The following is a 288,358-nucleotide window of genomic DNA, read 5'->3' on the forward strand; positions in this document are numbered from 1 at the left end:
CTGATCCTGACAGCCTCTCTGTGGTCTGAAACCACACTGGTTTTCATCTAACTTTCTCTCAACGACTGATCGCACCCTCCCTTCCAAGATGCCAGTGAATACTTTGCCTGGTATACTAATCATTGAGATACCTCGATAGTTGTTGCAATCCTTCCTGTTCCCTTGCTTATAGATAGGTGCAATTACTGCTTTTGTCCAATCTGAAGGTACATTACCAACACTCCACGCTAATTTTACTACTCTATGAAGCCATTTCATCCCTGCCTTCCAACTATACTTCACCATTTCAGGTCTAATTTCATCTATTCCTGCTGCCTTATGACAACGGAGTTTCTTTTCCCATCCTTTCCACTTCCTCAAGCATAATTTCACTAACATCATTTTCCTCCTCCCCATGAGCTTGGCTGTTTGCAACGCCACCAGGATTATTTCCTTTTACATTAAGAAGATGTTCAAAATATTCCCCCCACCTCTCCAATGATTCCCTGGGATCTATTACGAGTTCACCTGAATTACTCAAAACACTGTTCATTTCCTTTTTCCCTCCCTTCCTAAGATTCTTTATTACTGTCCAGAAAGGTTTCCCTGCTGCTTGACCTAGCCTTTCCAGGTTATTACCAAAATCTTCCCATGACTTCTTTTTGGATTCAACAACTATTTGTTTCGCTCTGTTTCTTTCATCTACATACAAATCCCTATCTGCCTCGGCCCTTGTTTGGAGCCATTTCTGATAAGCCTCCTTTTTACGTTTACAGGCTGCTCTCACTTCATCATTCCACTAAGATGTTCGCCCTTTCCCATCTTTACACACAGTTGTTCCTAGGCATTCCCTTGCTGTTTCTACTACAGCATCCCTGTATGCCACCCATTCACTTTCTATATCCTGTACCTGCTTACTGTCTACTGTTCGAAACTTCTCACTAATCATATCCATGTACCTCTGTCTAATTTCCTTGTCCTGGAGATTTTCTACCCTTATTCGTTTGCAGACAGATTTCACTTTCTCTACCCTAGGCCTTGAGATACTTAGTTCACTACAGATCAGATGGTGGTCTGTATCATCGAAAAATCCGCGTAAAACTCGTACATTCCCAACAGATTTCCTGAATTCAAAGTCTGTTAACATATAGACTATTAAGGATCTGGTACCCCTAGCCTCCCATGTGTAGCGGTGATAGCCTTATGCTTGAAGAATGTATTCGTAACAGCTAAACCCATACTAGCACAGAAGTCCAGCAAACGCTTCCCATTCCCATTAGCTTCCATATCTTCCCCACATTTACCAATCACCCTTTCGTATCCTTCAGTTCTATTCCCAACTCTCGCATTGAAATCGCCAATTAGCACTATTCTATCCTTGCTGTTGACCCTGACCACGATGCCACTCAATGCTTCATAAAACTTGTCAACTTCATCCTCATTTGCACCCTCACATGGTGAATACACGGACACAATTCTTGTCCTAATTCGTCCAACTGACAAATCTACCCACATCATTCGCTCATTTACGTACCTAACAGAAACTATGTTGCGTGCAATGGGATTCCTGATAAAGAGCCCTACCCCAGACTCTGCCCTTCCCTTTCTAACACCCGTCAAGTACACTTTATAATCTCCTATCTCTTCCTCATTATCTCCCCTTACCCGAATATCACTTACTCCTAGCACATCCAGATGCATCCTCTTTGCTGACTCAGCCAGTTCTACCTTCTTTTTTCCATAAGCCCCATTAATATTGATAGCTCCCCATCGAATTCCATTTCGTTCGCCAAGTTGTTTCTAAGGAGTCCCTCGCCTGTCAAATGGGAGAGGGACTCCATTACTCCCATAGGTGCGAGGCTTGCTTAAAATGTTCTGAGCTCGGTAAATTCATGAAGCAGGATGCTACCCTACTTGCACATAGTCCAAGTGAGGATCTCTCCTCTAACGGGTTATGGACCACCGGTGATTTGTATAGTCCTAGCCGTCTGAGCACAAGGAGGGCCATGACTCAGAACATCTCCGAGATGCCCACTCCCATTCCATAGCAACTGGTATCCCGACTCTCAGGACCACTTACTAGGCCACTCAGCCGTTGCCCATGGTTCACGAACTAGGACGTGACTACAGTAACCTACAAACATGAACCATAATAATAATAATAATAATAATAATAATAATAATAATAATAATAATAATAATAATAATAATAATAATAATAATAATAGTAATAATAATAATAATAATAATAATAATAATAATAATAATAGCAGTATATGTACATATTTAGCTATTTTAATTATATGTAAATCCTACCCTGATAATCACTGTCGTCTGGAGACAGACCTGCCAGGTCCATTCCATAGCAACTGGTATCCCGACTCTCAGGACCACTTACTAGGCCACTCAGCCGTTGCCCATGGTTCACGAACTAGGACTTACTACAGTAACCCACAAACATGAACCATAATAATAATAATAATAATAATAATAATAATAATAATAATAATAATAATAATAATAATAATAATAATAATAATAATAATAATAATAATAATAATAACAGTATATGTACATATTTAGCTATTTTAATTATATGTAAATCCTACCCTGATGATCACTGTGGTTTGGAGACAGACCTGCCAGGTCGTTACGATTTGCCTTCTACATCACGTATGACTGCAATTGTTCACAAGCTACTTCATTCTATAGCAATGTCTCACTGCAGACAGTCGATTCGGGGGAGAGTTATAGCACTTGTTGATGTAGCAGACCTCTCTGCCTCAGAAACAGGTCGGCAGCACGGTATTCCAGAGACCATTAGGAGAGGATGGTTGCAGTAATACGGGAAAATGTAGATGTAACTCGCTCAGAAAGGTGTCGACTCGAGTCGAGAGTCTTCCCTCCTTGTTTCTGGAATATTTATTTTCTCATGACATCTCCTTTTTTTTTCTTTCCACAATTTGCTATATGTCGCACCGACACAAATAGGTCTTATGGTGTTGCTGGGATAGGAAAGTGCTAGAAGTCGGAATGAAGCGACCGTGGCCTTACCTGGTACGAAAGTGGGAAATCATGGAAAGCCATCTTCAGTGCTGCTGACAATGGGGTTCGAATCCCGCTGTCTCCCGAATGCAAGCTGATAGCTGCGTGACCCAAACCACGCGGTCACTTGTTCGGTCCATGACATCCTCTCAAGTACTAGTTGTTTCATCCGTAAGCTAGCAAAAACCTTCATATACTGGCCCCGTTTACAGTACTTTCATATAAAATGCATTTGTAACTGATTATTTAACAAATAATTTTTAACTCTGTGGGAAGTATCGCTCGCTTGCATGTGTGCTCTCCGAACATAAATCTGTAGATGATCATTAAACTTTTTCTCCGTAAGAATGCCTACCCAGAAGTGGAATTTCTTGAGTATAGTAACGACACGGTATTTCAAAACACATCGTACATGCGTCTTGAATCTACTTAGGTGTATGTTGTAATTTACTTCATTTAATGATTATATTCAAGCGTCTGATACGTCACACAAAAGAATAAGAAAAAGGCTTATCCAATGTGCTTAGCGTTTCTTCGATCACTATTGGTTTCAAGAAACACCGGAATTCCGCTCTGATATGGGACTTTTTTTATCGTCACAATAAATTGGTCTTAATTTCAGTTTTTGCAGTCATGCTGCTTCAGTTTCATTCGGTTGTGAGGCGTGTCATCGGGTAGGTTTATTCTGTTCACGCCGATGTGTAGACAGTATAAAAGTCTATTGTTTTCATCAGTCTCTTTCCGATTGCATCCAAAGTGTATCCCATTTTTTGTAAATGTACCAGCTTCTGCTCGTAGCACATATCAATGTGCCACTGAATCGGCACAACTACAAGTAGTTTTTTTATGTCTGCGTTGGAAACATGAACCAGTCTAATGGCGCTGGCTGACCATTTCATAATTTTTGTCTCCATAATACTTATCCGACATTCTGCGTGTTTTGTAGTTGGCCAACATGCATTACCATAGCGTGCTACAGGACGGATAATGGTGTGATAGATCTTCGATGATTTCCGGTGTTTGCTGATGGCACCTGTAGTCGTTCATCACTGCACCCAAGCTGCATTAATCTTCACGTTCACCTCCTGGAAAAGTTGACCATTGTCAGCAATCATAGGCCCAAGATACAGTGAGTCAAAATGAAGCTCATACACTAGGGTAAAGCTTGCTTATTTGAATTCAACAGAACATTTAATTGTTACTTTATTTTAGTCTTGTTTCCGGTTTAGCAAATACACATTTCTCTACTAAGGTACAAAATAAATCAACTCCTATTTCCTATACTTAAGTAGAAAAGAAATTAATACGTTATACTTAAACACGCATGATACAGGTAAAAGTCAAACTCATACACATCCAGTAGTTCCTTATCGATCTCTAATAACACAATTTTTTAACAAACAGTACATTATAGGATACCCTTCAGCACGTATTACTCCTTCTAAACGGTTGAGTATAGATTGTACAAACATTTCGCAGTAAGATGGATCTATTTTCTCCCCTTCCTCACATAAAGTTATTTTCAGATCACCTTTGCTAGAAATATTGTATTTTCTTATCGCTACCTACATTTATTAATGTCATATATTTTCTATCACATGTCTGGTAACCATGTGACCTTGCCGCGGTGGGGAGGCTTGCGTGTCCCAATGATGCAGATAGCCGAGCCGCAGGTGCAACCATATCGGATGGGTATCTGTTGAGAGACCAGACTAACGAATGGTTCATCGAAAGGGCGGTAGCAGCCTTTCGGTAGTTGCAAGGGCGGCAGTCTGGATGATTGACTGATACGGCCTTGTAATAATACTTAACATGGCTTAGCTGTGTTGATACTGCTACACGGCTGAAAGCAACGGGAAACTACAGCCGTAACTAACTCCCGAGGACATGCAGCTCTCTCTGTATGAATGATGTACTGATGATGGCTTCCTCCCGGGTAAAATATTCCGGAGGTAAACTAGTCCCCCATTCGGATCTCCGGGTGGGGACTACACGAGAGGGGGCGATCATCAGAAAGATGGATACTGACATTCTGCGAGTCGGAGCGTGGAATGTTAGAAGTTTGAATCGTTGTGGTAGGTTAGAGAATCTGAAAAGGGAGATGGATAGGCTAAAGTTAGATGTAGTTGGCATAAGTGAAGTACGTTGGCAGGAAGAACAAGATTTTTGGTCAGGCGACTACCGAATTATCAACACAAAATCAAACAGAGGAAATGCAGGAGTTGGTTTAATAATGAATAAGAAAATAGGGCAGCGCGTAAGCTACTACGACCAGCATAGTGAAAGAATTATTGTCGTCAAGATAGACACCAAACCAATGCCCACCACAATAGTGCAGGTCTATATTGCACCCGTCCACCTCCCGAGTCCCAGACTAGCATTTATCTCAGGGGTGTCGGTTCATTATTTAAATCATCAAATATGAATATAACGGCATAATAGAACACGGGGATGAACGGAGCAACTTAAAATTAAAATGGGGAAGGCTCGATTGTAACTTGAATTTAAGGACTCCATGATAGGACTAGGAAGTGACTGTTACTTTAAAAAGGGCCTCATCTAACTACAATAAAAAGATTATGAGAGTGGTTTCCTTTGAAATAATTTGCCAGAAGGAGCGGTTTATTACGCCATCTGACGTATGAAACTTTGATACACGTGGCAACAATATTTGAATTTACACACATGTTACATATATAAATCACTTGCCATACCGCAAGTGGTATCAATATCTTGCTGCGTTACTTCTGAAATAAAATGACATTTTGGAGGTATAATTTACGGATCGATTCCATTTGAATCGAACCGTTACTCAAGGATATAGCTTCCTTCTATCGGGAGCCCGAGCATAACCCATGTTACGGTCGGCTTCCCGATTCAACTAAGATGACGTACTCCGGCTATATACATTTTTCCGAGACCGGTACTCGGACTGGGTAATGTTTCTCGTGAATTGAGAAAACTGGATTCCACGGACAGTTCCTATCTTACGATATCCAGCTGATGCCATACCAATGAATTAGCATTTACATTTTATTTACACGTGATCTGAATTGTCACCAGTTAGCCTCAGTAGACTACTGCCACAGATGAGATAACGAGAAGCGGTGGGAAAATACCGTGCCAGTGACCCCCCCTCGCATCGCGAGCGAAGTAAACAAACACGCCAAGTATTACTGTCACATCGTCCCATGCGGAAACCGTACAAAAACGAGGTACCAAATGACTCTAATATTATCATTTTACACTCATATCTTGATTACCACAAACCTTCACCATTTACAACGTTAACACTGTATACTTTAACTTGGATACAACAAATTTCTATCCTAGACCCAAGAATTTAATATATTTACACTATTTAATCTTCGTCCAACTACCGCACAATGGACCTGGACACGTACGACGAGGTGTCAACTTTACGCCCATCGCGATACGCTTGTTTCGTACGGCACTCTTGACGTGTTCATAATATCGGTTCGGTATAGCTAAGTACAGGCTACTACTTCCTTAAAGTACTGTTCGTCACACAGTCTATTATGTACGTACTTATGGTGATATACTTTATACTACTCTCTTGCAGTGTAATTACTTTACGTCACTGATATTCACAAATGACAAACACTGTCCTACGTTAACATTTTCTAATTCCTGTTGCTTTAGCGCGATCACATTTTACAAACACTGGCGGATGCTCGCGCCATTAAATGACTGTACGTCCGTAGAATTCTAAGTTACCGGCGACCAACAGTTCAGCTCCCGATATTCAATTCACGTGTGCTGGCGACCGTCAATTCAGCTCCAACGATTCAAGACAAGTGTGTTGCGAGGATCCCTTGCCCCGTATATATGGATGAAGCCTTTTTCCCGCGGATTCGTTGACGTCATACCCCTTAGGGAGGGGGTGGATTTTTAATATCGGTACTTGCACTCCGAATTGGAAGTTAAAATTTACAGCAAATTAATCCACTCCGCTAGCATATCTGCTGGATAAAATATGAACTCCTGGTGATCACAGATTTAGGAGATATGGGTGGATTTAGCTCCTCACATTTCGCGCCTTCGTAAGCGTCCCTGACAACGTGGTCTTCTTTCAGCCAATGAGATTCAAGCTGTCTGGTTTCCAAGAAATCCGGCCTTCAATTTATTTAATTTGCCAATAAGTATTGATTATTTTTCCATGCGTGACATCTAATAAATCCAGTACACCCATCCGTGTACTCATAATAATTTATTACTGAATATTTTTGTAGTTACGAAAATATCTCATCCCTCATTCCTTAAGATGGTATCACTGAGTCTCCCATCAAATTTTTACTATTGGCCGGCAAGCGGTCACGTGATTTAAATCTCCACCTGCTCGAACTTAGGCTAGCGAACGTACACTCAGCCGCTGTAATTTTCCATGAGGTCACGGAATTTCCGTCCTACCAAAAATATCCCAAGGTATTACTCATGTTGTGAGTTTCCTTTGTATGACTCTCCCCCTTCCTCTTTCTGACCAAGACTTATTTGTGGACTCTTTATTTCCTTGTACGCCAACTAATGATATTCCCTGCTGTGAAGTAGCTAAAAGTTGTCGTGTTGAGCTAATCCGTCAGGCTCCAGTCTGTCGTCCTTCCTTCGCTCTGATTTTGACATTACCTAAACGAAATATTTTCAACGTCCCTTCTGTATTTCAATAAATGTACCATATTATTTTACCGATCAAATCATGATTGACTATGGGCCTAAGTCACTCGGGTTCAATATGCCTACTAGTTCAGCGGATGATGAAGAAATCGAAAGAATATATGAGGAGATAGAAGATTTAATACAATATGTAAAAGGTGACGAGAATCTAATTGTGATGGGAGACTGGAATGCAGTGGTAGGCCAAGGAAGAGAAGGTAGTACAGTAGGAGAATTTGGATTGGGACGAAGGAACGAAAGAGGAAGTCGTCTGGTTGAATTCTGCACTGATCATCATTTAGTCCTTGCCAATACTTGGTTCAAACACCACAAACGACGGCTGTATACGTGGACGAGACCTGGAGACACTGGGAGGTATCAAATAGACTTCATTATGATTAGGCAGAGATTCAGAAACCAGGTGTTGGATTGCAAAACTTTCCCAGGAGCAGACGTGGACTCTGACCACAACTTGTTGGTCATGAAATGCCATCTGAAGTTGAAGAAATTGAAGAAAGGAAAGAATGCAAAAAGATGGGATCTAGACAAGTTGAAAGAAAACAATGTGAGGGATTGTTTCAAGGAACATGTTGCACAAGGACTAAATGAAAAGGCTGAAGGAAACACTATAGAGGAAGAGTGGAGAGTCATGAAAAATGAAGTCAGTAGGGCTGCTGAAGAAATGTTAGGAAGGAAGAAAAGATCAACTAGGAATCAGTGGATAACTCAGGAGATACTAGACCTGATTGATGAACGACGAAAATACAAGAATGCTAGAAATGAAGAGGGCAGAAAAGAATACAGGCGATTAAAGAATGAAGTGGATAGAAAGTGCAAGGCAGCTAAGGAAGAATGGCTGAAGGAGAAATGCAAGGATGTCGAAGGCTGTATGGCCCTGGGAAAGGTAGATGCTGCATACAGGAAAATCAAGGAAACCTTTGGAGAAAGGAAATCTAGGTGTATGAATATTAAGAGCTCAGATGGAAAACCACTTCTAGGGAAAGGAGACAAAGCAGAAAGATGGCAGGAGCATATCCAACAGTTGTATCAAGGTAAAGATGTAGATAATTTGGTTCTGGAACATGAAGAGGCTGTTGATGCTGATGAAATGGGAGACCCAATTTTGAGGTCAGAGTTTGACAGAGCTGTGAGTGACCTCAATAGGAACAAGGCACCTGGAATTGATGACATTCCCTCTGAATTACTGACTGCCTTAGGAGAAACCAGCATGGCAAGGTTATTTCATTTAGTGTGCAAGATGTATGAGACAGGAGAAGTCCCATCCGATTTTCAGCAGAATGTTGTTATACCTATTCCCAAGAAAGCCGGTGCTGACAGGTGTGAAAACTACCGCACCATTAGTTTAGTATCTCATGCCTGCAAAATTTTAACACGTATTATTTACAGAAGAATGGAAAAACAAGTTGAAGCTGAGTTGGGAGAAGATCAATTTGGCTTCAGAAGAAATGTAGGAACACGTGATGCTATCCTGACTTTACGTCTGATCTTAGAGGATCGAATCAAGAAGGACAAGCCCACGTACATGGCATTCGTAGATCTAGAAAAGGCATTCGATAATGTTGATTCGACCAAGCTATTTATGATTCTGAAGATGATAGGGATCAGATACCGAGAACGAAGAATTATCTACAATCTGTATAAAAATCAGTCTGCAGTGATAAGAATCGAGGGCTTTGAAAAAGAAGCAGCAATCCATAAAGGAGTAAGGCAAGGCTGCAGTTTGTCCCCTCTCCTTTTCAATGTTTACATGGAACAGGCAGTAAAGGAAATCAAAGAGAAATTTGGAAAGGGAATCACAGTCCAAGGAGAGGAAATCAAAACCTTGAGATTTGCCGATGATATTGTTATTTTATCTGAGACTGCAGAAGATCTCGAGAAGTTGCTGAATGGTATGGATGAAGTCTTGGGTAAGGAGTACAAGATGAAAATAAATAAGTCCAAAACAAAAGTAATGGAGTGCAGTCGAACGAAGGCAGGTGATGCAGGAAATATTAGATTAGGAAATGAAGTCTTAAAGGAAGTAGATGAATATTGTTACTTGGGTAGTAAAATAACTAACGATGGCAGAAGTAAGGAGGACATAAAATGCAGACTAGCACAAGCAAGGAAGAGCTTTCTTAAGAAAAGAAATTTGCTCACTTCAAACATTGATATCGGAATTAGAAAGATGTTTTTGAAGACTTTCGTGTGGAGCGTAGCATTGTATGGAAGTGAAACATGGACGATAACTAGCTCAGAAAGAAAGAGAATAGAAGCTTTTGAAATGTGGTGTTACAGAAGAATGCTGAAGGTGAGATGGATAGATCGAATCACGAATGAAGAGATACTGAATGGAATTGGTGAGAGGAGATCGATTTGGCTAAATGTGACGAGAAGAAGAGATAGAATGATAGGACACATCTTAAGACACCCAGGACGTGTTCAGTTGGTTTTTGAAGGAAGTGCAGGGGGTAGGAACGGTAGGGGTAGGCCAAGATATGAATATGACAAGCAGATTAGAGCAGGTGTAGGATGCAGTAGTTACGTAGAAATGAAAAGGTTAGCACAGGATAGGGTGGCATGGAGGGCTGCATCAAACCAGTCTATGGACTGATGACTCAAACAACAACAACTGTGCAGGTGTCCCGAGTACTTTTGGGCGATTATACAGCAACCATATCCTTACTTCATGAGCTTTGTTCTTCGGGTCGTTATCTTTGTAATATTTAAAGCGATCGAGTATTCCAAGCTTTTGAGCACTAGGTCGTAATTGTTCTTTCATTGTATTTAGACACACATTTTGATCCGTCATCCCATCAACTCTCCTGGTCCATTAGCTGACATGCACTCCTAGACAATTACGCTACCACCGCCATGTTTGACACTTGGAAGTAAACTGCTAGGTTTCATCTCTTCATCTACTTTCCTCCACACAGTAACCTTTCCATCTGATCCGTAGAGATTGTATTTGCTTTCATCTGCAAAAATAACGATCTTTCAGAATTCAAAATATTTTTCTGTATACTCTTGCTAAAAAATTGTTTGTTCCTAGCTATTCTTCGAATAATGTTATTTTTCCTTAGGATAATTCGGATATCTTCTGAATGTACTCCCTTGTTGGTATTGACCCCTATTTACGAGGTCAGCTCAGCGGGCATACGATAGATCGTTCGCTTGCTATCTCAATTCTAGAGGCATTTGAAGGACAAGCGTTGACGATAATACAAAATAAATAATTTAAAAACAGGCTTGACATTTATTTTGAGATATGCACATATAATAAAATTTAACAAAAATAAGCTTTTGCTGGACGTTGTCTTATAAATTCACGAATTTTTGCCATTTTCGAATAAATGAAAACCTACAACCTGTTTTCCAGTCAATGAGCGGGTCAGAGATAGGATGAATTAAGCCCCCAACTTGCGACGAGGATAGGAATTGTGCCGGCTGCCGAGGCCTGTCCCACTCCTCTGGGGAAATGATTAATGGCTAACAGATGATATGAAATGATAGTGGAGTCTGTTGCTGGAATGAAAGATGACAGGGAAAACTGCGGTACCAGGAGAAAACCCTGTCCCGCTTCTGCTTTGTCCAGCCAAATCACACATGGAGTGACCGGAATTTGAACCACGGTATTCAGCGGTGAGAGGCCGGCGCACTGCCGCCTGAGCCACGGAGGCTACAGTTGTTGAATAAATATAGGCCTATAAATAAATTCCATTGCTGGATTGACGCTGTCATATCTGGACTATTCTGTAAAAGAATAAATTAAAAAATAACCTCTTATGGCTACGCAAAAATGAAAATAAATGGATGAACTCCATCCTAATAACATCCAAAAATAATCTGTGATATCTTAAAGCATCATAGCAGCTGCATAATCTGCTGCTAAATCTAATCTGCACAATACTTTACATTTTACACTCGAATCTACCTCGAATGAGGATAGTTTCTCACTAACACAGGTTCTGATTATTAATTAGCAAATGTGAATCGTAATATCCTTAGGGAATTATTATGTGAATGTTTAGAGTCGATTACTGCATTACAAAAATTTGATAAACGTTAGTTACATTTAGCGTTGCATTACTTTCACATACATTCGATTTTCCTTGTTTTTACTTGCTTACTCAGAAAATGTATCGATCTTGCTCAAATCATATTAAATCACTTTAGCACTGAATTAAATCTATCACAAATCTTTGCTTTGAGAATGAAACAACACTCCACAATAAATGAACGAAAGCGCAGACAACGCTGTAATAATCTGTTCCACCGTGATGAACACGTGGTCAGGTTAAGAAGCACATTTCAAAATAAATAGCACAGAAAAATTTTGCTAACTACAATAACATCATTCCATGCACACAGGATACTCGAAATTTATCTACAATCTTATCCTCGAATCCTAGGCTTTATTTTTATCCATGATTATTATGGGAATAGAAGTTTGAATGGTGTTGACTGATGACCAGTTAAATTCAACACACTCAACATCTAACGTGACTTGTGACTGAACAAGAATCATCACTTAATTGAACATTGCTCCTACATTACGACGTCGATATATTCAAAATCAATTATATTACTCAGAAGACTGGGTAGAAACAATAACTATGCATATCACCTGGGTTAACATTGACTAATACTCTACCACGTGGCCATTGAGTGTCCATAAATTATCATTATTATTATTGCTATTATTATTATTATTATTATTATTATTATTATTATTATTATTATTATTATTATTATTATTATTATTATTATTATTATTCCTAATGTCGAAATACATTCAACACGTGCTCCACTTTATCGGAATGCATTGTAATCTACTACTAATGATTCCAAAATTCATATAATTGCCCGCAGGCTTACCATTTTCCAGGTACATACAACTATAACTAAGCACAACTTCACATATTCCACACTAGCAAGGTACCCGTGCTTCGCTACGGTATTATACTGAAATTTGTAATTGAATGCTTATTGTTTTAGATATATAATCCGCCGAAATTCGCGGTCTGACACGTTTTCAGCGTGAATCCACCAATATTCCCGATCTGACTCGTTTTCTATTAGATTACGCCACGTTTCCTCCCATTTTTCAATCTTCCTTTCCAGCAACCGATTTCGTACTTCCCGGGCTAGGCTCAGGTATTCTTCCCGGTCAGTTGAGTCCGTAAATCTTTGCCAGACCGTATTTTATTTTAATCATTTTTAATCTGGATAAAATCCTTCAGGAGATCCGGCGTGATGTCATATGGGGTGCCTTGGCGGCACTGAACCCGCGGCCGGATTGCATTCTAAGTCATTACCCGTCCAGGAGCCGTTTCCAGCACATTTGACGACGGTCCGGAACATTATTATTATTATTATTATTATTATTATTATTATTATTAATATTATTATTATTATTATTATTATTATTATTATTATTATTAATAATGTTATTATTATTATTATTATTATTATTATTATTATTATTATTATGTGTTGCTGGGATGAATGATGACAGGGAAAACCGGAGTATCCGGAGAAAAACCTGTCCCGCCTCCGTTTTGTCCAGCACGAATGTCACATGGAGTGACCGGGATTTGAACCACGGAACCCCAGCTGTGAGAGGCCGGCGCGCTGCCGCCTGAGCAACGGAGGATCCTTATAAGTACATTAATAACAGTAAAATCAATTGGTCTCACCTCCTTTTACACGCCACCGCCGTTAGTTTTTACTGCCAACCCCCCCCCCAAATTAAAAGAACGCGTGTTTCTTTATGTTTAAGGGAGATTCCAAACACCAATGTTCACGTCTATTACCTTCAGTTTTGAGATATAAGTATCCCCATAAATATAATTTACTTTTGTCACTTCATTTCAAACTACTCCCCCCCCCCCCACTTAGTGAATTTTCCCGCAAAAAAATACTTGTTTCTTTAATAGTGAAGGATCTTCTAAATACCAATTATCACGACTCTAACTTCTTCACTTTTTGATTTATGTGTCCTCATGAAAGGAATTCAACTCCTTTACACTCCCGCCCCCCATGATGGTTTCCCCCCCAAAACGCGTTTTTCTTCGTTATTAAAGGAGATCCAAATACGAATTTTCACGTCTGTAACAACTTTAGTTTTTATTAGATGTATATATTCTCATACAATTAAAGTCAATTAATTTTTCAATTCTTTCACCCCCTCCCCCCGCTTCGTTGGATTTTCCGAGAATACGTGTTTCTTTACTTTTAAAGCAGATTGCAAATATCAAATTTCACGTCTGTAACATCTTCATTTTTAAGATATCAGTAGCCTAATTAAAAGAATTCAACACCATGTTCAGTCACTTTCACCCCCCCTCCACCCAAGTGGTATTTCCGAAAATTAAAAATACACGTTTCTTTAGGTTTAATAGAGATAAAAATACCATTTTTCACTTCTGTAACATGTTAAGTTTTTTTAGATATACTGTAAAAATTCTCATTTTAAAATTTCACCCTTTTTGGGTTCCCCTTAAGTGGAGTTTCCAAAAACAAATCACCTATGTTTCTTTACATTTACAGGAGATTCCAAACACCCACTTTTTACGTCTGTAACATTTTACGTTTCCAAGATAATCTTTCAAAAATTTACCCCAATTTGTCACTTCTGTTTAACCGCCATTAATAGGATTTTCCAAAAACTAACAAAATACGCGTTTCTTTATTTTTAAAGGAGATCCCATATACAAATTTTCAGTTCTGTAATATCTTCCGTTTCTGAGATATATGTATCCTCATTAAAGGCAGTCAACCCATTTTTCACCCTTTTACACCCCTCCTATTGGGATTTACAGGAAACAAAAAAATACGTGTTCTTTTATTTTTAGAGGAGATTCTAACTACCAATTTTTACATCTGTAAATTTTAAAGTTTTAAGATGTAGACACATTCAATTTAAAAAATTCACCCCCCTTTTCACCCCTCAATATTTGGATTTTCCAAAAACGAAAAAATACGTGTTTCTTTACATTTAAAGTAGATCCCAAATACCAATTTTCAGGTCTGTAATATCTTCAGGTTCTGAAATATAAGTAGCCTCATTAAAGGCATTCAACCCATTATTCGCCCTTTTACACCCCTCCTATTGGGATTTTCCGAAAACAAAAGAATACGTGTTTCTTTATTTTTAAAGGAGATTCTAAATACCAATTTTTACATCTATAAACTGTAACAGTTTTGAGATATAGATACACTCATTTTAAAAAATCACCCCCTTTTCACCCCCCCATTAACTGGATTTTCCAAAAAAAAAAAATACGTGTTTCTTTATTTTGAAAGGAGATCCCAAACACCAATTTTAAGGTCTGTAATATCCTCAGTTTCTGAAATATAAGTAGCCTCATCAAAGGCATACAACCCCTTTTTCACCCCTTTTAACCCCTGCTATTGCGATTTTCCGAAACCAAAAAAATAATTGTTTCTTTATGTTTAATGAAGATTCTAAATACCAATTTTTACATCTGCAAACTTTAAAAGTTTGGAGATATAGATTCACTCATTTTAAAAATTCACCCCCTTTTCACCCTCCCATTAATTGGATTTTCCAAAAACCAAAAAATACGTGTTTCTTTATTTTTAAAAGAGATCAAAAGTACCAATTTTCAGGTCTGTAATATCTTCAGTTTCTGAGATATAAGTACCGGTATCCTGATTGAAGGCATTCAACCCATTTTTCCCCATTTTCACCCTTTTTCACCCCTCCTATTGGGGTTTTCATAAAACAAAAAAATACGTGTATCCTTATTTTAAACGAAGATTCTAAATACCAATTTTTACATCTGTAAACTTTTAAAGTTTTGAGATATAGATACACTCTTTTTAAAATTTCACCCCCCTTTTCACCCCCGTAGCGACGGAATACCAAAAAATCCTCTCTTAGCGAGCACCTACATCTTAATATGAATATATCCCCAAAATTTCATTCATTTATGTCCAGTAGTTTTGGCTCGGCGATGATGAATCAGTCAGTCAGCCAGTCAGTCAGTCAGTCAGTCAGTCAGTCAGTCAGTCAGTCAGTCAGTCAGTCAGGACAAGTTATTTTATATATTGAACCCTTTAGGTCCATATTGAGGGATACCTACCTTCCTTACCTATCAGCAAAGCTCATGAGATCTGTCTCTTGGGTCGTTTCGGGTTCTTCGTCACTTGCTGAGGTAAAGGTAGGGTTCATTAATTCTAATCTATCTACTGGAATGAAAGGTCTATTTAAACGATTCCTATTTATTCAGGGAAATGAAGTAATTTACTATGTCAACGATGTCATAGTCAATTGTGTCCACTGGACACCACAATCATTTTTACATAAATGTCAGAACACTGGTGTGAGACTTTAACGTAATTGCCTGATGGGCATTCTTACTAGAAACCATTGTCTCAATTATTAATCATTTAAGAAAGGAAAGTCTGGAAATCCTTAAATTCGGCTCCATGTGAGACCACATGTACCATCATAGTGATTCGTTATGGTCCAGCCCTCGTAACACGAACTCTGGACTCTGAGTATAATTAAGGCCGTCCAATCGGTGTGTGCCACACAGTGGTTCTACGGCATGGACCCTTAATTGAATCGATGTGACCTGCGTCTATGTCATGGACCGACCTCTAATCTTCTAAGTTACTTTAAAGTCATAGTGGATGGTGACCGCAAGGAAATGATGCTACAATGGCATATGGCCCTAATCTAAGTCACTGAGGTTGATGACCCCCTGACCATCCAAGTTTCTAGGCTGAAGGCTAAACACAATTAAGTTACATCGGTTGATGACCAAAGTTTCCACTTTACTATCCCCAGTACATTCACTGCTCAATCAAGCAAAGTTCAATAATTACAACAATAGCAATGCTCACAAACTTTGTGGCAGAAAAATCCATTTCCTTCGGATATGTCCCTTTAATCTTTACTTTATTTTAATATTCCCCAGACAACAAACTAAAATTTCCAGAATGCATCTCCAAGTTATTCGCTTGATTAAAGTTATTTCAAAATGCGGTTTCACTGAATTTAATAATTTAATAAATTTAAATGATTTAACGAAATATTAACAAACAACAAATTTCATCTCCGCGGACTCTGGTTTCCTCACAAATTTCTACGCAGATGTGATGTGAATTCAATATTGCGATGTTTATCTGGCTGGAAAAGAATTTGTTACATCATTCATGTCCAGCTATATATATCTCGTATCGTGATATCACACTTTAAAATCTAATCTAATCCTAACCGTTTAACACTTGGATATCCTAATAATCTACGTACAAACCAAACAACTCGCCATATAATTACGATGTCATATCTCGTCATTACCATTATGAATTTTGCACACCCCTCACAGACAAATCGATCATCACGACCATCGCTCTATATATCTCGTCATTACCATTATGTAGTCACACCATTGTTCGTCATAGGGCTCACCTGCGACCCTGTCATTTTATTTAGCCATTTTTACATTCATGGCTGTACATATCATTGTGTTTCTTCAGGTTTCCTGGAATAAAGCATAAAAAAAAAGAAAATACCCTTCACTTGATTGCTTGAACGCACACGATGGATTATAATTACTCCCGCACACGAATTACTTAATCACATTAGAATATTTCAGTACTTTGACCGTCCTATCTGATACACTTATTTCTCTCAAGAAAACTATCTCCCCATGGAGTCAAGACTTAGCCACACTGGCTAAAATCCGCAGTCGAACTCAATCTACTTTCGTTGGTTTGATTTCGCAGAGCAGCTCAACAATTTTCGTCCGCTTTGTATCACAAATGCCGGAGAAGGAAGCTTCGTCATGGCGTCCCTTCATATTTATAGCAGTTACCCCCTCTCTTCGGATCTCTCCCTTTGCCGCCAAGAAAATTTCTCTAAATTTTCTGACTTACCTAAACTGTAATTTCAAGAGTTTTGAAAGTGACTACATGCTTGCTACATTTCTGACGGTAGTGTTCATGGACATTTAAAAATTTTACGGGTTCGATTTGTGAGATGATTGACCCCCTTTGATAGGCACTATATTTTTTTTGACTTGGCGTGGTCACGCCGTGTACACGCGCTTTGAAATAGTTCATAAAAATTACTTGAGATTCTTCCGCCGTCGACACGTGTGGTTGACGTCACGTACCCCAGAGCGTGGGACCGAAGGTAATCACCCCCTCGTCACGTGTCAACTCCATGCTATCAAGAATCCAACTTTAAGTTTAATTGTTACATTATGCATAATGTTCTTAGGGCACAAAGGTCATGGGTTCATATTTCCCCCAAGACACGAATTCCTTTCGCGCAGTGACAAGGAATTTCCTTTAAATACTCCAGATGGCGAAATTTCTAATTTTGACGTCTGATGAAACATGACCTTTGAATGTAAATTCCTTTCCTCTCTCTTATGCAGTTGGTCATCTTCTGGTGTACGGATATTAGTTGATGCCTCCAGCTTCCTGGTAGTTCTCCACTGAATTTTCGACTGAGCTATTTATCCCTTCCTCGCCGTCTAAGTCTTCCTCGCTGTCAAAGTCTTCTTCCTCAGAACCTTCCTCAAATTCTCCCTGTTCTATCGAGATTTTCTCTGTAAGATTCCAATACTCCTCAAATGCTCTCAATATCACAGAGTCTGGGACTTGCCTGCATTCCCTACATCGTTTCAGTGGGTCATCCTGCTTTTCTTCGAGCGGTTCCACATCTTGATCCACCACTGATTCAATGAGGTTAACTTCCTGGTCCGCCATATCTTCAGGTTTGCGATAAACCTTCAAGTTGGCTGCATTGAAAATAGCCTCAGAGCGTCCATCTAACGACTGGATTTTATAGGAATTATTTCGGAAACTCTGGATGACTTTAAATGGACCCATATACAACGGTGCAAACTTCGCATAATACTTGTCCTCAGGTTTTGAAAGAGCGGGTTTACGAACAAGCACATATTCGCCTTCTTTCAAGGGCCGATGAAATCTCTTATTTTTGACGCGTCTCAAACGTCGGTCAGCTTGCTGACGAAGATGCCTAGCTGTCTCTTCAATGCGCATCGCTTGAGTCGGCCGTGGGTCGCTCGGACACTTCACCACTGTGTGCCATGGTCTCAAAGGATAAATATCGGAATGAACCACATTTGGGACGCATCCTATAGATTCGTGGATTGTGTTATTCACGCAATCTTCTATGATAGGCAACACATCCATCCATCTCCAATGCTCTTGAGCACAGAAGATCCGACAGAACTTCGCGATGACCTGCATAATTCGCTCTGACGGGTTTCCCTCCGGATGGCGAACTGAACTAAGAATATGTCGAATTTCAAGCCTTTGCAACTCCTGTTTAAATTGAGCTGAGGTAAATTGTGTACCGTGGTCCGTTAACAAAAACATGGGCTTCCCCATAGTTGGAATTATGGTCCTATTTATAGCTCTTAATACCAATTTAGTGTTTGCTTTCTGTAATGGACATAACGATGTGAACTTAGAGAATACGTCCACGGTTACCAAGACGTATCTATTCCCCCTACGTGACTTGGGAAGGACTCCGTAAATATCCATCGCGAACAATTCACGAGGTTTAGCTGGTAAGAGAGGTATCGGTGCCTGTCGAATGAGGTACGGATTCGCCTTAACCCTCTGGCATGTGTCACATGTAATTACAAGGCTTCTCACGTCTTCTCGTAGATGAACCCAGGTGAACGTTTCCTGAAGGGTGGCGGTGACCTTGTCAATCCCACCATGACCGGTTATCCTATGGGCATGCCATATAAGACCCTTCCTAAGTGGTGGTGGTACCACAATTCGAGATTTAGTGTGATCCTTGTCTATGAATTTCAACAAGGTGTTGTCGACAAACAAATAGCTCTCAGCTAGCTTCTCAACTTCTCCACGTCCTGGGTCGTCATGTGGAAGTTCTCCCTTCAACAACGAAATTAACCTGCCACAGAACTGGTCCTGTCGTTGACATTCTGGTAATCGTGTCAGCTCATTTAGAAAGGTTCTATCTTCGTCAGTTAACTCCACGAAGTTCACCTCATGTTCGTTATCGTTTGGGTTTCGACTTAGGGCATCCGCCAGGACATTTGACATTCCTGAACAGTGCTCGATGGTCAGATCAAACTGCTGGATAAACAGTGCCCACCTAGCTACTCTCTCGCTAGCAACTACCGTCTTCATCACAAAGGTCAAGGCCTTGTGATCCGTCCTAATGGTTATAGGGAATCCAAAAATCATCTTTCTCCAGTGCTGTAGTGATTGAACAATTGCAAGCATTTCTAATTCAGTGACACTGTATTTTAGCTCGTGTTTCCTAAGTTTACGGCTAAAGAATGCCAAGTAGTTCTTCTTCTTGGGTTCCTCTCCTTCCTCTTGGTATAAAACTGCACCAATCCCTACGGTGGAAGCATCAGTTTGCAAGATAAAGGCCTTATCGAAATTCGGGTACCCTAGCTTCACACTTCTAGCTAACATCTCCTTAGTATCCCGAAAAGAAATCTCATGTTCCCTAGACCATTTCCATCGATTGTTCTTTACTAGCAAATCTTGCAATGGAGCCACAACCTCCGTATAATTTGGACAATGATCACTGAAAAATTGACTCATACCCAAGAACTGTCGGACGTTCTTTACCTTGATAGGCCTTGGAAAGTTGTCAATTGCCTGCAATTTCACTGGGTTAGGGCGTACTCCTTCACCATCAATGATGTGTCCTAAGAAGAGAACTTCCTCCTGTCCGAAATTTGATTTTTTCAAGTTGATCTTAAAACCAGCCACCCTGAGATTTTCGAGTAGCAACTCGAGATGATGAAGATTTTCCTCGAAATCCTTCGACGAAAGCAATATGTCATCGACATAGCGCGTAGTTATGGCCTTAACCTGTTCGGTGAGGTTGCGATCTAGGGCGCGTATGAGAGCTGCACCGGCGTTTTTTATCCCAAACGCGAGACGGTTAAAAACATACGTGTGCTGGTCATACAGGAATCCAGTAAACAATCTTGACTTCTCATCGAGCATTATATGATGATACGACGAGGTCAGATCAATATTAGTGAAGCGGCGCTTGCCCCTAAACCTCCTAATAACTTCTTTGATGGGAGGAGCTCTATCATTTTCAGGGATTAGTCTGTCATTTACGACCCTTGCATCCAAGCATACCCTCAGGGACCCGTCGGGCTTCTGAACGGTAACTAAGGAATTAACGAATGGTGTATTTGCCTTGGAAATCAACCCACTTTCTTCCATCTCTTTAATAATTTTTCCAGCCTCCTGGCGATGTTTCTCCGGAATGGGATACGGCCTACGTTTGAACGGCTCCCAACTGTTTACAGCCAACACATATTTGAAATTTGGAATGCATCCTGGCTTTGAATCGAATACATCCTGATATTTGAGAAGTAGTTCCCTCAACTTCATCTTCTCTTCCGCCGTCCCTGGGCATTCTGATACTTTCTGATTTATCAAATCTTCTACAGCCTTTCCCAATTCAGTCTCGAGGACATCCCACTCTTCCTGGTTGACCTCTTCTGTTCCCTGTTCTATCTCCTCTTCTGCCTCCTTAGAAACGGTAGTGAAATGGACTTCTTCCTCACACATTCTTCTCCCAGTCTGACCCAATGATTCTTCGTTTAGAGCTATTAATTCCGGCCCGTCATCCTTCCTAAATTTCACCTCTCTCCTTCCTAAATCGATGACGGCATTACTTTCACAAATGAAGTCTGCCCCCAGAATAACATTATAGTGCAGCTTTGAAATTATGACAAAAGAATGCGAAAATGTCATGTCTCCTATCTGCAAATCCAAAAATGTCTGCGTTTTACAAATGGCAGTTTTGTCTGGAATGACTCCTCTAATTTTGATATTTGCTACAGGAATTTCTGGCAATTTCTTCCGAGTAGACAATTCGTTAAAGAAATTTTGTGAAATTAAGCTGATGCTGGCGCCTGTATCCAATAAACAGCTCACCTTAAAGTTGCATATCCTGACATTAATGATTGGTAGCTCTCTTATTTTCCTAACCTCCTGTCTGAGGTGGTCTTCCACTAATTCATCTGGTTGTATAATCCAGGAGTCAATCTGGGCTACTATCCAGCCGTCGCGAGAAACATATTCAGGCTGTGTGTGGGAATCCTGTCTCGTAACCACTACTGGAAATTTGGAGTTTTTTTTCCGCTCATTTGACGAGTTCAGACTTTCGTCGAAATGAGGCGTGTTAGGGTTTAATTCCCTATCCTGGTGGTAGGTCTTTCGGATAGCTCCAGTATGGGACATGTCTTGAGCTCCTACACAGTCAGTGTTGACTTCCCTTCGTTGGATGCTGTCCTTCCATTTGTCCTGTCCGGTACCTGACCTCAGCTCTCTCAAATACTGGTCTCCTTCTCTCCTTCTCTCTTCAGGCCCGTGCCAACGGTCAGAACGTCTGGAATTTTCGTAACCGTCCCCTCTTCTGTTGCCTTCATTCCCGCGTGGGTTCCTTCGTCTTAGATCTGAGTTCCCCTGGTATCGACCCTGGTTTCTTCTCCACTGTTCTCGGCGTCTGTCCCACTCTTCGTGATGGTATCTGGGCTGTTCCCAGTTCTTCCTACCTTGGTATGGCCTGGTGTCGAACCGCCGCCCCTCATTCTCATATCTCGGTGCTCGTGAAACTTCCCTATCTGGCGCGCTCTCCTGGCTGTGATTTACGACATTCACCTGGGGCTCTGAATGCCTGACTATTCGCGGGGCTGATTGATGCGAATGGGTCTGGTCCAGCTGTCGCAATATCAATTCTGCCTGCATCGGGGTTTCGACCTTCGCAGCAATTAATATTCTCTGGATATCCGGTGGGAACTGTTTCTGGATAGCCTGAACCAGTTCTTGCTGACTTGGGGCTGATTCCAGTTCCTTGAACTTAACTAATTGTTCGGTAAAGTAAAGCGAAAATTTCGGCGGTCCTGCTGTGTTATACCGGCGACTATATAACTCTAGCCTTAGGTTCTGCTGAATCTCAGAATTCCAAAATTTGCCCAAAAATGCGGTCTGAAATTCCTCGAACGTGTCAAAGCTATATCGGAAACCTTTGAACCACAGCGACGCAACTCCGTCTAGGTACCGTTCCACAGTCCTTAGTTGCCTCTCTTCAGGTATCCTATTATCGCGAATATACTCTCTAAGTTCTCTAAGAAAACCCTTTGGCGTCTGGGTACCACTGCCATCGAATTTCTTAGGCTGATCTTCCTTAAGACGAATCATGTTTATAACATTAGTGACGTTTTGCCCCTGAGAATGGGTAGAATTGTCAAAGTGTCCGTTCCCTGCAGGATGTATGGGACTACTAGCGTTGCTAGGGCAACTGAACGACATATCTGAGGCGCGGCGAGATTTACTAACCACTTCCTCTATCTTGGCCTGGACTCCTACGATATTGTTCACTAACCCATCCAGTTCTAATTTCTGGGCACTAACTTCCCCCTTAAGACCCTCATGAACAGATGTCAACTCGTCGCTCAGTGTTATGACCTTATCTTGGGTGTCTTTAAGTTGTTTCGATAGGTCTACCCTTGTATCGCCTAGATCTTTTCCTAGTTCCTCAATATCTGCTTGTACCTCCTCAATACTCCTAGCTGTTTCTTCCTGAGTTGTACCTAATTTTCTCATATCCTCTTTATTCATCTGGATTAATTTTAAGTCAATGGCCTCAATACGCTGGCCTACAGTTGCCTTGACGTCTTCGGCTACCTGGTCTACTTTGTCATTTACGACGGCTATCTCTTTACACAACATTTCCTTATGTTCATTCACTGCTGTGAAGACCTTTGACTTATCGTCTTCACGCATGATGTTGAACTTCTCTACCTCTGTCTTCAGATCGGCCTTAAGCTCAGCATGATCTGACATCAACTGCTTATGTAGTTCCCTACTTTCGTTGACGTGCCTATCGAGGTCTCCTCTAATTATGTCCTGATTTTCACTGAGAACACGATGTAGCTCGCGTGTTTCTATGAACTGCTGATTTATTTCATGTTTAAAGTCAACCTGTGCTTTAGTGTTCTGCTCCACCTTCACATTTAAATCACCAATGTCCTTCCTAATATCCCCACTAGCTTCTTTACAACTATCCTGCGTGTCCTGTACGACCTCCTTCATACCTTTTAATTCTACATCTGCACTATCTAATTTATTGTCCACTGTCTCCAGCTTATTATCCACTGTTTCCAACCTTACACTCATAGATTTAATATTCTCACTTAAGTCCTTGATCATTTGGACCAACTGCCCTTGGGCCAATTCTCCCTCCTGCATAAACATACTGTATTTAACAGAAAACGATAGGTCATCGGTGAGCCCGAGACTTCAACGGCGTATAATACGACTACAACGATAAACATCACAACATCCTCCTATCTAACACATCACACTGTTAATGCAATATTCTCTAAAATTTTATTTAATGAAATGTGAAATTCAATGTTCACTCGATCAAAGTGATCAGCCAAAACACTCAAACCAGTATTAAAAAATTTGGGAAATTACACTAACACACTTAAATTATACCTTTCATTCAGTAGATAAATTATTCTCATAGTGGTATCTCCTAGCCTTACTCATCGGGCGTTTATCTATTTCTTCGAGATCATTATCAACTCTGGCGCACGATTTTATCATCCATAATGTGGCATAGCCTCAACATTATTTCTCTTTACCTCTAGTACACGATTTTTCCAAAATATCGTTATCGTTATCGTGACTTAGGTTCCCTCATCGTTATCGTGACTAATGCCCCATCGTTAAGTGACTGATGCCACCACGTTGCAAGCCATTTTAATGAACCCTTTAGGTCCATATTGAGGGATACCTACCTTCCTTACCTATCAGCAAAGCTCATGAGATCTGTCTCTTGGGTCGTTTCGGGTTCTTCGTCACTTTCTGAGGTAAAGGTAGGGTTCATTAATTCTAATCTATCTACTGGAATGAAAGGTCTATTTAAACGATTCCTATTTATTCAGGGAAATGAAGTAATTTACTATGTCAGCGATGTCATAGTCAATTGTGTCCACTGGACACCACAATCATTTTTACATAAATGTCAGAACACTGGTGTGAGACTTTAACGTAATTGCCTGATGGGCATTCTTACTAGAAACCATTGTCTCAATTATTAATCATTTAAGAAAGGAAAGTCTGGAAATCCTTAAATTCGGCTTCCATGTGAGACCACATGTACCATCATAGTGATTCGTTATGGTCCAGCCCTCGTAACACGAACTCTGGACTCTGAGTATAATTAAGGCCGTCCAATCGGTGTGTGCCACACAGTGGTTCTACGGCATGGACCCTTAATTGAATCGATGTGACCTGCGTCTATGTCATGGACCGACCTCTAATCTTCTAAGTTACTTTAAAGTCATAGTGGATGGTGACCGCAAGGAAATGATGCTACAATGGCATATGGCCCTAATCTAAGTCACTGAGGTTGATGACCCCCTGACCATCCAAGTTTCTAGGCTGAAGGCTAAACACAATTAAGTTACATCGGTTGATGACCAAAGTTTCCACTTTACTATCCCCAGCACATTCACTGCTCAATCAATCAAAGTTCAATAATTACAACAATAGCAATGCTCACAAACTTTGTGGCAGAAAAATCCATTTCCTTCGGATATGTCCCTTTAATCTTTACTTTATTTTAATATTCCCCAGACAACAAACTAAAATTTCCAGAATGCATCTCCAAGTTATTCGCTTGATTAAAGTTATTTCAAAATGCGGTTTCACTGAATTTAATAATTTAATAAATTTAAATGATTTAACGAAATATTAACAAACAACAAATTTCATCTCCGCGGACTCTGGTTTCCTCACAAATTTCTACGCAGATGTGATGTGAATTCAATATTGCGATGTTTATCTGGCTGGAAAAGAATTTGTTACATCATTCATGTCCAGCTATATATATCTCGTATCGTGATATCACACTTTAAAATCTAATCTAATCCTAACCGTTTAACACTTGGATATCCTAATAATCTACGTACAAACCAAACAACTCGCCATATAATTACGATGTCATATCTCGTCATTACCATTATGAATTTTGCACACCCCTCACAGACAAATCGATCATCACGACCATCGCTCTATATATCTCGTCATTACCATTATGTAGTCACACCATTGTTCGTCATAGGGCTCACCTGCGACCCTGGCATTTTATTTAGCCATTTTTACATTCATGGCTGTACATATCATTGTGTTTCTTCAGGTTTCCTGGAATAAAGCATAAAAAAAAAAGAAAATACCCTTCACTTGATTGCTTGAACGCACACGATGGATTATAATTACTCCCGCACACGAATTACTTAATCACATTAGAATATTTCAGTACTTTGACCGTCCTATCTGATACACTTATTTCTCTCAAGAAAACTATCTCCCCATGGAGTCAAGACTTAGCCACACTGGCTAAAATCCGCAGTCGAACTCAATCTACTTTCGTTGGTTTGATTTCGCAGAGCAGCTCAACAATTTTCGTCCGCTTTGTATCACAAATGCCGGAGAAGGAAGCTTCGTCATGGCGTCCCTTCATATTTATAGCAGTTACCCCCTCTCTTCGGATCTCTCCCTTTGCCGCCAAGAAAATTTCTCTAAATTTTCTGACTTACCTAAACTGTAATTTCAAGAGTTTTGAAAGTGACTACATGCTTGCTACATTTCTGACGGTAGTGTTCATGGACATTTAAAAATTTTACGGGTTCGATTTGTGAGATGATTGACCCCCTTTGATAGGCACTATATTTTTTTTGACTTGGCGTGGTCACGCCGTGTACACGCGCTTTGAAATAGTTCATAAAAATTACTTGAGATTCTTCCGCCGTCGACACGTGTGGTTGACGTCACGTACCCCAGAGCGTGGGACCGAAGGTAATCACCCCCTCGTCACGTGTCAACTCCATGCTATCAAGAATCCAACTTTAAGTTTAATTGTTACATTATGCATAATGTTCTTAGGGCACAAAGGTCATGGGTTCAATATATAGACTAGCAAGATACCCGTGCTTCGCTACGGTATTATACTGAAATTTATAGTTGAATGCTTATTGTTTTAGATATATAATCCGCCGAAATTCGCGATCTGACTCGTTTTCTGCGAGAATCCACCAAAATTCCCGATCTGACTCGTTTTCTATTATTTTACAGCACGTTTCCTCCCATTTTTCAATCTTCCTTTCCAGCAATGGATTTCGTACTTCCCGGGCTAGGCTCAGGTATTCCTCCTGGTCAGTTGGGTCCGTAAATCTTTGCCATCTTTTCATTTAATCATTTTAATATGGATAAAATCCTTCAGGAGATCCGGCTTGGTGTCATATTGGGTGCCTTGGCGGCACTGAACACGCGGCCGGACTGCATTCTTAGTCATTACCCGTCCAGGAGCCGTTGCCAGCGCGGTCCGCACATTTGACGACGGTCCGGAACATTATTATTATTATTATTATTATTATTATTATTATTATTATGTGTTGCTGGAATGGCTGATGACAGGGAAAACCGGAGTATCCGGAGAAAAACCTGCCCCGCCTCCGTTTTGTCCAGCATGAATGCCACATGGAGTGACCGGGATTTGAACCACGGAACCCAGCTTTGAGAGGCCGGAGCGGTGCCGCCTGAGCAACGGAGGATCCTTATAAGTACATTAATAACAGTAAAATCAATTGGTCTCACCTCGTTCTACACCCCACCACCGTTAAGTTTATTTACCGCCACCCCCCCCCCAAAAAAAAAATTAAAAGAAGGCTTGTTTCTTTATGTTTAAGGGAGATTCCAAACACCAATGTTCACGTCTATTACCTTCAGTTTTGAGATATAAGTATCCCCATAAAAGTAATTTACTTTTTTCACTTCATTTCACACTACTCCCCCCCCCCCTAAGTGAACTTTCCCGAAAAAAATACTTGTTTCTTTAATAGTAAAGGATCTTCTAAATACCAATTATCACGACTCTAACTTCTTCAGTTTTTGATTTATGTGTCCTCATGAAAGGAATTCAACTCCTTTACACTCCCGCCCTCCAAGATGGTTTCCCGCCCAAAACGCGTTTTTCTTTGTTTTTAAAGGAGATCCAAATACGAATTTTCACATCTGTAATAACTTTAGTTTTTATTAGATGTATGTATTCTCATACAATTAAGCCAATTAATTTTTCAATTCTTTCACACACACCCCCCCCCCCCCCGTTTCATTGGATTTTTAGAGAATACGTGTATTTTTACTTTTAAAGCAGATTGAAAATATCAAATTTCACGTCTGTAAAATCTGCATTTTTGATATATCAGTAGCCTAATTAAAAGAATTCAACACCATTTTCAGTCACTTTTACCCCCCCCCCCTCCACCTAGGTGATATTTCCGGAAACAAAAAATGCACGTTTCTTTATGTTTAATAGAGATAAAAAAATACCATTTTTCACTTCTGTAACATGTTAAGTTCTTTAGATATACTGGAAAAATTCTCATTTCAAAATTTCACCCCTTTTGAGTTCCCCTTAAGTGGAGTTTCCAAAAACAAATCACCTATGTTTCTTTACATTTACAGGAGATTCCAAACACCCACTTTTTACGTCTGTAACATTTTACGATTCCAAGATATTCTGTAGATATAGTCTTTCAAAAAATTCACCCCAATTTGTCACTCCTGTTTAACCGCCATTAATTGGATTTTCCAAAAACTAAAAAATACGTGTTTCTTTATTTTTAAAGGAGATCCCATATACAAATTTTCAGTTCTGTAATATCTTTCTTTTCTGAGATATATGTATTCTCATTAAAGGCATTCAACCCATTTTTCCCCCTTTTACACCCCTCCTATTGCGATTCACAGGAAACAAAAAAAAAAATATGTGTTCCTTTATTTTTAGAGGAGATTCTAACTACCAAATTTTACATCTGTAAATTTTAAAGTTTTAGGATGTAGACACACTCATTTTAAAAAATTCACCCCCCCTTTTCACCCCCAATATTTGGATTTTCCAAAAACGAAAAAATACGTGTTTCCTTACTTTTAAAGTAGATCCCAAATACCAATTTTCAAGTCTGTAATATCTTCAGGTTCTGAAATATAAGTAGACTCATGAAAAGCATTCGACCCCTTCTTCAACCTTTTCTTCCCTTCTTATTAGGATTTTCCGAAAACAAAATATAAGTGTTTCTTTATTTTTAAAAGAGATTCTAAATACCAATTTTCACATCTATAACCTTTAAAAGTTTTGAGATATAGATACACTCATTTTAAAATATTACCCCCCTTTTCACCCCCTCCCTTAATTGGATTTTCCAGAAACAAAAAATACGTGTTTCTTTATTTTTAAAGGAGATCCCAAACACCGATTTTCAGGCCTGTAATATCTTCAGTTTCTGAGATATAAGTAGCCTCATTAAAGGCATTCAACCCTTTTTCCACCCCTTTTCACTCCTATTGCGATTTTCCGAAAACAAAAAAATACGTGTTTCTTTATTTTTAATGTTCTAAATACCAATTTTTACATCTGCAAACTTTAAAAGTTTGGAGATATAGATTCACTCATTTTAAAAATTCACCCCCTTTTTACCCTCCCATTAATTGGATTTTCCAAAAACAAAAAAATACGTGTTTCTTTATTTTTAAAAGAGATCAAAAGTACCAATTTTCAGGTCTGTAATATGTTCAGTTTCTGAGATATACGTACCGGTATCCTCATTAAAGGCATTCAACCACTATTTCACCCTTTTTCACCCCTCCCATTGGAATTTTCCGAAAACAAAAAAATACGTGTTTCCTTATTTTTAAAGGAGATTCTAAATACCAATTTTTACATCTGTAAACCTTTAAAGTGTTGAGATATAGATACATTCATTTTAAAATTTCACCCCCTTTTTCACCCCCTTAGAGACGGAATATCCAAAAATCCTCTCTTAGCGAGCACCTACATCTTATTATGAATGTATCCTCAAAATTTCATTTCTTTATGTCAAGTAGTTTTGGCTCGGCGATGATGAATCAGTCAGTCAGTCAGGACAAGTTACTTTATATATATATAGATAACTTGTCCTGACTGACTAACTGACTGATTCATCATCGCCGAGCCAACATTACTGGACAGAAAGAAACTAAATTTTGGTGATACATACTCATTAACATGTAGGTGCTCGCTATGGGACGGTTGTTGGATATTCCGTCGCTAGGGGGTTGAAAAGGGGGGGTGTTTTTAAAATGAGGATATCTATATCTCAAAAATTTAAAAGCTTACAGATGTAAAAATTGGTATTCGGAATCTCCTTGAAAAATAAAGAAACATGTATGTTTTGTTTTCGAAAATCCCGTTAAGGGGGGATGAAAAAAGGGGGAAAACTGGTTGAACACCTATTACGACGAGACATATATCTCAAAAACTGAAGATGTTACAGGAGTGAAAATTGAAATTTGATATCTCCTTTGAAAATAATGAAACACGCATTTTTGTGTTTTTGGATAATCCGATGAATAGGGGGTGATCGTGAGTGATAAACTGAGTGAATTTTTAAGAACAATATATCTGCAAGTTATCTCAGACACGTAACATATTACAGATTTGAAAACTGGTGTTTGGAATTTCCTGTGAAAGTTAAGAAGCATAAATTTTTTTTCGGAAAATCCACCTAAGGGGAACTGGAAAAGGGGTTGAATTATTAAAATTAGCGTATCTGCAGTATATCTCAAAAACTTAACATGTTGCAGACGTTTAAATTGGTATTTGGCTTTTCCTTCAATAATAATTCTTTAGTTTTCGGAAAAACCCTTAACAGGGGGGGGGGGATCGAAAGAATTGAAAAATTAGTTGAATTATTTGTATGAGAATGCACATATATACCAAAAAATCTAAAGATGTTACAAACGTGAAAACTGGTATTTGGAAACTCCTTTAAAAATAAAGAAACACGCATTTGCTGGGGGAATCAACTTGGTAGGGGGGGGGGGGACGAAAACGGAGGTGAATTCCTTTTACGAGGATATACATACATCTATCTCAAAAAGTGTAGATGTTACAGTCGTGATAATTGGTATTCGGAAGCTCTGTTGCAGAAACGGGTACTATGTTTTTTCGGAAAATTCACTTGATTGGGGAGTGTGAAAGGAAGTAAAAAAATGAGTTCTTTTTCTAGAGAAACTTATATCTAAAAACTGAAGGTTACAGACGTGGAAATTGGTATTTGGATTCTCCTTTAAAAATAAAGAAACACGCATTTTTTGTGGGTTGAAACCAACTTAACGGGCGGAGATGGAGTGAAGAGGGATTTGAATTATTTTCATGAGGATACTTATATTTCGAAAACTGAAGATGTTACAGACATGAAAATTTGTATTTGGTATTTACTTTCAAAGTAAAGAAACACGTAATCTTCTGTCTTCGGAAAATCCACTCAAGGGGGTTGAATGAATTGAAAATATAGTTGAATCCACTTAAAGGGCGGGGGGGGGTGGGGTGAATTGAAAAATTAGTTGAAAACTTTGTATGACGATACTTATATCTCAAAAACTAAATATATTATAGACGTGAAAATTAGATTTTGGAACCACCTTTAAAAATAAAGGAACACGCGTTTTGAGGGAAAAATCAACTTGGGGGTGGGGGTGGTGAAGAAGGACTCGAATTCCTTTCTATGAGGATACATATATCTCAAAACTGAAGATGTTACAGTCGTGATAATTGGCATTTGGAAACTCCTTTATAAATAAAGAAACAATATCTTTTGGTTTTCGGAAAATTCACTTAACGGGGAGGGTGAAAGGAAGAGAAAATTTTAAATTCAATTTATGGAGAAACTTATATCTCAAAAACTTAAGGTTACACACGTGAAAACACACACTTTTGGAGGGAGGGAATCAACTTAACGGGCTGGGGTGAAAAAGGATTTGATTTATTTTTATGAGGATACGTATATCTTAAAAACTGAAGATGTTAAGAGGCATGAACATGTGTATTTGGATTTTCTTTCAAAGTAAAGAAACACGTGTTCTTTTGTCTTCGGAAAATCCACTCAAGGGGGTTGAATGAATTGAAAATATAGTTGAATTCTTTGTATGACTATACTTACATCTCAGAAGGAAAGATGTTAAAGACGTGAAAATTGGTATTTGGAATCTCCTTTAAAAATTAAAAAACACGCAATTGCTTTTTTTTTTGGAAAATCGACGTAAGGGGTGTGGGTTTGAAATAAATAAATAAATAAGGAGTTGAGATATGTTTATGAGGATACTTTATCTTAAAAATTGATATCCTAAAAACTGAAGCTGTTACAGACGTGAAAGTTGGTATTTTGAATTTCCTTTCAAAATAAGGAAACACGTACTTTTTGTTTTCGGAAGTCCACTTAAGGCGGGAGAGGGGTGGAAAGAAGTCAAGAAGAAGAAGTTGAGTTATTCTTATGAGAATACATTTATCTCAAAAACTGAAGGGGTTACAGAAGTACACACATGAAAACTGGTACTTGGAATCTCATTTAAAAATAATTAAACACGTATTTTTATGTTCTCGGAAAATCCAGTTAAGGAGCTGAAAAAAATTGAAAGTCGGGTGAATTTTAAAATGAGTACCGGAATATCTACATTATATGTCAAAAACTTAACATGTTAGACACAATAGACTTGGTATTTGGAAAGTTCTTTAAAAGTACAGGAACATGCACCTTTAAGTTTTCGGAGAACTCACTTAACGGGGGCGAAAAGAAGTTAAAAATAGTTGAATTATTTTTTATGATGATACTTACATCTTAAAAACTGAAGATGTTACAGACGTGGAAATTGGTATTTGGAATCTTCTTTAAAAATAAAGGAACATGTATTTTTGTTTTTGGAAAATACACTTAGATGGGGCTGAGTATGGAGGAAGGACTGATCAAGGGGTTGAATTCTTTTTATGGGGATACTTATATATATCTCAAAATCGAAGATGTTACAGATGTGGGAATAGGTATTTGGAATCTCCTTTAAATATAAAGAAACATGTACTTATTTTTTCGACTTGAGAGAAGACTGTTTCTCACATATGCAGTTCTCTGTCGCATTGTCGTCTTAGTCCCAAAAGGTAATACCACAAACATGGTTTAAAAAGAGTTTCTGTGGTAAATGAAACTCATTTTGTTTTTGTTTTTTGTTTTTGCTAGTTGCTTTACGTCGCGCTGACACGGATAGGTCTTGTGGCGACGATGGGACAGGAAAGAGGTAGGAGTGGGAAGGAAGGGGCCGTGGCATTAATTAAGGTACAGCCCCAGCATTTGCGTGGTGTGAAAATGGGAAACCACGGAAAACCATTTTCAGGGCTGCCGACAGTGGGATTCGAACCTACTATCTCCCGAATACTGGATACTGGCCGCACTTAAGCGACTGCAGCTATCGAGCTCGGTAAACTCAATTTTTGGGTGAGTTTTTTATACTTTAGGAAATTTCAGATAATGTCTTAGTACACTGCCGAGGAACGATTACTTTGATCAAATTACGAAATCCACGCGAGCGAAGCCGCGGGAAATTGATAGTCTATATATATAAAGCTAGCAATTACCTCTAAGGGGGTTTTGTCTGGGGGTGAGGAATGATGACAAATATATGCATATATATGAAACCGTTTGAATTATGAAATTAAAATTCCAAACTATGTCCTAGGCGTTAATTAACAGAAGTTTTGAAACAAATTTAACCGCTCAGAGAGTTAAAAGGGGGTTAAGATCCGAAAACAAATATGTTTATTCCTTCCTCCGAAGCGGTTTAACGTACGAAGACAAAATTCCAATTCCAAATCCTAGGTGTCAAATAGGAAGTAGTTTTTAACTTTCCAACCCTAAAGTGTTAAATGAGGTTAGCTCTGTAAACGAAATTATTCACCCCACCAATGCTGTTTGACATACAATGTTTTAATTTTACTATAAGGGTGTTCTTTTATGTCCTAGGTGTAAAAAAGCGTATACTTCAAAATATTTCTCCCCTAAGGGGTTTAGATGGCGGTTGATCCTCCGAAACCCTTTCAGGCACTAACTTATTTTTTTATGAAAGTTGGTCTGTACTCTAGATGTTAATAAATATTTTAAAACATTCACCCCTTTAAAAGTATTCATTTCTCCATTACTGTTCGACGTACAAAATCAAAATTCCACAGGTTGTCACTTTTACATCCCAGATTTTAAATAAGATAGGGTTTAAAACATTCAAATCTTCAGTATGGGGTTCAAATGAATGTTAGATCCGAAAATAAATAATCATTCTCCCCAAAACGTTTGACGTACGAACTGAGGGCTTATTTTAAGGCTTAGCTGACAGTGGACTCTCCAAAATGTAAACATTTGAATAATAATTTTCAGTTTAAAGCCGTTGCGAAGCACGGGTATCTTGCTAGTTAGTTTATAAGAAGAGTAGTTAGGGATGGGAATTTACCAAGGGAAATCGATAAATTTCCAAATTCATTGAAATCATTAAAAAAAGTCTAGATAACAGCAGATAAGGAATCTGCCACTTGGGTGGCTGCCCTAAATGCAGATCAGTAGTGTTCGATTGATGAAGGAAGATTCAAGGATATTTCGGCCAGTTGCATGTTATCAACAGTTCGAAGACGGGTTCGATGATGACTATTGCCTGTATGATTATAGCAGTACCACGCGTCATAAAGCAATATCTTTGTGGGAATGATTTTTAGACAGTGAAGGTTTGGAAATGGACTGGCCAGCCCGGAGTCCTGATGTGGATCACATTGAGCACCTTTGGAATGAATTAAAAAGCCAACTTCACTCCAAAATCCAACAGTCCACACCTCGAACTGTAGAAGAATCCTTTCTCCAGAGACATTCAGACACCTCCGTAGCAGAGGTAGAGGTCTCAAAATAATTAGAAAGTATAAAGGAAATACTCACCCTGCGTCGATATCCAGTGAGGGGACAAGTGTCGCTAAACAGTCTGATTAAAATTTCGAGTAGGTGTCCGAATACTTTTTATAAGAATTCGCATGAGAGGCTAACATTGGACCGTCAGGAAATTTGAATGTTCCCACGTTAGCCCAACCACTAACTGTGCTTTTCTAATTTAACGAGCGAGTTGGCTGAGCGATTCGAGTAGCGTAGATGCGAGCTTACATTCGGAAGATGGTGGGTTTGAATCCCACCATCGGCAGCCCTGAAGATGATGTTTAGTGTTTTCTTATTTTCACACCAGGCGTACAGGCAATAAAGTATTATTATGATTTAATTTTTACTAGTCTGCCTCTGTGGTGTAGTGGATAGTGTGATTAGCTGCAACCCCGGAGGCCCGGGTTCGATTCCCGGCTCTGCCACGAAATTTGAAAAGTGCTACGGGGTCCACTCAGCCTCGGGAGGTCAACTGAGTATAGGAGGTTCGATTTCGACCTCAGCCATCCTCGAAGTGGTTTTCCGTGGTTTCCCACTTCTTCTCTAGGCAAATGCCGGAATGGTACCTAACTCAAGGCCACGGCCGCTTCCTTCCCTTTTCCTTGTCTATCCCTTACAATATTCCCATCCCTCACAAGAACCCTGTTCAGCATAGAAGGTAAGGCTGCCTCGGTGAGGTACTGGTCCTCCTCCCCAGTTGTCTTCCCGACCAAATGTCTTACGCTCCAGGACACTGACCGTGAGGCTGTAAAGGCGGGATTCCTCGCTGAGGCCGTGGGGGAAACCAAACCTGGACGCTAAACTGACTAAATATAAAAGTAAAATTTAAAAAATAATTCATACTGGCAATATTGTATACTTTATTATTTATTTTAGTTCATGTTGATATTAATTATTTAAGATAACACAAATAAATGATTTTCATTAAATTTGTTTAAAATGTTTGCATCTTCTTTTTCTTTCTCGTTACCTTATATCGTTCTGCCAATTGATTAGATTAAACATTTCAAGAACTCATACAAAACAAACCTCATAACACTTCATATTTGTGTAACACTGACTCACGCTAACTGAAAAAACAGAGTTAGAGGAGATATGAAAACCTACAACCTGTTTTTCAGTCTTTGACAGGATCAGGGATGTATTGAATGAAACATATATAGGCTGTTATTACAATGGGGTCCCCACTCCCAAGGTGATTTGTTAATGAGTGATAAATGCTATGAAATGATAAGGGAGAGTGTTGCTGGAATGAAAGATGACAGGGAAAACCGGAGTACCCGGACAAAAACCTGCCCCGCCTCCGCTCTGTCCAGCACAAATCTCACATGGAGTGACCGGGATTTGAACCACGGTATCCAGCGCTGAGAGGCCGACGCGCTGCCGTCTGAGCCACGGAGGCTTCAAGTTAGAGTAGAAATCACCCGAAAATTTCCAAGTCATTCAGGAATATTTTGGACTCTCTCAATTATTGACCAGTACTTCCGAAAGGATCTTCGAGACACTGAAAAAATTGATACGTGCAAGGCAGGTTTAAAAATCACATTATTTTCACAGGCCTACAAAGGTCATAGAAACTGTATCTTTAATTTCGAGTTTTAAAAGTAGGAATATCAATTCGCTATTTTTTGCAAAGTAGTAAATTACTAATTTTAATAAACTATTATGCAAATGACTTAATAGAATGACTGAATAAATGTGTTTGGGACTCAATACTCCAAAAAAAAGCCACTATGAAGATACTCCATATTTAAATGATAATACTTATCAATATTTAAGTGGGTTATGGTGACCCTTCAAATGATTCCTAAAAATGTACTGGTCCAAGCGTTTGTTTTAGTTGGCCACTCCTGAAATAGTGCATGCTTGCACTTCTGATTTCTATCATATTCCTTGTCCAAGAGAAAACTCGTTACTAGATGTAATAATGATCATTTCGTGTGGCTATTTCTAGCCGAGTGCAGCCCTTGTAAGGCAGACCCTCCGAAGAGGGTGGAAGGGCATCTGCCATGTGTAGGGAACTGCGTGTTATTGTGGTGCAGGATAGTGTTATGCGTGGTGTGTGAGTTGCAAGGATGTTGGGGACAGGACAAACACCCATCCCCGGGCCAGTGGAATTAACCAATAGAAGTTAAAATCCCCGACAGGAGCAGTAAGCGAACCCGGGACCCTCTGAATGAAATTCCAGTACACTGACCATTCAGCCAACGAGTCGGGCACTGGAGGTATGGTTTCCTATTAACTTCTTTTTCCGGGTTGAACTGTGCTTTTTAACTTATTTTTGCACAGGTTACCGACGTTTTCGGTATTCTTTATCGAAGTGGTCACTGTGTTACGGCTCTGTAGTTGGTTTTAGCTGCCTGGGGAGATTCATAACCTCGGATCGAGTAGGGATACATCAGTCGCTTTTGTAAAGAATACGCCGGGCTGAGTAACTCAGACGGTAGACCGTAGGCCTTCTGAGCCCAATTTCGGTATTTGAAGGTGTTCAAATACGCCAGCCTCGTGCCGGTAGATTGACTGGCTCTTATAGTAACTCCTGCGGAACAAAATTCCAGCACCTATACAAATACAAATACAAATACCGTACAAATAATAATAATTAATAATGTTATTGATTTTACGTCTCACTAACTATTATTATTATTATTATTATTATTATTATTATTATTATTATTATTATTAAGAATACGTCAATAAACTGTACATCGTTCGTAATCTGTTGACCCTCCAGGGTTGGTTTTCCTCGGTCTCAGCGAGGGATCCCACCTCCACCACCACAAGGGTAGTGTCCTGGAGCTTCAGACTCTGGGTCGGGGGATACAATTGGGGAGAATGACCAGTAACTCGCCCAGGCGGCCTCACCTGCTATGCTGAACAGGGGCCATGTGGGGGATGGGAATATTGGAAGGGATAAACAAGGAAGAGGGAAGGAAGCGGCCGTGGCCTTAAGTTAGGTACCATCCCGGCATTTGCCTGTTGGAGAAGTGGGAAACCACGGAAAACCACTTCCAGGATGGCTGAGGTGGGAATCGAACCCACCTCTAATCATTTGACCTCACGAGGCTGAGTGGACTCCGTTCCAGCCCTCATACCACTTTTCAAATTTCGTGGCAGAGCCGGGAATCGAACCCAGGTCTCCAGGGGTGGTAGCTAATCACACTAACCACTACACCACAGAGGCGGACTAACCTGTACATAAGGTGGAAAATACAACAACATGGTTCAGCCCGGACAAATATGATAATAGTAACTTGTTACTATTACCCGTTCCTTTGGTCAGGTAGTCTATAGCGTAGCCGTCGGCATGGCTGTACTGCGGTATTGTGTGTCTTGAAGATAGTGAGACTGTGACAGCTGGAGCTAATATTGGAAAATATGGCTCGGGTTTGATATTATAAATAATGTTATTTGTTTTTTTAAGTCCCACTAACTACTTTTACGGTTTTTCGAAGACGCCGAGGTGCCGGAATTTTGTCCCGCAGGAGTTCTTTTACGTGCCAATAAACCTACCGACACGAGGCTGACGTATTTGAGTACCTTCAAATACCACCGGACTGAGCCAGGAGCAAACCTGCCAAGTTGAGATCAGAAGGCCAGCGCCTCAACCGTCTGAGCCACTCAGCCCAGCAAAGGGTTTTATATTAGGAGCCATTCCAGTATTTATTTGGAATGAGTAAGAGAAATGCGTTGATGAATCTGAATTCAGGAAGGTCATTTTCAACTACTACTAACAGTAACATCATAATTATCATCACCGTTTCGAAGTTGTTCTTGTTGCTTGATGTAACAGACTTAGGTTTATGTCCGGGGTAAACTAACTAACTAACTAACTAACTAACTAACTAACTAACTAACTAACTAACTAACTAACCACCGGCTGTACATGCGATGAGGATAGGGTTGCTGATCACGATGTCCCAAACAACAACTGCGAGGGTTACTGACATGCGGAGAACTGCAATGCGGGGTAAACTGAGTTACTGACCACTGGCTGTACATACAATACACTGTATCTAGGTGCTAAGCGAGGTCTGGCCCCTACTATCATTACCAAGCTCATTACGGTTTTAGATTCTTATGTTGCTTATTTCTTTCTTATATTTTTTCCTTCGCCCTTTGGTTTGTTTCCTTTGCTAGATTTTTTTAACTTGTCTGTACATTAGGTCAACTAAATGCTAGGTATAGCACTGCTACCAACCTGACAGCCTCACGGCAGAGGAGGATGGGGAAACATTTTTTGCTCTAATTAAGGACTTGGCTCATTCTTGGAAACATGTACCAGTCTTGCTTTCTTTTTTCTCCCCAACCCTCACTTCCTCTTTCCTTTCCTTTCTCTTCTTCTTCTTTCCTTCCTCCTTCGTCCCTCACTTTTTTGTAGCAATTTCACTTGATCCTCTATTCGTTCATTTTCCGCCAAACGCGAGGGTAGCGGGGAAGATTAGAAATGGTGGTCCAGCTGAGTGATGAATGGAAGTAACAGATATATATATATCTCCTCTGGCCTCTCAACCTATATTGCACCCGTCAATACTCCTCGAACTTGTTCTTTAAATAAAACTGGGTTATTTCTCCTCTACCTCCTCCAGCTTTCCTCACCAGGTTCTATTTCCCTTTCTCTCACATATTTTCCTTCCCGGAACCCTACCCTTGCGATCGTGGTTCATGTTTTTTCATTCTCAGTCAACAAGAAAAACTTCCCCTAGCGTGTGTATGCTACACACATTTTGCACAACGACGTGAGCTCAGTAGCAAAGGAAGAAAGAGATTTAAAAAAGAAGTACCTATGTGGTTTTATTCCCCACTTAAAATGTCTCCAACTCCAGACTTCTGTTTCTAGTAACAATAGCCTGCATATCCATTACGTTCTACATCTACACCATAGCCCCACGACCGCCATTATAGACCACCTACACAAATAGTTTTGTTTGTACTTCAAAATTTTGTCTCATATCTCGGAATAGTTATATAAAAGACTAGCAAGATACCCGTGCATCGCTACGGTGTTATACTGACATTTAGAATTGAATGCTTATTGTTTTATATATAATCCGCCGAAATTCGCGATCTGACTCGTTTTCTGAGAGAATCCGCCAAAATTCGTTATCTGACTCGTTTTCTAATAGATTGTGGCAAGTTTCCTCCCATTTTTCAATCTTTCTTTCCAGCAATCGATTTCCTACTTCCCGGGCTAAGTCCAGGTATTCCACCCGGTCAGTTGGCTCCATAATCTTTGCCATCTTTTCCTATAAGCATTTTTAATATGGGTCAAATCCTTCAGGAGATCCGGCGTGGTGTCTTCTTGGGTGCCTTGGCGATACTGAACCCGCGGCCGGACTGCATTCTTAGTCATTACCCGTCCAGGAACCGTTTTCAGCGTGGTCCGCACATTTGACGACGGTCCAGAACATTATTATTATTATTATTATTATTATTATTATTATTATTATTATTATTATTATTATTATTATTATTATTATTATTATTATTATTATTATTATTATTATTATTATTATAGATGTTATGGACCCCACAGCAAGATGGAAGACCGCTACTTGGCGGTAAATTACATCTGCTGCCATTGTCATTGTTGAAAATGTGACCAACACCATTGTCGCGCGTAGGCAAGTGTGGGGGATTTCTGGCCATACGAATGACATACTTCCGTGCATTATTGACCTTATTATGGAGGTGAAAAATTGGACGGTCAATCTTATTCCTATCGTTTATTTCAAATGTGTTTAAATTTGTATTTATATGCCAGGAGAATCTACTGTAATCTAAGAACGTTCTCCGAAGGAAAAGATGGCTCTTGAAAACGAACCCAGGAAAAATTAAAAATGATCGGTTTATGATCAGAATAATTACATCGAATATCTACAGCCTGTTTCCAGTCATTCGACAGGGTCAGGAATGGAATGAATAAAGCCCCCATATAGCTGCGAAAATATGAATTGTGCCGGCAGCCGAAACCTGTCGCACTCCTCTGGGGCAATGATTAATGGATGACAAATGAAATGAAATTATATTGGACAGTGTTGTTGGAGTGAATGATGACAGGGAAAACCGGAGTATCCGGAGAAAAACCTGTCCCGCCTCTGTTTTGTCCAGCACGAATGTCACATGGAGAGACCGGGATTTGAACCACGGAACCCAGCTGTGAGAGGCCGGCGCGCTGCCGCCTGAGCAACGAAGGCTCCTTATAAATACATTATGAACAGTAAAATCAATTGGTCTCACCTCCTTTTACACCCCACCGCCGTTAAGTTTATTTAGCCCCGACCCCCCAAGAAAAATAAAAGATGGCGTGTTCGTTTATGTTAAAGGAGATTCCAAACACTAATGTTCACGTCTATTACCTTCAGTTTTGAGATTAAAATAATTCACTTTTTTTCACTTTCACACTACACCCCCCCTCCAAGTAAATTTCCGGCAAAAAGTACTTGTTTCTTTAATAGTAAAGGATCTTCTAAATACCAATTATCACGACTTTAACTCTGTAACTTCTTCAGTTTTTTATTTATGTGTCCTCATGAAAGGATTTCATCTCCTTTTCACTCCCGCCCCCAAGATGATTTGCCCCCCAAAACGCGTTTTTCTTAGTTTTTAAATTAGATCCAAATACCAATTTTCACGTCTATAGGCCCTAACAACTTTAGTTTTTAATAGATGTAAGTATTCTCATACAATTAAGTCAATTAATTCTTCAATTAGTTCACACACCCCCCCCCCCCTTCATTGGATTTTCCGAGAATACGTGTTTCTTTACTTTTAAAGCAGATTCCAAATATCAAATTTCACGTCTGTAACATCTTCATGTTTGAGATAACAGTAGCCTAATTAAAATAATTCAACACCCTTTTCAGTCGCTTTACCCCCCCCCCCTCCACCCAAGGGGTATTTCTGAAAACTAAAAGTACACGTTCCTTTATTTTTAATAGAGATAAAAAGTACCATTCTTCACTTCTGTCATACGTTCAGGTTTTTTTGAGATATACTGTATAAATTCTTATTTTAAAATTTCACCCCCTTTTTAGTTCCCTTTAAGAGGAGTTTCCAAAAACAAATCACCTATGTTTCTTTACATTTACAGGAGATTCCAAATACCACTTTTTACGTCTGTATCATTCTATGTTTCTCAGATATTCTGTAGATATAGTCTTTCAAAAAATTCACCCCAATATGTCACTCCTGTTTAACCGCCATTAATTGGAATTTCCAAAGAAATGCGTGTTTCTTTATTTTCAAAGGGGATCCCATATACAAATTTTCAGTTCTGTAATATCTTCAGTTTCTGAGATATATGTATCCTCATTAAAGGCATTCAACCCATTATTCACAATTTTACAAAAAAACAAAAAATACGTGTTCTTTATTTTTAAAGGAGATTCTAAATATCAATTTTATTTTTACCGAGCTCGATAGCTGCAGTCGCTTAAGTGCCGCCAGTATCCAGTAATCGGGAGATCGTGGGTTCGAGCCCCACTGTCGGCAGCCCTGAAGACGGTTTTCCGTGGTTTCCCATTTTCACACCAGGCAAATGCCGGGACTGTACCTTAATTATGGCCACGCCGCATCCTTCCACTTCCTAGGCAGTTCCCATCCCATCGTCGCCATAAGACCTATCTGTGTCGGTGCGACGTAAGGCAAATAGAAAAATATATATATATATCAATTTTTACATATGCAAACTTTTAAAGTTTTGAAATATAGATACACTCATTTTAAAAATTCACCCCCCTTTTCCCCCTCCCATTAATTGGGTTTTCCAAAAACAAAAATACGTGTTTCTTTATTTTTAAAAGAGATCAAAAGTACCAATTTTCAGGTCTGTAATATCTACAGTTTCTGAGATATAAGTACCGGTATCCTGATGAAAGGCATTCAACCCATTTTTTACCCTTTTAAACCCGTCCTCTGGGATTTTCTGAAAACAAAAAAATACGTGTTTCTTTATTTTTAATGATGATTATAAATACCAATTTTTACATCTGTAAACTTTCGAAGTTTTGAGATATAGATACACTCATTTAAAAAATTTACCCCCTTTCCACCCCCCGATTAATGGGATTTTCCAAAAACCGAAAATACGTGTTTCTTTATTTTTAAAGGAGATAAAAAACACCAATTTTCAGGTTTATAGTATCTTCAGTTTCTGAGGTATAAGTACACTGACTGACAGAGCAAATACAACATCAAGAAGGAGTGGTCAGAACTTTATGCCAATTGCAGGGTAGACTGACGTCACTGAGGTATGCTCATGATGTGAAATGCGCCGTTGTGCTGCGCACGTAGCGAACGATAAATGGGACACGGCGTTGGCGAATGGCCCACTTCGTACCGTGATTTCTCAGCCGACAGTCATTGTAGAACGTGTTGTCGTGTGCCACAGGACACGTGTATAGCTAAGAATGCCAGGCCGCCGTCAACGGAGGCATTTCCAGCAGACAGACGACTTTACGAGGGGTATGGTGATCGGGCTGAGAAGGGCAGGTTGGTCGCTTCGTCAAATCGCAGCCGATACCCATAGGGATGTGTCCACGGTGCAGCGCCTGTGGCGAAGATGGTTGGCGCAGGGACATGTGGCACGTGCGAGGGGTCCAGGCGCAGCCCGAGTGACGTCAGCACGCGAGGATCGGCGCATCCGCCGCCAAGCGGTGGGAGCCCCGCACGCCACGTCAACCGCCATTCTTCAGCATGTGCAAGACACCCTGGCTGCTCCAATATCGACCAGAACAATTTCCCATCGATTGGTTGAAGGAGGCCTGCACTCCCGGCGTCCGCTCAGAAGACTACCATTGACTCCACAGCATAGACGTGCACGCCTGGCATGGTGCCGGGCTAGAGCGACTTGGATGAGGGAATGGCGGAACGTCGTGTTCTCCGATGAGTCACGCTTCTGTTCTGTCAGTGATAGTCAACGCAGACGAGTGTGGCGTCGGCGTGGAGAAAGGTCAAATCCGGCAGTAACTGTGGAGCGCCCTACCGCTAGACAACGCGGCATCATGGTTTGGGGCGCTATTGCGTATGATTCCACGTCACCTCTAGTGCGTATTCAAGGCACGTTAAATGCCCACCGCTACGTGCAGCATGTGCTGCGGCCGGTGGCACTCCCGTACTTTCAGGGGCTGCCCAATGCTCTGTTTCAGCAGGATAATGCCCGCCCACACACTGCTCGCATCTCCCAACAGGCTCTACGAGGTGTACAGATGCTTCCGTGGCCAGCGTACTCTCCGGATCTCTCACCAATCGAACACGTGTGGGATCTCATTGGACGCCGTTTGCAAACTCTGCCCCAGCCTCGTACGGACGACCAACTGTGGCAAATGGTTGACAGAGAATGGAGAACCATCCCTCAGGACACCATCCGCACTCTTATTGACTCTGTACCTCGACGTGTTTCTGCGTGCATCGCCGCTCGCGGTGGTCCTACATCCTACTGAGTCGATGCCGTGCGCATTGTGTAACCTGCATATCGGTTTGAAATAAACATCAATTATTCGTCCGTGCCGTCTCTGTTTTTTCCCCAACTTTCATCCCTTTCGAACCACTCCTTCTTGGTGTTGCATTTGCTCTGTCAGTCAGTGTATTTAGCTTCATTATATAAGCTAACCCTACTCTTTCGTAATGTACTAATTTCTTCTACCGTTGGCACCTCTCCCAGACAATAATTAATCCGCAAACCAGTGACTGGACGTAGCGTCTTACGACGATGTCCAACAACTAACCAAGAAGAAGAAGAAGAAATGTCACTGCTCTTTTCGAGTGCCGAGTGTGTAGGCTCTCTCGCTTGACTGTGACGTATGCTTGTACTTACGCTGCCCGCATGTCTGAGAAGCGAGCCCGGGTGCACTGGAGTAGCCTCCATGGCGCCCATGCGTAAACGTACTACGTGAAACATGTAATCATAGTTGCATAGGCTTTTTCAAAATCGAAGTTCCGTTCTTCTGTTCTTGGCTCTGAGAAGTACGAGTGGTATACGAATGCTTATTGCATTCTAAAGTCACATACATGTTCTCGTCACTAAATGTTACGAAATACATTTTCTTATACCGGTAATAAATCTTTCCTTATATCATCCGTACCAAAAGTTAACTTACGTCCTGGTTTTGGACTCTTAAATTGCTGTAATGTCCTGGTTTTGGACTTTTGGATAAGGCCTATAGCAACCCTACTGTACCTTGGAAAACGTCCGTTTGTCTGTTTGTCTGTTAAATCATAGGCGGTATATTACTTGATTAGTATACAATGATGTAAAGAGCCTCCGTGGCTCAGGTGGCAGCGGGACGGCCTCGCACCACTTCGTTCCGTGGTTCAAATCCCGGTCACTCCATGTGAGATTTGTTCTGGACAAAGCGGATGCGGGACGTGTTTTTCTCCGGGCACTCCGATTTTACCTGCTACCTTTAATTCCAGCAACACTCTCCAATATCATTTCATCTGTCAGTCATTAGTCATTGCCCCAGAGGAGTGCAACAGGCTTCGCCAGCCGGCATAATTCGTATCCTCGCCACTAGATAGGGGCTTCATTCATTCCATTCCTGACCGGGTCGAATGACTGGAAACAGGCTGTGGATTTTAATTTCATATAGTGTCGTAGAAACATTAAGGGGGCCAAATAGGAAATCGTCGGTGAAGACACAATACCTCGTATGTTACAATGCTCTTCCTATCCATTATTTTTCTTTAGACTCGTCACCCCTTCCAGCCACAATGCTCGTTGTGTTCATTTTCCCAAGCAAAGGTGTAAAAGAAACTGAACCTTAAATACCGTATACTCTAGGAGTGCGTAAGAATGTCACGTGACTACATTACGGTACGGTAAGGTTCATTACAGACATGCATAGGAAAAGCATGTTGTTCAGATGGACTGCATATTCTTATGTGGCTGAGAGGCGTGAGCAGTGTCGGAAGAGCATTGTGACATACGAGGTTTTGTTTCTTCAGCGACGAAATGTCACATTTCTCCGTAAATATAAGCTGCATCGAAGAACTGTATGTTATAAGATTTATGGTAAATAAAATATCCGATCTCTTAAGTTGCATGTGTTTCTGTCGTATGCAGTATCTGCTAAGTTGACTTCGGTACTGCTCATGGCGTTCCTCTACTGAGTCTGGCTCCAGGACAAAATGGTTAGCGTGCTGGCCTTTAGTCATAGGGGTCCCGGGTTCGATTTCCGGCAGGGTCGGGAATTTTAACTGTAATTGTTTTACTTCGCTGGCATGGGGACTGGGTATATGTGTCGTCTTCATCATCATTTCATCCTCATCACGACACGCAGGTCGCCTACGGGAGTCAAATCAAAAGACCTATATCTGGCGAGCCTAACTTGTCCTCGGACACTCCCGGCACTAAATGCCATACGCCATTTCATTTTTCATCTATTGAATAAAGAATCTTACTTCTAGCCGAGTATTTCCGGGTTCCATTGCCGGTCCTACTTCGTGTTGTTCCTTGACATGAGGTTCAGGAACAGGCTCCATTCAGCTCATGAGGACAACTGAGAATTTACCGAGAGTTACATTTCACTGACTGACTATAATTGTTGTTAGCTGGAGTGTAATTTGTTTCCTCTGCTGCCACACATCTCTGCTATATGGCATTACTGCAAAACTAATCCTACGTTGATGGGTACACAACAGCCACTGCGGTATTTGCCGGGCTCAGTAGTTGTCCGGCTCCTTGGTTGAATGGTCAGCGTATCGGCCTTCGGTTCAGAGGGCCTCGGATTCAGTTCCCAACAGGGCCGGGGATTTTTAATTGTGTATTGTTAATTCCTGTGGCTCGGCGACTGAGTGTTTTAGCTCATCGTAATATATTTCTCTTCATCTACATGCAACACACACTACCAACCAGTACATCTCTCGATACAAGGGGTCGGGAAGAGGATTCAGCAGTAAAATTAGGCAAAATCCACATCAAATGCTGACACTAGTAAATAGGGGAGAAGGTTAGGAAAAGAAGAAGCCGAGGAGAGAAACTCAGACGGTGGAGCGTAGGTTTTTCTGAGCACAGGTGAGCGAGTTCAACCTCGACACAGTCCCATGGCATCTGAAGGTGCCAAAGTACGCCAGTCTCGTTTAAGTAGATTTACCGGCACGTGAAACAACTCTCGTAGGACGAAATTCCACCACCTGGGTGTCTTCGAAAACCGTGAAAGTGTTTAGTGGGACCTAATTCCAATAACATTATTTTTCAGTAAAATTGATGTTGTTGTTTAGGGTTGTAAGCATTGTAAGCATAGTTTACTTACTATGTGTGTGATGAAAGTTAATTATAGTATTCTCTTTAATTATAACTGCACTGAAATGTGTTCATGATTTAATTGGCGGTACGGTACGGAGAATGCCTCGTAAAATATAATTTCATTACAGAATTTTTCGACAGGGAAGTTTGAAATAGCCCGTGAAAATTCCTGAGATTAGAGAGCAGAAATTCCTGTAGTTCAAGTAGAAACCACTCAGTTTTGACTTTCACATTCTTCGACCGTAGAGGATTGCCTTGCCGAGGCGGAGGCAGTAAAGACGTACTTGCTTCTCCTCGTATGATGCGACTGCTAGCTAACTATTTGCTTTACGTCGCACCGACACATATAAGTTTTATGCCGACGATTGGATAGGGAATCCTAGGAGAGGGAAAGAAGCTTCCGTGGCCATAATTTAGGTACACCGGGCGAGTTGGCCGTGCAGTGAGGGGCACACAGCTGTGAGCTTGCATCTGGGAGATAGTGGGTTCGAACCCCACTGTCGGCAGCCCTGAAGATGGTTTTCCGTGGTTTCTCATTTTCACACCAGGCAAATGGTGGGGCTGTACCTTAATTAAGGCCAGGGTCGCTTCCTCCCCACTCCCAGGCCTTTCCTATCCCATCGTCGCCATAAGACCTATCTGTGTCGGTGCGACGTAAAACAAATTGTAAAAAACAAAATAGGTACAGCCTGGTGTTAAAATGGAAAACCACGGAAAACCACCTTCAGCGCTGCCGACAGGTGGGGTTCGAACCCACTATCTCCAGAATGCAAGTTCACAGCTGCGCGCCCCTACCCTCACGGCAAATTCTCCCGGGGATTCGAGTTCTTTTCTCCGTTAGGTATTAAGAAATTATTCTGAATAGACACATTAATCTTGGGTTCACTCGGCCTACAACAGAAATTAGTACCTGATTAGTCGTTTGGTACAAAGGCGGTGGACATGGATCTAACCAGTAGAAATGAATTTTTTGGAACATCGGTTAAAAAGACAAGAAGAGATAGAATTCAAAATATTAAAATCAGAGATGAGCTAAATATAGAACCGTCTCATCCTTGGCTTTGACAATATGAAAGTGACTGAGGTACAAGTGATGCTAGTAATACCATTCCTTATGCAGCCAGTCCCTGTTATGAATGGTGTGAAAATATCGCTCATAGGGTCGGTTGGTGCATGCATTTCAGTGGGCTTAGCAGACTGATATGTAATAGCAACGGCTGGCTCGGTGAGGAAAGCAACGGGAAACTACCTCACTCCTCATTTCCCTAGTACGCCTCTTCAGTGACGCCTAGGCTGTTTATGACAGCTGTTGGCGGAGCTACAGAGGATCAAACCAGCCTTCGGGCTGACTACCCAACATACATAGTACAGAACATACAGAAAGGAAGACTGAGATGGTTCGGAAAGAATGGGAAAGGAACGTGTAGCAAGAAGATAATTGGAAAGAGAAGGGAAAGAGATCAGTTGGAAGACCGAGAAGAAGTTAGATGGATCAGATTTGGAAGGACATTAGAGAAGCTGGATTGGATGTGGCAGAAGTAATGGAGCAGGTAAAGTGGAAGGACAGGAAGGAGTGTAGTAGGCTTGTTAACCACACCCAGGCAACTGGAATGGGTCATTGATGATGATGGTGATGATGATGATGATGATGATGATGATATGATGTGTCATCCTCTACAGTATTATGCAATACATTGTAATTTCCAGAATAACACGAGGTAAGACGAGAACTATGTAGAATATTCTTTACTTTATGACATATCCTTCTAGAAGCCTGGCCAGGCAACCTATATAAACAGACAGTCTCGATGGTGGAGAGGAGTTATGGTTTAACAAGAGTTGGGTTATGGTTAGGCCGACATGCTCATGTAGCAGTCAGCATTCAACTGTTTCAAGATTGCAGTCTCCATGTGCTTAGTGATAGGCAGTTGTTAAAAATGGTGGTTTGTTGATGTTTCCGTAGTAATGTTTTGTTTGTGACGGCAGTTGAGTAGGTTATGTGCGTGTTCAATGTGTAATGTGTAAATAATTAGCTCTAAATAAATAAGTGTACCAACTTACAGTATGTTGTGTGCGTCTTCGTGGATACATCAATGTATCTACGGGCTTATAATAATAATAATAATAATAATAATAATCGTATGGCCTCAGCTACCATGTGCAGACATTTCAATATGATGCCATCTGGCTGTCTGCCCGTCAATTTTGACGTTCCGTTTTACTCTAGGCCTCCTAGATAGCAGACGACGTAAACTGAAACTCTCTTGGGTGTCTATGGCTGACATTTAATGAATTTTGTCAGGTAAACACCAAATGTGTCACTAGAGATCTTTGACATGCCAACATCGTACGACGTGGAGTGTAGAATGGACCTTTTTTCCACCCTTCAAAAACCAACTGCCTGTGCCGGGTTTGAACCCGCTGTCTTGGGAACCGGAGTCCGACACTCTACCACTTATTCACAGAGGCAGCCAGAGCTTATAGGGACCGTGCGAATGGCGAGTGGTGCGCTCTTGCGACTACATCAGAAAACGTTTGCTGGGGTAAGCTGCAAGCCAGCGCTCGAGTTAGTTCATGACGGTGTAAACTGAAAGAATGGAGAGTCGAACGAGTAAAAGTAAACGAAACTTTCACTCATCTCCCAGCAAGGAATTGACATTAACATTTATTGTAGGGGACTTCTCCTTCAAATTAAAATGAACTAGCCTCGTTGTGTTCACCCTGTTTTATTATGAGACATAAGGTGGGTTTTACAGCACGGTAAGCCTCCCAACGTTAGCCAAAAAAGAGAAAGCAATGTCTTCTCAACCCCTGATAGCGTTTGGGACCGAATAAAATGTACCTTTGTTACTATTAGTTCTCTGCATTGAAAACTTTGAAGTACTTTACAAAAAACAATATAAATATGAGTCTCCACCTTATCAATACAAAATTAATTTACATTAAGCTGGTAAATATAGTCAAGACTAGTTTCGACCCCTAGGGGGTCATCTTCAGTTGACATGCATTAAAAATGTATTTTTACAAAAACATCACATGTAGTGGTAAAAGCTTAAATTAATTGAACCGATCATAAATGTTGGTATGTCTGGTACATTTGGGCTATTGTATGTGTCCAATTTTGAGTTTTTAGCACACAGTGTGAAGGTAGTTGATTAACTAGTGTGCATCATCCATGAAGTCACATGTTATTTTTATGCTACTACCATCCAATTTTTTGGGGTTATACAATGTGGAATATACATACATTTGTGCAAATCAACAGTGGCAAGTTTAACAATATACATTTAAAGTTGGTTCATAAATTACACAAATTGGCTATTGATTACTCATATGAAAATGTAGGACATTGGTTAGAACACTTTTGACTGAAATATCAATGTAACACCTTACTAGCATATATCATAGATGCTAAAATCAGTTTATAAAGCTTGTTATTCTTGATTGAGTCTTGGAATAGGGTTAAAAAATTTTTAATAAAAACTATTGCTTAGTATAGGCATTAAATAATGCTGTTAAAATGAACATATAACTAAAACAGTGGTATATGTATGCCATATATGCCTGGTTAAAAACACATTACATTAATGTTATTGATATGTGGTGCTACATGTACATTGTTTTGGAATAAATGGGGTTGACGAATTTTCCACACCAGTCTTAGATATAGTGTTCCGATAAAATGGGTCCGTAAAAATATTTATATGTAAAAAACGGTTAGGTAAGTATTTAAATAATCCGCTTGCAGATCAGGTAATACTTAGTTATATATCTGGAGATATTTCAGGCAGCTACTAATGTTGGAGTTATTAAAAATCTTGAATATGTTAATGGAGCATGTTTTTCCATCCGTATGTCGTGATGTTTTAAGTTGGTGACATTTGTCAGAACGTGTTGAAATTATGCGTCTTGATGCACGTTGATTTTATCATGGAAGCGTATATGTTGTAAAAACAAGGTACAGTATCTGGAAATAGAAATAATAAGTGTGATAATGGTGTGGTATGAAAGTGTAATAGTAAATCGTATGTCGTTTTACTTACGTAAGGTGTTGGAACCGTGCATTCTTTGTAGCTGCCTGTTGAGATCTGATACGTGTTGCTCTAAGATTGTAGTTAGCGGCGGTAGAGGGGAGGTTTGGGGGGATGGGTGGAGTGTTAGTAATGGAAGTGGGGTTGGAGGGGAGGAAGTCTTGGGGCGGTTGATTTGAACGTACAGATTTTTGTTTACTTATTCTTTTGATGTAGAAATCTTTTAATAAGGGAATTACTGTATGAAAAAGAATATTGTTTCTGTCTATACTTTCATTTAAGTTGGAGTTCGGATTGACGTATTTGTCTAAATTTATGTAAAATTCTTCTATTATGCTGAGCAAGGGACTTTTTGGATTCATATTGAGGATTTGCATGTCGTTCTTAATGTCCGTAAAATTATGTTTTTGATCGTCAATGTGCTGACCCATAGCTGAGAAATGTCTGTGTTTGACAGCGTTGACATGTTCATTATATCGTATTAAAAAACTTCTACCAGTGAGCCCTACATAGTTGGCTCGGCAGTCGTTGCATTTGAGGCGATAGACTCCTGAGTGATTGTATTTATTTATGTTATTAACTGATTTGGAATTGTATAGTATGTTGGTGTTATTGCGTGCAGTTTTGTATGCTATTTTTAGGCCTTGTTTTTTAAAGATATTTGTTATGGGATGTATATGGTTATTGTTGTAAGTAAACAGTGCATATTCTTTTTTATTTTTGGTGATTCTGGTTAGCTTGGTTTTAGGTTGGTTTTTGACTTTGTTGATGATCCGGTTTATCATTTCTCTTTTATATCCGTTTTGTTTTGCTATTTCGTGGATTGTGTTTAGTTCTTTATTTAGATTTTCCTTTGAAAGTGGAATGTTGTATGCTCTGTGAATCATACTATAGTATGCAGCTCTCTTATGAGCATGTGGGTGGGTGGAGTCTATCTTTATTGTATTTGATGTATGGGTAGGTTTTCTATATATGTTGTATGTTAGGTGGTTGTTATGTCTAGTTATGGATATATCTAAATAGTTTATGGTGTTGTTATATTCAGTGTCCATGGTAAATTTAATATGGGGATCTATTCTATTTAGTTGTTCTAAGATTATGTTTTCATTAGTATGTCTATTGTCCATGATTATAAATGCATCATCGACAAACCTGCACCAATAGATGATATTTTCTATTTTTTTAATTTCTTGGTGTTCTAAGTAATCCATATATATATCAGCTATTATGCCTGATATTGGTGATCCCATGGGTAATCCTTTCTGTTGATAGATAGTGTCATGGAACTTGAAATAATTGTTATTGATAGCGAATTGTAAAAGTTTTATAAATTCATCTATTTCCAATTTGCTTAGCTTACTGTGGTTATAAAGATTGGATTCTATGATAGTGATAGTTTTTTGTGTGGGTATATTAGGATACATGTTTGTTATATCATATGTTGCTAGCTTGTAGAAGTGTTCTATTCTTATATTCTTAGTAATATTGCAAAAATCTATTGAGTTTTTTATGGTTTTATTTGCTTGAAAGACATAATGTTTTTTGAGGAATTTTTGTATGTATTTGGATAATTTATAAATAGGGCTTGGCCTGTAGTTAATTATGGGTCTCATAGGAATGTTGTCTTTATGGATTTTAGGGTAAGCTTTAGCTGTAGGCATCCCTGGATTCATGGTGATTAATTTTGTAGTTTCCTGTTCGTTCAAGAGAAAATTGATGTTTTTTAGGAGAGTTTTTAAGTTTTTTTGGATACTGTTAGTAGGATCTTTAGTCTTAATTTGAAAAGTTTCATCTTGAAAGCAGGTTTTTGTTTTTGTTATATATTCCTCTTTATCCATAATGACAGTAGTGTTTCCTTTATCTGCCTTTGTTACTATTAGGTTATTTTGTTGGATTTTATTTTTGAGTACCTTAATTTGTGTTTGGTTTGTGATATCTTGATTCTGAGGTTTTTGAGTGATCTTATCAATATATTGTGGTAGTGTTTTTTTAATTTCATATCTAATTTCATTTTGTTTTTCTTGGGGTATTTTGTTTAGAGCATCTTCTGTTTCAGTAATAATAGTGGCAATATTTTCAAAAACTAATTGTTTTTCCAGTTATGTTTTGGTCCCTTGCTCAGTATAGTTGTTTCTTTTTCATTGAATATTGTGTTAGTTAGGTTTTGGAGTGGGGGATGGAAAATATGTTGGTTGTTGTCAGTAGAAACAGTAGTATGTTGTCTATACTGTGTATGATTGGTTTGATTTAGTGATGCCTTAAGTGCGTTGAGTTTCTTGTTCAGGGTATTCTGCTTCTGTATGGCTATATTTTCTATCTTTTCGTTGGTTATTTGTTGGAAGTTGTTCCAGTATGTGTGTGGTAGTTCATGTGAGGCTTTAAGGTGTGCTTCATACATTTGTATGTTGAGGTGTTGTTTCTTTCTATACATGAATTTAATTTCTTCCTTAAGCCATATTCGGTTTGTTTTGTTTTGTGTATTTTGGGTTTGATAGGTGCTTCTATGTTTATTATTATATTTCCTAAGAAATTTAGGAGTTAGATTATTTTGTAGACATTGTTTTAAGAAAGTGATGTTTTTGACAATATTTGTGATCTTAATTTTCAGATTTTGGTATCTGTGTGCCATTTTTCTTGCCTGGTTGGCTTTTCTACTGTTGTTTATAAGTTTCATTTCCGTATTGATAGATATTACTTTACAAAAAACAATATAAATATGAGTCTCCACCTTATCAATACAAAATTAATTTACATTAAGCTGGTAAATATAGTCAAGACTAGTTTCGACCCCTAGGGGGTCATCTTCAGTTGACATGCATTAAAAATGTATTTTTACAAAAACATCACATGTAGTGGTAAAAGCTTAAATTAATTGAACCGATCATAAATGTTGGTATGTCTGGTACATTTGGGCTATTGTATGTGTCCAATTTTGAGTTTTTAGCACACAGTGTGAAGGTAGTTGATTAACTAGTGTGCATCATCCATGAAGTCACATGTTATTTTTATGCTACTACCATCCAATTTTTTTTTGGGTTATACAATGTGGAATATACATACATTTGTGCAAATCAACAGTGGCAAGTTTAACAATATACATTTAAAGTTGGTTCATAAATTACACAAATTGGCTATTGATTACTCATATGAAAATGTAGGACATTGGTTAGAACACTTTTGACTGAAATATCAATGTAACACCTTACTAGCATATATCTTAGATGCTAAAATCAGTTTATAAAGCTTGTTATTCTTGATTGAGTCTTGGAATAGGGTTAAAAAAAATTTAATAAAAACTATTGCTTAGTATAGGCATTAAATAATGCTGTTAAAATGAACATATAACTAAAACAGTGGTATATGTATGCCATATATGCCTGGTTAAAAACACATTACATTAATGTTATTGATATGTGGTGCTACATGTACATTGTTTTGGAATAAATGGGGTTGACGAATTTTCCACACCAGTCTTAGATATAGTGTTCCGATAAAATGGGTCCGTAAAAATATTTATATGTAAAAAACGGTTAGGTAAGTATTTAAATAATCCGCTTGCAGATCAGGTAATACTTAGTTATATATCTGGAGATATTTCAGGCAGCTACTAATGTTGGAGTTATTAAAAATCTTGAATATGTTAATGGAGCATGTTTTTCCATCCGTATGTCGTGATGTTTTAAGTTGGTGACATTTGTCAGAACGTGTTGAAATTATGCGTCTTGATGCACGTTGATTTTATCATGGAAGCGTATATGTTGTAAAAACAAGGTACAGTATCTGGAAATAGAAATAATAAGTGTGATAATGGTGTGGTATGAAAGTGTAATAGTAAATCGTATGTCGTTTTACTTACGTAAGGTGTTGGAACCGTGCATTCTTTGTAGCTACCTGTTGAGATCTGATACGTGTTGCTCTAAGATTGTAGTTAGCGGCGGTAGAGGGGAGGTTTGGGGGGATGGGCGGAGTGTTAGTAATGGAAGTGGGGTTGGAGGGGAGGAAGTCTTGGGGCGGTTGATTTGAACGTATAGATTTTTGTTTACTTATTCTTTTGATGTAGAAATCTTTTAATAAGGGAATTACTGTATGAAAAAGAATATTGTTTCTGTCTATACTTTCATTTAAGTTGGAGTTCGGATTGACGTATTTGTCTAAATTTATGTAAAATTCTTCTATTATGCTGAGCAAGGGACTTTTTGGATTCATATTGAGGATTTGCATGTCGTTCTTAATGTCCGTAAAATTATGTTTTTGATCGTCAATGTGCTGACCCATAGCTGAGAAATGTCTGTGTTTGACAGCGTTGACATGTTCATTATATCGTATTAAAAACTTCTACCAGTGAGCCCTACATAGCTGGCTCGGCAGTCGTTGCATTTGAGGCGATAGACTCCTGAGTGATTGTATTTATTTATGTTATTAACTGATTTGGAATTGTATAGTATGTTGGTGTTATTGCGTGCAGTTTTGTATGCTATTTTTAGGCCTTGTTTTTTAAAGATATTTGTTATGGGATGTATATGGTTATTGTTGTAAGTAAACAGTGCATATTCTTTTTTATTTTTGGTGATTCTGGTTAGCTTGGTTTTAGGTTGGTTTTTGACTTTGTTGATGATCCGGTTTATTATTTCTCTTTTATATCCGTTTTGTTTTGCTATTTCGTGGATTGTGTTTAGTTCTTTATTTAGATTTTCCTTTGAAAGTGGAATGTTGTATGCTCTGTGAATCATACTATAGTATGCAGCTCTCTTATGAGCATGTGGGTGGGTGGAGTCTATCTTTATTGTAATTGATGTATGGGTAGGTTTTCTATATATGTTGTATGTTAGGTGGTTGTTATGTCTAGTTATGGATATATCTAAATAGTTTATGGTGTTGTTATATTCAGTGTCCATGGTAAATTTAATATGGGGATCTATTCTATTTAGTTGTTCTAAGATTATGTTTTCATTAGTATGTCTATTGTCCATGATTATAAATGCATCATCGACAAACCTGCACCAATAGATGATATTTTCTATTTTTTTAATTTCTTGGTGTTCTAAGTAATCCATATATATATAAGCTATTATGCCTGATATTGGTGATCCCATGGGTAATCCTTTCTGTTGATAGATAGTGTCATGGAACTTGAAATAATTGTTATTGATAGCGAATTGTAAAAGTTTTATAAATTCATCTATTTCCAATTTGCTTAGCTTACTGTGGTTATAAAGATTGGATTCTATGATAGTGATAGTGATAGTTTTTTTAGGATACATGTTTGTTATATCATATGTTGCTAGCTTGTAGAAGTGTTCTATTCTTATATTCTTAGTAATATTGCAAAAATCTATTGAGTTTTTTATGGTTTTATTTGCTTGAAAGACATAATGTTTTTTGAGGAATTTTTGTATGTATTTGGATAATTTATAAATAGGGCTTGGCCTGTAGTTAATTATGGGTCTCATAGGAATGTTGTCTTTATGGATTTTAGGGTAAGCTTTAGCTGTAGGTATCCCTGGATTCATGGTGATTAATTTTGTAGTTTCCTGTTCGTTCAAGAGAAAATTGATGTTTTTTAGGAGAGTTTTTAAGTTTTTTTGGATACTGTTAGTAGGATCTTTAGTCTTAATTTGAAAAGTTTCATCTTGAAAGCAGGTTTTTGTTTTTGTTATATATTCCTCTTTATCCATAATGACAGTAGTGTTTCCTTTATCTGCCTTTGTTACTATTAGGTTATTTTGTTGGATTTTATTTTTGAGTACCTTAATTTGTGTTTGGTTTGTGATATCTTGATTCTGAGGTTTTTGAGTGATCTTATCAATAATTTGTGGTAGTGTTTTTTTAATTTCATATCTAATTTCATTTTGTTTTTCTTGGGGTATTTTGTTTAGAGCATCTTCTGTTTCAGTAATAATAGTGGCAATATTTTCAAAAACTGAATTGTTTTTCCAGTTATGTTTTGGTCCCTTGCTCAGTATAGTTGTTTCTTTTTCATTGAATATTGTGTTAGTTAGGTTTTGGAGTGGGGGATGGAAAATATGTTGGTTGTTGTCAGTAGAAACAGTAGTATGTTGTCTATACTGTGTATGATTGGTTTGATTTAGTGATGCCTTAAGTGCGTTGAGTTTCTTGTTCAGGGTATTCTGCTTCTGTATGGCTATATTTTCTATCTTTTCGTTGGTTATTTGTTGGAAGTTGTTCCAGTATGTGTGTGGTAGTTCATGTGAGGCTTTAAGGTGTGCTTCATACATTTGTATGTTGAGGTGTTGTTTCTTTCTATACATGAATTTAATTTCTTCCTTAAGCCATATTCGGTTTGTTTTGTTTTGTGTATTTTGGGTTTGATAAGTGCTTCTATGTTTATTATTATATTTCCTATGAAATTTAGGAGTTAGATTATTTTGTAGACATTGTTTTAAGAAAGTGATGTTTTTGACAATATTTGTGATCTTAATTTTCAGATTTTGGTATCTGTGTGCCATTTTTCTTGCCTGGTTGGCTTTTCTACTGTTGTTTATAAATTTCATTTCCGTATTGATAGATATTACTTTACAAAAAACAATATAAATATGAGTCTCCACCTTATCAATACAAAATTAATTTACATTAAGCTGGTAAATATAGTCAAGACTAGTTTCGACCCCTAGGGGGTCATCTTCAGTTGACATGCATTAAAAATGTATTTTTACAAAAACATCACATGTAGTGGTAAAAGCTTAAATTAATTGAACCGATCATAAATGTTGGTATGTCTGGTACATTTGGGCTATTGTATGTGTCCAATTTTGAGTTTTTAGCACACAGTGTGAAGGTAGTTGATTAACTAGTGTGCATCATCCATGAAGTCACATGTTATTTTTATGCTACTACCATCCAATTTTTTTTGGGTTATACAATGTGGAATATACATACATTTGTGCAAATCAACAGTGGCAAGTTTAACAATATACATTTAAAGTTGGTTCATAAATTACACAAATTGGCTATTGATTACTCATATGAAAATGTAGGACATTGGTTAGAACACTTTTGACTGAAATATCAATGTAACACCTTACTAGCATATATCTTAGATGCTAAAATCAGTTTATAAAGCTTGTTATTCTTGATTGAGTCTTGGAATAGGGTTAAAAAAAATTTAATAAAAACTATTGCTTAGTATAGGCATTAAATAATGCTGTTAAAATGAACATATAACTAAAACAGTGGTATATGTATGCCATATATGCCTGGTTAAAAACACATTACATTAATGTTATTGATATGTGGTGCTACATGTACATTGTTTTGGAATAAATGGGGTTGACGAATTTTCCACACCAGTCTTAGATATAGTGTTCCGATAAAATGGGTCCGTAAAAATATTTATATGTAAAAAACGGTTAGGTAAGTATTTAAATAATCCGCTTGCAGATCAGGTAATACTTAGTTATATATCTGGAGATATTTCAGGCAGCTACTAATGTTGGAGTTATTAAAAATCTTGAATATGTTAATGGAGCATGTTTTTCCATCCGTATGTCGTGATGTTTTAAGTTGGTGACATTTGTCAGAACGTGTTGAAATTATGCGTCTTGATGCACGTTGATTTTATCATGGAAGCGTATATGTTGTAAAAACAAGGTACAGTATCTGGAAATAGAAATAATAAGTGTGATAATGGTGTGGTATGAGAGTGTAATAGTAAATTGTATGTCGTTTTACTTACGTAAGGTGTTGGAACCGTGCATTCTTTGTAGCTGCCTGTTGAGATCTGATACGTGTTGCTCTAAGATTGTAGTTAGCGGCGGTAGAGGGGAGGTTTGGGGGGATGGGTGGAGTGTTAGTAATGGAAATACCACACACATACTGGAACAACTTCCAACAAATAACCAACGAAAAGATAGAAAATATAGCCATACAGAAGCAGAATACCCTGAACAAGAAACTCAACGCACTTAAGGCATCACTAAATCATACCAATCATACACAGTATAGACAACATACTACTGTTTCTACTGACAACAACCAACATATTTTCCATCCCCCACTCCAAAACCTAACTAACACAATATTCAATGAAAAAGAAACAACTATACTGAGCAAGGGACCAAAACATAACTGGAAAAACAATTAGTTTTTGAAAATATTGCCACTATTATTACTGAAACAGAAGATGCTCTAAACAAAATACCCCAAGAAAAACAAAATGAAATTAGATATGAAATTAAAAAAACACTACCACAATATATTGATAAGATCACTCAAAAACCTCAGAATCAAGATATCACAAACCAAACACAAATTAAGGTACTCAAAAATAAAATCCAACAAAATAACCTAATAGTAACAAAGGCAGATAAAGGAAACACTACTGTCATTATGGATAAAGAGGAATATATAACAAAAACAAAAACCTGCTTTCAAGATGAAACTTTTCAAGTTAAGACTAAAGATCCTACTAACAGTATCCAAAAAAACTTAAAAACTCTCCTGAAAAACATCAATTTTCTCTTGAACGAACAGGAAACTACAAAATTAATCACCATGAATCCAGGGATACCTACAGCTAAAGCTTACCCTAAAATCCATAAAGACAACATTCCTATGAGACCCATAATTAACTACAGGCCAAGCCCTATTTATAAATTATCCAAATACATACAAAAATTCCTCATAAAACATTATGTCTTTCAAGCAAATAAAACCATAGAAAACTCAATAGATTTTTGCAATATTACTAAGAATATAAGAATAGAACACTTCTACAAGCTAGCAACATATGATATAACAAACATGTATCCTAATATACCCACACAAAAAACTATCACTATCATAGAATCCAATCTTTATAACCACAGTAAGCTAAGCAAATTGGAAATAGATGAATTTATAAAACTTTTACAATTCGCTATCAATAACAATCATTTCAAGTTCCATGACACTATCTATCAACAGAAAGGATTACCCATGGGATCACCAATATCAGGCATAATAGCTGATATATATATGGATTACTTAGAACACCAAGAAATTAAAAAAATAGAAAATATCATCTATTGGTGCAGGTTTGTCGATGATGCATTTATAATCATGGACAATAGACATACTAATGAAAACATAATCTTAGAACAACTAAATAGAATAGATCCCCATATTAAATTTACCATGGACACTGAATATAACAACACCATAAACTATTTAGATATATCCATAACTAGACATAACAACCACCTAACATACAACATATATAGAAAACCTACCCATACATCAAATACAATAAAGATAGGCTCCACCCACCCACATGCTCATAAGAGAGCTGCATACTATAGTATGATTCACAGAGCATACAACATTCCACTTTCAAAGGAAAATCTAAATAAAGAACTAAACACAATCCACGAAATAGCAAAACAAAACGGATATAAAAGGGAAATGATAAACCGGATCATCAACAAAGTCAAAAACCAACCTAAAACCAAGCTAACCAGAATCACCAAAAATAAAAAAGAATATGCACTGTTTACTTACAACAATAACCATATACATCCCATAACAAATATCTTTAAAAAACAAGGCCTAAAAATAGCATACAAAACTGCACGCAATAACACCAACATACTATACAATTCCAAATCAGTTAATAACATAAATAAATACAATCACTCAGGAGTCTATCGCCTCAAATGCAACGACTGCCGAGCCAGCTATGTAGGGCTCACTGGTAGAAGTTTTTTAATACGATATAATGAACATGTCAACGCTGTCAAACACAGACATTTCTCAGCTATGGGTCAGCACATTGACGATCAAAAACATAATTTTACGGACATTAAGAACGACATGCAAATCCTCAATATGAATCCAAAAAGTCCCTTGCTCAGCATAATAGAAGAATTTTACATAAATTTAGACAAATACGTCAATCCGAACTCCAACTTAAATGAAAGTATAGACAGAAACAATATTCTTTTTCATACAGTAATTCCCTTATTAAAAGATTTCTACATCAAAAGAATAAGTAAACAAAAATCTATACGTTCAAATCAACCGCCCCAAGACTTCCTCCCCTCCAACCCCACTTCCATTACTAACACTCCACCCATCCCCCCAAACCTCCCCTCTACCGCCGCTAACTACAATCTTAGAGCAACACGTATCAGATCTCAACAGGCAGCTACAAAGAATGCACGGATCCAACACCTTCCGTAAGTAAAACGACATACGATTTACTATTACACTTTCATACCACACCATTATCACACTTATTATTTCTATTTCCAGATACTGTACCTTGTTTTTACAACATATACGCTTCCATGATAAAATCAACGTGCATCAAGACGCATAATTTCAACTCGTTCTGACAAATGTCACCAACTTAAAACATCACGACATACGGATGGAAAAACATGCTCCATTAACATATTCAAGATTTTTAATAACTCCAACATTAGTAGCTGCCTGAAATATCTCCAGATATATAACTAAGTATTACCTGATCTGCAAGCGGATTATTTAAATACTTACCTAACCGTTTTTTACATATAAATATTTTTACGGACCCATTTTATCGGAACACTATATCTAAGACTGGTGTGGAAAATTCGTCAACCCCATTTATTCCAAAACAATGTACATGTAGCACCACATATCAATAACATTAATGTAATGTGTTTTTAACCAGGCATATATGGCATACATATACCACTGTTTTAGTTATATGTTCATTTTAACAGCATTATTTAATGCCTATACTAAGCAATAGTTTTTATTTAAAAAATTTTAACCCTATTCCAAGACTCAATCAAGAATAACAAGCTTTATAAACTGATTTTAGCATCTAAGATATATGCTAGTAAGGTGTTACATTGATATTTCAGTCAAAAGTGTTCTAACCAATGTCCTACATTTTCATATGACTAATCAATAGCCAATTTGTGTAATTTATGAACCAACTTTAAATGTATATTGTTAAACTTGCCACTGTTGATTTGCACAAATGTATGTATATTCCACATTGTATAACCCAAAAAAATTGGATGGTAGTAGCATAAAAATAACATGTGACTTCATGGATGATGCACACTAGTTAATCAACTACCTTCACACTGTGTGCTAAAAACTCAAAATTGGACACATACAATAGCCCAAATGTACCAGACATACCAACATTTATGATCGGTTCAATTAATTTAAGCTTTTACCACTGCATGTGATGTTTTTGTAAAAATACATTTTTAATGCATGTCAACTGAAGATGACCCCCTAGGGGTCGAAACTAGTCTTGACTATATTTACCAGCTTAATGTAAATTAATTTTGTATTGATAAGGTGGAGACTCATATTTATATTGTTTTTTGTAAAGTAATATCTATCAATACGGAAATGAAACTTATAAACAACAGTAGAAAAGCCAACCAGGCAAGAAAAATGGCACACAGATACCAAAATCTGAAAATTAAGATCACAAATATTGTCAAAAACATCACTTTCTTAAAACAATGTCTACAAAATAATCTAACTCCTAAATTTCTTAGGAAATATAATAATAAACATAGAAGCACCTATCAAACCCAAAATACACAAAACAAAACAAACCGAATATGGCTTAAGGAAGAAATTAAATTCATGTATAGAAAGAAACAACACCTCAACATACAAATGTATGAAGCACACCTTAAAGTCTCACATGAACTACCACACACATACTGGAACAACTTCCAACAAATAACCAACGAAAAGATAGAAAATATAGCCATACAGAAGCAGAATACCCTGAACAAGAAACTCAACGCACTTAAGGCATCACTAAATCAAACCAATCATACACAGTATAGACAACATACTACTGTTTCTACTGACAACAACCAACATATTTTCCATCCCCCACTCCAAAACCTAACTAACACAATATTCAATGAAAAAGAAACAACTATACTGAGCAAGGGACCAAAACATAACTGGAAAAACAATTCAGTTTTTGAAAATATTGCCACTATTATTACTGAAACAGAAGATGCTCTAAACAAAATACCCCAAGAAAAACAAAATGAAATTAGATATGAAATTAAAAAAACACTACCACAAATTATTGATAAGATCACTCAAAAACCTCAGAATCAAGATATCACAAACCAAACACAAATTAAGGTACTCAAAAATAAAATCCAACAAAATAACCTAATAGTAACAAAGGCAGATAAAGGAAACACTACTGTCATTATGGATAAAGAGGAATATATAACAAAAACAAAAACCTGCTTTCAAGATGAAACTTTTCAAATTAAGACTAAAGATCCTACTAACAGTATCCAAAAAAACTTAAAAACTCTCCTAAAAAACATCAATTTTCTCTTGAACGAACAGGAAACTACAAAATTAATCACCATGAATCCAGGGATACCTACAGCTAAAGCTTACCCTAAAATCCATAAAGACAACATTCCTATGAGACCCATAATTAACTACAGGCCAAGCCCTATTTATAAATTATCCAAATACATACAAAAATTCCTCAAAAAACATTATGTCTTTCAAGCAAATAAAACCATAAAAAACTCAATAGATTTTTGCAATATTTCTAAGAATATAAGAATAGAACACTTCTACAAGCTAGCAACATATGATATAACAAACATGTATCCTAATATACCCACACAAAAAACTATCACTATCATAGAATCCAATCTTTATAACCACAGTAAGCTAAGCAAATTGGAAATAGATGAATTTATAAAACTTTTACAATTCGCTATCAATAACAATTATTTCAAGTTCCATGACACTATCTATCAACAGAAAGGATTACCCATGGGATCACCAATATCAGGCATAATAGCTGATATATATATGGATTACTTAGAACACCAAGAAATTAAAAAAATAGAAAATATCATCTATTGGTGCAGGTTTGTCGATGATGCATTTATAATCATGGACAATAGACATACTAATGAAAACATAATCTTAGAACAACTAAATAGAATAGATCCCCATATTAAATTTACCATGGACACTGAATATAACAACACCATAAACTATTTAGATATATCCATAACTAGACATAACAACCACCTAACATACAACATATATAGAAAACCTACCCATACATCAAATACAATAAAGATAGACTCCACCCACCCACATGCTCATAAGAGAGCTGCATACTATAGTATGATTCACAGAGCATACAACATTCCACTTTCAAAGGAAAATCTAAATAGAGAACTAAACACAATCCACGAAATAGCAAAACAAAACGGATATAAAAGAGAAATGATAAACCGGATCATCAACAAAGTCAAAAACCAACCTAAAACCAAGCTAACCAGAATCACCAAAAATAAAAAAGAATATGCACTGTTTACTTACAACAATAACCATATACATCCCATAACAAATATCTTTAAAAAACAAGGCCTAAAAATAGCATACAAAACTGCACGCAATAACACCAACATACTATACAATTCCAAATCAGTTAATAACATAAATAAATACAATCACTCAGGAGTCTATCGCCTCAAATGCAACGACTGCCGAGCCAGCTATGTAGGGCTCACTGGTAGAAGTTTTTTAATACGATATAATGAACATGTCAACGCTGTCAAACACAGACATTTCTCAGCTATGGGTCAGCACATTGACGATCAAAAACATAATTTTACGGACATTAAGAACGACATGCAAATCCTCAATATGAATCCAAAAAGTCCCTTGCTCAGCATAATAGAAGAATTTTACATAAATTTAGACAAATACGTCAATCCGAACTCCAACTTAAATGAAAGTATAGACAGAAACAATATTCTTTTTCATACAGTAATTCCCTTATTAAAAGATTTCTACATCAAAAGAATAAGTAAACAAAAATCTATACGTTCAAATCAACCGCCCCAAGACTTCCTCCCCTCCAACCCCACTTCCATTACTAACACTCCACCCATCCCCCCAAACCTCCCCTCTACCGCCGCTAACTACAATCTTAGAGCAACACGTATCAGATCTCAACAGGCAGCTACAAAGAATGCACGGTTCCAACACCTTACGTAAGTAAAACGACATACGATTTACTATTACACTTTCATACCACACCATTATCACACTTATTATTTCTATTTCCAGATACTGTACCTTGTTTTTACAACATATACGCTTCCATGATAAAATCAACGTGCATCAAGACGCATAATTTCAACACGTTCTGACAAATGTCACCAACTTAAAACATCACGACATACGGATGGAAAAACATGCTCCATTAACATATTCAAGATTTTTAATAACTCCAACATTAGTAGCTGCCTGAAATATCTCCAGATATATAACTAAGTATTACCTGATCTGCAAGCGGATTATTTAAATACTTACCTAACCGTTTTTTACATATAAATATTTTTACGGACCCATTTTATCGGAACACTATATCTAAGACTGGTGTGGAAAATTCGTCAACCCCATTTATTCCAAAACAATGTACATGTAGCACCACATATCAATAACATTAATGTAATGTGTTTTTAACCAGGCATATATGGCATACATATACCACTGTTTTAGTTATATGTTCATTTTAACAGCATTATTTAATGCCTATACTAAGCAATAGTTTTTATTAAATTTTTTTTAACCCTATTCCAAGACTCAATCAAGAATAACAAGCTTTATAAACTGATTTTAGCATCTAAGATATATGCTAGTAAGGTGTTACATTGATATTTCAGTCAAAAGTGTTCTAACCAATGTCCTACATTTTCATATGAGTAATCAATAGCCAATTTGTGTAATTTATGAACCAACTTTAAATGTATATTGTTAAACTTGCCACTGTTGATTTGCACAAATGTATGTATATTCCACATTGTATAACCCAAAAAAAATTGGATGGTAGTAGCATAAAAATAACATGTGACTTCATGGATGATGCACACTAGTTAATCAACTACCTTCACACTGTGTGCTAAAAACTCAAAATTGGACACATACAATAGCCCAAATGTACCAGACATACCAACATTTATGATCGGTTCAATTAATTTAAGCTTTTACCACTACATGTGATGTTTTTGTAAAAATACATTTTTAATGCATGTCAACTGAAGATGACCCCCTAGGGGTCGAAACTAGTCTTGACTATATTTACCAGCTTAATGTAAATTAATTTTGTATTGATAAGGTGGAGACTCATATTTATATTGTTTTTTGTAAAGTAATATCTATCAATACGGAAATGAAACTTATAAACAACAGTAACTTTGAAGTACGTCAGTGAGCAAAATAAAAAGATAAAAGTGTATACACGTGCCCCTCAATGTGACACTACCGGTACCCGTAACGACATATTCCGAATTAATGGCAGATAATACTGAAAATAAAACCTTTCCAATAAGGGAATGGCAGTGCTCAGGAATTGCTCATGCCTTGAAATTTTCACAGTGATACTTCCTTTAGGAGAATATACAAACAGTTCACGTAAGTTGATGTTCAAAACATACATGGATATTTGCACTTGGGTGTAGTAGACGTAACTATCTCTAATATTAATTTCACCTTGTTGTGTCACATACGAATACGGTACACTGCTCCGTTTCTCTTGAATAATAGGCTTTCCTTTACACGAAAAGGACACTTAATTTCCAGGAGAGAAAAGCCATTGGGATGAAATACTATCCCGCCTGGACTCGAACACAGCAGTGGGTGCTCTACTTTGATACACACTCCCACCTGTTTTACAAAACGGTCATTGAGTTTGCAGTACTCAGCCACCGCTAGTTGTTCAGTTGTTCAGTGTTCCTCATCGCAGGTGTGTTAAGGGGTGTGGAAATTAGAAATGACCTTGCAAGCTGATCATAATCACCACTTCTCAGTGTCTTATTCTGATGAGCTTGCTGGCTGGCAGATAAGCGTAATTTTCTTTGTTTGAACCATGCAACACAGCGATATTGAAACCTTGTGTCAAATGCAATTTTGTACATCTGTTCTGTTGTAACTGTAACATTTGCGATATAAAATAGTTGCACATCTTGAGGCAAGAAATTGAGGCAATTCACGGGTTTGATTGATAATTTAACAGCGGGCATTTTTGTAACAAAATAGCACCTATGGACTGCATGGGTATTCCGATTTTGTACTTCGTTCAGACACTTGATCAAATCCTCAATTTTGCTTCGTTCTACAGCATCATCTATAACTGTTTGTAGAATGGAACTTGCCACCACGTAATTTTCACTCTCACATTCGGCTTTAAGCATATCAGTGAGGGCACACTCAATATGTTTTTACTCGTTGGTACAAACACGTTTTATTGAAAATGGTTGATTCTGTTTGTTCAGCAACGTGGACGTATGGTTTCAATAGTTCTGCTATCTTCTCTCCTTTCGAATATAGATCCTTACGAGCACACTTAGGTTTATTTTTTCCATTGCTGCACTATGGTTGTTTTGGAGGAGTCCCTCTCGGAGTTAATAAAGGAACACAAAGCAGCAATGTCCTTACAGCGTTTCGACTGACCTGCTTTGCATCCACAATCACCGTCAACAATGTTCCTCTTATTATCAATGTGCAAATAAATAAAAATACTTATAATGAGGAATTATTTATCGCATCACCTTTAGGAATTAAGTACCTTTGTTATAATCTTTGAACCATCTCATCATAATTCACAGCTTATCCCGCCTGCGCAGTGGAAGTACACTCAAGAAGAAGTTGTCGCCTTGAATTGCGGGTCGGTTGTCCTTCCTCACTCATTATTTATAAAGTGAAAATCTGTCGGGATTTGAACCACAGTCGCCGGACTTGAAGCAAGCCGCTCGCTACCTCCTTTATAATAAAGTAGAATAACTGAGAAAAATTGGCTTGCTTTTACTATGTTAGCTTAGCCGCTAGCCTCTGACTTTAGTGACCGTGGTTTGAACCCCAGTGTCACTGAAGTGCAATTTTCAGTCGAAAGAATTGTGTTTCAGGAAAGGCATCCGACTCTAAATTCATGATTACAACTCTTACAGGACTCAGTGTATGTAATGGCCCCGCGCAATGATTCAATAATTTATGACTAAAGTTATTGTGAATAAATAATTAATTAACAATTTCCCGAAATAGGAAGAAAATATAGTAAATACCTTAATTTCAACGTTGTATGGTGAGTGATTAATACTCGTTTCCCTTAGACATTTGCAGTATATTTCTTGCCCTAACCTTTCCTTCACGTCAAAGACATGGTTACTGCTATTTAAATCTGCACCTTTCTTTAGCGTGGATTCCCGGAAATAATCTGAGTGTTGCACTGTCTGAAACCCTACATAAATTATAGCGGTCGCTGCTACAGTCGAACCATTACTGTCCGGCTTTACCTATTTATTTTACAATCACAAGTCAAAGCTTACTGCCCTGGTTGTAATGAACTGCACTGTCAATGGTCTCGTGAATGCCCCATCAAACGACTGCAGCTGCTTCCGTTAGGGGCGCTAGCTACTAAAAATCTCGTGCGCGCACGGTCCCTATAATGAATACACTATTTTAACCGTATTTAAAGATATACAAATAAACTCATATTTTATGGTATCACTTCAATTGTAACCCTTATTACGGGAATGTCGGGAGGTATCGGACAGTTTAACTTTTCTGCCATAATTTGTTTATGGAATAGGAAAAAATTCATGTAATGCATTTGACAAGCATCTATATTCTTATATCAACGTACTCACTAGAATATATTTAATCACAATTAAAAACACGGACAATTTTAACAAATTAAGGAGGTCATTACACTTTCATAGGTTTGAAAAATGGAGGGTGGTATCGGACGGCCAATCTTTTTTAACAAAAAGATATTTTTTAACCATTCTGCAAATATCACACTCATTAGCGTTGAAGATTCTTGATGGTCTAAACAAATATTTAGTCATCATCATCATCATCATCATCATCATCTGTTTACCCTCCAGGTCCCGGGTTCGATTTCTGGCCGGGTCGGGGATTTTAACCTTAATTGGTTTATTCTAATGGCATGGGGGCTGGGTGTATGTGTTGTCTTCATCATCATTTCATCCTCATCACGACGCGCAGGTCGCCTACGGGAGTCAAATAGAAAGACCTGCACCTGGCAAGCTGAACCCATCCTGGGATATCCCGGCATTAAAAGTCATACATTTCATTTTTTCTTCTTCATCTGAGAATGCTCTCTGATAAGTCTCACTGTTCGCCGTACACGCTTTTATTGGAATCTCTTTACCAGCTTCAAAAGCTTTCATTCTATCATCTAACGTGCTTTTGTGGAACAGAGGAACATTGACTGGCCTGCCTAATACTCATTCTATTGTCCCTGACACTATTCACGGCTAATATTATATTGCTTTTTTCCCATTATCCTCGTATCTTCCCCATGCTTACCTAAAACAAAGGATAGTACTATCAGTAACTCGGACGGAACTGCAACCTATGTGTCCGATACCGCACACCAGTTTCGTGTCCGATACCGTCCGAATGACTCCCTTAAGAAACAACTGGAACTGAACGAGAACGTTCGAAAATAAACTGATTCTAAACCCACGACATTACAGAGTAAGGAATACTGCTTCTGCTAATGTACTTAAAGTTCAATGCAACTTGTCCTTGTTGCTGCTACACCTTGGTAAAAATAAATCCGTGCCGGCCGAAAATCACACATAGGACAAAAATACACCACCACTCATAAACGACCCTGCCTTTCGACGGAATAGGATGTACCCACACTTCAAACATGCAGGCGGACCTGTGAGTAGCTAAACAGGTTCTGCCACATGCTGCTAACAAAGACATCTGTGATTGTCCGATACCAGCCGCCGACCGATACCTCCCGACCCTTTACTGAATTCTGTCTTCTAAAAACTTACATGAAGCAGTGACACAAGAAACATACTCCATTAACTCCATTAACACATTTGGCAAAATCTATTAGATTCCTTTGTTGTTTACTGTTAACCATCTTTTCTTCCATATACTTTTCAGCAACATTTATTGCTGTGAAAAAATTGTCATTGACATTCGAATGACTCTGTATGCAGGATCGAACCATAATATTGGAATTAATAATATTCTTCTGTATTGAGTGTCATTTAAAATTTGACATGATGAGAAAAATAGTTCGTAGTGTGTATAGTATTTTTCATATCTGGTAGTGTTTTTGATTATTCAACTGTTTTTTTTTAGAGATTGTGTCGCCAACCTTATCACACCGAAACTGCGCTAAATTTATATTTACTCTGTGACTAAAACTGTGATTCTTTTGTTTTTACTTGTGCTGAGTAATGGCGCAATGTGTTGTTGAGTGTAGAGTTGAGTTGAGACAGAATGTTTTAATAACTTTTTGTAATCAATTATATTATTGAGAGTTATGCCCGAATTTATTTCTGATACATAACACCAAAACATCAGAGTCTACATGCATGTAAGCCTCAAAATCAGCTTCGCAGTTAACAGGCTGCTGATACTCCGCGCATTCTTCAGGAATAGGAGTAACTTCCCCCTCTTCGTGTTCTGAAGCGCCTGAGTCTTCTTCTTCTTCTTCTTCTTCTTCTTCTTCTTAATCTGTTTACCCTCCAGGGTTGGTTTCTCCCTCGGACTCAGCGAGGGATCCCACCTCTACCACCTCATGGGCAGTGTCCTGGAGCGTGGGACATTGGGTCGGGGGATAAAACTGGGGAGAATGACCAGTACCTTGCCCAGGCGGCCTCACCTGCTATGCTGAACAGGGGCCTTGGTGGAGGATGGGAAGATTGGAAGGGAGAGACAAGGAAGAGGGAAGGAAGTGGCCGTGGTCTTAAGTTAGGTACCATTCCGGCATTTGCCTGGAGGAGAAGTGGGAAACCACGGAAAACCCCTTCCAGGATGGCTGAGGTGGGAATCGAACCCATCTCTACTCATTTGACCTCCTGAGGCTGAGTGGACCCCGTTCCAGCCCTCGTACCACTTTTCAAATTTCGTGGCAGAGCCGGGAATCGAACCCGGGCCTCCGGGGGTGGCAGCTAACCACACTAACCTCTACACCACAGAGGCGGACAAGCGCCTGAGTCACCTTTCAAAAATCCTGCTTTGCGGAAACAGTTCTATTCTTTCCTGCTTCACATCAGTTCACGATTTACTCAGCATTATTATCAACTGTAGTAGATTAATGAAATGAAGTGGCGTATGGCTTTTGGTGCCGGGAGTGTCCGAGGACATGTTCGGCTCGCTAGGTACTGGTCTCTTGATTTGACTCCCGTAAGCGACCTGCGCGTAGTGATGAGGATGAAATGATGATGAAGACGACACATACAGCCAGCCCCGTTCCAGTAAAATTAAGTAATGATGGTTAATATTCCCGTCCCTGCCGGGAATCGAACTCGGGACCCATGTGACCAAAGGCCAGCACGCTAACCATTTAGCCATGGAGCCGGACAGTAGATTAATGTCTGTTAATGACTCCTCGGATACAATTCCTCTCAGAATTCTCTGAGCAGCCCTCTTCCTATGGAAATGCTTGGTCCATGGGCTGTAGTTTGTATGTTAAGTTCGTAGGCAAGAAGACCACGCGCACTGCCTTTAACTCCTGAATGAGCACCTTGGGATGAACAGAGTAGTTGTCTACGAAAAGGAGGATTTTCCTCCCTTCACATTGAAACTTCTCATCAATATCACGCAGCCAAGATTTGTGAATGAAGCTTTTCATCCATGACTCACAATTCACTTTTTCGTCGGCCGGGTGACGCCTCACCTATAATTTCGCACCCCGCTGACCCCAATAAAGCAAATAGGCTGGCATCGCGATGGCCTTTCCTTAATTGCCTCGTTTATGATGTCTACCTCGACATTCCGGAAGAGGATATCCTCACTGCCCTTTGACCATCTGGAGTCCATTGTGTTTCCCGGCTCCTCGCCGGCCCAGAACCTTCCAACGTAGTACTGCTCTATTTGGCCTCTTCAGACGACCGGAACCACATCATTCATCATGGCGCACTGATCAACAATCGTCTTCATCGAGTGGTAGCTACGCCCCAAAACATCATGGCACAGCTGCCCGCTAGCGATCAAGAAACGCTTGCATCAGTCACCTCGCCTGCAGCAACAACGCCTCCTTCATACCACTCACCACCCCTACCTTCGCCTTCTCACTACACCTCCCCTGTCATTACCACCACCACCACCACCACCACCACTTCTGCCCACACCTCCGCTAACTTTACTCTCACAACTTCCTTAATGTCCCATCCTTTTCCCCTTATGACTTTTCCTCCTCCCGTTTCTCCTTCCCCTGCTCAACATCCCACTCAGCTTCAGCCGCCGGCCGAGGAAACTACAGCACATCGCCTATCATCGCCACCACCACCGACAGAACAACAGCTAACTTCCAGCTGCATCGTCCGTGGTGTAGACCCCGGTCTTCCTTCTGACTTCATCGACCATAACCTTCGCCAATCAGGACTTCCGGTACAACGCGCCTCCCGAATCTTCAACGCCGATGGACCTACATACCTGCTGCGGCTCCATCTACTGACGCCTGACGACATTCAACGCCTCGTCCATCATGGCTTACATCTCTACGGCCGTCATCACCGTGTTGAACATTCCCGCTCTACTCCCCAACCCTTGAACCGACCTCCCTCACCTCGTCCACGTCCCCGACCTATCCCTCCTCCACACTCTTCTACTTCCAATCACCATTTTCCCCCACCTCCGTACAGTTCCTTTTTCCCACATCTGCTGCCGTCCGACAATCTTCGCCTTCTCCTTACGTCACTTGCTCACTTCTCCTACTTTTATCACCTCTTTGCTCTCCACTTTTTCCCTAGCACATCTCTTTAAATCTAGTTTCTCTGTATAGTTGTAGGATTCATCTGTATTGTACTTAATTCATACTCAACTAATAAAGGCATATGTATCATTACACCTCACTTAGCCAAGTGGCCCCTACCTCCCATATTTTTTCACGTTTTCCCACCTCCTCTTCTCACACATCTCCCCAACCCTCCCCAAGCTCCTGGCCAGAGGGAGGGGGTGGGGAATGAAAACTTTTTGCACGCACGCGTGACTTCCGGGGTTGCTTTCGTACGTGACCGGGAATGAATTCACATCCGAGACACAGCGAGGCTTCACCGATTCTCCGATCACTAGAAATTTTAGTTTTTCGGCTCCCGTCATGTTTGCTCCCAGCATCACTGTAACCGTTTCTTTGCTTGTTAACTGTTCCTCGGAGAAAGGCAAGCTGCTTTACGTCGCACCGACGATGGGATAGGAAAGGGCTAGAAGTGGGAAGGAAGCGGCCGTGGCCTTAATTAAGTTACAGACCCACCATTTGCCTGGTGTGAAAATGGGAAACTGTTCCTCGCAAACCACAAATGCTCTATTGCGCAGTTAATATTACAGTAAATTTGAGTTACAGAGTCCTTTTTTTTCAAGCGAGGAAACATTTGCTTCGAGAAATGGAGAAATTTGTGTAATCGAATTTCGACTAATAGAGAAATAAATATCGGTACGTGATAAACAGGACAAACGGCCGGGAAATTTAAGTTACTTCGAGATGGGGGAACCTGTCCTAAAATGACATACTTCGATAAAATGACATACCAGTCGTTTCTCGTAAATGTCGCATGGGGCAGCACTCATCTCTAGATTAAATTATTCATGGATTGGTAAGACTGCTACAGAGTTCTTAGCATTGCTGCTCTTGCCGCGGTTTATGTGCAGTAGTGGAATTCTATCAACATTCACGTCATTGAATTATAAAGTAAGTGTATTTCTGTTACCAAATATGTTTATTTCAAATAGAATAACAGTCAATAATAATAACATATAGGGTACCGGTAACTAAAAGCATTCCTTCTGATTATTTTGTGGTATTTACACAACCCTTCACACGAGGCGTTTGTGAGCATTGCTGTGATGTGTTTGAGGTTAACAATGTTGGTAAAATGACATACTGTGTGCTAAGGTATATGTCATTTTACCCTAGCAAAGCGTAATTTCATTTCCCTCCTTCACACTATTAAAACCATTGGTAATTAGAGGAATAGGACTAACATCACGATTGTTGTTGTTGTTGTTGTTGTTGGTGGTGGTGGTGGTGGTGGTGGTGGTGGTTGCTTAACATTTTGGGTTGTGGGAAATTTGTGGCCATCAACCCATTATTATTATTTTCAGAGATAATAGTTTAGAGTTGCATGAGAAGTAGTACTCGACAGTCATGGGATAAAACAAATATGGAGCAAGCCATGAATGCTGTTAAAAAAGGAAATGGCTGTTATCTTGCATCCAAGATCTTTAATGTCCCACAAGCTACACTGAGGAGGAGAGTTCTAAGGAAAAAGAGAAAGTAACTGGTGCTGAGAAAAGACTGGGCCGCTATCAAACTGGAGGTTGATCTTATACAGCAAACTCAAGATCTTGAATCGTCTTTTTGGTTTAACACTGGACGATGTTCGAAGGTTAGCCTAACAAATAGCTGAAAGTAATGGATAAGATCATCGTTTTAGCAAAGAAGAGAAGATGGCAGGTTAGTATATTTCTGACAAATTGTAAGCGATATGTTAAAAGGCTGTAGGATAGTGGCACTAATTTAATTTATCACAAATGTGTCGATCTTTTCTATGCTGGGAATGATTGCGTGTTTTCCGGAAGAGGCACTCCGAGCTTTCATTGAGGCGACCAGAAGCAGCTTCAGCAGGAAGATCCCGAGCATTTAATAAGCCGCAAGTCTCTATGTTTTTTGACGAATTAGAAGTTGTTCTTGCTCAGTATGATATTCATCCAACAAGGATTTACAATGCAGGTGAATCAGCTCCCTCCACAGTTCAGAGACCTCAGAACATTCTAGCTTCTAAAGGCAAGAAGCAAGTTGGTTCTATGACCATTTCTGAAAGGGGTCAGCATGCGACCATAGTGTGCTGTATAAGCTCTTCTGGCATTTTCATTCTGCCTGCAATAATATTTGCAAGAAGGAAGTTTAAGGACAGACTTTTTGATGCAGCACCTACAGGAACATTGGCTCTTATAAATGAAACAGGCTGGATGACAGGAGAACTGTTCCTTCAGTGATTGAAACAACATCAACAACTTGTCAATTCATCAAAAGACCAAAAGGTGCTTCTTCTACTCGATGGCCATGCTAGTCATAAGCATGTTGATGTGTTAACATATGCTAAGGACAATGGTATCATCATGATCTCGTTCCCTCCTTACTGCACCCATAGGCTTCAGCCTCTGGATGTGGCATTCTTTGGACCACTGAAGACATATTATAATAAAGAAGTATCCAAATGGATCAATGTTCACCCAGGAGGAGTTGCCACCCAGTACCAAAGGGCTAGTTTGTTGTCATTAACCTTTGTGAGAGGGGCTTCAATTCATAATGCTGCCAATGGGTTTGCCAAAACTGGCATCTGGCCTTTAGATTGTAATGTGTTTCCAGATCATGTCTTCTGAGCAGCAGAAGTTACTGGAAGGTCTATGCAATGCGAGCAACACCAGGAAGACCAAAACAAGACAAACAGTGAAACATTGGAAGAGGCTGGAACAGCATCCTTCCCACCTCCTCAAGATTCTATAATCCCCTCCAGTTCCTCATGTGCAACACCATCATCCTATTGAGAGTAGGCCAACATCTCCTGGCTGTTCACCGTTCTCATATATCAGACCAATTCAGATATCTCCAATGCCTTCTGCATCACAAACTGGTTGTGTCTCAAGAAAACGGAAACATGAAGGGTCTCAAATACTGACTAGCAGTCCATACCTCAATGAAATAAAAATAAGGCTGCAGAGAATAAGTAGTATCAAGATGTGCTGATCAACAGCCAAGAAAGGAGCTTTCTTTAGGTGCTGACAGCGATGAAGACGTGGATATTGATGCTGATGATGACAATGATGTACCATGTCTCTGTTGTAATGACATTCAGTAACTCTAAACCAAGGGAGACATGGTCAAGGAGTGCTAAGTGTGCAATGTGGGCACATAATGCGTGCACTGGACTCTCAAAAACATCAAAAGCATTTAGACATGATGCTGTATAGGCTTTTGGGCATAGGCCGTGTCAAGAAAAGAAGGTGAATTTCTTTACGTTTCACAGAGAACTGTGCTCTGCGTCATCAGAAGAAATCTCGACTGTCCACGAGAAAGCCTTTCTATAAGTACAGGCCATGAAAGCATCAGTGGCAACATCAAAAGCATTTATTTGTGAGTTGTGTGAGATATCAGCAAGTATGTCATTTTACCCAAGTACCTGAGATAAAATGACATAGTAACATGTTTTTGAAAATATTCAAATTAAAAGAGGCAGAAACATTATATCAATTCCTAAGTTATGCCACAATGGTACTCCTTCCTAGGGTTATTAATGTTATGTTATGTTATGTTATGTTATGTTATGTTATGTTATGTTATGTTATGTTATGTTATGTTATGTTATGTTATGTTATGTTATGAATTATCTCACGAATTATGTCTATAGCAGTGTTTTCATTTTATGGTATGTCATTTTAGGACAGGTTCCCCTACTGAAAATTTGAGTAATGGAGGTTCGAGATATCAAGGTTTGACTGTAATAACAATGATGACTGAAGTGTGTAATAGATAACAGTAAACCCTTTTAAACAACACACAGACTGACTCACAGATGACTCTTTAAATGGAGATTGTAAGGAAATAAGGAAATTTTTCATACCAGTAGTTCACATTCTCAGAAGTGGATGAGGATAGTATGACAATATTCTACAACTAAATTGTACATAATTCTGTTAAGAAGTGTTGTACTGATATGGTAATGAAAATTGTACTAACAGTTAGGTTCTAAATCAGAAGATGAAGGAAGGTAAATAATAACAGAAAAGAGTACTTTGCTGGTATTTTTATTTTGTTTGGTGCATGATACAATTTCTTTATTGTCACATAGTGTAAGAATGTATCCACATTATTCTCTGGCTGACTGGGTACACTGGATAATGTGTCTGTATATATATATATTATTACTCAATATGATTTACCTCTACATGAGTAACTGAAGGAAGAACACAGCTTAAGTTTTGCTACCTTTCATACATTGACACATGTTCATATTGGTTAACTATTTCCATACATTATATTATGACAATAGTGTTGATTAATACATGCTTTTATTTTTATCAACTTTATATTATGGCACATAGTTGAATACTTCTCCAATTCTTCAATGTATCATGGCATGTAGTTGATCACTTTTACAATTCTTCAATAAAGACAGCAGGACAATACAATAATTTAATAAGTATTTTATTTGTGTTACATTCTTTTACATGTCTTTTTGCACCTTGGATCTAAAAAACAAAATAGACATTCCTCTGGTCATATTCGCATAAGAAATCTGCTATACACATGTGATTTCTCACCTGAGCCTTGAAATTAATACTTATATAGCTCACAACCCCTTACTTTTTGATGTCACAATCCTTTGCATACATCTCAGATATATATTTATTGAGTTCAATAATACTTGAACTTTCTTATTTATGATAGACATGATGATAACAAAAAGAAAAATCATGTGACTATTACACAGGCCTTGTAAAGCAGACCCTCCAACAAGGGTAGGCAGCATCTGCCATATATAGGAAACAGTGTGTTATTGTGATGGAGGATAGTGCTGTATGTTTGTGTGTGTGTATGGGTGGGTGGGGGTGTATGAGTTTCAGGTATGTTGCGGAAAGCACAAAGACATAGTCGCTAAGCCTCATCAAGCCAAGGGAATTAATCATTTACGATTAAAAACCTGACCTGGCCAGAATCAGACCCAAGGCCCCCTGAACTGAGAACTACTATGCAGATGTTCAACCAAGCAGCTAAATGACATTAGAAAACACAAATAATTTTAAAGGATTCATTATACTTATTATGCAAAACATGTTATTTAACTGAAAAGTTAGTTGCCATAAAAGTTTCTTGCATCAGGAGCTGTCTCCCAAGACAGAAAGTTTTAAAATGATATTTATTATTAACAATACTGGAGTTAGAAAGGTATATTTGAAAATGCCCAAATACTGTAGATGACCTGTATTTTGCCTGCTCACAGAGAATTATGATGTTTTGAAGTAAAGAACATGTTGGTAGGGTGAAGAATTTTACCTTTTTTCTATATTTTTAAGGTTAAAGAAAATGAAGGAAATTTGTAATTTTACATGATTGTTCATATCATGATCATAGCCATGGGACCTCTGGTTTTATGTAGAATCCTAACTTCAGGAATGTAAATTTTTTATTTAAAAATTCCTATATTCATTGGCTGAAAATTCAAACCATGGCCACCTTGGTTAGAAGCCAGTGACAATACCACTCAACTATCAAGTTTCTCTCTTTATGCTGCTACGTCCACGCTTCTGTGTCCTGTGCCTAAATATGTGATTGGCAGAGGAAGATTGTGTAATTTTCTTGAATGCTCTGATGTGTTGTGTACAGTGTTTTAGAATTTTTGGCAGTATATCCATGTGTATAACTTGGGACATTCACTGCCTTTCAGTTTCTAATTATATTGAAGTTGCACATGTCTGTATACTGGATAGCATCACATGTTTATGTTCTTTGAACTGAACACTGTTTAATATCACAATTTCGTTAAATCTTGTGCAATTTTATGTATGGATAGGTGTAACATTTTCAGATGTTCTGTATATCTCCTCATTCCTATTTCTAGATATATTAAGATATCTGTTTGTTTAACAAGTACTACAGTTTTTTAAAAATCAAGTTGTATTTTATAACTGTACTCAAATAATTTAAGACAATGTTGCAAATACTGCTTAATTTTAATTTCAATTTTTATTGAATGTGTCATACCACTCACTTCACTTTTTCATATATGTTCATTTTGCCATTACACTGTGTAATTAATTTAAATATACTGCACTGAGCCTCACGTGCCCATTATGCAATAAATAACAATAACAACAATAGTAACAATAGTAAAATATTCTGATGTTAATTTCTGGGTGTTGATTTTTAGATGATGAAATTACTCATAATTGAGTCGCCCAATTCCATAACCCATTAAGTCTATGGAAGGTCAATTTTTATTTTCTTAGGTCAACCGGTAGATGGCACCCTGTCACGTGTTGTAAGCTATACTTGACGGTACAACAGACGTTATTTGCCATATCAATTCATAAGTGAATATTGGCTACAGTTCCTGAACCCTTTAAGTCCTTAGCTGTAACAGGTCCAGAAAACATTATGTCCATAAGTGAATACATGGGGCAAAACTCGTTAAGTCTAATAGATGGAAGTACTGTAATTACGATACAGTTACAAAGAACGTTATGTGCACATATTTGGTGAAGCATTAAATTCTACCAATTTAAGTGTTTTCTATCATTGCTCAAAATTCCTAACAATTTCAACAAGGACGCTGGCTATCAATTTAGTAATACGTAGTTGCCAGCCACTAACAATTTACTGCCCCGCCCCCGCTACCCCTTACTGTCTCACATCATTCTCTGGTTTTCTCCACATACTTTCTTTTCATTCTTCAGTTCTCTTCTATTCTGTCCTGGTTTCTTTCATTGCATTTTATTTTATTAGTTTCTATTTATTTCTTCTACCACATTCATCCCTGATTTGTCTGCTGTCCTCTCTGTTACTCCTCACATACATGGTCTGATGAACACCTTCATGTGAGCTTAATGTTGTCATCAGCTCCTGCTTGGAGTGCTGTACTAGCATACAGTGAGCCACCTGGTGATGAACGAGCATGCCACTACAGTTCCAATGGTAAAATAATCTTAAATTTAAACCCTCATTATTGTAGAAGACTTCCTCGGAAACAGTCAAGATTTTCTTCTGAAGATGCGGAGCAAAATTCTGTGCAAAATGTAAAGAGTTGAACCTTGTTTCCTTGACACTGCATAAGCCCAAAAACCCATATCATGTCTAAAATGACATTTTTTTGTGGTTCTTGTAAAATTTGGTCAAAGGACTTAACAGGTTTTGGAAATGGGCAATTCATTCGTTTATATACTGCAGTGGGGTTAGTGTATTTTCTCAAAGTGAATAAGTTACTGTGCACGTTGTCTGGTGTTGGCCTCTGTAGACTACAGAAAGATAGCATTATCAACAAACCTGCCTCAACAAATTATTTTGTTTACATGTTTGGTAATATGCAGAAAGCCAATAATGTGTACTATATTTCAGTTGGAGTATGGTGTTTTATGTACAAAGTGAAATACTTTTAGCTTGTGGTGTAGCTTTCAATGTGGATGAATTCTGGTTCATTAAGGCACTAAATATGAAAATATTCTTCACTTTATGTTGAACTCATAACTGGCAACAGAATGTTTTCATTTGTGTGTTGTTGTATGTTGGGTATTCAGGCCGAAGGCTGGTTTGATCCTCCACAGCTCCACCAACAGCTGTCATAAATAGCCTAGGCGTCACTGAAGAGGTGCATCCAGGAACAGTCAGATGCATGGGGAGACGAGGTGGAACAATATGGAATGAAATTTAATGCCATAAAAGAGGAAGACCGTGATCACAGTTAGAAAGAAGGAGAGTCCTGTGAGAGGGATAATGCTAGAAGGGCAAACTCCAAATCATCCGATAAGCAACCCACAAAGCCAGCAGACACCATGTAGTTCGGAACAAATAAGTGGATGGAGGCACAAATAGGCAAAGATTCCAGTGGCAGTTACTGATTCATGGACAAATACCAATTACAATTTTTATGGATGTACTATGTACCTATTCTGATGTATGCAGCAGAAACTTGGGTAATGAGCAGAGATCCGCAACTAGGGTACAGGCAAGTGAAATGAAAAATCTGAGAAGCAGGATAGGAGTGACAAAAATGTTTAAGATGAGAAATGAGAAGGTTAGAGATATAGTAAAAGAAGAGCCACTAGAGAACATGATAGAGACATCTAGACTTAGATGGTATGGACACAGGAAGAGAATGACAGATGAAAGGATACCTTAGGAGGATGCATGAAATGAGGATAACAGGAAAACAACCAAGAGGAAGACCAAGAGACAGATGGATAAAAGGAGTGGGAGTATGTGACCAGAGAAGAGGAGAGGACTGGGCAAGAGTGAAGAGGGAGAAGTAGTGGGAAGACAAGAGGAGATGGAGAGGCTTATGTTCCAAGCAGACCTGGTGAGCAGCTTGAAACTGCATATGATAATGATGATTTTGCTTATGATTTGTAAATATTATATAATATAGTACTTCAAATACTATAGTGAACTAATTCTCGTAATTGAGGTGCTTATTTCCAAAATTTCTCTTGTCCATCAACAATCAAATCTGAGTTATTGGTTCTTCAGTGCTCACGTCAAGTTGCTTCATATGGGAAAACATTTATTTTGTTAAAAAATGTGCCTGAAAATAGCACTCAGTTACAATCAGTCTCTTGTCCATTTCTCAGAGAGCAAAGATATTGGGCAGCAAATAATCATAACTTAAGAAACAAAATGTCCCTTCTCCTATCACCTCTCATGGAGGATTACTCTACTTGCTTTCAAACAATCTCTTGTCTTTACAATGCTAAGAATGTAACCGCAAAGAAAATAAAGAAATACGCCCAAAAAGTTTTTCTCAAGAAGCCTAAAATTGTGCTTGATTGACAAGAGATATTTTGAAAACATGCACATAAATGATATTATAAAATAATTCTCCCAAAATTTCAAGTTACAGGCCAAAACTTGTAGAGTGATATTTTTTTAAAACATTGTGTATATACTCAAAATCATGGTTATAATTCATAAATATATATTTGAAATGTAGGTCTTATAGAACTCATTGGTAATTCAAAGACAAATATAAACCAACTGGGTAATGTACTGTAGTATCACTGCTGTTAACATGCATCCAATTAAGATAACTGAAGAAAGTATACATTTCTGATAAGTTTCATGTAAATGGATTTATTAATTTGGTATCACTTCTTCAATAAATAAATACAACCATTCTAATGCTTAATTTATTATCTTATTGTAAAAAGCAATGTTCAACCAATACTTGAGTGTGTTGATGTGTTTATACAGTCTTTCAGATTATATGAAGCAAATCATTTTAAAGGCCACTGTGGTGAGAGTTTGTTGAAAAGTGACAGGAAACCATTTATGGTGCTCTTGAATGTTGATGTCTATTTTTTGATAATGATAAAATGATGTACAATTAAGCTGCTGCACTGCACTTCTTTAAAAGTTAAACAAATGACCCCAATAAGTCCTATCTTTCTATATGACTTCCATTTGTCACACGTTTGTTCCTTTCCATTACTTAAGTTATCACATTAGAGTGCTCTCTACCAGGTGGATACAGCCATCCTCAGCAATTAAATCTCAAGGGAACAACAATATGAAATATTTGCACAAACACTAGAAGGGAAAACCCTGAATCATCCGATAAGCAACCCACCAAGCCACCAGACACCATATAGTTCAGAACAAATAAGTGGATGGAGGCACAAATGGACAGAGACTCCAGTGGCAGTTACTGATTCGTGGACAAATACCAATTACAATTTTTATGGACTTTAGACTACAGTAAACAAAGATTTTATTTTTAATTACTTGTCTTTTACATCTGCAATTATTTCACTAAAATCTGGATTTCAGTCAAAGCTATTTTCAGTCGCACCAACAGATGTTCATTAGTCAAACATGTCTGTTTTCACTTGGTATAGTTCACCTGTGAAAACAGTTGATTGCACAAACAAGTAGAAGCAATCATAGCAAAAGTTTTAGTGGAAAATAATCTTAATTTCATCTGTTTAGCAAGTGAAAAATGTTTGAATATCTACATCAGCTTTATCATGACATGAATATTTAAAGATATTTTGCAGTGATAGTAATTTGACCTGCAAATCCTGTCTTACTTTCGCAGGTCAGATGCGCATAGGATTTATGTGAAGGTCAAAATAATTTTCCATTACCCCCTTTGAGAAAACAGGAAAACTGTTCTTCCCATTCATCATGAAATTTGTGTTTATATACCAATTTTATTGGGTTTGAATGTGCCATGATCATTTTCCAATTAGAACAGCACCGTTGCCCTCCACTGACTGTTATTCAGTTTTATGATATGAAAGAATGTAGGATGAATGAACACTGATCTCCTGCAGTGCCATCTTTTGGAGTTTGCAAGAGGGTCCAAATCCATAACCGCACATGCTCTATATCAGCGGCATCCAGAAATCCATACGGTATGCAGAGGTCCACACAGTGTGTAACTTGGAATAACTAGCCAGTACAGTTCTCCTCCATTCCTGTTCATCTTTGCTTTCTCATCTCTTTGCACGGCGGCGAAGTCACCTTGCCCATCACAGCTTTAGAGGACAGGTATTACTAATTTTTCAGTATAAATTACAAGTAAGCCAAAATCATTGTTCGTCAAATATTAAGCTTGTCAATTATCAATCAAAATTGCATGTCACGTGAAGAGAGGGTCTATGAAACAACAAAATATAATTTGATGTCAAAATTATGATGGTTGTAATTTTGAACAATTTGTCACAGTAAATTTGTAACAGTTGTTTTATGTTTTTTTTTTTTTTTTTTTACAAAAGGAGAAAAATATCATTGTGCCACATAGCATACAGAAATGAATTGACTAACAGATTAAATATAATGAATATTCATATGTTTCTACAATGACAGACACACATCAATTTTTACACAACAATAAAACTAGCTCATACATATTTTTCTAACATACAAAATATAAATTGCTGTTTTCCTTTTAATTAATCTTGCTGTCATTGATAAACAACAGTCTTAAAATCAGATGCAAATGGATGCATTACAGATAAGTATAAACAACTTCTCAAATTTTCATCTGAAATGCTTGCTCACAACCTTCGTTTATTTATTTTTAATACTGAAAAGAATTGCTAATATATGAGGTACAAGGGTAGAACCAAACCTACTCATAAGTTTGGTCACCTGTAGGTGAAAGCAAGGAAATTCATGATGAGGAAAGTTTCCATTAAATGTTTTCAAATTTTTCTGCAGTTTCACAGATTCTTCACAGAGTGCATTTTGATGCATGAAGCTGTGCATTCCATGCAAAGAGAGCACGCCAGGTTTTTCCTAAGAAGAGTGAAAAATCCTTCGTACTCTCCCCACCATGCTGGCACTCCACCCATTTTAACAGAAACAATGCACTCCCAACCCACACCTACTGCATCAATTGCTTCCTCAATGACTTTGAAAAAGTCTTCTCCAGTTGTGGTGTCCTTTAATGACACAATATCCCAGAAGTTTTCAGTTATTTTAAGATATTTGTCCAGTCTCCCTGCATGTATATTAATAATTGAGCAGTATCAGAAATCCTCACTGAAGAAAATAATAATGTTAATGACTTTACTTCCCACTGACTCCTTTTACAGTTTTTGGAGAGACAAACATTGACTTATCCAGTGCGATTGAATATATTACAAACTTTTCAGTGTGTTTTATTAATTGAATATAAATGTCACCCACCAACACATTAACTTAAATGACGAATTATCCTTCAGAAAATGGCGTTCCATTTCTGGCTATTTTTAAAGCCACCTTATAGCTAGCCTGCAGTAATGCTGATTTGTTTTGCATTTCCTCCTGTAATAGTATTTAAAAGAAGAAATTACAAATTAGCAATCAATTTGCATGGGGATTTGCAGTGGAATACATGTTACCTTCAGGAATTTATGCAAAGTAACATAGTTCTATTCACATGTTTAATGCGACATGTTAAAATTATAGTCTATTTTTGTATGAAAGTGCATGACAGTGATGTGAAATATGATGAAGCTGAACAAAGTCAAGAGAAAATTATGATGATTTCCGAATTTATTGTATGGTACTGTTCCTGGTCTGAAGTTGTGCGAAATTCTCCATGGTTCTAAAGTTGTATGTTATATCTATGACCACTGGCGTGGTGCTCTGACATTGATGATCCCTCCCTTAATATCTGTCCTGTCGAAAAGAGTAAAATGGCTCTTTAGTTTTTCCCATTGCCGGCCTTGAAACGACAAGCACTACATGTCCCATGGGACTTTGACTAAACATCAAGTGCATAATTATCTGTCCCATGGTAAATATGTACATGGCATGAAGGAATGCAAATAACATATTCTTAGATGTATGTTGTATATAGTCTTTTGATAGACTTAATGTTAACAAAAGTATTTGAGAATAATCTTCACATAAATACCAAATCCATGTGATTACCATGACATCATATGCACCTGATAACTCAATCCTGAATGAGTAGAATCCAAATGCACAGTTTGGTTGACATAAGTCCAGCAGTTTTCCACTTTTAGGAATATACAAACAGATAGATAACCAGACAGATAGACAGGCAAACACCAAAGGGAAAAATTCTACCTCATGTTACCTCGGGTGTTCAGATACATTAGGTGGGGGTAATTTTAAAACCGAGAGAAATATGATGCATCCTCTGATTATCTCCTGTTATGGATCCTTCAAGTAACTGTAGGTCTGCAAGGGTGTTTATCACTGGCTGCAGTGAATGAAGTCTGTAGGAAATAGTCATTTTCTCCGTCATTTGAAGAGTAAGCAAAATTATGTACATAACAAAAAATATTTGAAATGAATGGGCATTTCACATATAGTCTACAGATTTGACGTATAATCAATAGTGTAAGAGAAAATTGAGTAACATCTTCTGGTCTTCCTTTAATCCCCCAGTTTAGAGAATTTTAAATGATATGCATACCGTAAACTGCTCCTGGATGATTAGACTCTGAATATGAAGTTTGGTCAAGATATAATCAATAGTGTAAGAAAAACTATGAAAAAACCCTTCTGGTTTTTGTTCAAACCCCCAGTCTATTCAGTGATTTTTAAGTGATATGCATATCAAAACCTACTCCTAGATGAGTAGACTCTATACATGAAGTTTGGTGGAGTTGTAATCAATAGTGTAAAAGAAAATGAAAAACTCTTCTTGTCTTTGTATAAACCCCCAGTATGTTCAGTGATTTTTAAATTATATGCATATTGATAACTGCGCTTGGATAAGTACACTCTTAATATGAAGTTTGGTTGAGAGATAATCAATAGTGTAAAAGAAAAATTAAAAAACTCTTAGGTCTTCCTATAAACCCCCAGTCTGTGAAGTGATTTTTAAATGATTTGCATATTGAAACTTGCTCCTGGATGAGTAGACTCTAAATATGAAGATTGGATGAGATCTATTCAGCTGTTTACCTGTGATGGTGGAACAAACAACCAAACGAACAGACAAACAGACACAAAAACTAAAAACTACTGATACAATCTTGAATTGACCTGAAAATTTGATGAAATAGATGATATTACAGGCAATGGACCCCCTAGAAATTCATTTATAAGATAAACACAGTAATGAAAACTAAGGCATAAGAAAAAATCAATAAGGATTAAATATCTAGCAAAACCATGGAACATAGTTAAACTTCCCCTTTTTGAGGGAGGGGTTTGTCCATATAGGTACTCGAAAAAGAAAACAAGAGAAATTTTTCTGTAATGGGCAAAGAATATTTTATCTTGAAATTTTTTGCAGAAGCACATGTAGGTAGTTTACTTGTTAATATAACATTACATGAAAAACAACATATATTATTAAAACATACCATATTAAAAAAGAGTAAAACTTGTTATGATTATTTGTAATTGATTAATAAGCAGATTACATTGTCAGCATCTTCTTTAAGTATTTCTTAGGCTAGGGTGTCCAGACATCCCGTATTTTATGGGATCATCATTTATTTCCCTTAAGAGTCCTGTTGTCCCAACAAAATACATATGGGATGCATATTATCCTGTTTTTCATTAATGGTCCCATATAATTATATTGAAATAGCATGCTTTTAAGTAATGTGTAGCACAACCAAGTGGAGAACAAATGTTACCTTACCCAAAGAGTAAAGAACATACACACTTTGATCAAACCACACTTAACAAGATACGAATTTTGAAGTTCTTTGATTGGTAGTAGGTAATGCTTTCACACGACGAGCAGTTTGCCATTTCTGGTTTCTTTGTGCTTTGCCTATTGCTCCAGGTCACTTGCCTCATGTACAAGTGTGGTCAGTGTCACCAGTTACAGTTACTCTAAATGATATACTGCTGTTTTTTTTTTTTTTTTCAAAAATATCAACAAGAAATTGTGTTTTTACTAACAAAATTAAGGCACATTTTTCATTTCTGCAATTAAAACAGCAAGACAAGAAATTGTTTTGCATGCTGCATTAATGTACTTTTTTTAATCTACCATGGTGGCCAATCTGAACTTGTGCAACACAGTGTGAACAAACACAAGCTAAATGTTTCAAGCACAATTTTGTCTCAAAGTATGATGTCTTTTGCTATGAAATGTGAGAATGGAGCCATTATAAATTATGAAAGAAAACATCTCTGCTGAGGAAGGTTTGCTTGCTTTCTATGCAATGAAACTCAGCCATTACTTCAGGTCAATGGACTGCACTGCTGTGGTCATCATGGAGCTGTCTGAGAAGAAATGTATATGTTCGGGAACCAAGTGTGAGTCTATAATAATGCAGTGCATGAAATTTGTGAGGAACTGAAAGATGCAAAGGATATTTCAGTCATGGTGGATACTTCTAATCACAAAAGTGTAACAGTGCTTGTTAGATATTTTGTGCAAAGTAACAGCATTCAGATAAAGGTGATTGACATCCAGAATATAACAGGTGAAAAAGATGATGTTATAGCAAACCTTATCATAGAAGTTCTTAATAAATTCCATCTGAGCATTAACAATGTTGCATTATGTGATGACAAATGTAACACAAACTTTAGAGCTGCAGGGAGAAGGGGATAAAACAATATTTTTGCAAGACTTAAACATTTCCTGAAACACAGCATTCATGGTGTAGGTTGTGCAACTCACATACTGTAAGATGTGATACAAGTCAGTACCATACTGATAGTATAAACCATTGTAAACAAAATTTTCCACATTTTTATATCATTCGTATTGAACTGAAAGAGTTCTGGCAGTTTGTTGAAGTGGAGTATAAACAGGTTCTTAGTAGTGTAAAATGCAGATGGCTTTCCTTGGATCTGGTTGTGAATAAAACCATCAATATTTTACAAGGTGCTAAAATCTTATTTTTTGTCTCAAGACAAATGCCATATGATCTTAAAATATTTCTTTAGGGATCTTCAAGCACTGCTCTGGGTCTGTTTTATTCAGAGCTTATTGAAAGAGCTTTCATCATCCATAAAAAAATATTGAGGCAATATGTTAGCAAATTAAGAACTTTCAAACTGAAAATTCAGTCTATGATAAGTAGGGTACGTTTCAAGATGATGGCTTATTTACAGAATCTCAATTCATGGAAATTTCAAGTTTATTTTATCACACATTAACTACCAACGGGCTTATCCATTTCATGCACTGAAAACTTTTAACTGGGTACAGCTCAAAAATCCTCTTCTTTAGAAGTCGGTTCAGCAATGTCTTTCGCAAAGTTTGATGAAAGTATTCTGAAAGAAATATGTGAAGATGAACATTCTGAGGTTAACCATGTTAAATATGTATGTGAAGTGAAAAATAGTGAGCTAGGAAAGTGTGTTGGTGAAACGTAGTCTATAATTTTCAACTTCATGGCATCCCAAGAAATGTGATACAAAAATTTGCCGCTCGTTACTGCACTAGTTCTACCTGACACTAATGCTGCTGCAGAAAGTGTATTTTCTACCACAAATGTTTTGTGCAGTGATGAAAAGAATAGTTTTAGTGTGGAAAATGTTCAGGAAATAATTACCACTAAGATTCATTTTCAGGATACATTGTGTGTTTATTTTTATAATATCCTGCTGGAAAATGTCAGACTTCTAAGAGAATTTGGAAACTACCCATGAACCTCCAAGCCAATTGAGAGTCAGAAATAAGTAACCTATGTAAATTGGAAATAATCATTGATTGTCTGAAGTAATGGCTGAGTTTCATTGCATAGAAAGCAAGCAAACCTTCCTCAGCAGAGATGTTTTCTTTCATAATTTATAATGGCTCCATTCTAATATTTCATAGCAAAAGACATCATACTTTGAGACAAAATTGTGCTTGAAACATTTAGCTTGTGTTTGTTCACACTGTGTTGCACAAGTTCAGACTGGCCACCATGGTGGATTAAAAAAAGTACATTAATGCAGCATGCAAAATAATTTCTTGTCTTGCTGTAGTTTTAGACTTCTTTATAGTAACAATGAAGGGAATATATTATGTTGGTAGAGGAATGATTGCATCATTAATGAATAAATGTATTTTGATGCTCTTTTTAGTGTGAATTTTAACAAAAAGGTACAATTATCTAACTAGCATAAACAATGTATTTATGCTATTATAACACAACCTACTTATTTCAAGATTATATTTTTAAAATGCTATAAAAGCTATATACATGTAGTAATAACAAATACACAAAATGTAGCTTTAGGTCATTTTAAAATTTTTGTCCCATTTTTTGATTTTGGAAATCTGGTCACCCTATCCTAAGCTTTTAGCTCTCTTAGCTTCACTTTTCTTTCTTTGTTGAGTGTGGCATCAAAGTCGTTCTTGTGAGAAGTGGTTTAATGGCATTCTATTGTGAACTTATGATGACCTGCCATTATCCAGAGCAAATTAAACATTTTGAGTTCTCTTCATTCAAAGAAAAAAAATTCCAGTTCCCATTCATTCTTAAATTTTAGTGATACCTTCCTGTTCCTTCACTTTTTAGGAGTAGTCATAACTTGTGACGATCTCTGGGAAACCATACTTTAAGTCGGAAAATTGCATTTTTGTTTTACTTTATATTTTGACAGTTGTTAAATTTGCGATCATTTTCATGAAAACCAGAAGTCTGTAGCTAACATCATTGAAGTTGTAAGTCAGACCTTATTTAATTTTGAGAAAATTGATTGGGAAATGGCGTACAGTAATCCGACAATATATTAACGATTTAAGAAAATCTCACTCTTACATTGGACAAAGGAATATCAGTTTTGCATATTAAAATAATTTTTGTCGATTTTCAGAAGTTTGATTCTCCAGAAATTAAATATGTAAACATGTTCAAAATTTGAAAAAAGGGAAAGACGGAAGTTTCAGTTTTACGACATTCATATATGTTGAAATTCTGTCATAAGATGTACAAACAAGATATAATAAGATATAATTATAATAATGGCAGTAATGCACGCCTTACCAGTTATAAAATGTGCAGCACAATTAATGAAGTCTATAATTGTAACCATACATTATCATACATTATCATATTTGGTACAAGAAGACAATGCAGGAACAATTACAGTTGGACCATCCAAAAGTCGAGTCACAAAAGAAATTTGTATGACCCACTGGCAGAAAAGAAATCGTTATTTTTAATGTAAACCTGATGTAACTCACCTCATTATAATTTTATTTTTATTTTGTGCGATGAACATGTCAGCACATGAAGAAACAAATCAGAGCACGTCGACCAGATTTCTGTGCATGCCTTATGAGCTAAAAACATGCAGCCCAATTAATGAAGTCTCTAATGGTAACCATACATTACCTTGATGCACAAGCTGGTTATTTCATATTTGGTACAAGAAGACAATGCATGAACTTCATTTAAACCTTAAGTTGCCAGTGTAAAATTCCTACTGTGACTTAAGGTTTGGTTTTGTTACACCACACAGCCTATTACCGAGGTTATTTTGAAGACATTTCCATATGGTGATATCACTGTTACTCTTTTCATCACATAGTTCAAGGATCAAGCTAACAGATGGTGTTCAAATCTAAAAATCAATATTTCTCGCCATTCTCGCCTTTTTTCACAGTAGTGTAAAAAAATTTCATGTGATTTAAAGCATGGTTTCCAAGAAAACATCACATTTATTGAATAATCCCTTGATTCTTCCCAGATCAAGAGCAAATGGACTTATTACATACTGACAAGACTGAGTACTGCAGCTTATTTCCATCAGTAGTGCATGCGCATCTTCACCTTTATCATAAGAATCTGCCTTGCTTGTATTAGCTCCTTCCTCAGTATTCTCTTTCCTTTCCCCTTCCATTGCTGACTCTGTTTTATAGGGCATCTGCACATGTGTATGTCTCTGCTGATTTACTCATGAAGCATTTTGGATGCCACTGCTCTATACGATCAAATTATACATGTACGTTTTTCTAACTACAGTGTCTATAATGGATGTAGTACTTCATGTGTTCCTGACACACATGTCATTTGCTGAGAATGACCATATCCGCTTAGTACAAATTGTCCCAATGAATGGTAATATATTTAATTTTTACAATATGTAGTGAAGCACTGTGTAAACCTTATGAAAATCAGTCTGAATAACTCAATATACTGCAGTCATCAGCTTTTAAATCTTTAAATAAATTCTTCATATTTACACCATTCTTTTTATCATCAGGTGATAAATTAGTTATCAAAATAAATGACATGGTAACTACAATAAGAAAGTCCCCACTTCCAGAAAGAGCAAATGAATTAATGTCCGCATTAATTAATAGTGCTTGGTCCCTTTGAATCATTTGAATCATTGAATCACTTATTTGGCATTAAACAAGTGCAATAGCCTTTGTCATTATACATTAAAGTACACAGATAGAGATATACTCCACATAGACTTAACGACAGACTATCAGCATTCCTTGCAATTTGTGTATAGTATGCTCATGCACATGCATGCACGCACACACACACAAACACATACACAGATTAAAACCTCACAGACATTCTGAATGCAACCTGTCATCAACTAAGTACAATTTCTCTTTAAGATCTCCACATTAGAGCTTTGTTGATGATAAAGCTATGTGAGCAACCTTAGTATTATATGGAAGGTTCAGATGCCAAAAGTCAATGGAGAGGCATATATAAGGGCCGACAACAACAAAGGAACAACCAATAGATATACAGATGTATTACATACAATGATTGATGAAGTAATCTCAAGAAAACAGATCCATAATTAAGCCTGCAATGATGACTGTCCATACCCTGGAAGTTTAGACAAGAAACTTATGTTTAAACTTGCCAGATTTTACATATTTTACAGTAATACAATGTTGCAGGGATACTCTGTAGACAATTACTTCTTGATTGGAAAAAACAGATTGTTGTCTAAGCTGAGCTAGTGCTTTACAGCAATAAAAACTAAATAGGTGGCCTATCATATGTTAACTATTAAATTTATCTTCAATTTTTCCTAACACCAAAGTACCGTAATCAATCATTGATGGGACTGAAATTTCTTTAATTGTATTTTTTGTTTCTGTAATTTATTCGCACCTACTTAGAAACTGAAAATACTAACATTTGGCCAATCTTATATATTTATCAGTTAATATAGGCCCTACCTTGTAACAAGAATGTAAAATATGGTCACTTTAATATAATTCTGAGTTGGCTGAAGTGATTAACCCAACATCTGCCATCTGCTGGTGCCTATTAACTTTGGTTGCTTGTAAATTAGTGTTTTAATGTTTGTACCTGTGTCATCTTTCTACTACTTGCTCTTTCTGCACTGACCTGCCATTTTGTTCCTCTTATTATATGTTCCTTTTCTTGTTCCTATGTCTTTATATATGACATGAGTTGACATTTCTTTGTTTCCTTCCAATACTTATTCTCTTGAATAGTGACCATCTCACAGACTGATAAACAGTTTTCTATTTTCTTAAATTGTCTATTTAAATAGTTTTACTCCCTTTTAAATTTTGCTGGATGCCATCAGAGGCCCATTCTAACAGAGAACTTTACAGCTGCATTTTTTAATATATTTATGAATTTTATTACAGAATCGTGAAGTATTAGTCAAGATTACATTTATAAGATTTATGATTAGGCCTGACTTTTACATGATTGTTAATTATACAACTTTCAATATTTAAATAAGAGCATCCAAAGTCTCAAATTACTTCCTTTACAAAAATAGTACTGGTATATAACTAATAGATACACACATCAAAAAGTACCATAATGATTTATATTATATGTCTATATATGTTGATCCAAAAATAATTTTAAACTTTTGGTATGGTACTGTATGTGATATTCCTTTCCTAAATCACTTAGGCTTTCTGGACTCACAAGTTCTTCCATTAGTTTCATTTTAAGAGATGGAATTACCTAGATTCATGTATTGTTGTAAGGGCAGTTTTAACAGGTTTGGTGAAGAGGCCCAAGGCCATATAAAATATTCAGACTGGTTTTAGAATAGGTCTGTCGGATTTCTTACCCTCTGAGGACTAGGTGGGGTATTTAACATCCCCATGAATCCCTTTTTTTTTGAATAGTTTAAAGCATAGTACAGTGATGATTATTGATGGGTAATAGTACTTCTGCATTAAAATATACCAGTAACAACATGCTCAAAAGTGATTCCAGTAACTGATTAGTGATTATACATGGAAATTACTGTTCAATTTTGATATTTGTGTTATAACTTTGCCTGTCTTAGTAAATTGAGACACATATTCTTTGGCAGGTTAGAACTCTTCACAGGATTTGTTGACATTTTATTTCCTTCCACTCCTTGTTCGGGTGTTGACACCAAAATGTAACTTCTGCTCTCTAAAACAATCCTCGATATCACTGATAAATTTCTCAGTTTGTAGTCTGTCAAATAAACATGAAGTCTGAATGAATATTTTCATTTCTTCCTCCATAAAAGGTGAACAATAAGAGATTATATCACATCTCTTTTGGTCCCAAAAGAGTATAATAATTTTGAATGGAGTTGCATATCTGGTTACCATACTTTATTCTAATCACAGTTTTGTCTCCTACATCAGTTACAAACTTCCTATTTGAATACATTTCACTGTTATTTTCTTTCAGTTATTGAAATATTCAATGAAATTTGTAGCTGAGTCATGCCTGTAACTATATTAATTTTTGGTAAATATTTAGGATTAAGTATTTGTAATTGTTATGAGAGAACAACTGTAAAACATTTCAGCTAATTTGTAGTTTAAATAAACCCAACACATTTCTTTTTCTAATTGAGCTAGACAGACTCTTCTCGAACAAAATGTAGAACCGTGCATCACTTTCTAGCTCTCTGTTGGTAATGGCTGCGAAGGGAACACTTATATTTATGAAAATGTTTGTTTGGTATGATCTTTCACTTTACATTTTATTGACATTTCCTACTATGACACACCTTTTGTTATGAATGGATATTTGATTCAACAAAATCTTAATCTTTACCTTCAGTTTGATTTTATTGGACATTCAATGGAAAGAAAGTTGATCTCCTGCAAGAAATTAACACTGATTTCACTTCACACCAACTATTCTCATTAAGTAGTGTTGTTTTACTACTGTTTTATAATGGTAAATGAATTACCTACAAGGATTAATTTGTGAGAATTGCCAGTATACCGGTACTGGTATGCATTTGACATCAATAATAAGCAATGATAAACTTGGTTGTCTTTTACAAAATTTCTCTTAAAATTGCTATTTTCTATGGCAGAGTTTTATATGTTCCTCTATTTTTAGTTACTTTATAATTAAGTACATTAAGAATGACTCAAAATTGGGCAATTAATTTATACTGCTTCACCAATAACTGAGGTGGTAGGTAGATACTCATACTCCGAAACTGCTCCGAGAAAAAAGCTTTTGAAATTGTGATTATAGTTTACTTCACATTAATATATTTTTTAACTATTTTAACAGATCATAGTATTTTAAATATATTTTTAATAATACTACTAATAAGAATGCTATTAAAATCTGTTTTATTTTAAGAGCACTGGGAATTTTTGAAAATGGTATCCACAATAAATTTTCTTAAGTTTTAGGTGTTTTGTTCATTAATTGTTTTTGTTTAAAGAGGCCTAATATCTAGGTCATCGGTGTGTTCATTATAATTAACACTGCTAGGTAATATAATGTGTCTGGTAGGGTATTATGTTGTCTCCCTGGAGTTCGTCTTCTGAGCCATCAGACTCATATGTTCCACTGTTGAAATTTATTTGGTATGCTCTACTAAGAAGTTTTATCAAGAGACCTTGGCCTATTCCTTCAAGTACACAATTAAGCCCCAAATCATAATTTCAAGAATTATTCCACCCTTTTGACAACGGTACATTCAACCGCACAGAATTTAGTCACAAGCTAAAATGAAAGAATCTGCCACATTAGAGACCCACCTACCAGAATAAACCTGTACAGCACTTACCATGAAATGGAAGCACACATGGAATTCCTCTTGTAGTTATCACTGAGATCCAGTTTCTAGATCGACACATAACACATAATTTACACCTCTTGGGTTCTTCAGTCTGTCACATATAATTTTGAGTATAAATTTTTATATAATCTACCTGAAAAAGAAAACAGTAATAAGGAATTATAAACTTGGTTGTCATTTATAAAATTTATCTTAAAAATGCGATATTCTATGGCAGATTTTTATATGTTCCTCTATTTTTAGTTACTTTAAAATTAAGTACATTAAGAATAACTTAAAATTGGCAATTATACTGCTTCATCAATAACTGAGGTGGTAGGTAGATATTCATACTCCAAAACTTCCCCGAGAAAAAAGCTTTTGAAATTGTGATTATAGTTTACTTCACACTAATTTATTTAACTATGTTAACAGACTATGACCTATAAGTGTCATTTACTGCCATCTGTTGAGTTTTCTCATTACTATGTCCACCGGTGATGCTAGATCTCTGATCACACAATATATTAAATTCTGCCCTCCAAGAGTTAATTGTTTCTTTTTTAAGTATAATACTGTTACCATATGTTTTCTTTTTCAGGTAGTTTGTATGTAAATTTAAACTCAAAATTAATTTTGACAGACTGAAGAACCTACAGTTATAGAGTGATATGTTATACGTAAATCTAGAAACTGGATCTCAGTGATAACTACAACAGGAATTCTATGTGTGCTTCCATTTCATGAGGAGTACTGTACAGGTTTACCCTGATTGGTGAGTCTCTAATGTGGCAGATTCTTTCATTTTAGCTAGCGGCCAAACTTTGTGTGGTTGAGTGTACATTTCACTAGAGGTAATATTTTATTCAAAATGCAACGGTAATTTTAAAATAATTCAATATTTTAAAATGTTAAAATCATGGAACTATATTTAAAAATCTAGGTAAAGTTCTATTTCAACGTATCAATCCAATTTACTTACTTAACCTTCTAAATTACTAAGATATATTATAATATAAACGAAATTTGTTTACAGGTACTTGTGATTATGGTACATTATTTTTAATGTATAGCACCGAATATTCTTACTATCATCAAGAGAGAACTGAATATCTCATAAACTTAAAACAAAACAAGATCACAAGGTTACAATCATTTCATATTTATATTTGTATTTACATTTGTGATCTCGACAAGATATTGCTATTTACAGTAAGGTATATCTTTATGGATTCACGAGTCTCCCTATCCAAAATCTATAGCTAGCAATACATTGCCACAAATAGCATTAAACAAACCAAACAGCACCAATAAAAGAGCTGGAATTTTCTTTCACATTTATGAAATGTTGAGAATCTAATATTCATTATTATTTTTGGTACTGAACACTTCTATTTATTTTTTGGCCAGATGTTTGGTTCTATCCTAAACCATTTTAGGCTATAAGTGTAGAGCATAAGGAACTGTTTCAGCTTTTATACTTTGTGTTCCTTCATTTCAATATTGCTTAGGATTTATTTCAAATCTTGTGACAGGCAATAAAGAGTGAATCTTACATACTGAAGATAAACAGATGAAACAATCCATAATTGCTCCATTACATTCAACATTAAATACCATTCACATGACCTGTGTATATAGTCATATATACCTAGTCATATATAGTCATATATTTGTGATCTCATCAAGAGATTGCTATTTACAGTAAGGCATATCTTTATGGATACACGAGTCTCCCCTTCCAAAATCTATAGCAAGCAATACGCTGCCACAAAAAGCAACAAACAAACCAAACAGCGCCAATAAAAGAGCTGGAATTTTCTTTCCAGAGAATACGGATCCTTCCTCAAGTTTGATGTAACATACCGCTGGCAGCACATATGCCAAAGGGACAGCAGCCAAGATACCCTGTGGGAGATAAACAAAATACATTATTCTCAGTATGGTCCGATGAGTGAAGTACCGCATACAACTTCAGGTCCATAGCGAAGTTAGCTCTAGTCTGGACGGTAGCTAGTTCCAAACACAATGGTCAACGTCACCTCAAAAACTCAAGGTTTATCATTTTAAATTTTAAAATATTCAAAACTATTTCAATTGATATATTCTAAAAGATAAAAGCAATACATCAAGCACATGACTGAGTAACCTGCATATTAGCAAAATGTTAAAAATAGCAATTATAATTGCATGTAGCTAAGAAATCATATATTATACACCCACATTATGTGAGTCAACAAAATATAAAGGACTTAATAAAATTCAGGAAGGTAAGAAAGTATGAAAATGTGTTAATATCATTGCTGTTTTGTTTAACATCTTCCCTAATAGCTAATGGTCCTGAGAAGCACAAGGAGTTGAAATTTTGGGAGTTTGTTATTGCGCTAAGCCAATGACACAGACGAAAGAGATAGAGAAAGAGAGTTGGAAAAAGATAGACTTCTAAAGAAGAACAGGAATGAAGCATTGCTTGATCCCATTATGACTATGAGGGGAGGAGAGTTTCACTAGGCAGTATTATTGGACTTTCATGTGTTATCACGCGTGTATAAAAATGAAGATATGAGTAAAGAACTGGAATGACAGACAAAGGTTTTTGTGTACGATGTTATAATAATAATAATTTTGTGTGCCTATTTCTAGCCGAGTGCAGCCCTTGTAAGGCAGACCTTCCGCTGAGGGTGAGTGGCATCTGTCATGTGTAAGTAACTGTGTGTTATTGTAGTGGAAGATAGTGTTATGTGTTGTGTGTGAGTTGCAGGGATGTTGGGGACAGCACAAACACCCACCTCCCAAGCCATTGGAATTAACCAATGGAGGGTGAAATCCCCGACCCCGCCTGGAATCGAAACCGAGATCCTCTGAACCAAAGGCCAGTACACTGACCATTCAGCCAACGAGTCGGATGAAGTTATAATGTATAGAGTACCGGTACTCAATTATATGATTGTGAATGACAACAAAAATACCTTGACGATGTTGCGGGATGGAAAACAGACAAAGGTATGTTGGTAAAGGGGGTGAAAGCACTGCCCCTCATGGGGATCACTGCAAGTACGTAGGTGTTAATACAATGAAAGATTGTCACTGGGGAAAACACATTAATGAAGTTGTAAATAAAGGTTACAGATCTCTTCATACAGTTATGAGTGGTTGATGTAAGGATGTAAAGGAGAGGACACATATGCCACTGGTTAAGACCTCAGTTAGAGTAAGGGAAGCAGCACAATTCATTCTGGGATTTTCAACAAAAGAGTAGCATTATGAAATTGTTGCAAACTTTGGGCTGGGAAGATTTGGGAGCAAGGAGATGAGCTTCTTGGCTAAGCAGTATGTTCCAAGCTCTCAGTGAAGATATGGCATGAGAGAACATTCATAGACGAATAAGCTTAAATGCAGTTTTTAAAAGTAGAGGAAAAATGATCAATTTGAATACAAGAGGGTAAATTGGAGAAATATTTTTTTATAGCAAGAGGAATTAGCATTTAGAATAATTTACCTAGGGTTACTAAATTTACAACTTCTTTAAAATCATTTAAGAACAAAATAGGTAAACAAATTGGAATTCAAGAGGACAAATTGGGGCAAATATTTGTTTATGGGAAGGAGAGTTAGGGATTGGAGTAACTTACCAAAGGAGATGTTCAATTGTTTCCAGTTTCTTTGAAGTCATTTAGGAAAGGGCTGGGAAAACAACATATAGGGAAACTGCCACCTGGGTGACTGGCCTAAATGCAGATCAGTAGTGATTGATTGATTGATTGATTGATTGATTGATTGATTGATTGATTGATTGATTGATTGATTGATTGATTGATTGATTGATTGATTGATTGATTGATTGATTGATTGATTGATTGATTGAGAATAGAAGTCTAATGAATAACAGACTATGCCACTAAGGTTGGCAGAGTTACTTAAGTTAACTACATAAATTACTGCCACAAGGCCTCTCAAAATTAAAATGAATATTCCTTTTGTTCTCTATAACAAAATAGCAAATATTTGTACTTTTATGTAACATGGTTAAACCTTTCTTAATTTGAAGATTAATTCCCAACTAACAACCCCTCCTAGCACCTTTTAAAACAAGCTATAGACCTGTACAGATTAACATGAGCTTACATTGAGTTCCAATACTGGTCCCAAACAGCTTGTAACCATGGACAGTATACAGGTTATTGTCACCAGAGTTAGAGTAATGATCACGTGATGAGCAGTAGTGTGAGTAATACCACATACTTGGAGAAGAAGACTTTCCAGAACATCTCTAGTTACGAAACATTCGATAGGGTAAGTCAAGAGTACAGTGATGCTGAATAGCACTCTAGATATATTCATTAGATCATCACCGGGACAGTAGTTCTCAAGCAAATCACCTAGAGAAACAAGAAGTACATTGATCTAGTAAGTTACATGTAGTACAGGGGATACAAACAACTATGAATGTGAATCAAGAACTTAAAGTTAGTAATACGATGGAAAAATGCACACAGGAAAAACACAATACCACTTACATATACTAGTAATATTAGCAACACATGGCCCCTTTTCTAACAGATTCATGCTACATACATACAGACAAAATTAGAAAGATAGATTGGACATATACATACATACATACCAACATATACGTATGGGAGTACTCAAAGGAAAGTAACACTTGATGCAGGTACCACGGAATGCAGTGAATATATATTGGAACTCAGGCACATCTAAGGTTAAGTTATAAGGAGTTTCCCACCTTCTAATAGTTGTCAATTTTTATATAATGGTTTTATTAATTACATGATATAATCTAGCTTAATCTCTAGGACATGTTCCATAATCGGAACAAAACATGTCCTAAAGATTAAGCTGGATTAGTATATCATGTAATTAATAAAACCATTATATAGAAATTGACAAGTATTGGAAGGTGGGAATCTCCTTATAATTTAACCTTAGTTGTTTTGAGCCAATATGGGACAAAATATGAGGTTTATAAACTCAGACACATTACACTCATCCTTGATTAATGACCTTCCACCAAGATATATTTTATCTTGTTGAAAATTACAAGGTGCAAAAATAGGACTGTATGGCAGGTGCTGTAATACACCCTATGCCAACTGGAAAAATCTTATATTGTGGATGCTATGTGGGTTATAGTAGTATTGTGGTTTAGAGCACCACATTTGCTTGACTTTCTACATTTCTGTCCTTCATCGATTTGTACAATGACCTTCACATTTAGTAGTAAAATTCATATTAATTTTTGTGGCTACTGAGCAGTTCAAGAAGTCTGTGACCATGATAATTTAGGACTGAATACTACTTCTCTAGTAAAAATGCAAAAAGTTCTCTTCCTACCTGAGCTCAAATAATAAATAAATGAATTATCTTGTGATGTAACACAGCCTAGAGAATTATCTTCAACAGAATGCCATTGAAGGAAGTATAGAGAAAGTTCTTTCCAAGAACAATGGAATCAGCACTAATGTATGTGCAGTTTTTGTGACAGTCACCTTGGGATTCTTCTGAATTACTTTAACAACCCTCATCACAATGTCTTATCTCACTGATATGATAACATCTTATCTCTGGGACTATGTTCTAACATATTCTTCTTCTTATTATTCTTCTTCTGCTGCTGCTGCTCTCTGGCCTTTTCCCAAATTTCTTGTGGTCGGCAGTACATGTGTGCTTCTGTGGTGATGGTAGTGTGTAGGTGAAGGAGAGATGTGTATTAAGACAAATACAAACATCCAGTTCATGAGTTAAGTGAGTTAACCATGAAGAGTTAAAATCCCTGGCCCACCTGGGAATTGAAATTCGGGCCATCTGACCCAAAAGCCAGTATTCAGTCAAGGAGCCAGATGACTATGTTCTAACTATCATTTAGTTGTGACTGGATATGACATTGCGTTTGAATCACACATGACACATTGCTGGTATTGTACACTGAATCTCTGTAAGATCAAAATCAAAATCTCTTTATTTGCAAATGAGGTGTCTACCTCGGTGGCAAATGGTACACTAAAATACATTATTGTCAAGCACTAACAAGAGAAGAAAATTTTCCCAAAATACAATATTATACAATTTACGCTAACAATTTTTTCTATTAAACACACAGTTCATTCTTAATAAATTTATATTGTTTACAAAATTCTACTTATAATATCTCCTGTACTACTTACAAATATAGTCAACTGACATACAGTATATGGAATTACTTCAAATCATACTATACAACTGGTATAAGATTAAAATTTATATTGCATTTATTTATTTATTTTTTTGCCCATTCTGGAACCTAAGTAGCATAACAACCTGCTGCGTCTTAACCAGAGCCCCTTTTGCCACTACTTTTCAGAGTTCCTGAAGGGCCTTCCCAGCTACCGTAGCGGTCCCAGGGCCCTCCAAGTCCCCACTGTACTTCACCCCTACAGGCAGTCCCCTACTTTGGCTGTCCAAACTCCTTAGACCAGGGGATGGAATTAATTTATTCACACACATTTTTTATTTACATTAACCTGCACTGGTCAAATGCCCTCTTAACATTTCATTTATTTTTCTCTGTTGCTGTTTATTCTCTTCTTGAATACCTGTACAGATTTTGGAAAAGGATCAAACACTACCCCTGGTAAAATGTTCCACTCTTTCACATCCTTCTCAATGAATGAAAATTTACCCCAATCGCTTCTGCTAAAATTCTTTCTAATTTTATATTTGTGGTCAGTCCTGCCGATATAATTATTTTCCAACTGAAGCCTCTCACAGATATCTCCCAATGCTTCTTCTCCTGTACAGGCTCTATATAATCCTATAAGTCTAGTTTTCTCCCTTCTCTTACTTAAAGTTTCCCACCCAAGTTCCTTTAACATTTCTGATACCATACACTACTCTTTCTCCTGAAATCCCCTGTTACAAATCTTGCTGCTTTCCTCTGCACACTATCTATTTCTTTTATTAGTTATTCTTGGTGAGGATCCCAAACACTGTTTGCATATTCCAATAATGGACAAACCATACTTAAGTAACTTTTCTCTTTTAATTCTTTGTTGCATCCTTTAAGTAGCCTCATTATGACATGTAACGATCTGTATGCTTTCCCAACAATGTCATCCACATGACCCTTCCAGTGCAAATTACTTTCAAATCTCACACCAAAGTATTTGCACTTGCCATCTTTTGGGATAACTACCTCATCCAAAGTACATTCAAATTCATTTTTAAAACTCCTGTTTGTAAGTGTTGTAACAGTTGATTTGCCCCCATTAACCTTCATATTATTTTCTTCAACCCATTGCTGGATACTCTGAAGGTCCCTTTGTAATTCTGAACAATTCTCAATGTTATTTAATTTTTGATGTTGTATTATTCCCTAAATCATTTACGTATATTAAGAAAAGTAACAGACCGATTATACTACCCCATGCACTTCCCTTCCAAACATTCTCTTCTTGTGATATATTATTTCCTACTTTGACTTTCTGAATCCTTGAATTTAGAAATGTTTTTATCCAACATGTAACCCTTACGTCCAATCCTATTCCCTCCAATTTCTTTAATAATATTCCATGTTCCACTCTATCAAAGGCTTTGGAAAGATCTATGGCTATGCAATCTAACTGGCCTCCTGAATCCAATTGATCTGATATGTCTTGCTGAAATCCCACCGTTGTGCCTCACAAGAAAATTTCTTTCTAAATCCATACTGGCTCCTTATGAACCAATTTTTATCATCACATATCCCTCTGATGTACTTTGATATTAAACTCTCCAGTATTTTACAAACTATACTGGTCAGGCTGATTGGTCTGTAGTTCTCTGGTTTCCTTTTATCACCCATTCCTTTAGAAATTGGTATTATTATAGATTCCTTCCATTCCTTTGGTATTACACTATTATTTATGACATAGTCAAAGAGAAATTTTAAATAAGGCACTATGTACCACCCCATTGTCTTTAACACCTCCCCAGTAATTTGATCACTTCCTGCTGCTTTTCCTTGCTGAAGCAGTTGGATTTCTCTGAAAATATCTTCATTTGTGAATGAGAAGCTTCTTGTTTCCCGCTGTGTCTCTCCCTCTCTATCTTCTGTTTCAGTTTCCAACTCCTGACAATCATCTACTGAATCTCTGAATTCCTTACTAAATAGGTTTGCTTTCTCAGTATCTGTTAAATAGTGTTCACCCCCTTCTCCCACCATTGTAGGAATTTGGATTCGTTTTCCTTTTTGCTTCCTGATATATGAATACAGCTTTTCCCATTTCCCTTTGTGGTCATTACCCTCTTGAAGTATGCCATTCATATAATTCTCTTTTGCTTCCTTTTTCACTCTATTCAGTTCCCTCATTAGCTGTTTTCTAGTTTCTCTACTCTCCCTAACGTCTTTGATTTTCCTGTTTACTATTCTATATTTTCTTTTTAATTTTCTTATTTCCTTTGTGTAATAAACAGGGTCTGAGGTCATTTCACCCTTCTTAACAGGTACAAATCTCTTCTCTCCTTCCCAAATGATTCCTTTAAATTTAGCCCAAAGTGTATCCACATTACTCCCTTCACTTATCCAACAACTGAATTGTGATTTAAGGTAAGTCCCAAATTTATCAACTTTAGTTTTTCTGTACAATTTCTTGTCTTGTGTGACCCTCTTATTAAGCCTTTTTGGTACCAGTCCTACATACATTACTACAGCCTTATGGTCACCTATTCCTTCAATTACCTCAGTTTTATCAACAATTTCCCATGGTTTAACCAAGAATACATCTAGTAAGTTATTGAGACGAATTGGTTCTTGTACTACTTGTGTAAATCCTCCCTCCCAAATTAACTTATTTGCCAGTTTCTGTTCATGGGCTTCACTTGCAGCTCCATTCCATTCAACTTCCGGCAAGTTTAGATCTCCCCCAATTATTACCATATCATTATTATTGTTTTTATGAGTATAATCTATTAGTTTCTCAAATATTTCCATGTCTCTTTCCTCTCTTCCAGGCCTGTATGTTCCTATAATTCCCACCTCCTTCATATTATCACAAACTAATTTTATCCCTAATATTTCATCCCTTTCATCGGTAAACCATTCATGTGAATAATAAGTTTCCTTCACCAGAATAAACACCCCCCCCTCCCTTTTTATCTCCTTGGTCTCTACGATAGACTGTGTACCATTCTGGAAATACTTCTTTATTACCACCCCTTCCCTCAACAACGATTCCACTCCTATCACCACATCGGTCTCATAAGATTCCATCAATGTACTGAATTTTAATTGTTTATTTACTACACTCTGACAGTTTACCAAGAGCAATCTCAGACCCCCTTCCTCCCTAAAACTTGACTGTTGCAATTGGGTAACTTGAAATTCCTTACTTTCCTGAGTTTCATTTTCTAGTTGACTGAGCCAGTTTGAAGATGATGATGATAATAATGATTTACACAATTATGACATGACTATAACATTCATAAAATGTTAACTTAGCTAAGTTTTATCATCCCTTATCATAACAGTTTGATTATATAAAGTCTAAAGTTTAAAGAAAGGCTAATCCAAAATATTAACATAACATACAATTAACCATTTAGGACTTCATCTATTACTTAGTAGATATTTGTGGCAGTATAAAGACAGCAGTGGGAATTGATCTGAAATTTCTTATTTTATTGTATTAAACATTATTTGTTTTCTGTATAAGATTTTATTCTGTTTGGACTGAAATTTTGGACTTGGAAGAATTGTTACAATCCCATAAACCTGCACCTATCTGGATCATTTTAAACTGCCTGTTTTAAAAACACTTATTTATGGGTTGTATAAAAATCATCATTTATCTCTGAATGTGAAAGTCAAAGGTGAATTCTGCATTCTGATTGGTTTTCTCTGGTGGTTGCACCATTTTGTGTTTCTCAATATAACATTGCTTTTTCAGTTGGGAGCGAGGTAGCGTCTGTGTCTTTGATCATCTGACAATCTTAGTGAGCGGACGTGCTCGTCCTTCAGTACCCTCATGGGAAACCCAGTCTCAGGGTAAGCACTGTTTCTTCCCTTATTTCAGTTTTTAACTTCATCCAAATGTGATAATTTACCTTTATCTTTCTTACGCAGGAGTTTGCTCTCGAATGTCACAGTTTACTGCTAATTTGTCAAAATGACTTAGCTTCTCAGCTGAAATCATCTACAGTTTATTTGGAGGCAATACCCTCTTCTTTACCTTTGTATTAGTTTGTAATTATCCCTCGGGTATGCCTCCCAGTATTTCTGTGTCCCCTTTCATAAGTGCGGAAAATCTATGCACATTAACTGAAGTGTTTAAATAATGATACAATTTTACTGTACCTCTGTGGTTATTTTAATTTTTATATTTGTGTAGAATGGGACCTAGCTCTTACTTAAATCAACATGTATCATCAGATTAGGATTTCAATAGGTTTGAATTTTGTGACAAAAATTTCTTTAAGCACACTGTCTGCAGGTATATCTAATAACACATATTTCCCGTTTGTAACTGTGTCTAAAGATTTTCTTTTTTGAGCTTCTGATTTTGTCTCTTTTTAAAAATAAATGTTGTAATCCTAAGGCAAAAACCCTCTCCATTTTCTTTCATAGCAAAATACTATGTTCCACTACCTCTCAGGGTTCCATGCTGCTTCCCACATCAATTCTGTAGTTGTTATGTTTCCCAACCTGTTTGTTTATATGCTTTTGTTGAGTCTAAGTTTTTTATGAAAGTTAAAATTTCCTTCTTTATCATTATTGTTTGTGTAATCAGCCAAATTTGGTTACAGTATTGATGACAAGGTTGCCTGAAAGTAGCAGGTGAGGCCCCTCTGACAGGGACAGGTAATGTATTCCAATGTCGTGCCAAAGAAAGACCAAATGAGTTTGTTGATCATACGGTGCAATGAGGTGGTTTAGATAAGTGTGTATTAGATTTTGACCTTGTTCCAAAATTGTGATAGAATGAGAGGCAGTAAAATTGACTATACAAATGGGGAGGTGAGCATGAGGAGAACATTCGATGAAGAAGGCATAAAGCATGAAGATAACGGCATGTTCATCCTAGGCATATGTAACATGGTCATAGTAATGTAGGTTGCATATATAGCCCAGAGGAATTTTGCACGTATTTTTGTTTGTCATTAAGAGTAGCTGTCAGGTCACTGTACAAAGCATCACAGTAGTCGAAATGAGGTAATACCAGAGTCCAAATCAGGCATTCTTTTAATACATGAGAAAATGTGTTGCAGAATCTTCTAAGTGAGTTAAGTGCCGCAAATACTTCCCTCAAGATGCTGATAACGGGCTGCTTCCAAGGAAGATGTTCGTCTATGATAACACTGAGATCTTTACTGATTCACTGAATTTTGTAGACAGAGTTTTGGTAAAGTGAAGTTGCTTATGATTTGTGAACGTAGTCAAGGGTAAGAAGTTATTATATCTTGAGATTTTACATTATTTAATCTAAGTCCATGGATGTCAGTCCAGTTACAAATTTCTTGTATGTCCCTATTAAAGTTTTAAATTTCATCAATTAACCTTCCCAGATCACAGTGCACATATAATTATGTACATATAGTGTCTGGAGCTGTTTACCAGCAAAATAATAATATCATTGATATGGATGAAAAATAGGAGAAGTCTTAGGACAACCCAGGACACCAACCTCTATGGATCACCAGGATAAATATTCATTATTGTTATTTCTTACGTACTGCTGATGACCATGGAGGTATGAGTTCATCCACTGAAGAAAGTTTGTCAAAAACTGGAGCTTAAATAGTTTGAAAAGTAATATAACTTTGTCAACTGAGGCAAAAGCCTTAGAGAAGTCAAGAAGAGCTAGGGTTATAACTCTTCTCTCGTCCATCACATTGCGAATGTCGTCTGTAACCTTAAGTAGTGCAGTACTAGTGCTGTGGTTACGTCGAAAACGAGATTAGTATTCGTCAAGAATATCGTGTGTTTCTAAGTACTTGGAAACTTGTTGGTGTACTCACGACGTGCAGGTCACCTACAGGTGTCAAATCGAAAGACCTGCACCTGGCGAGCCCAACATGTCCTCGAACACTCCCGGCACTAAAAGCCATACGCCATTTCATTTTTTGTTGGTGTACAATGTATTTTAGGGCTTTTGAAGGCACTGTTAATATACTCACTGTTCGGTAGTCTGTTATGTCTACAGGTGCCTGGATTTTTAGTGAGCAGTACAACAATAGCAGCATTCCATAAGGAGGGATATGTGCCAGTCATGAGTGAATGATTATAAATACCTTAGTGAGTTAGAGTAGGTAAAATTATGTCAGTTATTGTCTTAATAAGTTCTATTTCCATGTTGTCTATCCCTTTGGACTTGTATTTTTTTCTAAATATATTGCTTGTTTAACTTGCGAGGGGTGTCAGATGAGAAAAATAGAATTCTTCTCTGTCAGGTGCAGGGGAGTTGTAAATGCTGTATAATGTTCTATGTTTCTTCTCTCTATCAGTTGTACACCCAGGAGTGGTAAAGTATGTATTAAGTGAGTCCAGGGGTATGTCAATTGGATGATCATCTTTTTGTTTACCTCTTCCCACATTTCCTAGTTCTTTCCATGCCGTAGCAGATCTAGAATTTTGTATTAAAAGGGTATGTGCATGTCTGATTCTAGCGTTGCATACCGCTTGTGATGTTTTATTTCATAGGCATTCAATTGGGACAAAATTGTCTTGTGTCGATTGTCACTTAAACTTTCTGTGTGTGGCAGCTCATATTGCCATCAGCTCCTTTAGCTCCAGGTTTAGCCATGATGCTGCTGTTTGTGTTACCCAAATTGTTTTCAGAGAGGCATGTCAGTCAGAACGCACAGTCAGATATCCGTTAAATTTGTTTACTTTAATGCTGATGTCGTCAACTGTCAGTACATGTTGCCATGGAATATCTAGTGTGTCTTCAGCAAACATACTTTAGTCAATTTTTGAGAGATCTCTGAACGTAATAGTCCTTGGTTTAGTCTTTTGGATCTTTGAGAAGTAGGACATGCATATTAAGTCGTGAGTTGAAATTCCTGGGATAGGTGTCTGTCCATGTTGTACTTCATCCGTACTCTTTACAATATCTTACAATAACATAAACATTTATTATATCCTCCTATTCAGTACAGTTTTCATCTGCTGAGATGAATTTTTATTCTACCCAAACATGTTTCAACTCCATTAGAGTCATCCTCAGTGGGTTATTTTAGATTAAAACATAAAATATTACTATATTTGCAGAGTGCATTGCAAAACATTCATGGTTCTTAAAATTATCTAAATAATTCCATCTTTGTGTAAGATCAATAAATATAGCATACTGGTAAATGTATAAGAATAAAACTTTGTGAGTTACAGCCTCTTGTCTATATGTAAAATGACATCTTAATGCATGTTATAATGTTCATCTTCAATTTCTTCTGTTTTGTTTTGGTTTAATAGGGTGTGTGCATGTCTGATTCTAGCGTTACAAAGGGAGACAAAGTAATTTCAGGACAGATCAGTGGACAGTTCATGTTCTTTTTGAGGAGTGGGCATGGGTGAGGGAGGCCTTGAACGGGGTTGTGACTGGAAAAGAATATCTGCTACTCTCAGAGGAGAATGACCCATTAGTTCTCGCAGCCACCTTACAAAAATTGAATAAATAAGTGAATTAATAATCCAACCTACAATGGGCTAATCTAATTAAATTATAGTAAGGTGGTATTTAAATAAAATGAAATGTGATAAGTAGAGATCAGAACGGTTAACTGATTTGTCTCTTTGGTTCCTATCTCTGTCCTTTGATAAGTCACACTGTCAGTTAATGCGCAATTTCCCTCCATTGGGTTTCTTAATGATGATATTACCGTCTGCAGTTCAACCGTTATTTTGCTGGAAATGGAGAATGGCGGTCTTCGGTATTGAGAGTCTAGTGGATATTGCATATGATAAGAAGTATACTTGAGAATTATAGGCCTCCCTACTGATTTAGGTCCAACACAGTGGCTTCTATCAATGTCATTTATATTCATATTTACTGCTGTTTACTCCTACTGGCCATTCTACACCAGCCAGGGCCCAGTTGGTGAAGGTTTCTATGCCATTGACTTGTCGTGCCATCCTACTCTCAGTGCTACTGAGATTGGTGCAGTAATGGTTACTGCCTGGGAACTCTACATCAACATGCCAGTCTATATCCTACCTGGAGCCAAGGACCTTGGTTGAGACCTACATATCAACTCACCATCTATCACTATACCGGAAGGCCGGTATCTTAATTTACCTTGGGTGTCCGACTCCTCGGATCCGGACATTGGCTATAATGGCTGCCACCATCTTTGGCCTCCACTGCCTGGACAATTCGTTGGCTGTTTATCTCAAAAATCAGTCTTGTATCAACTTGTCAGCAGTGCATTACAGAAACCACATCCAGAATTACTGGTATTCAAAAAATTAATGCCTGTTTCAAAAATTTTTCAAGATTTTCTCCTTTATTAAAGAATTGTGTAGCTTAGGAGGGGGGAGGTCTGTACCATCAGTAAAGCCTCTCCGTAATGCTAGGCAACACTTAAACACCTAAGGGTGGTGAAATCTTGTGGACATTTTGTGAACTTTCTTTTTTTTTTCCCTACCTGTTTAAAATTGCATTAATACATCAAAATTTTCAGTGATCATAGGACAGGCAAGGACTAGGATTGGGAAGGTAGCAGCCATGGCCTTAATTAAAGTAGAGCCCTAGCATTTGCTTGGTGTGAAAATGGGAAACTATGGAAAACCATCTTCAGGGTTGCTGACGGTGGGTCTTGAACCCACTATCTCCCAAATGCAAGTTCACAGCTGCACAACACTAATTGCACAGCCAACTCACTCGGTGTGAACTTTCTGAAGATTACTTGATTTTCAAGTTTACTAGTAACAGATGTCTCAACTTTTGATTTTGGACTGCCCCCAAGGACCTTGGAATGTGTATAACTTAGTTGAGTATTGTAACTGTTTAGGACTTATAACAAGTAGAGGAAGGGTGGCCCACCTATTGAATACCATTTGGTTAAATACCAAATATCTTTATTAGATATAAGGGACTAGTTTTGGCCCTATAAACTGGATCATCTTCAGCCTTAATTACCAGCTAGAAAAACATATACACTCTTATACAACACAATCACCAATATTCCACTGAAATACAACATATAAAACTTATTGACAAATAGTGTTCATTAGCACTTATATGTCATGGTTAAAATATGGTTATTTATACTAATGTCCTTGGTTGTATGAATACCTTGTCTTCTTTGGAAAAGTAATCTTAAGGTAAAACTATAAGAATACACAATCATAATTAAAAGATATAAATTAGTTAATGTAACACATTAAAACCTTCGAGTAATGAATTGCAATGTCTGTTGATATGGTACCGTAGTATTTTCATAATGGTGTTGATGTATGCTATATAACCTCCAAGTGGTGGGTATTATATTAAGTAGCTAGGTATAAATCTATCAATGTAGTTACGATGTTCAACTAGGGGACATTTACAATTTGAATGTTGGGTAGGTGGACTTCCAATTGAGTTGGAATGACCAAACAATTTGGTATGCAGTGAATGTCTGGAACGAGAAAGAAAAAATGAAAGAAATAGAAAAAAAGATCCAATGTACTAAGAAAGATTGCAGTATGGGTAAAGATTGTATCAGACTCACTCCCTGGCGCTACTATGTGCTACTTCAAGGTGAGTCTGATACACTTTTTCATTATTACATATGTTTAGGGTTTGGTACAACAATGCTTATGTCTTCCGTTTGTAAGTTGTCACTACCATAACTTCAAATTAAATCAACCTATCATCACCCAACTCACGGTTATAAAAATGGGTAAACTTGAAACTTGTGTATCTATATGGATCAGACTAGCATGATACCCGTGCTTCGCTACGGTATTATACTGAAATTTATAATTGAATGCTTAACATTTTATATATAATCCGCCGCAAAAAGCGATCTGACTCGTTTTCTGAGAGAATCCGTCAAAATTCGCGATCTGACTCGTTTTCTGAGAGATTACGGCGAAATTCCTCCCATTTTTCAATCTTTCTTTCCAGCAATCGATTTCGTACTTGCCGAGCTAGGTCCAGGTATTCCACCCGGTCAGTTAGGCCCCTAAATCTTTGCCATCTTTTCCTATAAGCATTTTTAATATGGATCAAATCTTTGAGGAGATCCGGCGTGGTAACGTCTTGGGTGCCTTGGCGGTACTAAAACAGGGGACGGACTGCATTCGTAGTCATTACCTGGCCAGAACCCGTTTTCAGCGTGGTCGGCACATTTTGACGACGGTCTAGAACATTATTATTATTATTATTATTATTATTATTATTATTATTATTATTATTATTATTATTATTATTATTATTGATGGTCTGGACCCCACAGCAAGATGCAAGACCGCTACTTGGCGGTAAATTACATCTGCTGCCATTGTCATTGGTGACAATGTGACCAGCACCATCATCGCGCGTAGGCAAGTGCGCGAGATTTCTGGCGACACGAATGATATACATGCGTGCATTATTGACCTTATTATAGAGGTGAACAATTGCACGGTCAATGTCATTCCTATCGTTTGTTTCAAATGTGTTTAAATTGTTATTTATATGCCAGGAGAATCTACTGTAATCTAACTTTATGTTCTCCATAGGAAAAGATGGCTCTTGAAAACGAACGCAGGAAAGATAAAACATGATCAGTTTATGATCAGAATAAGTGCATTATGAACAGAAAATCAATTGGTCTCAACTGCTTTTACCCCCCATCCCCCAAACAAAAGAAGGCGAGTTTCTTTATGTTTAAAAGAGATTCCAAATACCAATGTTCACGTCTGTTACCTTCAGTTCTGAGATATAAGTATCCCCATTAAAGGAATTCACTTTTTTCACTTCCTTTCACACTTCCTTTCCTAAGTGAATTTTCCGGCAAAAAATAGTTGTTTCTTTAATAGTAAAGGATCTTCTAAATACCAATTATCACGACTCTAACATCTGCAGTTATTGAGAAATGTGTCCTTTTAAAGGAATTCAACTCCTTTTCACCCCCGCCCCCCCCCCCCCAAGATGATTTTTCCTAAAAACCGTTTTTTCTTTGTTTTTAAAGGAGATCCAAATACCAATTTTCACGTCTGTAATAACTTTTGTTTTTATTAGGTGTAAGTATCTCATACAATTAATTCAATTCATTTTTCAATTCTTTCACCTCCCCCCCTTTCATTGGATTTTCGAAGAATACGTGTCTCTTTAATTTTAAAGCAGGTTCCAAATACTAATTTTCATGTCTGCAAAACCTATCATTTTTGAGATAATAGTATCATCATACAAATAATTCAACTAATTTTTCCGTAAACAAAATACGTATTTCTTCAGTATCCTAATTAAAATAATTCAACCCCTATTTTAGTCACTTTTACCCCTCCACCCAAGCGGGTTTTCAGAAAACAAAAAATGTATGTTTCTTTATTTTAATAGAGATAAAAATGCTATTTTTACTTCGGTAGCATGTTAAAGTTTTTCAGGTATATTGTAGAAATGCTCATTTTAAAATATCACCCAATTTTTAGTTTCCCTTAAGTGGAGTTTCCAAAAACAAATCACCTATATTTCTTTACTTTTGCAGGAGATTCCAAATATCAGTTTTTACGTCTGTAACATTTTATGATTCTGAGATATACTGTAGATATAATCTTTCTAAAAATTCACCCCAATTTGTCACTTCTGTTTAACCCCCATTAATCCGATTTTCCAAAAAAAAACGTGTTTCTTTATATTATAAGGAATTCCTAAATACTAATTTTCAGGTTTGTAATATCTTCTGTTTATGAGATATAAGTATCCTCATTTAAGGCATTCAACCATTTTTCAACCTTTTTCACCCCTCTATTGGGATTTTCCGAAAACAAAAAAATACGTGTTTCTTTATTTTCAAAGGAGATCCCAAATACCAATTTTCACGTCTGTAATATCTTCATCTTCTGAGATATAAGTGTCCTCATTAAAGGCATTCAGCCCCTTTTCACCCCTTTTCACCCCTCCTACTGGGATTTTCCGAAAACAAAAAATTCTTGTTTCTTTATTTTTACATCTGCAAACATTTAAAGTTTTGAGATATAGATACACTCATTTTAAAAATTCACCCCCTTTTTACCCTCCCATTAATTGTATTTTACAAAAAAAATACATGTTTCTATATTTTTAAAGGAGATCCCAAATACCAATTTTCAGGTCTGTAATGTCTTTAGTTTCTGAGATATAAGTGTCCTCATTAAAGGCATTCACCATTTTTCACCCCTCCTATTGGGATTTTCCGAAAACAAAAAAATATGTGTTTTTTTTCTTGAAAGGTGATTCTAAATACCAATTTTCACATCTGTAAACTTTTAAAGTTTTGAGCTATAGATACACTCATTTTAAAAATTCACCCCCTCTTTACCCTCCCATTACTTGTATTTTCAAAAAACAAAAAATATGTGTTTCTTTATTTTCATAGGAGATCCCAAATACCAATTTTCGGGTCTGTAAAATCTTCAGTTTCTGAGATATTAGTATCCTCATTAAAGGCATTCAACCCCTTTTTCACCCTTTTTCACTCGTCCTGTTGGGATTTTCCGAAAACAAAAATACGTGTTTCTTTATTTTTAAAGGAGATCCCAAATACCAATTTTCAGGTCTGTAATGTCTTCAGTTTCCCATTGAAGGCGTTCAACCAATCTTTCACCCCTTTCGACTCCTATTGGGATTTTCCGGAAACGAAAAAATACGCGTTTCTTTATTTTTAAAAGAGATTCAAATACCAATTTTTACATCTGTAAACTTTGAAAGTTTTTAGATATCGATACACTCATTTAAAAAAAATCATCCCCCCTTTCACCCCCCACTACTTAAATTTTCCAGAAACAAAAAATACGCTTTTCTTGATCCTTAAAGGGGATCCCAAATACCAATTTTCAGGTCTGTAATATCTACAGTTTCTGAGATATGTGTCCTCATTAAAGACATTGAACCTCTTTTTCACCCCTCCTATTGGTATTTACCGAAAACAAAAAAATACGCGTTTCCTTATTTTTAAAGGAAATTCTAAATACCAATTTTTACATCTGTAAACTTTTAAAGTTTTGAGATATAGATACACTCATTTTAAAATTTCATCCCACTTTTCACCTCCTTAGCGACGGAATATCCGAATATTCTCTCTTAGCCAGCACCTACATTGTACTATAAATGTATCCTCAAAATTTCATTTCATTATGTCCAGTAGTTTTGGCTCGGCTCGGCGTCGCTAACGGAGGATTTTTGGATATTCCGTCGGTAAGGGGGTTATATAGGGGGGGGGGGGATTTTAAAATGAGTGTATCTAAATCTAAAAACATTAAAAGTTTGCAGATGTAAAAATTGGTATTTATAATCTCCTTTAAAAATAAAGAAACGCGTATTTTTTTTTTGTTTGTTTTCGGTAAATGCCAATAGGAGGGGTGAAAAAGAAGTTCAATGTCTTTAATGAGGACACTTATATTTCAGACACTGTTGATATTACAGACCTGAAAATTGGTATTTGGGATCCCCTTTAAGGATCAAGAAACGCGTATTTTTTGTTTTTGGAAAATTCAAGTAGCGGGGGTGAAAGGGGGGATGAATTTTTAAAATGAGTGTATCGATATCTAAACACTTTCAAAGTTTACAGATGTAAAAAATTGGTATTTAGAATCTCCTTTAAAAATAAAGAAACGCGTATTTTTTCGTTTCCGGAAAATCCCAGTAGGAGTCGTTAGGGGTGAAAGATTGTTTGAACGCCTTTAATGAGAAACTGAAGACATTACAGACCTGAAAATTGGTATTTGGGATCTCCTTTAAAAATAAAGAAACACGTATTTTTTGTTTTTGGAAAATCCAAATAGGGGGAGGGGGTGAAAGGGGGGATTTTTAAAATGAGTGTATCTATATCTCAAAACTTTAAAAATTTGCACATATAAAATTTGATACTTTGAATCGCCTTTAAAAGTAAAGGAACACGTTTTGTTTCCGTAAATCCCAATAGGAGGGGTGAAAAGTGTGAATAAGGGTTTGAATGCCTTTTATTAGGATACTTATGTCTCAGAAACTGAAGATAATACAGACCTTAAAACTGGTATATGGGATCTCCTTCAAAAATAAAGAAACACTTTTTTTGTTTTTGGAAAATCCAATTAATGTGGGTTAAACAGGAGTGACAAAGTGGGGTGAGTTTTTAGAAAGACTATATCTACAGTATATCTCAGAAACGTAAAATGTTACAGACGTAAAAACTGGTATTTGGAATCGCCTGTTAAAGTAACGAAACATAGGTGATTTGTTTTTTAAACTCCACTTAAGGGGAACTAAAAAAAGGTGAAATTTTAAAATGAGAATTTCTACAGTATATCTCAAAAACTTACCATGTTACAGAAGTGAAAAATGGTATTTTTATCTCTATTAAAAATAACGAAACGTGTATTTTTAGTTTTCGGAAAAACCGCTTGGGTGGGGGTAAAAGTGAATGAAAATGGGGTTGAATTATTTTAATTAGAATACTGATATCTCAAAAACTGAAGATCTTACAGAAGTGAAATTAGGTATTTGGAATCTGCTTTGAAGGTAAAATACATGTATTATCGGGAAAATCCAATGAAGTTGGGGGGGGGGGGTGGAGCGAGGTGAAAGAATTGAAAAATTAATTAAATTAATTGTATGAGGATACTAACTTACATCTAATAAAAACTAAAGTTATTAGACGTGAAAGTTGGTATTTAGATCTCCTTTAAAAACAAAGGAAAGCACTTTTTGGGAGGCGGGGAATCATCTTGGGGGGCACATATCTTAAAAGGTGAAGATGTTAGAGTCGTGATAATTGTGTTTACAAGATCCTTTACCATAATGAAAGGAGTGTTTTCTGCCAGAAAATTCACTTAAGGGTGGGTGGGTGTGTGAAAGGAACTGAAAAAAATATGAATTACTTTTTGGGGATACTTAAATCTCAAAACTGAAGGTAACAGACGTGAACATTGGTATTTGGAATCTCGTTTAAACTTAAAGAAACATGCCTTCTTCTTTGGGGAGGGGGCAATCAACTTAACGGCGGTGGGGTGAAAAAGGTGGTGAGATCTATTGATTTTACAGTTTATAATATACTTATAAGGATCCTCCGTGGCTCAGGTGGCAGCGCGCCGACCTCTCACGCTGAGTTCCGCGGTTCAAATCTCGGTCACTCCATGAGAGATTTGTGCTGGACAAAGCGGAGGCGGGACAGGATTTTATCCGGGTAGTCCAGTTTTTGCCGTCATCATTCATTCCAGCAACACTCTCCAGTATCATTTCATTTCATTTGTCATTCATTAATCGTTGCCCCAGAGGAGTGCGACAGGCTTCGGCAGCCGGCATAATTCCTATCCTCGCCGCTAGATGGCGGCTTTATTCATTCCATTCCTGACCCGGTCGAATGACTTGAAACAGGGTGTGGGTTTTCAATGTAGTTATTCTGATCATAAAGCGATCATTTTTATCTTTCCTGGGTTCCATTTCAAGAGCCATCTTTTCCTTTGGAGAACGTTCTTAGATTACCGTAGATTCTCCTGGCATATAAATAAAAATTTAAACACATTTGAAATAAACGGTAGGAATGAGATTGACCATGCAATTGTTCACCTCTATAAATAGGTCAATAACGCACGGAAGTATGTCATTCGTATCTCCAGAAATCCTGCGCAGTTGCCTACGCGCGACAATGGTGCTGGTCACATTGTCAGCAATGACAATGGCAGCAGATGTCATTTACTGCCAAGTAGCAGTCTTTCATCTTGCTGTGGGGTCCAGAACATCAATAATAATAATAATGTTCTAGACCGTCGTCAAACTGTGCGGACCGCGCTAGAAACGCGTCCTTGATGGGTGATGACTACGAATGCAGGCCGGCCGCATTTTCAGAACTGCCAAGGCACCCAAGACGACACCACGCTGGATCTCCTCAAGATTTTGATCTATATTAAAAATGCTTATAGGGAAAGATAGCAAATATTTAGGGACCCAACTGTCCGGGTGGATTACCTGGACCTAGCCCGGGAAGTACGAATTAGATTGCTGGAAAGAAAGATAAAAAACGGGAGGAACATTGCCGTAATCTCTCAGAAAACGAGTCAGATCGCGAATTTTGGCGGATTCTCTCAGAAAACCAGTCAGATCATGAATTTCGGCGGATTATATATAAAACGTTAAGCATTCAATAATAAATTTCAGTATAATACAATAGCGAAGCATGGGTATCTTGCTAGTTTTATATATAGAGATTGTGAAACAGTGCTATGAGCTGTGAGGTTTTCCTGATATGAGGCTACCAGAGTGCTGGGGCAGTTCTAAGTTAGGTGGGTGCATTTTATTCTATTATGTGAACCTACTTGCATGTGGCGACGGGGTGATACCAGCATTCCCCTCTAGCATGTAACAGTTAGGGTTGAGCCACATTCATCTTATTTAATGTAGGGTATCTTAATTTATATAATGTATGTTTCTAGGCTATTTTTGGATAGAAGGTATCCACCCAAGTGGGTATCATATTATGTCTTAAGGATGTGTGAGTGTGGACCCCTCATTTCCCATGTTCACTTTGCTTTTTGGTGACTAAGCTTTTCTAACTTCTAAATTGTAAATTCTAAATAGGAAGTCAGCTGGTTGAATTCTGCACTGGTCGTAATTCAGTCCTTGCTAATACATGATTCAAATACTACAAATGACAACTGTTTACTAGGACGAGACCTGGAGACACTGTAAGGTAACAAATACAGTTCATTTTGATTTGGCAGAGATTCAGCAATCTGGTGTTGATTCTAAGACTTTCCCATGAGCAGACGTGGACTCTCATCGCAATATTCTGGTCACGAAATGCCATCTGAAGTTGAAAAAGTTGAAGAAAGTAAGGAATACAATGAGATGGGATCTAGGCAAGTTGAAAGAAAACAGTGCAGGGGATTGTTTCAAGGAACATGTTGCAAAAGGACTAAATGAAAAGGCTGAAGGAAACACAATAGAGGAAGAATGGACAGTCATAAACAATGATGTCTGTAGGGCTGCTGAAGAAAGTAAAGATCAACTAAGAATTAATACGTAACTCAGGAGATACTAGACCTGATTAACGAATGAAGAAAATACTAGAATGCAAAAAATAAGGAGGGTAGAAAACAATAAAGGTGATTAAAGAATGAAGTAGATAGAAAGTACAGGGCAGCTGAGGAAGAACGGCTGAAGAAGAAGTAAAAAGATGCTGAAGGTAGTATTAAAGTCATAGGAAAGGTAGATATAGCATGGCCAAAAATCAAGGAAACCTTTGGAGAAAGGAAAACTAGGTATACGAATATTAAGAGCTCAGATGGAAAAACACTTCTAGGGAGAGAAGACAAGGCAGAAAAATGGCAGGAACATAGCCATTAGTTTGTATCAAGGTAAAGTAGTAGATAATATTATTCTGCATAGAGAAGAAACCGCCGATGTTGAAAAAATGGGAGACCAAAATTTTGAAGTCAGAATTTGACAGATTATTGAGAGACCTAAATAGGAACAAGTCACCTGGAGTTTTGATGACATACCATCAGAATTACTCACTGCCTCAAGAGAAACCAGTGTGGCTACATTATTAAATTTTATGTGTAAGATTTCTGATGCAGAAGTGCCATCAAGTAGCCCCATGTTACGGTGCATGCAATTTAAGAAAATATAACCAAGTGTCGCCATCTTTCCTAAACTTAGCATTGTTGTGATTCCATGTTCACCGGAAACATCATACTTTGTTACTCCTCTGAGTTTTTACTACATCTACCCCATCTAAACTTTGTGTTTCCATTAATTTTTGAATTTTCATAATAGAGATACAAGGGTTCAAACATCAAACCAGCTCATCATTCCTTGCCATCAAACTGCCAAAGATGGACAAAGCTGAAATGGCAGGATTTTAAAACAAATGTTTCCCATTCACCCATAATTAACTAAGATTGGGAGAAATAACAGAATAATCAGGAGGTGGAGAAACACTGAAAAATTGGAAGTTTTCCACCTAAATTGGGAGAGTTAGCAAATATGAATGTATAATGCTACAAATGCCTATTTGCCTCATTTTTACAAAATTAACATTGCACTGCAATGAAAACAGATAATTTTTCATTTAATTTTGAAATTATGTGACACTTGCTCATTGCAGAACCAGGCCAGAGATTTTAACATTCAGTGGTTAATTCCGATGGCTCGGGGGCTGGGTGTTGGTGCTGTTTCCATCATTACAATTCATCATATGTGGAGCCCCATCCAGACAGATGCACAGGTCGCCTATACAGTGTCACCTTAAAAGACCTGCACCTGGCCTCTTTGGAGGCCACACACCATAAATACATTACTGTTTGAAGGGATGGTCATGTGCTGACCTGCAATCCCTCTTAGAGAAAGGGCACTGAGCATCTGTGTCATTCCCTACTCATTCTTAGAAATAATGGTACAGGTTTTAGATAACTTGCATTCTTAAGAATTGTTACTGGTAGAGGTCAAAATATGTTTTCTCACAGCCTTTAATCAAGCTCAGCAGTAAATAATAATTTATTTAATGCGCACAATGTGCAAAGAATTACTATATAAAACATTAGTCTTCGTTGCAAAATTTCACCAGTGATTCTGATCGCTGTTTACAATTTAAAACATGGTACCTAGTACAGTGTGCACCACATCTTAAACATACACAGTTCAAACCTGGTTCATGATAACGCTTTATATTACACAGTTTATAATGGAACCCATGAACGGAGAACCTTGTCAGCAGGTGTCGCAGTTCATATCCACCTTGAACCCACTCGCGATTTAGCATGGCATCGGTAGAGTAGAAATCTTCCCAGATGTCAGCCTTCTTCGATCGTAGGTCTCGAAGCAGATGTATATAGGGTGTTGTTGCTGGAAGTAACAACTGTAACCTTAGCTCTTCCACATAAAATCCCTCTCTGGATAGCTCATACACGAGCCGGGAAGGAGAATATTTGGAGAGGCACAGAGCCCGTTTCAAGTAGATTGCCTTCAACTTCTCGATTTTATCTAACTGTTTCATACTCAAATGTTCCCAAATGTTTTCCAAGCCATATGTTGCTATAGGGCTGATTTTTAGATGAAAGAGTTTTATGGCCGTTTCTAAAGACAAGTTTCTCAGGTGCTTAATGTCAGATATTGCTTTCATAGATGCATTTAGACGGTCTATGAGATGGAGGGTGAAAACATTACCTTGGGTTTGAAAAATTACACCCAAGTATTTAAAATGCTTTACGGACTTAAGTTCTTGGTCTTCATAATAGAAGATTCCATGAGGTCCCCCTCTTCTAAACGTCATGGACACTGTTTTTTCTACATTCAGTTTGAGCTCATTTTTCTTTATCCAGCCTACTATTTGGTTGAATGATTCCTGGAGTTCCTTCTCTGACGTTGATGTTAAGACCATATCATCAGCGTACATTAATAGTTTGACGCTTTCCTGGTTTACCAAATCTACTATGTCTGCTGTCGCAATGATGAATAATAATGGACTTAACGGCTCTCCCTGTAATACCCCGGTTGTTTGTTCCAAAATAATAGATTTGATAATGCCATCATCTACTTCTATTGAATTGTTGAGCAGTAAGTTCCTAATCAGCGGTATAAGGTAGTTCGTACTATCAATGAAACTCTCCAATTTTTCTAACAGTATGGTTCTGCTTTTGGTGTCAAAAGCTTTCGAATAATCTATAAAGATGGCATGCAATTTACCCCCTGGTTTCTTTAAGGCTTCTTCTATGTCATTCTGGAGAGAGCGGATAGCTAAAGTCGTTGATTTCCCTTTTCTAAATCCGAATTGCGACTCCGGTAGGTTATTTTCCACCAGTTTAATGAGACGTTTACTCACTAATGAAGTTAAAGTCTTTAGTAGAGTACACTCTAGCGCTATTCCTCTATATGAGTTGGGATCTGCGGTATCACCTTTGCCTTTATATAGCATTTTAATAGTAGATTTTCTCCAGTTGTCTGGTATCCTACCTTGCCGCAAGCATTCATTCATTAGGCGAGTGATGGATTCACCCAATTTTGGGAGAGCAGCTTTAAGATGTTCATTAAAAATGTGATCTGGGCCACATGCCTTGTTATCTTTAGATGCTGTAATAGTTGATACAACCTCATTAATTGAAAATTCGTCAATTTCAGGGATTATTTGAAAAACTAGCACGAAATAATTAGTAGGTCGTGTGTCTCTCTCTTGAAGCACTGCGCTCAAGTGCTTTTCCCAATCTTCCATTGGTAAGTTCCTGGAGAACTTCGGTTGTCTAGGATTCAGAGCCAGGTAAGGATCTAGACTGACACGTTCTATAAGTTTCTTTTCTTCTTCCTCTCTATAATGATTTTTGGCTTCTTTTAGTAGTAGTTTGTATGCTCTCCTTTTACTGGCATATATTTCAAGGAATTCTTTTGTTTTCTCTCTTCGGGCTGTATGTAATGCTTCCAGCCAGTGGCGGTGGGCTCTTAGGAGCACAGGAGCACGTGAACACCCAGTTTTAATACAACTTTACGCATTCATGGATGATTTAAAACTTTCCTTTCTTTCGACCTGATTTCAACAATCGATCGAAAGCATTCGACTTATATCGAAGCTCCGTTACACCGACAGTTGTTCGTTTTGACTGACAGTGCAGCGAGCACGCTGGGTAATGCGCTATTGTGCTGAAGACTATACGCATGCGCAAAGCAGATGACGTCACTGTTTATGCACTGATATTCCCATTAGCGAGGAGCACGGTAAGGTACGTGCTTTGCCGTCTTGAGCAATCCTCAAACCAGTGGCAGTATTACAGTTGACCACAAGGGTCCGCCTCCTCCCCTATTACTGTTAGCCACAGCCCCGCAGGAGATACTATTGCATTACATTACCGGTAGATTTCGCTAGTAATTCTGAATAGGCATTTTCTAGCTCATGAACAGGTGTTCGCAATTGCGGGAAGAAGTTTGCTTTACCTTGTGACTGGAAAATCTTTTCAATTGAAATTTATTTGAGTGTTGTGTTTTGCTTCTCTGTTTGTATGGTTTGTAACCATGGTATTCTTTGTGTAAGAGGAAATGAATTCAGTTCAGTTAATTTTAACCAGCGAAATATTAACCGTCCGCCTCTGTGGTGTAGGGCCTAGTGGTTAGTGTGATTAGCTGTTACCGCCGGAGGCCCGGTTCGATTCCCCGCTCTGCCACGAAATTTGAAGAGTGGTACGAGGGCTGGAACTGGGTCCACTCAGCTTCTGGAGGTCAACTGAGTAGAGGTGGGTTCGATTCCCACCTCAGCCATCCTCAAAGTGGTTTTCCACTTCTTCTCCAGGCAAATGCCAGGATGGTACCTAACTTAAGGCCATGGCCGCTTCCTTCCGTCTTCCTTGTCTATCCCTTCCAATTTTCCCATCGCCGACCAAGGCCCCTGTTCAGCACAGTAGGTGAGGCCGCCTGGGCGAGGTACTGGTCATCCTCCCCAGTTGTATCCCCCGACCTAATGTCTCACGCTCCAGAACACTGCCCTTGAAGGCGGTAGAGGTGGGATCGCTCGCTGAATTCGAGGGAAAAACCAACCCTGGAAGGTAAGCAGATTAAGAAAGAAATATTAACCTATCAGGGTAAGTTAGAAATTATAAGGTTGGACCGGACAGACCGGATTTGATTATTGAGAACCTTACAAAAACTGACAAACGCGACTATAGGCGTAAGTTTAAGAGAGAAATGTACGAAACACGCAAATGGCTCTGTGGATGGTGGTCTAGGAGTGCGCCTTTTTGTTTGCCCTGTTTATTGTTCATCAAAGAAAGAAGTGTGTGGAATTTAGCTGGGTGCACAGACCTTGCTCATTTGAGTGCAAAAATAAATTAACATGAAAAGTTTCATGCACACAAAAATGCGAGTACTGAATTCCCTATGCTAGTGTTGTCTGTAATTTCCAAGACGAGAAAAAATTAACATGTGATAGAGCAGAACCCTGATTAACCGAGATAGTGTGGAGACTATTGGGGTCAATTCGGAAACAATTATTTTTAAAAATTCGACCGGTAAATGCGGCACACATTATTTCCATGCTTCTCGTCGTGCCTAGGTGAACTTCGTGCTATTTAAAAACCAAGAATAGTGCTCGCATCCTTCAATATCCGCAGTGTACTAAAGTTATTATGAATTTTACTTTTGTTCTACACTAACAGATTAGTCTAGTATAAAATTTATCCTCGGTTACAGGGGTTCTACCATATTATTTGTGAAGAAGGAACCGTACAAGGAACTTTTGGTGAAGTGATTTATGTACCTATGTTACTTTTTTGCAGATTTGAGACATGAACAAAAATGTTGTTGTGAACCCCCTAAAAATTTTGTCACGAGCCGCCACTGCTTCCAGCACATCTCTACGACATTTGTAGCATTCATTGGTGAACCAGGGTTGAGATTTTCTGACCACAGGTATTGTTGGTAGAGTAGCATTCTGGAGCAGCACTTCTAGATATAATGCAGCCTCATTAAGATAACCCTCTCGTAATAGGTCAAGTATCGTTTGATTATCTTCACCACAGATAAGAGACGGATTACTTTTTCTACTTATTTTTGTACGGTCTCTAACTGTATCAAGCGTACTAGGCCTATTCTCCAGCTGTAAGGAAGTTGCAACTGGTAGGTGTTTCCGTTGCGCCTCGAGAATAACCTCCTGCTTGATCGACACAAACTTAGAGTTTATAAACACCAGATCTATTGTGCTAGCACCATTATGAGACATGTAGGTATTCATGTCAGAGGCATTCACCAACCGAAGACCTTCCTCTTCTAAGAAGTCCAAAACTTCTGTTGATTTTCGATGTTCTGCATCGATGCGACAATTTAGGTCTCCGGCAAGGATAATGGCATCATCCCTAGTAGTCACAGTTAAAGCTTTACTAACTTCCTCAATAATCTCAGTTGATGAGAAATCTGGCTGGAAATATACACATACACAAACACACGGCTTGGTTCGAACTACTAAAACGTTCGTAGATCTGTATTGTACACTAAATGGTGAGAACTGATCAGTGAACAGACATGCAATGCCTCCTTTGGGCCTCCCTACTGGAGGTTTTTCTGCCATGGCGAATGTTGAATAATGTCTACTAGTTTGCAACGCATGCGTTAAAAATGTTTCCACTAGGATTATTACATCAAATTCCTGTATCATCTCTTCTAGTGTGTTTGTCATGCTCAGCAGTCCTCAGCAGTAAAATGCCAGGTTCAGGAATATTCATCACTGGAACTCTCGCCATAATACTATTTCACCTCCGAATACATATTTGTCAGTGAATCGTGTATATCCATATTGATACAGTTAAAACTAAGAAACAATGTTAGGTTTTGGTCCACCCAGTCAATACACATCATTAATGGTCACAGGAGTAAACACTGTGTATTGATTAGATGGACCAAATTCTAGCATTGTTTCTTTTTTTTTAATTATATTTGTTCGTGGCGTTGACTTCTGAAGATCTTTTGGCACTACTTTCACCGTATGATATGAACCTGCGTGTAAGTGGAATTACGAAAGTGTAGAGTGTTGAATGTGAGGTAAGGAATGTTAAGGATGACAGAAACACCCAGTCTCTAGGCCAGGGATATTAATCATTTACAATTAAAAACTCCTGACCCGGCCGGGAATCGAACCCGGGGCTGCCGGGTAACGCATTGTCCCCTACACCGCGCGGCCGGACAACATTGTATCTTAGTTTTACGTATTTGTCACCGGTGTTTTGGTCACCGATTACAGTTTTGTTGGAGTTTCTAGGTAACTGTTTAGAATTCTGTCATTACCTTACTTTATTATATATTATAATGTTATTTAACTGTTCTTTGATGTATGTAGTAATAATAATGTAATTGCATTGTCAGGTAGTTTCTGTGTTTACAAACATCCATCATGTTTGGCACCTAACTTTTAGTTCACAGCAACATTTCTTTTCAATTATGGACCACCAACAAGGGGATTCAGGTTCACAAGGACAATTAAGGGCCACAATAAACTCATCTACCAAAGATATATGTACACCAGATATAAAGTCGGCATATCTGATACTATATGGGGATGTGATTAGCGTGGGAGTTGCAATGATACAATAACTGTATCTGGCAACAAAACTTCCATTATCAATGGGTTTTCAGAACATCCTGGTCATGCGCCAGACTGGGGAAAGGTGCATACCACTTAACGTGTTGAGTTAATGAAGGAAGCTGCATGAATACAGAATTGACTACCTTCAGCCATTGTCAGCTGTGACATCAATATAGTATCCAGCAAAACAAGGAAAATGCTCAATGGAGCAATTTTGAAGAGAACTCTAAGAAGTTATGTAGATAAAATTTACCACTGGAACCCTTGAATATACAGTAGATGAATTAGTGCTAGGTTTAAGATAACTCTAGACAGAGATTGATGGCTTTTAAAATATGAGATAAAACACAAGTTTTAAGAAAATAAAGATTTTTGCTACCAACACTCAGCTGAAAATGTTGAAAATATCTACTTCTAGACAATGGATGGTACCTTTAAATCAGCTCTGAAAATCTAACTCGATGCCATTCATGTATTAGATCGAGGAAAATGGCGCTACCAGCAGTAACAGTGCTTATGAAGAGGAATAATAGACAAGCATATCAAATATTCTTTAATGGGCTAAAAGAAAAAGTACAGGAACATTTAAATCATACGCTACAACCTTTCTATTTTGCAAAAGCTCTTGAAGCAACCATAATGAAAATGGTTGTAGATGTGTTTCCCAGGATCCATTTAGTGGGATGTTTATTTCAACTAGGTCAGGCATTCTGGAGGAGAATGCAAGCCAAGGCACTTTCAGGGCAATATTTGGAAGAACAGACTACTGATTTCACAGCAAAATTTCACTCTCGAGTAGCCCTGTCATTTGTCCCTGATGCAGATGTAGATTTTGCATTTGATGAACATCAAGTATAGGAAGATTTAATTCCAGTCCTTGAATACATGGAAGATTACTATGCCAAAGTATACAGATACAAAAGATGCAGACAATGGCCCATGTTTACTCCATTGAAATGGAACTGCCATGTTGTGACTTGAGATAAACTATCTCAAACCATTAACATGTGCAGCATGGTATGGGATAGTTAACAGTCTCATGGGGAGCCTCATTCATCAATATTGTGTCATGTTTTTCAGTTACTTCAACAAAAAATGGCTAAAATACACTAACATATTGAGAAACTGGAAGAAAAGCCTTCCCCATCATGTAAAAAGGAGAAGTACAAGGATGTGGACAAGAGAATCTAAGGATAGTTGAATGATACCCCAGTACAAAGACGAAAATAACAATCTCAGTTATCTTCAAGCCATTGGACATAATATATTTTAATATTTTCAGTTAATGATATGTTTCTCAATATGTAATAAAAAGTATGAATCTGATAATATATATACAAAGTATGAACATACTATGTCGTTGTCCACCACGTTGATTCCGAGCCGAGAGGAGCTAGCTGGGCTATTGGCCGCTGCCTGAACATTCACCTCAGGAAGGAAGGGCTTGTAGTGGGATGTCTCCACACAATTGGGGGCCGAGAGTGTTCTGGGCGTATCTAGCTTCCGGATTTTACAGGAAGCACTAGGCCTGTCTATATAAGCCAGTCAGGCAACCAGTGAGCAGTGAGTTGGAAGTTCTGGTCAGTCAGTCAGTTAGTCAGTGGACTGGTTCATTTGTGTGCAACAGCCAAGTTAGAGTGGCAAGCATTGTTTGTGCAGTCAGTGCCGAGTGTGGGTTGTCACTGTAGAGAGCAGTCAGGCAGTCAGTGCTGTGATGTGAGTGTTATGTCCATGCAACTGTGTCTATCATTTTGCTCTCTCTGTCTATTCCTGAGGAGTTTAGTCTCTCATATCCAGCTGCAGTGAAGTGAATGTTGTGTCTCTGCTCCAACGTGGGAGAGTTCAATGAGGGATTAGAAACAGACAGTGAACAAAGACTGTTGCGAGTGTATGAACAATGTACGACATACAGAATTGTGAGGCTGTGTTGTACGCAAGCTGAGAACAGTGTGATTGTGTTATTGTACAGCAAGTATAATTGTGGACCTGTGTTAGAGTCTAAGTGACAGTAGTGGAACAGTATGTCATGTGTCCTGTAGGCCTATAGTTAGCATGATTGCATTAGTTTGTAAGTGATAAGTGAATAACTGGTATGACTGAGTTAGTAAGAGTAGAGAGAGCCCAAACTGGTGTACTTGCATGTCTGTGCTGTGTGGATGAAGTAGTTAATAAATCATAGACTTAGAATTAAACAGACAGTGTTTGTTTACCATTATTTACAATTTTAGTGCTGATAGAAGAGACTAAGAAGGGGGTGAAGACTGGAAAGAAATAGAGTTAGAAATGGCTGTGGAAGTAAGGAGAAATTGAAGGAACTTACTAGAAAATTGAATCTAGCAAAGAAGGCAGCTAAGGATAACATGATGGCAAGCATAATTGGCAGTTATACAAATTTTAGTGAAAAATGGAAGGGTATGTATAGATATTTTAAGGCAGAAACAGGTTCCAAGAAGGACATTCCAGGAATAATTAATGAACAAGTGGAGTGTGTATGTGAAGATCTTCAAAAGGCATCTTCAAAAGGCAGAAGTATTCAGTCAGCAGTATGTAAAGATTGTTGGTTACAAGGATAATGTCCAGATAGAGGAGGAGACTAAGGCTAAAGAAGTATTAAAATTTACATATGATAACAAAGACATTTACAATAAGATACAAAAGTTGAAAACTAGAAAAGTGGCTGGAATTGATAAGATTTCTGGGGATATACTAAAGACAATGGGTTGGGATATAGTACCATATCTGAAGTACTTATTTGATTATTGTTTGGTCAGAGGAGCTATACCAGATGAATGGAAGGTTGCTATAGTAGCCCCTGTGTATAAAGGAAAGGGTGATAGACATAAAGCTGAAAATTACAGGCCAGTAAGTTTGTCATGCATTGTATGTAAGCTTCGGGAAGGCATTCTTTCTGATTATCTTAGACATGTTTGTGAAATTAATAACTGGTTCGATAGAAGGCAGTTCGGTTTTAGGAAAGGTTATTCCACTGAAGTTCAACTTGTAGGATTCCAGCAAGATATAGCAGATATCTTGGATTCAGGAGGTCAAATGGACTGTATCGCGATTGACCTGTCTAAAGCATTTGATAGGGTGGATCATGGGAGACTACTGGCAAAAATGAGTGCAATTGGACTAGACAAAAGAGTGACTGAATGGGTTGCTATATTTATAGAAAATAGATCTCAGAGAATTAGTACCGGGCGAGTTGGCCGTGCGCGTAGAGGCGCGCGGCTGTGAGCTTGCATCCGGGAGATAGTAGGTTCGAATCCCACTATCGGCAGCCCTGAAAATGGTTTTCCGTGGTTTCCCATTTTCACACCAGGCAAATGCTGGGGCTGTACCTTAATTAAGGCCACGGCCGCTTCCTTCCAACTCCTAGGCCTTTCCTATCCCATCGTCGCCATAAGACCTATCTGTGTCGGTGCGACGTAAAGCCCATAGCAAAAAAAAAAAAAAAAAAGAGAATTAGTAGGTCAAGCTTTATCTGACCCTGTAATAATTAAGAGGGGAATTCCTCAAGGCAGTATTATCGTACCTTTATGTTTTCTTATATATATAAATGATATGAGTAAAGAAGTGGAATCAGAGGTAAGGCTTTTTGCGGATGATGTTATTCTCTATAGAGTAATAAATAAGTTACAAGATTGTGAGCAACTGCAATATGACCTTGAAAATGTTGTGAGATGGACAGCAGGCATTGGTATGTTGATAAACGGGGTTAAAAGACAGGTTGTGAGTTTCACAAATAGGAAAAGTCCTCTCAGTTTTAATTACTGCATTGATGGGGTGATCATTGTAAGTATCTAGGTGTTAATATAAGGAAAGATCTTCATTGGGGTAATCACATAAATGGGATTGTAAATAAAGGGTACAGATCTCTGCACATGGTTATGAGGGTGTTTATGGGTTCTGGTTAGGATGTAAAGGAGAGAGCATATATGTCTCTGGTAAGATCCCAACTAGAGTATGGTTCCAGTGTATGGGACCCTCACCAGGATTACCTGATTCAAGAACTGGAAAAAATCCAAAGAAAAGCAGCTCGATTTATTCTGGGTGATTTCCGACAAAAGAGTAGCTTTACAAAAATGTTGCAAAGTTTGGTCTGGGAAGAATTGACAGAAAGAAGGAGAGCTGCTCGAATAAGTGGTATGTTCTGAGCTGTCAGCGGAGAGATGGCGTGGAATGACATTAGTAGACGAATAAGTTTGAGTGGCGTTTATAAAAGTAGGAAAGATCACAATATGAAGATAAAGTTGGAATTCAAGAGGACAAACTGGGGCAAATATTCATTTATAGGAAGGGGAGTTAGGGATTGGAATAACTTACAACTTACCAAGGGAGATGTTCAATAATTTTCCAATTTCTTTGAAATCATTTAGGAAAAGGTTAGGAAAACAAAAGATAGGGAATCTGCCACCTGGGCGACTGCCCTAAATGCAGATCAAGATTGATTGATTGATTGATTGATTGATTGATTGATTAATTGATTGATTGATTGATTGATTGATTGATTGATTGATTGATTGATTGATTGATTGATTGATTGATTGATTGATTGATTGATTGATTGATTGATTGATTGATTGATTGATTGATTGATTGATGCAGAGACTCCAGATGACAAAAAATGCCAAGGTGACCAAAATGACAGATGAAAAAAATAACAAGGTGACCAAAATGACAATGAGTATAATATTGGATCCCAAAATGCCAACCTTTTCTCTCAGCACATTCAGTTCAGTTTCTTCATCCACTGAAAGCTGGTATTTTTGCAAGCTGTATGACAGTGTTCAGGAGTTTCTTCTTGTTATTTACAGGGTATTTATTTTATTATGCCTAAAGAAATGACAATATTAAAACTAAAAAATAAATTTGATAAAAATATTGGTGTGTTACGTTTCTATGAAATGTCAGTGAACTGTGCAAAAAAAGTGTCACATTTTGCAGCATGAAGAAGCTATGTATATGAGGTTTTTCCATTTGTCATATTTGCAAAAGAAAATATTTTATGACAAATTATACCTGAAAAAGATATCACATAATTAGAAACAGAATAGCATGTTTCGTTCTTGAAAGAACATCATCAAGTTCTATTAAATTATTTTTATTTTATTATATGGACTAAAGAATATTATTATAAACAAGTATAAGAACATTTATGTTAAAATTCTGTGCACATTTTCCTAATAATATTGTTGAATTGTTAATGATGCAGTTATACTGTGTTTCCTCTCTCCTCACTGGTCGAGTTAGGACTGCAATGTGTCATCCCTGATGTCTTGCAACTGGCTTTCTTACTGGCCCCATTGCATCATACATCGGTGATGTCATCGACATTTGTGGGATGGTACTTGTAGTCTATTTTTTAAATGAATTAATGTGCATTTAGTGAATTGATATATTACATAATTTAATGGAATTTCAGTTGGTGTGCTTTACTGATATGTGTTTTAATTTAGTAGAGTGAATGGTGGATTAGGTGTGTGCGATCATTGAGGTCATTCTGGTTGAACTTTTGTGATGTATATTTCCATTGGCTTCTTTATATTTTATGATTTTCTATTAATTAATTTAGTAATATTTTAAGATCTTATTTTAAGATTTTAAGATGTCCATGAAGTGACGTGTGTCATCATATGTGTGTTCAGGGAAGGCTGTATTTATTATGTCTAATTGTGGTTTTGTGTTCTTTTTACCTTGTGTAGCAATTTTGTTTTGTTTGCCCGACATAAATATGGGACTAAAATTTCAATCTTAGCATTTGAGTTCATATATTCCTGATTTGAAAAAATGGTCTTCTTTAAATATAAATTGCATTTGTTAATTTGTTGTTGTAATGTGTTGTTTGTTCTGAATGCTGTTCTATGCTATGCACTTCTAAATTTCTACTGTAGTTTGAGCACATCAGTAAAGAGAAACTTTTCTAAATCTCAAAAAGAATTTACAGATGGAATGCCGCCTTCTTGTGTGGCCTTGCGAAATTAATAACTGGTTTGAAAGAAGGCAGTTTGGGTTTAAGAAAGGTTATTCCACTAAAGCTCAGCTTGTAGGATTTCAGCAAGATATAGCAGATATCCTGGATTCAGGAGGCCAAATGGACTGTATTGCGATTGACCTGTCTGAGGCATTTGCTAGGGTAGATCATGGAAGACTACTGGCAAAAATGAGTGCTATTGGACTAGAAAAAAAGAGTGACAATGGGTGGCTATATTTCTAGAAAATGGAACTCAGAGAATTAGAGTAGGTGAAGCTTTATCTGACCCTGTAATAATTAAGAGGGGAATTCCATAAGGCAGTATTATTGGACCTTTATGTTTTCTTATATATATCAATGATATGTGTAAAGAAGTGGAATAAGAGATAAGGCTGTTTGCAGATGACGTTATTCTATACAGGGTAATAAATAAGTTACAAGATTGTGAGCAGCTGCAGGGTGACCTTGATAGTGTTGTGAGATGGACGGTGGGCAATGGTATGATGATAAACATGGTTAAAAGTCAGGTTGTGAGTTTCACAAATAGGAAAAGTCCTCTCAGTTTTAATTACTGCATTGATGGGGTGAATGTTCCTTTTGGGGATCACTGTAAGTACCTAGGTGTTAATATAAAAAAAGACCTCCATTGGGGTAATCACATAAATATGATTGTTAATGAAGGGTACAGATCTCTGCACATGGTTATGAGGGTATTTAGGGGTTGTAGTAAGGATGTAAAGAGAGGGCATATAAGTCTCTGGTAAGACCCCAACTAGAGTATGGTTCCAGTGTACAGAACCCTCACCAGGATTACTTGATTCAAGAACTGGAAGAAATCTAAAGAAAAGCAGCTCGATTTGTTCTGGGTGATTTCCGACAAAAGAGTATAAGCAGAACATGTTTCAATGTCCTACAAATATAAAAAGGTATATTTAAATGCTATGACTTCAATAGACTATAACGCCATCCCAGCATCAGCATTTTCTCCATTTGACAGGATATTAATAAGACATCCCATTGAAACTTCAAGACAAGTTCAACCAGTTCAGTTCCAAAATGTACCATAAGTTTGTATATATATTATGTAAATTGTTGTAAAAATAATGTTTAAGAATATTTCTAGCATATGTTAATCTCCAATAAGTTGTAAAAATGTACAGATGATTTAATTCCACTTGCAGCAAGCCGTTCTCATTACCGACATTATGAAAGTTAACAGTCAATATATTTCCATTAAATGTGAACATGAGTAGAATGTCACTTTAGAACTTTAAAACCTGGACGGCTTAATCACTCCTTTGCAATGTTATATAAATAATATTTACTATGATTAATCCTAAAATAGCACCCACTCAGAGCTCTGATTTGGAGATAGAATTAATGGCTGATGATGCCTGCTATGCCAGGCGAAACATGTACCATACTCAAAGTTAATGTAATGACATTGTTTTAGTCATAAAGACCTAACCAGTATTGAATAGATGGTTTCAATAAATTAATGTTCAACATTTAATAAAAGAGTAGCGTTACAAAAATGTTGCAAAGTTTGGGCTGGTAAGACTTGGGAGAAAGGAGACGAGCTGCTAGATTAAGTGGTATGTTCCGAGCTGTCCGTGGAGAGATGGCGCGGGAGGACATCAGTAGATGAAAAAGTTTGAGTGGTGTCTTTAAAAGTAGGAAAGATCACAATATGAAGATAAAGTTGGAATTGAAGAGGGAAAATTGGGGCAAATATTCGTTTAGAGGAAGGGGAGTCAGGGACTGGAATAATTTACCAAGGGAGATGTTCAATAATTTTCCAATTTCTTTGCGATCATTTAAGAAAAGGCTAGGAAAGCAAAAGATAGGGAATCTGCCACCTGGGTGACTGCCCTAAATGCAGATCAGTAGTGATTGATTGATTGATTGATTGATTGATTGATTGATTGATTGATTGATTGATTGATTGATTGATTGATTGATTGATTGATTGATTGATTGATTGACTGATTTTAATTTCGTGTGGCTATTTCTAACCGAGTGCAGCCCTTGTAAGGCAGACCCTCCGATGAGGGTGGGCGGCATCTGCCATGTGTAGGTAGCTGCGTGTAATTGTGGTGAAGGATAGTGTTGTGTATGGTGTGTGAGTTGCAGGGTTGTTGGGGACAGCACAAACACCCAGTCCCTGGGCCATTGAAATTAACCTATGAAGGTTAAAATCCCCGACCCAGCCGGGAATCGAACCCGGGACCCTCTGAACCGAAGGCCAGTACGTTGACCATTCAGCCAACGAGTCGGACATTGATTGATTCCTGTGGGTGATTGTTGAGTACCAACAGTAATATGATACCTATTTAATTTTACCACATCACAACACAAAAGTCACTTTAAATGTTAGATGAGGAGGAGTGTGGGTGGAAAAGAGTTAATTGCCAAGTTATTTCTGTTTCAAATATCATATTCACTTTCACTGGACAAGTTGGCCATGCGTTTAGAGGCGTGCGGCTGTAAGCTTTCATCCGGGAGATAGTGGGTTTGAATCCCACTGTCGGCAGCCCTGAAGATGGTTTTCTGCGGTTTCCCATTTTCACACCAGACAAATGCTGGGGCTGTACCTTAATTAAGGCCATGGCTACTTCCTTCCAACTCCTATGCCTCTCCTCTCCCATTGTCGCCATAAGACTTATCTGTGTTGGTGCAACGTAAAGCCATTAACAAAAAAAAATTATCACTTTCACCAATGGAATTACTTATCAAAATTGGTGATGTTTTATGATGATGATGATGATGATGATGATGATGATGATGACAGTAGTAATAATAATAATAATAATAATAATAATAATAATAATAATAATAATTTAACCACATGCCTTAGACAAACATGGATGTTGGTAACCTAGTCATTGCTTCCAGCTAAGCCAGAGTCCACTGATCAGGTACCCTAAGCTGGAGTATGCTTGCGGCAGGGTGGGTAGTTATTTTCTGCTTCTAGCCAACAGTGTTTGGGCTACCATCCAAGTGGTGACTATGCCCAATGTTGCTTAACCCCGGGATCTTATGGGATATGGCATTTCAACAAAGCTATGCCTTTCGCATAGTTCAAATTAATATATTATTATTGTTGAACGTTAACATTTACATTGCTGTGCTCGCAATGACTGCTATTCTGCTGCCCCCATAATGTTATGAGCAAGATATACATCTGATTATAGCTATGCAATACTCACAATGTTGACATCAGGAATCATACGAACTCCATGGGCATATACAGCTGCCTCTCTACAGTAGACAGAAAGTCATGCAATGATCATCCATTGATTCTTTCATGAGTTATTACTACAAATAAGACACTCTGCTTTATCACCAGTGGGATGACCAGTGCACAAGCTGGCAGAAAGGCTCACATCAAGAATGAGTACAGTAAGCTATGCTGTCAGCCATCAAGGAGCACAATCTTGCCAAATCCAAGATTATAAGGGTTTTACCCACATTAAATTCAGAAGATGAATATTCTGATCTTAGTGATTTGAGAATAATGATGATAGTAATGACACTGATTATGCAAGTGCAGATGTTTACCAATGAAATGCGTAAGGCCTGCGAAAAAGAAACCATACCTACCCTCAAATGCTCCAGTCGCAGAATAATATGTTCAGTTCAACCGTGTACGATTTTGATGACACAAATATAGTTTATTACTCTAGGTCTGTTACACAACGAAACAATGGCTTAGGACATTTTTCAGTTTTTATTTTAACCCAATCTTATGCAAGAAATAGTGAATGAAACAAATAAATATTACAAGGTTGTCTTGGCGAAAACACCACTGAATTCAAAATCACATTTACAACAGTGGAAAGACACTACTTCAAACAGTAGCAGCGATTAGGCGGGTGTGAATGGGAGGCAATCGTCCCTCCACTTTGTGGAGAAGAAATTAAATTTTCATTCCCGTTAAGCCACCTATTAAAAAATGAAGCAATATACACAAACCCTGTTATCTTATCACATAATTCTTTCATTTAATTATTTAAAAATCCTTAGCAGAAATACTTTCAAAATGTCATTTGTTGCGGCTAACCAATTTGTACAGCGCTACAGCAAGTAGTGGAGACTCATGCAGCAACATGTAGCATGTTCTATAGGGAAGAGTAGCAGGGATATATTTTTGTCAAGTTCATGAACACAGAGGTATGATACACCCGCTTGCTGCATGCATTCGTCAGTCTGGGAGACTCACTTAGACAATGTGTCTGTGTAGTTCTGTCTAGCTTCTGCTACTTTGTTCGTTTGTACTGGTACTGAAATAGTAAATTACTTTTTAATTTATAATCACACTGTACTTTCAATTAATTGCAATACATGTGTAACTGTTCCTTTGGTGAAAGTTTTAGTGTATAGTATTGAATCAAAATCTCAAAGAACTATTATTAGTGCACTTAAGTTGGTAAACTGTCAACCTTTATGTCTGTCAAAATTTGCTCAAAGATAGTAAAAATCTTACAATTTTGTGGCTATGTATTTCAATTTTGATATCTCTCCCCCAACCTTCCACCTCTGCTATATCCGCCAGACTGGGTACGTTTTGCTGTCTATAAATTTTTTTGCACTCCCACTTCTAATTCCCAATCGCTGCCACTGACACCATACAATTCCAAAGAAGGCGTGCATTTTGAATCTTATAAGCTACCAACTTGTTTGAATCACCAGTTTTGGACAACCCTTAATTAACTGGTCTGGACAATTTTTTTCTTAAATGACTTCATTCCAAGATGCAAAGGGTGCAATTCTGCCAAATCTGAGGTTATAAGGGGTTTATCCACATTATGATCCGTAGATGAATATTCAGATTTCCGTGATTTTGAGAATAATGGTGAAAGTAACAACATTGAATATAATGAAAGTGCAGGTGTTGACCACTGAAATGCATAAAGAGTGAGAAAAAGAAGTTATACCTACCATCTGATTCTCCAATGGCAGGATAATGTGTTTAGTTCAATCACGCACAATTTTGATGACACAATGCTATTACTCTAGTTATGTTACACAATTAAACAACAGCTTAGGACATTTTTCAGTTATTATTTTTACCCGTTCTTATGCAAGAGACAGTAAATGAAATAAATAAATATTACAAGTTTGTCTCGGCGAAAACACCGCTGAGTTCAAAATAATGTTTACAACATTGGAAAGTTACTACGCCAAAGAAGACATGCATTTTGAATCATGTAAGCTACCAACATTTTGGAATTACCAGTTTTGTACAACCCTTGATTGACTGGTCTGGACAATTTTTTTAAAATGATTTTGTACCAAGATGCATAGGAAATTTTAATGCATTTCCAGTGTTTATCTTTAATTCTTTTTACTGTCAAATTTAGATACTTTTTTACTCAAATTCCACAGCCTTGAAGTTATTGTATTCAGCGCAGCTGTATATTCTTTCATTATTATTTTGATATTTATGTAATTGTTGGCCATTTATATCGGACAACCTTGAATTTGCTAGACATAGTGTACTTATATTTTGTGTTAGAAAGTGATCAGTTTGGGACCTTCCACACTCAGTGTAACAATATAAGACAAGAAATTAAGATCCTCTCCAGTCTTCCCATATTATTTTCGACTTTTATATATCCAAGACTTTATCTCAGCAATGAAAAGGTGAAGAAATGTAATAGGGAGCCTCACATATCTCCCCCATGCTACACCCTGCCCCAGGAGGCTCCAGAAGTTATTTCTCTCTCTTTCTCTGTGCTACCAAGTTACTGCTGGCCTACATAACAGAAATGTAAAACAACCTTAATTATATTTCTGTGGTAAAGCTTAATATGATGCAAAAGTATCTACGTAAATAATGACTGAATCCAGTATGCTGATGTGACTCCAGTAGAGGTGAACGGGAGCATCACTCAACATGTTGCCACATCTTCCATAAATTGTAGAGATCTATCAATTCATCAAAATATTCCACATAATAGATAATAGAGTGGAAATCTTGCAATTTTTCTGTTATTTCTTCAGATACAATAAGCTAGGTGGAAAAGGTTTCAATTAGCAAAAATAATTCCATACTTGTTTCTTAGTGAAGGGAGAACATTTCCAGCATCTTTTCTGACTTGGAATGTGTTAAATCCACATCTTTAACACAACAACATCCTTATTAAGTAGCATGACTACAGTTCTTGACTCTCTGCAGACGAGAGATGTGATAGGAATGTGGGGTGCATGCAGCGTGCAAGTGAGGATCAAGTTGCTACTTGTAATAACAAAGACAAGACCCTTTGTATATAAATAAGCTTACCGTTTCTAACACTTCCTGATTTTTGTACTTTAACAGTGTAGCCTGATTGGTCTAGCCTACAGTATATGTGCAGGAAAAGGCAAAATTTGTTTTAGCAGCTTGTAAGTATTATCAACGGGTAGAGAAAAGTCCACCTATTCAATACCATTAGCTTAATATAGTGTCCAATATAATTGGTGCACAGATTGGGTCATCTTCAGGTATGATCTAATTGGAAACATATGTTTATATACAATCCATAATAAGGAATACAGTTTGGTATGTCTTAATTTAAAATCTAAGTGATCTAATTGATTAAGTCTGACTACACATTTAAAAATGAAGCCAAAATGACCATCAAAACTGCTGTGGTTGGTGTTGAACCATGTCATCATTCTTATAGTAACCAAGTGTTCTTGCAAATGTACCAGGAGTTAAACCCAGGACCCCCCTTGGACAAAAGGCCAATATGCTAAGCATTTGGCCATGGAGCCAGACTATTCGCTCACAGAACGTACCGAACATATATGAAGAAATATCTACAATTTAACACTATCTTAGGCATGATTGCTCCCGAAAGTAACTTCTTTGTAGAGACAGGAGATTGTACACCATTTGTCTGTTAGGTCATCAGCCCAGAGGCTGGTTGGATCCTCAACTAGCATCACCAAAGGCTATGCAGTTATAGGGAAACCACAAAAACCAATGGCAGTATCAAAATGAGGCATACTAGGCAAGATGAGGAGTGAGGTAGTTTGCCATTGCTTTCCTCACTGGGCCAGATAGTGCTATTGTAGCACAACTAACCCTATGAGCAACACCTTTTATGACACTCAGACACACTGTTTGTACTCTGAATGTCATTATTCAGCACCACCCATACCCCAGCTGCTTCCATATTATCACAGGCATGGATGAGACTGGGACTTCAGTGGAAGCTACACTTTGCTCTGGCCTGTGCCAAGGTACACCATTTAGTTTAGATTTATATCACACTACAAAAAAGTAAATTATAGCTTTTACCACTGTAAGATATTTTATTTGGAGATATAGATATATCTTCACATTATATTCAGTAACTTATAATGTAATTTTGCTGCAAAATCTTTGATCCATTTCATATACAAAACCAATTACTGCTATATCTTTGACATACTGTATAACAAATTTGAAATGTATTAAAACAAAACAAATGCCAGTGAATGGATGTACTTCAGTAGTAAGGGACACATATATTACTGGTTATGGTAAAATTATTTCAAAGGTAAATTCTACACAATGAGTCCAGATTAAGATCAAAATATATATTCATATTCATTCAGATGGCTTTGTACCTTGAGTGTGCCCAGTAAACGTAGCATATCCCATAACTCCAAACATGGCTGCAATGATCCATGAGCTGAATAATGACACGTGTGTGACATTGTTCCATGTATGCTGATCAGCAATTTCCATAGACTCGTACAAGAGAAACGTATTATGATGGCACATAAATGCTAAAACAAACACACACAATATTAATCCTTGTCAGTTGCAGTATGTCTTATATCTATAATGTATCAAAATGATATACATCCCTATGTTTCATAACAATGCTTTAGGATAAAATGCAATAGTAGATATAGTCTGGCTCAGAAGGAGACGACTTCTCACTGTCCCCTTTTGTAAATAAGAATAGCCACGAGCTATACAGTAAAACCTGGGTTACAATGCTTACTATGCTGCTGCCTTTAATGGTGGGTGGCATTCTTTGACAAAAGAATTCTGGTATGCAAGCCAAATAAGAATGCCCAGGCTCAGGATCGTATACTTGTTTGTCACTACTCTACAGCTGAAGAAAGATGGGCATTGTTATACTTATTTATGTATAAATTTATCTAAATAACAAACGCTGCTCAACAAGTGTGAGACAGCATGAACAAACTGAAGGAACTTACATTTGTCATGTCAGGGTTCCACCATATTGTTGTATACCCTGTCATAACACATGGAGGGGTTGAATGTTTGCAGTTCCTAGGAAAAAAGACACAGTGTTCTGAGCCAGACTTTAGTAGCCACATTAATGAAATTGATGCAATGCATTACAGAATTATGAGAAAGAGAATCTAATTGGGTTTTTCCAATGTATAAGATGAAAATAATCACTCCTGATTTCAAGACTACATCTGTTAGACAGTTAAACACATTTCTAACACACAAACTTTATGTCATATAAATTTGGAGCTAGCATTGTGCATGGATTACGTACCACGTACAGAGCATCAGAAAATGAATTACAGGTAATATATGGTGCAGTAAAACCCCTCTATAACACCATCGGCAGCAAAAGAAATGTTCGTTAAAGAGGGTGTCCACTCGAAAAAGGTTATGAGAAAAATGAAGCAAGAATGCCTCAAGCTAATTAATTAGGAATGCATAAAGCTACAGATGAAACACAAACTCTTTTAAATTAATCTAAAACAGTGCTATATTTGGGCAATGTGCTATATTGACATGAGAAGGTTGTGGATGCACTGCTGCTGCAATAAAGTACATGGAAGAAGGTAAACACTATATTGGAAACTTATAGTCTTGAACATAGCGTAATCGAGTGAGTTGGCTGTGTGGTTTGGGTCCCGTAGCTGTGAGCTTGCATTTGGGGGATGGTGCCCCACTTCAAAAAATCCTTAACGTTTGTTTGTTTTGCACACTTTGGTTTACCAATGATATTTACACTATGTAGAAAGTCTTGTGGCAAATTTACACCTTTCTCATAGTTTTGGGCACTGCAGAACTCCTTCAGTAGGTTAACAGTACCCAGAGCCTCACAATGTGAAGACACTGCCTTCACTGCTGCAATTATCAGAATCATCGTTATTGTCTTCCTTCATAGAAAAGCAATGTACACATGGATTTATCTTAGAAAGAAGTGTGGGTTAGGAGAAGTTTAATTGGTATTTTTGCAACTTTTGTGTATCCGTGTCCATAATAGGGGGCACCAGCATTAGAGGGGTTTGTTACCAATCTATATATATAAAATAACATGTCCTGACTGACTGACTGACTGACTGACTCATCATCGCCGAGCCAAAACTACTGGACATAAAGAAATGAAATTTTGGTGATACATTTATATTAGGGTGTAGGTGCTCACTAAGGTAGGATCTTTGGATATTCTGTCGCTAAGGAGGTGAAAAGGGGGGTGAATTTTTAAAATGAGGATATGTATATCACTAAAACTTAAAAGTTTACAGACGTTAAAATTGGTATTTGGAATCTCCTTTAACAATCAAGAAACACATATTTGTTTTTGGAAAATCACATTAAGTGGGGTGAAAAAAGTGGGAAAATTGGTTGAACACCTTTTATGAGGAGACTTATACCTCAAAAACTGAAGATGTTACAGACATGAAAATTGGTATTTGGAATCTCCTTTGAGAATAAAAAAACAAACATATTTTTGTGTTTTTGGATAGACTGATGAATAGGGGGAGAATAGGAGTGACAAACAGGGTGAATTTTTAAAAGATTATATCTGCAAATTGAAAAATGAGTTGAATTTTTTTGTATGAGAATGTATATATAGACCAAAAATCTAAAGATGTTACAAACATGAAAACTGGTATTTGGAATTTCCTGTAAAAGTAAAGAAACATAAATAGCTTTTTTTTTTTTTTTTTGAAAATCCACTTAGAGGGAACTGAAAAAGTGGATTTGGTTTTTGGAAAAAAACCCATGGGGGGTGAAAGAATTGAAAAATGAGTTGAATTCTTTTGTATGAGAATGTATATATACACCAAAAATCTAAAGATGTTACAAACATGAAAACTGGTATTTTGGAATAACCTTTAAAAATAAACACGCATTTTAGGGGGAATCAACTTGGTAGGCTTGTTTTGGAAAATTCACTTAAGTGGGGAGTGTGAAAGGAAGTAAAAAAATTGAATTACTTTTCTGAAGAAAGTTATATCTCAAAACTGAAGGTTACAGACATGGAAATTTGTATTTTGATCTCCTTTAAAAATAAAGAAACACACTTTTTTGGTTGGGGAAAACCAACTTAACAGGCAGGGGTAGAGTGAAGAAGGAGTTGAATTTTTTCATGAGGATACTTATATCTCAAAAAGTGATGATGTTAGAGGCATGAACATTTGTATTTGGAATCTTCTTTCAAAGTACAGAAACACATGTTCTTTTGTCTTCAGAAAATCCACTTAAGGGGGGTGAATGAATTGAAAAATTAGTTGAAATCTTTGTATGAGGATTAATTATATCTCAAAAACTAAAAATGTTAAAGAGGTGAAAACTGGTATTTGGAATCTCCTTTAAAAATAAGGAAACATGCATTTGTTTGTTTTCAGAAAATCCAATTAAGGTGCTGAAAAGAATTGGAAAAGCGGGTGAATTTTAAAATGAGTACGGTATATCTACATTATGTGTCAAAAACATGTTAGAGACAAGACACTTGGTATTTGAGGAGTCCTTTAAAAATACAGGAACATGTACCTTTTTGTTTTGGGAGAAGGAACTTGACGGGGGCAGAAAGAAGTAAAAAAATATAGTTGAATTACTTTTACGAGGATACTTATATCTTAAAAACTGAATATGTTACAGACGTGAAAGTTGGTATTTGGAATCTCCTTTAAAAATAAAGGAACATATATTTTTGTTTTCCAAAAATAATTTCAGATGGGGGTGGGGGTGGGGGAAGACTGAACAAGGGGTTGAATTCTTTTTATGGGGATACTTATGTATATCTGAAAAACTGAAGGTGTTACAGATGTGAGAATAGGTATTTAGAATCTCCTTTAAAAATAAAGAAACTTGTATTTACTTTTTACAAATGAGAGAAGACTGTTTCTCACATGTACAGTTCTACGTCACATGGTCGTCTTAGTCTGAAAAGGTAATACCACAAACATGGTTTACAAAGAAGTTCTGGGTAAATGAGACTCAATTTTTGGGCGAGGTTTTATACTTTAGAAATTTTCATATAATGTGTTAGTACAATGCCAAGGAACGATTACTTCGATCAAATTACGAAATCCATGCGAGCAGAGCCACGGTTAATTGCTAGTAAACAATATGGGATTTTATCACAGATCCTGGAAATTGTCCTTTAAGGAAGGATGTCCACTGTTTAGGAGTGTGCAATCAGAAGTGTTTCACTGTAGTAATGTATTATCACTCAAGAAATGAAAAAGTGCGTGGTGTTCTTTGTTCCTTAATTAATCTTTTATTGTTTGCAACCTCTTTAATTTGGGTCTTCCTCTTGTCTTCCCTCTCCCATCTGGGTCTCCATCATTTGTTTTGGTATTCTTCCCTCTTCCAAAGCCATACCCGGGATTTTTTCGGAGATGTTTAGAATTTAAAAAAATAGTAAACAAATATTTTTACTGTCAAATAGATTCTTCAGAAAGAAAATTGTGAGTTATAAAGCATCACCTTTTACAACTCAATGGGTTAAGTGACCAGTTAAAGTCATAGCAATCTGGTGAGCAGAGCACACTTTAATAATTCCATATGTTTATTGAAATTGATTATTTAAATTTAAAAAATATGCCATCTGAGTGTCATACTTAATAGTAAGTTCTTGCATATATATTATACATGAATATCATTAATTTACAACTAATATTTATAGAGTAAAAGTTCCTTTGATTCCTCTTCCTTGGAATAGAACTATTTGGGACCATGCTTGTTCAACCATTAGGCCCATTATTGTTTCATCTTCCTCCAGTGTAACCACTTTCTTTCCTCTGATATGGGGAATAACTTTCTTCTTCATAGTTTTCTTCCTGATAACTGTGGGCTTTCTTCAGGATCTGTCTCCCAGCCTGTCTGTTTTGTAAGTTTGTAACCCCCAGTCTTTTAAGTCCTTCTCAGTATCCCTCAACCCTGTGGTATAGACTTTCTTGTTTTGCCAGAGAGTGAATAGGCAGTTGGTTAGTCAGTTGGAAGAAGTTCTTGCAACATGATCATAGAAAATTACCCTTGTTTTCTTAGCATAATCAGTGAGCCTCTCCATCAGGGAATAGAGTCCTGAATTTTGACATCTCTGGTATTTCCCATCTTCCAGTACCTGGCCTTGGATCTTCCTAAGAACTTTCACTCTTTGATTTCCAGCTTCTCAATCAAGCCTTTTCTGTATAGTGACAGATACTACATGACATACAGGGCCTCCAAGTGGATGCTTCACCTTCAGATTAGGTGACTAGCATCGCTTTTTGTAGGTGCTTTGAGTCACTGGACAGCTTACTAACTCTCACAGAGAGTTTTTCATATTATTTATAATATTTTATTTTATTTTATTTTGCGAAGTTCATTTAGGGCTGGTACAGTTAAAGTGTAATATAATTTTCATAAAACTTGCAAGTGTGTTTGTGATTTTAGAATAAATAACTCATGAGATCACGGCCAAACTGTACTGAGTGCAATGGCCGCACATGTTAACATGCTACAGCTATGGAGCCAAGCTCTGCGTTCGGAAGACAAGTTTGTTTAAAATCCACCGTCAGCTGTCCTGAGAACAGTTTTCTGTTGTTTACCATCCTTACTTCCAGGCAAATGCTGAGACAGTTCCTATTCATAGCCACAACTGATTGCTTCCACTTCACCAGGCGAGTTGGCCATGCAGTTAGAGGAGCGTGGCTGTGAGCTTGCATCCAGGAGATAGTGAGTTTGAATCCCACTGTCGGCAGCCCTGAAGATGGTTTTCCGTGGCTTACCATTTTCACACCAGGCAAATGCTGGGGCTGTACCTTAATTAAGGCCACAGCTGCTTCCTTCCAAATCCTAGGCCTTTCCTATCCCATCATCACCATAAGACCTATCTGTGTCGGTGCGACGTAAAGGCAATAGCAGAAAAAATGCATCAACAACCTCGCCCAATTTCATTCACGAACACTCATTTCATCTTCATTAGTTCCTCAACTGAGGTTGACATCAGGAAGGGAATCTGCCCATAAAATTGTGCCATATAACTTCACATCCTTTCATCCCCAACCCTGTATCAAGAAACAGGACCAAATGGTAGACATACATCATGATCAAGTTGTCACTGTTCACAATTAACAAGTTAACTGGTAATCAGAACGATGCAATAGTGAGACTGGAGTTGCCAAAATGCGACTTTACACTGACTAATGTTGCTAGAGTTATCCATCCTGTTTGCTGCAAATATGATCCTTTAGGTGAGGAAAAACAAAAAGAACTAAAATGAGTATATTAGGAAAAATATGTCCAACATCTGTTGGGATTTTGCACAGACCAATCAGTCATCAATGATCTGCATTTAGGACTGTCACCCAGGAGGCAGATTCCCTTTACCTAGCCTTTTCTTAAAGATTTTCAAAGAACTTGAAAATTTTTCAAACATTTCCCTTGATACTTTCCAATCCTTTACTCCTCATCCTATGAATGTATACTTGCCCCAAGTTATCCTCTTGAATTCCAGTGGCTCTGAATCTGTATTACATCTGTTGGGTTTTCCTCCAGCTAGATGTTCTCTTTGCAAACATTTATTTTCATGCTTCTGAGTCAGGGAATGACCTTTTGTAAATAGGCTGACTTAGGTAAGGGTTTTACAAGTACAATTACTCTAAGGCACATTCAAAACAATTATTTAGTTATCACCATGAGCTGTTTAAAAGTACTTGAAAAACATGAATGCACGAAAAGTATTAGGTACAAAGTCTAATAGGAAGCAAACCAAAACAAAGAAAAATCTTTCTTATCCAGGCCAGGGGCTTTAACCACACTCAGCTAGCTCCTCCATCTTGAGGACTAACAACCACATAAACATGCAATAGTGAATACTGGTATATCCCACAAAATACGGTTGGTGTCACAAAGAGCATCCTGCAGTAAAACAGAGCTTAATCCGCATCAGCGCCGACCCAATATAACTGAGGGAAACGTCAGACAAGTAGAATAATCTCTTAAGTACACCTGAAACAGGATCCATACGAATGGATAACAAATGTGTCCAAACCTGAAGACAACAATTATTATACATTTTATGCGCACAACCATTCAGGTTTATAAGTAGGCTATTTCAATATTTATAATATTGTATTAAGACAAGTCATGTTTAGAGGGATAGGAACATGTGTCCTCTGACTGTTGCTCCCTCTTCATACACTGACCAGCCATTATGTTTGTTCCATTGTATGTTCCTTCAAGTTCCTACGATCTCAGTGCAGGACTTGAATTGACACCTGTTTGTTTCTTTCCAATACCGGTACTTATAAAATTAAAACAACAGACTTTGTTTTCCCTTTTCTCTGTTTGTACAATGCTAATCTAATGCCCAAGCAAAACATGTTTAGAATTAATAACTTGGTGTGGAGTGAAATAATTGAATGGCGGTACAAAATTTATTATGAACATTAAAAACAAACCATATAACTCAACAAAACAAAATTTCTGTTTGTTTCAAGTAAATTTGTTACCTTCATAATGAAACATTTTAAGTTGGCACAGATCTTATATATTTGTTTTATTGTTTATTTTGCAAATGCTTGTTTTCATAATATTACTAATTTAATGTATTTTAAAATCCATATGGGCTGTTTAAATTTGTAAGTTCTTTTTTATTTTGGAGGGCGTTTGAACCCCTCTAACCTCCCTTCTGCATATGGCCGTACCCTCTTTCCTACTCTTAACATATCCAAACCATCTAAGGTTATCCATCTCCAATCTGCCGTAAAACTTTTCTGCTCCGATTTATTTCCTGATGTACTCATTTCTTACTCTGTCCCTTCTTGCCTTTCCAATCATTCTAAAAAATTTAATTTCACTGGCTTGAATTTAATTCTCCTGTATTTTTGTCCGTGCCCATGTGTCCGCTGCATATGTCAGTATTCGACAGTGGTATATCTTATACATCACCTCTTTACACTTCTTTGGTTTTTCCTTCCTCCACAACAGGTTCCTCACACTCTGGTAGAATGCACTTCCCTGTTGAATCCTTTTACTGATCTCCATGTCCAGCCTTGCATCCTACATCAGATCCTTCCAAAGTACTTAAACGTCTCCATAATTTCAAGGCTTTGTCCTATTATTTTTATAATTCCTTTTCCTTTCACATTTTTCCTTTAGTTAACACCATTGTCTTACTCGCCAGCCCTGCGGTGTAAGGGTAGCATGCCTGCCTCTTACCTGGAGGCCCCGGGCTCGATTCCTGGCCAGGTCAGGGATTTTTACCTGCATCTGAAGGCTGGTTCGAGGTCCACCCGGCCTACGTGATTAAAACTGAAGAGCAATCTGACAGTGAGATGGTGGCCCCGGTCTAGAAAGCCAAGAATAGCGGCCGAGAGGTTCCGTCGTGCTAACCACATGACACCTCGTAATCTGTAGGCCTTGAGGCCAAGCAGCAGTAGCTTGGTAGGCCATGGTCTATCTGGGCTGTTGCGCCGTGGGGGGTTATTGTCTTACTCATTCCCACACTGATTTTAATTCCATAATTTACAATAATCTCACTCAACATGCTAAGTTGCCCTTGTACTTCCTCTGTTTGCTCCCCACACCACAATATCATCTGCAAACATTACCTTCAGCTCCCTCTCCCCATATTTTACCTTTGTCTCCTTCACAGTTTCATCCATAAGCATTATGAATAACAGTGGTGAAGCACACTTCCTTGTCATAGTCCAGTTTCATTCCAGAACCACTGTCCTCCCCACACGTCTAGGCCAGTGGTCCACAAAGTGGAGTATACAGAGTTTAATCATGGAGGACGGGGTGCATCTAAAATTGGATGTTTGTAAGCCAAAACAAAATATTCACCTCATTTTTTTAACAATTATTGCTGTCCTCAGATTCTCAGTACAGTAAGCCAGGCAAGAAGCTCTTCTTCTCCTATTCGAAACTAATATACTTTCATGTAAACATACTATTTTACTTAAAATTTCACAATTGCCAAACAAAAAGGTTGGCAATTAGGCCCTGCCAGCAAGAGTTTGGAGATTAGGTGCCGTCACATGTCCTTGACCAAAGCATTTACTCCAGTGCATTTTCAGATCCAGGCTTACCATCCATGGTACTAATTTCCACCCATTATAGCTTAATGACAATAAGTCTCTTGACAATATTACCACCAGTACCTTGCTATGCTTCGAGATTAGCTGATTCTTCTTTCTCAGCCTGAAACTTGTTGTCAGTCACTATAAGGACTGTGAGTGAACAGTACACTGTGCTGTAGAGATGGATTTCTGCACGTTCTGGGTAGAGAGAGTTAACCTGTTTTAATGGGAAATATATAGCCATAATCAGAACTAAAAAGCTGTCACATGAAAGTATTTCATTGAGTGCCTGTTCTCCCAGGAAAGTACCTAAAAATTTAAACACATTTGAAATAAACGAGAGGAATGATATTCACCATGCAACTGTTCACCTCTATAATGAGGTCAATAATGCACGGAAGTATATCATTCGTATCGAAGAAATCCCGCACACTTGCCAAGCTTGACAATGATGCTGGTCACATTGTCATCAATTACAATGGCAGCAGATGTAATTTACCACCAAGTAGTGGTCTTGCACCTTGCTGCGTGGTCCAGGATAATAATAATAATAATTGTTACGGTGGTTGGTGGATTAGCAGAGGTGAAAGAAGGTGCCGGGGTGAATGGGTCTAACTACCAAATCAAAGTTAATTTAAAACTGTAACAAGGTTATATTTTTTCTCTCTTTTTTTTAAAAAAAAGTAACAAGGTAAAAATACAAGTCTAGGAAAGACAAGATTGGTGGTATAAACAGAACTGGGTCTTCAAGCCCTCACTTTACACTTCCTGAGCTACACGCTCAACCTAATAACCTTACTTAAGGGCAGAAATCCCCTAATGCCTGGAGCACATGCTCCCAAAATGTCAATGTCAAGCCTCCCAGAGGCACCTTTACAACACTTGAAAAGAGCTGACACGCTCTCAGTTTCTCAAGCCTCTTAATGGCAATACCAGACTTTACAATTAATTGCCATCAAGGCATAACTTACAAAAATGACACGGGGGTATCTTGTACCCAACCTACTGGGCCTCAGCAGAAAAAGAACAGGTTAAGTAAATGGTCCGAAATACCAAAATGAATAGAGGCGTGTACTTGCACTCCTAAATACTCATTCTAAAACCTAAAAGGCACTAGGACGATGACACAGGGGCTATTCCCAAACTATGGAGGTGACGAAGCTAGTACACCACCACCACCACCACCACCACCAACAACAACAACAACAACAACAACAACAACAATCTGTGGAAAATGTAGCCTATACAGTAGCCCTACTTACCAAATGCCATAATGCCAATGGCAGGAATCACATCCCAGCTAAACAATTGCCATGCATCTTCAGTCAGTGGCCTGTTGAAGTAAATACAAACATATTTTATTTGAAGTAGTTAAGGCAAGAGAAACACTAAAAAGTCATGACATGTAAACTCTAATCTATTTAATGGAGGGAAATACTTAAACAAGTCAGACTGTAAGCTTCTCTACTTAGTTTCCCAAAACAAGTCCTCACAGCCACACTATGACTTGAGTACACATTTCTAGGTAGTCACAATACTGGACCTTTACACTGGTCAAAGAAATGGAAGTTAGCTGCTGACAAGGTACTAGAAGGCTGGTCACAGGAAGTGGTGCATTATATCATTAGACTTTTATGGGCATGAAACACAGAGCCTATAGACATTGTGTCTGTGTGTGGAATTGTTGAACACATCTATTGTTGATGGAAAACTCGTCCACTTTTCTTCTCTTTCCTTTTATTTTATGTTGTACCAACACAGACAGGTCTTATGATGATGGCAGGATAGGAAAGGGCTAGGACTGGAAGGAAATTATCATAGCCTTAATGAAGATATAGGTTGGTGTGCGAGTGAAAGTAGGGAACCAAATTAGGACTGCTGGCAGTGGGGCCATCTGTCGTTGTCCTACTATATGACCTACTATATGAATATACAAGACACTATTTTCAAACTCGTTCATCAGATATCATATACACATACACATTTTGTAAAATCTAATTTCAATCTTAAAGCACTCAGATTATTTTAATCCATATTACAGACACAGTTTAGTGGTAATGGGGGAGAAGTCAGGAGATTTCATTTTTTCTACTCTCTCATGAAATTATTGACTACATTGACTGCATTGACTACATACAGAGCATTTCTGATCAGCTGTGAATTGAGTTGTGTTTGATCTGCCATATTCCTCCCAAGCAGAGTATTGTAAACATGTTGTCTTTATGGTCATAGTTTGCAGAGTTGGTGAAAATGCCAGGTCATTGTGCATTTGGTTGTACCAATAGGCTAGAGATAGGATTTATCATAAAAGTATTTCCCACGGACCCAATTCAAAGGAAGCAATGGACTCCATGGTTAAAAAAGAAGGGTGGTCTCTTACTGATGCATCGTGTTTATGTGAATTAAGTCCATGATACTCAATGTTTTTAAAGGTAACCTAAGCACCCAGAAAGTTCTAATCTACCAGCCATTGCAGTGACAGGTACAGAAACGAATGCTCTAATTTCTAACTCAACAATTGCTTCACTGTACGAGCCTGCAACATCAAGTTGCAGCCTGCCTCAATCAAATACACACACAGTTAACATCTTTGAATGAGAAGTTGCAGCATACTGAGAACCATTAAAAAAAGCTCAAGGAGCAAAATCGCAGACTGAAACACATGTTCTAAATGTAAATGTATTTTTAGACAAAGCAATAATGATATGCATTGCGTAAAGAAAAACCTGAGAAGAGAGTTCAGTAATGATCAGATTTGTTTCTTTAGAGGAAAAAAGACATTTTGGTAGAATGTGACAATAAAAAAACCTCAAATTAAAATTTTCTTGCGGAAATACAGGCTATAAAGAGTTCTCAGAGCAAAATGATCCACTTCCTTCCTTATAAGCCATTCATAGGGAAATCCAGAATATTCACTTTTCGCCTGGCATTCTAGAGGGTGTTATTAAGTTTATCAAAATAAAAGCTGATCTCTATTTCCTTGAAGGAAAAAGTACTATGTCCATTAATGGATGAAATGTCCATTAAGCTTACACCGGGGAGTGAATGTGACAATTCATGAAATACAATCACTGGGAAAGTCACCTTACGTGGACACAATGGGCAAGTTACACATGCTTTAATGTTTATGTTGTGTGGATTACCAAGTAGATGGAAATGGACAATTGCATACTTTTCACTCGAGACAGTACAGATGGTGCTGGATAGAGAAATATTATTTCTGACATTATAATGAAAACCCTAGAAATAGGATTTGGCATTTGTGTAAGATATGGGTGTACCAAATCAAGGATTTTGGAAGAGTGTCAATGTAACTCCACGATGTCACAGGAAGGTTGTTAATTGTTCATTGCATCCTTTTGACGAAAACAAGAAAATCTATGTCATTCCAAATCCAGTTCACCTTTTTAAGAATATTAAAGGCATACTCAAGAATAACAGCAATCACTATCACACTATCAATTACTGCAGAATTTGGCCTACCATTTGATCAGGTTGAGGTATCCCATATAGAGAAATTAATTGCATACCAGCAGAAAGTTCTGATAGTTACTAAAGAAGATGTATACCCACTTCACTTCATCTACTACTACTACTACTACTACTACTACTACTACTGAATGGCTGGTGTTGTTTAGTGCTCCGCGTATTTGCTTAATTAAGTGGTGTTTTAAAGGCTGTGTATGGTTAAAATATATTGCGATTATAAGTGGAAGTGCTGCCCTTCAGAACGCGGCATTATCTCTCTTTGATGAGCTAAAGAGGCATCCCTTTTCTGACAAGGTAAATAGGCCCTTTATATTGCTTTAAATGATTTAAGGTTATGTTTTCAAAGAGAAAAGAGAGTAGAGGTACTGAGAATAGAAATGTCAAATCCAAAGAGGTTGAAATAGACGTAGAAAACCAAAGAGATACTATGTCGGAGGAGGAGCTGGACGTAACCATGGAACTACAGAGTACGAAGACTATGAACCAAAGAGTAGGATTAGAAGACATGCGACTAGAAATTGATAAGTTAGTCAAGCATAGTGAAGACTTATTAGCATTAGTTAAGATGACTCCCAATACCAAAGCGGAGATAAAGAAAGGTATTAAAGAAATGGGACAAATGGCAGAAATAATCCGTAGTCGTTCGTGGGAATGGGAACAATTTGATGTGAATGAAGACCCAAAGGCTAGGAGTGATTTGGAACAAGGCACTACCTCCAGTAAGAAAATAACCCGTGATGTTGGGACACAGGCGCAATTCAGTGACAGAGTGCTAGATATAGAGCAGACCCTCTTGGAAGCTACGTGCTTTGACGAGTTTGCGAAGCTATTGGATAAGGAATGGCCTGACTGTGTTTACAGTAACACGCACGTCATCTCCGGAAATATAGGGAAATTGACTGATTGGGATATATCAATGGTTGTAAATCCCAAACATCTTACAGAGGAGGATGGAATTATGAGAAGCATGAAGAATATGCATACAGAAATCTCTGACTTGCTGAACTCTAATCTGGAGGAAGGTAAGACGAAATTCCTGCGCACTGTTACGCAAACCTACACGAGTCGAGGAGGAGAGCGGGAGAAGCTGCGATATGTATATGTAATACCATATTCATTTAATCAAGATGGAGTAAATGACCTGCAGAGCCTGTATTCATGTCTCACCCACTGGAGAGAGATAATTGAGACTCATGCAAGAAAGAAGGTGCTGATAACTATCCCGGATACTCTTGATCGGAATTATATAAGGAAAATCTTGGAATGGATGTTTCGTAAGAGTGATATTGAAATAGGGTGCTTGGAATCGGGTAAAACGCAGGTAAAACAGGCTGTTTCTGTGGGATTAACATCGAAAAAGAAATCCTTAAAGGACAATACTCAGGAAACAGTTACGTGCAAAGCTGCGGGAAAAACGTACGCCGAATTGCTTAAAACAGTAAAGGAAGGAGTAAACATCGAAAAAATTGGCGTTAAAATAAAACGAATAAGGAAAACAGCAAAGGATGACCTTATACTTACTGTAGAAGGCAAAGGAAAGGCTGACGTATTACAACGTGAGATAACTAAAAACGTCAAGGAAATAGAGGTTTCAACAAAAAGGAAGGAGACAACAATTCTAGTGTACGGTATGGATCCGGATTTAAATGAAAACTATCTCAGAGCAGCACTCTCCTTAGAAGCTGCTGTCGAAGAATCTCAGATCAATATTACGTCCGTAAGACCGGGGAGGTTCGGAAATCTGAATGCTACCGTAATATTGCCAACGGAACCATCGAAAATACTGTTAAAGAAAAAGAAAATAAATGTGGGATGGGCAACCTGTATGGTGAAGGAAAAAGTTACAGTTGCAAGGTGTTTTAAATGTCTTGGATTTGGACATAAAGCGCCACACTGCGACGTTAAGGATGACCGGTCACGGAGCTGTCTAAATTGTGGACAAGAAGGCCATTTGGCGAAGGATTGTGGGAACATTTCGTTTTGCACCATGTGCCAAGTGGAGGGCCACCGCTCAGATCAAATGAAATGCCCTACTTACAGGAAGCTAATATTAGAGGCAAGGAAGTTGAATTTAAACGACCAATAATGGACATACTGCAGGCGAATCTCATGAGGAAATCCGACAGTCATGACATCATGTATGCGACAGCCTTGGAAAAGAAAGTAGACTTAGTGCTTGTTAGCGAGCCAAACAGAAGGCGAGTAGCCGAAGGTGGTTGGTTCACGGACAAAAGATGTGATGTAGCTGCATATTTTTTAAATGATAAGTTGGAGGTGCTAAGCATAAGGGCAGAAGAAGGATATTTGTGTATTCAACTTCAGCAATATCAGATTTATTGTTGCTATATCTCTCCTAACATCCCTTTTGATATTTTCAAAGCTGAAGTAGATGCAATAGTTCAGGACTGCATGGCGTCAGGTATTGAATCTATCATTCTCGGAGACCTAAATGTCAAGTCGCCTCTGTGGGGGGCACCAACTGCAGATCGTAGGGGAGAATATTGGGCAGAATGGATAGCGACCCTAGACTTGGTGGTTCATAACACTGGAATCTTACCAACTTTTTCCAGAGGGAACTCAGAGTCTTTCATAGACGTCACCTGCTCAACGCAGGGTATAGCATCATTCATTGTTGACTGGGAAGTTATGGAAGATGAATCTCTCAGCGACCATCGTTTTATTTACTTTCAAGTTAAGGGATCGAAGAAGCTTAATGATATCACGAAAACGGTGTGGAACTATAATTGGGAAACCTTTAAAATTGCAATCGAGTGGATGTCACAAACTGTAGATACAGTGCAACATACTCTAAAAGATGTAACTGCTGCTCTTAAAGATGCTTGTAGGACCAGCCGATTGAGGGGATCAACAAAATATAAAACACGAGTCCCTTACTGGTGGAACAATGAAATAGACATGCAAAGGAAAGACTGCAATCGCAAGACACGAATTCTTACAAGATCTAGGAAAAAAATCAGCCAGGTCAACTTAATATCATTAGAAGCTGACTATAAGGCATCAAAGAGGCAACTAATGAAGCTAATAAAGGATTCTAAGAGAAATCTCTGGCAAAAGCTATGCGAAGATCTAGACAGTGATATCTGGGGAGCGGGATATAAGATAGTGACCGGTCGAATAATCAACAGGGTACCAGTTCAGCTCCCAGCTGATAGAAGGAAAGCCATAGCAATGGAGTTGTTCCCTTGTACTAATGACAGACTTGAAACGGAATCAGATTTTTGTGTTGCAGAACCGTTCACTGTGGTTGAGTTACAAGAGGTAGCACGCAATATGAAGACTGGCAAGGCACCAGGTGTAGATGGAATCCCACCAGAAGCCATCAAGTATGCAGTTGAGGTGGCACCTGGTTGGATCTTATCAGTCTTCAATGATTTATTAAAAAAGCGTGAATTCCCCGATGAGTGGAAAGTAGCCAAGCTAGTGCTGTTATTGAAGGCAGGGAAACTATCATTAGATCCATCAGCATACAGGCCACTGTGCTTATTAAACACCTTGAGCAAACTTTACGAAGGATTGATTAAAACTAGACTGGAGAAAGAACTTGAACAACAGGGAGGACTTTCTTCGAACCAGTTTGGATTTAGAAAGGGTAGAACCACAACCCAAGCTATTGAGAGGGTGATTCAAATACAGGCAGAAAGCAGTGAGAAATGGGCTGCCTTGATAACGCTAGATGTCAAAAATGCTTTTAACACTGCTTCTTGGAGCATTATTTTGAGAGAACTTCGTAGGATGAACATTTCTCAGTATCTACAACAAATAATCGTTAAGTACTTCAAAGGACGAAGAATACGATTTCATGATTTAGAAGATCTTGAAATGAGTGCTGGCGTTCCACAGGGATCTGTCCTAGGACCCACCTTGTGGAACATTCTATATGATGGTGTCTTACGCCTGCAGCTGACAAAAGGGACAACATCTATTGGTTATGCAGATGACCTTGCAATAGTGGTAATAGCAGAGAATGTAGAAGAACTGACCTTCCGAGTAAATGAATCACTGAGACGAGTTAACCTTTGGATGGTAAATAATAAGTTGAGACTGGCTCCACATAAGACTGAGGCTGTAATTTTGAAAGGTTCCAGGAATTGGAAAAATGTCCGTTTCTTATTAAATGATACAGTGATTATCCCAGGAAAGTCTGTACGATACCTTGGGGTTCTTATTGACAGGAATTGCACATTTGGTGCACATGTGAAGGCAGTAACCCAAAAGGCAGAGAAGAAGGCATCGGCATTAGCCAGACTTATGCCTAACATCGGGGGACCAAGAACAGTTAAGAGACAGATTATGTGCTCTGCAGTATATTCCATTTTACTTTATGCTGCACCTATCTGGCACAATGCACTCAGGAGGAAGATTCACCGAAGAGCTATGGAAAGAGTACAGAGGAAAATGCTGCTCAGAGTTACCTGTGCATATCGAACTGTTTCGACAGCAGCTTTACAAGTTGTAGCTGCCAGTATTCCCATTGACCTCCTCGTTATAGAGAGAAAACTTTGGCATGAAAGGGGTGCAACTATATGTGCTGAGGAAAAGAAAGCCTCGAGGAACCAACTCTTACTAGACTGGCAAGACCGATGGGATGGCACAACCGATGTTGGCCAATGGACAAAAAAGCTAATACCCAACATAGGAGACTGGCTTAAATGTAGACATCGGCAGGTAGATTACTATCTGTCGCAGATCCTGACAGGACATGGAAGATTCGGCGTATACGCCATGAAGATGGGAAAGACGCAGGGAGATGGTTGTCAGTACTGTTCTGAAAGGGATACAGTAGAACACACCTTTTTCTACTGTGTTCGATGGGAAGAAGAACGAAGAAAAGCCTGCCAACAACTTGGCCGACAACTCACGCCAGGGAATCTGGTTCAGATTATGTTAGAGAGCCCGTTTGCCTGGAACACAGTAAAGGCAATGGCGACAAGCATTATGGGGACGAAGGAGAAAGAAGAGAAAGGAAGAACTTAATAACATACATCATTCCATTCTGATGTCATGCCGACAAGCAGTTCCAGAATGGTCTGAGTGAAGAGGGCAGGGGTTTTTAGTTGGTGGAAATCCAACTCCCACACAGAGTGGTGTCTTTAAAAGATTTTCCCCTGCCATAACAAAAAAAAAAAAAAAAAAAAAAAAAACCTACTACTACTACTACTCTACTACTACTACTACTACTACTATTATTACATTTTAATTCTGCCCCTGAATGGGGAGGCAGGCCTATTAGGTGGTAACGCCGTCTCTCAGGGTAGGAGATTTGTTACGGTGAAGGAGATGCACAGAGAAGTTGAGAGGGTTGTGGCCATGGCCTGTACTAGGAACTGTCCCAGCGTTCATCTTAGTGCAGGAGAATGGAACACCATTCTCAGGACAGCCGAGGGTTGGGGTCAGCTGTGAGGTCCAGCCCTGTCCCATCTCCTGATTGCAGAGGCGTAAAGCCACTGTACAGCCATGGCCACCCCTCCTCTGCTCGGTTGGCCAGTCAGAATGCAGAGCTGTTGGACCATGGACCTGCCGTGGCTAGCTGGGGCCGAGACCCACTCTGCATCCACCGACTCACTTCAACAAGATGTGAGTGTCAACTTCGACCAAGGTGATAAGACATTCTGTCAGTAGTGCTCTGAAGTTTCTGGCTGAGGAACTACATCAAAGGACAGATGACCTAGATGTTAGGTGCCATTAAACAATAAGGATCATCATGAACATCAATTACATCAAACAGAAATTTCACTACTGCTCAGTTCATAGATTTGATTAAAAATTGTTTGTACATATGACTTCATGTAACATAACCATGAAATTCAATACACATGATCCTAATGCATAGGCTTATAATGACAAAATTTCCTTCCTCAACAGTTTTGTGGACATCTTCTATATTCTTAAAATAGGGGCAAGAGGTGCTTGGAAACCTTTAAAAACTGGAATTATTCTCTGCAAAAGGTCCATACTTGAGTTGTTTGAGTACCAGTGTCATTAACTTTCAGGTTAACACAAAATTCATTAAAGCATATTTTCAGTCTTGTAACAGCTAAAACATTACAACATTACAATTCAAACAGAACTTGAAGTTGATCATGCTCCCTCAATTCTGTGTATGAAAGGTGTAAGAAAAGAAAACTATGAGGGAGATGATAGAGATGCTCTAATAGGTTTTCTTGATTATGCTAAATAATTAGTGTGTCAGCAGAAAGTGCAAGTGCACGAACCTGAAATACCTCAACATTTTATCAAATGAGACTAAGCTTGACCCCAAGTGAAAAGAATTCTCTAAATGGTTTGTTGGGTTACCGGTATCTAATTAAGAGCATTTGGCAGTATTCCAGGCACTGTGAGGAATGTTTAAAACATTTAGGCAGTTTAGATTCAGGATGTGTTGGAAGTGCAACTTCCTTTCAAATTTTAAATACTACATTAATTTATTGATTTAGAATTTATAAGTGATAATTGAATTTAGTTTTATTTTTGCCAGTAATTCTACATGCCAACTAGTGCACTAACGCCCATTACGAAGTGAGCTGAGAGTCAGCCGAAATCCCGAGCTCCACTGCAAGGTCGGGTGTTAGGGTAGGAACTCCTGAGCCCCTTGGATATGATTTTGAAGTTAGAGGCAAGGTCAAAAAGTGGTGCAAAATTATCTTCCATATAGCTGTTTAGTTTTCCATTAGGTACATTCACAATGTTAGTGGAATACTTTCATTTTCTTTTTTTTTTTGCTATTTGCTTTACGTCACACCAACACAGATAGGTCTTATGGCAATGATGGGACAGCGAAGGCCTACGAATGGGAAGGAAGCAGCCGTGGTCTTAATTAAGGTACAGCCCCAGCATTTGCCTGGTGTGAAAATGGGAAACCACGAAAAATCATCTTCAGGGCTGCCGACAGTGGGGTTCGAAGCCATTATCTCCTGGATACGAGCTCATCGCACGGCCAACTCACCCGGTGGAGGTATACTTTACTAGTGTATGGTATTATGTATCACAGTGAAGTGAATTTTATCTTGCGCTAGAAGTAAATTATACATTTGAGACTTACAGTGTGTTACGAACAAGTGTAGATGTATTTAAGCTGGAAACTCACATCCCACTGAACCCAGCTTGGAAGACTTGGTAACAACAGGCAAAAGTAGTGTAGTAGCAAACTGCGGTAGGGGGTTTCAGAAAGTAGCTGGAAGTGTTCAATTCAGAAACCACTTAAGGCTCCACTCTTTCTGTTACTATTTCATGAGAAATTAAATACTGTTGAAGATAATCCAAGAAGGGAACTCTTTGTTTGAAAAAAAAAGAAAAGGTATTTACTACAAATTTCAGTGAGCGCATTTATGACTGTACCATGGTTGTGTGGCTGTAAGCAATCAAATAAAATGTATTTTTGGCTCTGCCTTTAGGTATTTGCAAAAGAAAAGAACATATGAAACACTCATGTGTATGGCAATTTGAAAAATATTTATAAAGCAGATGAAAGACACAGAAAATCTTTTTATCATATTATCTGTCTAAAAAAAAAAAAAAAGAAGGAAGAAAAAAAAGGAAAAAGAATACACAAATTAAATTTTGTTTAAGTGAACAGCATAAAACAGCTATGGAAAAGTACAATGAAACTATTAAACAGAACAGGAGAATTATGTGTCTTTAATAACTACTGTTTGCTTTCTAGGCACTCAGGGACTTGCTTTTAGAGATCATGACGAAAGCAGTCTTTATCTTTGAAACAAGATATCTATGTTCAGATTTTGAATTTTGGCATGTTACGACAATCAACGTTGAACCCACTTTGGAAACTTCAGTAATTTTTCATGGTACTTCTGACTTTTAGATTGACTGAATATTCTCTCTCTCTGAGGTAATGACTATCAAAGGTACATTTTGTTGCCTTAATTCCTACCTTTTCTCTTCACAAAACAATGGAGAATTATTCTAGCCTATAATATGTAAAGTAAGCAATATTTTCCTTAAATGGTTTCATAATCATTCAGTAACTGCTAAAATGCTATAAAACTACTGCATTAGTTTTAACAATAATCACAAATGAATTCAATGACATGTTTTAGTTGACAGCTTCCTCTACATAGAAAACCATGATATGCCACTGTTTAGAACTCTTATGAGAGGTTGAATTGAATGAAATGTTTCAAAGAGTGCATATTATTGTTTGTAAATGAGCTTACATTTCGGTTTAGAAATTGAAGAAATGTTTTCTAAGTATTTTGATGTATTGATATCACATAGCAAGTTCATTGACATTAAAAAACATTTTGCACCCAAAGTAGAGAATGAAATTTCTGCGATTTCAGTATCTGATTATCATGATTTATTGAACACATTCATAAAAATGTACCAGTACATTGTTTTTAGGCTGAAAATTGATTTGAGAAGAAAGAAACATAAAACTGTCTTTAGCAGCAGATCTGTGGAAGTACATACATCTGTAATTTAAATTGTGTTTGATACACTAAGGTGACAATAATATTTTTGACCAACTACATAAATTATGTTATTGTGGAAGACATAAAGTAATGTGGTAAATCAATGGGCATATTGGTGAATTTCATCAAATGTGCCAGCTTCACTTTGAGCATGCAACTCAAAATGATAAGTACGTGCAAGCATTTAACAACACTGGGCACTCATTTTTAATACTTCTGGGAGAATTTGCTACCTCCAGCAATTCGAGATACTTCTTCTTCACTGTCACCCTAACACATTATAGATCACTTTTATCTTAAATCTTTTATAGCCCCCGATCTGGTCGGCTGTTCACCATCGGCCAGTGGAAATATATGCATTTAAAAATTCACATATATCTAGCGGTGTATGGCAAATACCGGCAAGAAATTTTCTAAATATCAACTACATTGAATAAACAACTAATGAGAGTGATATAAAGAATTAAAAAAGGTTTATTGTTGATATTACTGTTGTCGATATTGTTCATTTTCAGGAAAAGGAAAATATTTCCGCACTCTCTGTCTCAATATCTACTTTGAAAAAATCATTTACAATACAACAGTATAAACGTAGTGATATATCATATATTTCTGAATATAATTCTAGAATATAATTAACTTACTTTGGATGAGAAAAATATAAAGAATAAGAATAAAAATTCAAACATATGTCACCAGTATAAACAAGTTAATTTTACTCCCCGATAAAATTCGCGCATACGTATATCGATGTTTGGCAAATATTGACAAGAAATTTTCTATGTGTAGACTATATAGAATAAAAAATATTCGGAGTTACTAAAATATAAAAAATTAATAGTTGATATTACATTTTTTTTTATTTCCAGGGAAGAATAATTTCTCACATTCTGTTTCAGTATCTATATATATAAAAAATATTTTTTGCAAAACAACAGAATATACTGTACATAATTAAAAATGTATGGCACTAGAGCCTTGATGGGCCTTGGCCTGCGAAGGCCTGCAGTACGCATGGTCAATGAGATGAATCCTCTCGGTCGTTATTCTAAGATTTCTAGACCAGGGTCACCATCTCACAGTCAGATAGCTGCTCAATTGTAATCATTTAGGCTGAGTGGATTTTGAACCAACCCTCAGGTCCAGGTCAAATTCCCTGACCTGGCCAGAAATCGATCCAGTGGCCTCCGGGTGAGAGGCAGGCATGCTACACCTGGCCTGCGAGGACCGGCATATGTGTAATGACAGAGAATTTATTTCTGAATTGTGGAGTTTTATCTCCCATATGCAGTTATCAGACTGTGCCTCTTATATAGGCTTCTGATAAGTTCACCTGCATACATCCCAGCGTCAGTGGGTAGGGTCTGACACATCCCACTCTGATGAGTCTAGTGTCAGACATAAGACGAAATGTTGGTTAATAGAGCAAATGCCTGAAAAGCCTTACACCGATCTGTTTTTTGACATGCTCTATTAGTGGAAAAATATCTAATTCCCTCCTTGGGAACTTAGAATTTCCATTTGGAATTGCTAGGCGGGCAATAATTCCATTGTGGAGTTTTATCTCCCTTATGCAGTTATCAGACTGTGCCTCTTATATAGGCTTCTGATAAGTTCACCTGCATACACCCCAGCGTCAGTGGGTAGGGTCTGACAATCCCACTCTGATGAGTCTAGTGTCAAACCTAAGACGAAATGCCGGTTAACAGAGCAAACGCCTGAAAAGCCTTACACCGATCTGCTTTTGACATGCTCTATTGGTGGAAAAATATCTAATTCCCTCCTTGGGAACTTAGAATTTCCATACTTTTGAACTTGGAAAGGTTATAATAGAAGTAAAAGTGGAAATGGTACGTTCATTCACCACCAGATGACTCCTAGGATGTGTTACAATGCTAGCGTTCGAAGCGGAAGCTGACCGAACCATCACAATCAGACTAAGTGGCTCACATAACATGTTTGTGCAACATATGACAGGTGTAAGACATAGACATAAAGCCTGGAATGAAACATCTAGCGACGGAGGAATGTACGAATTTGGAAAACACCAAGACGAAATAACAATAGTGAAGGGGCAGGGAAGGGAACTACCTACGTAAATTCTTAATGGCTGGCAACCAGGTATTACTTAATTGATAGCCAATGTCCCTGTTGAAATTGTTAGGATTGCTATGTATTTGCACAGCTTCCTGTGTAATCCTGGACCTATAGTGTCTAGTGTGGGTAAGAGCTCGAGCATCTTGGAACATGACATCATGACCCGACAATAGAGCGTGCTCATCTATTGCCGATTTGTCGGGTTGGTTGAAACGAATATTACGTTCATTTTCTTTGATACGGGTACCAATGGACCGGCATGTTTGGCCGATGTATACTTTACCACACGTTCAGAGAATTTTGTATACCCCAGGATGTAAAAGTGGGGACAATTAATCCTTGGTTTTACTCAGACTGAGCAATTTTAGTGGTGGTGCCAAACACAGTTTTTATATTGTGTTTGCGGAGGACCTTGGCAATTCGATCTGTTGTGTTGTGAATGTAAGGCAACTAGGCAGTTCCCTTCACTTCTTCCTTCTGTGAGATTTACTTGGTCGTTTCTCTGGTATGTAGGGCTCTATGAATCTGCAAATCGCTGTAACCATTACCCTTAAACGCAACTTTGAGCGTGTCCATCTCCATCTGGATATGTGATGGCTCACAAATTCGTCTCACCCTCTTGGCGAGTGTCGTGAGGATGCCTTATTTTTGTGCTGGATGGTGGTGAGAATCTGCATGAAGATAGCAATTTGTGTGGGTAGGCTTTGATAGATGGTATGTCCTAAGGAGCTGTCCGGTTTCTTTCTTACTAGTACATCCAAGAAAGGAAGGCATCCATCCGACTCTATCTCCATAGTGAATTTTATTGACGGATGTTGCTGATTTAGGTGGTCTAGAAATAGATGAAGTTTCTCAGGATCTTCTGTCCAGATCACAAATATATCATCAACATACCTCCACCATATCATAGGCTTGACCGGCGCTGAAGCAATAGCCTCCTCTTCAAAATGCTCCATAAGGAAATTATGATATAGATGTTGATTCCCATAGGGAATCTGAAATATTTGTCCTGAATGAGCAAATTTATAATACCAATATAAATGGTCCGTTATTGGACATTACAAATTTTCCAGCTAGCTCATTCTTGGTTGCCAGCGTTTCGCCCTCGTGTGCTAGGGTGGGCTCATCAGTTGGTACCTAGCACACCTACCAATACGCTGGCTAGTGCATACCGTGGAGGCCACTGCGTAGGCTAACTGGAGCCACCGGCAGTGCCAATGCACTAAGAGACTTTGTCTCATCACTAAAAATTGATGCCTGCTTGGCCATCAGATGATATAGATGTTGATTCCCATAGGGAATCTGAAATATTTGTCCTGAATGAGCAAATTTATAATACCAATATAAATGGTCCGTTATTGGACATTACAAATTTTCCAGCTAGCTCATTCTTGGTTGCCAGCGTTTCGCCCTCGTGTGCTAGGGTGGGCTCATCAGTTGGTACCTAGCACACCTACCAATACGCTGGCTAGTGCATACCGTGGAGGCCACTGCGTAGGCTAACTGGAGCCACCGGCAGTGCCAATGCACTAAGAGACTTTGTCTCATCACTAAAAATTGATGCCTGCTTGGCCATCAGATGATATAGATGTTGATTCCCATAGGGAATCTGAAATATTTGTCCTGAATGAGCAAATTTATAATACCAATATAAATGGTCCGTTATTGGACATTACAAATTTTCCAGCTAGCTCATTCTTGGTTGCCAGCGTTTCGCCCTCGTGTGCTAGGGTGGGCTCATCAGTTGGTACCTAGCACACCTACCAATACGCTGGCTAGTGCATACCGTGGAGGCCACTGCGTAGGCTAACTGGAGCCACCGGCAGTGCCAATGCACTAAGAGACTTTGTCTCATCACTAAAAATTGATGCCTGCTTGGCCATCAGATGATATAGATGTTGATTCCCATAGGGAATCTGAAATATTTGTCCTGAATGAGCAAATTTATAATACCAATATAAATGGTCCGTTATTGGACATTACAAATTTTCCAGCTAGCTCATTCTTGGTTGCCAGCGTTTCGCCCTCGTGTGCTAGGGTGGGCTCATTAGTTGGTACCTAGCACACCTACCAATACGCTGGCTAGTGCATACCGTGGAGGCCACTGCGTAGGCTAACTGGAGCCACCGGCAGTGCCAATGCACTAAGAGACTTTGTCTCATCACTAAAAATTGATGCCTGCTTGGCCATCAGATGATATAGATGTTGATTCCCATAGGGAATCTGAAATATTTGTCCTGAATGAGCAAATTTATAATACCAATATAAATGGTCCGTTATTGGACATTACAAATTTTCCAGCTAGCTCATTCTTGGTTGCCAGCGTTTCGCCCTCGTGTGCTAGGGTGGGCTCATCAGTTGGTACCTAGCACACCTACCAATACGCTGGCTAGTGCATACCGTGGAGGCCACTGCGTAGGCTAACTGGAGCCACCGGCAGTGCCAATGCACTAAGAGACTTTGTCTCATCACTAAAAATTGATGCCTGCTTGGCCATCAGATGATATAGATGTTGATTCCCATAGGGAATCTGAAATATTTGTCCTGAATGAGCAAATTTATAATACCAATATAAATGGTCCGTTATTGGATATTACAAATTTTCCAGCTAGCTCATTCTTGGTTGCCAGCGTTTCGCCCTCGTGTGCTAGGGTGGGCTCATCAGTTGGTACCTAGCACACCTACCAGTTAGCCTACGCAGTGGCCTCCACGGTATGCACTAGCCAGCGTATTGGTAGGTGTGCTAGGTACCAACTGATGAGCCCACCCTAGCACACGAGGGCGAAACGCTGGCAACCAAGAATGAGCTAGCTGGAAAATTTGTAATGTCCAATAACGGACCATTTATATTGGTATTATAAATTTGCTCATTCAGGACAAATATTTCAGATTCCCTATGGGAATCAACATCTATATCATCTGATGGCCAAGCAGGCATCAATTTTTAGTGATGAGACAAAGTCTCTTAGTGCATTGGCACTGCCGGTGGCTCCAGTTAGCCTACGCAGTGGCCTCCACGGTATGCACTAGCCAGCGTATTGGTAGGTGTGCTAGGTACCAACTGATGAGCCCACCCTAGCACACGAGGGCGAAACGCTGGCAACCAAGAATGAGCTAGCTGGAAAATTTGTAATGTCCAATAACGGACCATTTATATTGGTATTATAAATTTGCTCATTCAGGACAAATATTTCAGATTCCCTATGGGAATCAACATCTATATCATCTGATGGCCAAGCAGGCATCAATTTTTAGTGATGAGACAAAGTCTCTTAGTGCATTGGCACTGCCGGTGGCTCCAGTTAGCCTACGCAGTGGCCTCCACGGTATGCACTAGCCAGCGTATTGGTAGGTGTGCTAGGTACCAACTGATGAGCCCACCCTAGCACACGAGGGCGAAACGCTGGCAACCAAGAATGAGCTAGCTGGAAAATTTGTAATGTCCAATAACGGACCATTTATATTGGTATTATAAATTTGCTCATTCAGGACAAATATTTCAGATTCCCTATGGGAATCAACATCTATATCATCTGATGGCCAAGCAGGCATCAATTTTTAGTGATGAGACAAAGTCTCTTAGTGCATTGGCACTGCCGGTGGCTCCAGTTAGCCTACGCAGTGGCCTCCACGGTATGCACTAGCCAGCGTATTGGTAGGTGTGCTAGGTACTAACTGATGAGCCCACCCTAGCACACGAGGGCGAAACGCTGGCAACCAAGAATGAGCTAGCTGGAAAATTTGTAATGTCCAATAACGGACCATTTATATTGGTATTATAAATTTGCTCATTCAGGACAAATATTTCAGATTCCCTATGGGAATCAACATCTATATCATCTGATGGCCAAGCAGGCATCAATTTTTAGTGATGAGACAAAGTCTCTTAGTGCATTGGCACTGCCGGTGGCTCCAGTTAGCCTACGCAGTGGCCTCCACGGTATGCACTAGCCAGCGTATTTGTAGGTGTGCTAGGTACCAACTGATGAGCCCACCCTAGCACACGAGGGCGAAACGCTGGCAACCAAGAATGAGCTAGCTGGAAAATTTGTAATGTCCAATAACGGACCATTTATATTGGTATTATAAGGAAATTAGCCACTACGGGCGAAAGTGGACTTCCCATAGCCACTCCGTCCATCTGTTCATAAAAATTCCCACCCCTCAAGAAATAGCTGGACACCATGCAGTGGTAAAATAGCTTAGTGATGTCCTCAGGGGACAGGTGTTCAATGAGAGACATGATCGAGTCAATCGGCACTTTAGTGAACAAGAACTCCACATCGAAACTCACCAAAAGTGCATTAGGTTGAAGGGTTATGGTTGACAGCTTGTTGACGAAATACCGAAAGTCCCTAATGTATGATTCAGTACGTCCTATGTGTGGCTGAAGCAATTTGCTTAGGTATTTAGCCAGAGCATATGTAGGAGAACCTATCGCACTAACAATAGGTCTGAGGGGAACATATTTTTTATGGATCTTAGGCAGTCCATACAATCTAGGTGACAATGCATCCCCCAGGATCAGATGTTTAGCCTCCTCTTTTGGAAGTGAAGATTGCCTTAAGAGCTTCGTGGTGGCATTGGACACATGAGTGGTAGGGTCACGTGAGCTCAGTCTGTAGACAGGCGCTGACAATATAGCCGATATCTTATTCTTATGCTCGTCAGTGTCCATAACCACTGTCGCATTACCCCTATCAGCTGAGCATGCTCTATTGTCAGGTCATGATGTCATGTTCCAAGATGCTCGAGCTCTTACCCACACTAGACACTACAGGTCCACGATTATACGGAAAGCTGTGGAAATATGTAGTAATCCTAACAATTTCAACAGGGACACTGGCTATCAATTAAGTAATACCTGGTTGCCAGCCATTAAGAATTTACGTAGGTAGTTCCCTTCCCTGCCCCTTCACTATTGTTATTTCGTCTTGGTGTTTTCCAAATTCGTACCTTCCTCCGTCGCTAGATGTTTCATTCCAGGCTTATGTCTATGTCTTACACCTGTCATATGTTATGCAAACACGTTATGTGAACTGCTTAGTCTGATTGTGATGGTTCGGTCAGCTTCCGCTTTGAATGCTAGCATTGTGCCACGTCTTAGGGTTCATCTGGTGGTGAATGAATGTACCATTTCCACTTCTACTTCTACTATAACATTCCAAATTCAAAAGTGTCATTGTTTAAGAAGCCTTTCTCGTGGACAGTCGAGAATTCTTCTCAGGACGCAGAGCACAGTTTTCTGCGAAACGTTAAGAATTTCACCTTATTTTCTTGACACGGCACAAGTCCAAAAGCCTATACAATATCATGTCTAAAATTATGACATTCAGTGTGCTTCTTTTTTTATTAATTCATACTTTCCTTGCTTTCTTTGCTCATCACTTCCTTCAATGTTCAATATTTTCCATGGATAGCCAACGATTTTCAATCATCTTGGACTTAGAAGGGAAGATATACTGGTAGCTTATGGTACTACCCATATCATTGCTACCATCAGCGGATATTGCGAAAGGTTCATTCCTTAAAATTTGAATCATTTTAGAATCTGCATCACGGGCCATTTTATTAATGTTGGCAGATATTTTTGTTCTGGCACATGTGTACTTCTTCACAATATCCAATCAGGGAACATTTTCCTAAACAGTTCTCCTGCATGATCGGAACATGATAACAAGGGGTTATGTTCCACGATGAACGCCTTGAACAAACATTCTGCTAAGATGGCAGCATCATCTTCTTTCTGGCCCAAAAAAGTACTTAATTTTTTGTTCTTCCCTAAACAACAAGCACTGTCTTTGTTTTTGCATAATGCTCTGTGTTACAATGCCAATCTTTTCACTATGATAAATATTTATATCACAATGATGCAAGTGACAAAAAGCAAAATAGTTTCCTGTACTAGACTGTAATATGAAATGAAATTCAGTTTTATAGGTATCTTTTAGCACTTGGTTTCTAGGATTTTTTGCCATAGTGTAACAAGAGAAACTTAGAATACATGATACTGAACCATCGCCAATACAACTCATTGAAATACTAATGCACTGACACAAGCATTAACACCAGGATAACAAGGTAACAAGGCACTTAACGTGATACCCGAGTATAAATACACAGATTCAAAAGGAGCCAGTTATAATTTCCGCACCTTGCAGTGACAACTTAATTCCCATTCTGCATTGCCTTGTAACAAGAAAGCCTATATTATACAGCATGCAGTAGGCTGATCAGCTGACCAGCTGTCTTGAAATGCTGGTGGGATTGCGGGATGAACATTGTCCTGAGTTCCCAGCTGTAGAGCTGACTGCCAAGCAAGAAATGACGGCAAAAAGTACACTTGCCAGACAAAGCATAAAGTTTAACTTATACTTGAAACTAATGTTGCACAAATCACCAAAGCAATTTATCAACATCTCTTGCCTACAAGTCAGTATTTCTCATATTTTCCTTTAAAGTGTCCCTGCAATTTTTGCTCGAATTTGGAAAACATTGTGTAATTTCCGCTCTTCTCAATTCCTTGCCTCAAATTTGTGAAGAAAGTGGGGGAAAATACACCAGTAAATATGGTATATTTTATGTAGTTATGGAAGTGAATTTTTTTTTCAGTTTGCATATGGTGTAAAACCGCTGTTTTCACTTAATTCATTCACATTCCTCTATCTGAAATATTCCATGTTACATTTGGTATGATTGAAGCTTTCGCCTACAAGAGTGTTGATATTTCCTCTAGTACCTTCTGTATAAGCATACTGTAATTACTAACTGTATGTCTATATACTTACACATATGTAAATGGGAAGATCATCCTTATGAGTATTGATATAAGTACGAAGGCTATGAACACAAGAGACAGGAATGATATCTTAGCCAGATTGGCAATGTCACGAAATAGGCACAGGGGAGCTGTGATGAAGATAGTCGCCAGTCCTATGACAAACTCTCGTGAAGCCAGCAGAGAAGTTGGTTGCACTCTAGTCATGCGTATCAGCACCTTTGTTATAGTATCTCCCACAACTATGTTGTAACTGATCATGGCTGTGGAAAGAAGAACAGAATACATTGATCTTTTTTCCTTCTTACAGAATTGGTTCAATTATATCACTAAGGAATGAGATTCTTGTAAATTAATTAATAACAGAGACTGTTGACTGCTGTTGTTCAATTATAAGGTAGAAGTTAACCAACATAAACAAAGCTTTATAACTATGAATCTATCACCACCGATCTGTATATAGGGCAATAGCCCAAAGGCAGATTCCCTAACAGTTGTTTACCTAGTCTCTTCTTAAATAATTTCAAAGAATTTGGAAATTCATCGAACATCTCCCTTGGTAGATGATTCCAATCCCTAACCCCTTGAACCAAGTAATCCTAGTGAGGGTACCATACACTGGAACCATACTCTAATGTCTTCTTACCTGAGACTTATCTGTCCTTCCCTTTACATCCTTATTATAACCCCTAAATACCCTCATAACTAAGGGAAGAGAAGTGATCCCTCTAAGGGACTTTCACCCCATCAATGCAGTAATTAAAACTGAACGGATTTTTCCTCTTTGTAAAACTCATAACCTCACTTTTCACCCTGTTTATCACCATACCATCACCTGCTATCCATCTCACAACAATGTCGAGGTCTTTTTGCAGTTGCTCACAATCTTGTAATACTAGGCAGAGTGGCTCAGATGGTTGAGGCACTGCCCTTCTGTCCCCAACTTAGCAGGTTCAATCGTGGCTCAGTCCAGTGGTATTTGAAGGTGCTCATATACGTCAGCCTTGTGTCGGTAGATTTACTGGCACATAAAAGAACTCCTGTGGGACAAAATTCTAGCCCCTCGACATCTCCAAAAACAAAAGATGTTTACTCATATAAGTTCTATACAGATAAAATAAGAGTTTTGTCTGTACATTGTTCAGAATTAAAAAGAATGTTATTTTTGAATCAGTCATGTGCACAGTAACAAGGAAGTGCACTTTAATTATCCATTATTGCTGTCTGTCTGTATGTACATACATGCAGTGGAATCCCACTAGTACATTCCTCAGTAACATGTTTTTCCATTAATCAATTTGAATTATAGAAGTCCTAGTCTCAAAGCACTAAATTTTTTATGGGTATTGCTTTAGCATGTTTGCACACTCCTACTTAGTACGTTCAAATTTTGACATTCTTCATTCAATATTTTGACCAGTCCTTGCGCATTTGTCAGTCCGGTTGGACATGCAGTCACTGACATGTGCGCGTGAATGTGAGGCAAATAACAAACAATGAAAAACTATAAATGTTTCAAGAAGTGGATCGCAATCCAAATATAAAAAGTGTGGATGTAGTGCAGAAATTAAACATTCCTCTGTCAACTTTAAATACAATTGTTAGCGAACGTAAACTGATTGAAACTGCTTTTGAAGAAGGGAAAAGTACTCAAAGAAAATGTAATCACCAGGGTCAGTTTCCAGAATTAGAAGAAACTGTTCTAAATTGGTTCATGCAAGCACAAGCTTCAAACATGCTGGTAGATAGCACTGTGGTTCGAGCTCATGCAACACTTATTGCACAAAAGATGGGACTTGACAATTTAAAAGTATCTAATGGCTGGATTGACAGATTCAAGAATCGACATGACCTATGGGGAAAGCACACAATCTGTGATGCTTCAAGAATGTGCAATTTTTTCCATGCAAGTACACTTCTAACACAAAAGCGTGGATAACTTCTGCAGTATTTTAAAATTTCATACATGCAGGGGATGCAAGGCTTGGCATAAGAAACAGGAAAATTGCACTCCTCATTGATCAGTGCCCTGCTCATCCCCAAAAGTTTTTAATTTGATAAACATAAAGATAGTTTTCATCCAAGCAAATTGCACAAGTAAGCTACAGCCATTAGATCAAGGCATAATACGGTGCTTGAAGCAGAAGTATCGTAAGAGGCTGGTTCAGAGAAGATTGGCTGCAGTGGAATTGACGACGTGAAAAATCACCGACTTAGATGCCATGCATTTCATTAAGGCTGCCTGAGATTCTGTGGAGCAAAACACTATTCAGAACTGCTTCAATGCAGCTGGCTTTTGTCATGCTCGCGCTGATGACGTCACGCTAGTTGATTTTCCTTTGAGTGAAGAATGGCACCGAATAACAGGAGAGGTCACTTTCAAAACATACATCAGAGCTGATAACAATGTTCCAGTATGTAAAACTATGACAACAGATTAAATACTTGAAGAGCAGAAAATGGAAAAAGCATCAGTGCAGGATGAAAGTGATGACAATCCACATCCGAAGCAAGTTCCTACAGTGTCAAAAGTGATGGAGGCAATGGACATAGTGAAGAGATTCCTGTGTAGTTTTGAAATTGATGACGAAGTAATGACTTTATTAAACAGGATGGACAGTACAATTTTAAAATTAAAACCAAGAAAGCAATTGACTATACAAATGTATTTCAAACCAGTATAAATATTTGTGTTGGATTGTGAGTTAAGATGTATTATTAGAATTAAAGTTCATATACTGTAACACATTTTTACATTGTTATTTATTCCCCTTTGTAAGTTACTGACACACCTATGTTTATGTTCTAACTGTAGTAGTGCATGTAACTAATTCTTATGGTTGGCAATTTCACGCCTACATCTATAACACACTTTTTTAAAATTAATTTTACACTTAGTAAATACAGTACAGTGTTTTCGGTAGCATGTTTTCCCTGCTTTTGATGTCCAACTTTTTTCAGTCCCTTCAAAAAGATACTAAAGTTCCTCTGTACGTATGTATGCACATCACGAGTAAGTGGCTAAACAGAATTTAATAAAAATTGGTATGTAAAGTTGGCGAGTAAGGCACTTCACTTTTTACTATAAATAATTTTATTTCTGCTCAGTGAAATGTTAGTTTTGGGGAGGGCCCAAAACTTAATTCTCAAATATCCATGTTATTAATGGTCCTATCAATAAATACTACATAACAAAGGTTATATAGAATACAATTTCCAATCATTTATGTCTCATACAGTTATACCATGCAGGCTATGATACCAGAGATGTTCATGAATATAGACTTTTGTTGCTAAGTCCATAATAACGCAGAGCCACAAAAACAAGGGTGAACAGAATTGAATGAAAATTTGTATGTAAAGTCGGGGAATAAGGCACTGTAGTCTAGGCTATACATTATTTTACTAACACTGGGTGAAATGGTAGTTTAAAGGAAGGCCTAAAATTTAATTTTTAAGTACCTATTGGTCCTATTGAAAATTACTACATAACAAATGATATAGAGAATACAGTTTCAATCATTTATGTCTTGCACAGTTTCACTGAACTGACTATAATACAATTCATGAATTCAGACTTTCTTTGCTTAGTTCATATCAACATCACTGTTCAAACGTGTTAACTGGTGATAGTGGTGGTTTTGTCGTGATTGTCTTAAGGTGTAAAACCGCACGGTCATCAGCCCATATCAACAAGGAAAGTTGTGAAGATGATTACAAAAATGAGAAAAATAACTGTACATGAATGATCTCTTGAAGAATAACACAAGAGGGAGTGTTGAAAGGAGGAAGGACTTCCGTTACATTAAATGCAACATCATCACAAAGTCAGAACAAAACTAAATGTGAAGGCCTACAATATTGAAAGCCCATACAATTGATCAGCAATAAAATTACATTATCTATTGCTTATTTTGATGTGCTTTGTCTCTTCTGCTGCCACTCACCTCCGATGAATGGGATTACTGCTGCATCCCGACTAAAACAATATGCCTGAATATTTGCGGGAAGTAACTTTTTAGTATGCTAGTCCTCTGATTCATACATATTCTGATAACTAATGGTACGTAACACACTGACTCATCGTAGTAAGAGGAGCCCGAGGCTTGAGGTGCAGAGCAGTCTTCCTCGCTAACCCTAGTATATATCGTCACCTTCCAGCTGGTCCTGGACCTGCTTACTGCACTTCTTTAGTATTGGCAGGAATCCAACAATACAGATGACGACCAGCCACAGCTGCCCCCGCTCCCAGCCGAAGTCTACCCTCAAGTCGAGGAGCTGCACCTAAGTTCTGCCCCTTGGGACATCTTGAGCGATGACGTCCCCCTAGGGTGACGAGGATCCACAGGTGGGCACTCCCACCAAAGAATCAGGCACTTCTGGCGATCTTGATGACCTCCTGTATGATGTCAGCTGCTTCCGGCCATTTCATCACCTTCATCTTCTGCCGCTGGCTCGCCTGCCATACCAGCTGCCAGCTTGCTTGCCATGCTGCAAGCCCAATCGATATGTATCTGTTGCAGTGAACCTGTCACATCCAGCCTCGTAGTGTGACACCACCTGTGAACACTGTGCTACTGAGATCTTTCACTCTGGAATCAATCTGGCAACACTTCAGGATGCCCCTCCCCACTTCTTCTGGCCAACACCACCATCAGCCCTTATGGATGCAGCTGTCGAGGATCTTGTTCATCACCGCCTTCTCGAGGAAGGCCACTGCACTTCTGCCTCTTCCTGGTGCCGAAGGATATGGGGTCCACCAGGATTATCTACGACCTGAGCCCCTGGACGCCATACATCATCACTCCTGGTTTCTCTCTCAAAGTGCCCGCTCAGTCTCTAGCCTCGATCCCGGCCTATCACCTGCCTATTTAGCTGGACCTTAACTCACTTCAGCTTCTTTCAAATTCCCACGAACCCAGCAACACATGCTCACTACGGTGTCTGTTACTGCGGGACACAGTATTGCTAGAACCGCCTGCCCATGGGTCATGGCCTGGTATCATCTATTATGCGGCGATGGGTGATTGCCGTTAAGGAAGTTGTCGGGTAGGAGTTTCCTGTCACTATGTTTGCCTATCTCAATGACTGGCTCGTACACGGGGCTACCCTGGACGAGCTTATGGCCCACGACATTTTCCTATACCTCCAAGTGATCCTAGGCATCACCCTAAACTTCTCAAAGTCTTTTCTGACCCCCATTTCCTTTGTCACTTATTTAGGAGTGATAATCGACATTCAGGGCCAGGAGTGATCACTACACTATGTTACTCAGTGCCACCTCCAGCTTTTCACTCAAGAGCTCAGCTCTTATGAAGATGATCTTCAGCTGCAAAAAGCTTCTGAACATTTTTCCTGGTTGGCATGGGTTAAGGGCTGGCCCATTTTCCTTCCCAAACATGTATTTTCCAGGGAATTCTTTTGGATTCAGTGTCTCCTAACTTCTGACTACATTGCTTCACCTCAACAGATCCAGCCTGGCACCATTGTCCTCAATGTGTACACCAACGCCACGCAGTATTCACTGGCAGCCATCGCTCCTACCAACTGGGAGGCCTGGTCCCAAGCTTACCAGACTCCAGTGCGGGTACACGCTGCCAAGACCACTGCCACCATCTTGGAAGTGCATTTGGTGCTCACCGACCTGGCTCCGCTAGGTCACAACCAGGTGTGGACCAATAGTGCAGTGGCACTGTGGCTTCTATGAAAACAGGCTGGGGGCTTGTTTTTCACTCTCATCATTATTTGTTACATGTGTATGTCCTTCTATATAAAGAGTTAGCAGAGAGGGATGTTAGCCTTTTGTGGTGCCCTGTTACCTCTGCAGATAATCAGGCTGATGCTGCCTCCAGGGAAGTGCTTAATACTATACATGAGAGCCTGCAGTAGCCTATGTAAGCAGGTCTCACCCTGGAGAGAGCAACATTCAAAGTCTGCACAGGAGACATAACGCTACATCAGTAACATTACATTGACCATTGTATGTTGTGATGTGCTTTGTCTCTTCTGTTGCCACTCATCTCCAATAGATGGTATTACTGCTTCACCCCGAGTAGAACAGCCTGCCTGCATATTGGTGGGAAGTAGCTGGAATGATAGATAGCTTTCTTTTTTGTTAGTATGGCATTCCACTGGTTTGTACGTGTTCTGATAAATAATGGTACATAACACACTGCCTCATCATAGTATTCCAGCTATTCGATCCCTGCTCTGAGGCGCTAAATGAAATTAGCAGTATACACACTTAACAGAAAACAGCAGAGGTGCGTACAAAACTGCCTGACAGGGAGAAGAATGCCCACGTATGGGCCTCAGAATCTGAGGAACAACATCAGTGGTGGACAAAAATGTAATCATGCACATGCCAAGTGATTGTCCCGTGAATGATGGATACTACAACTAGGGTATATATAAGAAAACATAAACGTCCAGTAATCCTGCTTTAAAGAATTCCCCTCTGAATGATTATAGGATCAGATAATACTTCACTTACTTTAATTCTCTGAGTTCTCTTTCCTAGAAATATAGCCATCCATTCAGTTACTCTTTTGTCTAGTCCAATTTCACTCACTTTTGCCAGTAGTCCCCCATGATCTACCCTATCAAATACCTTATTGGGTCATTCATGCTACAGTCCATTTGACCTCCCGAATCTAAAATATCTGCTATATCTTGCTGGAATCCTACAAGTTCAGCTTCAGTAGAATAACTTTTCCTAAACCCGAAAAGATATAAGAAGGAAAATACGAATGCAGACCTAGCAGTTCTACACTTTCAAAAGCAGCAGTCAATATGAAGTTTACCTGAGTGTCTAACCAAGTAACTTTTTCTCAATCCATGAAGGAAACATGAAAGATAAGCGAATAAGCTATCAATAAAACAACCTTAGTATACAGTACAGTCAAAAAACTGTTTGTAGAATGTTCTTTTCCCATTATGAAGCTACTGAGAATTCCTTAAAATTCATGAGCTCATGTTCCCCTGATTCTTTTACTATTTTAACATCTCACGAACCCAGATAGGTTTTTGGCAACAATGGGGAGAGAAAGTGATCATGGCCATAATTAAGGTTCAGTCCCATTGCATTGCCTGGTGTGAACATATAAAAGTCACGGTAAACCATCTTCAGAGCAGTTAATGTGGGGTTTGACCTTGCTATCTTCTGAATGAAAGCTAATAGATTCATCATTAATGCACTACTCCAGTTGCCCATGTGTGGTTAACAAGCCTCGTCCACTCCTTTCTATCCTTCCACTTTTCCTGCTCCATTACTTCCACCACATCCAATCCAGCTTCTCAAATGTTCTTCCAAACCTGATCCATCCACCTTCTTCTCAGTCTTCCAACTGGTCTCTTTCCCTTAACTTCTCTTTCCAATTCCTTTCTTGCTACCTGTTCCATTCCCATTCTTTTTACATGTCTGAACCATCTCAGTCTTGCTTTCTGTATGTTCTGTACTAACGGTTCTATATTTAGCTCTTCTCTGATTTTAATATTTTGAATTCTATCTCTCCTTGTCTTTTTAACCGATGTTCTTAAAACTTTCATTTCTACTGCCAGCCCAAATTGTACAGCCAACTCCCTCGGTTCATGGTCTCCAAGAGAAATAAGGATATGCTTGATAATCATAGGGAACCTAACTGCAGACACCTCAAAAAAGAAAGATAGAATGGAATAAATAAATAATGAATTTGAATTACAAGAATGAAGAAAAAGACAAAAATGTGTGAGTAAAAGACAACAAAGAGGAATATATAAGAGAGTAATCACTTCCTGCACTTATTACTCTTGAAATGCAGGTATAATTCTGTTACCATATGTTTTCCTTATCAGGTAACTTGTAAATTTATTTATTCAAAATTAGTTTTGGCAAACTGAAGAACCTAACAGTTATGAATAGACTGAGTCAAAACTGGAAAGGGATGGCTTCAGATATCACAAATTGGTGAAATATGACATGGGTTAGAAATTTTTTTTAGCACATCATTAACATGGCAGACATTCATATTGATATTATTATTATTATTATTATTATTATTATTATTATTATTATTATTATTATTATTATTATTATTTTGTGCAGCTATTTTTAGCTTGGTGCAGCCCTTGTAAGACAGATCCTGCGATAAGCATGAGTGGGTTCTGCTGTGTATAATATATCACACTGTGTGTTAGCGTGGTGAAGGGTAGTGTTATGCATGGTGTATGAGTTTCAGGAGTATTGGGGACAGCAAAAATACCCAGCCCCCAAGCCAAGACAATTAAAAATTTGCAGTTAAATGTCCATTAAAAGTCCGGGGTATCGAATCCAAATCTGTGACCCCAAGGACCATAGACCAAGATGCTGATCAATCAGAATTATTATGCACTAGGAGTATGCTGTTATATCCACTTCTTCAGACCATAATTCTTTGTGCTGGTGTGACAAACCTTGTCCGATTATAGGCCTGATGATTTTGCTAACCAGGTCCCATTTGAAAAGGATGACCATTTCAATAAAACAGTGTTTCACAGTGAAACACAATATTCTGCCCTTCCTCCTCCCATTCACACCAGTCCAAGCACCATTGCAGTCTGGTACGTCTGTGTTCCATTGTCAATGATAACCTTTTGAGAGGGCAACAAGCACTTATTCTGTGCTGTCATAAATGGCAACTAACTCTTGTAGAAGACATTGGCTAACAAGATATTGTCTGTCAATACAATACAAAAGCAACAAATGGAACAGAATTGCCATTCAGTGACACTCGTACAAGATGATGATTAATTCTAACATTTTTCAGTGTCATTCATCCAGAATGTTCCTCAGCAGGTGATATTTTCTTCTTAAAACTATTCTCTAAATTCCTTCCGCACAGTAGAAATACTGTGGCCTACTGACCATGTGGTAACCTGGAACGACACATAATACACTCAGATGTCTACATTATGACCACTTTCAGACTTAAGGTAACTGTTTGGCTGTCATCAATGCTGACATGTCATCCTTGACAGCTTAAACAGGTCATTGGTAAAGAAGGACTGATAATTTGACCAAAAACCACAACACATATAATCATTTAGAAGACACTTATTTTCGTCATGTGATATTGCACTCTCTGATAGATCTGAATCCAAAGAAACTGAGCAAACAAATACATCACAAATTATACAAAATAAGGTAGAAAAAGATGTACAATCTGTTTTGTCAAAGCCAAAAATAGCTCCTCAATTTCTGAAGAATCTGAGACCAATCAGCTATTTCATCACATATTTTTTCAAAATATAAAGAGCATTTAACTTCTGCAATTATCTTTTGCAGAAATGTGTGGCTCATTATATCAAGTTTTCATTTTATATATCGTCGCTTCACCGGTAAAAAGTTGTAATCCACAAAGCTCTTCCTATCGATTATTATCCTTAAGACTGGTCACGCCTCCCAGCCACATATGGTTATGCAGTCCATCAGAACAAATTTTGTTGTGTTCATTTTCCTATGCCCATTTGTAAAGGAAAATTAACCTTACTGTACCGTACTATACAAATGTATGCTTGCATTACGTATTTATGCACTCCTATTGTATAATGCATGTTAGGTTCATTTTCGGTTACTCGTCGGCATAGGAAAACAAACACAACGGACATTGTTCTGATGGGCTGCATATCCATATGTGGCTGGGAGGCGTGACCAGTCTTAAGGAGAATAACGGATAGAAAGAGCTTTGTGGATTACAACCTTTTACCGGTGAAGCGACGATATCATGAATGCACCAGGGAGTTGAAGTCACATCTGTAGTTCAGTTGATTCTTCACATCGTACTCTCAGGTATGGCCTCTAATAGCAAGGTCTTGATTAGATAGGTACAGCAGCAATGAAAATAATTTTAACAAAAATGTATATTGACCCCACCTTGTAAACAATTACATTTCAGGACTGCTTCCCTGTGAGAGGGTGAAAGTTCATGCACTTTTAGCTTTCTTCCAATTACAGAAGCCAGTATTAATGAAAGTCATTTCCTTTTTGGTTTTGTCAAAAACTGGAAATGTTTCTCTTCAAATGTTTCCTTACAGACAGAACAAAGGAGAGTATCTTTTACCTGATCACAAAGAAGCCACTGAGGGGCTTTACTCCAGTCTGGATTAAAATGCTTCTTCAGTTTCTTGGCAGTTTCTGATTTCTCTCCCAATGCTGGATGAGAATGGCATGGTTCATTAAGGCTGGATGAAGATCTACAAGGATCCACATCTGGAAAAGTCCCATAATGGAGGTTGTTTTTGGAATATGGACTTTCACCCTCAGTTTCCCTTCTAATTACAAACTGTCCATTGTTCCTAGAGTTTTCAAATTATAACCCACTTTTTAACACTACTAGATAAATAAACGTACCATTACTGTATTACAGCTAATGCATGCTCTACTTATATAATTCTCTCATTGCTGTAATACAAAATTATGCCATGAATTATGTGTAGTCCTACTCTGCTCAGTCTAGTGCCTTACAAGGGGGATTTAGCTCAATCATATGACACTTGGACAGAAGGGTACCCTGACAGAAATCAAAGCTGACTGATTTGGACACTGGACTGTTCTACACTGGATGATATGTTAATTAATACTAGACCTTAAACCCGACAAGGGGAAATGTAATCAGCAGATTTACAGGACAGCTGATGACAGCCTGGCACCTAGTGAAAGTGCATGAATAGCTTTCCATCTTTCCAGGTTTCCCAGATAAGCGGCAGCTGAGGGTGATAATCCGCTGCACTAATGAGGTGCCACTTAGAAAACCCAGACAAGGGAAATTGCCTGAGGCATGTTCAATATCCTGCCATTCCAAACTGGCTGTGAAGGTAAATAGTGTCAATGGTTAATTAAAAAAATTTATTCTTCACTATCTACTCTTCTACTCCTGTTATCTCAGATATGTATTCAATCCTGCTCACTAGCAAGTTTTGACATTTGCCAGTTTTGTGGAATTCTTTAGCTTTGCACTTAAAGGAAGCTCAAGTTCAATTATTTTCTTTGTGTTTACAGTTACTTTTCAGGCCAGTATATACAGGTGTAATTAAATATGTGGGAAAGCTCCAGGGATTTGATAGAGGACCTGACAACAAGCAGAACATATCCTGTAAACATATGGTTTATTTGCTTTTTTTCCCTGTTTATGGGCATTGTTTGTGGTGTGCATAACACAGACCACTTCACTATGCTTTTTAATCATTTGTGTAGGGCACACAGGCCACTTATGTTTTGTCCCTATTCAAGTGTGTGTGCATTTGTTTTGCAATCAAAGCCAGTCAGTTGCGTAGCAAAGTAAGCACTTCCACACAGGTCAGAAGCTAGAGTGGTGTGATACGTGTTGTCAGGTGTTATTGAGTGCACGTACAGTACAAGTGAAGTGATACCTGTTGTCAGTTGTTATTGAGTGCACGTATAGTACAAGTGGAGTGATATGTGTTGTCAGGTGTTATTGAGTGCATGTACAGTACAAGTGGAGTGATACCTGTTGTCAGTTGTTATTGAGTGCACATACAGTACAAGTAGAGTGATACGTGTTGTCAGTTGTTATTGATTGCACATAAAGTACAAATGGAGTGATACATATTGTCAGTTGTTACTGAGTGCACGTACAGTACAAGTCGTGATACAATGGGGTACTCGAATCAGGAAAAGGCAGACATGCACTTTCTGTAAGGACAGGCTCAGTGTAATGCAAATGAAGCATGGTGTTTGTATGCGGAACACTTTCCTAATAGACATTTACCAAACTACAAGATGTTCCAAAGAATACATGAGCGCCTTTGTGGAACAGGCTCGTTTAGTAGACGGGTTGCTGATAATGGACGGCCTAGGAGCACAAGAACACCTGACACAGAGGAACAAGTTCTCAACCCTATTAAGGAAAATAGGAGGAGCAGTACCAGGAAATTAGTGGCAAGGGTGGATTTGACTCATATGACAGTGTGGAGGATTCTATGACAACAGCTCCTTCATTCCTATCACCTTCAAAGTGTCCAAGGTCTTAGTGCAGCTGATATTCCACCCAGAGCAGCATTTTGTACCTGTTACGACAGATGTGTGTTCAGGAGCAACATTTCCTCTCTGCTATTCTGTTTACTGATGAAACAAAGTTAACCAGAAATGCAGTGCAGAACTTTCACAATACACATATCTGGGCATATGAAAATCCCAGAGAAGTTGTGCAAACCAGACATCAACAAAAGTTCAGTATTAATGTTTGGGCTGGAATAATAGGTGACATATTAATTGGTTCTTTCATTTTACTGGGAACATTGACAGGAGCATCATACTGCGCCTTTTTAACAAATGATTTACACGGTTTGTTGGAAGACGTTCCTCTGGATTTAATTCAGCACATATAGTTTTTGCAAGATGGAGCACTGCCTCATTTTGCTCTTGCTGCTAGAGCAATTTTACATCAGCAATTCCCGAACAAATGGATAGGGCGTCAGGGACTGACACCGTGGCCTGCTCATGTCACTTGACGGCCATTGTGTATGCCACACCTATTCATAACTTAGAAATGCTGCGTCTGCAAATAGAGCAAGGGTGTCAGCAGATACGACAGATGCATGGAATATAGGAACGAGTGAGAGAGTCAATGATGTGGTGCATAGACGCCTGTATTACAGCTCATGGTAGCCATTTTGAGCACCTTCTGTACAGAACTATAAAAAGTAAATTACACTTTATCAACACAAATGACCAATCTGCATAGTGGATTTTCAGAAAACATATTATGTGTGTTCCTTTACTTTTACAGGAGATCCCAAACACCAATATTCGCATCTGTAAAATATTACTTTTTTGAGATATATTCATTTTAAGAATTCACCCACTTTGTCACTCCTGTTCACCACCTCTTAAATAGGTTTTCAAAAAACAAAAAATAGGTCTTTCTTTATTTTTCAAGAAAAGTGTTAAAGGGGTAATTTTTTAAAATGTGCATATGTACAGTACATATCAAAAACTTAACATGTTACAGACAAGAAAATTGGTATTTTTAATCACTTTTTAAGAAAAAGTAACACTTGTTTGTTTGTTTTTAGAAAAAACACTTCAGTGGGGGGGGGGGGGGGGTGTAAAAAGGACTGAATAAGGGGTTGAATATTTTTTATGGATACTTACATCTCAAAAACTGGAACTGGTGAACAGGGTGAATTTTTTAAAATGAGTGTATCTCATAAATGTAACATGTTACAGACGTGAAAATCGGTACTTTTAATCTCTTTCAAAAATAAAAGTTACACGTAATTTTTTTGTTTTTGGAAAATCCACTTAACAGGATGGGGTGGGTGAAGAGAAGTGTACTTAGTTGAATTCTTTTTATGGGGATACTTATCCATCAAATACTGAAGATGTTACAGACATGAAAATTTGTATTTGGAATCTCCTTTAAAAATAAGGAAAGATGTATTTTTTGTTTTCAGAAAAATCCTCTTAAGGGGTGAAAAAATGTGAGAATGGGGTTGAATACCTTTTTGAGGATACTTATATCTCAAAAACTGAAGATGTTACAGCCATGAAAAATTTTATTTGGAATCTCCTTTAAAAATAAAGAAACACATATTTTTTTTGTTTTTAGGAAACCAACCTAACTGGGCAACAGGTGTGTGGTGAGGGAATCTCTCACTCCTTGATTTCATCATATCCCATTGCACAGTGGTTATGCGCACGAGTCTCTCCTTTTAGGTATTCCAAGTTAATTGTTTTCTACATAAGTCTGCAACTGTTGCTGCTGGTGAAGGTTCATTGTTTTTGTTTGCAGTGCATTGTTGTCATCCTTGCATTTCAGTGAGATTTTCCCTCACCTTGCGCCTTGTCACGTTACTATTTCTGGCATTGTTAAGCAAGGTAGAATATTCTACATTAGTAACTAAAATATTGTAAAATACAATAATTCTTACAAAAATAAATATAGAAAGCTTTAGATCACCAATTAAATCTAAATATGTACTATAAACCAACGGCCGTAGCCGTGTTGAAACACCGGATCTCGTGAGATCTCCGAAGTTAAGCAACATTGGGTGTGGTCAGGAGTTGGATGGGTTGCCACGCGCTGTTGGTGGGGGGTAAGGGAATGGAGGAGCGGAAAGGAACTGGCCACCCTACCGCACGTAAACTCCGGCTCAGGAACACCTTTGCGGAGGTTCGGACCTGCCTTCAGGCAGAATAACCCTTACCTTACCATGTACTATAAAGGTGATTTTCTTCATTCATTTCATGGGTGAGAGAAAATTCACCATGTGCCCGGGCCCGCTCCCGCTCCCGTTCCAACTCACAACGCGCCCGTGGAATATCGTACATTTGTAACTAAAATATTGTAAAATACAATAATTCTTATGAAAATAAATACAGAAAGCTTTAAATCACCAATTAAATCTAAATATGTAATATAATGATGATTTTCTTCATTCATTTCATGGGTGAGAGAAAATCTTACCACGCGCCCACTTCCTTTCCTATTCCTCAAACGCCTCTTGCCACACTGGGGGGGGGGGGTGAACACGACTGACAAAGGGGGGTGAATTTTTAAAATGAGTATATCTCAAAAACGTAATATGTTGCAGACGTGAAAATTGGTATTTTTAATCTCTTTTAAATATAAAGTAACACATACTCTTTTGTTTTTGGAAAATCCAATTAAACGGGTGGGGTGGGTGAATATAAGTGCACTTAGTTGAATTTTTATATATATATTACAGACGTGAAAATTGGTATTTGGAATCTCCTTTAAAAATAAAGAAACGTATTCTTTTGCTTTTGGAAAATCCAATTAAGGGTGGGTAAATGAATTAAAAAATGAGTTTAATTCTTTGTATGAGGATACTTACATCACAAGAATGAAGGATGTTATGGACGTGAAAATTGGTATTTGGAAATCTCCTTTAAAAATAAAGAAACAACATTTTTTGTTCGGAGGAGGAAGGAATCAACTTAAGGGTGTGTAAAAGGAGTTGAATTCTTTTTATGAGGTTACAAATAAGAAGTGGACTTAAAACTATACACCGCTAAGAGGTTTTGACTGGGGGATGAGGAATGATGACAAAAATATACATTTATATGAAACTGTTTGAATTACGAAGTTAAAATGTCAAATGACATCCTAGGTGTTAAATAACAGAAGGTTTGACACAAATTTAACCCCTCAGGGAGTTAAATGGTGTTTAAGATCCAAAACCAAATATATTTATTCCTTCCTCCAAAAGGTTTAACATACCAAGGCAAAGTTCCAAATCCTATGTGTGAAATAGGAAATATTTTAAAACTTTCCACCACTAAAGTGTCAAATGAGTTTAGCTCCCTGAACTAAATTATTCCTCCCTCCAAAACCGTTTGGCATACAAAGTGGTAATTTTACGAGAAGGGTCTTCTTTTATGTCCTAGGTGTAATATACTGTATACTTCAAAACATTTCTCCCCTGAGAGGTACAGATGGTAATTGACCCTAAAAACCACAATATCCATTCTTCCAAAACCGTTTTGGACACGAACTTAATTTTTTTATGAAGGGTGGTTTTCTACATCCTAGATGTTAATAAATATTTCAAAATATTCACCCCTTAAAAATGATTCATTCCTCCATTACTGTTTAACATAGAAAATCAAAATTTCATGGATTGGCTGCTTTTACATCCTAGATGTTAAATAAGATAGGGTTTAAAACATTCAAAATTTTCCGTGTGGGGTTCAAATGAGTGTTAGATCAGAAAATAATCATTTTCCCAAAACCGTTTGTTGACATGTGAACTGAGGGCGTATTTTACAGGCTCAGCTGATAGTGGACTCTCCAAAATGTAAAGCTTTGAATAATAACTTTATTTTAAAACCGTAGCGAAGCACGGGTATCTTGCTAGTATTTGTAAACTCCTGATAGCCTCTGCAAAAGCAAAAGTACTGAAATGTGTACTTTCCAAATCTTTCCCAAACCTGGTATGGAAATATTCCCATACATTTATTTTTGGTTGTGTGGCATCACATCACTGATACATAATAATAGCTAATTTTTTGTAACAAGGTAAATCATTGCACAATTTCAGTTAGATAATCATTGACTCAGAAATCAATACAATAATCAATTATATAGCATAGAGGGTGTGCTGTCATTCTTTTACATTCCATGTACAAACTGATAAATACCATTCCAATACCTCTAACCAAAATCAAATTCCTTGGCAGAGCCATGAATCAAACCGTGCCACAGGATAGCCGAAAAAAAAATAATTGTTTTTTACAATTTGCTTTATGTTGCACTGACACACACATAGGACTTATGGTGATGATGGGATTTTATGGGTTTAATGGCCCTTTCAACTGCTGTGCTTATAGAGATCCTGGGTGCCTGAATTTTGCTCAAGATGGGCACATGTGGATTTTTAATATGTATACGCAATTCAAAACTGGCTGTAAAAGTATATAGTGTCAATGGTTAATTAAAAATAATTTATTCTTCACTATCTACTCTTCTACTCTTGTTATCCAGTGGTCTGGTATGGTGCCAGGACTTGATCTTCAACTATGGGCAGGACCTATCGGATGTATTTGCCCCATCACCCCGTCCTTTTTTTTTTTACAAGCATCAATAGGTACTAATCCTCAGTATGTTGATAAAATTGAATTTCATACTGCCATTGAGCTGAGGGAGATTAACCCTAATATTCCTACAGGCAGTTTTAATATGAATCCTCTTTTACACACGTACTTCAAATTTAATGCAGAAGAAAATGTAATGTTATTCTTTCTGCCTTTTGCAGGAAGCATATTTTCCTCTAAGCTGGATTGTATGTCCATAATGGCAATAGCACTGTGAACTTCTTGCACATTTTTAGGCAAAAGTGGCAAATTTTCTTCACTCCTCCGCCACAATGTTTCTTTTCATTCCTCCAGCATAATCTGATGGTAAACTATGAGACAGGTGCTTAGGGACAACAAGTACTGGTATGTCCTTCCTCATTAACTGTGATGGCCGTTCACAGATCTCATCACATACTTTTGTTTTTACGCTGTTTGAAATGAATTCTTCATTGATCGGACGTCATGGTTCGTGATTGTGTGATCCACACAATAGCAAGTTACTCATCATCATCATCATCATCCTAAACCATCTCCAGTTTCCCGGGTGTGGTATATGAGCCTCCTCCATCTCATCCTGTCCTTGTACCATTCTTCCTCCACCAACTTGTCCCAATCATGACCTCTCAGCATTACATCGCTCTTAACTAAATCTATCCATTTCCTTCGTGGCCTTCCCACGGGTCGTCTTCCTTCTACCTTTCTGTCAAATTCCTTCCTTGCAGTTCTGTTTACTGGCATCCTCTTCATGTGACCAAACCACTTCAGTCTTGATATCTGAATCTTATTTAGGAGAGAATTGTCTATTCCTACTTCTTCTCTAATTTTCTCATTCCTAATCTTGTCTTTCCTGGTTTTCTGGATCATAGTGCGTAGGGATTTCATTTCAGCTGCCTGAAGTTTGGAATTATCTCTATTGGTCAGTGTTGTGGTTTTGAGACTGTATGTAAGAATTGGTGTATAATAGGACTTGTACAATGTCATTTTTGTTTTCATGGGTATTTGCTCATCCCACAGCAGGTGTCTTACCTGGTGGTAAAATTGTGCTGCCTTATTGATTCGATTGTTCACCTTATGTTTTGCTAGGTTGTCATTTGATATAACGCTACCCAAGTATTTGAAAACTGGAACACTGTCCAGTTGAGCTTCATTTAACATGACTATTGGTTCTGCTCCTTCCCCATACACTTTCATCACCACCTTCTTGGTCTTGCTGATGTTTAAACCATATTTCTTAAACTCCTCATTCCAGCTTTGTATTCTCTCTCCCAATTCATCTTCTGAGTCACTCCAGATCGCAACATCATCTGCAAATGTGAAGGCTTTGATATCTCCATGTTCTTTCCTTTTAATAGATTTCATTACTACATCCATTACAATAATAAATAGAAGTGGTGACAATGAGTTGCCCTGCTGCACTCCTCTCTTTGTTTCAAACCAGTCCGACAAACCACATCCTACTTGAATACAGCTTCTGTTCCCACTATACAACATTTTCACTTTGTCTATGAGGCTGTCTCGCACTTGAAGTTCTTTCATGCATTGCCAAATTCTTTCCCTTGGTACACTATCGTATGCTTTCTCAATGTCCAAAAATATTAGGAATAAAGGCTTGTTCTTCTCCCAGTATTTTTCCATTAGCATCCTAATTGCAAATATAAGGTCTGTAGTTGACCTTCCTGGTCTGAAACCATACTGCTTTTCTTCCAAAATTGGTTCAACAATATCTCTGATTCTGGTCTCTATAATTTTTTCCAATATTTTCAGGACATGAGACAGTAGTGTGATACCACGGTAATTAGTACATTTTCGTCGGCTTCCTTTCTTGAACAGAGGTACAATGATGCCCATCTTCCAGTCCTCAGGAATAGTATTTTCCTCCCATATCTTGTTGAGCAGTCTATAGAGCCATTGGATTCCTGGAACTCCCGCTGCTTTCAGCATATCTGCACTTAGTTCATCTACGCCCACTGCCTTTCCTTTCTTCATGCTCTTGAGCGCATTTTCAGCCTCAAGCCACGTAATTGGTGGTTCAGTTGTGGTTCCTCGACTTGGCTCTCCTCTATCCGTTGTTATGTTTTCTGTATCTCCATTCAGCAGCTTTTCGAAATAGATCTTGAGTTCTTGTTTAATTTCTCCCTCTTCTTGTGCCAGAGTTCCATCATCACGTTCTATTGCTTTTATGGTCTCTTGATCCCTTCGCTTGTTTTTCACTACTCTGTATAGCAATTTCATATTTCCTCCACTGTCCTCTTCCAGTTTGTCTGCAAACTCATTCCATTTCTTCTCTTTTTCTTCCCTTACAATGTTCTTTACTGCAAGTTTCTTGTTCCTGTATACTCCTTGAAGTCTTTGTATTTCTTGTTCATTTCGTTCATGTCCCTGTTTTTGTTTCTCCTTGTCCAGTGCCTTCTTTATTTGGTTTCTTTCTTTCACCGCTGTTTTCACTCTATCATTCCACCATGGTGTCTCCTTTTTTCTTTTGATAGTACTTGTAACTCCACATAGGTTTTTGGCTTCTCCCACAAAGGTGTCTTTGAAGGCCTTCCAAGTTACTACCATTTGATAATAAAAGGTCTGAACATGCCTTGCTTGAATACCTCCACTTCTGACTGTGTTGTGTTAACTCACATTTATTAAATTTATATTTTGCTATAACTTGCTATTCTGCACCTCTCTCGACTATATGTGGATGACATGTTAGGGTAGACGAGGGTATTTGTACTTACACTTATCTTAGATATATTTTACTCTACATAGTTCCCAGTACTAATTAGCATCAATTATAAAATATCATTGTATTTCTACACCTTCCTTTCATCTAAATATGGAGTTTAGGATTCACATCTTAACTATTTCGTGATTTAATTTGGCGTTTACATTTACCCCCACCTGTTTACATTTATTCCGAGGGGTTAAATGTAAACACCAAATATAGTGTTAAAGTGTAGCTGTAGAAATTAAACATATATAATAATAATAATAATAATAATAATAATAATAATAATAATAATAATAATAATAATAATAATAATAATAATAATAATAATAATAATAATAATAATAATAATAATAATAATTTCGTGTGGCTATTTCTAGCCGAGTGCAGCCCTTGTAAGGCAGACCCTCCGGTGAGGGTGAGCGGCATCTGCCATGTGAGGCAACTGCGTGTAATTGTGGTGGAGGATAATGTTATGTGTGGTGTGTGATTTGCAGGGATGTTGGGGACAGCACAAACACCCACCCCCCGGGCCATTGGAATTAACCAATGAAGGTTAAAATCCCCGACCCGGCCAGGAATCGAACCCGGGACCCTCTGAACCGAAGGCCAGTACACTGACCATTCAGCCAACGAGTCGGACAACGTATATTATGAAACACTACAGGTCTATAATTATTTAAATTATTTTTTTCATTAATTATGATATGTGTTTACAGTTACCCCAATGTTCATGGTGGGATAGATGATGAAGTGTAAAATATGATAAAGGCAGCATGGATGAGATGGAGGGAAGTCAGAGGTGTACTGTGCAACAGACGGATGCCACTACATCTGAAATCCATAATATACTGCATGATAGTACATTCTGTTGCTTTATGCAGTGTTGAATATTGACCTGCTGACAAAGCTAAGGAGCACCAATTACACACCATGGAAATGCATATGTTCCATTGGTCGATGGGCACCACACTCCTGCATCATGTCAAAAATGATACCATTCACCAGCAAAAGGTCATTGCACCCATCACTGAGAAGGCACAGGAAAATTGTCTCCAATGGTATGGTCATGTACTTGCGGGTTGCACCTGGAACAGTTGCTAATTTCAACCGTTCCTTTGAAATTAACAAGCAACATTTACATGGATGTCCAAAGCAATGCCCGTATGACACAGTAAACGCTGATATGAAGAGTCTGAACTTAAGACTACATTATGCCCAAGATCATGCAAAATCTTGAGCCAAGTTTAAAATAGCAGACCCTGCACCAGCAGGAAAATGCTAGGAGAGGAAGAAGAAGAAGAAGAAGAACTGGAATCACAGATAAGGCTTTTTGCAGATGATGTTATACTGTATAGAGTAGTAAATAAGTTACAGGACTGTGAGCAAGTATAAAAAGACCTTGACAATTTTGCGAGTTGGAGAGCAGACAATGGTATAACAGTAAACAGGGTTAAAGGTTTTAAGTTTCACAAAGAGGAGAAGTCCTCTCAGTTTAAATTACTGTGTTGATAGAGTGAAATTCCTTCATGGGGATCACTGAAAGTACCTATACTAAGACCCAAGAGAGTTGGAGTCTGACGTTTAGTGCCACAGGCGAGGCAAAGTTGACTAACTCTGCTTGAAAATGGTCTGTAGCTATGGCAACAATAGTAACATTGCCACATTTAAGGGAGCTCTTACCATGTGGGTTGGCTTGCTCTCAGTTGCTTTTGTGATATTATTCAGAGAGGTACTGTGTTAGCTGTGTTAGTTTTTGGTGATTTATGTATTTAAGTGTTTGTTTTCTGAATATTATTTTTGTTGTTAGTTTATTTTGTTGTAAGTTAATCAGTAGCTAGCTGTGCAGTTCTGTTCCATATTTAACATGTGCATTTGTTGAGGTTATTGTCAGAAACATGATTTTGTTAGTGATTATGAAATCTCATGTTTATCGACAATGGTGTGTTCTGTTTGAAATGATGGAATCATTTGTTGGAGCCTCAGAATGGGTCAAAGTTTATTGAATTACATTAGGCCCGCATGTTTCATTAAACACTCAGCCTGTATTAAAGTGTGATATGTCACTGATGGAGGTAACTATGACAACACAGTGTACTTCATAGTTATTGCTTTCGCCGCTCAAATGCCCAACTCTCGTGGGCCCAACTACAGGTATTAATATAAGGAAAATTTTAATCAGGGTAATCACATTAATGAGGTTGTAAATAAAGGTTACAGATCTATTTATATGATTATGGGGGTACTGAGGAGTTATAGTAAGGATGTAAACAAGAGGAATTTATAGGACAAGGAATTAGGGATTGGAATAATTTAGCAAGCGAGATGTTCAATTAATTCCCAATTTCTTTGAAATTATTTAAGAAAAGTTTTGGTAAACAATTGATAGGGATTCTGCCATATGGATGACAGCCCTAAATGCAGATCAGTGGTGATTGATTGATTGATTGATTGATTGATTGATTTATTGATTGATTGATTGATTGATTGATTGATTGATTGATTGATTGATTGATTGATTGATTGATTGATTGATTGATTGATTGATTGATTGATTGATTGATTGATTGATTGATTGATTGATTGATTGAAAACACTTTGTCATTCATCCCACCAGGCACTTCTTTCTCCACTCCATGTTGCTGGATGGTGGCGAGCCATGAGTGGGAATCTCTAGCCGCACCTGTGTTTGTAGGTCTATCCCAAGTAGTCACAGATGGTCATAGCTAACACATAACCTGTCTATGCAAACTGTGCAGTCTACTTTAACCCTACTATACAATGGTCTCGGCATACATCTGCATGTCTCTCCTAACCAGAAACAGGCATACAACCATGTGCACCTTACTTTGACCAGTGGTGTAAGTTCTGGTGTGTTGTTGAGGCTTTTCATTCAGCATTCTGTGCAATTCTCTAATATGACCATCAAGCCTCAGGAGGTCCACAACATGACTTCTTTTAAATTCTGTTATTTGCATAGGTGGTGTGCATGTATGCCGTCCTGTTATGCTAACAATGTTTAACATAGCTTTGGAGAACAGTACGACTCTGGAAACAACATTCTACTCCCCCTGCAGGATCTGAACTGTTAATGAGTTACAGTTATTCTACAGTCAATACTTTATTCCTTTTTCTTACACTGTACTGCACTCTGGTTCTGTTCATGTACTGCCCTCTAACAAAGTCATATGCAAATATGCTCTTCCTCATTCACTTACTTCCGGACATCCTGCATCTTATTCTGCTAGTGTAGTTATTGCTGTTGTTCACTTTTACAGTGTTTCTGAGATTAGCAACTTAAATAAAAATAGAAAATTTGTAGGGTTGTGGCTCACTGTTTCACACAGTTGTAGAGAGTTAGACATGAGTTTCAAATCTGGACCTGCAACACCACTTAGAGTCAGAATAGCTTTCAAAATTGACATCAGTTGAATCATATTCACTATCTCCTTTGAGGTTACTGAAAAATGTTTCCTTTTTGAAACAAAATTTTGTGTGATTATTTCATCTGTTCAATTCACATATTGGCCCATTTCCTTTTTTTTTTTTTTTATCAATTATACTTTCTCATAAAGGAAATTTCATTGTGGAAAACAGTTCATTAGTTTAGTACGAACTAGACAACCTTCCTTAGTTTTAGAATGTTCCACTCAGTGGAGCACAGGGTAATAATTTAAATTTCTCAAATAGTTATCCTCACAGGATTTTTCACAAAGTGCCTTCTCTCCCCTGCCACATAGGGATAAGGATGAGCCTATCCAACCAATGGCTGCTAGAATATCTTTTTATGGATAGTGCACCTGATTCAGGACTCAGTTATGGACTTTTGTAATAAAATTGGCTGTAAATTTCATTGATTCATAAATCTGTCCTTGTAGTTTGAACACACATTTCAGTAGGAAGTTTTTGACAACAATTTTTAATAAGAATTAAGGTGTTGCATTCTTCAATTTTGCGGTTTGGAGGATGAAAATGATAGTAGAGGAGATAAAGGAAAAGATTCCAGCACATAAATAAATGAACCAACAAACAGTAAAAAATATAAAATCAAAGAAAAATAGAGACTAGGAGAAGAGCAAGGTATAAGAATATCTTTCCATGGATGGATGGGTGGGTGAACAGATGGACAGACAGATGGACAGGCGGAAGGAGTGATGGATGGTTGGATGGACAGATGGATGGACAGATGGATTTTTAACCAGGATCAGCTGATAAAAGCTGGTGTGTGGCACATATACCATATGCATGGAGCATCTTTATCTCAAATTTTGATGTGCACTTTCTCAGTTTTTAATTAGTTTATAGGTTGTAGTAATTTATACAAAATGTCAAAAGATGGTTTGCTTCTACTTACCAATAAATGGATAAATGAACTGTAAAGTGCTCAGTACAATAAAACCTGGTCTGCCAAAAGCAGCTCGCATCAGTCCTTGGTAGTTGAATTGCCCACTCAAATGTGCTCCTCGAATCATCAGAATTAAGGAATAATCCGTTACAACGGCCATAAATATGAGCAAGGCAAGACCCAGCCCAAATCCAGCAGAGTAAAGTGCAAGCGGTATTCCTGGGGAATGCAGAAAGAATAATTAATGAACATAGATTCAGTCATAGCTAACGTGATCCATGCAGTAACATCTTATAAATGCATTAAAATGGTTCTTTTACATCAGCACGAGCATCAGCACCACCATCAGTCTGATGTGAGTTTCTCACATTTAATCAAACTTTAAAGCCTGTTCACTCACAACAACCTTGAACCCTGGACATGCGCCAAAAATTGCACAATAGTCATGGCCATTTTGTAACATTGTAAGGCATAATCTCAAGTACATACTTACAATTCAAAGAATGAAATTATATAGTGTGTCTTAACGTGAAGGACAAGAGACGTATTTCAAAGATGTGGTGATGTTTCCCATATAATTTTGATAGTTATCAAGAATTTAGACACCAGCATTAATGTAGTAACCTGGTAATATATCCTCTAATCACCTGTGATTTGCACAACATGTAGGGGTGTGGTGTTTTTCCGCATTCAAAAGTAGCACCGTATATACTGTATGAGAGAAAAGCATGGATTACAGAGTGTAGGTTAAATAATATTTTGGCACCTCTGATTGAACCCCTAGTCTCAAAACTGATGAGCCATGTCTGGTCTGGAAGAAAAAAGTCCAGAATATTGTGTTCTCCAAATTGTTTTTTTATTTAGATGAATATGCTGGAAAAATCCATGTCAGACAATGGTTCACTTAATGACATTACCAGGACTCTGTTTACCTAGAGGACGACCTAGCAAGGTGATCAAATGCTAATTGTAGGAGTCTAGTGCCATGCACCACTTATTATTTATTTTATACTACAACATTCTTTTGCACTCTAATTCACTATGAGTGAATACAGTATCCAGTCATAACAATAAAAACAATCTCCAAAGACATCAAAACATTGCGTCAAAATTTCTTCTCTCCAAGGACTACACAATGTGCATAATATCAAGGAGTGCATTACTCATTTGGGCCCTACATCACTCCCCCTTCAGAACTTCCAGATATCAAGAAGGGAAATGGACAGTTCTCCTGAAATGAGTAGTCTTCTGTTGCTGGTTGTCCTCTGCTGGTTTGGCATGGGAGTTCATCTGAGGATCTTGTGTTTTCAGATGATGTTGGCCACTTCCGTTAGTCAGTAAGTAGGCAGGCTTCAAGTGATCAATTGAAATGACGTTCTTACCCTTGACGATCACGGTAAACTAATTTGATGACCTTTGGAACACTGGATATGGGCCATCATATTGCGTCTCCAGTGAGGACTTCATACTGTTGACTCTCACAAATATATGATTAGAATGCTGTAGACCTTTATGAATAAATGGAGTTAGTTTGTTGTTGTGCTGACGCTTGACAGGCTTCAAGTTGTTCATGTTGCAGCATAGCAGGATGAGAAATGATGGCAGATCTCGGTCCAGTGCAGCGTGACATTGTACAAAGAGATCTCCTGGCAATCTGATCGGTGTTCCATAAACCATTTCAGCTACTGAAGACTGAGAATCTTCTCACAATGTGCAACACATTCCTAGGAGGACGGTTGGTAGAACTTCAGTCCACTTTATGGTGGAGTGAGCTTGGATTGCCGCTTTCAGTGACTGATGGAATCTTTCAACTTTACAATTACTCTGGGGATGGTAACTAGTGGTTTGTGCAAGTTTACGCATACAAATCTTCATCAGTGCTTGAAAGAATGCCTACTGAAGTTGTTTTCCTTGATCTGTTACCTTGTGATAGAATTTTCATAAAAAGCTTATGCCACACTTTCTGCCATTATATTTTTTAATGGAATTACCTCTGTCCACTTTGAAAATTGGTCAATGCAAGTCAGACAATATGAAAAACCATTGGATTGTGGCAAGAGTCCAATTAAGTCAATGTGGGCAGTCTTGAACCACTCATCATCTGAAGGAAAAGATCCAATTGGAGATTTTGTATGCCTCGATATCTTACTGTGAAAATATCCCATGAAAATTAGACAACCATAACAATTACCTCAATTCAAATGTTTATATATTTATGAACAACATTATATAATTGTTATCAGACCAGCTCCTAGACTGAATGGTCAGTGTCTGGCTTCAGTTCAGAGGGCTCTGGTTTCGATTTCCGGCCTTGAGTATTTTACTGGGTATGGTTAATTCTTCTGGCTTGAGGACTAGGTGTTTGTGTTTGTCCTAATATATTTCTCTTCATCTACTTACAACACACTGCACTACCAACCCCCACAGAAACATGCAATAGAGAATGCCATACATTCCTCTACATAGCAGTCATATCAGGAAAGGCATCTGACAGTAAAACTGGGCTGACCCCAATAAATATGTAAAAAGGGTAGGAAGAAGAAGATCAATAATTAAATCACTTCTGATGTGCATTTAGGGCAGTTGCCCACATGGCGGATTCCCCATCTGTTGTTTTCCTAACTTTTTCTTAAATGATTGCAAAGACATTGGGAATTTATTGAACTTCTCCCTTGGCAAGTTATTCCAACCTCTAACTCCCCTTCCTATAAACAAATATTTGCCCCAACTTGTTCTCTTGAATTCCAACTTTATCTTAATATTGTGATCGTACCTACTTTTAAAGACGCCACTCAAACTTATTCGTCTACTGTTGTCATTCAGCATCATCCACTGACAGCTCGGAACATACCACTTATAATACCAATATAGTTGGTCCGTTATTGGACATTATAAATTTACCAGCTAACTCATACCTGGTTGCCAGCGTTTTGCTCCAGTGTGCTATGTTGGGCTCATCAGTTGGTAAATAGCACACCTACCAAGACACACGGCTGGTGCATACCGCAGAGGCCACTGCGTAGGCTACATAGAGCCACTGCTAGTGTTCTATGGAAATCAACATCTTTATCAACATACCACTTAGTCGAGCAGCTTGCAACATTTTTGTGGAGCTACTCTTTTGCCAGATATCACCTAGAACAAATTGAGCTGCTTTTCTTTGGATTTTTTCCAGTTCTTGAATCGAGTAATCCTGGTGAGGGTTGATTGCTTAGTTCTCATTCAAATGGTTGGTAGGTTAAGAATTCATCCCATGTGATGTGTTGAATGATTCTTCTATACACATCTCAAAAAACATTGGTAATGTAATGAACAAATAACAGGTAAATTAATTGAAATCATAAATTTAAACTTACCAATAACTCCACTTCCTATTATGGAGTTGACGTAATTGAAAGTTGTGCCTGCTAGGGAAGTAGTACTTTTACTAAATAACCTGTCATCTTCCTGAAACACAAAATTTCTCATTGTAATTATTCTTGCTTAATATCAATCAATCAATCAATCAATCAATCAATCAATCAATCAATCAATCAATCAATCAATCAATCAATCAATCAATCAATCAATCAATCAATCAATCAATCAATCAATCAATCAATCAATCAATCAATCAATCAATCAATCAATACTGATCTGCATTTAGGGCAGTTGCCCAGGTGGCAGATTCCCAATCTGTTGTTTTCCTAGCTTTTCATAAATGATTGCAAAGAAATTGGAAATTTATAGAACATCTCCCTTGGTAAGTTATTCCGATCCCTAACTCCCCTTCCCATAAATGAATATTTGCCCCAATTTGTCCTCTTGAATTCCAACTTTATCTCCATATTATGATCTTTCCTAGTTTTAAACACTCTACTGAAACTTATTTCTCTACTGATGTTGTCCACTCTAATTTTCTCTGTAAAATGTGAATGATCTACCATCTAATAATTATTTAAGATATATTATGGTAATAAGTGAGAAGTTTCTCGATTGTATGTAGAATAATTCTTTTGAGCATTACTGAAATTCTTCAAAAAGACTCCTATAGTAGAGCAGCTCATCTCCTTTCTCCCAAGTCTTCCCAGGCCAAACCTTGCAACAAATTTCTAACACTACTCTTTTGTCGGAAATCGCCCAGAACAAATCGAGCTGCTTTTCTTTGGATTCTTTCCAGTTCTTGAATCAAGTAATCCTGGTGAGGGTCCCATACACTGGAACCATACTCTAGTTGGGGTCTTACCAGAGACTTATATGTCCTGCCCTTTACATCCTTACTACAATCTCTAAATATCCTCATAACCATGTGCAGAGATCTGTACCTCTTATTTAACAATCATATTTATGTGATTACTCCAATGAAGATCTTTCCTTATGTTAACACCTAGGTACTTACAATGATCACCAAAAGGAACATTCACCCCATCAATGCAGTAATTAAAACTGAGGGGACATTTCCTATTTGTGAAACTCACAACCTGACTTTTAACCCCGTTTATCATCATACCATTGCCTACTGCCCATCACACAACACACACAACATTATTAAGGTCATTTTCAAAATCAAAATCACTTTACTTGCAAATGAGGTGTCTACCTCGGTGGCAAATGGTACACCAAAATACATTATTGTCAAGCACTAAATATTAAATTAACAAGAGAAGAAAATTTTCCTATAATACAATATTATACCATTTACGCTAACAATTTTTTCTATTAAACAACAGCTCACCCTTAATAAATTTATATTGTTTACAAAATTCTACTTATAATATCTCCTGTACTACTTACAAATATAGTCAACTGATATACAGTATGTGGAATTACTTCAAATGATACTGTACAACTGGTATAAGATTAAAATTTGCATTGCATTTATTTACTTTTTTTTTCTTTACCCATTCTGGAACCTAAGTAGCATAACGACCTGCTGCGTCTTAACCAGAGCCCCTTTTGCCACCACTTTTCAGAATTCCTGAAGGGCCTTCACAGCTACTGTAGTGGTCCCAGGGCCCTCGAAGTCCCCACTGTACTTCACCCCTACAGGCAGTCCCCTACTTTGGCTGTCGAACTCCTTAGACCAGGGGATGGAATTAATTTATTCACACAAATTTTTTATTTATATTAACCTGCACTGGTCGAATGCCCTCTAACATTTCATTTACTTTCTCTGTTGCTGTTTATTTTCTTCTTGAATATCTGTACAGATTTTGGAAAAGGATCAAACACTACCCCTGGTAAACTGTTCCTCTCCTTCACACCGTTCCCAATGAATGAAAATTTACTCCAATCGCTTCTGCTAAAATTCCTTCTAATTTTATATTTGTGGTCAGTCCTGCCGATATAATTATTTTCCAACTGAAGCCTCTCACGGGTATCTCCCCATGCTGCTTCTCCTGTATAGGCTCTACATAATCCTATAAGTCGAGTTTTCTCCCTTCTCTTACTTAAATTTTCCACCCTAGTTCCTTTAACATTTCTGATACACTACTATTTATCATGAAATCCCCTGTTACAAATCTTGCTGCTTTCCTCTGCACACTATCTATTTCTTTTATTAGGTATTCTTGGTGAGGATCCCAAACACTGTTTGCGTACTCCATTAATGGACGAACCATACTTAGGTAACTTTTCTCTTTTAATTCTTTGTTGCATCATTTAAGTACCCTCATTATGACATGTAACGATCTGAATGCTTTCCCAACAATGTCATTCACATGACCCTTCCAGTGCAAATTACTTTCAAATCTTACACCTAATTATTTGAACTTGCCATCTTTTGGGATAACTACCCCATCCAAAGTATATTCAAATTCAGTTTTAAAACTCCTGTTTGTAAATGTTGTAACAGTTGATTTGCCTCCATTAACCTTCATAGGCTATTATTCTCTTCAACCCATTGTTGGATACTCTCAAGATCCCTTTGTAATTCTGAATAATCCTCAATGGTATTTATTTCCCTATAAACAATTATGTCATCTGCATACAATCTTATTTTTGATGTTATATTATTCCCTAAATCATTTACGTACATTCGGAAAAGTAATGGACTGATTATACTACCCTGTGCAATTACCTTCCAAACTTTCTCTTCCTGCGATATGTTATTTCCTACTTGACTTTCTGAACCCTTGAATTTAGAAATGTTTTTACCCAACATGTAACGCTTACGTCCAATCCTATTCCCTCCAATTTCTTTAATAATATTCCATGTTCCACTCTATCAAAGGCTTTGGAAAGATCTATGGCTATGCAATCTAACTAGCCTCTTGAATCCAATAGGTCTGATATGTCCTGCTGAAATCCCACCAGTTGTGCCTGACAAGAAAATTTCTTTCTAAATCCATACTGGCTCCTCATGAACCAATTTTTAACATCACATATCCCTCTGAAGTACTTCGATATTAAACTCTCCAGTATTTTACAAACTATACTGGTCAGGCTGATTGGTCTGTAGTTCTCTGGTTTCCTTTTATCACCCTTTCTTTATAAATTGGTATTATTATAGATTCATTCCATTCCTTCGGTATCACACTATTATTTATGACATAGTCAAAGAGAAATTTTAAATAAGGCACTATGTACAACCCCATTGCCTTTAACACCTCCCCAGTAATTTGATCACTTCCTGCTGCTTTTCCTTGCTGAAGCAGTTGGATTTCTCTGAAAATATCTTCATTTGTGAATGAGAAGCTTCTTGTTTCCCGCTGTGTCTCTCCCTCTCTATCTTCTGTTTCAGTTTCCAACTCCTGACAATCATCTACTGAATCTCTGAATTCCTTACTAAATAGGTTTGCTTTCTCAGTATCTGTTAAATAGTGTTCACCCCCTTCTCCCACCATTGTAGGAATTTGGATTCCTTTCCTTTTTGATTCCTGATATATGAATACAGCTTTTTCCATTTCCCTTTGTGGTCATTACCCTCTTGAAGTATGCCATTCATATAATTCTCTTTTGCTTCATTTTTCTCCATATTCAGTTCCCTCATTAGCTGTTTTCTATTTTCTCTATTCTCCCTATCTTCTTTGATTTTCCTGTTTACTATTCTACATTTTCTTTTTAATTTTCTTATTTCCCTTGTATAATAAACAGGGTCTGAGGTCATTTTACCCTTCTTAACAGGTACAAATCTCTTCTCTCCTTCCCAAATGATTCCTTTGAATTTAGCCCAAAGTGTATCCACATTACTCCCTTCACTTATCCAACAACTGAATTGTGATTTAAGGTAAGTCCCAAATCCATCAACTTTAGTTTTTCTGTACAATTTCTTGTCTTGTGTGACCCTCTTATTAAGCCTTTTTGGTACCTGCACCACATCCATTATTACAGCCTTATGGTCACCTATTCCTTCAATTACCTCAGTTTTATCAACAATTTCCCATGGTTTAACCAAGAATACATCTAGTAAGTTATTGAGACGAGTTGGTTCTTGTACTACTTGTGTAAATCCTCCCTCCCAAATTAACTTATTTGCCAGTTTCTGTTCATGGGCTTCACTTGCAGTTCCATTCCATTCAACTTCCGGCAAGTTTAGATCTCCCCCAATTATTACCATATCATTATTATTGTTTTTATGAGTATAATCTATTAGTTTCTCAAATATTTCCATGTCCCTTTCCTCTCTTCCAGGCCTGTATGTTCCTATAATTCCCACCTCCTTCATATTATCACAAATTAATTTTATCCCTATTATTTCATCCCTTTCATCGGTAAACCATTCATGTGGACAATAAGTTTCTTTCACCAGAATAAACACCCCCGTCCCTTTTCATCTTCTCGGTCTCTACGATAGACTATGTACCCTTCTGGAAATACTTCTCTATTACCCACCCCTTCTCTCAACCACGATTCCACTCTTATCACCACATCAGTCTCAAAAGATTCCATCAATGTACCGAATTTTAATTGTTTATTTACTACACTCTGACAGTTTACCAAGAGCAATCTCAGACGCCCTTCCTCCCTAAAACTTGACTGTTGCAATTGGCTAACTTGAAATTCCTTACTTTCCTGAGTTTCATTTTCTAATTGGCTGAGCCAGCTTGAAGTACAGCTGGCTCTTTCTACTAGTTTTCCTGGTCAGTATTATAACTGAAGGGAGTTGCTTTTTTTACAGTACATATCCTAAGATTAATAAAATCTAGAACTATATTTGCTATCTTTCGTTTACCGGTACCTGAATTGTTTAGATGAAGGCCATACTTTGTGTAACAGTGTCTCTCGAAACTGCTGCTACCAATTACCTTTGTATTACGAAAATGTTTACAAATTTCAACCATTAACTTTGTCCACTTCAATGTTCACACACGAGTCTCTAATCAAATCATGCCTGTGGGGCACGTTCACTACAAAGATGTTAGTGTGAGTCAGCTTACCTAGTGTACATTTAAGTTCAGAAATGACATTCTTAGCGTCGTTGTGAGCTACGTCGTTCGTCCCGCCGATGATCACTACTGCATCACGACTTCCGAGATTTCTTGCCGCCTGCTCCGTGTTTTCCTATACCTTCTTCATTGGGGCCCCAGGATAGACGACAGCAATATCTTTTTGTACATTTTCTCCGCAATTCCCCTCGCCTGGCTATCACCAAATATAAGAATGTTCGTCGCCGGTGCACTGTGTGGGATTTTAGGCCTAACTTTGCCGCTTCTCGCAACGGATTTTGCGCTATACGTTTGACTGCTTCCCGTACGGATACCTTGCGTATCGCTTACTTCCCTCAGGGCTGAAAATCTATTTTTGGTGTCCATTACAAAATTGTCCTTATTTAAGTGTACACTTTTCCTCCTATAATTACCGCTATTCAAATTGCTCTCGCCACAGCTAACAAAGGTCCAAGTATCTTCATTTTTAGCAAAACCAGCACTACATATACACTCAAAATGGTACCAAATTAAACACTTTTCACACTGGATACCATTCTTCACTCGCTTCTTGTTTATACCACACTTATTCCCGATTATTTCGCAAGAGAACCGGGAACTATCTTCACTTACATCCTTCGCTGACGCCAGCTTGCTCACAATCTTGTAACTTATTTATTACTCTGTACAGAATAACATCATCTGATTCCACTTCTTTACACATATCATTGATATGTATAAGTAAACATAAAGTTCCAATAATACTGCTTTGAGGAATTCCCCTCTTAATTATTACAGGGACAGATAAAGCTTCGTCCACTCTAATTTTCTGTGTAAACTGTGAATGATCTACCTTCTAATAATTATTTAAAATATTTTATGGTAATTAGTGAGAAGTTCTCGATGGTAGCCTATGTTGAGTAATTCTTTTGAGCATTACTGAACTTCTTCAAAAAGAATCCTACAGGCTTGAGGCTTGAGGCTTGCTTAAGGTTTGATTTATGGTGGTCACTGTCCTTATGAACCTGCTGTGTGTGAAAATAACTGTTTGGATGAAGGAACGATAGCAAATGAATTGTCAGTTACAATATTAGCCCCAGTGTACAAAGGAAAGGGTGATAAAAACATGAAGTGCATCATTACAGGCCAGTCAGCTTGACATGTGTTGTTTGTAAGCTCTGGGAAAGCATTTTTTCTCATTATATTAGACACGTTTGCAAAATTAATAACTAGTTTGATAGAAGGCATTTCGGATATAGGAAAGGTTTTTCCATTGAGGAACAACTTCCAGGATTCTAGCAAAATATAGCAGCTATTTTAGATTCAGGATTTTTAGCACATTGGCTAAACATGCCGGTCCATTGGTACTCGTATCAAGGAACATGAACTAAATATTCGTCTCAACCAGCCAGATAAATCAGCAATAGCTGAGCACACTCTATCGTCGGGTCATGATGTTGTGTTCCAATATGCTCATGCTCTTACCCACACTAGACACTACAGGTCCAGGATTATACGGGAGGCTGTGGAAATACATAGAAATCCTAACAATTTCAACAGAGACACTGGCTATCAATAAAGTAATATGTGGTTACCGGCCATTAAGGATTTACGTAGGTACCGGTAGTTCCCTTCCACATCCTTTCACTATTGTTATTTCGTTTCGGTGTTTTCCAAATTCATACATTCCTCATTGCCAGATGTTTCATCCCAGGCTTGTGTCAATGTCATACTTTAGTATGTGCATACACACGTTATGTTATCTGACCCTCTCAGACTGATTCTGATGGTTTCGTTAGCTTCCGCTTCGGACGCTAGTGCTGTACCGCATCTGGAGAGCCATCTGGTGATGAATGAACGTACCTCTTCCACTTCTGTTGTAACGTCTAAATTCATACCTCATTGTTTGAGAAGCCTTTTTCGTGGACATTCGAGATTTTCTTCTGAAGAGGCAGAGCAAAGTTCTCTGCAAAACGTAAAGAATTTCACCTTATTTTCTTGACACGGCATAAGCCCAAAAGCCTATATCACGTCTGAAGTGATGGATGGTACAAGTGATCATGAAGCTGTGTCTGTCGCAGTTAAAAATAATTGTGATAGAAAAGAATCTTGTAAAAGTAGCACTGTTGGACAGTAATACATGGCTGATTAGAGAGGCAAGGGGATACTTTAAAAAAACAATTATGATCAATGGATTTAAAGCAATTGTTGAGTAGTATGAAAACGGGTATATAGGCCTACCTTTAAATGTGGTAAGGACCCATTATATGATAATAGGGAAAGAATATGAAGAAGGTGTACATTAGAAAGTACTACAGTTAGGAATGGTTATAAGAGTAAGGAGAGATTGAAGGAGTTTTCTAAGAAATCTTTTAGCAGAAAAGTCAGCTAAGGATAATATGATGGTAACCATAGTTGGAAGCCATATAAATTTTAGGGAGCAATGAAGGGATATGTATAGATACTTTAAGGCAGAAACAGGTTGTAAAATATTTGTGTAGTACTGGTGTAGTAGAGGTATCTGTAGAAACTCTTACTAAAATACTGTTGTTGTAATTAGGATAGGCTTAATTGCAGTTTGGAATTGTGTAGTTCTTGTGTATTACTTTCGATATTCAGTATTTAACAGCAGTTTTTATCCCGTTAGGGGTTGTAGGATAAAAAATAGAGCACGACTAAGTAGTATTGTAGTGTAGTCGTATATTAATTATCTTATTGTAGAGTGATCTTTGAGTACTATCCCAGACAATATATCCCTCTGTTCATTTACTTTTTGCAAATAAGTTATTTTATTTTTAATTTTTTTTTCCATAAAGAATGGCTAAGGAGCGCGAGTGTACGAACTGTGGATGTGACGAGGCATTGAGGGGTATGAGGGAGGAGTTGGAAAGTTTGAGGGAGATAATTAGGATTCTCACAGAAGACAGGAAGGAAGATAGGACTCCCTCAAACAATGTACAGGTTACAGTAGGTGTACAAGAGGGAGGGGAAGGAAAGGGGGGAGTTGTAGAAGACAGGTGGTCTAATGTTCTAAGGGGAAGGAGATTGCAGGCTAAGGGCTCTATTCAGGATCAGAATTCAGGACAGGTGTCTGTGAGAAATCGGTACGAGTCACTCCAGGTAGAACAACAGAGGGAAGATGAGGGACAGGGAACTGTTGGAGAGATGTGTGGAAGTAAGAGGAAGGGAAAAGGTAGGAAAAGGAAATGTAGAGTAGATGATAGAAAAAGACTGGTGGAACAGGGCCATGGGAAGGAGAAAAGGGAGGAGGAAGTAGCTTCTGCAGCTATCTGGAAAGATAGGGCTGACCAGGAGGGGAGGGGATCAAATGAGGTGGGTAGGGTTGAGGGTCTGGTCATGGGGGATTCCATCGTTAGACACGTGGGGAAAGTGTGTGGAGGAAAGGGAACCAGTGTAGAATGTTATCCAGGAATTAGGTTGAGGCAGATGTTGAGGAAAGTAGAAGAGAGAGAGGAGGGGAAGGAGAAGGTGGTAGTGTTTCACGTTGGTACCAACAACGTAAGGCAAGCTGATATAAGTACCAACATAGTTGGACATGTGTGGGACCTGGTAAATGCAGCACGGGTGAAGTTTAAGAAAGCGGAGATTGTTATTAGTGGAATACTGTGTAGGAGGGATACTGACTGGAGGGTGATTGGGGATTTAAATGAGACAATGGAGTGGGTATTTGGGAAACTAGGAGTGAAATTTCTAGATCCTAATGGGTGGGTAGGAGATCGGGATCTGCGTTCAGATGGCCTTCATTTAAACCGCAGTGGTACATATAAGTTAGGAAATTTGTTTGGAAGGGTAATAGGGAGGTACATTCAGGAAAACGGGATGGCCTAGGGAGCGGTGATAAGGGAACAGGGAACTGGAAATCAAGTAGGGATGACATAAAATTGTTAGTATTGAACTGTAGAGGTATTGTAAAGAAAGGAATAGAATAAAGTAATTTAATAGATATATATTTACCAGGAGTTGAATCATAGCTGAGAAATGATATAATGGATGCAGAAATTTTCTCACGGCACTGGAGTGTGTATCGTAGAGATAGGATAGGAATGGTGGGAGGGGGAGTGTTCATTCTGGTGAAAGAAGAATTTGTAGAGCTACAAAAAAGTTAAAGATGAGAGACATGAAATTCTAGGTGTAGGGCTCATTTCTAAAGATAATAGGCAACTTGATATATTTGGAGTGTACAGATCCGGAAAGGGTAGCACTGACGCGGATTCAGAATTATTTGATAGGATAGTCAGCTATGTTGGAAACGACGTGGAAAGAAATGTGATTGTAGCGGGAGATCTGAATTTGCCACATGTCAATTGGGAAGGAAATGCGAACGACAGGAAGCATGACCAACAAATGGCAACTCATATGGGAAGGACAGCTGATTCAGAAAGTGATGGAACCAACCAAAGGGAAAATATCCTGGATGTGGTGCTATAAAACCAAATGAGCTCTATAGGGAAACTGAAGTAATAGATGGTATTAGTGATCATAAAGCCGTTTTTGTGGTAGTTAAAAATAAATGTGATGGAAAGGAAGGTCTTAAAAGTAGGACTATTAGGCAGTACCATATGGCTTATAAAGCAGGCATGAGGCAGTTTCTAAAAAGTAACTATGATCGGAGGAAAATGGTAAATAAATATGTAAACAGACTCTGGGATGGGTTTAAAGAAATTGTTGAGGAATGCAAAGACAGGTTTGTAGCTTTAAGGGTGGTAAGGATGCACCTTATTATAATAGAGAAATAAAAAGACTAAGAAGGAGGTGCAGATTGGAAAGAAATAGATTTAGAAATGGCTGTGGAAGTAAGGAGAAATTGAAGGAACTTACTAGAAAATTGAATCTAACAAAGAAGGCAGCTAAGGATAACATGATGGCAAGCATAATATGCAGTCATACAAATTTTAGTGAAAAAATGGAAGGGTATGCATAGGTATTTTAAGGCAGATACAGTTTCCACGAAGGTCATTCCAGGAATAATTAATGAACAAGGGGAGTGTGTTTATGAGGATCTTCAAAAGGCAGTATGTAAAGATTGTTGGTTACAAGGATAATGTTGAGATAGAGAAGTAATATTATTTACATATGATAAAAAAGACATTTACAATAAGATACAAAAGTTGAAACTAAAAATGCGGCTGGAATTGATCAGATTTCTGGGGATTTAATAAAGACAATGGGTTGGGATATAGTACCATATCTGAAGTACTTATTTGATTATTGTTTGGTCGGAGGAGCTATATCAGATGAATGGAGAGTTGCTATTGTAGCCCCTGTGTATAAAGGAAAGGGTGATAGACAAAAAGCTGAAAATTGACATGCATTGTATGTATGCTTTGGGAAGGCATTCTTTCTGATTATATTAGACATGTTTGTGAAATTAATAATTGGTTTGATAGAAGGCAATTCGGTTTTATGAAAGGTTAATCCACTGAAGCTCAACTTGCAGGATTTCAGCAAGATATAGCAGATATCTTGGATTCTTGAGGTCAAATGGACTGTATCGCGATTGTCCTGTCTAAAGCATTTGATAGGGTGGATCATGGGAGATTACTGGCAAAAATGAGTGCAATTGGACTAGACAAAAGAGTGACTGAATGGTTGCTATATTTCTAGAAAACAGATCTCAGAGAATTAGGTTAGGTGAAGCTTTATCTGACTCTCTAATAATTAAGAGGGGAATTCATCAAGGCAGTATTATCGGACCTTTATGTTTTCTTATATATATAAATGATATGAGTAAAGGAGTGGAATTGGAGGTAAGGCATTTTGCAGATGATGTTATTCTCTATAGAGTGATAAATTACAAGATTGTGAGCAACTGCATTGTGACCTCGAAAATGTTCTGAGTTGGACAGCAGGCAATGGTATGTTGATAAACAGGGTTAAAAGTCAGGTTGTGAGTTCCACAAATAGGAAAAGTCCTCTCAGTTTTAATTACTGCGTTGATGGGGTGAAAGTTCCTTTTGGGGATCATTGTATGTATCTAGGTGTTAATATAAGAAAGGATCTTCATTGGGGTAATCACATAAATGGGATTGTAAATAAAGGGTACAGATCTCTGCACATGGTTATGAGGGTGTTTAGGGGCTGTAGTAAGGATGTAAAGGAGAGGGCATATAAGTCTCTGGTAAGACCCCAACTAGAGTATGGTTCCAGTGTATGGGACCCTCACCATGATTACCTGATTCAAGAACTGGAAAGAAATCCAAAGAAAAGCAGCTTGATTTGTTCTGGGTGATTTCCGACAAAAGAGTAGCGTTACAAAAATGTTGCAAAGTTTGGGTTGGGAAGAATTGAGAGAAAGAAGAAAAGCTGCTCGACTAAGTGGTATGTTTTGAGCTGTAAGCGGAGAGATGGCGTGGAATGACATTAGTAGACGAATAAGTTTGAATGGCGTGTATAAAAGTAGGAAAGATCACAATATGAAAATAAAGTTGGAATTCAAGAGGACAAACTGGGGCAAATATTCATTTATAGGAAGGGGAGTTAGGGATTGGAATAACTTACCAAGGGAGACGTTCAATAAATTTCCAATTTCTTTGAAATTATTTAGGAAAAGGCTAGGAAAGCAACAGATAGGTAATCTGCCACCTGGGTGACTGCCCTAAATGCAGATCAAGATTGATTGATTGATTGATTGATTGATTGATTGTTTGATTGATTGATTGATTGATTGATTGATTGATTGATTGATTGATTGATTGATTGATTGATTGATTGATTGACATTCCAGAGATCATTAATGAACAAGGGGAGAGCATATGTGAGGGGTTATGGAAGGCGGAAGTATTCAGTTAGCAGTATGTAAAGGTAGTTTGATATAAGGATATTGTCCAGATGGAGGTGGCAACTAATACTGGCAAATTACTGAAATTTATCCATGTTAATAAATACATTTGCTAAAAAGGATACAAACAATGAAAGCTAGGAAAGCAGCTGGGATTGATAAGATTTCTGGTGATATGTTAAACAGTAGCTGCGATTGGGAGTTAGAAGTAGAGGGGGAACCTTAATTTATAGACAGCAAAAAGTACCGGGGTTTAAGGGCTAGAGCAGAGAAGAGGGGTGTGGGTATAGGGCATAAAAATTAAAAAAAAAACCCTACAAAATGGTAAGCCTTTTCTATGCTCTCTGAGCAAATTTTGACAGAGATGTGAAGTTTGAGTCTACCAACTTTTGTGCAGTAATAATAGTACTATGCAAGAAAACTTTCACCAAAGGACAATAATTACACAAGTATTACATTTAAATAGAAATTTAGCATGATTATACAATTAAAATGTCATTTAGTGTTTGACTACACACTAACAGAGTTAAGGACACTAGACAGAACTACACAGACAAATTTACTAAGCAAGACTGCCAGAATGACAAATGCGAAAATGTCCATGACCTTGGCAAGAATATACCCCCGCTACCCTTTGTCACGCCACGTGCTACACGCTGCTGCGGTGTATGAATCGGTTGGCCACAACGAACGACATTTTGTATTTCCGCTAAGTATTTGTCTTAATACCAAAGAATTTAAAGGAAGGAATTAGCTGAAAAAACAATATGGATTGTTTATACAAATTGCATTTTTTATAATGCACTCTTTGAAAGTGTGATAAAAGTCATTATATCCATGCATTTCTGTTCTCAGTTTTTTTTGCTGGGTGATTTTTTAAATAACTCTTAGGTTTTCAGTCTGTCGAAACATAAAAAGTCAGGTGGCTAAAATGGAATTTTAAAAAAAATTCTCCACAAAGTGGGAGGCAACTGCCCCCCTAATTGCCACTACTGATGTTAAAGGCTGAGTCGGAATATAGTGCTATATCTGAAATACTTATTTGATTACTGTTTGTATGAAGGAGCAATACCAAAGGAATGGTGGGTTGCAATAACAGCCCTAGTGTACAAGGAAAAGGGTGATAAACATAAAGTGGATAATAATATGCCATTCAGCTTGACATTTGTTGTTTGTAATCTCTGGGAAAGGATTATTTCTCATAATATTAGATAAGTTTGCAAAATTACTAACTGGTTTTATAGAAGGCAGTTTGGGTTTAGGAAAGTTTACTCCAATGAGGCTCAACTTGTGGGATTCCAGCAAGAGATAGCAAATATTTTAGATTCAGGAAGTCAAACGGGTTGTTTTACAGAAGAATTCTGAGGGTGAGATGGGTAGATAAAATCACAAAGGAAGAGATACGGAATAGAATTGGTGAGAGGAGAACGTATCTGGTGAAATTTGAACAGAAGAGACAGAATATTAGGGCACATCTCATGACACTCAGATCTTCTTAAGTTAGTTTTTGTGAGAAGTGTAGGTGGTGAGAATGGCAGGTGTAGACCAAAGTATGAATATGACAAACAGAGTAGAGTAAATGTGAGATTTAGTAGTTATGTAGAAATTAAAAGTATAGCACAGTATTGGTGACAAGGAAGGCTGCATCAAACCAGTCTATGGACAGATGATACAAACAACAACAACACATATGAGCAGAGAAATTTGATATTTTCTGTTTTGATTTCCCTTACCATTGTTACACCACTGTATGCCTAAGGCACTCTCCAGATATTCCTAAACTTAAAAACAAAGTTTAAGAACATTCTTTCATACAATTTTACCTTCATATTTAGACAGACAGACAGACAGACAGACAGACAGACAGACAGACAGACAGACAGACAGACATACAGACAGACAGACAGACAGACAGACAGACAGACAGACAGACCAAAACTGAATTGAACTCACTTTCACCATTTTTATACCTAACCTGAGATAAAAATGAAGCATGAGCAAAAAATTGAACTGCACTGAAGAAATGTTAATTTTGCTTTTAAAGATGAGTTCTCAGTCAGGGGAGTGTCTTTTATTGCTCTTGTTATTGTTGAAACCAGAATGAAAGAACGAAAGGAACTGTCATAGGTTTCATTCAAAATTCTATGACAAAGAAGTGTTTAAAGGAAGCACAGTTCTATAAAATTTCAATGATTTATTTGATTATGGTATGAAGAATGTCAAAGAAATATTCTAATGCACTCTTTGAAAGTGTGAAAGAAGTCATTACATCCATGCATTTCTCTTCCCAGTTTTGATGCTATATTCTTCACAGTTCGACAGTTTTCCATTTGATTAATTACTGTAAATCTTATGATTTATTTGTTCTGCTTGTCTGCATAGATCATTCATAGGCTATTGAACAGTTTACTGTAATTTGATGTATCAATATAATAAGATACAATGATCACAAAAAAGCTGAAAATACCCAATGATATTCAAGGTACATCCTTACTGGAATGGAACTGAATGGAAGAAGCTGGGTTACAGAGCGGTCTAATGTGAAGACCTCAATACAAAGCAACAGTTCACCGAAAGTCACCAGGCGGTCTGGCAAAATCTCTCTCAGCTTCTGATTGTGGGAGTGAGCTACGGTACTGCAAAGGCTTCCTTTTTGTAGTTCAGCTACCAAGTCACCAAACTGGAAGAGCACCATTTAAAACAGTGGTTCACAAACGTGAGCAATTGTAATCTGATTCCAGCTGCTGCTACCAGTCACCAAGTGTAAGAAAGTCCTCCCATCTATACATTGATTCTCTGGGATCTAAAGTGATTTCAGATGATTTACCAACACACAGTTAAATTCCATTTTCCTCATTTTCTAAGATTCCTTTTTACAGTTTGAGATAGGATTACCTGTTGCTTGGCCAAGACATTCTAGTTTATTTCTGAAATCTTCCCATGATTTCTTCCTAGACTCCACAAATTCTTTGTTTCTCTCTGTGTCAGTTCTTGCTTAGAGCCATGTTTGATATGCCTTCTCTTTATATTTACAACTAAAATGGTAGCTTAATTTGAATGAACCAAAATGTCAAGTAACAATCTGCAATGCCATGTACCGGTATTTAGGCCAAGCAAAACTAAGTTTCCTCATCAGACGTAAAAAAAAACATAATTTACAAGAATAATAATAATAAACAAAACTAAATTTACCATTAAAAAACTTAATTTATGATAATAATAAAACTAAATTAATAATAATAATATACTCCAACAAGAGTAGTGAATTAGCTGTTGAAGTGGACGAATGTGTTTTCTCAGTGCTCTGAAGTGAAGTTGTTTACCATGGGTTGTGCATTGTAAATTTACCGTGCAAGGATAGGAATGTAGTCTGGGCTGGTGAGGCCCTCCTTCCCATAAGAGTGCTGTCTTTCTGGACCCAGAAAATTGTGGTTCTTGGCAGTTGTTATAGCGGCCTTATTGGTTATTAGTGATGTTTAGTTCAAGCCATGACCTGCAGTGGAGTGTGATGCTCAGGCCCCCATAGAAGTGATGACAATTAAGTGTTCAACATGTAGCAAGAACTTAAAGAAAGGAATCAAGTGTGTGATGTGTTTAAAGTGTAAAATCAATCAATCAATACTGATCTGCATTTAGGGCAGTTGCCCAGGTGGCAGATTCCCTATCTGTTGCTTTCCTAGCCTTTTACTAAATGATTTCAAGAAATTGGAAATTTATTGAACATCTCCCTTGGTAAGTAATTCCAATCCCTAACTCCCCTTCATATAAATGAATATTTGCCCCAGCTTGTCCTCTTGAATTCCAACTTTATCTTCATATTGTGATCTTTCCTACTTTTATAAACGCCATTCAAACTTATTCGTCTACTAATATCATTCAAAGCCATCTCTCCACTGACAGCTAGGAACATACCACTTATGATATAGATGTTGATTTCCATAGGGAATCTGAAATATTTGTCCCGAATGAGTAAATTTATAATACCAATATAAATGGTCCGTTATTGGACATTATAAATTTTCCAGCTAACTCATTCCTGTTTGCCAGCGTTTCGCCCCCGTGTGCTAGGCTGGGCTCATCAGTTGGTACCTAGCACACCTACCAAGATGCTGGCTAGTGCATACCGTGGAGGCCATACCATAGGCTAATTGAAGCCAACAGCAGTGCCAATACACTATGAGAGATTTTGCCTCCTTATCAAAAATTGATGCTTGCTTGGCCATCAGATGATATAGATGTTGATTCCCATAGGGAATCTGAAATATTTGTCCCGAATGAGTAAATTTATAATACCAGTATAAATGGTCCGTTATTGGACATTATAAATTTTCCAGCTAACTCATTCCTGTTTGCCAGCGTTTTGCCCCCGTGGTACCTAGGCTAATTGTAGCCACCGACAGTGCCAATGCACTATGAGAGACTTTGTCTCCTTATCAAAAATTGATGCCTGCTTGGCCATCAGATGATATAGATGTTGATTCCCATAGGGAATCTGAAATATTTGTCCCGAATGAGTACATTTATAATACCAATATAAATGGTCCGTTATTGGACATTATAAATTTTCCAGGTAACTCATTCCTGTTTGCCAGCGTTTCGCCCCCGTGTGCTAGGCTGGGCTCATCAGTTGGTACCTAGCACACCTACCAAGATGCTGGCTAGTGCATACCGTGGAGGCCATTGCATAGGCTAATTGTAGCCAACAGCAGTGCCAATATACTATGAGAGACTTTGCCTCCTTATCAAAAATTGATACTTGCTTGGCCATCAGATGATATAGATGTTGATTCCCATAGGGAATCTGAAATATTTGTCCCGAATGAGTAAATTTATAATACCAGTATAAATGGTCCGTTATTGGACATTATAAATTTTCCAGCTAACTCATTCCTGTTTGCCAGCGTTTTGCCCCCGTGGTACCTAGGCTAATTGTAGCCACCGGCAGTTCCAATGCACTATGAGAGACTTTGTCTCCTTATCAAAAATTGATGCCTGCTTGGCCATCAGATGATATAGATGTTGATTCCCATAGGGAATCTGAAATATTTGTCCTGAATGAGTACATTTATAATACCAATATAAATGGTCCGTTATTGGACATTATAAATTTTCCAGGTAACTCATTCCTGTTTGCCAGCGTTTCGCCCCCGGTGTGCTAGGCTGGGCTCATCAGTTGGTACCTAACTAATTGTAGCCACCGGCAGTGCCAATGCACTATGAGAGACTTTGTCTCCTTATCAAAAATTGATGCCTGCTTGGCCATCAGATGATATAGATGTTGATTCCCATAGGGAATCTGAAATATTTGCCCCGAATGAGTAAATTTATAATACCAATATAAATGGTCCGTTATTGGACATTATAAATTTTCCAGCTAACTCAATCCTGTTTGCCAGCATTTCGCCCCCGTGTGCTCGGCTGGGAATCAATATCTATATCATCTGATGGCCAAGCAGGCATCAATTTTTGATAAGGAGACAAAGTCTCTCATAGTGCATTGGCACTGCCGGTGGCTACAATTAGCTAGGTACCAACTGATGAGCCCAGCCTAGCACACGGGGGCGAAACACTGGCAAACAGGAATGAGTTAGCTGGAAAATTTATAATGTCCAATAATGGACCATTTATATTGGTATTATAAATTTACTCATTCGGGACAAATATTTCAGATTCCCTATAGGAATCAACATCTATATCATCTGATGGCCAAGCAGGCATCAATTTTTGATAAGGAGACAAAGTCTCTCATAGTGCATTGGAACTGCCGGTGGCTACAATTAGCCTACGCAGTGGCCTCCACGGTATGCACTAGCCAGCATCTTTGTAGGTGTGCTAGGTACCAACTGATGAGCCCAGCCTAGCACACGGGGGAGAAACGCTGGGAAACAGGAATGAGTTAGCCTGAAAATTTATAATGTCCAATAACGGACCATTTATATTGGTATTATAAATTTACTCATTCGGGACAAATATTTCAGATTCCCTGTGGGAATCAACATCTATATCATCTGATGGCCAAGCAGGCATCAATTTTAGATAAGGAGACAAAGTCTCTCATAGTGCATTGGCACTGCCGGTGGCTACAATTAGCCTATGCAGTGGCCTCCACGGTATGCACTAGCCAGCGTCTTGGTAGGTGTGCTAGGTACCAACTGATGAGCCCAGCCTAGCACACGGGGCAGAAACGCTGGCAAACAGGAATGAGTTAGCTGGAAAATTTATAATGTCCAATAACGGACCATTTATATTGGTATTATAAATTTACCCATTCGGGACAAATATTTCAGATTCCCTATGGGAATCAACATTTATATTATCTGATGGCCATGCAGGCATCAATTTTTGATAAGGAGACAAAGTCTCTCACAGTGCATTGGCACTGCCGGTGGCTACAATTAGCCTACGCATTGGCCTCCACGGTATGCACTAGCCAGCTTCTTGGTAGGTGTACTAGGTACCAACTGATGAGCCCAGCCTAGCGCACGGGGGTGAAACGCTGGCAAACAGGAATGATTTAGCTGGAAAATTCATAATGTCCAATAACGGACCATTTATATTGGTATTACATACCACTTAGTCAAGCAGCTCTTCTTCTTTCTCTCAATTCTTCCCAACCCAAACATTGCAACATTTTTGTAATGCTACTCTTTTGTCGGAAATCACCCAGAACAAATCGAGCTGCTTTTCTTTGGTTTTTTTCCAGTCCTTGGATCAGGCAATCCAGGTGAGGGTCCCTTATACTGGAACCATACTCTAGTTGGGGTCTTACCAGAGACTTATGTGCACTCTCCTTTACATCCTTACTACATCCCCTAAACACCCTCATAACCATGTGCAGAGATCTGTACCCTTTATTTACAATCCCATTTATGTGATTACCCCAATGAAGATCTTTCCTTATATTAACACCTAGATACTTACAATGATCCCCAACAGGAACTTTCACCCCATCAACGCAGTAATTAAAACTGTGAGGACTTTTCCTATTTGTGAAACTCACAACCTGACTTTTAACCCCGTTTATCAACATACCATTGCCTGCTGTCCATCTCACAACATTTTCGAGGTCACGTTGCAGTTGCTCACAATCTTGTAACTTATTTATCACTCTATAGAGAATAACATCATCCGCAAAAAGCCTTACCTCCGATTCCACTCCTTTACTCATATCATTTATATATATAAGAAAACATAAAGGTCCGATAATAGTGCCCTGAGGAATTCCCCTCTTAATTATTACAGGCTCAGATAAAGCTTCACCTACTCTAGTTCTCTGAGATCTATTTTCTAGAAATATAGTAACCCATTCAGTCACTCTTTTGTCTAGTCCAATTGCACTCATTTTTGCCTGTAGTCTCCCATGATCCACTCTATGAAATACTTTAGCCAGGTCAATCTCGAGACAGTCCATTTGACCTGCAGAATCCAAGATATCTGCTATATCTTGCTGGAATCCTACAAGTTGAGCTTCAGTGGAATATCCTTTCCTAAAACCAAATTGCCTTCTATCAAACCAGTTATTAATTTCACAAACATGTCTAATATAATCAGAAAGAATTCCTTTCCAAAGCTTACATACAATGCATGTCAAACTTACTGGCCTGTAATTTTCAGCTTTATGTCTATCACCCTTTCCTTTATACACAGGGGCTACTATAGCAACTCTCCATTCATCTGGTATAGCTCCTCCGACCAAACAATAATCAAATAAGTACTTCAGATATGGTACTATATCCCAACCCATTGTCTTTAGTATATCCCCAGAAATCTGATCAATTCCAGCCGCTTTTCAAGTTTTCAACTTTTGTATCTTATTGTAAATGTCTTTCTTATCATATGTAAATTTTATTACTTCTTTGGCCTTAGTCTCCTCCTCTATCTCGACATCATCCTTGTAACCAACAATCTTTACATACTGCTGACTGAATACTTCTGCCTTTTGAAAATCCTCACATCCACACTCCCCTTGTTCATTAATTATTCCTGGAATGTCCTTCTTGGAACCTGTTTCTGCCTTAAAATTCCTATACATACCCTTCCATTTTTCACTAATATTTGTATGACTGCCAATTATGTTTGCCATCATGTTATCCTTAGCTGCATTCTTTGCTAGATTCAATTTTCTAGTAAGTTCCTTCAATTTCCCCTTACTTCCACAGCCATTTCTAATTCTATTTCTTTCCAGTCTGCACCTCCTTCTTAGTCTCTTTATTTCTCTATTATAATAAGGTGAGTCTTTACCATTCCTTACCACCCTCAAAGGTACAAGCCTGTTTTCGCATTCCTCAACAATTTCTTTAAACCCATCCCAGAGTCTGTTTACATTTTTATTTACCGTTTTCCACCGATCATAGTTACTTTTTAGAAACTGCCTCATGCCTGCTTTATCAGCCATATGGTACTGCCTAACAGTCCTACTTTTAAGACCTTCCTTTCTGTCACATTTATTTTGAACTACGACAAAAGCAGCTTCATGATCCACTTCGGCTGTGCTAAGGTGAAGAAAGAGTATTGTCCGGACAACTTTTGGTTTTGTAGAATTTGTGACACTGTGGGAATATGAGGGAAGCAATCAAGGCATGAGACTTGAAAATGGAGAATGTAGAGCAGAAGATTGTAGAATGTGAGGAAACAGTAATAATAATAATAATAAACGTATGGCCTCTGCTACCGTGTGCAGACATTTCGATTTGACGCCATTTGGCTGTCTGCTCGTCAGTTTCGACGTTCCGTTTTACTCTAGGTCCGCTAGATGGCAGACAGAGTAAACCGGATCTCTCTTGGGCGTCTATGTCTGAGATTTAATTAATTTTGTCGGGTATATACCAAATGTATCACCAGGGATCTTTTACATGCCGACATCGTACGACATGGAGTGCTGAATGCACTTTTTTCCGCCCTTCAAAAATCCGACTACCTCTGCCGGGTTTGAACCCGCTATCTTGGGATCCGGAGGCCGACACTCTACCACGGATCCACAGAGGCAGCTTGAAGAGTGAAAGCACAGATTGGAAATATCACAAAAAGGAACAAGGAAGCAGAACTTGATTATATTCCTACAGTTGACTCAGGGGAGGAAAATGATTCAATCATAAAATGTTCACGTTACATACGCATCGTGGGTGACTTGATAATACGCTTGATTGGTGATATATTCAAGGAGGGCTGGTAGAAATGTACACTGTTATCCGCAAATAAAAATTGAACAGCTGCCTCAGCAGGTAGAAAGAGTGGAAGATAGCAACAATTTGCAAGTGTTAGTGTTTCATGTAGGGACCAATGATCTTGCAAGAAAGGTTTCAGTAGGCTATTCAATGGGATAGGTGTGTGAACTGGCAAGTGCAGCTTAGAAAATATTTACGAATGCGAAGATCTTACTTAGTGTCGCAGAGCAGAGGAAGGACTTACCTCTACGGTAGGTGAAGGCTTTGAACGACCAGATGGGCTGGGTGTGTCAGCAGCTGGACTTATGTATGTGGAGATGGACTGCTGGATAAGAGGTAGCGACTTCACGCGGGATGGACTGCACCTGAACAGGCGAGGCTCCTACCATTTAGGAATCCTGCACTAGAGAGTCATTGAGTCGTGCTGGCCAAGATAAAGAAGGCTGGAGTCGGAGGAGAGCTGTTAACTGGAGCTGACAATGGGCAATGAGCAACCACAGATTATAGACTATGGAGGTAAGACTCTAAGATTACTGCACATGAAATGTCGAAGCATGCAAAATACAATTATTGAATTTTGGAATATTACTGAATCAGACCATGTGGATATTGTCATTTGTACAGAATCATGGCTGAATGGGAATGTAAATAGTAGCGAAGTAAATCAGGGTGATTTCATTATATATAGAAGGGACAGAGAGTCTAGGGGTGGCGGAGAATTTATCTGTGTGCGAAAGAATGTAGGTAGTTGTTTAAAATGGGTTGATGAGGTTCACATTATGCTGTGTGTGCAAATCATGGATCAAGGGAATGCCAATCCCATTCAAATAATAGAAATATATAGGGTTCCTGGTAACAACTTCTCAGTACTCGACAGGCTATACGATGTTACCTGTACAGGCAACAATATGCAGAAAAGTTTTATAATTGTTAGTGACTTAAATCTACAGGAAATAAACTGGTCTGGTTGAGGCTTCGGGAAGGGGCTACAGTCAGGTCATAATAAAAAAGCTAATTAGGGATGGTGGATTTACCAAGTAGTAGACTTTCCTACTGGAGGAAACAACACTTTAGATGTTTATCATGTAAGGTCCGATGACTTACACATTAGCTGTATGGCAGTACCAGAAATTAGCGACCACTCTGCTGCAATATTAGATATCCTTTCTACACTGAAGTAGGTAATGAGGAGAAAATAAAAGCATACCAATATAGTAGAACTCACCCCTTTAAATTTCAAGACTTTCTTTGGCAAATATTTCCAAACTGGACATCACAAGGCGGGCACATAAACATAATGTGGGAAAATTTTCGTAATATTATTAATAGGGCTATGGAGCAGTATGTGTCCCTTAAATTAGTAAAATGGAACCCAGATCTGGAATACTACAATAGTAAAATTAGGAGCCTTAAAAGAAAAGTAAGGAAAGGATACAACAAAAGGCAATTTAATTCAGAGCTTATGAATAGGTTTCACAAGCTGTCCAAAGAACTCGATTCTGAAAAGAAAGCTGCTCATTACAAATATATGAAAGGTACCGGTATACATTCTTCTAGGGAAAATGTGTGGAAAAATCTCTAGGAATAGGAAAGGAGCCAGCCATGGTATGTCAATGATAATGTCCAGAAAAGGTGAGGTAATTACTGACAATCCACTAATAGCTAATGAATTAAATCATTGGTATGCTGCACCTGTCCACGCTCCAGTGCATATTGATTTATTATAATTCTCAAATGCAATGGCTGAATTGATTATTTTAGATGAGACCTTTGGAAACAACCCTACTTGAGCAACAAGCAAGGCTGAGTTCGAGAGCATACAGGTCAATGGTCTGTCCAAAAAGGGCACTAAACTCATTATCTCTAAGTAGGGGAATCTTAATTATGAGAGGAATACGTCTACATTACTAAATAAGAAGAATGGTTCTATACTTTCCAAAACACAAGCTTTAATGAATTAAGAACGCACATGTCAAAAATCTATACAAAGATATGCTATGAAAATTTACACACACAAAGAAATATATGTTTACGTTATTTACTATTGAATTATTAATGATTAGATGTTCTGTGTATATAAATTAATACTTGAAATATTCTCAATGATGAGCATACTCAAGAAGTTAGAACCTAGTTTATTTTCAAATTTAATCATAATTTCATCCCAATTTTAATATCAATTTGTATATATTTGTTTCATTTGTTTTATGTCAATTGTGTACATGTACATTTGTTTAGTTATTAGATGTTTTACATTAAGGCTGAAGATGGCCAGCCCGGCCGAAACTAGTCCCTAATTAATTAATGTAATTTAGAATATTACATATTATAGTATTGAAAGGTAGACCATTACTTTGAAGTACACAACACACTGTGTCTGCTTTAACTACACTTTATTTTACACCACAATTATTGCTACTCAAATGTACCAAAACAGCTCACTCCATCTTTACTTTTTTCTGCCGCTTTTCTCTCGGCAAAGAAGAGTTATCTGCGGTTTTTAGTTCACTCAAAGTCCACTAGGGGTGGCCTACACCGCTCCCCCTCCAGTAACCAAGTTACGATACAAAGACAGTATAAACATAAACAAAATATACCATAATCGCAAGAATATTAAATATATACAACATCATCTAAATAGCGAGTGGGAAACTGACAGTCCTTCCACTACGTGATTTTGTTACCACTTTATCCTTGCTGGGTTTGTCCTGGGAATCCGCGGTTGATCCATGAGGGGGGCAGAGTCCTTGCAAGACACCTGGTTGTTCTTCATGGCGAGCTGTAGAACTTTCATCATCTGCTGCTATGAAGTAGGCTGGTTTCAGGCGATCAATGGAGACATTCACAGAATTTTTTTTATGGTAACCGTGAAATATTTATCAGTTTTATCAGTTACCAGGAAAGGATCTTCATATGGGGGTTGCAAAGGTTTTTTCACTCTATCGATTCTCAGAAATACATGAGTACATTTACTCAAGTCTTTATGGACGAACACAGTTCGGGAAGTTTTGTGCTTAACTTCCACAGGCCTGAGTTGCTGCATGTGCTGCTGAAGTTTGGAGACAAAAGTTTCTTGTTCGGTATGAGATCGAGGGTTATCAAAGAATTCACCTGGAAGCCTAATATGCGTGCCATACACCATTTGTGCAACTGAACTGTTTGAATCCTCCCGGAATGATGCGCGTAGACCTAGCAGCACAGTCGGAAGTGTGTCTGTCCACTTTATAGAGTTGTGGGCTTTGATAGCAGTTTTTATTGTTCGATGCAGATGTTCAACTTTACCATTGCTCTGCAGATGATAGGGTGTCGTACGTTTAAGCTTCACACCACACAATTCGGAAAGATTCTTAAAGAGCTGACTTTCAAACTGTCGGCCTTGGTCAGTAACTAGATTTGTTGGGACTCCAAACCGTGTCACCCAATGATCATAAAATGATTTTGCTACCGTCTCTGCTGTTATATTTTGCAATGGTGTTGCTTCCATCCAGTTGGTGAAGTGATCTATACATGTGAGGCAGTAGAGATAGCCATCAGAAGGTGAAAGGGGGCCAACAATGTCTATGTGAACAGTGTTGAACCTCTCATCAGGTTCTTGAAAATGGCTGACTGGCGATTTGGTATGTCTTGTTATTTTGCTTTTTTGACATCCCATGCAAGCTTGCGTCCATTTTCTGACGTCATTCTTGATACCAGGCCAGATAAACTTGAAAGTCATCAGCCTAACAGTAGTCTTTTTCCCTGGATGCGCCATGTTGTGGATCTGAAGAAAGAATTGTTTGCAAAATTATTTTGGAATGTATGGCCTTATGTTGTTTGTGGAGGTATCACACCACAGTAACTTCCCAGAACTCTTGAACACGAGTGACTGACTTTCTTCTTGAAGTTGTTTAAGTTCACTGTTTTGACGTTGGCTTTCAGCGACTGTGTCGTAATCGATGACAGTCATAGATTCAATCCGCGACAGGTTATCCGCAACGATATTGTCCTTGCCACTAATGTGTTGGATTTTGTTGTAAACTGGGAGGTATACTGAAGATGTCGCAACTGCCGTGGAGATGCCTTCTCATTTTTCTGATTAAATGCAAAAGTGAGTGGTTTGTGGTTCGTATATATTATGAAGTCTTTTCCTTCGAGAAAATGTTTGAACTGTTTAACAGAGAGGTAGATTCCTAACAGTTAACGGTTATAGGTGCTATACGCTCTCAGTGTATCGCTTAACTTCTTCGAAAAGAATCCGATAGGTTTTCATCCTTTTTCTTCATACTGTTGCAGCACACTTCCTACTGCAAAGTCACTTGCATCTACTGTCAGGGCCAGCTGGTATGTTGGGTCTGGAAATGTAAGCAGTGCTGCATTTGCCAAGTCCTGCTTACTTTTTTCAAATTTTGTGATTGCTTCTGGTGTCCAGTGAATTTGTCGCTTATCTTTCTTCTTAGAACCTTTCAGATAAGCATGAAAAAGAGACTGCGTTTCTGCTGCGTCCTTGAGGTAACGTCTGTAGAAATTAACGGTACCTAAGAATACACGAAGGTCATGAACTGTCTGTGGTAGTTTGTAGTCAACAATCGTTTTCACTTTATCTGGTAAGGGTCTGGAGCCTTCTGTGGTGATTAAGTGTCCCAAGAATTCCACTTGCTCTACACCAAGTACAGACTTTGAGACATTGATTCGGAGGCCAAATTCATGTAGCTTCTCAAACACAATCTTAAGATGCTCACGATGTTCCTCTACTGATTCTGAAGCAATTAAGCAGTCATCAAGATATGGAAAAATAAAGTCTAGGCCTCTAAATACCTCATTAATGAAACGTTGGAAGGTGCTTGGTGCATTACGGAGTCCAAACGGCATCACATTAAATTCATATAACCCAAACGGAGTGATAATAGCAGTTTTAGGTTTGTCTTCCTCTGCTACAGGAATTTGGAAATATGCCTTGAAGAGGTCGAGCTTGCTAAATATTTTCTTACCCCTCAAAATATGTTGAAAATCTTCAATCCGAGGAATCGGATATCGGTCTGGGATAGTTTGTGCGTTCAGTCGTCTATAATCGCCGCATGGTCGAAAAGTTCCATCCTTTTTTGAGGACCAGGACTAGCCCATTAAGACTTTGATGGTCTAATAATTCCACTGTTTTGCATAAACTGGAATTCCTGTTTAGCAATGCGCAGCTTCCGAGGATCCAGCTGCCTGGGCTTGCAGTATACTGGTTGGCCTTCAGTTGGGATGAAGTGTTGAATGTCGTGTTTGATTTGAGTAGGTAGTAAATTAGGTTTCGTTAAATCTGGGTAACTGGATAAGAGATCGGCAAACTTTTGTGCATTTGACATTGTGCTAACAACATTATCAGCTGTGATGGCTGTTACTTCACCCATGACAGAGAGTTTAGTCTCGCCATCAATTAACTGCTTTTTATTTAGGTCAATTAGTAAGTTGAACTTCTTCAGAAAATCAGCACCTAATATGCCCTTGCCAATTTTAGCTACTATGAAAGGCCATTGGAATTGTTGACGGAGTCCAAATCAATATTCAGTGTTCTAAGTCCCTAAGTTGGGATTTCTGTGCCATTAGCTGCAAATAATTTAAAATCTGGGTCACAGTTTCTGTTACTGGAAGTGACAAGGATTATTGAAACATCGGCTCCACTATCCACTAGGAAGTGCAAACCCGCGTTTTTGTCACGTACAAATAAACGGGGTTTACAGCAATCCTTACTACTTTCAGTAGTGGAGCTTGCTGCCAACTCTACTACTGTTTGGTGTTTTCCAAATTTTTCCACGAGCATGGAGGCTTGCATTTGTCAGGGAAGCACTTATTACCAAATCTGAAGTGGTAGTAACAGTACTTTCAGTTTGGATCGTACTTCTTTTTGCTTCGGTTTCGGCTCGAACTTCGACTGCGGGGCCTAAAAGTGCGCATTGAAGCTATCTGTTGCTCCAGGGCGGCTCTCTGTGCAGAGAGTTTCGTGATAGCGTCGCTACTTACGGACGCATCAGTACCGCTATTTTCCACACTGTAAAGTTTACTGCAGGGATTCATTTCAATGATTTTGTCGGCCATAATTGCGATTTTTTCCAAGTTTTCGTCAGACACGATTAGAACATGTTTGATAGGGTCCGGTAGTTTCTCAAGCCACAAGGTACGAAGCACTTTTTCGGAAACATTCACGCCTGCTAAGGGCTGCATTTTCCTTAAAAGCTGACTAGGTTTCAGATCGCCTAATTCTAGGCCTGTTACCAACCGTTTTATTTGTTTATCTTCGCTTTCCTTGAAGATATTTAGAAGGCGTTCTTTAGCCGCGGAATATTTATTCAGTTCCGAACTTTTGATAATGTCCCAAATGTTTTCAAGATATTTAGGTTCGAGCTGAGACACGAGGTAGTGTAAATTTAGTGTCCTCTTGGGTAATTCTTGAGATAGAAACCTGAGCTTCCACTTGAAAGAACCATATTTCAGGTTTTTCTATCCAGAAAGGAGGAATCTTGATGCTTACCTTGTTAGCTTCACCCACCATGTGTCCTGAATGAGATTCGTTTGCCGTTGGCGTACCCGTTGTGTTGTTTTCATCCATTGTTCTTCACGCTTACACTACACTTATGCACTTCGCGAAGTTTATTGCACACTTCCGTCACTGAATCACGTCGGGGTCACCAATTATGTAATGAAGTACACAACACACTGGATCTGCTTTAACTACACTTTATTTTACACCACAATTATCGCTACACAAGTGTACAAAAACAGCTCACTCCATGTTTACTTTTTCTGTCGCTTTTCTCTTGGCAAAGAAGAGTTATCTACGGTTTTTAGTTCACTCAAAGTCCACTAGGGGTGGCCTACAACTTCATTAATTTAAGAATTATATTTATTTATATCTTACAAATTACGAGTTATGATGCCCTAATATCATGTTGACTGAGGTGTATAATGAAACTTTCTTGAGCGCACTTCATAGACATATGAAAGTCGTATCACAACACTACTTTATCAAACACTGTCCGACTATATTATTAAGTATCAAATCATAAACAACGCTTGTTTCGCCGGGATGTTACTAAGCACTACTTGACAAGACACATTTCAACAACGTTGCTTCCTATAGAACAATACATATAGCGAAATAATATCCATCGCAACACACGACATAAATATTTACCCTTTCTGTAAAAAGACAAGAAACAATACGCTTTATATTCACAAGAAAGCCGATAGATGGCCTAGTCCATCCACGATCACATACAGTGAACATAGCCCTCACTGCCAACTGGGAGTGAACCCAAGTTCCTCTGACATACGGGGTGTATTACCTGCAATTTCCTACGGCGATTTAATTAAATACAAACAGAAAAATGGAAGGAATTCTCTCATCTAGTGAACTTTTGAGCCTACACGACGGTGGTAATGTCTTAATTTTTGTATGCGATTTGTTGTATCGTAGAGAGGCAGAGCGAATAACCTACATTTCTGTCCCGAGCAGCTATAAAGCACAAATTCATTCTGGCCGTCCCCTCTTCAGCTGAGCCATAAACCTGTCAGGCACGCTCGCTGGAGGACGCCCTTTTCACTTTCATTTCCCAACACAACGGAGCGGTTTCCGTTTCTATTATTATTATTATTATTATTAATATTATTATTATTATTATTATTATTACTATCGCGGAGACATATTTCTCTTATTTAATTGACTGGATGCTATCAGCATCAATCTCATATTCAGGCGCTTGTCTGGCCTTAGTACCACTATCTTGGTGCGGCATTCCACATCGCACTTGACACACAATCATTTGGGGAGGTTCACAGTTCCATCTACATCTCGGCATTCAGGACAATGACCTGCAAGGCAAGCTCCGCTCTCCTCATCTCAGACCCTTGCATGTTTACTGAAAAGACTCTAACCTTCGGGACAAAATTCACCCTAGCACTCGCGTACAAAATAATACACAGTTCACACCCCGTTGTCATATCTCCATCACCTTGAACAGCACTCTTAAAGTTAAGGGTTGAAGGAACTTCCTACTTTATGTGTGAATTACAATGAAATAACATGCGAACTGTTTGACGACCCACACTGATTTAGAAACTGATGATGGCTGGAAACATTCTAATGATCATTAGCCACTTTACGTTATGGTACTTCACACGTAATTAATTCTAGGGTCGTATGAATATGCCATGCATTACATTTCCTTGTTTGTAAATGAAGTAAATGGTTATCCAAACCACGAAGAAAAATTTCCCTATAAAATATAACAAACATGAAAGTACCATCCCTTTGAAACACCATAACAATTATCTGTATGACAAGTTATTTACCTGCATAAATTAATTATTTACAGTTATCTTTGATATCGACTTTGTCATGCCTATAATTAGAAATGTATCCTCCAGTATCCAGTATTCGGGAGATAGTGGGTTCGAACCCCACTGTCGGCAGTCCTGAAGATGGTTTCCCGCGGTTTCCCATTTTCACACCAGGCAAATGCTGGGGCTGTACCTCAATTAAGGCCAAGGCCACTTCCTTCCCACTCCTAGCCCCTTCCTATCCCATCGTCGCCATAAGACATATCTGTGTCTGTGGGACGTAAAGCATCTTCTCTCTCTCTCTAGAAATGTACTCATCACTTCGGCATTGCGATCCGCTTGTCATCAGGCGGATAAAACCATGGGTTTAGGCTGTCATGGTGATGGCTACAACGGTGCGGAGTCCTGGGTTCGTTCGTGTTGGCTGGATCTTCAATCCGCGTCGGAAGATCTAGAAGTTCTCTGCTTCGTTGAAATGGAACACAGGCAAACGGCTCGTTGACTCCGCTGGGTCCGACGATCTCGCTGCTTCAAACATACAAATGAAGAAAGTGACTTGTTATAAATGCGTTAATTTTATGTCACACACTATAACTGGTTGGGTTGTGACTAGAACTACTCATAGACTCGAGTACTCTAGTCCAGTAACAATATTGTTCTGTAGCCCGTTACTGATTCGCTCTCATTTATTTATCTCGATTATTAACAGCTATCTAGGCCCTGAAGCTACACACGTTCATCTGGTCACAGTCACTGTATACACAATGTTTAGTTTTATCAACACGTTACGTGTTAGTGATATTAGATTTGCCTACTGGCGACACATCGGGGTTCTCGACATTGGTTGTGGTATCAAATTAAAGCTTGAATATTCTTCTTTTTACTGATCGATTTTCATTCTGATCGCATCGTAGGTTTGTCTGCAATCTTCAAAGCGTCATCAGATATTTTCCAGTGGGTGGGGCAAAGCCGTGGGAGGTCCTAGACTTCCCTCACGCTGTCAGAGCACAATATCTGTTTCCAATTTAGCTGCACTCTCATACACTGCGTAGTTAATGTTATTCGAATTGTGTAAGATACTTCTTGGCCTTACTTTTAAACATAAAATTCCCTGATTCATATGAGTCTCGACTCGTAAATATCCATCAAGTAGGCCTACTTCAGAACTTCGGTTATTATTATGATTTAAAACAACTGAAGACTGTGTGTTGATACCAGTGGATATTCTGGGAAACATACGAAGATGTACTGTTTTTCTCTGTTGAGACGAGTTCTTAAGTCCCGCCTGGTGACCTAAGTCTGGGATCACGTGCCGCGTGCCTAGCCTGTTCTCTCTCTCACAGAGAGAGTGCGTGTTTCAGTTACAAGCGAGCGCGAGTCCTCCTTTCTCTAATTACGCGCACTGAGACCTCAGTCTCGCGAGGCGGGAAAGAGACACTCGTGTCCCGCAACAGGTAAAATGTGCTGGTCTAGACACTATTTGTCCTAGAATCGCGCGGAAAACGGCATATTCTCTTTACAGGGTGTCATGACATGCTCTTGACGATGTCGTGAACGGTTGCAATGGGAACGTATTTAATGAGCAAATAGCTTGGCGATGGACATTATCGATAACCCTGACTATCCTCACTTCCAAATTAGCTGTAGAAAAATTCAGGAAAGAATTAAGAACTTAAATAAGTCGACAGGGCCTGATAATATTGCAGGGGAGGTTCTGAAACCTGGGGGTAGGGATATTCTACGCTATTTGGAAATACTATTTACTGTGACTCTTAACAATATGCAAATTCCAGATAACTGGAAGAAAGCAACTGTAGTACCGATTTTTAAAGAGGGCAACAGGCTGCTAATGGACAGCTATAAATAACCTTACGTGCATTGCATGCAAACAAATGGAACACGAATATCTAAGGGAACAATAGGAGAAAAGTTCGTGGATTAATGGCCAGCAACATGGTTTTAGAAAAGGTTTCTCCTTCAGGAGCCAGATGTCGTCGCTTTTTCGAGATATTAGCGAGTCATTAGACAAAGTTGCGCAAGTTGATGCTATTGTAATTGATTTTTCTAAAGCATTTGATATAGTAACACATGATATTCTGATCCAAAAATTGGTAGAAAAATGATTGATAAAAGAGTGGTTCTGTGGATCCGTGAATTTTTGATAGACCGCACGCAGAGGGTAAAGGTGGGAAGTAAATACTCCGACAAAGTTTCTATAATGTTGCCGAAAGAAATTCAAAGTGAAGGCAGATTGTTTGTGGACGACTGCATAATATAAGGAAAAATACAGAATGCTAGCGATAATAGATAATTACAAGCCGATATAAATGTACTCCAGAAGTGGGCACTCGATAACAAAATGAAAACGAATCATCGAAAATGCGGTCTCATAAGAATGGGAAAGAAATATAGGCAAGGGGACTTTGAATATTGTATTGGACCAGACGCTTTGGTAGAGAGAGATTGATGCAAGTACCTAGGAATCCACGTAAAGTGATTATAAAATGGAATACCCACATCGGAAACGTAATTAGAGTCTACTAAAGCGTACAAGTCCTTATACTTCGTGATGAGGGTGCTAAAGTGCAGCAGTTCCCAGGAAAAGACGCAGGGCTATATATCACTCATTAGACCAGTCGTGGAATATGGATCAGCCGTATGGGATCCATACCAAAGAGATCCATTAAGGAACTTGAGGTGGTACAGCAAAATGCTGCAAGATTCATGCTTATCGATTTCAATCCTCGAAGTAATGTGACAAGTATGATAGAAGATCTACGGTGGGAGACACTGGGGACTAGAAGAAAACTAACATGGTTATGTGCCATCTATAATGCCTTCACGAATAAGCAAGCTTGGGGAGATTTGAACAGTTGACTACAAAAGCCCTGTTACGTAAGCAGGACAGATCATCCGCAAAAAATAAAAGGTAGATTGCAGAAAACTAACTGTGGTAAATACTCGTTTGTAAATCAGGGAATTGATGATTGGAATCCGTTGCCTGCAGCTGTCTTACAGCCTTTTCCCCCAAATGTAAGATGCTTCAAGAATATAGGCTACTCCAGTATTCTGCAAATTGTGTGTAAATATCTAAGTCATATTTTAATGCAATGCTAAATCCACTGTAAATATAGTATTGAGTCAACTGAATTATTTAAGGTATGTATGAATTATTATAAGAATGTGTTATATTTACAATAATAGCTAGTACGTAGGTGGAACGAAAGGTTAGTTGCACTAACGCGCCGCAGTAGCGCGCTGTGTGTCGCAAACTTGGGCACAGCGGAGAAAGGGACAGACACTGCCCACACGTCTGTTAGGCAGGTCGCTGTGGTGTCTTGTCTAGTACTGTGTGAATAGCGGCCAAATGCAATGGCGCGTCAACTGGACGGTCACCCCAAATATGAGGTGCGTGCGACAATCCGATTCCTATGGGCCACAAGAAAGAATTGCACGGACATTCATCGTGAAATTAGTGCTGTGTATTGGGAGCGGGCCATTTGCCGGCAAGGTATCGTAAAGTGGTGTCAGCAATTCGAAGCCGGACGCACGGCTATCACGGACATCCATCGCGAAGGCAGACCCGCAACGTCTAGGACCCGTGCAAAGATCAACAGTGCGAATACGATCATTAAACAGAACCGGCGCATTAAACTGGGGGAAATCGCGACGCAGCTGAACATGTCGTATGGCAGTGTGTTCGCCATTGTTCACGAGGACCTTGGATATCGTAAGCTGTGTCAAAGATGGGTCCCACATCTTTTCACCGATGAGCACAAGGGACAACGTTTCAAATCCTCCCTGGCATTTTTGCAACGCTATGCCGCAGACGGCAACGAGTTTCTGCGGCGAATCGTCACAGGCGACGAAACGTGGGTCCACTACTTCACCCCCGAAACGAAGCGGTCAATGGAATGGGTGGACCCCTCATCACCACAACGAAAAAAGGCCAAGGTTCAACCTTCTGCCGGTAAGGTTATGGTGACAGTGTTCGTTGACATGAAGGGTTTGCTGCACGTGGAATTCATGCCGAAAGGAACGACGATCAACGCGGCGTCGTATTGTCAAACGTTGCACCGGTTGCATAAAGCGATTGAAGAGAAGCGCCGGAGAAATTGAGCGCCGGTGTGATTTTGTTGCACGATAACGCAACACCTCACAAGGCCCGTCAAACAAGAGAACTGCTGCAGCGTTTCAAGTGGGAGGTCTGGCGACATCCACCCTACAGTCCCGACCTAGCGCCATGTGACTTTCATCTGTTCGGTAAGCTCAAAACGGAGCTCGGTGGTCGACGTTTCCAGACCGATGAGGAGGTGAAGGCCGCTGTCTCCGAGTGGTTACAGAACGCTGGAGGAAATTCCTATGCATTCGGCATCGACAAGTTGATTGTGCGTTCGCAGAAATGTTTGGAGTCTTTTGGAAACTATGTGGAAAAGTGACGTTACAGTGTATATCTTTATAGTCGTGTTGCTGTTGTATAGGTGGTGTAATAAATGGCCATAACTGGGAAGTGCAACTTATTTTCTGATCTGCCCTCGTAATTGGACCGCTCAATCTACTGTAAGTCTTAGTGTAAAATTTTGAAGTACTTAAGGTACCGATACGTGTGAATTTGTATATGATGGTGTTGTAATATTAACCTAGTAGTAAGCTCATCTTATAGTACTGTAAGCCGTGGTGTTAGGCACTGGAAATACTTAAGTTGTATGTGCATTTGTTTATGATGATGCTGGATTTAGAATGCCTAAACTAGTAGTATTATTTCTTGTAATATTTTATTCCCATAGAATTGCTTGTTGTACCCTTGTTGTTGCTGTTATTGCTGTTGTATTCATAAATTCATAGCGTAAAATTTTGAAATACTTAAGATACATGTGAATTTGTATATGACGGTGTTGTAATGTAAAGCTAGTTGTAATGTTAAGCCAGTAAGTTCAACCTATAGTACTAATAGATGTACCGATAGTGTTAAGCACTGGAAATACTTAAGTTGTGTGTGAATTTGTATATGATGATCCTGGATTTAGAATGTTTAACTAGTAGATAGTACTTCTTATAATTGTAACCCATGTAATTGCTTGTTGTGCTCTTGTTGTAGTATTAGTTGTTGTTGTTAGGCTATTGTTGTCGTTGCTATTCTTGTTGTTATGTTTTAACTTTACCTTATTATCACGCTATTGTAAGTGATCTTTGCCACCAGTATATTTCCTAATTGCGATGTATTTATTGATAAAAATGCTTGATAAGAACCCGTACTTACTTTACAAAACAGTTTCAATATGTTAATAATAATAATAATAATAATAATAATAATAATAATAATAATAATAATAATAATAATAATAAATCCAAGGGGATCGCAACAGACTGCTTAGCATTTGCCGATGATATTGCTGTTCTCTCAAACGACATAGAAATCGCTAGAGCTCAAGTTGAAATTTTAAAGGAAATTGCCGAACAAACTGGTTTGCAGATATCGTTTGAGAAAACAGAAGTAATGACTAACATCAAAGAGGCTCCACCAAAACTCCATACAAAATACGGGGATATCACCCGAGAAGACAAATTCAAATACCTGGGTGAGATCATCATGAAAAATGGACTGGACAAAGAAGCACTTCAGGAGCGAGTACGCAAACTGGAAATAGCCTACCAAACATCCCGCACAATCTACAACAAAAAATACCTTTCCCAAAACACCAAGATACGTCGCTATGAAACAGTTCTGAAGCCAGTAGTTCTATATGCAGCCGAAACCCTGTCTCTAAATGCCAACAAAGGACTCCTTGAAGAACTGGAGAAATGAGAACGCAAAATTGTGAGAGGAATCTTGGGATCAAAGTACAGAAATGGAATCCATCAAAAGAGATCCAACAATGAAGTCTACAGCAAAATAGAGAAAATTACCGACACAATCAGAAAAAGATGGGCACGATTTTACAGTCATCTGAAAAGAATGGACGGAAGAAAGTTAACTAAAGGAATATTTCACTTTTTTGATTCAAACCCCAAAACCACAATTCCCTGGTTTAGAAATACCAAAGAAGACCTGCAAATGCTACATATCTCAGCTGAAGACGCTCTTAACAGAGATCTCTTCCGCAAGAAAATATTGACGAACGGGCTAAACCGAGACGAGCAACCGAAGAGAAGACACGGTGCCCACTGGACAGAGGAGCGTAAGCAGGCCCACTCACAAAGAATGAGGGAAATTTGGGCTCTAAAGAACGCCAAGTTCAGTGTCAAATGCAACAAGACTTAACGTGGTCCTTGATGGCCCCAGCGAATTATATAATAATAATAATAATAATAATAATAATAATAATAATAATAATAATAATAATAATAATAATAATAATAATAATAATAATAATAATAATAATAATAATAATAAGTGGAGCACTAAAAGTAAACTACAGCATGTCATTGACCTATCCAAGGTGAGAGCATGGCATGGAGGAAGGTGTACGGACAGGCTATCCAGCTTGAATCACACCAATGACAGAGGAACAGTATTTCTATGCTAGCGTGGAGAGCAGTGAGGACTTCATTAGGATAAGTTTCAAAATTCATTTTTTGAAGGATTTAAATAGAAATAAACATAAATATTTATATATTTCTAAGTTCATTTCAGTGGGATTTAACAGAATCTGATTATGTACTTTCAAGAACGAAACATGCCATTATTCTTCTTGTTCTAGGTTTGAATAGGCCTATTTTTTACCATGCTTATTGAACTGTTGGGCTTTGATCTTTGCCCAGTATTCTTGTTTTTTCTGCCGGTGTAACTCCTTTCTTTCATCTATCCAGGGGGTAGCTTTCTTCCGGGGCTTTTCCTGAATTCCATGGATTTCTTTCAGGGTATGCCGTACAGGCCGTCTATCTTAAAGATCTAATAATCCCAGTACTTCAATGTCCTTCTCATTTTCTCTCAGCTAAGTGGTACGAATTTTCTTCTTCTGCCAGAAAATGAACAGGTGATTGGTCAATTTTTCAGGAGGCAGTCTTACAACATGGCCATAAAAAGCTACTCTCCTTTTCCTAGCACAATCAGAGAGCCTCTCTATGTGTTCGTAGGGCTCAGAATTGTACCATCTATTTTAATTAATTTGTTTCTTTTTCAGGTAAAATTATGATACTATATGTTTTTTTTAGATATATTATATAAATATTTATTCAAAATTAGTTTCGGCAGACTGAAGAACCTAACAATTATAAAAATCTCACTACAGTGTCACTCAGTGCTTCATAAAACTTGTCTACTTCATCGTCATATGTTGCCTCACATCCTCATGGTCAATACACTGAAATAATTCTCATCCTAACTTCCAAGAGCTAAATTTGTCTACACCATTTACACGTCTAACAGAAACTAAGTTGTGTGTTATCATTTTCCTAATGAACATTCCCATCCAACACTCTGCCATTCCTCTTTTGACACCTGTTCAGAAGGCCTTGTAATCTCTTATTATGACCCCATTACCTCTCCTTATCCAAACATCATTACTTTATAGTAAGACATCTAGATGCTCCTTCCTCTTTGCTGACTCCACCAGTTCTACTTTCTTCTCTTTCATAAGCCCCATTTATATTGAGAGTTCCACGATGAATTCCATTTTGTTTTCAAAGATGTTTCCAAGGAGTTCCTGCCCTTTCAAGTGGTAGTGGCACTTCACCACTCCCATAAGACCTAGGCTTGCTTGAAACATCCTGAGAATGTTCGGAAAACTTTCTGTGAAGTAGGATGCCTCCCTAACTACACATACTGAGAATATTATAACAATATGCATCATTTCTTTTAGCTAGTCCACCATCAGGCTCAAAAATTTCTGGTCTTTAAAATTAGTTACCGTATTCCATATTGTATAAGAGATAAATAGATTTAAGCCGAGCATGAAAATAATTACAAATTTAAAATCCTTTCATCCTATTTTCTTCTCTTTAATCATATTAAATATATGACAAAATGTATTATTTTGGTTTCTGAATGGGAGTGATTCCAGAAATGATACACCCCTTGCCTCCTAATGTACACCCCTGCTTGCATGCAAAATGTAAATCACTCCATTCATTCATTGTTTTGGGGTAATTTTACAATTTACGGAGTGGGAAAGAAGTCCCCGAGTTATGTATACCAACCCCAGTAGTCGAAGGTAGGACCGCAACAGTCCAACCATTTGAGTTCTATGCAGAACTTCTCATTTTCTTAATATTAGGAAGTGCATTGTAATTACTTCACTCCCTGTTGGTTCATAACAAGGCCTATATAAATGATCAATAAGACAAGCTTATATAAATTGTCAATAAGATAAGAGGCTAGTTTCAATAACAACTAACCCTAACATATTACAGTATATTTCTTAACTGTGTCACAATGTATCCTTGAGTGCAACTCATGAGTAACTTGTTATTGTAACCTCCCAGTAAATAGACAATGTACGTCACCTTTGTTATAACATATTTTGTAAGATGTTGACACGTAAATCCAGAGATGAATATACTATATAAGATAGCGCAATCAAGCTATAATTAACTAGTCAGCCAACCACGATTCGTCCACACAACATCTCTAGGCTTCGCGTCTGTCCATCAGAGATACTGGACTCTAATATATCAGCCGATATGTAGTTCAGACACTGTATTAATTGCACGGCTGTTAATAATATTAAAACCAACTAACATCAACTGGACTTCTCTTTATTTTGATTGAATACCACGCAGCGCGATACTGAACTTTCGGAATCTTGATAGCTTCAGTATACGGAATAAAAATATAAATTCTGTTAAGCTACCAAATAAACTTAACTGGGGGCCTGTCCGGGATAGCTAATGATTATCCAGCCAGATAGTAACTAGTACAGCGTTCTGACAATCTCACAGCAGACCTTTCGTCATTCTACTAGCGACACTAAACAGCGACGATATTCTACGAGTAAGGTAGTAAAGTATTACAGACAACTTCACAAGGAAGCCTTTCGTGACTTTACTAGCGACACCAAGTTAGCTATTCGCAATTCTGCCGTAATTCAACAAAATAATCCAAGCTGCTCTGAAGGAAGTAGAACGACAACTCCGCCAGGGGCCTTTCGACTACTTCATCATCGCAGACTGTCGGAGGCGAGCGACAACTCCTCAAAAGAAGGGGCCTTTCGAAACATCCGCCTACTGACAACGCCAGTCGATCGGATGAAACCAACAACGCTGACCAGGCGCATTTTGGATCATCACGACGACCAGAGGAGACCAACCTGACTACCACAGCTCATGCAGGATGCAGTCAACGCTGATCATCTTTTCATGTCTGTAAGTCCACTCCAAGTAAATACCTTATTTGTGAGCCATAATATTGTTAACCAGCCTAGTTCATTTCAAATGAAAAGTAGAAGCCACTAAATAATCATTAATAATAATCATTATTCTTGCTTTTAAATAAACGTGACATTAATTTTGAATTAATAATAAATTAAATAAAAGAATAACTTCAACAAATTAATTATCTATAAAATAATAGTAACAAGTTAAATACTAAATTAATTTTCTAAACATTTCTAAAAATGTCTCATACTGAATTATTATCTAAATTTGAGTACGCTCAAATACAATTATTACCAGAATTAAATGGTAATTCTTCTTGCAGCTTAGACTATTTCATAGCAAGAAGCGAATCATTTTTAAATACACACAAGAGAGCCGCAGCTGCTCCCAATGCTAATATCATAAATGATTTCTTATTTAACGTAGTAAAATCGAAATTAAAAGGTGAAGCAAGTAGCATTTTGGATTTGGATGCTAATAGCAGCTATGAAAAATTCAAAGAAAAATTAATCCGAAAGTATGGCAATGTTAAAGATGAAAGACTCTTAATTCAAGAGATTTCTAATTGCTATCAGAAACGTGGCGAATTATACACAGATAAACTTGACACATTGACTCTGCAATGCAAAAGCCTATGCAAAATTAATTATAGAGATCAGATACTAGAATTAAAAATCAGAGAGCTAGATGAACTAAGTTTAAACACGTTCAAAGCTGATATACTAGAGCCTTATCGCTCCTACCGAAGACATGCCACTGTAACTGATCTGAACCAAGCTCTCAGACATTGTAGGTAGTATGATAACGACAGGGCTCATGAAAACTATATGGACCAGTTATGAGGAACCCAGAGAGTACCTCAAAACGGATTCCAACACACACCACCTTTAAACTACACGAGACACAACCCATTTAGAAACTCTAACTTCACCACTCAAGGAGGACAGAATAATCGATTCGTTCCTCAGAAACAAACGTTGCCTAGCCCAATGGCTACCCAACAAAGTATTAAACCTTTCCAACAGACAAGACAAGCACCTTTCAAAACTAATGTACCCACAAATCGTCCTAACCCGACACCAAGCAATATTGGTAGACATTTCAATCCTAACAGAGGTTTCCCACAACCTATGTCTGGTGTCTCAACAATAAGAGGTAATATGAACTCACACGAAGACACACAGCCAGAAACTTCTTATCACACAGAACAAATGTTTCAAGAAACAGACGAGTTCGACCCTCAGTCAGACGAATATAACAACCAGAATGATTTTCATTATGAGTTGAATGAGTACGAAAATGATCAGAATCAGGATTTTCGTATTACCCAGCCATCAGAGTCGAAGACCTGAATCACATTAGTAACACCCCTAAGCTACCGTTTATCAATCTATTAGGATTAAGGATATTAATTAACAGCGCAGCTTACAATTCAATAATGAATCCAGGCATAGCAATTCATTATTTTCAGAATTCTTATTCAAAGAACCTTTCTGCATTAAATCAGTACATTCCGAAACAATAGGAGAAGACAATGTGCAATTCCCTATTTTTTCTGAACAAAAGATATATTCACCACTAAATTTCAGAATCATTCAATGGCATGATTACTTTGATGCCTTAATAGGTACAGCCGATTTAGCCCAGCTAGGAGCAAAAATCGACTATGCATCGAACTTAGTCACTCTAGCTGACAAGGACATACCATTTTATTTTCACTGCTCTGCTAAACAAAAGAGTTTCCGACCGGTAAATGAAGCATACAAAATTGCTATTCCCGTTAATATTCAACAAGGAGACGTATACGTTCCTAGGTTTGAATACGATGGTTACACTTTCAAGACGCAGAAGATTATCAAATATTATATCCCTCGGATACTCAGAACGAGAATTCACAAATCCAGTTCTAGTGGAACCTTTGGAAAATATTCCTATTCAACCAACAGAAATAAATGCAAATGATGAAACAGTTTCAAATGTAGCCATCCCCGGAGATGATACATACCAGAATGATATGGACAATGAAACTGTGCACTCCAACCAAGAAGACCCAATATTCACATTAAAGACATCTGAGCGGATTTAAAATCAAACCCGTAATCAGATCATAGTGAAATATGGTATTTCTCCCAAGATTCTTGAACAGAAATTATTCAAGAAATATACCAGACACATTATGATTGTCACACAGAAAAATATCCAGAATAATTTGAGTAATCATTTACTCAAAATTATCGTCACTTCAAATAAGTATGCCACTTATTTTAACGATGTAACTCTAGAGATACCTTTCATTAGAGCATGCCAGAAGCTATTCACTTCCGAGCTAATTATCATCAGAACCTCCAAGTTCTTAGAGGACATTGAATGCTCAGACACTCAGAGGCAATTAATACTATATTATCACTCTGAAAATCATAACGGTATAACTTAATAGAGACATATGAACATTTAAGAACAAGGTACTATTTGCGTCACTTAAGAGAGCAGATTAGAACCTTGATAAATCAATGTAACCTTTGTCAAAGGAACAAGTATGAGAGACACCCTAACAAAATAACGAACCAAGGTCCTATTACAGCTGACCACCCATTTTCTCAAATACACATTGACATATTTCACTTTGAGCAGAATCGTATATTAACTATACTAGATGTCTTCTCAAAGTATGGACAAGCTTATGTCTTACCAAATGGTACAGCATTGGCTGTATTAAGTCAACTGCAAGTGTACTTTTCACACCATGGGTTTCCGAAGAAAATCACTCATGATCAAGGAGGAGAATTCGAGAACAAAGTCATTAAGGTGTATTGTGCAGCCACTAATATTGAGTATCATGCCACTACTCCATTAAATTCTTCATCTAATTACCTAGTAGAAAGACTGAATTCTACTCTTCACGAGAAGTTACGTATTTCAAGGGACTACGATAAATTCACTCCCATCTCAGAAAGCTGAACTAATATAATTACAAATTACAACTCCGCAATCCACTCCACAACTAAACAACCTCCTTTCAACGTTTTATATGGTCCATATTATCCAGCTTTAGACCATATATTCTCACCTTCACCCAAAATCAGTGAGTACATTAAAAGACAAGGTAATCAACTGAGAACCTTAAAAGCCGACCACACTAAATCTAACTCTTCCAATTGGGATCATACATATCAGATCAATGATACTGTATATGTATTAGACCCCCTCACTAGGAATAAGAAATCCAAGAACCTGTACAATGAAGGTATAATAACCAAATTGAAGCAAACAGGGTATACTGCAAAATGAAAAACGGAAAAATCCACGTAAGAAACTCTCGGGATATAAAACCTAAAAGGACTCTTACCATTCCAGGTTCGTCGCCGGATATGGCACCATCCACTACCAGTCCATAAAAACACAAGGATTCTATGCTGACTCAATGGGATCCGCAATAATAATTAATGGTTACCATAAGTTCATGTTTCATTTCAACCTCACTAGTTTGAGATATTCTTTTAATAATATTCAAAATACTGCTAATAGTCTAATAAAAAGAAGTAATAATACTTTCCCTTATTTAATGACAGAACTAAATGAAACTATTAGGGAATCTAAGAAAGAATTAAATAAATTACTACCTACGGTACCACTTTTAGAACAAAAAGAGGTTTAATAAATGGTTTAGGCTCTGTAATAAAATTCATCTCAGGCAATCTAGACCAAGATGATTTAGATAATTTAAACAACCAATTAAAAGCATTAAGACAAAGTCACACTAATGAAATTAAACATATAAATAAATTAATATCCTTTAGCAATTCTATTACTCAAAAATTTTATAATGAAATGAATGTGGTAAACAACAATATGAAGGTAATCCAAGGTATCCTTCAAGAACAAGACTTCAAGATAAACATACTTGAACATCTGCAATATATTCTATTCAGTGTTAATAAATTTAATAAAATTGTGCAAGTGCTTCAAGAGACAATTAGTTTATCATTCAGTGAAATGACAAATGTTAAATTATTTTCTCAAAGAGACTTAACTAATATTGTAAACCATTTGAGATCAATTTATCCAACCAAATCAATAATTCATGCTGATCCTTATCATCAGTTTGAAAACTTAAAAATGTCTAAAACACAAATTCTAATGCTAAATGAGGAAATGATTGCTTTAATTAGCCAGTTTTGAGAAGTGTATTGATGTTGATGGTGCCAGGAAAATACTTGTGATTGGCACAATGAGATTTGGGAAGCTCTGATACATTCCTGCATGAAGTTCTTGTTCCCCCAAAATTCTATGACCAAGAAAACCTAGTGCAATGACTAGGGCCTGGAGTAGTTTGTTTGTCAACTGACATTTCCATCAGGCTAAAAGACTGAAGGTAATGTGAAAACTGCCAATTGTAGATCTCGATGATACAGTTAAGGTTAGCTTAGAGGTTAGTAGAGGTTAGCTCAAGATGGATTGTGGCTGTTCCATGGCTTCTGTGTGTTAGCCAACTCTACTATGTATTTGGTCTGTGAGAGCTATTTTATTTTGTTCAAGTCTGCTGGCAAGCAGATTAAGGCCACCCTATCTACCACCTTGGATGTGCCAAATGGGACTATCACTTCTCCCACTTAATTATTATTATTGTTATTATTTTTTAACATTTTTATGGCTGCACTGGACCATGTTTATTTAGGTTTCCAACCATGTTTACATAACCTTGCCCACATGACCTTCATTATCTTCATATGAGCATTTCTTATTTCTTCTCTCCTCTGACCAGGGAAGTCATTTTGCTGGTTCGACCTAATCTTCAGGTACCATCCAATCCTGCTTTTTTTTTTTTTGTTTTGTTTAAAATGCATCTATCGAGGACATCTTGTTCTGTTATCCCATTCAGTCTCAAATCATCAGCCACTACTTGGTGACATCTAGGTTTACCTTTGGGATTCCAGACTTGTGATAGGTTCTGTTTTGTCATCCTATTGTCAGACATAAGGAACACATGACCAAAGAATGTCAGCCTTCTTTTCCTGATGATGTCTGTTACTTTGCCCACCTTGTTATGCACTTCTTCATTTTTTTTCTGAGCTTCCATGTTCCTGCCTTTTTAATGGGTCCTAAGATGTTTCTCCCTATCCTTCATTCTAGTTCCTTTGGTTCTCATTTTGAGCTTTTATTTCTCAAGCTCAGTGTTTCTGATGCATATAAAACTTGTGGCCTTATAACTGTCTGGTAGTGTTGGATCTAGGTCTTATTGTATGTCTCAAGAGTCTTCATTTAGGCTACCTTCTTTTGAATTAATTTTGCCTCTACACCTTGTTTGTAATTATTCCTCATACCTAGCCACTCTCCAAATATTTGAAAGCTTCAACCTTTTGAACTCTGTCTTGTGTTCTTTGTATCTTAAATGGACTGTCCTTAATATTGGCCATATGGTATATTTTGTTTTTTCACTTGAGATTTTGAGTCCAGTTTTGCCTGCCTGATGATGAATTTCCTCAATCTGTTGCTCAGCAGCTGCAATGAACAGTGCTAGGATTGCAAGATCATCTGCAAAAGCCAGTTAATCTATATGAAGTCTAATTTTAGATCCTCCAAAACTGAGTCCACTTTGAACTTCCTTTCAATTGAGAGCTTTTCTCCATTCCTTGATGACCTTTTCTAAGGCACAATTAAGAATAATATGTGATAATCCATCTCCTTGTTGGACTCCAGTTTTGATGCTCAAATGGGTCTGAAATTTCACCTTGAAACTTACCCATTGATTTGGTGTTAGTCAGGGTAACATTGATGATGTTTCTAATCTTATTGTCCAGCACAAACTCTTCAAGGACATTTGTCATTTCCTTCCTCTCCATTGAATCATAGGCCTTCTGGAAATCTATGAAAATTGACATTAGGTCATTTTTTCTTAAGTTAGCAAGTGTAATTCTAGTTTTTAGGTTATGGATCTGATCAGTGCATGCATGATTGCACCTTCCTGAATCCCCTGTGATATTCACCAAGCTGTGGATCAAGTTGTGTTCCAGCTTGTTAAAGGAGAGCTTTAGAAAAAATCTTGTAGGTTGTAAATAAAAGCAAGATCCCTCTGTAATTGTTAATATTCGTTCTACATTTTTTTTTTTTTTATGGAGGTGGTGGATGATGCCTGATTTCCAGCCATCACGCCCCTTAGTGGTTTGCTAAAACTCTTCAAAGATCTTTGTTAATGTCTCAATCGAAGCCTCATAAGCCTTCCTCCAATTCTCTGACACAACTGAGTCATCACCAGGGGATTATTATTATTATTATTATTATTATTATTATTATTATTATTATTATTATTATTATTATTATTATTATTATTATTATTATTATTATTATTATTATTATTATTATACCATGCATTTCAACTGAGCACCATTTAGAAGGCCTATTGTGATGTACACCCGTAACTGTGTATTGGAACAATTTTGAACTTTAATCTTCAGATGTCTCTACTGTTTACTTATGTGGCCCCTCTGGTGGAAGGATAGACAATTAATTTTGAAAGGAATTCTATATTTTTTAAGTTGGTTAGACTGAAGTGTTTGTAGATTGTTTTTTGGTGTATTAAGTTTACTAGCACTTCTATCTCTTCCTTCTTAAATTATAAACCAATCAGAAATTTTGGTACTCAGTTTTTTAACCAATCAAAATTGATGCTGTGTACAGGCCATTAGCCTGGAGAGTTCTCAGACTTTCCCCTCTGCTGTAAAAGCTGGGAGCATTTGGGCCATGCTGTCTTCTTCATCGCTCGAGTCTAGAGTGCATACATTTGTAGAGGCAGGGGAAAGCCTTGCCTGGTGTTGGAAAGCCCACCAGCTTATGGCACAGTAATTGCAGACATCTTTCAGATACGTGATAGTTTCAGAAAGCTGACTTGAGAGGAAGGTTTCAAACTTTATTCTTAATGTAAATTCCAAAGTTCAATATTATCTTTTGAATGTAAAATTTCAAGCAAGTCTAAGAACTTTATTCAAATCCCTGCTGGGAAAGATGTAACTTAGGGAATGAAGAGTGTTCACCCTCTTTTAAATCCCATTCATCTTGGTAAGGGGGTGACTATGATTTTCTAAAACTTTAAATCTTAACCTTATTTTGGAACTTAATAATCTAGTCACCCTCTGTAGTATAGGCTTAGCCTCTGTAACTTCGGGCCATAATCCCAGATAGGATCTTAAGTGTTTCAAAGTGTATTTCAAAAGGAGTGTAATTGTTTTGCCTCCTAGCCTTTTGTCTATGGCTGAGTTCTTAAACCTTTTCTTTTGACCACTAAGGCCATTTAGAATGGGCACTTATTGTCTCTGTTACTTTCTAATTACTCATAGTCTATTGTGGATATGACTGTCAAGCTGCGATGACAATGAACATTGTTGTGAAATGAATCTAATGTAAAATTTGGATTAGAAACTTGTGTTTCTGGGCGGGCTTGTATTTTGTAAATTTTGGAGCTCAGTCTCCTAAAGTGTAACTGAGTGGAGCAAAAGTTCTCTTTGAACTGGTGTAACTTTTGAGCAATAAAACTCATCTCTTCAAAATCTTTATGTCAATAATTTTCTCTATAGTACCTGCTTGCTTTAGGATTTCAAATCGTTATTGTTACAAGAGTAAGCCAAGAAGAACCGGCCAAGAAAATCCATAATGCTAACCACACGACACATCATAATCTGCAGGCCTTCGGGTTGAGCAGCGGTCACCTGATAGGTCACGGCCCTTTCGAGGCTTATGTGCCATGGAGTTTGGTTTGGTTATTGTTACAAGAGCTTTTGAGCTCACTATTATTCTATTCAACTCTTGTTTGTTTAACAAGTAAAAAGTTTAAAATAAAGAGAAAGGAAAGAAAGAAAATTTCAAATTTTAGTGTTTTAAATATGCTATCATCTTTTCTCTGTTCCACCCATTCTTACACCTCTGCAACCTACAATATTCCTGTAACAACTATTATTATTATTATTATTGTTATTTATTTGGTCAACAAATATAAGGTCTTTGGGTTCTAAAGGTTGAGACCACTGCTTTAAGTCACCTCACATTATAGGCTGCATGCTGTACTGGTGTTTAAAAGCCTGGTTATTGCTATTAACAAGTAAAACTGAATGAATTAAAAGTAAAGGAAAGTTTAAGCAATAAAAGTAGTTTAATTGTAGAATCTCCATTACCTGGACAAGCTGCGCAGTATCACTTGTGTCTTCATTTTCTGGAATGACTGCAGCACTCACTGATGTTTTCTCCTGTAGTGAAATAAGTATAACTCAATTTTTCTTAACCTGAATGTGATAAAGGTAATGATTGGCACATAATCATGCATGGTCACAGAATATACTTTAGTCAAGTAAATAAATTTCATAGCTCTAGATAATCAAGTATGCGGTTCAGCTGTGTGAGCTGTATCTATAAACTGATACAGGCATATAATACTATCAATATAGAAGCCAGAATATTTCTTACATAAGCTGTAACTTTACTGGGGATGTTGCATTAATAGTGACATGCTGAAGAAGTCATCTTGGATGAAATTTCACAGAATAATTATGATTATTTATATATAAAACATGGTACTAGTTGAAATTATTTTTAACAGAATCCAGTGAAAGAGAAGTATAAGAATTAATAAATAATGATAATGCTATTGGATTTATGGCCCACTAACTTTTTTTACAGCTTTTGGAGATGCCAATATGCTGGAATATTGTCCCATTTGAGTTCTTTAACATTAACAAACTTACAAAGAATCAATGAAAACAGCTTGATGGAGGCTAATAGCAAAATGCCAAAGGATTTTGAAAGTAAATAAACATGTTTATACTGTATATCAGTATATACAACTGGGTATGAACTGTTCTTAGATTTTCTGGTTTCAGAAGGAAAATACAGATAACTTTAACAAATATTGTATATAACTAAATGATCGGAAGGGTACAAGGGTATGGATGTAACACCATCACCACCACCACCACCACCACCTTCCATCTCGCTAATGACTCTTATGCTCTTGGAAGTCATCCAGGAGCCAGAAATTTGTCTGGCAGGAGTTATTTTATGTGCCATTAAATCTACCAATATGGGGCGGCCATAATTGAACATCTTCAAGTACTACTGGACTAAATTGGAATCAAAGGCTTTCAGAAATGATAAAGATGTTGATTCCCATAGGGAACTTGAAATATTTGTTCTGAATGAGTAAATTTATAATACAATATTGTTGGTCCGTTATTGGACATTATAAATTTTCAGCTAATTCATTCCTGGTTGCCAGCGTTTTGCCCCAGTGTGCTAAGTTGTGCTCATCAGTTGGTAAATAGCACACCCATCAAGAGGCATGGCTAGTGCATACAGTAGAGGCCACTGCATAGGCTACTTGGAGCTATTGGCAGTGCCAATGCACTTGAGAGACTTTGTCTCATTTTCAAAAATTGATGCCTGCCTGGCCATCAGATGATAAAGATGTTGATTCCCATAGGGAACCTGAAATATTTGTTCTGAATGAATAAATTTATAATACCAATATTAATAATTCGTTATTGGCCATCAAAATTTTCCAGCTAACTCATTCCTGGTTGCCAGCGTTTCACCCCAGTGTGCTAAGTTGGGCTCATTGGTTGGTAAATAGCACACCCACCAAGACGCATGGCTAGTGCATACCGTGGAGGTCACTGTGTAGGGTACTTGGAGCCACCGGCAGTGCCAATGCACTTGAGAGACTTTGTCTCATTTTCAAAAATTGATGCCTGCCTGGCCATCAGATGATAAAGATGTTGATTCCCATAGGGAACCTGAAACATTTGTTCCGAATGAGTAAATTTATAATACCAAAATAGTTGGTCCATTATTGGACATTATAAATTTCCCAGCTGATTCATTCCTGGTTGCAAAAGTTTTGCCCCAGTGTGCTAAGTTGGGCTCATCAGTTGGTAAATAGCACACCCACCAAGACGCATGGCTAGTGCATACCGTGGAGGCCACTGTGTAGTCTACTTGGAGCCACCGGCAGTGCCAATGCACTTGAGAGACTTGATGATGATGCTTGTTGTTTAAAGGGGCCTAACATGAAGGTCATCGGCCCCTAATGGTACGAAATGAGACAAAATAAAATGACAAATTGAAAGTCCAAAATCCTCCACTGACCAGAATTCAAAACGAGAGAACGAAGAGTGAATGGATGGATAAGAATTTAAAACAATCAGTGGATCCGACCCACAATGCCTCGCAATCACAGAAACTGACATGAATCAATAGTATTACTGACCAAGGGACTGCGTCTATAGCATAATACGGAATCAGTGATGCTTTTAGTCTAAAGGGGTCCAAAATCCAAGTCATTGGCCTCTCATGATGGTACTTATCGTTAAGAAAGTAGAACAATGGTGTTTGTCATGTTGTGGTACTAATCAAAAGTAGCATAGACTCGCTGCATTCCACACAGTATTGTATTACTCATAGGTAATGAAATTCGCACATGGAATACAGACCTATGGTTTTTCGCAGGCAACGCAAACCTATACAGGCAACGGAAACGTATGACGTACCTCACAAAAGTAGACTAACCACTGTGACCCGCACTATCCTGTGGTGTTCCTCACATAGTGGGTACTAAGCATAGGCAAGGCAGAACCATCTTGTTGCTCATATAGAGGTATGAATCACAGGTACTGTAGAATTTGGCACCGTACTCTATTGCTACTAATGACAAACGTACTTGGTACCAAACATAGTGGTACTATGTGCTAGTAAAAGCGACCCATGGTGTTCAACGCGTGGTGGTACTAATCACAAGTAGTTTCATGTTTCTAATTTGACCATGCCTTGGTCTCCTCTTTTCGTCGCCTCTTACGACAGGCAGGGGATACTGTGGGTGTATTCTTCATCTGCGTCTCCCACCTACAGGGAGTTTGAGAGACTTTGTCCCATTTTTGAAAATAGATGATTGCCTGGCCATCAGATGGTAAAGATGTTGATTCCCATTGGGAACCTGAAATATTTGTTACGAATTAGTAAATTTATAAAACCAATACAGTCAGTTCTTTATTGGACATTATGAATTTTCCAGTTAACTCATTCCTGTTTGCCAGCGTTTTGTCCCAGTGTGCTAAGTTGGGCTCATCAGTCGGTAAATAGCACACCCACAAAGACGCATGGCTAGTGCATACCATGGAGGCCACTGCGTAGACTACTTGGGGCCACCGGCCAGTGCCAATGCACTTGAGAGTCTTTGTCTCATTTTCAAAAATTGATGCCTGCCTGGCCATTAGATGATAAAGATGTTGATTCTCATAGGGAATCTGAAATTAGCACACTGGGGTGAAACACTGGCAACCAGGATTGACTTAGCTGGAAAATTTTTAATGTCCAATAACAGACCAACTATATTGGTATTATAAATTTACTCATTTGGAACAAATATTTCAGGCTCCCTATGGGAATCAACATCTTTATCATCTGATGGCCAGGCAGGCACCAATTTTTGAAAATGAGACGAAGTTTCTCAAGTGCATTGGGACTGCCTTTGGATCCAAGTAGCCTACGCAGTTGCCTTCACGGAATGCACTAGCCATGTACCTTGGTGGATGTGCTATTTACCAACTGATGAGCCCAAATTAATACACTGGGGCAAAACGCTAGCAACCAGGAATGAGTTAGCTGGAAAATTTATAATGTCCAATAACAGATCAACTATATGGGTATTATAAATTTACTCATTCGGAACAAATATTTCAGGTTCCCTATGAGCATCAACATCTTTATCATCTGATGGCCAGGCAGGCATAAATTTTTTTAAATAAGACAAAATCTCTCAAGGGCATTGGCACTGCCGGTGGTTCCAAGTACCCTACGCAGTGACCTCTACGGTATGCACTAGCCATGCGTCTTAGTGAATGTGCTATTTACCAACTGATTAGCCCAACGTAGCAGACTGGGGTGAAATACTGGCAACCAGGAATGAGTTAGCTGAATGTCCAATAACCGACCAACTATATTGGTATTAGCCATTCAGAAAATCGTCATTCCATCGTCGGAGCCACTGAATGTGGTGAAAAGGAAGATAAGCAGATATAGAAGTGACAATATGTTAGAGAGAGATGCAGGCACAGTGAACCAGTTTGTTTAATTCCTTAGTAATTAATGCTCACTGGCCCATCTATTTTAATGTGCGGATGTCCCTGGTTGCAAATAATAAAACTGGGAATTTTACTCATTGTAAGCGAGTGTAAGCCTATCTGCTGTTGGCATTTTTGTGTAGAAAGTATCTATGGTATTAAGAGTTACCGGGAATTAAATAAAAATGTAAAGCCAGCATGATCTGAGTAATGTAATTAAAATATAAAACTAGTTGGTAGGAATGAGAGTATGAAATGGAAAAAGAATCAATTATGAAAACTAGCCCACAAAACAATTAAATAAACCAAATAGAGTACTAAAGAGTCTTAGAGTAAAAGTGAGATATAAACAGGAATTGGTATATGATATTGAAGCTATAACATCACTGAAAGCAAGCATAAGCAGATATCCAACATAGGATACCCTGAAGGATGGACAATAGTAAATGCTTAATCAATTTTACTGTGTAATTATCATCAAGCATGGTTTGATTGTCCTGGAAATGAGTGAGAAACAGAAGATCAATGTTAAAGTTTTCTGTATAATATTGTTACCACTTGGTCATTTGGCTAGAGTGAGTTGTATAGATCTGAGCACAAATCTACACTGAAATTGAAAAAAATAATAATTGTTGAGGATAAGCCATGGTGGCCTTATAAAGGTTAACACTTTTTTGTGATGCTAAATACACAGTTGAGGGGTCATGTTGAAAACAGGTCTTAAAGACAGTGATGGAAAGACTACTAAGTCAGTGATAAGTAAAGTGCCCTCCCTAAATTTAGTGCTCTATGTTTATTTCCAGGGTTTCCTGTAATGTGATAAATTGCATTTCTTTTCTGTTTGTCTAATTCATTTGCAGTAGTTGATGGTTTGTGGTAAAGGGACACACGCAGTGTATGTGTGTGTATGTGTGTGTTCAATGGTGAAGGGGATGGTGCAGAAGCACTTGTTTATCCTACAGTGTTGCAGAACGGATTAAGACAATTTGACAATTTCACCCTTTATACAGTAAAAATTCCTCTTTGCATCGTACTTTGAATGTACAGTCACTCAAAAAATGATTGAGTACATGCAATTTTATAAAAGTTCCTCACAGATACTCTTTTCTTAGAAACAACAGAACCTATAGATGTAATGTTTGTTATGATTAAACACAGGGTTTGCACCTGTGTGGTAGTTGAGTTATATTTTTATAATAATTAAAAGTAATTCTAATAAAATATTAATTGTGAGGAACAAACAATATCTTGCACTCATTCTTTCTTTTAGTAACTATACATTATTAGCTTTTCATAGCTTTAGTTTCTCTATTATTAATATTGGAAGATATCATATTTAGAAACAAATCATAGGCCAACATTCAAATACTTTAGTACAGTAGTCATTAGGTAAAGAAAGAGTGCCTTGAACACCGTATACAATGTATTGTGTCAAGAAACTCCGATTTTTTTATTTTTCGAGAGGTCTGCCCACCTACATCACATATCTGCCCCTCTCCAAATTAAATAAACTAGTCACCATTGATCTGCATTTAGGGCTGTCACCCAGGTGGCAGATTACCTATCAGTTGTTTATCTAGTCTTTTCTTAACTGATTTCTTAGAAATAGGAGATTTACCAAACATCTCCCTTGGCAAACCATTTCTTGCTTGAATTTCTAAAGTCAAAAGCTTCTCTACTTACCTACAAAGGCTATGTTCTCAGCACATACAGTCAAAAGTAGGTGAGGTCTAATACAGTTCTTGGTGAGTGAGATTGTTAACAAGGTTTGGTAGGCACATAAAATAATTGTGCGACAATTTGGGAAGAAGATTCCAGTTATGCTGCAGAGTGTACAGTGTTCAAGGCACTCTTTCTTTACCTATGACTACTAAAGTATTTGAAGGTTGGTCTAAGGTTTGTTTCTAAATATGATATCTTCCAATATTAATAATAGAGAAACTAAAGCTATGAAAAGTTATAATGTATATTTACTAAATGAAGAATGAGTGCATTGTATTGTTTGTTCCTTAAATTTAATATTTTATCAGACTTACTTTTAATTATTTATCAGAAATAAATTGGGGCACAACTCTCAATAACTGATTAGAAAAGTTAATTAAAAACTTTCTGTCTCAACTCAACTTTACACTCAACAACAATTTGTGCAATCACTCAGCACAAAAGACAAAAGAATCATAGTTTCAGTCATAGAGTAATAATAAATTTAGCACAATTCCAGTGCAAGAAGTTTTGGAGATATAATCTCTGGATAAAACAATTGAATAATAAAAAAAGGACAACCATAGACATGAAAAATATTACAGACACTACAAACTCTTTTTCTCTGTCAAATTTTTAACGACACTAAGTACAGAAGAAAAAATGATCAATTCCAATACCTCCCCTTGTCATAAAATTTGACCACAAACACAAATAAAAAAATAAGCAGCACACGTAGATAAACATGCAGACGCTAATCAACAAGTCCTAACAAGTTCCTAAATTTAGAAGTTCCCTCCCCTGACAATGCCTTTGTGAAAACGTCTGCCACATTTTCATCTGATGGTATATACACAAACTTTACCAATCCCTTGGCCACAGTGTACATTACAAACAAGTAGCGAACATCCATATGTTTATTTTTCTCAGACACAACATGAGTTGAGCTTACATGTATAGCACTTTGATTATCACAAAAAATTTGAATTGGCACTTAAACATAATTACAATCATCAAACTCATTGAAAAAAATATGCAACCACAACATTTCCTTTGTGCACACCACCATTGATACAAACTCAGCCTCTACAGTTGAAGTAGCAACAGTCTGTTGTTTCTTGCTAGACCATATAACCAGACAACCAGCAAATTTGCACACATACCCAGAAATAGATTTTCTGACCTCAGAGTTAGCACAATCAGCATCGCAATAAACACTCATTGAATCATTACTAGCTTTGAAGCATAACTTCACACCTCTTGTTTTCTTCAGATATCTAAATACATTCTTTATTCTTTGCCAATCTTTTATGCTAGGATTCTGAGAGTAGGGTAGTGGCTAAACTTGCAGACCGCAAAGGATATATCCAATCTTGTATTGTTGGCTACGTAAAGTAGATTGCCTACAGCCTTTTGATACAAGGTCTGATTACAACTATCGGCCTCCCCTGAAATCCTCTTGTCCCCTACATCCAATGGAGCAACACATCCTTTGGTATTTTGTAAGTTACACTTATGTATCAGATTATCAATGTATTTGCATTGACCATTGGTTACAATCACAGACATCGATAAAAAATCTCCCAATTTGCCCAAGATCCTTGAAGTGTAAATAGCGACACAAGTCTGACTTAAACCACTCCAAAACTTCAACAATGCCGATAGCTATCATATCAACATACACTCTAACTAGCATATTTTTACTGAAGTACACACATGGTTCACAAACAGATCTTTTAAGACTGACTGACTTCAAGACACCATCAAAACAAATGTTCCAGTCCTTTGAACTTTGGTGTAAACCATACATGCTTTTCTTTAACTTGTAAACACAGTTGCTTTTTCTTTCAAAATCACTTGGTTGCTCCACAAACACTTCCTCCTTAATGTTACTCTTCAAAAATGCTGCATCTGCATGATAATGTTGAATATTCTAACCTTTGATAACCGCAAGAGCAACCAAGATTCTGACAGTCTGATGCCTCAAAACAGGACTATAAGTATCATTATAATCAAAACCTTCTACCTGCTTATAACCTAAAGCTACAAGCATAGTCCTGTAAATGTTCTCATTACAATCAAGTCCTTCTTTGATTCTGAACACCCATCTTGTTCATATAATATCCTTTCCTTTTGGTCTCTCTACCAATTCCCAACACTCATTTTTCTCAAAATTACTTAGCTCCTTCTCCATCGCAGGTTTCTATTTTTCACATTCAGGATGAGTCAAAGCTTCCTTGGCACTCTTTGGTAAACTGTCAGTTATAACAGACACAACATGCAAATTACATCCAATGCAATCCACACACTCTCGTCTGTTTCTGATTCTCTGAGTCCTACGTTAGTTCAGGAATTATGGGTTCTTCCTGCACTTTAGCATTGATGTTATTTACACTGATTTCAGTACCTCTGTCTGGCTCATCCATTACTTGCTCATCAATTCTGCACACCAAGTCAGATTCATTATCAGAGTCAAGCAAACTTAAATTTATGACCAATGGTTTCTCACAAGACTTGACAGGCAACACAGTAGCAGGTCCTTCCTCAGCTTTCATGGGAAACACTCTCTCCTCAAATACTACATTTCTGGACAAAACAACACACTTGTTTTCCAAGTCCCACAGCCTATAACCTCTTCTATTGTCAAGCTAGATCAAAAATACATATTCCTTTGCTCTAGACTCTAATTTCTCAGCTTTGTTATGTTCCTCATATGCCCAGGCATGACATCCAAATATTATCATTCTACAATTTTCCTCATCAGACAATTTTTTGTTAAACCACAACTCATAGGGTACGGTAGGCCTACATTGTTTTCAACAGCAAATGACTTACATCTATTCTAAATGTAACAGGCAGTATAGAGCGCCTTGCCCCAAAAATTCAAAGGCATACCTGCATTCAATAACATGCACTGAACTAAAGTCAGAAGCTGTTGATTCAGCCACTCTGCCACTCCCATTCGCTGTAAACAGCTTGTAAACAATACCATTGTCAACAAAGAACTGTTTCAAGTCGTTATTACAATGTTCTCCTACCCCATCCATTTCAATACTTTTCAGTTTTTTATCTTGAATATTCTCAGCCCTTTTCTTGAATGTAATTATTTTTCCACAAACGTAGTTTTTGTGCTTTAACACTCTCACTTCACTGTATCTGGAATAGTCATCTGTCAAGGTTAGGAAATATTTCCCCCCTCCCAAGGTTTCAGGCTTTACATAACAAACATTAGAGTAAACAAGATCAAAGGGGGCTGGTGATTTCACTAGTCTATCTGGGAAAGGAGCCCTTTTAGCTTTGCCTTTCATACACACTTCGCACTTCTTACTTCCTTTCCGCTTGCCAATCAAATCACTGTCAGGCAAATTTTCAGCATGCCCAAAATGGTCATGCTATATTTCTCTTGTTACCATCTTGTAAGCAACTGCACACATAGATTCCTGTTCACCATCACTATCTTGACAGTCAGATTTCCTAGTTCATACCAATCACATTTGATGGTATACATGTCATCTTCTTCTCTTGCATAGGCACTGAACAATTCTTCACCTCCATTCCCTTTGTCATAAGCAGTCAGCTTTCCATTAACTATCTCAAAATGCACATTACTTTTTTCAAGATGCCTCACTGACGATATATTATCAGATCCATATGGAACCCACAGCACTTTGGTTAGTTTCAAAGGCCATCCACCACACTGATCACTTATTTTCAGCACTATGGACCCACTGCCTTTCGCATCACATACAACACTTTTCTTTCCCACCTGCACTGAACCTGACACATTTCTTGCAAAGTTGTTCAACAACTCACAGTGAGGTATAATGTGATGGTTACAACCATTGTCCACAATCCAAGTATTTGCATCCCTTGATTTTTCGTCCTGTTTACATTCTTTGTCCTCATGTCCTCTCAGCAAATGCACAGCATATTTCACTCTCACAGTGCTATTTCCAGTCTTCTTTTCTTCTGTCTCCGGTTCTTTCTTCTCTTCATTAATGGCAGCTTTATTCTTGAATTCTCTCTGTGGCTTCTTGTTGTCATGGGCATTCCCATCTGAGCCCCTATTGTCACTTGTACTAGCCTCAGAGTTTCTACACTTAAATGAAGGATGTCCCTCCTTGCCACAAGTGTAACAAATTGCATTTCCTCTTGACTTGGCTTCTCTTACATTGGACACTCTCTTGCAAAATGCCCAAGTTGACCACAAGAGTCACAAGATCTATCAGAAGAGCTGAATTTTTCATCATAAAAATTGAGTTTCTTCTCAAAACCATGGAATTTTCCTTTGTTCTTCATAACATAGCTTCTCAATTCTTGATTTTTCTTCTCACATTCATCCTTCTCTCTCTCTAGCCTATCTTCTTCCAGCAGCAATTTACTCTTCACATTTTCTGACAATAGTTTTTCTTCATTTAACTCCATCACATGGGCAATGTGTTTGTAATTTTCTTGCTTCAAACCTCTCAGCATGTAGGCCACCACATCTTGATCATTGATGTTGGATCCATGATTTCTCAGTTTTTTCACTAATTGCTCAACCCAATTCAGATATTCCAAAACAAGTTCATCATGTTTCTTGATGCAGCTTGCCAATTTGTCCATGGTACTAACAAATTGAAAAGGAGAGATCTTGAAATGGATTGCCTTACGTCTGTTCCAGGCATGCTTTGCTCGTTCATGTCTGGATACATCATTCAAGGAACAGTCCTCTACCAACTTCATCAAGTAACTGAGTGCAGTGGCGTTTAGGTCCTCTTTGTCTGTTGTTAAATCCTCATCATCATCGTAACCGGAATCGATGGCGGGCTCAGCATTTCTTTCTTGTTAGGAAGGCCTTCACTCGCTTGCACCACAACACATAGTTTTTCGGCCCAAGTCTCTCAATCTTCGGTGTATCCGCAACTGATGCCATTTTTACTCATGACTTACTGGTGCACTGAGCCCATAACCTATCAGAAATAAATTGGGGCACAACTCTCAATAACTGATTAGAAAGGTTTATTAAAAACTTTCTGTCTCAACTCAATTCTATACTCAACAACACACTGCACATTCATTTGGCACAAAAAGACAAAGGAATTATAGTTTTAGTCATAGAGTAATAATAAATTTAGTGTGATTCCAGTGTGAGAAGGTTTGGAGACACAATCTCTGGATAAAACAATTGAATAATAATGAAAAAACACTACCATAGATATGACAAATATTACAGACACTAGGAAGTAATTTTCTCATCATGTCAAATTTTTAATACCACTAACTGTGTCTGTCTGTTAGGTCATCAGCCCAGAGGCTGGTTGGATCCTCAAATAGCACCACCAAAGGTTATGCGGTTATAAGGAAACCCCCAAAGCTAATGGCAGCACCAAAATTAGGCATACTAGGCAAGATGAGGAGTGAGGTAGTTTGCCATGGCTTTTCTCATTGGGTCAGAAAGTACTATTGCATCATGACTGACCTTATGAGCAGCACCTTTCATATCACTCAGATGCACTAGTCGTGCTCTGAATGTCATTACTTAGCACCACCCATACTCCCGCAGCTTCCATATTGTCACAGCCATGGATGTTGACTGGGTCTTCGGTGGAAGCTACATTTTACTCTGGCCTGTGCCAAGGGATGGATGCAAAAGTACAGTATCCATCAAGAAATGACAGCACGCAGGACACTAAGTACAGAAGAAAAAGTTTTCATTCCTATAAGTTTGATAAAATATTAAATGTGAGGAACAAACAATACCATGCACTCATTCTTTCTTTTAGTAACTATACATTCTTAGCTTTTCATAGCCGTAGTTTCTCTGTTATTAATATTGGAAGATATCATATTTAGAAATAAACCATAGGCCAACTTTCAAATACTTTAGTAGTCATCAAGTAAAGTAAGAGTGTCTTGAACACCGTATACAATGTACTGTATTGTGTCATGAAATATCTGCCCCTCTCCAAATTAAATAAACTAGTCACCATTGATCTGCATTTAGGGCTGTCACCCAGGTGGCAGATTACCTATCAGTTGTTTATCTAGTCTTTTCTTAACTGATTTCTTAGAAATTGGAAATTTACCAAACATCTCCCTTGGCAAATCATTTCTTGCTTGAACTTCTAAAATCAAAAGCCATCTCTACTTACAAAGGCTATGTTCACAGTACAGACAGTCAAAAGTAGGTGGGGGCTAATACAGTTCTTGCTGAGTGAGATTGTTAACAAGGTTTGGTAGGCGCATAAAGTAAATGTGCGAAAATTTGAGAAGAAGATTCCAGTTATGCTGCAGAAATAAGAGGAGGATCAAGGTTTGAAGACATCATGAATCTTGTGGGAACTAGAATGTTTGGAGATTTTGAAGGTGTTTGGTTTGATTTTTCCTCGGGGGCTTGAGACTGGAATTCTTTGTATGGATAATTTAGGAATCAACCAGTTATGTCGGATAAACCTAAAATGGTGAATGGCCTACTCAGGCTGGTATTGTTCAGGGGTTCAGAGGTAAGGTGACGTATTTCTCCGACGTTTTGTCATGATAAGCTTGCCATAGTAGAGGGCCATTTTGGTGCCCGTAGCTGAGCCTTAGGGCTTGATCAAATCCACCTCCTCCACTAGGCAAAGCTGAAAGGTAATGATGGTTTTATGTGATATAAATGAAAACTGTCATTATTAAGGTGCCATTGGTAGTAGGTGTATTTTTTGTACAGTAGCATAAATTCTGCTAATATGGGAGAGAAGTTTGAGAGCAAGACGAGTCAGAGAGGTGGAAAAACTAATCATATTAAATAAACAGTGTAATTACTATTGACATGGTTTCACGGTGCCACAGGGAAAATATGTTCTCTACCTCCATCAGACTAGGGGCTATAGAAGTCTAGAGGTAAGGAGATGTACCCTTAGTTTATACACATCTCCGATTGAATGAGATTTCTGACCTTTCTAACGTGTTTTTTGTACTTATACAATGTACACTTTCTGTTCTTTCAGCATCACTATGAGTTCATGGCTGCATCCTGTAAGAGTCCCAATGTTGAGCATGGTGATGCGTAAATGTTCTATGCGTTGGGTTAGCTTCTTTAACTGGTTACACTCTTGAACCAGTAGCGCTTGTTCGTTTAATGTGGCTGTCAAGTTAGGCTGATGCATATCGCATCTGGTGGATGCCCCAGCATTATTCGACAAAATTGATGTAGATATTATCCCTGGAGTTACCGACTGGCTTGTCATTACAGCCTGGCGTCGAACATTTTAGATCTACTGCCAGCAGGAATTTAGGTCACTCCTAACATTTAGGCCTTTTGTAGCCACTCTTAACATGGAGAACAGGTACTAAATATATACAGGATGTTAGGTGTATACCTGCAGATATTTCTTCTAGCAATAGAGAACGATGTGACAAACCACTCACTATATATCAAACTTTTAGTAATCCTCGGAAGTTATTTTCGAGAGCAAAGAGATACGATGTTTTTAGAATAGGTAGTATGCCTTGTTCTTGCGAATGAATAGCTTCCCTTTGAGAACAGGCGAGTCACGCGCCATCCGTGCCAAACTGGTTTCTGTTTATGTTTACGTGCAAATGTACTACTGTAACAGCTGAACGCTACCTATGCAATGCACGAGATGTTACGTAACATACTTGTCAAACTGGTTTTATGTTTAAGAGCAACTGAGCTACGATAACAGCTGAAGGTGGCCACTACAGTAGTGTATGCCTTGTTACGTTACATTCTCGCTAGACTGGGTTCGTTGTTGTCAGTGTTTAGTTTCCGTCTTAGGGGCTTCAGAAAACCCTGGTCATCGGTTTCGGACCCTGGAGATGTACCGAATTCTCAGCGTTAATACTGGTTCATTTGCTGTTATGTCCTTTAGGGGATTGGAATATCTGTGGTCATCAGCCCCGTGGTCTAGTGAGTATGGAAATGAACTGAAAACCTGTATCGGTGCGGGACCTGTACGAGCGTGTGATACAATTATTGGTTGGGATAGGCGCGCCGGGACGTGAAATACGGTACGAACCCCGTTGTGCATTGCGTAAAGGTAGAAGAAAGATGGCAGTTCCTTACGCCAACGGAAGCAGTCATGGGATGCCCAAATAAGTAGCATCGGAATTGAATTATCGAAACACATCGAACGTTTAGTTTCAAAGGAATAATGGACATGTTATACAACTAAATAAATTAAACGTACCTACATTTCGTGCCTCCTTCCGGGCTGAGTGGCTCAGACGTTTGAGGTGCAGACCTTTTGACACCAACTTCACAGGTTTGAACCTGGCCCAGTCCGGTGGTATTTGAAGGTGCTCAAATACTGTACGTTAGCCTCGTGTTGGCAGATTTGCTGGTACATAAAAAGAACTTGTGCGGAACTAAGTTCGGGCACCTCAGCGTCTCAGAAAAATGTAGAAGTAGTTAGTGGGACGTAAAGCACTTAACGTTATTATTATTATTATTATCATTATTATTATTATTATTATTATTATTATTATTAGGTCATTAAAAGCTGAAGTACGTGGAAGAAAATAGTAAAATACGCGTGGTTTAAGAGGAACAAGATGAAATATATGTCACGTGAGTTATCATCGGTCGCAGTAGTTACCTACAGATTACTATGCGTAAGACGAGAACCAGGTCAAGCTCGTAGGGATGAGTCAGCTGTTATCTCGTATTGTGTATAAACATCAAACACATCAACAAATCTAAGAAACATAAACAAGGTTACACATTAGAGACATGTAGCTATTATCCTGAACGCCAGGCCGACGGTCGCTTTCATGAGTACAGATGAGTTATCAAATTATACACAATCCACAGATATCGAACGTATGTAAGAAGATTCCGCCACAACTATATTACATTTTACTATAATGGTGCTAATAAAAAATCGCAGCAGCTATTGGCTTTACGTCGCACCTACACAGATAGGCCTTATGGCGACGATGGGACTGGAAAGGGCTAGGACAGGGAAGGAAGTGGCCGTGGCCTTAATTAAGGTACAGCCCCAGCATTTGCCTGGTGTGAAATTGGGAAACCACGGAAAACCATCCTCTGGGCTGCCGAGAGTGGGGTTCGAACCCACTATCTCCCGAATAATGGATACTGGCCACACTGAAATGAAACGTCGTATGGCTTTTAGTGCCAGGAGTGTCCAGGGACAAGTTCGGCTCGCCAGATGCAGGTCCTTTGATTTGACACCCGTAGGCGACCTGCGCGTCGTGATGAGGATGAAATGATGATGAAGATGGCACATACACCCAGTTCCCGTGCCAGCACAATTAACCAATTAAGGTTAAATTCCTGAGCCTGCCGGGAATCGAACCCGGTACCCCTGTGACCAAAGGCCAGCATGCTAACCATTTAGTCATGGAGCCGGACTTAAGGCGACGATGGGACTGGAAAGGGCTAGGACAGGGAAGGAAGCGGCCGTGACCTTAATTAGGGTACAGCCCCAGCATTTGCCTGGTGTGAAATGGGAAACCACGGAAAACCATCTTCTGGGCTGCCGAGACTGGGGTTCGAACCCACTATCTCCCGAATAATGGATACTGGCCACACTGAAATGAAATGTCGTATGGCTTTTAGTGCCGGGAGTGTCCGGGGACAAGTTCGGCTCGCCAGATGCAGGTCTTTTGATTTGACTCCCGTAGGCGACCTGCGCGTCGTGATGAGGATGAAATGATGATGAAGATGGCACATACACCCAGTTCCCGTGCCAGAAAAAATAACCAATTAAGGTTAAATTTCTGACCCTGCCGGGAATCGAACCCCGGACCCCTGTGACCAAAGGCCAGCATTATAACCATTTAGCCATGGAGCCGGACATAAGCGACTGCAGCTATCGAGCTCGGTAAATTGCAGCAGATTATGCTACTGCGTGTTATGATGATGTCGGTAGAATACAGTATACCTGTTAAGACATAAGGCTGCAGTAGAAGAAGAGGAAGAAGAAGGTAACGAGAGCCACATAGTCAAGCAGGACAGAGCCGAACAAAGCGCACATTAGTGACACAGACATAAGAGTGGCGTGGTCGTAGGAACTAGAGTCGCATTAGTAACACTCTGTTGTAGAAAAATAATGAACTAACATACAGTACGGGCTCCGTAATTTCCGGTGTACGGTAACAAGACTATCTCGAATAGAAAAGTACGGATTTACGAACGTAGACGAAAACGCCTGTGAACAAAAAAAATGTACCTATGTTAAACATTTAAGTACAACAGTTTAGAAAACAAAAACATACAGATTGCCTTACACTAAAAGAAAATTTATACTTTTTTGTAAATTAAAAAACACTCTGGGCAACCTTCTTAAGTTAAATGTTAACTTACAGTTCCTATTTCAGTAATGATGAATATAAAACAATTATTTTATTAAATATTTATACGTGATGATGATGATGATGATGATGATGGTGATGATTGCAGTCTTAATCTCATCGGCCCTTAAAAACGCAAAGTGTCCTCTGTTTTAACTCGTAGTGAATAAGAAACAAAATACAAATTGCCCGAAGCCTTTCCCGATAGATTCATGAAGGGCGACCCGTGTTCTGTTCTGCCACACAATACACTAGCAGCATATCATGATATTCGTGGTATTCAGACACTGGCATATTATCAAATACTACTACTGATGCTACTACAACGAAGTAACTCGCGTACTAGTACGGACGATAATTCGCATCTCTGACAGCTGTTATTCAGGTCAAGGTCAGACAGACCGGTTTCATGTAGGGGCGGGGAACCTGTCCAGCCACACCCCCGTCGCTAGGAACAGCAGACAACTGAACCGGCAAGTGATAGGTCTAGTGCTTTCGTCGAACTGCTTACGTGGAATATTCTCCCACAGTGCGATTTCAATATCATGGTCTTTTGGGAGTCCAACTCCCCGTATGCAGAAACATCCCGTGTTGACGTGTACGTAAATAAAGTTTATTACGTCAACGAAAGAAGAATGCATGGGATGGGATTTCCAAGTGAGTAATATCGGAATTGAAATGTCAAAACATATCGAACGTTTTACTTCATACCAGTAAGGGACATGTTATAAAAATAAATTAATTAAACGTACCTTCCTTTCGTGCTTCCAACCGAAGAGAACATGTTTAAATGTAAATGATGATGATGATGCTTGTTGTTTGAAGGGGCCTAACATCGAAGGTCATCGGCCCCTAAATGTAAATGAAAGCCTTCTAGCTTACTGCTGATTTTGCAGTGCCTATTAAACGTATCAAAATAAACGTTGCCAGGCTGAGTGGCTCAGACGGTTCAAGCACTGGTTTCCTGAACAGGCTCGATTCTGACTCAGTCCGCTGGTATTTGAAGGTGCTCAAATACGACCGCTTCTGATCGGTAGATTTACAGGCACGTTAAGGGATACCTGCGGGCAAAATTCCGACACCGCGCGTCACCATTGACACGTAAAGATTTATTATTATTATTATTATTATTATTATTATTATTATTATTATTATTATTATTATTATTATTATTATTATTATTATTATTATTATTATTATTATTATTATTATTATTGGACGAGTTGGCCGTGCGATTAGGAGCGCGCAGCTGTCAGCTTGCATCCGTCGAAAAGCCACCAACAATCTATATATATAAAATAGCTTGTCCTGACTGACTGACTGACTGACTGATTCATCATCGCCGAGCCAAAACTACTGGACATAAAGAAATGAAATTTTGGGGATATATTCATATTATGATGTAGGTGCTCGCTAAGAGAGGATTTTTGGATATTCCTTCGGTAAGGGGGTGAAAATGGGGGTGAAATTTTAATATGAGTGTATCTATATCTCAAAACTCTAAAAGTTTACAGATGTAAAAATTGGTATTTAGAATCTTCTTTAAAAATAAGGAAACACGTATTTTTTTGTTTTCAAAAAATACCAATATGAGGGATGAAAAAGGGTGAAAATGGGGGAAAATGGATTGAATGCCTGTAATCAGGATACCGGTACTTATATCTCAGAAACTGAAGATATTACAGACCTGAAAATTGGTACTTTTGATCTCTTTTAAAAATAAAGAAGCACGTATTTTTTGTTTTTGTAAAATCCAATTCCGGTCTAGAAAGCCAAGAATAACGGCCGAGAGGATTCGTCGTGTTGACCACACGACACCTCGTAATCTGCAGGCCTTCGGGCTGAGCAGCGGTCGCTTGGTAGGCCAAGGCCCTTCAAGGGCTGTAGTGCCATGGGGTTTGGTTTGGTTTGGTTTTTTAAAATCCAGTTAATGGGAGGGTGAAAAGGGGGTGAATTTTTAAAATGAGTGAATCTATATCTCCAAACTTTTAAAGTTTGCAGATGTAAAAATTGGTATTTAGAATCTTCATTAAAAATAAAGAAACACGTATTTCTTTGTTTTCGGAAAATCGCAATAGGAGGAGTGAAAAGGGGTGAAAAATGGGTTGAATGCCTTTAATGAGGCTACTTATATCTCAGAAACTGAAGATATTATAGACCTGAAAATTGGTGTTTGGGATCTCTTTTAAAAATAAAGAAACACGTATTTTATGTTGTTCTGGAAAACCCAATTAAGGGGGGTGAAAAGGGGGTAAAATTTTAAAATTACTGTATCTATATCTCAAAACTTTTAAAGGTTATAGATGTAAAAATTGGTATTTAGAATCTCCATTAAAAATAAAGAAACACGAATATTTTGTTTTCGGAAAATCATAATAGGAAGGGTGGTAAAGGTTGAAAAAGGGGTCGAATGCATTTCATGAGTCTACTTATATTTCAGAACCTGAAGATATTACAGACCTGAAAATTGGTGTTTGGGATCTCCTTTAAAAATAAAGAAACACGTATTTTTCTTTTTGTGGAAAATCCAATTAATGGGGGGGGGGTGAAAAGGGGGTGATTTTTTAAAATGAGTGTATCTATATCTCAAAACTTTTTAAGTTTATAGATGTAAAAATTGGTATTTAGAATCTCCTTTAAAAATAAAGAAACACGTATTCTTTTGTTTTCGAAAAATCCCAATAGGAAGGGTGTAAAAGGGTGAATAATGGGTTGAATGCCTTTCATGAGGCTACTTATTTTTCAGAACCTGAAGATATTACAGACCTGAAAATTGGTATTTTGGATCTACTTTAAAAGTAAAGAAACACGTATTTTTTCGTTTTTGGAAAATCCAAATATTGGGGGGTGAAAAGGGGGGGTGATTTTTTTAAAATGAGTGTGTCTACATCTTAAAACTTTAAAATTTACAGATGTAAAAATTGGTAGTTAGAATCTCCTCTAAAAATAAAGGAACACGTATTTTTTTGTTTCCTGTAAATCCTAATAGGAGGGGTGTAAAAGGGTGAAAAATGGGTTTAATGCTTTAATTGAGGATACACATATCTCAGAAACGAAAGATACTACAGAACTGATAATTTGCATATGGGATCTCCTTTAAAAATAAAGAAACACGTATGTTTTAGTTTTTGGAAAAGCCAATTAATGGCGGTTAAACAGGAGTGACAAATTGGGGTGAATTTTTTGAAAGACTATCTACAGAATATCTTGGAAACGTAAAATGTTACAGACGTAAAGAGTGGGTGTAAATCTCCTGTAAATGTAAAAAAATATAGGTGATTTGTTTTTGGAAACTCCACTTAAAGAGAACTCAAAAGGGGTGAAATTTTAAAATGAGAATTTTTACAGTATATCTAAAAAAACTTAGCATGTTACAGAAGAGAAAAATGGTATTTTTTATCTCTATTAAACATAAAGAAACGTGTACTTTTAGTTTTCGGAAATACCACTTGGTTGGAGGGAGGGGGGGGGGTAAAATTGACTGAAAATGGTGATGAATTCTTTTAATTAGGCTACTAACATCTGAAAAATGAAGATGTTACAGACGTGAAATTTGATATTTGCAATCTGCTTTAAAAGTAAAGAAACACGTATTCTCGGAAAATCCAAAGAAGGGGGGGGGGGGGTGAACGAATTGAAAAATTAATTGACTTAATTGTATGAGAATACATACGTCTAATAAAAACTAAAGTTGTTACAGACGTGAAAATTCTTATTTGGACCTCCTTTAAAAACAAAGAAGAACGCGTTTTGGTGGGGAAACCATCTTGGAGGGCGGGAGTGTAAAGGAGTTGAATTCCTTTCATGAGGACACATAAATCGAAAACTGAAGAAGTTAGAGTCGTGATAATTGGTATTTAGAAGATCCTTTACTATTAAAGAAACAAGTATTATTTGCGGGAAAATTCACTTAAGGGGGGGGGGGGGATTATTGTGAAATGAAGTGAAAAAAAGTGAATTATTTTTATGGGGATACTTATATCTCAAAACTGAAGGTAATAGACGTGAACATTGGTGTTTGGAATCTCCCTTAAACATAAAGAAACAAGCATTCTTTTAATTTTTTTGGTGGGGGCGGGTGGCGGTAAATAAACTTAACGGCGGCGGGGTGTAGAAGGAGGTGAGACCTATTGATTTTACTGTTATTAATGTACTTATAAGGATCCTCCGTTGCTCAGGCGGCAGCGCGCCGGCCTCTCACAGCTGGGTTCCGTGGTTCAAATCCCGGTCACTCCATGTGGCATTCGTGCTGGACAAAACGGAGGCGGGACAGGTTTTTCTCCGGATACTCCGGTTTTCCCTGTCATCAGCCATTCCAGCAACACATAATAATAATAATATTCCGGACCGTCGTCAAATGTGCGGACCGCGCTGGAAACGGCTCCTGGACGGGTAATGACTAAGAATGCAGTCCGGCCGCGGGTTCAGTGCCGCCAAGGCACCCAATATGACACCACGCCGGATCTCCTGAAGGATTTTATCCATATTAAAAATATTATAGGAAAAGATGGCAAAGATTTACGGACCCAACTGACCGGGAGGAATACCTGAGCCTAGCCCGGGAAGTACGAAATCGATTGCTGGAAAGGAAGATTTAGAAGTGGGAGGAAACGTGCCGTAAAATCATAGAAAACCAGTCAGATCGGGAATTTTGGTCGATTCTCGCAGAAAACGAGTCAGATCGCGAATTTCGGCGGATTACATATCTAATACAATAAGCATTCAATTATAAATTTCAGTACAATACCGTAGCGAAGCACGGGTATCTTGCTAGTCTATATATATATAAAATAGCTTGTCCTGACTGACTGACTGATTCATCATCGCCGAGCCAAAACTACTGGATATAATGAAATGAAATTTTGGGGATACATTCATATTAAGATGTAGGTGCTCGCTAAGAGAGGATTTTTGGATATTCCGTTGCTAAGGGGGTGAAAAGGGGGGGTGAAGTTTTAAAATGAGTGCACCTATATCTCAAAACTTTAAAAGTTTACAAATGTAAAAATTGGTATATAGAATCTTCTTTGAAAATAAGGAAACACGTATTTTTTTGTTTTCAGAAAATCCCAATAGGAGGGGTGAAAAAGGGTGAAAATGGGGGAAAATGTGTTCAATGCCTTTAATCAGGATACCGGTAGGTATATCTCAGAAACTGAAGATATTACAGACCTGAAAATTGGTACTTTTGATCTCTTTTAAAAATAAAGAAACACGTATTTTTTTTGTTTTTGGAAAATCTAATTAATGGGAGGGTGAAAAGGGGGTGAATTTTTAAAATTACTGAATCTGTATCTCCAAACTTTTAAAGTTTGCAGATGTAAAAATTGGTATTTAGAATCTTCATTAAAAATAAAGAAACACGTATATTTTTGTTTTCGGAAAATCGCAATAGGAGGTGTGAAAAGGGGTGAAAAAGGGGTTGAATGCCTTTAATGAGGCTACTTATATCTCAGAAACTGAAGATATTATAGACCTGAAAATTGGTGTTTGGGATCTCCTTTAAAAATAAAGAAACACGTATTTTTTGTTTCTGGAAAACCCAATTAAGGGGGATAAAAAAGGGGTAATATTTTAAAATGAGTGTATCTATATCTCAAAACTTTTAAAGGTTATAGGTGTAAAAATAGGTATTTAGAATCTCCATTAAAGATAAAGAAACACGTATATTTTGTTTTCGGAAAATCCTAATAGGAAGGGTGGAAAAGGTTGAAAAAGGGGTCGAATGCATTTCATGAGTCTACTTATATTTCAGAACCTGAAGATATTACAGACCTGAAAATTGGTGTTTGGGATCTCCTTTAAAAATAAATAAACACGTATTTTTTGTTTGTGGAAAATACAATTAATGGGGGGGGTGAAAAGGGGGTGATTTTTTAAAATGAGTGTATCTATATCTCAAAACTTTTTAAGTTTATAGATCTAAAAATTGGTATTTAGAATCTCCTTTAAAAATAAAGAAACACGTGTTCTTTTGTTTTCGGAAAATCCCAATAGGAAGGGTGTAAAAGGGTGAATAATGGGTTGAATGCCTTTCATGAGGATACTTATATTTCAGAACCTGAAGATATTACAGACTTGAAAATTGGTATTTTGGATCTACTTTAAAAGTAAAGAAACAGGTATTTTTTCGTTTTTGGAAAATCCAAATATTGGGGGGTGAAAAGGGGGGGTGAATTTTTTAAAATGAGTGTGTCTACATCTTAAAACTTTAAAATTTACAGATGTAAAAATTGGTGGTTAGAATCTCCTCTAAAAATAAAGGAACACGTATTTTTTGTTTCCAGTAAGTCCTAATAGGAGGGGTGTAAAAGGGTGAAAAATGGGTTGAATGCCTTTAATGAGGATACACATATCTCAGAAACGAAAGATATTACAGAACTGATAATTCGCATATGCGATTTCCTTTAAAAATAAAGAAACACGTATTTTTTAGTTTTTGGAAAAGCCAATTAATGGCGGTTAAACAGGAGTGACAAATTGGGGTGAATTTTTTGAAAGACTATATCTACAGAATATCTTGGAATCGTAAAATGTTACAGACGTAAAAAGTGGGTGTAAATCTCCTGTAAATGTAAAGAAATATAGGTTATTTGTTTTTGGAAACTCTACTTAAGGGGAACCCAAAAGGGGTGAAATTTTAACATGAGAATTTTTACGGATATCTAAAAAACTTAACATGTTACAGAAGTGAAAAATGGTATTTTTTATTTCTATTAAACATAAAGAAAAGTGTATTTTTAGTTTTCGGAAATACCACTTGGGTGGAGGGCGGCGGGGGGGGGGGGGAAAGTGACTGAAAATGGTGATGAATTCTTTTAATTAGGCTACTGATATCTCAAAAATGAAGATGTTACAGACGTGAAATTTGATATTTGCAATCTGCTTTAAAAGTAAAGAAACACGTATTCTCGGAAAATCCAATGAAGGGGGGGGGGGAAGAATTGAAACATTAGTTGACGTAATTGTATGAGAATACATACATCTAATACTAAAGTTGTTACAGACGTGAAAATTCGCATTTGGTTCTCCTTTAAAAACAAAGAAAAAGGCGTTTTGGTGGGGAAACCATCTTGGAGGGCGGGAGTGTAAAGGAGTTGAATTCCTTTCATGAGGACACATAAATCAAAAACTGAAGAAGTTAGAGTCGTGATAATTGGTATTTAGAAGATCCTTTACTATTAAAGAAACAAGTATTTTTTTGCGGGAAAATTCATTTAGGGGGAGGAGAGATTATTGTGAAATGAAGTGAAAAAAAGTAAATTATTTTTATGTGGATACTTATATCTCAAAACTGAAGGTAATAGACGTGAACATTGGTGTTTGGAATCTCCCTTAAACATAAAGAAACAAGCATCCTTTTAATTCATTTTCGGGGGGGGGGGTGGCTGTAAATAAACTTAACGGCGGTGGGGTGTAGAAGGAGGTGAGACTAATTGATTTTACTGTTATTAATGTACTTATAAGGATCCTCCGTTGCTCAGGCTGCAGCGCGCCGGCCTCTCACAGCTGGGTTCCGTGGTTCAAATCCCGGTCACTCCATGTGGCATTCGTGCTGGACAAAACGGAGGCGGGACAGGTTTTTCTCCGGATACTCCGGTTTTCCCTGTCATCAGCCATTCCATCAACACATAATAGTACATACATACATTTATTGAAATGTAGCTCGAGCGGTCGAGGAGAGAGGTTGCGTAGTGAAGTGCGTGCTGTAAACATGGTCGGCATTGAACAGTACCGGGCCGCTATTGGGAAATGGCAGGCAAGGCAGAAGAAGGAGACCAGGAGTGGATTGGTGATAAGTACGGACGGATTGAAAATGAGTGAAGCGGTGCTGGTGGTGACAGTGATAGCAGTGCTACTGGTTATTGGGGGGGGGGGTGGAATTAAACCCAGGCCCAAATACCAGTGAAAAATATAGTACGGAGGATTTGGCCGCACTCAGGGTGGTTGTAAGTGAAGTTATGCAGGAAAAGTGTCAATGGGATAAGGTGCAGGAAATAAAGGACATGATGGAGGAGCAGAGAAAGGAGATAGGGAACATGAAGAAATGGCTTGAAACGAAGACAGAGGAATCGAGCAGGAGAGTGGTCAATAACGAGAAAGAAATCGAGTTATTGAGAGGGGAAGTGAAACATCTGAAAGAGGAGGTGATGAAGATGAAGAAAGAAGCGGAGGGGTACAGGCAGGAGAGATTGAAAAAAGCCATATTTATATATGGAGTTGAGGAAGGGGCGAGAGAGAGCAAGATTGAGCTGATATATAAGGTGGTGGAAGTTATACGTGATGCAATGAAGATAAACTTTAGTGAGATAGACATAGATGATGTAGAGAGAGTTGGTAAAATCAAAGGTCGGAGGCCAATTAGGGTTAAATTGTTCTCAACCTTAATGGCAGAAACTGTGTTAGGTAACAGCAAGAATTTACAAGGGCTGAAAATAGGGGTGAAAGGAGACATGGGAAGAGAAGGAAGTGAAAATATGAAGATCTTGAATAGGCACCTATGGAGAGCGAGGAACCAGGGGCTAAAGGCCCGAATAAGAGGTCTGAAGTTTGAGGTGACAAACGGGCGATGGGTTAGAGTACATTCAGTGACGAAGCTAAAGGAAATGGACGAAAACGAGAGGGTTGAGGGTGGTGAGAGGACAAGGCAAGATGGGAAGAAGAAAGAAGAAAAGAAGAGGAGGAGGGACGTGGCAGGAGAGCAGAGCATCTCGGAAGATAATGGGCAGTGCAGCCGGGAGACAGAAGATCAAGATAGTGAAGTGGACGGTGAGAGTGAGCAGCAAGAAACTGGGAGAGTAGAGTGTAGAGGTGCAGTGAGCAAGAAAGGACAAAGGAAGGTGGATTCAGAAGTCCGAAATAGTGAGGGGGTGAGTGGGGGTGAGCAGCAAGAAGGGGTGAGAACAGGGTGCAGTGGTGTAGTGAACAAGAAAGGTCAAGAGGAGACAGATCGACAAGAAGGTAAAAAAATTATGAGTAAAGTCAGAAGTAAGAGCTTAAAAGACATATGGGGAAAAGTACGTAAAGGAATGGAGGATACAGAGGAAGAGAGGTCGATAAATACTAGAAGTAAGAATAGAGGGGGAGACCTAGAAGGGAGGGAGGGAAAGTTATAACTATATTGGAAGATAGGATGTGTGAATATTGAGGGACTAAGGAACAAATTAGGAAACAAGAAAGTTCGGGAAGTAATTGAAAGTTTTGATGTTGTGGCACTCTTGGAGACGTGGTTGGAAACAGGGAGGGAGATTTCATGGAAGGGGTTTGAGATAAAATATAAATATAGAAGAAAAGAGAGGAATAAGGGACGAGCACCAGGAGGGATGATAGTTCTAATTAGGGAAGAAATTAGTGAAAGAGTAGAGGATATAGAGACCGATATGATGGAAACCATATGGCTGAGATTGAATTTGGGAGGGAGTGAGGGAAGGAGGAAGAAAATAAATCTAGCTTTTGTTTACTGCCACCCTAGTAATTCAGCATATGCAAATAAATATTTTCTTGAAGAGTTATTGGTGGATATTGGTAGGATAAGGCGAATGTATCCAGGTGAGGAGGATATGTTGTTATTTGGGGATTGGAACGCGAGAATAGGAGAACAGAGCCCAGTTTATAGTAGGGAGGATGGAATGTGTTTGTTGGAAAGTAGAAGGAGTGAGGACAAAATTACAAATAGTTATGGAGAGAAGCTCCTAGAGATGTGTGCTGTGGGAAATTTGTATATTCTGAATGGGTGGATAGAGGGTGACAGGACGGGGAAATTGACATATGTTACGGAGAAGGGGGGTAGTGTGATAGATATGGTTTTAAGTTCGGAAGGGATGATTGAGGAAGTTGTAAGTATGGAAATAGGAGATTGGATTGAATCACACCATTTCCCGGTGAGGGTTATGCTGAAAAGGGAGGAAGAGAAGTGTACGATGAAGGAAGATGAGACAAAGGATAAACGAGGGAGTGGTTATAATAAGTATAAATGGACAGAGAAGGTGGGCCGGGTTTGGAATAGGGTAGTAAAGGAGGAGCTACATCTTCTGAAATATGGGTGGGAAGGGGCGTTAGAAGAGAATAATACTGATAAAGCCTTGGAATTGTTGCTACATCCAATAAAGATGATAGCGCAGAAGGTGAAAGCTAGAAAAGGAAATAAGAAAGAGGGAGAAGAATGGTTTAATAGGGAGTGTGAAGGATTGCGGAGGAAGGTGATGGACGCGTTAGGAGAATATAGAAGGAAAGGTGGGAGCCAAGAAAGGGAGTTTTTCTGTAGATTGAGGAAGGAGTACAAAAAGAAAATCTCTGAGACAAAAAAGACGTGGTTAGAGGAACAAATGGAAGCCATAAATAATGACTGCAAGACAAACAATTTTGAGAGAGTTTGGGATAAGATTAATAGAATTATTAAGGGTGGAAGGAATATAGAGAGAACGAGTATTGAGGAAGTGCAATGGGTCAGCCACTTTGATGAATTACTAGGAAAAAAGGGGGGTGATAGATGGAGAGGTTCGGGAGAAGAAGTAATTTGGAGGAATAGGGGAGTGGCAATTTATGACCTGGATAAAGAAATCACAAGAGAGGAAATCCGGAGAGTGATAAGCAGAGCCAGAGCGAAGTCGGCCGGGGGGTGTAATGGTATAAATAACAAGTTTTGGAAGGAAATTAGTAAAAATGAGATAATGATAGAGGGCATGGTTAAACTATTCAATAGGATATTTGAGGGAGGAAATTACCCTAAGGAATGGGAAACAGGAATTATATGCCCTATATACAAGGGGAAGGGTAGTAGGAACAATGTGAACAGTTATAGAGGTATATCTCTGTTGGATTCTTTGAGTAAAATATATACTGGGGTGCTAGCGAACAGAATAAGCGGGTGGGCGGAAGAAAATGAAATTTTGACAGATTACCAAGGGGGATTTAGGAAAAAGAAAAGAACAGTGGATAATATAATGATAGTAAAGACTATTTTAGAAAAGTATAAGAATATGGCTAGAAGTACGGTTTATGTAGCAGCAATAGATTTTGAGAAAGCTTTTGACAAGGTGAATAGAGAGGCCCTACTAGAGAAATTAGGTAGGTTAGGGATTTCGGAGAAGATGTTGAGGGCAGTGGAAGGAATATATAGGGACGTCAGGTTTTGTGTAAAATTGGGAGAAGGGAGAATGAGTGGACCATTAGAGTCCAAGGTGGGTTTAAAACAAGGATGCAAGTTATCGCCAATACTGTTTATTTTATTTATCAACGATATTTTAGAGGGGTTTGGGGCAGAAAATTGGGCTGTACCAGTAATTAATGGTTTGGAAGTACCAGGACTGATATTTGCGGATGATGTGTTATTGATGACGCTAACTTCAGGGGCGATGAATAGGGCCTTAGAGTCAGTGATGCTATTTGCGAGGAAATGGGGATTGAAAATTAATGGAAATAAGTCTAAAATATTGGTAGTACAGGTGGACAAAAGAAGAAAAATAGAAGGGAATTGGGTAATTCAGGGAGAAAGATTGGAACAGGTAAGGAAGTTGGAATGTCTAGGAGTTATTTTTAATGATAAAGGAACTTGGAGTGACCAGATCAAAAGAGTGAAATATAGAGGATTGGCAGCCTTAGCCTCAGTCAGAAATTTACTACTCAAGTACCCGGGGATCAGTTATAAAACACTGAGACTCGTGTTCAGGTCGGTAATCGTTGGGAGGGTATTATACGGAGCAGAAGTTTGGGGGCTGGATGAGAAAAGAGAGGAACTAAGAAGGATTGTTAGTAGTTTTGCTAAGTTAGTGATGGGCTTACCGAGGTGTACAGCAAATGTAGGGGCGGAATTAATGTGTGGGGAGGATTTGGAATCAGAGGGTATGAAAAGAATAGTTAGACACTGGATGAATTTAAAAAGACAGGAAGGTGGGAGAGTATTACAGGCAGCATATGTACAGCAATTTAAGAGCATGTATAAGGGTGGATGGTTAGGAAAAATAAAGGGATATTTGGAGAGGATAGGATTAGGACACCTGTGGGGGGAGGTTTGGTCAAAGACAGAAGTGAGAGGGATGAATATACTGGAAAGGAGAATTAGAGATATCCATAGGCAGAAATTATTGGGGGAAAGCAGACTAAGAAATTCGCTGACTGTTTTGACGAAAATAGAGGAGATAGCAGGGTTGAATATTAGATACGTCGATAGGTCAAAACGATATGGGATGATGTGGTGGCTTTTAGGTTTGCCAAGGAATACAATCTGGTTACAGGGGAGGGATAAGACAAGGTGTGTACTTTGTGGAGATGTGAATGATGAGTTTCACTTGCTAAGAGACTGTGAGGTAACGAGGGGGTTAAGACATGGATTATTGAGTGCCGAGCATCGGGAAATATTGGGGAGAGGGGATGAGAACGCAATACTGAGATGGATTATTAAACAATGGGAAAAAGGGGGTGAATTGAACAGGTATTTTTGTGCGACAAAAAAGGCCTGCGAGAGTAAAATGAAGGAGAGTGAGTTAGAGGGTGGGCAGGGGAATAGGGGGGTGGAATAGTTATCTGTATAAGGGAAGGGGATAGTATGTTAAAATTCTAATGGATTAGGGAATATAGGGACTGAGTACTTAGTTAGGTGGAGTTGGGTAAGAGGACAGGATTGCATGGTCTGTTTGTTTTAAAGTTAGCTGGAATGCAAGTGCTGAAATGCTGAGTGTTGTTGTTTGATTATTGATCAGGTGTAGGTCAGTAACAAGAATGTGACGCAAGTACAGAGCATAATAAGGACACCACATAATAGTAATAATAATAATAATAATAATAATAATAATAATAATAATAATAATAATAATAATAATAATATTCCGGACCGTCGTCAAATTGCGGACCGCGATGGAAACGGCTCCTGGACGGGTAATGACTAAGAATGCAGTCCGGTCGCGGGTTCAGTGCCACCAAGGCACCCAGTATGACAGCACGCCGGATCTCCTGAAGGATTATATCCGTATTAAAGATATTATAGGAAAAGATGGCAAAGATTTACGGACCCAACTGACATGGAGGAATACCTGAGCCTAACCCGGGAAGTACGAAATCGATTGCTGGAAAGGAAGATTTAAAAATGGGAGGAAACGTGCCGTAAAATAATAGATCGGGGATTTTGGTGGATTCTCGCAGAGAACGAGTCAGATCGCGAATTTCGGCGGATTATATATCTAAAACAATAAGCATTCAATTATAAATTTCAGTATATTACCGTAGCGAAGCACGGGTATCTTGCTAGTATTATTATAAAATCTGTGTTATTCTATTATTACTAACTATTATGAAAATAAAAGATAATCGCCCCACTCAAACTTCGTAGCTCGTAATCTGTTAGAAAACACTAAAGAAAATAGTGAACTTTTAACAGGTCCGAATTATTATTAATATTATAATTGCAGACATGTCTCCGAAATTACCGAAACATGTACTTACAAATTGTTTTACGTCGCACCGACAGAAATAGGTCTCACGGCGACGATGGGAGAGAAGAGGGATACAAGTGGGAAGGAAGCGTTCGAAGTCTAATAAAGGTACGGTCCCAGCATTTTCCTGATGTGAAAATGGGAAACTAGGCAAAACCATCTTCCCGGCTCCCGACAGTGGAGTTCGAACCCACTATCACCAGAATACAAGCTCACAGCTGCGCGCCCCTAACCGCACGATCAACTTACTCTAAGCTCAAATGCCGGTCTGAATAATTCGGACGATAGAGCACTGGTCTTCTGATCCCACCTTGGCAGGTTCGATGGCGGCTCAGTTCGGTGTTATTTGAAGGTGCTGAAATACGCCAGCCTCGTGTCTGTAGATTTACTCGCATTCAAACAAGTGCTGCGGTACAAAATTCTGGCACTTCAGCGTCTCCGAAAACCCTGAAAATTAGTTAATGGAACGTTAAGATATTAGTAGTAGTAGTAACATTATTATTACAGAAGTTTTAATTAAACGGGTCCGTTACATTACCTATCGGCACTTACTGTCCAGTAATTAGCCTTCTGTCCACCTCTGTGGTATAGTGGTTAGTGTGATTAGCTGCCAACCCCCGGAGGCCCGTGTTCCATTCCCAGCTCCGCCACGAAATTTGAAAAGTGGTACGAGGGCTGGAACGGGGTCCACTAAGCCTAGGGAGGTCAAATTAGTAGAGGTGGTTCGATTCCCACCTCAGCCATCCTGAAAGTGGTTTCCCCTAGTTTCCCACATCTCCAGGCAAATGCCGGGATGGTACCTAAGTTAAGGCCACAGCCGCTTCCTTCCCTCTTCCTTGTCTATCCCTTCCAATCTCCCCATTCCCCCGCAAGGCCTACACAAGACCCCTGTTCAGCATAGAAGGTGAGGCCGCCTGGGCGAGGTACTGGTAAATCTCCCCAGTTGTATCCCCCGACCCAATGTCTCACGCTCCAGGACACTGCCCTTCAGGCGGTAGAAGTGGGATCCCTCGCTGAGTCTGAGGGAAAACCAACCCTGGAGGTTAAACAGATTAGGAAAATGAAGAATAAACTTTCTATTAGAAATGCCCGGCGGCAATTCCACCGTAGACCGAGCTCGATAGCTGCAGTCGCTTAAGTGCGGCCAGTATCCAGTATTCGGGAGATAGCAGGTTCGAACCCCACTGTCGGCGGCCCTGAAGATGGTTTTCCGTGGTTTCCCATTTTCACACCAGGCAAATGCTGGGGCTGTACATTAATTAAGGCTACGACCGCTTCCTTCCCACTCATAGCTCTTTCCTGTCCCATCGTCTTCATAAGACTTATCTGTGTCGGTGCGACGTAAAGCAACTAGCAAAAAAATCCACAGTAGCTATTTTTCTTTCGAGCAATGTTCACGCATGGTTGCAACTTCGGTTTTGGGAATCTGTCTCGTTAATAACAATGTGACTGAATACTTACAGCCTTTTCTTTCGGTGTCCACCGTCCTTTCATCGACCTGATAGTTTATGAATAAGCATAGAAAACTCGCATTGTCTGTTGTCAGAAATTCATCGTAGACTGTCGCAATAACAGCATAGAAATGTTGCGCTCATTTTTCATTTACTTATTAACTAATTCCTTTCATTTTGTCAGCTTGGATCACTGAGTAATGCCATTGACGTCTTATAAATCACGCACAACTACACAATACTTGATTCGCATGTATGTGATGGTACGTATCTTCGAGGTCACTGTAAGGATTCTGTGTACATTTCACACAGAGTACCCTAGACTGATTTTCGAGTACAGCAAGTGGCCTGGCACGTGAGTCATCCTCTCCTACTGGCCAAGCCTTTAGGGGAAGTGCACAACAACATGTGTTGGCCTGCGGTAAGAAACAGGTTCAACAAGCCCTATACTCTGCAACTGTACTTCCACCACGCGTGGACAGAATGACGTAACCAGCATATCCTGCTACGGCCGTTCAAAACACATTAGGTCCTGAAATATTTGTCTCAGTTATGGGCAAACTAATAGGACAAGGTAAAAAGTACATAGCATATATTGTGAGATGTATTTTTCTTTGCCGACTAGCTTAATATCTGCACGTATACCCCTAACATCCTATAAATCAACTTAACCGCGGTGGGGTGAAAACGAAGGTGAGACCAATTGATTTTACTGTTCCTAATGTACTTATAAGGAGCCTCTGTGGCTAAGGCGGCAGCGCGCTGTCCTCTCACCGCTGGGTTTCTGGTTCAAATCCCGGTCACTCCATGTGAGATTTGTGCTGGACAAAGCGGAGGCGGACAGATTTTTCTCCGGGTACTCCGGTTTTCCCCGTCATCATTCATTCCAGCAACACTCTCCAATATCATTTCATTTCATTTGTCATTCATTAATCATTGCCCCAGAGGAGTGCGACAGGCTTCGGCAGCCGGCACAATTCCTATACTCACAGCTAGCTGGAGGCTTATTCATTCCATTCCTGACCCGGTTGAATGACTGGAAACTGGCTGTGGATTTACAATGTACTTATTCTGATCATAAACCGACCATTTTTAATCTTTCCTGTGTTCGTTTTCAAGAGCCATATTTTCCTTTGGTGAACCTTCTTAGATTACAGTGGATTCTTCTGGCATATTAATAAAAATTTAAACACATTTGAAATAAACGATAGGTATAAGATTGACCATGCAATTGTTCACTTCTATAATAAGGTCAATAATGCACGGAAGTATGTCATTCGTATCGCCAGAAGCCCTGCGCACTTGCCTACGGGCGACAATGGTGCTGGTCATACTGTCATCAATGACAATGGCAGCAGATGTAATTTACCGCCAAGTAGGGGTCTTGCATCTTGCTGTGGGGTCCAGAACATTAATAATAATAATAATAATAGTAATAATAATAATAATAATAATAATAATAATAATAATAATAATAATAATAATAATGTTCTGGACCATCGTCAAAATGTGTGGACCGTTCTGGAAACGGGTCCTGGACAGGTAGTGACTACGATTGCAGTCCGGCCGCCGGTTCAGTACCGCCAAGGCACCCAAGACGACACCACGTCGGATCTCCTCACGTATTTGATCTACATTAAAAAAGCTTATAGGAAAGGATGGCAAAGATTTAAGGACCCAACTGACCGGGTGGAATACCTGACCTAGCCCGGGAAGTACGAAATCGATTGCTGGAAAAAAGATTGTAAAATGGGAGGAACGTTGCCATAATCTATCAGAAAACGAGTCAGATCGCGAATATCGGCGGGTTGTATATAAAACGATAAGCATTCAATTATAAATTTCAGTATAATACCGTAGCGAAGCACGGGTATCTTGTTAGTATATATATACTGGGTGTTAGGTGTATACGTGCAGATATTAAGCTAGTCGGCAAAGAAAAAGACATCTCACAATATATGCTATGTACTTTTTATCTTGTCCTATTAGTTTGCCCATAACTGAGCCAAATATTTCAGGACCTAATGTGTTTTGAACGGCCGTAGCAGGATATGCCGGTTACGTCATTCTGTCCACGCGTAGTGGAAGTACAGTAGCAGAGTCTAGGGCTTGTTGAACCTGTTTCTTATCGCAGGCCAACACATGTTGTTGTGCACTTCCCCTAAAGGCTTGGCAAGTAGGAGAGGATGATTCACGTGCCAGGCCACTTGCTGTACTCGAAAACCGGTCTAGGGAACTCTGTGTGAAATGTACACAGGATCCTTACAGTGACCTCGAAGATACGCACCAGCACATACGTGCGAATAAAGTATTGTGTAGTTGTGTGTGATTTATAAGACGTCAATGGCATTATTCAGTGATCCAACCTAACAAAATGAAAGGAAATAGTTAATAAGTAAATGAAAAATGAGCGCAACATTTCTGTGCTGTTATTGCGACAGTCTACAATGAATTTCTGACAACAGACAATGCGAGTCGTGTATGCTTATTCATAAACTTTTCAGGTCAATGAAAGGACGGTGGACACTGAAAGAAAAGGCTGTAAGTATTCAGTCATATTATTATTAATGAGACAGATTTCAGAAACCGTAGTTGCAACCATGCGTGAACATTGCTCGAAGGAAAAATAGCTACTGTGGATTTATTTTGCTAGATGCTTTACGTCGCACCGACACAAATAGGTCTTATGGCGACGATGGGACAGGAAAGGGCTAGGAGTGGGAAGGAAGCGGCCGTGGCCTTAATTAAGGTACAGCCTAGCATTTGCCTGGTGTGAAAATGGGAAACCACGGAAAATCATCTTCAGGGCCGCCGACAGTGGGGTTCGAACCTGCTATCTCCCGAATACTGGATACTGGCCGCAGTTAAGCGACTGCAGCTATCGAGCTCGGTCTACTATGGAATTGCCGCCGGGCATTTCTAATAGAAGGCTTATTCTTCTTTTTCCTAATCTGTTTACCTTCCAGGGTTGGTTTTCCCTCGGACTCAGCGAGGGATCCCACCTCTACCGCCTGAAGGGCAGTGTCCTGGAGCGTGAGACATTGGGTCGGGGGATACAACTTGGGAGATTTACCAGTACCTCGCCCAGGCGGCCTCACCTTCTATGCTGAACAGGGGTCTTGTGTAGGCCTTGCGGGGGAATGGGGAGATTGGAAGGGATAGACAAGGAAGAGGGAAGGAAGCGGCCGTGGCCTTAACTTAGGTACCATCCCGGCATTTGCCTGGAGAAGTGCGAAACTACGGGAAACCACTTTCAGGATGGCTGAGGTGGGAATAAAACCACCTGTACCCATTTGACCTCCCGAAGCTTAGTGGACCCAGTTCCAGCCCTCGTACCACTTTTCAAATTTCGTGGCGGAGCTGGGAATGGAACACGGGCCTCCGGGGGTTGGCAGCTAATCACACTAACCACTATACCACAGAGGTGGACAGAAGGCTAATTACTGGACAGTAAGTGCCGATAGGTAATGTAACGGACCCGTTTAATTAAAACGTCCGTAATAATAATGTTACTACTACTACTACTACTACTACTACTACTACTATCATTACGTTCCACTAACTAATTTTCACGGTTTTCGGAGACGCTGAAGTGCCAGAATTTTGTAAAGCAGTACTTTTTTAAATGCAAGTAAATCCACAGACACGAGACTGGCGTATTTCAGCACCTTCAAATACCACCGAACTGAGCCGCCATCGAACCTGCCAAGGTGGGATCAGAAGACCAGAGCTCTATCGTCCGAGCTACGCAGACCGGCATTGGGGCTTAGAGTAAGTTGATCGTGCGGTTAGAGGCGCGCAGCTCTGAGTTTGTATTCTGGTGATAGTGGGTTCGAACTCCACTGTCGGTAGCCAGGAAGATAGTTTTCCGTAGTTTCCCATTTTCACATCAGGGAAATGTTGGAACTGTACCTTTATTAGACTTCGAACGCTTCCTTCCCACTTGTATCCCTTTTCTCTCCCATTGTCGCCGTAAGACCTATTTGTGTCGGTGCGACGTAAAACAATTTGTAAGTACATGCTTCGGTAATTTCGGAGACATGTCTGCAATTATAATATTAATAATAATTCGGACCTGTTAAAAGTTCACTTTTTCTTTAGTGTTTTCTGACAGATTACGAGCTACGAAGTTTGAGTGGGGCGATTAACTTTTATTTTCATAATAGTCACTAATAATAGACTAACACAGTTTTTATGATAATATTGTTAGTGGCTTTTCGACGGATGAAAGCTAATCGCACGGCCAACTCGCCCAATAATAATAATAATAATAATAATAATAATAATAATAATAATAATAATAATAATAATAATAATAATAATAATAATAATAATAATAATAATAAATCTTCACGTGCCAATGGAGACGCGCGGTGTCGGAATTTTGCCCACTGGTATTCTTTAACGTGCGCGTAAATCTACCGATCAGATGCGGTCGTATTTGAGCACCTTCAAATACCAGCGGACTGAGTCAGGATCGAGCCTGCTAAGTTCATGAAACCAGTGCGTGAACTGTCTGAGCCACTCAGCCTGGCAACGTTTATTTTGATACGTTGAATAGGCAGTGCAAAATCAGCAGTAAGCTAGAAGGTTCTCATTTACATTTAAACATGTTCTCTTCGGTTGGAAGCATGAAAGGAAGGTACGTTTAATTAATTTATGTTTATAACATGTCCCTTACTGGTATGAAGTAAAACGTTCGATGTGTTTTGACATTTCAATTCCGATACTACTCACTTTGAAATTCTATCCCATGCATTCTTTCGTTGACGTAATAAACTTCATTTACGTACACGTCAACACGGGTTGTTTCTGCATACGGCGAGTTGGACTCCCAATAGACCGTGATATTGAAATCGCACTGTGGGAGAATATTCCACGTAAGCAGTTCGATAAAAGCACTAGACCTGTCACATGCCGGTTGTCTGCTGTTCCTAGCGACGGGGATGTCGCTGGACGGGTTCCCCACCCCTACATGAAACCGGTCTGTCTGGCCTTGACCTGAATAACAGTTGTCAGAGATGCGAATTATCGTCCATACTAGTACGCGAGTTACTTCGTAGTAGTAGCATCAGTAGTAGTATCTGAATAATGCCAGTGTCTGAATACCACGAATACCATTATATGCTGCTAGTGTATCGTGTGGCAGAACAGAACACGGGTCGCCCTTCATGAATCTATCGGGAAAGGCTTCCGGCAATTTATATTATGTTTCTTATTCCCTACGAGTTAAAACAGAGGATACTTTGCGTTTTTAAGGGCCGATGACATTAAGACAGCAATCATCATCATCATCATCATCATCGTCGTCGTCGTCGTCGTCGTCACGTATAAATATTCAATAAAATAATCGTTTTATATTCATCATTACTGAAATAGGAACTATAAGTTAACATTTAACTTAAGAAGATTGCCTAGAGTGTTTTGTTAATTTACAAAATAAAGTTTAACATTTCTTTTAATGCAATATGTATGTTTTTGTTTTCTAAACACTTGTACTGTAATGTTTAACATAGGTACATTATGTTGTTCACAGGCGTTTTCGTGTACGTTCGTAAATCCGTACTTTTCTATTCGAGATAGTCTTGTTACCGTCCACCTAGAATTACGGAGCCCGTACTGTATGTTAGTTCATTATTTTTCTACAACAGAGTGTTACGAATGCGACTGTAGTTCCCGCGACCACGCCACTCTTATGTCTGTGTCACTAATGTGCACTTTGTTCAGCTGTGTGCTGCTTGACTATGTGGCTCTCGTTACCTTCTTCTTCCTCTTCTTCTACTGCAGCCTTATGTCTTAACAGGTATACCGGTACTGTATTCTACCGACATCATATCAACACGCAGTAGCGTAATCTGCTGCGATTTGCCGAGCTCGATAGCTGCAGTCGCTTAAGTCCTGCTCCATGGCTAAATGGTTAGCGTGCTGGCCTTTGGTCACAGGGGTACCGTGTTCGATTCCCGGGAGGGTCGGAAATTTAACCTTAATTGGTTAAATTTGCTGGCACGGGAACTGGGTGTATGTGCCATCTTCATCATCATTTCATCCTCATCACGACGCGCAGGTCGCCTACGGGAGTCAAATCAAAAGACCTGCATCTGGCGAGCCGAACTTACCCTCGGACACTCCCGGCACTAAAAGCCATACGACATTTCATTTCAGTGTGGCCAGTATCCATTATTCGGGAGATAGTGGGTTCGAACCCCACTCTCGGCAGCCCAGAAGATGGTTTTCCGTGGTTTCCCATTCTCACATCAGGCAAATGCTGGTGCTGTACCTTAATTAACGCCACGGCCGCTTCCTTCCCTGTCCTAGCCCGTTCCAGTCCCATCGTCGCCATAAGGCCTATCTGTGTAGGTGCGACGTAAAGCCAATAGCTGCTGCGATTTGTTATTGGCACCATCATAGTAAAATGTAATATAGTTGTGGCGGAATCTTCTTAGATATGTTCGACATCTGTGGATTGTGTATAATTTGATAACTCATCTGTACTCATGAAAGCGACCGTCGGCCTGGCGTTCAGGTTAATAGCTACATGTCTCTAACGTGTAACCTTGTTTATGTTTCTTATATTTGTTGATGTGTATGTTTGATGTTTATACACAATACGAGATTACAGCTGACTCATCCCCACGAGCTTGACCTGGTTCTCATTTTACGCATAGTAATCTGTAGGTAACTACTGCGACCGATGCTAACTCACGTGACATACATTTCGTCTTGTTTCCTCTTAAACCACGCATATTTTACTATTTTCTTCCACGTATTTCAGCTTTTAATGACCTAATAATAATAATGACAACGTTAAGTGCTTTACGTCCCACTAACTACTTCTACGGTTTTCTGAGACGCTGAGGTGCCCGAATTTACTCCCGCACGAGTTCTTTTTATGTACCAGAAAATCTGCCGACACGAGGCTGACCTACAGTATTTGAGCACCTTCAAATACCACCGGACTGGGCCAGGTTCGAACCTGTAAAGTTGGAGTCAAAAGGCCTGCACCTCAATCGTCTGAGCAACTCAGCCCGGAAGGAGGCACGAAATGTAGGTACGTTTAATTTATTTAGTTTTATAACATGTCCAATATTCCTTTGAAACTAAACGTTCGATGTGTTTCGATAATTCAATTCCGATGCTACTAATTTGGGCATCCCATGACTGCTTTCGTTGGCGTAAGGACCTGCCATCTTTCTTCTACCTTTACGCAATGCACAACGGGGATCTACTGTATTTCACGTCCCGGCGTGCCTATACCAACCAATAATTATATCACACGCTCGTACAGGTCCAGCACCGATTCAGGTTTTCAGGTCATTTCCATACTCACTAGACCACGGGGCTGATGATCACACATATCCCAATCCTTTAAAGGACATAACAGCAAATGAACCAGTATTAACGCTGAGAATTCGGTACATCTCCAGAGTCCGAAACCGATGACCAGGGTTGTCTGAAGCCCCTAAGACGGAAACTGAATACTGACAACTACGAAACCAGTCTGGCGAGAATGTAACGTAACAAGGCATACGCTACTGTAGTAGCCACCTTCAGCTGTTATCGTAGCTCAGTTGCTCTTAAACATAAAACCAGTTTGACAAGTATGTTACGTAACATCTCGTGCATTGCATAGGTAGCGTTCAGCTGTTGTACGTAAACATAAACAGAAACCAGTTTGGCACGCATGGCGCGTGACTCGCCTGTTCTTAAAGGGAAGCTATTCATTCACAAGAACAAGGCTTAGGCTACTACCTATTCTAAAAACATCGTATCTCTTTGCTCTCGAAAATAACTTCCGAAAATTACTAAAAGTTTGATATATAGTGGTTCGTCACATCGTTCTCTATTGCTAGAAGAAATATCTGCAGGTATACACCTAACACTCTGTATATAAAATAACTTGACTTGACTGGTGTATCATCGCCGAGCCAAGACTACTGGACATAAAGAAATGAAATGTTGGGGTTACTTTCATATTAAGATGTAGGTGCTCGCTATGAGAGGATTTTGGGATATTCAGTCGCTAAGGTGGTGAAAAGGGGGGTGAATTTTAAAATGAGTGTATATATTTTCGAAAACTTTAAAAGTTTACAGATGTAAAAATTGGTTTTGCAATCTTCTTTAAAAATAAAGAAACACATATTTTTGGTTTTCGGAAAATCCCAATAGGAGGGGTGAAAAAGGGTAAAAAGCGGGTTGAATGCCTTTAATGAGGATATTTATATCTCAGAAACTGAAGATATTACAGACCTGAAAATTGGTATTTGGGATCTCCTTTAAACACAAAGAAACACGTATTTTTGTTTTTAAAAAATCCATTTAATTGGAGGGGGAAAAGAGGGTGAATTTTTAAAATGAGTCTATCTATATCTCAAAACTTTGAAAGTTTACAGACGTAAATTTTGGTATTTGGAATCTCCTTTATAAATAAAGGAATAGGTATTTTTGTTTTTGGAAATCCACCTAAAGTGGGGAGGGGGATTGAAAAATTAGTTGAATTATTTGTATGAGGATTCTATTATCTCAAAAATGAAAGATTTTGCAGACGTGGAAATCGGTATTTGGAATCTGCTTTAAAATTAAAGGAACATGTATTCTCGGAAATTTCAACGAAAGGGGGGGGGGGGAGGTGAAAGAATTGAAAAATTATTTGAATTAATTGTATGAGGATACTTACATCTAATAAACACTAAAGATATTACAGATGTGGAAATTGGTATTGGATCTTCTTTAGAAACAAAGAAAAAAGCGTTTAGGGCGAAATCATCTTGGGGGCGGGGGTGAAAAGGAGTTGAATCCCCTTTATGAGGACACATATGTCAAAAACTGAAGATGTTAGAGTCGTGATAATTGGTATTTCGAATATCCTTTACTATTAAAGAAACAGGTACTTTTAACGGGAAATTCGCTTAAAGGGGGGAATTGAAAGGTAGTGAAAAAAGTTAATTCTTATGGGGATACTTATATCTCAGAACTGAAGGTAACAGACGTGAACATTGGTATTTGGAATGTTCTTTAAACATAAGGAAACACGCTTTCTTTTCTAGGGGGGTGGGTAAATCAACTTAACGGCGGTGGGGTGCAAAAGGAGTTGAGACCAATAGATTTTACTGTTCGTAATGTATTTATTCTGATCATAAACTGATCATTTTTAATCCTTCCCGAGTTCGTTTTCAAGAACCATCTTATTCTTTGGAGAACATAAAGTTAGATTACAGTAGATTCTCCTGGAATATAAATAAAAACTTAAACACATTTGAATTAAACGATAGGAATGACACTGACCATGTAATGGTTCACCTCTATAATAAGGTCAATAATATACGGAAGTATATCATTCGTGTCTCCAGAAATCTCATGCACTTGCCTACGCGCGAGGATGGTGCTGGTCACATTGTCAGCAATGACAATTGCAGAGGATGTAATTTACCGCCAAGTTGCGGTCTTGCATCTTGCTGTGGGTTCCAGACGATCAATAATAATAATAATAATAATAATAATAATAATAATAATAATAATAATAATAATAATAATAATAATAATAATAATAATAATAATATGGCGTAGGGATGTGGCGACCCCATCGCCCAGTGGGAAACCACTGCAGTCAGCCATCCGAGTATTGGCGGGAAAACCATAGCTATTCGGGGGGTATGGAGGAAATGCCTACTCCGAGCCCTGACCAACTAGGGTGAACATTATCCTGGTAGAAGGTATAATATGCCCTTTGGGGCTCATTACCTCAGTTGTAACAACGCTACCGATATTGCGGTAGCCCAGCTTAATACTTCGGCTTGTGAAGTAACCATGGAGCACATGATAATCACTACTTTACCCCAGGGGGTTAATCCCCCGTCGACGTCATTCGACGCAAGCAGGTTGTCGGATTCTGGGGAACCTGTATCGTGTGCGGAGGGAGAGTCCGAGCTCCCCAATTCCTCAACATCCTCAATACGCCGGTCACAAAAGATCAGACCCAAGAGAACTTTTAAATTAGGAACCATCAACATACAGACCATGATCAGAGTGGGGAAACTGAAACAAGTCCTAGATGCAATGAGAGAACATGGAATCGGCATACTGGCTCTACAGGAAACGAGATTCAGAGATGAAGATACGGTGGAATCAGAAGGATATGTAATTTTGAAGGGAAAACCGGGTATCAAGATGAAGCAACAGCCGTGTATGTTTGGTACGGCGTTTATAGTAGACCGAAGCTTCTTGAGTTGTGTCATTGACTGGAAGGGTGTGAATGAGGGACTGTCATACTTGATGATGAAAATTGGCAATAAAACTTATACACTTGCCAATGCACATGCCCCCACAAATGATAAGAACAAAAAAGACAAGGCAGGGACAGAGAACTTCTGGAACGCACTGGATAAGGTAGTAACGGAAGCAAACAAGAGAGGTGTCACGATCTTGCTGGAGGATTTCAATGCACAGTTAGGCACTGAAAGGAGATTCAAAGGCCCTGTAGGGGATTACCCTGCACACAAGAGAACAAATAAGAATGGAGAAAGGCTTGCGAACTTGTGCAAAAGACACAAGATGAGAATCATGACCACACACTACAAAGCCAAGGCGAGTAAAAAGACAACCTGGGTAAGTCCGGGCAATAGAATTGGTGAAAGGCAGATAGACCACGTAGCGATCCGAGACAAAAACCATGCAGAGATCATGAACACCAAAGTCAGGAAAAACAGCAGAATGGAGTCTGACCACTATCTTACTGAAATGAAATGTAGGTGGATACCAAACAGAGCTAGGAGAAACACGAACACAAACTCACACCAGATCGACAGAGAACTGCTGAACAAAAACCAAGATCAGTACGTGAAGAACCTGACAGTGGAGAGTAAATGGGAAAACTTAAAGGATAAGGTTAGAGAAGAATCCAAACGATTGGCCACTAATAACAAGTGAAGGAAGCATGAGTGGTGGACAGAAGAATGTGAAGAGGCGGTAGAGTACAGGAGGAAGATGTGGGTAAGGTGGCAGACTACCAAGAAGGAAAAGGACCTGTCAATTTTCGAGACAGCGAGAAAGATGGCTGCCAAGACGATCAGGAATGCCAGAAGGAAAAGGTGGAATGAGAGGCTGGAAGAAGCTGATCATGCGTTTAAGAAAAACAAATCACGATCCTTCTTTAAGGAGATGAAGAGCAGGATAAAGGGTTATGAGGCGAGATAACCTTTTGTGAAAGGACAGGATGGCGAGTTGAAAAAGATGTATGGGAGGAAATGGCAAGATATTTCAAAGATCTACTGAACACAGAAGCACCCACAGGGAGTATTACTCTACAGTATAACAGAGACATCAACCAAGGACGAGCACCCACCAGAACAGAAGTTGTGAAGGCAATCAGGGATCTCAAGAACAACAAAGCGGCAGGTAATGATGGTGTATGCGCCGAGGAGATCAAATGGGGTGGTCCTGCAATGGAAGAAAGCATGTACAGAATAATAATGGACATCTGGATAAATAAGAAGATACCTAGCGACTGGAAAGAAGCCATAATTATACCAGTACATAAGAAAGGAGACAAAAGAATACTGCATAACTACAGAGGTATCTCACTGCTAAATATTGGGTACAAGATACTCTCGAGATTATTGCTGAACAGAATGGAAGCACAGCTTGAATCGACCATAGGAGAATACCAGGGTGGTTTCCGGAAAGGGAGAAACTGCGTAGAACAGATCTTTGGACTCAAGAGAATCATAGAACACAGACACAGGAAAGGCAAAGACACAATAGTTACATTTGTAGACTTCGCAAAAGCCTACGATTCAATAGACAGGAACACACTACTGAACATCCTACGTGACAGAGGATTGGATTCTTCGACACATGGATTGGTGGGGGAAACATTGAAGGATACAACTGCTAGAGTAAGATACCGGAGTATGTTGTCAGACAGCTTTGAAATTAAGACAGGAGTCCGACAAGGGGATGGTCTTTTTTTTTTTTTTTTTTTGCTAGGGGCTTTACGTCGCACCGACACAGATAGGTCTTATGGCGACGATGGGATAGGAAAGGCCTAGGAGTTGGAAGGAAGCGGCCGTGGCCTTAATTAAGGTACAGCCCCAGCATTTGCCTGGTGTGAAAATGGGAAACCACGGAAAACCATCTTCAGGGCTGCCGATAGTGGGATTCGAACCTACTATCTCCCGGATGCAAGCTCACAGCAGGGGATGGTCTGTCGCCAATATTATTTAACCTAGTTTTGGATGAAGTGGTGAAGCAGTTAAGACAGTTGAATAGAACCATAGGAATTGAAGGTGTACAGATTGGATATAAGATCAAAAAAACAATGTCATAGTGGATTGCCTTGCCTTCGCAGATGATATGGTGTTGTTACATGAGAAGGAAGAAGACGCAAAGTTGGCACTAGCAAATCTAGCAGAGACTGCAGCAAAGTTGGTCTGAAAATAGCCTACAACAAGACGAAGGTTCTGAATACGAAGACCGATTGGAATGTAAAAGGCCAAGTGGTAGAGAGAGTCGACAGCTTCCGGTACCTAGGTGAGAACATCATGGGTAAAGTACAAAGCAACAAAAGTACCACAGACAGAACTCAACTGCTGCTGAAACTACGATATGCAGCCATGACTACATATGTAAAGAAGAACCTCTCGAGGAACGCCAAGCTGCGACACTACATGATAACCATCAGGAATGCTGCATTATATGCAACTGAAACGCTGACATTGGGCAAGAGAGCTTGCATACAATTGGAGAAGGAGGAAAGAAGAATCTTGAGACATATATGGGGCACCAAAAAGCAAGGTGAAATCCGGGTACACAGATCAAGGCAGGAACTATATGCGAGTATAGAACCAATCTCGAGTGTGATAAGAAAGAGAAGGTTAGGATTTGTTGGACATCTCATGAGGATGGATGACAGTAGGCTGACGAAGAAGATATGGAATGCAACCTGCTTAACTGGAAATAAGTGGATGGAGGAAGTCAGAGAAGATTGGGAGACTATTGGCATAAAAGAAAAATATCCACTGATGACAATACAGGATAGGTCCAAATACAAAATGCTCGTGGAAGGTCACAGATGGACAGACACCAGGATCCAGATTCAGATCACGGAAGCCGAGAGAAAGAGGAGGAGTGAGAGAATGAAGAGGTATTGGGAAGAAAGAAGACGTACCGAACAAGTCACTAGTGATCCTCAGGGGTTGTAACGAACCTAATAATAATAAATAATAATAATAATAATAATAATAATAATAATAATAATAATAATAATAATAATAATAATAATAATATTCTGGACCGTCGTCAAAATCTGCGGACCGCGCTGGAAACGGGTCCTGGCCCGGTAAGGACTACGATTGCAGTCTGGCCGCGGGTTCAGTACCGCCAAGGCACCCAAGATGACACCACGGCGGATCTTCTCAAGGATTTAATCCATATTAAAAATGCTTGTAGGAAAAGATGGCAAAGATTTAGGGACCCAACTGACCGGGTGGAATACCTGGACCTAGCCCGGGAAGTACGAATTCGATTGCTGGAAGGAAAGATTGAAAAATGGGAGGAACTTTGCCGTAATCTCTCAGAAAACGAGTCAGATCACGAATTTTGGAGGTTTCTCTCAGAAAACGAGTTCGATCGCGAATTTCGGCGGATTATATACAAAACGTTAAGCATTCAATTATAAATTTCATTATAATACCGTAGCGAAGCACGGGTATCTTGCCAGTAATAATATATGACCATAGTTATGGACAAATATATTTTACTCTTACTATTCCCTAGTACTAGCATGCCACTTCTCCCAATCGCACTGTACTGAATTCCAGCTTCTCCACCGTAGATCCCACTGTGGACGTCACTCATAACCCTGAGCTGAAGCCCTCCATATTCATAACCCATGTGGAGAGGGTATTCTAGTGTTGTAAAAGCCTCAGGAGAAGGACTGCGTTTTGGCCTGTGGGTTCAATTCCGAGGTGTCTTCACCAGCACACATTTCTGTGAGCACCTGGGAACGTGCCCTCCAGGGATTGACACGCTCTCCCAATGGCTTCAAAATATCAAATATCAATATAATAATAATAATAATAATAATAATAATAATAATAATAATAATAATAATAATATAGTGGAGTCCTGCAATCTTGATCTAATGTGGACTGAGAGGGTGTCGAGTTTCTGAAATGTTGAGTTTTATGAAATAAGTCTAATAAAAGTTTTAGCACAGTACAGGAAATAGAAAGTACAACATACCCTCAAAGATAAAATTTATTAAAAAGACTTACATGCAAAACTGAAGTAATGACTAGTTCTTTATAGAAAACATGTCGTGATGCTGGACTGTCTCTCACACTCTTATCGTCTTCGTGCAGCTTTGTCGCCTAGGTGACAGAGAAATAAACTGTCCTTGCTGGCAAGACGTAGTGTTTACACTGCACTATGTCTTCTGGTAGAGGCTAGAACAAATTTGTCACTTTTATTCACCTATCCCAGTCTCATCCTTGGCTTAGACAACATGAAAGTGATCGATGCTAGTAATGCCATTCTTTATGCAGCCAGTCCCTATTATGAATAGTGTAAAAATGTTGCTCATAGGATCGGTTGGTACAAGCATTTCAGTGGGCTTGGCAGACTGATATGTAATAGCAACTTCTGGCTCAGCGAGGAAAGCAAAGTGAAAGTACCTCACACCTCTACAGTGATGCCTGGACCACCTGTGATGGCTGATGGCAGAGCTGTTGAGGTCCAGACCAGCCTCCGGGGCTGAGCTCTCAACATACACACAGCAGATGCATCACATTGCTTCTCCATGTAACAGAGCATTTCTTCAACAGCCTGCAGTCCTTCACTGTGAGTCATCCTTTTCAATTTTCTTTTGTCTTCTAATTCTTCTTCATTTTGATCTATGTTCCCTTTGAATAGTGCAACTATTTCACTACCTAAAATTTCACAATTTTCACAACCAGTAATATCTTCACAGCCTGGAATTTCCTTCAGTTAGTCCAGTATTACACAATTTTCTATATTTTCACCGCTTTCTTGAAATTTGTTTCCTGCATGGTCCAGCAACTTTCTCCAGGTATAAACGGGTCTTATATGCCAAATTTCATTCCAAGATTCAGATATCTCTACCACTACGTACAAATAGTTCCTCCACGGATAAGACGAGAGAAAAAGGAAGTTTATGCCTGTATATCTTCTTTAGTGCTTCGAAAATGTCCTGGCCCATTGGTTGACACACCAGAGTCACGTTTGGAGGAAGAACCATAGCTCTTATATCTTGACCAGTAAAAATAATTTAGCGATTAAGATAAGAAAAAATAGTACTCGCCAAGTTGTCGAGTTATATGGAATGTCGATTTATCGAGAGTAGAGTTAGCAGGATTCAACTGTAATAATAATAATAATAATAATAATAATAATAATAATAATAATAATAATAATAATAATAATAATAATAATTGAGTGAGTGGCTGTGAGGTTTGAGTCATGTAGCTGTCAGCTTGCATTCAGGGGATAGTGGGTTCAAACGCCACTTTGGACACCTTGAAGATGGTTTTCCGTGATTTCCCGTTTTCACACCAGGCAATTACCTTAATTAAAGCCACTCTCACTTCCTTTTCACTCCTAGTGCTTTCCT

General features: G+C 38.3%; 1 protein-coding gene across 1 annotated transcript; it reads right to left on the bottom strand.

Moving 5' to 3' along the window:
- Nucleotides 1-74,948: 74,948 nt before the first annotated feature.
- Nucleotides 74,949-219,628, bottom strand: LOC136863587 (putative sodium-coupled neutral amino acid transporter 11). The gene is made up of 10 exons (XM_068226004.1): nucleotides 219,041-219,628; nucleotides 195,193-195,283; nucleotides 191,846-192,055; nucleotides 168,210-168,462; nucleotides 148,648-148,718; nucleotides 138,716-138,877; nucleotides 99,103-99,356; nucleotides 96,681-96,885; nucleotides 83,961-84,073; nucleotides 74,949-75,044 (listed from the first exon to the last, which is right to left on the bottom strand). The coding sequence occupies exons 1-10, from the start codon at nucleotides 219,626-219,628 to the stop codon at nucleotides 74,949-74,951; spliced, it is 2,043 nt and encodes a 680-aa protein (XP_068082105.1).
- Between the last annotated feature and the right edge of the window lie 68,730 nt (nucleotides 219,629-288,358).

The sequence above is a fragment of the Anabrus simplex genome, chromosome 2 (genome assembly GCF_040414725.1).
Source record: "Anabrus simplex isolate iqAnaSimp1 chromosome 2, ASM4041472v1, whole genome shotgun sequence".
Classification (NCBI taxonomy): Eukaryota; Metazoa; Arthropoda; class Insecta; order Orthoptera; family Tettigoniidae; genus Anabrus; species Anabrus simplex.

What these genes read in the sequence shown, in the direction of transcription:
- LOC136863587 (XM_068226004.1), bottom strand. Translation starts at nt 219,628, where the DNA reads ATGGAAGCAACACCATTGCAAAATATAACAGCAGAGACGGTAGCAAAA. An exon ending in ATCTTCCCATTTACATATGT is followed by an intron (nt 148,719 to 168,209) that starts GTAAGTATATAG and finishes TTACTTCAACAG; the next exon opens with GCCACTGACTGAAGATGCAT. An exon ending in GTTTACTGGGCACACTCAAG is followed by an intron (nt 99,357 to 138,715) that starts GTACAAAGCCAT and finishes TTGTTTCTCTAG; the next exon opens with GTGATTTGCTTGAGAACTAC.